Here is a 288,358-nt window from a genome sequence, read left to right on the forward strand (position 1 = left end):
CAATAAAAAAAAAAACTAATTGCTATTTTTATGTACTAGCAATAAGCAATTGGAAACTGAAATTTAAAATACAATTTACAAAAGTGTCCAAAAATGAAATTGATATTTCTGACAAAAAATGTGCAAACTAGAAAACTTTTACTAAGAGAAATTAAAGACCTACATGATCTAAATAAATGGATACACTGTGTTTGTGGATTAAATGATTTGATATCATCAGTTCTTTCCAAATTTACCTATAGATTCAAAATTCCAATGAGTTCTTTATTGTAGAAATTTTAAATTGTTTTTAAAATTTATATGGAAATGCAAAGGACTTAGAATAGTCAACAACTGTGAAAAAGAACAATTTGGGGGGACTTTTACCTGAGTTCAAGTCCTATTATAAAGCTATAGTAATCAATACAGTGTGGCATTGGCATCAAGACAAAGAGGGTAATAAAATAGAGAAATCAGAAACAGATACATACAGAGTGAGAGCCTTTCTACATAGAGCCAGCCACAAGTCCTGGAGCCAGTGGAGAGCTCCGACCCGCAGACAGCCTCCGGAACCAGGGCAAGGCAGCAGGAAAACTTCTCCAGGCGGCCCTGCCTACTCCGGCCGCAGGCTCTTTCCATGGGGCGATCCAAGATGGCGGACTAGAGGGTGACTGCATCTCCTGTTGCTCCAGATCCCAGGATTCAAGAAGGGGAGGCATTGAGAGACTTGGACTAAAATAGAACCACAGGGTGAGTCTCCCCCACCAGGTGAAGCTCAGCCTGGGCAGCAGGCCCAGATAGGGGCAGCTTCTCAGAGCAGGGCAGGGCAGCTAGAGTCTTCCCCAGGTAGCCCTGCTCCCTCCGGCAGTGGGCTCCTCCTACACGGCCAGCTTCTTGGAGCAGGCCCCCCAGTGAGAGCCTCTCTGCACAGAACCAGCTTCATGTCCCGGAGCCAGCGGCTAGCTCTGGCCCACAGGCAGCTTCAGGGACCAGGACAGGGCAGCCAGGGACTTCCCCAAGCAGCCCTGCTCCCTCCGGCAGCAGGCTACTTTCATGGCCAGCTTCTTGGAGCAGACCACCCAGCGAGAGCCTTTCCACACAGAGGCAGCTCCAAGCCCTGGAACCAGTAGCGGGCTACGGGCAGCTTTCTTCGGAAGCACTGCATTATCAAGTTCCTCCGAGACTTCAGGCTACTGAAGGCTGGGAGGTGATACACTGGAAATCTACAGGGACACTATAAGCCAATAGAGGAAATCTGTAATATCTCAGAGTCCCACTGACATCTGACCAATATGAGAAAACAAGGGAAGAAAATGTCCCAAACAAACCCAGATACTATATCAATAAAACCCAAAGACAGCACAGCAGAAGAAATGTCAGAAAGGGAGTTCAGAATGTATATAATTAAAAGAATCAGGGAAGCAAACAAGGAGATGAAAGAGCAAATACAGGCATTGAAGGAGGAGATGAAAGAGCAAATGCAGGCATTAAATGATCGAACCAATCAACAGTTAAAAGAGCAAATACGGGAAGCAAGAGATCATTTCAATAAAGAGTTAGAGATACTGAAAAAAACAAACAGAAATCCTTGAAATGAAGGAAACAATAAACCAAGTTAAAAACTCCATAGAAAGCATAACCAATAGGATAGAACACCTGGAAGACAGAACCTCAGATATTGAAGAAAAAATATTTAATCTTGAAAACAAAGTTGACCAAACAGAGAAGATGGTAAGAAATCATGAAGATCTACAAGAATTATGGGATATCATGAAAAGGCCAAACTTAAGAATTATTGGGATTAAGGAAGGCTTAGACAAACAAACCAAAGGAATGAACAATGAAATAATTCATGAATATTCAATGAATATTCAATGAAATAATATCAGAAAATTTCCCAAATCTGAAGAATGAAATGGAAAACCAAGTACAAGAGATTTATAGGACTCCAAATATACAAAATTACAACAGACCCACACCAAGGCACATTATTATAAAAATACCTAACTTACAAAATAAAGACAGAATTTTGAAGGCCGCGAGAGAAAAGAATCAAATTACATTCAGGGGGAAACCAATAAGAATATCAGCAGATTTTTCAATCCAGACCCTAAAAGCTAGAAGGGCCTGGAACAACATTTACCAAGCCCTGAAAGAAAACGGTGCCAACCAACAACCTTATACCCAGCAAAACTTACTGTCAGATTTGACGACGAAATAAGATCCTTCCATGATAAACAAAAGCTAAAGGAATTTACAAAAAGAAAGCCAGCATTACAGAACATTCTCAGCAAAATATTCCATGAGGAAGAGATGAAAAACAATGATGCAAATCAACAACGGGAGGAACTAGCCTAAAGGAATAGCCAAATAAAGGAGAAACCAAATCATGTCAAAAAACAAAAATGAGTCAAATGACTGGGAACACAAATCATATCACAATAATAACCCTGAATGTTAATGGCCTGAGCTCATCAATCGAAAGACATAGACTGGTAGGTTGGATTAAAAAGAAAAATCCAACAATATGCTACCTGCAAGAGACTCATCTCATAGAAAGAGATACCCATAGACTAAAGGTGAAAGGATGGGAAAAAACATACCATGCACATGGACACAGCAAAAAAGCTGGAGTATCCATCCTCATTTCAGATAATGTGGACTTCAAGCCAAAACTAGTCAGAAGAAATAAAGAAGGACATTACATACTGCTTAAGGGAAGCATAAATCAGCAAGACATAACAATCATAAATATCTATCCCCCGAACATTGACTCATCCATGTACGTCAAACAAATCCTCCTCAATTCCAGAAATCAAATAGAACACAACACAATAATACTAGGAGATTTTAACACACCTCTCTCACCACTGGATAGATCATCCAAACAAAAATTGAATAAAGAAACCATAGATCTCAATAACACAATCAACAATTTAGACTTCACCGACTTATATAGAATATACCATCCAACAAAGAACAAATACACTTTCTTCTCAGCAGCACATGGATCCTTCTCTAAAATAGACCATATTTTATGCCACAAAGCTACTGTTAGCAAATACAAGAAGATAGAGACACTACCTTGTACTTTATCAGATCATAATGGATTGAAATTAGAAATAAATGACAGAATAAAAAACAGAAACTTCTCCAATACCTAGAGATTAAATAATACACTATTATATGATGAACGGATAACAGAAGACATCAGGAGGGAAATTTAAAAATTCTTAGAAGTAAACGAGAACAAAGACACATCATATCAAAATCTCTGAGACACTATGAAAGCAGTACTTAGAGGAAGATTTATTTCATGGGGCGCATTCAACAAAAGAAGTAGAAATCAACAAATAAACGACTTAATACTACAGCTCAAAGCCCTAGAAAAAGAAAAGCAGACCAACACCAAAAGTAGTAGAAGACAGGAAATAGTTAAAATCAGAGCTGAAATCAACGAAATTGAAACAAAAGAAACAATCGGAAAAATTAACAAAATAGTTAGTTCTTTGAAAAAATAAACAAAATTCATAAACCCTTAGCCACACTAACAAAGAGAAAGAGGGAGAAAACTCAAATTACTAAAATTCGGAATGAACAAGGAAATATCACAACAGACACGAGTGAAATACAAAACATAATTAGAAGCTATTTTGAAAATCTATACTCCAACAAAACAGAAAACCTCGAAGACATCAACAAGTTTCTAGAGACATATGAATTACCTAAACTGAACAAGGAGGATATACACAACTTAAATAAATCAATTTCAAGCAATGAAATAGAAGAGGTCATCAAAAGCCTACCAACAAAGAAAAGTCCTGGACCAGATGGGTTCTCAGCTGAGTTCTACAAAACCTTTAAAGAAGAGCTCATTCCAATACTTCTCAAAGTATTCCATAAAATAGAAGAGGAGGGAACCCTCCCAAACTCATTCTATGAAGCCAATATCACCCTGATACCTAAACCACTCAGAGACACATTGAGGAAAGAAAATTTCAGACCAATATCCTTAATGAACATCTATGCAAAAATTCTCAACAAAATTTTAGCAAATCGCATACGAAAATATATTAAAAAGATAGTGCACCACGATCAAGTGGGTTTCATCCCAGGGATGCAAGGTTGGTTCAACATCCGGAAATCAATAAATGTCATTCACCATATTAACATACTTAAAGTCAAGAATCACATGATTATTTCAATAGATGCAGAAAAAGCATTTGATAAAATACAGCATCCCTTCATGCTCAAAACACTAGAGAAAATTGGGGTAGTGGGAACATTCCCTAACATTGTAAAGGCCATCTATGCTAAGCCCATTGCCAATATCATTCTAAATGGTGGAAAACTGAAAGCATTCCCCCTAAAAACTGGAACAAGGCAGGGATGCCCTCTTTCACCACTTCTATTCAATATCGTCCTTGAGACTCTAGCCAGAACAATTAGACAGACCAAAGAAATTAAAGGGATACGAATTGGAAAAGAGGAACTCAAACTATCCCTGTTCACTGATGACATGATTATATATTTAGAGGAACCTGGAAATTCCACCAGGAAACTCTTAGAACTCATAAGTGAATTCAGTAAAGTAGCAGGTTACAAGATCAATGCTCATAAATCCAATGCATTTTTATACATAAGTGATGAATCTTCAGAAAGAGAAATTAGGAAAACTACCCCATTCACAATAGCATCAAAAAAAATAAAATACTTGGGAATCAATCTCACAAAAGAGGTGAAAGACCTCTACAATGAGAACTACAGCACACTAAAGAAAGAAATTAAAGAAAACCTTAGAAGATGGAAAGATCTCCCATGTTCTTGGATATGCAGAATTAATATTGTCAAAATGGCTATACTACCTAAAGTGCTATACAGATTCAATGCAATTCCAATTAAAATCCCAATGATGTACCTTACAGAAATAGAGCAAGCAATTATGAAATTCATCTGGAAGAATAAAAAACCCAGAATAGCTAAAGCAATCCTCAGTAGAAAGAGCGAAGCAGGGGGCATCGCAATACCAGATCTTCAACTCTATTACAAAGCAATAGTAACAAAAACAGCATGGTATTGGTACCAAAATAGACAGGTAGATCAATGGTACAGAATAGAGGACATGGACACAAACCCAAATAAATACAATTTTCTCATACTAGACAAAGGTGCCAAAAATATGCAATGGAGAAAAGATAGCCTCTTCAACAAATGGTGCTGGGAAAACTGGAAATCCATATGCAATAGAATGAAATTAAACCCCTATCTCTCACCCTGCAAAACACTCAACTCACAATGGATCAAGGACCTCCGAATCAGATCAGAGACCCTTCATCTTATAGAAGAAAAAGTAGGTCCAAATCTTCAACATGTCAGCTTAGGATCAGACTTCCTTAACAGGACTCCCATAGCATAAGAAATAAAAGCAAGAATCAACAACTGGGATAGATTCAAACTAAAAAGATTTCTCTCTGCAAAGGAAACTATCAGCAATGCGAAGAAAGAGCCTACAGAGTGGGAGAAAATCTTTGCCACTCATACTTCAGATAGAGCACTAATTTCCAGAATATATAAAGAACTCAAAAAGCACTACACCAAGAATACAAATAATCCAATCAACAAAAGGGCTAAGGAAATGAATAGATACTTCACAGAAGATGATGGATAAGCAATCAACAGATATATGAAAAAATGTTCAACATCTCCAGTAATAAGAGAAATGCAAATCAAAACTACCCTAAGATTCCATCTCACCCCAATTAGAATGGCGATTATCAAGAACACAAGCAACAATAGGTGTTGGCGAGGATGTGGGGAAAAAGGTACACATACATTGCTGGTGGGGTTGCAAATTAGTGCAGCCACTCTGGAAAGCAGTGTGGAGATTCCTTAGAAAGCTTGGAATGGAACCACCATTTGACCCAGCTATCCCACTCCTTGGCCTACACCCAAAGGACTTAAAATCAGCATACTATAGAGATACAGCCACATCAATGTTCATAGTCGCTCAATTCACCATAGCCAGATTGTGGAACCAACCTAGATGTCCTTCAATTGATGGATGGATAAAGAAACTGTGGCATATATATACAATGGAATATTACTCAGCTATAAAGAATGATAAAATTATGGCATTTGCAGGCAAATGGATGAAATTGGAGAATATCATGCTAAGTGAGATAAGCCAATCTCAGAAAACTGAAGGACGAATGATCTCGCTGATAAGCGGATGAGGACATATAATGGGGGGTGGAGGGGTTAGCGTTAGGGTTAGGGTTAGGTTTAGGGTTAGGGTTAAGGAGGGTGGTAAGAATGGAGGAAGGAAGGACTGTATAGAGGGAAAAGAGAGGTGGGAAGGGTGGGGGGAAGGGAAAAAATAACAGAATGAATCGAACAACATTACCCTGTGTAAATTTATGATTACACAAATGGTATGCCTTGACTCCATGTACAAATAGAGAAACAACACGTATCCAATTTGTTTACAATAAAAAAAAAGCATGAAGAAAGAATTAAAAAATAAAGAAATAGACACATACATAGAAAACTAATTTTTTACAAAGGTACAAAGACAATTTTGTGGAGAAAGGGTAGTCTTTTGAACAGAGGTGCTGGAATAACATATTAATATTTTAAAAGGAACTTTGATACATGCCTTGCACTATGTAAAAAGAATAACTCAAAATATACCAGAGACTTCAATGTAAAATCTAAGACTAAACCCTAAAAGAGAATATATGAGAAAATCTTTGTAACCCTAGGTTAAGAAAAGATGACTCATGGAATACCAAAATACAATCTAAAAAAAATGAATAAACAAACAAAACTCAGGTCATTTGGGTGGGAGGGTGCCAGGGATTGAACTCAGGGGCACTCACCCACTGAGTCACATCCCCAGCCCTATTTTGTATTTTCTTTTGAGACAGGGTCTCACTGAGTTGCTACTTTTTCATATGCACTTCTTCCTCCAATTTGTCTTTATATGTTGATTTGGTTAAAATACATGAATAAAAAACAGCCTTACACAGATATGTTTTTGGAAAAGAGAAATACTAGCCTTTTCTGATAACTGTGAATATTCTTTGATACCACACCAAAACTTGACGTGTGGTTGTTTCTTTAAGGTTAAGGCACAGGGTGGAATCTGAAACCATATGCATTTTATCCTACTGCATTAAAATCCATTGTTTCATACGACACTTTGATGGATCTTTTACCCATATGTGATTTTAGCCTTGTTGACCTCCAAAAGAGTCTCTGGAAACCCTGGAGGCACCTGAAACACACTGACATGACTAATTATTCAAATTTTTAAAGTTCTTTCTTTTAAGGCTTAAGTTATCAAATGAGATGTCAGCAACTCTTGTGACTGACTGAGCTCAGATCATAAAGACACTGACAAATGAAATGAGGAAGGCAAGTTTCCTGCTGATTACATGCAGTGGATACATGTGGTAGATGGCTTGGATCAGTTTCATTTCTGCATCAAATGCAACTCTTTCCTCTTTAAACATACTTTTGAAACAAAGTTCCTCAAAAATGAGTACTACTGAGGAACATTAAGGGAAACAGGGAGGGTTTAAACCACCAACAGCACTCAGAGGATGGTCCGTATGAACATATCTAAGTCCCAGAGACAGAAATGGTGTGACTTAACATCAGCATGTAATAAGAATCAACAAGTCTAAGAAGTGCCAAAATAAATAGAAAATACTGTTACATCATTTAGGACACAAAACTTCAAGTCATTAACATAGCAAACGTAGCAGATACATTTGTTCCAGCCTCCTTGCTCTTGATCATTGTACCCACTGAAAGTTAACTTCATTGCATGTCTAAAAAAACATTTTTGTAACATAAACCAACATTTCAATGATGACAATCCTGACTCACCAAGAACAGCTTGAGGGCTTTTTTTTTTTTTTTTTTTTTTTTTGGACTGGGGATTGAACTCAGGGGCACTCAACTCCTGAGCCACATCCCCAGTCCTATTTTGTATTTTCTTTTGAGACAGGGTCTCACTGAGTTGCTTAGGGTCTCGCCATTGCTGAGGCTGGCTTTGAACTCTCGATCCTCCTGCCTCAGCCTCCTGAGCCATGGGAATTAATTACAACAAAGCTTCTTCTCAAATTGAATCAGATGGGGCAAAGGTTCATTATGTTTTTAAAGGTGTCCAGATCATTCTTACAGGCAGACAGGGTTAGAGACCATCATAAAAACATTATGTTCTAAGTAAACATTTGGTTTCCCTCTGTTGCTCTCCCTTAATGAATACCTATGTTCAAAGATATACACTACACATTTTGGGACAAAAATGGTAAGAGAGAGACTTGGATTGAAGAGTATCTTATAACAAACCTAACTCCATTTTATGTATGAATAGAAGATGAATGGGAGAAGAAATTTCTGGTCTCAAAGTTTTAAAATAAAGACCTACTAATGAGATGCAATCTGATTAACTCCATGGTCATTAGATAAAATGCTGAATGCAGACTGACTTCAAAGAATTAGGAAAAAACTGAAACTTAAGAGCTTTGTGCCTTAACACCAAGGTTTTGTTCTGAAGTTTAAACAAATGAAAGTTCACTTGGGAACAGTGATAGGAGGGGTCTAATTTGCTAAAGTGATGGGCCATAGTAAGGAACAAAAGTGTCTGTTTTAAATTACCTGTTTTAAATTACCACAAAAAAGTTTCCCTCAAATTAGGACAATTGAGTAAAGCAGAGATCCATTAGAATAACAGAGCAGTTGCATCCCTCCACAAGAAAGCCTCTTAATTTCCTCTTAGAAATGAGATGCTTTAATTGTTACATTAGAAAATTACAACCATAATCTATTTTCTGAGGATAAAACAATTCTTCATTCTACTGCTCATTAAAATAGAGAAAAAGATGAAGATTAAAAGTCTTACAATACTGAAGCTGAATGAGAATAGATCAAATAATTTTAATTGTTCCACCTTTATTTGAATAGTGACTAAACAGCTCTCCTGGTTACCCAGGAAATCTGTCTGAAAGCAAAAATACCAAACTAGTTTCCTGATATTTAGAGCAGGATCTTTCTTCTATGTACCTCACAACATGTGCAAGTGAGATAAAAAAAAAATTGCCATTGTAGAAAATACAATTTTAAGCATTACTAAGCAACAAAAACATATATAGAATTATAATGTTGAGTAGTAGCCCAAGGCACCAACTAAGCAGTCCTTCCTCCCAAGCAGGTGAACTCCAAAACTGCCTACAGTATTCCTAGGGTTAAAGCATTCACAACCTCTGTTAACTCGATATTGTACTTTTTCAGAGTGTGTGTGTGTGTGTGTGTTTCTAGCCAAAACCTCACAATATAAGTCAAATTACTGTTGCTTTAAATCCTGGGGTTAATGAGACTTTTGCTGTAAGCTGCCACAGGCTTAAAGATAAATGTAGGTCTTCCATTTTTAAATATTTCTATACTAATTCAAGTGCTTTCTCTCAAAGCCTAATTTTCATCCCTTGAACAATTTAATTTCTTTCTTTAGGCAGCATTAGTTTCTCCTGTTCATTTTGTAACTGGATAATTTCTTTAATTTACTTAGATCACTTTGAAATCTTGCCTGATGTACAAAAAGGATGCTAATAAAAATACTTATAACTGATAAATTATTGTGGGATTACCATATATCAGACACTGAATTGAGTACATTGTTTAAGTGATAGGGATAATTTGGAATATTTGCCATTGGGAAACTCAAAAGAATGAATGATTTCTTTCTTTCCATGATTCCAAGAATCACATAATCCTATGTTGTTGAGCCCAATTTTCTCTCCTCCAAGGGTGGTACAGCTTTTGGAGTTTTCAATGAAAGCAGACGTTATCAAGTCCCAGAAGACAATGCTGCTATCGGGTTTTGGTTTGGGAGTTTGGTGAATAGAAAACAGCTGGTGGAGACTGAGGAGGTGGGAGTTGCTGGTCAAGGGGCTTGTCCCAAAGATGGGTTGCAGTTGTGCACAAAGGAACATGATTGTGAGGTTTGTGTGGGAAAAGATGGGCACCGAGATCACAGGCCTTTTGAAGCAGAGGTGAGGAGACAGAAGCCAAACCTCCGGTCAGCAGGGAGAACTCTGTAGGGAATGTTCCCTGAGCTAGTGGAGCATCCAGATGGCACAGGCACAGAAGAGTTGGCCAGGCAGAAGGGACTTGGGCAGGAGGACAGGTCCCACCAGACAACAAGGATGAGGCTACTTCCATATTTTCCAGGCAATGGCTGAATCCCCTGGATTTTTGTATCCACCTAGGGAGGAGGGGTAATGGATTGAATTCTTGGTGTTCTTTTGAGTAGGGTCTCAAAACCAGATTGAGTTTGATTTAGGACATATAGACTAAGGTTCTGTTTCCCAGGAGTGCTGTGGATCAAGACCATGCACATTACACAGACACTACCTAATTTCATACTCACAAGCTCTGCATGAGGTGCCAACATTAGCTGCTGTCAATCTCATTTTACAGATCAGGATTGGGGAAGTTAAGCAATGTACCTGAGGTCATATGCATGCTACAAAATAATCCCATCTCTGCCTGATTCCAGGGCTCACCTGTGATCTTTAACATTGTGTAGAATGACTTCAGTTATTCTGTAAAGTTTTTTTTTTAAATGATGTGACTTTGCAAATAATTATAAATTACCTCCATCATCCAAATGTGATCAAAGTTAACAGAGATCAATTTAATTATATTTACCAAACTTGTGGATACAAATTTATACTGTTTGGTTTTTTTAAAATTGCATAAAACTTCCAACATAATGAATAGAACTCTTAACATATTGTTAGCCTTCCATTACTTTAACAAAATACCAGAGATAAACTTCTAAGGAGGAAAAAAATCTTTTGCTCACAGTTTCAGAGGTCTCAGTCAAGTGCTGGATGGCTCTGTTGCCTGTAACCAAACAGTACCTGATGGTGAGAGTGTGTGATGGAGAAACTGCTCACCTCACATCAGTCAGGAGGTAGAGAAAGACAGGAAGGGGTAGGGTACCAACATCCCTTCAAGGACACGCCCTTGTTGACTTAATTTTCTTTCACTATATCCTCTTACTAAAGGTTCCACCATCTTCCAATAGCACCACAGGATGAAAACAAAGGTTTAACAAAAGGGCCTTTGGGAGGCTCTTATCCAAGTCATAACACATGTGCTAAATTTTGAGTTAATATTCTCAGTATGGAGCTGTTACTAAGTATCCTAGTGAAGGATGTGACACCTCAGTGTTGTACTTACCAAACAACTAGGAAGTTCTAGGTCCCTGTGCTAGACAGCCCTTATCTTAAGGATAAAACTCAAATTCTTTGACTCCACAAAGTTATTTCCAGCCTTATCTTCTATCCCTTGCCTATATATGTCATTTCCTCCAGCTATACTAAATTGTTTGCATATGATACTTATACTGGCAACTCCTTTACAGCATTTACCCTCTACAGGTAGCATTTGGTTTTTAAGACTGTGTAGCAACTTTTAGCCTCTGAATTAAATGAAGAGGGACTAGCCAATCATGCTGGCACATATCTGTAATCTCAGCAACTCAGGAGGCTGAGCCAGTAGGATCAAAAGTTTGAGGCTAGCCCGGGCAATGAAATGCAGATCATCTCAAAATAAAAAGGGCCAAGAATGTATTGTAGCTCAGAGTACCCCCGGGTTTAATCCCTACTAAAGGGGGAGGTGTGTTTTAATTTCTGTGTCCCTATATAGCTCAGTGCCTAGCACATATTGAAAAACCATCCATGGAATGGATAAAAACTATAAAATTGGAATTTTAAAATTGCTTGATCTGTTTCCATTCCCCAGGCTGACTGACCTCTTACCCTACCATCTTTCTCCAAACAGCAGAATTCGTGTTATGAGAATTTTTCAGCTCCACTAAACTAACCCAGTAATTCTGGCTGATTGCAAGAGGCAGAAAATAGCTGTCAGCTCAAAGTCTACACTTCCACACAAAACCAAGTAAATGCATTTGCAAACACTGAGTATATATCTCAAGGGATAAAAACTGGTTGTAGCCTTTGGCAATATGTCTGTTTTGCCTCAAAGCACACCTCTTTGTACAAAGGTTGGGGAAACCACAAATTCTCATGTATAAATAATTTATCAAAACCTACAGGAAAAATTGACCAAGATAAAAATACAACTACAGAACTCCTAAAACCCTGTTAAAGAGATTAATAAACAATTACAGAAAGTCAATTATTGTTAGCAGTACGGGTTAGATTTAGCTCTAAAGACAAAAAGAAAACAAGCCACTAAGTTACATTCCAGATCATTTGTTGAATATACAGAATTGAACAACATTATAAAAAAAGGAATAAGGAAAACACTTAGCATGACATTGGTAACTATTTTGTAGACAGGAGGCCTAAATATGTTGAAAGTGTAGATAGTATTGAGAGCCAAGTACTACATTTAAACCGGATGAAAAAGACAGAGGGTGACAGAGAAGAAAAATGGTGCAAGATTGAACAGCCATGTGTGTGAGGCTTTTTCAGGTTGAGTTCATGTTTGATTACTTCAGGTACTAAACGTTTATTGTAAGGATAAATGGAGACATCTGGCAGCACAGTTCAGAGCACAAGTTGAAGTTTCAACATTCTCAGACCAGCTCTAATACTCTAAAATCACAGTCTATCAAGTACTCAGTTTCTCTGCCTCTGCTCTTCTTGGGCAGTTTGTTAATTTCTTCTTTCCTCAACTATTACTACCTCCTCTCTACCTTATCATTTTGCTGAGTTCACAGCTTCTTCTGGGTCTCTTGTTTTTCTAGCATCTCTGCTTTCTAACACTGTGTCCTAAACTCAAATTTGCAATCAAAGAGAATCTGACTAGTCCACAAGTCCCCATCAAAGAGTGCTTCTACTGAGTAAAGCTTTCATGCTAAATGGTCACATAGGCTCCCCGGAGGCCTACTGAATGGTTGGCTGCTGTAGGGTCAGGCACCAATCATTGACCCATTCAGCAATGGCTGAGAGAAAAAAGTAACAGTTCAGCAAAGCTTGACAAACATGCAGAAACCATTTTTTTGCTCTTTTCAGATAAGAGATGAGAGGATGCAAATTCTCCATATCATCTAGTATACAATGGTTACATCCAATATATAAACCTTAAGTAGTTCTCTTGTACTGTGGTCTCAAGTTTATCTTATTGACCCTAAATGATTTGCAATAAGAAGTCAGAAAGGAAAAGATTAAAGATGATGGCAAGGGGAAGAATGAGGTGGAGTTGTATAGGTTGGGCAGGGAGAAAATGCTAAGGTTGGCCTCAAGAAGCAATATCTCCTCCATACAGCTAAGATATGGAGAAAACAGCAGAATTAGTAAAGATTGATTTCCATTCTTCTAATAAACTAAGAGAAAACATGTCAATAATTTCAGGATGAGAAAGATTAGGAGGTTAAAGATAACAGTTTTGGAAGAGCCACTGTAGAGAATATATAAATGGATGAGTCTGATTAAAAAAAAAAAAAAAACAAAACTGTCAAACATGGGACTTAGAGGTTCCATAACATCCTTGTAAGCATGATTGTAGAGTCAAGTTGGGTGTTCTCCACCAACTCAGAGTAAGCAGACAACGTGAGGTTGAGGGTTGAGAGCAGGGAGGAGGTAAAGACTCTAGGGTGTTGTTAAGAGTATCCACAACTGAGACAGAGATCCAAGAAGAGCTGTGAATGGAATATGCATATGAAAATTTGGCAAAAGTGTTCATAATTTGATATAATATTTATGCTTACAAAAAAATGAGAAAACTTCCCTCACATTTTAGTCTACCTCCTTGGAAAGAAAAGGAATTAAATGTTGGCTTCTTATAAAATAATTATTCATGTAAGATAATTTATATGAAACAAAACTTTTAGTTGGCAGAGAGGCATTTGCTCTTATGTAACATCAATGTTTAGCTTAAGATTTTCTTGTTAATTATCCTAAGCCCCTGTTTTTCTTCTTGGGAAAGGGGAAGAGAAATAATCTTTTTGCACAACCAGCACTTAGTTCCTGTGCTAGGTGCTTTACATATATTCTCATTAATTCTCCTAATAGCCCTATCAGACAGGTATTACTGTCAGCAAGCCATAGCTGAGAAAACCAAAGCTCACACAGGTTAATTAATTTGCTCAAGATAGCAATACAAGTCTGAAGCCACATTTTTTTTTCAACAGGTCATACTGCAGAAGGTTGAATAGGGAGATGTCAAGATGAATTCTTTTTCCTATGGCCAAATGTTGGTAGTTTACATATGACCTCTCAACAACAAATATGGACACATAATTTATCAGTAACACATGATGAAGTATTTTGATTAATCAAGAGGTGCCAAATGTTTATATAAAGATACTATTACAAAATATACCTACAAGGGTTTATAAGGGGAGTATGTATGGGTTCTATCATTGACTAGTTGTACAATATTGGGCAAGCTTCTTAACCTCTTTTGTTGCCTGTTTTTTTTAAACGAGGGATTTGGATTAGGTAGTGTCTAATGTCCTATTAAACTCAAGTCATTCATCCATCCAGTCAATATACTGAAATTCTTCTCTGCATCAGGCACTGTTTTAGATAGCAGTAAATACAATTAGGAAATTATGTAACTTACATTCTATAAAATTCCTGATCTTAAGACAATAATTCACAAAAAAAATAGAAAAGAAAAAAAGATGGTAATTCTCAAAGTGGTGAAGGGTCGTAGGTGAGACAAATTTTCCAAATCACTTGGGAAATACTTTTTGAAAGTAAATCTGTACCAACTCTGAAATAATAAGAAATACATACATATTGGTGGTTAGTCATCAAAAAGAATAAGTCATGATTACACACATGGAATTTTTCAGTCCCACCTCCCATTCTCTAGAGAGGAATGAGGGGCTAAAACAGGAGTTAATAACCGACAATAACCACATGATGAAGTCCCTATAAAAATTCCTGAACTATAGAGTACAGGGTATTTCCAGATTGCCAAACAGGTAGAGGTACCTGGAGGGTGGGTGAACCCCAGAAAAGGGATGGAAGCTCAGTGTCCCTTCCCCCATACCTTGCCTGAGGCATCTCCTCTATCAATTGTATCCTCATAATATCCTTTTAATAAATTGGTAAACAAAGTATTTCCCTGAATTCTAGGAACTGCTCTAGCAAATTAAATTAACTCAGGCAAGGAGATATTGGAATCCCAATTTATGGCTGGTCATTCAGAAACACACATCACAACCTGGAGCTTGCAACTGACATCTGAAGTTGAGGGCTATCTTGTAGGACTGGGCCCTCACCTGTGGAATCTGATGTTATTTCCAAGTAGATAGTGTCAGAACTGAGTTCTAAACACACCTATTGGTGTCTGCTGGAAAATTTGGTGTCAGAAATGTTATGCTGACTTGTATGTGAAAGTAAGATAAACATTCTGGTTTTTCTATCCCTAACAGTCTCCTAGACTCCCCAGGAAGGAAGTGCTGTGGAGAGCCAGTGCCATTAAACATTTGCATTTGTGGTATCCTTTATGCAGGATGGCAGAAAAAAGGTTGAGAATTAGTGTTTTAAGTAATACAGTGAATGAAAGGAGTAGTCATATTGCTCTCTTTTTGAAGTCTGAAGGGAGATTCATTAAAAGAGTAGATTCTAGTCAGGTACAGTGGCACATGCATGTAATCCCAGCAGCCAGGGAGGCTCAGGTGGGAGGATGGAAAGTTCAAAGCCAGCTTCAGCAACTCAGTGAGGCCCTAAGCAACTTAGCAAGATCCTCTCTCAAAATAAAAACATAAAAAGAGCTGGGGATGTGACTCAGTGGTTAAGTGCTCCTGGGTTCAATCCCTGGCACAAAAAAAGGAGCCAATTCTAAGCTTAAAGCAAGTTTGAAAGTGCACTTCAGTAACCCCTGATTAATTTTAATCCCATGAATACTCATACCAATCAGATAATAGAAATATTAGAATGCATAACCATATTACTGTGATCTTTCACTCTAAATTCATGGCAAAATCATTTGTTAAAAAAAAAAAAAACACCACTTTTCTTCTATGAATTTTAATATTCTAGGCCACAGCCAGTTTCTATATTCAAATACAAACAAATAAGCAAACATTCATAATATAAAAGCATTTTGGTAATGAAAAGTCTGTGTATGTATTATTACTCTTTCATGTTCTGAAATCATCAAAAAAATCCAAAGTGTTGGGAAGTTTTAAAAAAATATTTTTATCTCCCCAGATCTAAAGGTTGTAACTAAAGCTTATGCTACAGTAAATACAAAATTTAACACAGAAATGTATATGACTTTTAAATAAAGTCAGTTCATAGAATGTTTTATTTTAAACTTGCTGTTCAAACTTTCAAATACAACACATGTGGCAAAGAAACAACAGTTAACACACAACATCTGCCACGATTCTATCTTCAAACTGCCTTTTCTATAGTATATGATATGTTACAATTTCTTTCAATTTTTTACATTCATAGTATTCTTAAAGGCAGCAATGCCAATTTTCTACTTTGAAAGAGTTCTATTAACGTTCTAAAATTGCTTTAAAACGACAACTTTTTCCTTTAGTATTCTATAGTTGCCACATTAGTGACATAATTCAGCATATTTTAATAAGTTGTTGAGAGGTATGCTGTACTTAATAAATCAACTCCCAACTCTACATTAAGTTGAACTTCACCCTAAAAGAAGCATTTTCCTAAATCAGTATACTCGGCTATTTTCTCAAAAATATTTCCATTCTGAAATAAGGTTTTATTTTTTTCTGAGATACAAGTTTCATCTTTTACTCCTAACAGAACTCATGCCGTACTTTTTTTTTTTCCTCAAAATATATTTGATATATTCTGTGCAAAATGTTAAGTTCTGTATAGGTATGTACCTTATTTTGAAAAAGTTTATAAAATATATTTCCTAAAAACAACCTCAACATTAGACAATAGAGGAAGAAACATATCAGACAAAGCCTAATTTTTCACATGAGAAACTAAGTATGTTCTTAAAGCTCCAGTAATACATTCCTTGAAAAAACTCAGAATGCACTTTGGTCATTATTAAACATATTAAAACATAGGCAAATAAAACAAAATGGATTCTGTTGTTTTCTATAGAAAGAAAACAATACACAATGAGGCTGAATTGAGGCTGGTTAAAAGGAATGGTAAGAGCAAAGTGATATGACATGGCTCTGTTCTCCACACATTCCTGATTTTAAGATTATAATTTGGGAATTAGAACTGCACCAATCAAATAAATTATTTACAATGAATTATTTCAAATTCCTTAAAACATGGTAAAAACATGAAGATATTCAATATAATACACTTTGCACCAAGAAAATTCTAGATTGTTTCAAATAAATTCTTTGTTTTAGAAACCAGATGATCAGTTAAAAAAAAAAATCACAAAACATTTTAAGTTTCATGTAATTCCTAAAACACACTTGATTGTACAAATACAGCAACTTAAAATCAAGGCCCAATGTAAGATACTATCATATTTGCCCTATTTACTTAACATGCCAACATGATAAGTTCTCATTGGACACTTGGCAAATTATTTAAGGGGGTAGCAGTTAATTTTCCGGGTTAAAAGCATCTAAAATAGCCCTTATATAATGGAGGGAGTGTGCATGGCTGTGGGTGGGTGAGGGGATGCACCGGACTAAGTTTAGAGAATAGAATTTGCAAGCTGAAGCTGTCTTTTCTGAAAATTTGGATATAATTTTATAATTAGCACTCAAAGAAATATTTCATTGGTTCTTAACCTTACTCTTTAAGTTATTCATTTAAGTGTGGTATGAATAGCATACACTATAGTGTACCATGGGAGAAAATTATTTCACTTGAGTAAACATAATGTACTTCTGTAATATCAAGAGGCACTTCACTTGTGAGATGAGTATATACCTCACTCAAAAGGATACCACATCATGCCCTAGTACACTATAACATATCCCATATAAAGATACACATTAAAAGTAACAATTTTAAAAAGTGCACATTTTGAGCATGCACAGTTGGAGCTGTGCAAACAGCCCAGTGTTTCAAATAAATACAATTATTACTAATTAATTTTATCAAAATATCTTACAGTATGGTAACCATTTACAATTATTGCTCCATTAAGAGTTTTATCATCAAAGAGCACTTGTTGACCTGTTATATAATACCGTATATATTAATACTGAAGGGTGTTTAAACTGCAGCTTAATCAGTTTAGATCCTGGCATTGTTCCTAAATATATCAAGAGAAAACCTGACTGGATCTTGATTTGCCCAATAAAATGCTGTATGTGTTTAGCTGAGTTCAATACAATATTCCAAAGTTAAAGGATTTTTCCTTAAGTAAGGCAATTTCATGGCATTGATGGAGAAACAGTGCTTAGCAATGGCTTCTATTTTCATAACATCTTATTTTGTCAATTATTTATGAGCAATTACCAGGATCTCAAGTATCTGGATATCAGTTTTATCACCCTTTCAATAACTAAGAACATAAATGCTTAACAATAAAATATAAAGATTAAAATAAATGTAAAAAAAAAAAAAACAGTGAACAAGTAAAATAAATATAAGAATTGCACAAGACAGTCTGATGTAAACACTTCAATTTCCCAGCGGAGACTCCTGAAGTAGAGTCAGTGACTGCTTTCATGCAGCTTAGTCAGTACTTGTATTCTGGAAAAGAGGCTACATCTTCTTTTCTCTGAATTGTCATGACTTAATCTTCCACAACTAGAGAAAAAAGTAATAGAATTAATGATATTAGAGTCAGTTTTAGTATGAAAACTTAAATTACACCATATACTATTTTTTTATCTAAATTTTATTCACAAACAAGTGCAGGTTCTAATATTTTAACTCAATTCTTTTCTTTTCAAGAAAAGCTCACCTTAAATATAAACAAAAGGGTGAAAAACACATTTCTCATTTTCTTTTATAGGGAAGTAACCAATATACATATACTACTTATGTATGACCATTCTGCACCTTAACAGTTGTGCATATATTGGCAGACACATGCATTGCTATATAGATAAGTAATACATGTTTTGGACAACAATAAAAATAGGATTCTTCTTTCTCTTTATCAGCAAAATTAGATTCAAACTGTAGGAGGGAAAACAAAACCAAAAACAAAAACACTTCCACTTATACTACACAACAGTCCAATATATAATGAATTGTTTTAAAATAAAAGTTCTATGAATATTAGAAGCCATGAATATGTATCTTTCTTCCAAGTTAAATGTGAAACTATTTTGCTAATTGCATACAATCTTATCAAAATTATTCCATTGCTGTGCATATAAGATTTCAAAAGAATGACAGGGTAAAATAAGACCACAAAAGTGCAAGAGTACTAAGAGATTGAAAACATACACACACACACACACACACACACACACACACACACACACACACTAACTTGTAAGCTCTTACCTTTAAATTAAATCCAAGCAAGTCACTGATAACACCAGAAACAGCTGACAGGATGACAACCTGGGTGATGTTATAAAGCAGCGGATTCATTGTTAGCCCATATAATCTAAAGGGACTGTCCAATTCCTAGGGGAAGAAAAAAAAAACCATTAGCCTCAAATTCAGTAAGAACTATCAGTTAAACTAATTCAGGACAATATACAGTGAGGATTTTAAAAGACACTTCCCAAAAAGTTACAAATTATGGATGCTTTTTCAAAGTATAACCTTAAAATTGATATAAGTAAATTTTAATAATAGTTTTAAATTTCTTTTAAGAAAAAGTGACTTCCTTTAAAATAACTTGATAACTAAATTTGTTACCCCAATTGGTTACTATATTGATCTAGTAGCTATAAGGAGGGAAGGGAAATTTTTTGGTATAAGAGCTGGAATAGAAACTGAAAGAGAACAATATCTTTTTGCAGAATTAGAAATGTAATTAGACAAACTTTCAGACGGTGTTAACACATTTGTCAAAATGTCTCTTTTAATCAATTTATTTTCAAACACACTGATTAATTGATTGACTCAAAATTGAAAGTTCTATTTATGCCAGATCCTGTGTTGGGTTCTGGGAAGTTAAAATTCAGTCCCTAAAGGAACTTACAGTTTAGTAAGCATGGAAATAATCTGAATGACAGTCCTACAATAAAGAAAGGCATAAAAAGCAGGAGCCAGGGGAAGGTGCCTCTAAAACTTAACAGGGTGAAAGAAATTAGATATTCCAGAACACACACACCAACATGGTACATCTGAATTGCTACAGGTTGCTCAGTATTGTTGGAGCCTGAATACAGGGCAGTACTTAAAACTTGTAACACTGGCTATTTAAGGGTCCTTCCTTTATAAAAATTGTATAGATAGGCTGACACTAAGGAACTTAGGCATGTTAGAAAGATCACTGTGTCAGCTATGAGAAAGATCAATTAAAGAGTACTAAAACCAGGGGCAGGAATACCTTTAAGGAGCTCTATGTATCAAAAACTCAAGTGAGAGACAAGAATCTTACACAGGGGAGCACTGACAGGGAAGAAGGAATGAGTAAGACTATTTGAAAGGTTGAATTTCTTGGTTGTGAAACATGAGACAGCAGGTCTAATCCACATTAGGGTCCAAGTTTTAGACTAGGAGACTATGTATAATCAAAAAGGATCAGGAGAGTCAGGCCCAGTGGTGTACACCTATAATCCCAGAGGCTTGGGAGGCTGAGGCAGGAGAATCGTGAAATTCAACGGTGCCAACAACGGTGAGGCACTAAGCAACTCAGTGAGACCCTGTCTCTAAATAAAATACAAAATAGGGCTGGGATGTGGCTCAGTGGTTGAGTGCCCCTGAGTTCATCCCAGTACCCCACCTCAAAAACAAATCAGGAGTTGTGCTTTGTATGTTAGGTATTTTAAAACTTCTCTGCTCTGAAATTGTAGCTGCTCATCAATTCTCACCTTTGTAGCTTCCTATGGTCCAGCATAGGTCCTACATTCTGAAGATACCCAATATGCATATATCAGGCAAACACAAAACCATCAATTCTACTTAGGGTGCTTTTCCCATAGAGCATTTTACAAAAAAACAGAATTTGCCTATATTATCTAGCTTATTATTTAAATGTCAACATCTTCTTCAGGATACTTACAGGAATTTGAAAAAGAAAGCAATTTGCAATTTGTAATCATTTATTCTATTATCCCCTCATCCATCTCTTCTGAACTCTTTTAATGATGAATATATGGTGAGGTGCATATTCTAGACCCAACTGTTTTTAGTTGACAGAATTAACCATACCATCAATACACAATTAATTTCAAACCATTCTTTGAAAACTTACAAGTAATTCTAATGTATACTCATTATAGTGACTACTATTACTTTTTAACTCAAACCAAGCAAAGACTGTTCTGAGAAATATAAAGTGAAAAACTTCTCAAGTTAATATCAAATCTTCTTTGTTGAAATCCATTTTCTAGTGATGTAGGAGGCATAAATTTCCAAAGATGCCACCTATACAATACTCTAAACATTGGTAAGTCTTAATATATAATTTCTAGAGAAATTATTTTATTTATTTGAGTAATGAGAAGTAAAATGAAAATTGCATGCCTGTGCTCAAATATAATTTGGAAACAGTTTGGATAATCATGAAAACCAAATACAAGTTAAGATCCACAGAGACCAAGATAAAATGTCTGAACAGTATATTCTATATTACATCCATTTGAAATTCTGTTCTTACCTTTAGTAGTTTAGTAGCCAGTTTTAAAACATTATTCACTAGTGTCAGTTCCTCCTTTTTGTTAGGTTTTTTCTCCATTTTCAAGTAGAGGTTTATCTTTTATAAAAAAGAATAAACAAAAGTATTTAAAATTATAACCAATACACTCTCTTTTTCTTTCTTTGCCAGGAACGGAACCTAGGACCTCATGCATACCAGGCAAGTGCTCTGACACTGAGCTATATCCCTGGCACCCAAGCATACATTTTTAAAAGGACTTAAAAGATATTCTCCAAAATATTAATAGTGGTTCTTTGAATATTGAGATTATATCTGATTTCAATATTTTTCTTTAGGCTTCAGTGCACATTCAGTCTCCTATAATAAACATTTTAGAATACAGAAAAAATAACATTTAATATGTTTCTAATGTGATTAAAAGTTAAAAATGAAGAAAATTAGATGGCAGATAGCATTTTTTAATTAGTTCTAATTAGTTATACATGACAACTCATTGTACATGAATGCATTTCAACTCATTGTACACGAATGGAGCACAACTTTTCATTTCTCTGGTTATACATGATACAGAGTTACATACCATTTGTGTAAGCCTACATGTATATAGGGTAATAATGTCTGTCTCATTCCACCATCTTTCTCGTCCCCATTCCCCCTCCCCTCCCTCACTCCCTTCTGTCCAATCTAAAGTTCCTCCATTCTTCCTTTGCTCCCTGCTTGCCCCACCACCCCATTATGAATCAACAGTCACAGATCAGAGAAAACATTTGGCCTTTAGTTCTTCAGGATTGGTTTATTTCGCTTAGCATTATAGTCTCCAACTCCATCCATTTACCTGCAAATGCTGGCAGACAGTATTATTAAAAAGGTAAGATACTTTATTCCCTGGGTCAAATCAACTTAAAGAATAAATAATAATGAGGGCTGAGATTGTAGCTCAGTGGTAGAGTACCTGCCTAGCATGTGTGTGGCACTGGATTCAATCCTCAGCACCACATAAAAATAAAAAATAAAGGTATTGTGTCTACCTATAACTAAAAAAAAAATTAAATTAAATTTAAAAAAGAATAATAACTGGGCTGGGGATATAACTCAGTTGTTAGAGTGCTTGCCTAGCATGCACAAGGCCCTGGGTTCAATCCCTAGTACCACCAAAAAAAAAAAAAAAAAAAAAAAAAAAAAAAGTAATAATGAACTAAGAAATTATATTTATCTAATGAATCAATAAAAAAGAATAACTAGATCAATAAACTAAATCAATTGGTTTGTGATTTCTTAATTTGAAAGTAATTTAAAAGTATTTGTGTATTTTTATTATCTACTTTATAATAAGCAATTTTAAGGATATCTGCCCTGTCCAGTTTCTTTCTTTGAAAACAATAACTCCAAGCCTATGAAAGAAACATCCTATGGCAGCTGTACTTATCCACTTGATTCCACCTTTCCATCCCCAATATAGCAACCACAACCCCAGTCAAAGTTAGTCAATGCACTGCACTAGTGGAACTAATACAGTATCTGCCATGTACTGTAGGTTATTAAAAAGTTAGTAAACCAAAACCACAAGTAAGCCAAATTTATAGGGTAGCAAGTCTATAGAGAGGTCATGGGTCAGAAGGTACAAAGAGCAGAAATGAGAAACCATTCACCTCAAAGTTAAGTTGGAAGAGATGGCTATGTCCAATTCTATGAGACCCAAGTATATGTTCTTAGAGATCTTTGTTGGCTACTCTCCCTGCTCCCTTTAATTGAGCTCATTTGAGGGAGTTACTGAGTCTTTAAAATCAAACTACTCCTAAGGAAAATATTGAAACAAGCTCATTGGTAATACGTTTTTTATATAATTCTTATCAAATGGTGAAAGAAAAAATATTCAACAAAATCATACAAAATAAAATTAATCAACAAAATTATGCTTTAATCTTCCTATTGGATCAAAAAAATGCATACTTATTGCAGTGTGGCCCTGCAAAGCAAATATATCCCACTAATGGTTTAAAATCCATCACTTTCATAAAAATTCCTTCTTGACAAGTGAAAATGGGACATAAGATTAGATTTGAATCTGAATCAAGGCAGAAACATTAAAGAAAGGTTTTGCCCTTATCAAATTTTAAGTTTTGCTTTATAATACAAAAGACCTTTAACAAATATATTCCTAGAAAACATGAAATGAATGAAAATATTTTAACATATTATGTAGATTATAGAGATTAATTTGTAATGTAAAAAACTCACCTGTTCAGTAAGTAATATTGAGGTATTGCTATATTTTTTACTTGTTTCTGATCCAAGGGTAACAAATCTTAAGAGAAAAAGTGTTAATGAGATGCACCAGATTACCAGTTCCCAATTGTAGTGACAATCAAGGAAGATCTCATGCACATGAAGCAGCTAAAAGTGTATGGAAAAAGGCAATATGAAGCAGCAGTACTATTCAAATCATTTCATTTTAAAAGAAAAATTAAACTTTATACAGTTTATTCATAAGTGCAGTATTACATTTTCAAAATATTTATACTTATTATGAAATTCCTACTTATGAGATATTTTAAGTACCTCAAAAGTATAAAGAATAAAGTAATTTATAGACCAAGTTTTGTCAAATCTTAATATTTTGTAATATTTCATATTTTTTTAAAGTAAAATATTACAGATTCAACTGAAACCCCTTTAAACTTTTGCTTGACATTGATTTCTAACTGCCCCATGAGGTAATACATTTTGTATTTTATCTTTTCCATTTTTTATTCTACTGAAACTTTTTTTCAAGACTTACCCATGCTGATACATTAGCTGTAAATTTGTTTACTCTAACTCATATAAAACATTGCAGCAAGAGAATCAACTGCAATTTCTTGGCCTACTTTTTATCATTTAACAATTACAGTTTTCCTTATTATAATCAATGAGTAATAAACATTCTTGTATTCCCCTTTGCACATATGCAAGGCTTCTTCTAGGAATTAATATCTATTCATTGGATAGTAACATCTTCAACTTTATCAGATACTGCAACTAGTCTCTAAAACAGTTGTACCAATTTATATTAGCCATGTTTCAAATTTCCTTCACTCTCCTTTTTGTCTACACTTTCATAACTTTTAATAAAGTTTTTATCATATTTCTCCATAGGGTCTTACTTGTGTTAGATTTGTTCTTGGGAACCTACTATTTTTTCTATTGCTATTGAAAATGACATATTCAGTTTTTGTACGTGGCAGGGTCCAACAAATGATGGTTCATCGGCAAAATCTAGCTTAAAGTCTTTTTCTGTTTGTCTTTGAGCTATGAATACTTTTAATTTTTTTCCCCTTAAGAATGAAGAAGAGGAATAAGAAGAGGAAACAAGAATATTTCAGGGACTCTGTGTGTCAGACAAAAGTCTAAAATATTTACTATATGGCCCATTAAAGTTTATGGATATTGGGAAACTAATTAATTTCATTTATTAAGACACAGAATTCTTTAACTAATGGTACAAGATAAAACCAGAAATTGTATAACAATATGCCATGACCAAGATAATTTATCCCTGGAATATTCTAAACCATGCATCAAATTCCATTTGTCCTCATTTTTGTCTACACTTGTTATCATCCAACTTCTTAACATCAGTTAATTCTTAGGAAGGATGAATATGTTTCACATGTTTATTGGTTATTGGTCAATTTTGTTTCCACAAACAAAATTGACTTCTTATGTTGATGTTATATATCTGTTGATCTTGATCTTCTAAAATATATACCATGTTTTTAATCCATATCCATAAAGCCACCTGGATAGCCTTCAGAATTTCATAACATCTATGATTTTGTTTCTTCCAAAGTTCGTATCATTTATCCCTATCCTTTGTTAGTTAGCATCCTCCATCAAAATGTTGACTAGAGAGGGTAACTTTGTCTTGATTTAAAGTAAATAACCCTAAGATAATATCATTATATACAATGGTTAATCCAAATTTTTAAACATATACTTTATCAGATTAAGGACAGTACTTCCTAACCCTTGTATTATAAATCTTTATTGAAAATTTACAAATTGTTTTCTTCATCTATTGAGATCGCTCCATGTTTTTGGCTCCTTTAATCAACTAAAGGAATTAAATTAACGAATTTTCTGAAGTTGAAGATCTCTACATTCCAGGGATAAATTGGGATAAATTATCTTGGTCATGTCATATTGTTTTCAATTTCTAATTTTATCTCTGTGGTACTGTTAAAGAATTTTATGTCTAAGTCAATAAGTAAAATTAATAAAAGTTTTCCATTTTTATACTGCTCTTCTGGTATTGGTATCAAGGTTATATTAGCCTCAAAAATGAACTAAGGAATAAGTCCCTTTTTCTATTCTCCAGATCTTTTGTGTAAAATTAGGATCATCTGTTTGAATATATGATAAAAATTACTTGTAAAATCACATGGGTCAGGGCTGGGGCTGTAGCTCAGTGGTAGAGTACTTGCCTAGCTCTTGTGAGGCACTGGGTTTGATCCTTAGCACTGCATAAAAATAAATAAAATAAAGGCAGATTTTCCATCTACAACTACAAAAAAAAAAAAAAAAATTTAAATCGCATGAGTCAGAAGTAGTTTTGTTACTGGCTTTTTTTTTTGGTGGAACTGAGTATTTAACCCAGTGACACACTATCACTGAGCTACACCCCCAGCTCTTTTTATTTTAAAACAGAGTCTTGCTCAATTGTCTAAGCTGGCCTCAAACTTGTGATCTTCCTGCCTTAGCCTCCCAAGTTTGTTGGGATTTCTGTGGTATACTACTGATCCCAGCTTCTTTTTAAACTACTAAATTAATACTGCCTATAATTTTAGATATCCTCAGCTTTCCAACTACTTGTTGAGTCAGTTTTAATAAATTATACATTTCTATAAAATTCTTCACTTATACTTTCAATTTTAATGGCATAAGACAATTCATATTACTTGAAATTTTCAATTGTGCAAGGAGATTACAGTTTAATATTATGTTATTTTCCTTTGGAAAATTTATAAGTTTGTTTTAAACTACCTAAATGAGTATGGTGGTGCATACCTGTAATCCCAGTGACTTAGCAGGTTGAAGCAGGAGGATCGCAAGTTGGAGGCCAGCCTCAGCAACTGAGCAAGAGTCTCAGCAACTGAGCAAGATACTATCTCAAAATGAAAAATAAAGGCTGGGGTTATAGCTCAGTGGGAAAGCACTGCTGGGTTCAATCCCCAGTACCATAAAAATAAAATAAAATGCCTAAGAATACAAGTTTCTCTGTTGCTATCATTGTTTTCTTATCTGAGTGTATTATAGCTAGATCACATGGTCTGTATTAGTTGAGAATTATTTTGGTATTAGTTGAGAATTATTTTGTGGCCTAGTACATAAGAAAGTTTTTAAAAACCTGAAAAAAATCTCATTAATTCAGAAAAATTCATAATCTCCAGGTACAATGGTACATGTCCATAATCCCAATGACTCAGAGGCTTAGGCAGGAGAATCACAAGTGTAAGGGTAACCTCAGAACTTAGATCCTGTCACAAAATAAGAAATTAACAAAGGGCTGGGGATGTAGCTCAAGTGTTAAGGCACCCTTGGGTTTGATCCCTAGTAACACACACACACACAAAAAAAAACTCATAATCATTATCTCTAAGTGTTCTACTTTTTGCTCTTCTTTCCTCCTAGAATTCCTATTAGACATATGTTGGATTTCCCATCTATGTCTCAATATTGTTTTCACATTTTTCATCTCTTTGTCTTTGTCCTAGATTTTAGATCATTTCTTTTTCTCCCCGTTGTCTAAATATATCTTTCACTCTCTTTAATATATTATTGTTTATTGTGTTTCTAACATCAATGACTATAGTTTTCATTTTTCTTAAATATTATTTAGTTCTTTTTCAAATCTATCTCAATTCTTTTCTCACAGTGTTATCAATTTCTTTAATCATTTTTTAACAAAATTAGTTTCTGATCAGTCTATTAACTGAAACAGTTGGATATCTACTACTGCTATTTATTGATATGCTGGATTTTTTCCTTCATGTGTTTTTAAACCTCAGGGGGCTTTATCTGTGGAAATCCTGCCATGTCTAGGCTAAAGTCATATCCCCCAGAACTGACTGTGTTTTGCTTCTGCTAGATATCCAGGGGCCTAGGGTCACTTTTTATATTAACTTCTTAAAATAGGAATTACAAGATAAGACATATAATGCTAACTTGAATTCTAAATTTGTAATAAAGGCAGACCTACAATTATATATTTTTAAGAGAGACATTTTCCCCCTTTTTGTCATCCAGAGTCATATAGTTTCCTTGTCTTCCTGTGTGGTGGGTAAGTAAATATTTTTCTTATTTACTTTTTCACTGAAGCTGTAGGTCTTTGAAGGTTCTGACTTCAAAGATATTCATACCAAACATATTCTGGACAAGGTCTCATTGCTATCCTCATGTGAAAAATTTAGAGTCCATAGCACACTAAGATTGACAATGCACCTCACTCTCTTATCTTGCCATAGGATTAATGCATATGATAACTGCTCTGGTTTTCAGTTTTATCTTCATTTTTGATCTTTAACTGTTTTATGTGTTCAGATATGTATATTAAAAAACTCAAATATGGGGCTGGGGTTGTAGCTCAGTGGTAGAGTGCCTGCCTAGCACTTGTGAGGCAGTGGGTTCAATCCTCAGCACCACATAAAAATAAATAAAATAAAGGTATTGTGTCCTTAAAAACATTTTTTTAAATAAAAAAGCTCAAATATAAAAACCATGTGTGTGTGTGTGTGTGTGTGTGTGTGTGTGTTTATCTGCCTACTGTTCAAGATACAGAGATATATAAAATACATTTACTCATTCTACTGAAATAAATTGCCAAAAGTCAATTTCAAAACTTACCTGTCTAGGCTTATTCATATTATTACTTTATTTATTATTAGAAAGAAATATTATTATTCTGAAATAATATTTAGTATCTGATGGTTTAATCTCCACCTAGAACAAGTTAACTCACCTGAGCGCAACAGATAAACACAACTGAGATAGTCAATAAGAAAGCAGATGAAACTATTACATCAACTGATCTCTGAGGACCTCGACGCTAGGGGAGAGAAAAAGGAAAACACTTTTAAATATATTTACTAATTAGCAGCTAAATTCCATTCTTTCAATAAATGTGTTGATCCATTACTGCAGGTTGGCCATAGTTTATAATGCTAAAAACATACCTAACTAGTCAGATGAATTTTAATTACAAAGTGTTACTATTTCCTGCCAATTTGCAATATACTAAAAATAATGCTCATATAGCATAGAATTGTTAGCATACCTTTCAAATATTTTTGTCAAACACTACCATCATTTATTCAACAATTGTTTCTTGAGCATCCGTTCAAAGTGAGGCACTGTAATGGGCACCAGAAATAAAGCCAAAAACAAAACAGGCATCATCTCTATTTTCACAGGAACTAGTAGGGGAGTGTGATATCAAACTTGTGGTTACAAATGTATAAGTAAGCTGTGATAAAGCGCTATGAAGGAAAAGAATGGTTGCTTTGAGATAACTCTCAGGGAGACAATTTAGATTTAGGGGCTATGAGTGTGGGCCTGGGTCGATCTCTCTGAGGAGGTGATATTTATGCCAAACTAAAGTGCTGAGGCAGGATGGCAGAGCTCTAGGAAAGAAAGAAGCGCATGTGAAAGTGCATAAAGGAGGAATATTCATAGTGTATTTAAAGAACTGAAGCAGTTTAGGTTAGAGAAGTTGTTTCAAAGTGAGACAAAAAAGGTGACAAACTAGGGTCTATGTCATGAATAGCACTCTAAACCATATTAATATTTTGTTTTTTATCCTAAAATCAATGGAGAGCTTCCAAAAAGTTTTAAGAATTCTATGATTATATGAAAAGATTGCTTATGAAGGCTGAAGAAAGCACTGGAGAGAGGAAATATGAAGCCTTGGAGGCCAGCTAAGAGAAAAATGCAGTAGCAAAAGATGAATGATGATTTCAATTAGGGTGGTAGAAATAGAAACAAAGAGAAAAAATATATTTAAGATATATGCTGGAAGCAAAAAGGATAGGAATCGGTAATAACTTTGATACTGGATATCAAGAGAGGAAAGCTAGTATCAAGGATAATTTCTAAGTCTGGGCTTATATATTTTCCTTACAGAAACGTAAGCTCCTAAGGGTAAGGACTTTGATTTAATCGATAGTGAAGAGCACATGATTAACATTTAAATAAGTGTTACTGCACAAAATCATTCAAGTACTGAAAACAATGCAATACCTACTTAGGGGTGCTAATGATGGGAAATTTTGAAAAAATTCTTTCTAAGTTAAGCATCAGAGATCATATCTATCCTCTCCATAGATTCCTCACAGTGAGGAAAAAAAAAGTCTATTCCAATTTTTAGCATTTACCAATGAAGACTAACAGACTAAATAGAACAATGAATTATTTAAAATAAAAGAGCAAGTAGTGCAAACTTTTTCTTCTTCTTTTTTTTTTTTAACTTCTTTCATTGATACTTCAACATAAAAAGCACTAAAGATCTAGGTATGTCAGTTTACTCATCTTTGGGTCAATTTTAATAACAGTGTTTTGAATAAACATCCTTGAACTTGCCTGATTACTCCATATATAATAAGATCCATTGCTATTTAATACAACAACCAAAAAGATCCCCAGGCACAGGGAAAATTGTTTCTAAAACTAATTCAGATGTGTTCTTTTCCCTCTAGAATTTTCGTATTTTAATTCCACACACAGGAAAATTACTTAAAAGATTAAAGAAGTCAACAGGATAAAAAGAATGACTTAGAATTACAAGTTAATATTTTAAAATAGTAATAGGTCACAGTAAGGAGACTCAATGGTTAGATTTTTTTCAAGATTCTTTTTTAAGCAGTGAGCTCCCTCTGCTGGTTGTGATTATCATTCTAGGTGGAAACAAAATCCCTAATTCAGCACTTGAATGAGAAATTGGTAACTATACATCTTAAGACACATGCATACTGACAAAGAAATCTGAATTATTAGAGGAAGTCAGAATGTTAAGAGTAATTTTATCACTATTATTTACTTCTACCTTAAGATAGGAACGGAGAGATAACCACATTTTTATATTCTGTACTTTCTTCAGCCGGAAATGAGGAACCTCAGATTTTCGTGCCCTCCTTGCAGATGTTAAATGTCCAAAGAGTTTTGCAAAAAGCAGTCGCTAAGAAAAAAATAATTAAGATAAGGATTAATTTTCAAGTAGGTTATCACAGAAAATAAAAATATTGATCATTATGATTTTTTGCTTAAGTTCTATAAAAGCAGAACAAAAATAGGTCAAAATGACTTAGTGAAGTACTGAAATACTTCAGGAATACTGGAAATTATGAAAAGGATATTATATTATCTACTCAGAAGTCTATTTTATACCCACCTGTTATAAGTTCTTTCTGCTACACAGAGCAAGAAAAAGAAAATCCATATCAAGAGACACACGAACCACAAAACTTATTATAACCATAGAAAGAACCATGACATCTTCATTAGAACCAAATGCAATCACATAAAGTTCTGAAGCAGAATGTGCTTGTGAGTTGTTCCAAGTCTGTAGCTTGAGAGAGTCGGAAAACAAATGGGGTTAAACCCAGGATTAGAGAGATTACATTTCCAAAAATCTGGTATCCTATTCCTGGTATATGGCTGTTCACCTTGGGAGAGCCAGGGGGAGAGAGGAAAAAAGAAAAAAACATACATATATAAATAAATTTTGCCCTAAAGTAAAGTGAACTCTTATTGAGCCTTTATATATAACAACAGAGAATCATTTTGTTAAATTTTTAGTTTTAATACATGAAAAATGAAACTGAGAGCTTACTAAACATAAACTATAAGTCATTTATTTCTTCAGTTTTTAAATGATCAGATCTATAATTCTTTAAGTAGATTGCAAAAAGACCAACTATCTCATATGCAGATGGTTAGAAATCCTACACATCTCATTATTTTAAAAGCTAGAAATATTCAAATATTGCAATATTAGAAAATGAGATCTCATACACACTTAAATTAGATTCTTTAAGAAAAAACCCTAAAACTATACCTATCTGATAAATTTCTACCCTGTTTTTTCATTAGAGTTCATATACAAATATATACTTCCTTAAAAACCAGTTTAGAAAAAAAGGAGTGTGACAGGAAAGAATTAAATAGAGAGGGGAAGAAAATGTAAGATTATTTAAAAAGAGAAAAAATTAAATAATGGGAAAATATAAGAGTTTCAATATGCTAGGCTGGGATCTTAAATACCACGTTGCTAACTTTTCTCATATACTTTAGGTAATGAGATTATTTTAAGGTTATGCACCAGTTCACATATAGTTACGCTACAGAAGCACTAGAAGCAAGTCTCTAGAACCTCCCTAGCTGATTGGTTTCAATTGTTCACATGCGATATGAAATAGGGAGCATATTAATTTCTAGAACCAGTTATTTTAATTTTTTAAAAAATGTTTTAGTTGTTTTTAGCTGTAGATGGACACAATCCCTTTATTTTATTATTTTTATGTGGTGCTGAGGATCCAATTCCTCACACATGCTAGGGCAAGTGCTCTAATCACTGAGCCACAAACCCCAGCCCTGGTTATTTTAATTCTTGTTCTGCAAAAACAAAGACAAGACTTCTAGCATTAAAATGTACCAAAAAAATTCAAAACTGCAAGTTAAATTATACCTACTTGTCCAGAGAAATTAGGAAAAATTTTAAAATAATTATCTTATAAATAATTTAAAAGAAACTAAAATTAACATGTGTAGTATTTGTACTACTTCTTCAAACTTCTCAATATTTTGACCAATGTCTGCATTACTTCTATATATTTAAGAATGCAAACAAGAACAAATTTAAATTTCAAGTTTTTAAATATTAGGTTCTACTACATACATGAACCAGGAAGGACAAAACAAAAATTTTATCCACTGAAAGCAAAAGAGACAATAACATAAAACAGGAAAATTTTACATTGTATTATCTATTCTTGGTCAAGAGAAATGAAAACCCTAAAAGAGTAGAACGATTTTATACCAAATCATTGTTGAAATCACAGATGGAGCCAAAAACACACAAATAACTATTTTTTAGGGTGAAGGCAGGGTAGCGAGCAGGTTATTAATGTAATATTCCAGTAATTATTTTATATATTGACAGTCACTAATCTTACCCTTGAATGAAAAGAATAAAAATTTAAAACTCACTCTGTTCATTATCATTCCACTGATTTCAAGTACAGACATGTCTGCTTTCTTACAATCATTGCCTTCCCATACTATAGCACTTATTTTTTCTAATCCTGGGTGGGAGCTATGAAGCCAGGGCAAATGACTCTACAAAAAATAAAACAGAAATTGGTGGATCTATATATCACACTTCATAAATTAAAAGTATGCATATAAAGTTATATACAGCTATATACACAATTTAACTATGTTCAAAATAAAATTGACAAATACATTATCATTGTATAAATGGAACATATATATGTGTATTTGCTCTAACTACACATACCATTTTAGCTACAATAAATTCTAACTTAAATTTATTTTATATACTGAACAAATGGCATAAGAAATTATGTGGTTATAAAGATTGTAGAACTTTTCTATAACTGTATTAGGCAAATTATGATTCAAAAATATATTAAAAGGTGTCAGCAAAAGTACTTGCCAATCAGTCTATATAGCTTCTAGTATACTAATATTAAAAGGACAAATGGATGTCAAATTGCCCCATAATGATCAGTATCTAATTTACAGTGAAGACAAAAGAATATGACAGTTGAGATTTGAATCTCTGAAGACTAAACAGTAATACAATCTCTCCTGAAAGAGATTCTTCCTTGTACTTACCTTTAATATCTGAGTTTAGTAATTTTCTGATATTTTAATCTAGAATTTCTCCAAAGGATCAACTTAGGGTTTTTTGTTGTTTTGTTTTTGTTTTGTTTTGGTCCAGGTTAGAGAAAACATTGTAAGATGAAGCACAGAGAACTAGAAGTATTATCTGAAGTAGGATAAAGTACCTCTTAATGTTTTCAAATAATAATAAAAAAAAAATGAAAGAAAATTGAAAACTTTACTATGAAGAAGAACAGATGCTTAAGTTGTGTTTAGATTTATAATTAAAAAAAAAACTTCAAAATAGAAGAGCTGGATTAAAGGCAGAAATATAATTAAAAACACTAATCTCAACATAATTAGATCTTGAGAAGAAAAGTAACAATAAAAGATATTAGACCCCAAATAGGATGCATTTATTTGTAAATATCACAGTATTTATATGACTTGTAATTTTTTTTTTTACAGATTGATACACTTCCCACATTTTATAGAAAGAGTCGGTTTGCCACTCATAGCAAACCTCAGATCTCTGACATTCTAATAAATTTTATAATGTATCTCATTAAAATAACTTCTAATAATGTACAGAAGACTATTCTAGTTATATTATTCTTTAGAGGGCAAAAATATAATTAAAATCTGATACAGAAATGTTTCTGTAAATTTAAGAAATATAGTCCTCTAGTGGGAGTAAAATTGCACTGATTCATTTCAATTGAAGTTGACAATTAGTAATTTAATAATACATAAGAAAAACAGAGGTAGGAAAATTGTATCTCCTCCAAAAATAGATTTAATATACATTCGCTTTTATGCTATCTATTTCACTATTGAGAACTTTAAGAGCTGGGAGGTACTAGTCATTAACTACCACTTAATTCTGTCAAATGATGCTTCATAATATATTCCTAAAATATTCTAATTTGGGATAGAAAATAATTTGCACCAAAACATGTTATCAACTTTCTCTGAAAACTGAATAACAGGAAACATAATGGAAACAAAAAACTAGAAACAAGAAGCTGAATGGAAAGAGAGTTAAGCCTGGGAGGCAACAGATTCTAACCATAGTATTACAGATTTTATTTTTTAACTCAGTCTAACAGGAGTTAAAGGTCTTCCCGATTACCTTAAAGAAAGGTATATCAATAAGATTGATCAATCTGGAGAGAGAAATAGGATATCAAGAAGTTCTTTACTGTCCTTCCAAAAGTACTTATTTTGTACCCAATTACCTCACCAGTTACTCTAACCAGTCTTTTCTGTCATTTTCTTAGTCCAAAAAATCAAAATGTAAAGAAACAGCAATTAGAATTTTAAAAGTTAATTAAAAGAATTCTCCTTTCCCTCCCTCCCCTTCCCCTCTCTCTATGAAATATATACTGAAAAACAGTCTTACTGAAACATGGAATGGAGAAGAGATGAAACAGCCCCCTTTTAAAAGGCTCTGGGGAAACACAGCAAACAATTTCATTTTACGATTTGTTCACATAGGGTCTTCTTAAGTTTTTTCAAACTCAAATTGAACTCCTTTCAGGATTTGTTCTTCCCCACCTTCAAGCAAATCTAAACTGTTTTACTCTCTTATTCATTCAAAACTGCCTGAAAACCTTAACCCTTAAAAGATGGCATGTTTTATTTCAAATAAATTCACCCTGACAACTGCTTCACTGATGTTTACAACTGGGGGAGTATAGCCATTAAAATGTAGCTTCACCTACTAAAAAGTCACTTGATCATGGCTTTATGTTTTATTATGTATCAGTAATGATGAGAGAAGAAAAACCTCCTATGGAATAGCTTGTTACTATTTACAAAGAAAATAAACAATAAAACAAAACTATACATTTGGGACTAACCTGAATAGAACAAGTTTTTTCATAAGGAGGGATTTTACTTCTTTATGGTGGGCAGAAAAGAGTCCTGCAAACTTAACATAAACCTTGATCAAACAAGAAAAAATATCTGCTAACTTTTCATTAAAAAGAACTAATTTCTATTACCTGATTACTAGTAAAACTGAAAACATGATGCTATCGGGGGCAGGGGGGGGGGGCACTGAGAATGTGTGCGTAAAAATTGAGTCTTTAATCCAAAAGCAAAACCAATAATGTGCCTAGGGTACCATAATGTGGCAGAATGGAATATTAAAATTTTAATTTTACAAAAAAAGAAGAATAGTGTGGGCCCCATTTATTCTGATAACCATCACGAAACACTTTTTTAACCATTTAAGGAAAATCTAATTGGCATGCTTTGAAAGAAAAGTTAATTTTTTCATGTATTCAGTCAGCTAGTACTTATTAAACACAAACTACATACCAAGTAATGTGTGATACAATAAGGCAAAATACACATGATACCCACCTTCAACTGTCCTATGGTATCTCTGGGAAAACACTCCCTCCAATCTTAATTCCAGTTATTAATCTCAGAGATTTAGGTGAGTATTCACAGGACTGCATCCAAAGACCCAATATTTTCATGAATTGTTATTATTTTCCCATTTTTTTTTTCAAATCCAGAAGACCCTTCAGGTATTCCCTATGGCCAGGCACCACACAGAATTGCTGTACTTTGAAATGAGTCATTGACCACAACCTCCCATCCTTCCAGGTCTCTCAAACCTTCAATTCTAAAACATTTGTTCCTTGAACACACTTGCCTTTGGACTTGTAAGTTCCTTCCTGGTTTCATTTGGCTTCTCAATCTGACTTATCCAGGCTCCCACCAAACCTATTATTTTAATCTTCAATCTCTCCTGTCTTTTGAATAGTAATTATTTATTGAGCACCTAATCTGTTTGAGACTTTAGGCACAGCTTACAATTTAGGGCCTTAATTTTCTCATTTATAAGATGAAAAATAAACTGCAACTGCCACAGACTGTGAGAACTACATGAAATAATGCATCTAGATTATTTTGCAAAGGGTCTGGCATATAGTAAATGCTTATTAAATGTTGGTTGTTACTATGATTTTTAAGGATATCCTAGACAATATTATATAACTGTGCTGAATAGGCAACTGCAAATTCATGGTTTTCAGATTCCAGCTAGACCCTCAAAAATATGGCTGTATGATTCTTTAATGTGTTCATTGCCTTGAATACATAATACACATATCTCATTCTTGTGTCTCCACTTCGCAACAAATAACTTCAAGCCATAGATCCTTATGTCAGTTTCCGTCTTGTCATAGGCCTCTTGGTCTTTGTAGCCTAACAAAACAGATATCGTCAGACAATAACTCTCTCATGCTCTTGCCTGCCTCATGTACTATCTCTTATCCCAGCAGAGCTGTATTCCTCTCTGTCAAACACTAAGCTTTCTGACTCTCCTCCAGAATCCTAAGAAACCCTCATTCCACCAATCAAGTTTTTCTTCTGTACCTCTTTCAATTCTTCCCTAGTGGTCTTCTTATATGTACATAATTATGCTCAATATCTTGCATCTTAGGGGATAAAGACCAAAACACTCATTCCATCTAACACTGCCTCATTTTCTCCAAACTTTCATGGCCACATTTCATAAAACCTATTTATTCACACTTTTCAACTCCTGCAGTGAAGCTTTCTTTCCCTATCACTTTTCCTACATCCAAAGCCAAAACCAGTATTTGTTAACTGAAATGTTCAATTAGATGAAGAATAAGTTAACTTTATCATATTTTACCTTTCCTAACCTCCATCTGCTCCAGATATTTCAACAAATAAAATATTACCAGGTAAAACTGAAAAACTATTTTGTATCCCTCTCTTGCTAGATTCTCTTTCCTTTATTCCCTAGATCCATTAACCATAATTGGTTTTTTATTATTTCCTTGCATGTTTTTATATTCCTACTGCTTTTTATTCATCTATGACATATAATAAAATGGCATTGTTTTAAAACTTTATGTAAATGGTACACTCTATATACTGCAAATTGATTCTTTTCATTCAAAAAACCGAATTTATAGTTAAAAAATTATATTCACAGAATTATTTTTGGTTGATATATATAGAGCTAAGTACAATTATATTATATGCAGTGAGTTTATTAATTTTCCTATGATTGGATCTTGTTACACTGTTTTTACTATCATACACAAAGAATTTTTTGTCTCCCCTGTGAATATCTTCTAAAGTTTCACTGAAGTGGATGAAAGGATCCTAGAGTATTCAGACCTCTGATTTTACTATGTAATGACAAACTGTTTCAAAGCAATTGAACAAATTTATACTAACATCACCATTCAATAAGAGTTCTTTCTTCACATTTCTTGCCAATACTGGAAATTTATCAGACTTCTCAAATTTTGACAATCTAGTCAATATGAAATGGTATCTCACTGTAATTTACATTTGACTGACTACTAGCAAACTAACCATTTTTACTTATAAATTTCTTACTCATCCAGGTGAGCTGCCTGTTTCATTTTTCTATGATTCATTTGTCTTTTACTTACTTCTTCTATAGGAGTTCTTGATGTGTTCTGTACAGTAACACTTTAATAGTTATTGTGTTAGAAAATATCTTCTACCAGTCTGTGACTTGTTTAATAATCTTTATGCTTTACAGCCTATATTTTAAATTTTAAGTATTAGATTTATCATTTCCCCATTTTTTGTATGTACTTATATTTTATTTTTATATTTTAAACTGAGACAAACAAACTTTTAGCCTACATTTTCTTTTCAAATGTTCTAAATTTTTTGTTTCTTCACATTCAGGGACAATGTTAAATAAATTTTTATGTATGGATAATCACCTGACCTACCCTCATATAGTCCATCGTTTCCCCACTGAGTTGTAATATCATTTATGTCATATATTAGGGGATTCATATAAGCTTGTGTCTATTCTAGATTTTCTATTCTGTTGCACTAGTCTATTTATATATCCACATCAAACTTTTTTTTTTTTTGGTACTAGAGATTGTACCCAAGAGCACTTTACCAGTGCTACATCATCAGTCATTTTAATTTTTTAAAATTTTGAGACAGGGTCTTGCTAGGTTGCTGAGAGCCCAGCTAAATTGCTGAGGTTGGATAGAACTTTCAATCCTCCTGCTTAAGCCTCTTCAAGTCACAGATTATAGGAGTGGGCTACCACACCCCACCCATATCATCATACTATCTTGAAGTTTTAAATGTAAAGTAAAACTAGCAGGAAAATTCTCCTGTTGTACTTCAAAACAGTTTTTGCTCTTCTTGACTTTAAATCAGAATATAAGTCTGACCAAAAACAGTCAGTCAGAAAAAATGAAGAAACAAGCTGTTTGAATTGTGACAGAAAAAGCAGTTACAATGGGCATCTCTGCCTGGTACCTGCCTTCAATAAAAATGATAAAAATTTTATCATCGAGTATGACAGATTTTAAGAAGGGCTATAAACTGAATGTTTGTGTCCTCACCTGCCCACCCACCTCCATCCAGGCCAAATTCATACAGTGAAGCCTGATATCCACAAAGTAAAGGTATTTGGAGGTGGAAACAATTAGGTAAATGGATAGAACCCTTATGAGAGAGATTAATGCCAGAGCTAGCTCACTGTTTTAGGGGAAGATACATTTTAACACACAATGATCTATATAAACCACAATGATCTATATAAATGATCTATATTTAACCACAATGATCTATATATAAAGGAACTTTACCCAGACTCGGACAATGTTAGCACCCTTATCTGGCGTTCCAGCTACCAGAATTGTGAGAAACAAATGTTGTTTGTTTCACAGTCTACACAGTCTGTGGTATCCTGTGATAGCAGAAGGTTCTTTAATAATTAACTTTCATCAGATTAAGATTATCTTCTATCTCTAGTTTTCTAAACTAAACTGGTTTCGTTGATAGAATCTGATGAATAAGATAAGAGAAAGAAGGTGAGAAAGATGGAGAATTTTTAATAACCATCACGTGTCTATACTGGTGAGTGGACAGAGATGACACTCAAAATTCTGAGCACAATTAAAGAAAAAAAGATTTTCACGGGAAATTTGGTTAAATTTAAGATACTGATGAAACATTTAAATGAAGGTACCCTATAGAACTATACACTGTTCAATAGAGTACTTATTCACGTAACTATTCAGCACTTGAAATATGGCTAATCCAAAATGAAATGTGCTTTAAGGGTTCATTTTGTATTTTGTAGATTTAGTATAAAAAATGTAAAATCTTCATTATTTTTCATACTAATTATATGTTAAAGGGATAATACTCTGAATATATCCAGATATACAAAACATTAGAATTAATTTCACCTTTTTAAATATTTTTAATGAGACTAATGGAAAATTTTTAAATTATACATGTGATTCTTATATTTCTACTGGGCAGCAAGACTACAGATGCTTGATAATACAAATGTCATATTTGTGAAATGAAGATCTGTGAATCATAATCTTATAGGTAGAGTTCAGGCCCAAGTATACATGAAAGTGACCATGAAATGTGTTGAATGAGAAAAGGTCTCATGTATTTAAAACACAATTTGACTTACAAAACTCCATTTACCAATAACTTCTCAGGAATATAAATGTGTGCAAGGTAAGACACACAACCAACCATAACTACTGAGATTCTATACGCTAATGAAGCCAAACCAAAGCTCACACACAAAAAAAAGAACATTATTTTAATTGAATGTTTTTTCTTTATCCCTGTAAAAACTGTACATGCATTCAAAGGAGCTCAACTGAGAGCCCCACATAATTCAACACTATAAACTAACCTGATGAAAAGGGTCGTCTCTATATTCTTTTTTCACACATGGATTAATTTGAGGATTTTCCACATCTGTCTCACTGGTACAAGAATGAACGGCATTCTGCACAATGTAACAAGTCTTCCCATAATACATCTTGCTGTCTCAGATTCTGGCCTTGTGCTCTCAGATCCTGTCTGGAACTTGAAACAGCGAGAGCTGCAACTAGTACCCCGATTTAGGGGCATCCTGAAATCAAGATATCTTTGACATTAATACAATTTATGTACCCTTTCCACTCAAAGGATTCTGTCAGAACCATATATTGTTACTTTTTCTAAAACAACGAACACACTGTCAAAGGACAGTGAGCAAGAGAAAAAACCTTAAAAATACATATTAATCTTTAAGGAGTAACAAAGTGTCTCACATCAAAATGTATTTCATTTCATATTCAGCTCAGGTATTAAGTACTTCACATGCAAAATTTGTGCCCATTCCTCTAAACTTTATTTTTTAATTTTTTAAAAAGTCTTAAATGAAGTTCAAAATTCAGGTAGATAGAGACTAGTCCAAGATTATACAGTCTGCATATGAATATAACATACTTCATTTTTTTTAACTGAGCTATTGCTTACTCGTCTCTTTAGAACTGTAGATTTCATTTGTACTACTTTGTTTCTTAAACAGAAGTTTAAAATGGGACAGGTAATCTAAACCAAGAGGATAACTGCCAATTTGTGTTCTTGAGATAATATATGGTATAAAAGTAAAAAACCTAAAAAACACAAGTAATTTTTAATAAATTTATTTGATCCAAGTTTTTTAATATACAAGATAAAGATGATGAAAATTTGATTTAAATCTTAAAAAGTTTAGTTAAGAATGGTATAAAGCCATCCTTATAACTATGCTCTGTTTTATATTTATGCCTTTCTCTTACCATGCTATCATTAGAGTTCAGACTATCATTCACACCTTAACTATTACAAGCTCTTCCTAACTGGAGACCTCCGACACATATGCACCCTTCTTTTCAGATCACGTTTCCTAAGGTATAGCTCTTTGACTTCTCTAACTGTCTTTCAGTGCTACTTCTGACCACAGCCTTATCCTCCAATGTATCTGAGCTACTCTTCTAACTCTAAACAAGGCGTCTTTGCCACTTTAGCCCTCTGGTTATGTCCCCAAACACTTATCATTAACCCTGCCTTCCTTTAAAGATATGCTGAAAATTAAATGAGGCACTGTAGCTTTAAATCAAAGTTGGCACAAAGCACGGAGTTCAACAGTGTTAGTTTAAAGACAGCCTACCTAGATACTACCTTGTCTCCAGAGTGAGTAATATTTATATTAATTTGACAGAAGACTTTTGCATTGCTTTCTAGAAGCTGTAATACCATCTTAATTAAATGTATTTAATATTCTCCAATAGATCATAACTCTCAAATACTCCATCCTGGGAATAAACCAACACCTTTTTCTTTGGCTAGTCTCACCACAGGTAACAAAATACCTTGAATGATTAGAATGGGACACCATGAATCTATTATATTTAATATATTGACAGATGTTTATATGTTTATGGAAGGAGAGCTATTTGGGGAAAAGAAAAAGTTTTATGAAGAGATAACCAGGAAAATGAATTTAAAAAAAATAAAAATAAGAAAAATAGAAGAGCAAAAATTGATCTGATTTGTGTTACAAAAAACACTCCAAAAATATTTCAGACTCACTAATGTCAGTTAAAATACTTGAAATCTAAGAAGTTCATTAACAGAATAGCAAGGCACAGGAAGTACTGAGTTTCCAGTGAGTGATAATTTAAATTTTTAAATACAGCTAATTTATTATCTATCATTAACTTCTGATACAGACTTACTAATCAGATATAGAAATTGGTAGAATTAAATAGAAGTTGATTTTTAATTTATTTTTTTAAATCTGTCAATTTTGGGTGTTTTAATGATTGATTTCAGGGATAAGGACATGTTTGTAATTCTTTAGTAAGTGATATTTTGCTGAAAACTAATAAGTGTGTGATTTTACAAATATAAAGTCTAAGAATTATTTTCTATAATTGCTTACATTTCAAACAGAATTTTACCTCCTGTATTTAGGTAATTAAAAGCCATTTTAAATTTCACTACAAACTGATGATAAAGCCTAAAAATAAGACATTTTAGAATTGAAAAAAATAGTTCAAGTCAGCCACATATAATCTGATTTGTTCTTCTCATCTCAAATCTTCAGACAGATGGCTAAAACTAAACATATAACCAAATTTAGAAGAGGCAGATTATTTACTTGAAGGCAATAATCACTTATAACAGAAATGCCTTGTGTCAGACAATTTATGCATAATTTTACTGAACTCTAACAATGTGTTGAGGTCACTCTTTCCCCACTGTAAGAATGCAGAAACTGAGACTTATAGAAGTTAAAATATTTTCCCAAAGCCACTTAAATGATCTGACTCCAAGCCCATGGTTTTTTCATCATGCTTCCCATCAAATGCTACCTCATTAGTTGAACAGCTAATCTATAATAGGGAGCAAAATTTAAAAAATACTAGTAGAGTTAAAGCAGGGTAAAGCAGCAAAAAGAACACATGCATAAAAGAAGCTGTCCATTTCACAGGACATTCCCTGCATTCCGGATAACCAGGAAATTCCATCATCATCTTCCCAATAGGAAAACTAGAAGAAGCCAACCAGATATAATATAGAAAAGCAAAAACGGAAATAAGTGAAAGTAAGTCTACACATAGAATCACAAGAGCCCCACCTCAGATCTAACATTCTTGGTGCCAAACACTATGGCAGGCATGTATATTTTCTATTACTCCCATCCTACCAGAAGATTGAGTGATTCTTCCTGAAAAACAAGATGCCCTTAAAACTGTATCTATATAAATATCACCATTTGAGAAGCTTATAACACATTGCTAGGTTCCTGACACATAATCTTAACAGTAAAGTCCAAGAGTCACATCCATGTACAAGAGCTTCCCCAGATGTGTTTTAAATTTATTCTTTACTGACTAATTGGAATACTTTTATAAAGAGAAACTGAATTCAATTGTTCTATCTTTGGCTCCCAAGTTCATCTGAAAAGAACCTAATTAATAGTTTTGATAATTTCTATCTATCATACAAAGAGTTTCCAAGTTCATTTTTTATATTTCCTACAACATACAGGAATAAGGAATTGATCAGTTCTTCAGGGAGGCCTGACTTTTTTGTCTTTCCGGGTGACTGAATTTATGTGTGTGTGTGTGTGTGTGTGTGTGTGTGTGTGTGTGTGTTTAAAATGAAAAGTGACCATGGGCTCAAGCTTAGTACTAGAGATGTTAGTGTTTTGGGCTTGCCCAAAGGAATTTTTGTACCTCACACTTAAAGAAAAATACCACCAATAATTTTAAGAGATAGATTTATACTATGAATAAAAATGCAAAACAACACTACAAATCTTTTGTCTATACTTTACTTTTTCAAGAGATTTTATTTTTCTTTTGATAAAAAATTAGTTTCACTTAAGAACCCAAGATTTTTAGAACTGTACACAACCAGTATCTTCTAGTCTAAATTCTTCACTTTAAAAGGGAACGATCTGAAGACCAGACTTTATTTTTATGTCATCGTTTATAACATTTGAAAGACTTAAAACAACCAATGCCTATTAACCTAGACTTAATACTTAGACTAAAATCTAAAAGGTTTTAAGAAACTTATTTAAAAATCGAAATTAGTAGAATACCAGAACTGTGACAGTATACCCTCGCGGATTTTTTAAAAAACTTCAAACTTCAAAAAAAAAAATTTTGTAGAATAAGGTTCTGCTCTTCAAGAATCTCATAGTTCAAAATACAGCTGCAAACTAAGAATAACAAAAAACATGGGATGAAAAAACTAACTTCAAACCCAAATAATTTCTTCTGTAGGAAAGGGATCAAGTAGACTTCCAGCTTCCTTCCAGCAACAATGAACATATGTGTAAAGTAAGATTAAATTTTACAAGTCTGATTAACTGGGTTAGGAAAAGGAGACAGTTCATCAGATGATGTGTGTGTCTATATTACTGTCTGTCTAATGGCAGCCACAGAAAAAACACAACCAGTCATCAGAAAGATTAACCAAAGATATGAACACAGAGCACTGTGCAAAGAAGTAACTCTTTTAATCTTAACACCTTGAAAGTATTCATATTCCAGTCGAGCATAATTGATTTTTTAATGTTTAAAACAAAATCCTCAAGAAAAAGAAATACTAATATACTTCAATAAAAGTAGAAGATAATATTGACCAAAAAAGTAACATAAGGAGTAATTGGCTTTAAAGGCAGATAACAAATTTTTCTGTCCTTAGAACAGAAACTTAAAATAAAATGGAATGAAATTCTTTTTCTATATATGTACTTAAGCTCAAGAGATTCAGTAAAGTTGGAAAAGGGTTTTAGAGAAAAAACAAAAATCAGTATGGAAAAATAGAATCAAAGAAGAAAAAAACTGCTACAGTATGGGGAACTACCAGTTAAAAACTAGTGGCAATAACATGAAAGAGATCAGAAAAATAATTGTACTATAATAGAGAACATATAAAGCCTTTTAAATTGTGGAAAAGACTGACATAGGAGTTCACAGATTGTCTCCATAGGATGGTCTTCTTTAAAAATAAATAACAACCTGAATACATGAGTCTTCAGAGATACTGACAAAACGATTACAAAGGTGTGGTTGTTTATCAATGTGTGTAATATATAAATCTAAACTGACTATATATCAAGACTGTATAAAAATAATGTTTTATTATTATAATGATAATATGGGTAATACTTATTTCAACAATAATTATCAATCATAGAAAGAAGGTATAAGTTAGCAACATATAAATTTGGTAAGACCAAATTTTATACCTCATTAGGATAATGCTTCTTATAATGATGTGACTTTCTATTCCGAAGAATGTTTTCAGAAGTCCTGTCCACATGACGGCGTAATGAATATCCTGTTTCAGGACCTTCCTCACTGGACACTTCATCAGAGACATTTGTTATTGTCCTTTGAGGTTCCTAAGTTGGGAGTACACAAAGATGATTATAAGTATTTTTTGACTAACCTTTTAGCTTAAAATGGCAATACTTCAAAAGATACACACACACACACACACATACACACATACACAGAGACCTTCAAAATAGCTTCAGCTATGTCAAAGTGAATAGTACTACTTTACTTAATGCAAAAGTTTTTTTTAATTTTCTTCTTTTGTTTTTCTTTTTTCTTTTAATTTTTTGCAAAAGTGTCTTAAATCAGTAACTATACTCATACTTTACTTGGACTGGGAATGTAGTTCACTTGCCTTACCATGTGTAAGACTGGTTTTGACCCCTAGCACCACAGGGAAAAATAAAATAAAATGGACATTTCACTTTTAAAAGTAATTCAACAGTCGTTTGTCAAATATTGTTCCACAAAATTTTAGTTCACAGAATGATCTGAAACAGTCTACAGAATTAAGAAATGTAAAATAAGACAGAAGAACAGGATAGAAGAAATTGAGAGACCTGAGAGTTTATACTATTTTTTTTTTCAAACCAAAAAAAGTCATCAATTTTAAGATATGCTATTGACTTAATGATGGTTTATACTACAGCAAGAGGTGAATGGTGGTATACATATCAGATAGACATTACGTATACATCAATTTTTAAGACACATTCAGATTTTAGAAATTCTGAAATTGAAAAACCAGACCTGAGATGTAGCTCAGTGGTAGGTGCTTGCAAGAAGGCACAAGACCCTGGATTAAATACTCAGCAAAAGAAAGTAAGGAGGAAGGATGAAAGGATGGAAGGGTAGAAGGACAGAAGGAAGGAAGGCTGATTTCAGAGGTTTAAGTTCTATTGATATCTTCATACTCCTCTCAATGTTAGTAGGTAACAAACACATGAATACGTGTTTGAAAACTGTGAGTGAAAATGTATTGATTGAGTGATGACAGTGATATGAAGCATACATTATCAGACAGCTAAATGCTTGAAAAATATCTAAAATCATAGTAAGTAACTATATTAAATTATAGGCCCATGCTGTTTCATAGCTACTAATACTGGAAAATAAATGTACAAACAGTAACACATATTTCACCCAAAATTAGAGAATCCTTTTATCTACTTCACCAGAAAACGCTAATAGTCACATTCCTAAATGTAACAGAGGTAACTTTTAATTTGACTATGCTTTTTTTTTTTTTACTCTAAGAACTTTTAAAGTATAAATTTAATCAGAAAACTTAAGCAAAACAAAGAATCAGAAGTCAGTTACATTAGACTCTGTAACAATAAACCCAGAGTCCCTTTAAGTATTATTTTGGAAAAGTAAACTAATTATTTTCTTTAACTCATAAATGTCATCAAAGAGATTTAATTTTCAGAGCATTATTACTAATGGAGTCCCCTGGGCAAGATGGCTGACTAGAGGGGCCTGGCAAGTTTCCCTCCAAAACAAAGATAAAAACAACAGCTATTTCACTGGAGTATTTGAGGCAGAATGCAGAGGAATGTGGCAGAGAAACCAAGAGCACAGATCCAAACTATGGCCTTATAAAAAAGGGAACTAAGCACAGGGTAACCAACCCTCCTATCTCTCAAGATCAACCCTTAACCAAGAGGGACTTTATCTGACAAAGAAAGAACAAGGACCCCAGCAGTCCCCATGCACCTCACAGACACCTGAAGCATTTGCTGCTGGCGAGGTCTGCAGTCCCCAGGCTTTGAGCCCATTTTAGGGATTACCACACTACTGCATTGCTCCAGAGAAGGACAGAGCCTAGTCCATGTTGTGTCCTCTCACACCCAGGTTCTTGCTGAACAGTTCCATCTTGAGACCTTTCTCACCTTCCCACATCTGCAGAAAGCATCTGGGCAGCCCTACCTACATTCCTGCTACCCTAGCAAGCAGCTGGGTGATCCTGCTAACCTATCTTCAGCACCCTGGGAAGCAGACAGGCAGCCCTACTTGCACACCAAGCCAACACCAAAAGGAGTCAGGCAGTCTACTATAAACAGGTTGGCTCCCACAGGTCCTGCAAAGTCATGTGCACAGCCCTCAAACACTGATAGGCACTGTGGCCACTCAGAGGTACTCTACCCAGGCACCTACAGACACTACTGATGTTCATTATAGCTGAAGAAGCTATATGGAAACTACACTAAAGTGTGCACCTGGATACAAACACAGTGTACTCAACTGACACTCTAGGACATATCACCAGAAGAAATCTTTTATTATGAAAGCTGTCCTATAAAAGTAGTACAGGCAACTTCATCAGATGAATGAAGATCCATATAGAGACACAAAAGTAATAAGGGAGCATGATACCTCCAAAGAAACACAATAACTGTAGCAACACACCTGAGACCAGAAAAGGAAATCGATAAAATGTAAAAGAATTAAAATAATTTTAAGGAAACAATGTGATACAAGAGAACACAGTCAATTTGATGAAATCAGGAAGATAATTCATGATAAGAAAAAAATTCATCAGAGATAAAAATCACAAAAACAAATTTTGGGGCTAAATAACTCAATAAATGAAATAAAAAATTCAGTTGATAACTTCAAAGCAGAAAGAGCAAGCCAAAGGAAGAATTTCTGAGCTTGAAGATGAGTCTTTTAAAATGAGAGCGAGAAGTGAAAATAAAAATAAAAAAGAATTAAGAAAGCCTACAAGACTTATGGGGAATACCCCAACTTTCATATAGAGTTCTACTTCAAAGCATACTTTAGTTAAGCTATTAAAAGCATAAGAGAATTTTTAAAAATCAGAGGCTCAAGTCCTGTAATGGAATCTCCATTAGCCTAACATCAGACTTCTCAAAATAAGCTTTAAAGGCCAGAAGAGAATAGGATGACATATTTCAAGTTCTGAAAGGAAAAAACTGCAAACCAAGGAAACTATATCTAAAAAAAATATCCTTCAGAAATGAATGAGAAAAGAAAATCTTTCCAATACAAGTGAAAACTAAGGAAATGTTTAAGGGAGTTCTACACTAGAAGTAAAAGGATGGTAACTATCATCATGAAAGCACATGAAAGTACAAAATTCACAAGAATAGATACACAAAGAGAAAGAAAATCAAACCTAATCAACACACAAAAAAACTACTAAACCATAAAGAATGAATAGAAGAAAGGAACAAAGGATGTACAAAACAACTAGAAAAAAATTAATAAAATTACAGTATGTCTTTACTTTCTAATATTAACTGTGAATGTAAGTGGATTAAATTTCTTGATTAAAAAAAATACAGGCTGGCTGAATGAATTTTTTAAAATGACCAAAAGATATAAAGAGATGGAAGCTCACTTCACCATTACCAGTGAAGTCACAATGATGGAAAGAGAAAGAACAGAAAGACATACCACATGAATGAACACCAAAAGTGATCAGGAATAACTATACTTTTATCAGACAAAATAGACCATGTCAAAAAATATAAAAAGAAAAATAAAGCCACCATATAATGATAAAGGGATCAATTAAACAAGAGGAAAATAACAATTATAAATACAAATGTACCCAATACTCGAGTACCTAATCATATAAAGCAAATATTAGATCTAAAAGGAAAGATTGATTCTATTACCATAATAGTTGGGGTAAGCACTTGTTAGTGTCTAGGAAAGCTTGCTGTTCTGGGCACTGAGATAAGAAAGATTCTATAGAACTGTATTTCATCACAAAATTATAGCCACCACATAATCACTGCATCCTGTTTCTTCAATCCAAAAATTTGTTTATAACCTTTTGTTACATAATTATTGTATGGTCTAATTCTGTTCATCATGCTCCTTCAAAAGTAAAAACAACAGTAATATATTTGCCAGTGGTATAGGAATGCACATTTGTCTTCTCATGCACTGACACCAAAACCAGACAAGGACACAATAAGAAAACAATAGATTAATATCCTTAATGACCACAAATATAAAAATTCTCAATAAAATATTAACAAATCAAATCCTACAGTGCTTCCAAAAGGTTACACAATATGATCAAATGGGTCTTCTCTTAGGGATGTGAGAACCAATTAACTTATACAAATCAATAAATGTAATACAGCATATCAACAATGAACAACAACAAAAAAATAGATGATCAGTTCAATAATGAAGAACAAGCATTTGCCAGAATTCCATATAACTTCATGATAAAAACCCTCAAAATATTAGGCATAGAAGGACAGGGTGTGTGTGTGTGCGTGTGTGTATGTACACACTCATAGCCAACATCATAGTAGGAAAAAGTAAAGTAAGAATGGAGGAACACTGGATTGTGTAGAGGGAAATGAGAGGAGGGGAGGAGATGGGGGGAAGTAAAGATGGTGGAATGAGAGAAACATCACTACCATTATGTGCATATATGATTACACAAGTGGTGTGACTCTACATCATGTACAACCAGAGAAATGAAAAGTTGTACTACATTAGTGAAGAATGAATCAAAATGCATTGTACTGTCATGTATAATTAAACAGAACAAACAATAAAAAAAAAGAAATTAAATGCATCCATATAGGAAAGGAGGAAGTCAAGTTAATGATATCTAACTGAAAATTACAAATCAATGATAAAAGAAACTGTAGAAATTAAGAACGGAAGCCAAACCACATTTATCACCAAAGTGATCTACAGATTCAAGGCACTCTCTATAAAAATACCAATAACACTCTGCACAAAACTAGAAAAAAACAATACTAAAATCTGTATGGAATCACAAAAGACCCTGAAGACCCAAAGCAATCCCAAGCAAAAAGAACAAAGCTAGAGATATAATCATTCCTGACTTCAAAATATGCTATAAAGCTGTAGTAACCAAAACCATTTGATTAACAGACCAATGAAACAGAATAAAGAACATAGAAATAAATCCAAATATTTATAGATTACTGATTTTTTTTTTTTTTTTTTGCGGTGCTGGGGATTGAACCCAGGGCCTTGTGCTTGCAAGGTAAGCACTCTACCAACTGAGCTATATCTCCAGGCATAGACTACTGATATTTGATAGACACCAAGAACATATTGAAGAAAGCAAAGTTTCTTCAATAAATGATGATGAGAAAACTGGATATCCATATGCAGAAGAATTAAACTAGACCCCTGTCTCTTATCATAAACAAAAATAAACTCAAAATGGAAGACTTAAATGTTAGACCCTAAACCATGAAATTATTATTTAGAAAATCCTGGAAAACTAGGGACAATATTTCAAGATATTTGCCTGGAAAGAGTTTTTGGATATAACCCCAAAAGCAAAGGCAACGAAAACAAAAGTTGACAAAGATTACATCAAACTAAAATATTTCTGCACAGCAAAGGAAAAAATTAACAGAGTTTAAGAAAAAACTTACAGAATGCGAGAAAATATTTGCAAACTATTCATCCAACAAAGGGTCTAATAAACAAATTATATAACGAACTAAAAAAAAAAAACAAATAATACAATTGAGAAGTAGGCAAATGATTCATGATCTTTAAAAAGAAGATATACAAATGGCCAATAAATATATGAAAAAATGTTCAACATCACTAACCGTCAGAGAAATACAAATCAAAACCACAATGAGATACTATCACACCCCACTTAAAATGACTATTTTCAAAAATAAAATAAAAGGTTACAAATTCTCATGTAGATATGGAAAAAGGAGAAGTCTCACACTGTTGGTGGGAATATAATTGAGAGAGCCGTTAAGGAAAACAGTATGGAAGTTTCTTAAAAAAAACAAAACTGCCTTATGATAGAGCAATCATACTACTGGGTGTATATACAGAGGAAATGCAGTGAGTACGTTAAGGAAACAACTGCATTCTCATATTCGCTGCAACACTATTCAGAAGAGCCAAGACATGAAATCAACTGAGTATTAACAGATGAAAGAAAATATATACACAATAAAATACTATTCTGCCTTAAGAAAAATTCTGTCATTTGCAGCAACATGAAAAGAACTGGAGGACATTATGTTAAATAAAGTAAGTCAAGCACAGAAAAGATAAATATTGTACATTCTTAATTATAGGTAGAAACTAAAAAGTTTATTTTGTAAAAGTAGAGAATGGAATAATCATTACCAGAGCCTGGTAACAGAAGAGAGAAAAGTGGGGATGGAGAGAGGACAGTTGCAGGACACAGGGGTACAGTTGGATAAGAGGAATAACTTCTAATTTTCTACAGCACAGTAGAATAATTACAGTTGACAAAAGTTAATTGACTATTTCAAAATAGAGAATAGAAAGTACTTTCAATAGTCCTAACAAAAAGAAATGGTAAGTGATCCAAGATAGCGAAACAGAGGAAGGCCGCGTTACTTGTCGCTCTGTAATTCAGGATTCAAGAAGAGGAAATACTGTGTCTCTGTGAGGCAGTTCTCGCTGCCCACTGATCCTCTGCTGTTTACCCCATTGCCCAGAATGATCCACCCACTGTCTGCCAGCACACTGCCTGCCTTTTATGTGCAAACTGCTCACTGACTGCTGTCTATCATCTGCTATTTGCTCATTTTCCCGCCTCTTACCTGGCCACTGCCCACCTTTCACCTACCCATTGCTTACTGCCTGATGTCTACCAGCCTATGGCCTTACCTGCAGACCACATGCAGACTGCCCATCTGCAAATTGCCGACATGCTGCCTGCTGTTACCTTAACTCCAATGTCACAGTACCTGCAGGTTTGCTTACACAAGGCTGCCGCCATCTTGGGACACCAGCCAGGGCCTGCAAGTTATATCGCAGTGGTCACTGCCAGGTTGGAGCATGGCCACCTTGGTCTGGGGACTCAGACCAGGGCCTAGAGATATACTGGAATACGTGCAGGTCTGACTGCACCTGAGGTCTTTCTGCTGGGTGTGCTAGTGGCCAGCATCCAGCTGGCTCTTAGCAGGATTCTTCCTTTCCGTGAGTGCAACCCTGGGGGTCTCCATGCAACCTGAAAGGGCATTGAGGTCCTGGGACTGCAGCAAGGCAGGGTCTGGGGAAGCTGAAGCCAAGGTCCATCAGATTGCCGATGAGTTTCCATGGCCCAGTCTGGATCTGGCAAGCCTGTGGAAAGCCTGAGACTAGGCACAGGTCCCTCGGGGGAGAACAGGTTGAAGAAACTGGAGAAAACTGGGATCTCTCCAGCTCAGTGAGTCCTGAAATGTGCAGGGACAGAAGGGGTCACCTACATGGGTGGAAAGACTGTAAGAGGGTGTGAGGGCATCTTGCTATAGGCTCACCCACCCAAATGGTACAGTGCCCACCAGACTGGAGCTAACATCAAACTTCAGACAAACCCGGATATGGGCAGCAAAGGCAAGTTGAGAAAATGTTTGAAAGTCTACAAAAGCAATCATTCAATTTTCCACTGAAACTTCCCTTTTTTTTCTTTAAATTTTTTCACCCTCTCTATCACACCTCTACCATCTTTGAATCCAAATATTTTTCATGCATCAATTTATTGAGGAATGAGATGTCTGAGTAGTATATTATAGTTTTGTTGTGCATTCTTATATTTTTACATTTTTAAAAATAAATATCTCTCCCTGGATTTTCTCTCACTTCTCTCGTACTAACAGCCAACCTCTATTAATTCCTCCCTCACTCTTAACCAAAAGTTTTTACCTCTATCTTCTCTCTCTCTCTCCCTCATAAACATCACATCTTATACACTACTTCTGTTCCCTCACTGTCCATCATTTGAAATGGTAGAACCTTTTAGCAAATTTACCGTTTATATTGTAGACAATAATTGAACACTTCATTTCTGACTATTGTGACAAAACTGTAAACGCCTTAATAGGAGCCATTTGGTTTAAGGTGGAATATCATTTGCTTTGGGTACTGTTAATATTGGTTCCCCCTTAAAGGTGAGGTACTGGAAGCCTTCAGGGACACTATAAGACCACAGGGTAGACTCTGTACTGCCTCAGCTCCACACCACTAGGTGAGAAGACACACAAGCAACATGAAAAAACAAGGGAACAAAGTGCCTCAAACAAACCAAGATGCTCCAACAACAGAATACATAGACAAGACGGTAGAAGAAATGTCAGAAGAGTTTAGAAGATACAGAGATAGACTGATCTTTGAAATAAAGGATGGTATTGGAGAGAAAATACAGGATGTAAAATACAGAATGTAAAGATCACTTCAATAAAGAGGCAGAGATTATAAAAAGGAATCAAGCAGAAATCCTCAAAATGAGGGAATAAATAAAACATAATAAAAATTTAACTGAAAGTATCACCAAGACTGGACAACTTAGAAGACAGAAGTTCAGACAATGAAGACAAACTATATAGTCTTGAAAAAAGTCGACCATACAGAGATGATGGTAAGAAACCATGAACAGAACTTCCAAGAAATATGGAATTACATGAAAAGGCCAAATTTAAGATTTATTGAAATAGGCCAAGGCATAGAATACACAATCTTTTCAATGATATAATATCAGAAAACTTCCCAAATCTAAACAATGAAATGGAAAATCAACTACAAGAGGCTTACAGGACCATAATGTACAAAATTACATTAGATCCTCCCACACCGGGGCATATTATAATGAGAATGACTAAAATACACAATAAGGATAGAATTTTAAAGGCAGTGAGAGAAAAATATCAAATTACGTATAGGGGGAAACCATTTGGATCTCAGTTGATTTCTCAACCCAGACCTCAGCACCAGGAAGCACTGGAATATCATATATCAAAATCTGATAGAAAATGGATGCCAGTGGAGAATTTTATATCCAGCAAAACTAACCTTCAGATTTTTTTTTATTAAAAATCATAAATTTACATAGGGCAATGTTGTTTGATTAATTCTGTTATTATTTTCCTTCCACCAACACCCCTCTCGCCCCTCTTTTCCCTCTATACAGTCCTTCCTTCCTCCATTCTTACCACCCTCCTTAACCCTAACCCTAAACCTAACCCTAACCCGAACGCTAACCCCTCCTACCCCCCATTATATGTCATCATCCGCTTATCAGCGAGATCATTCGTCCTTTAGTTTTTTGAGACTGGCCTAACTCACTTAGCATGATATTCTCCAATTTCATCCATTTGCCTGCAAATGCCATAATTTTAACATTCTTCATGGTGGAGTAATATTCCATTGTATATATATGCCACAGTTTCTTTATCCATTCATCAACTGAAGGGCATCTAGGTTGGTTCCACAATCTGGCTATGGTAAATTGAGCAGCTATGAACATTGATGTGGCTGTATCTCTGTAGTATGCTGATTTTAAGTCCTTTGGGTATAGGCCGAGGAGTGGGATAGCTGGGTCAAACGGTGGTTCCATTCCAAGCTTTCTAAAAAATCTCTATACTGCTTTCCAGAGTGGCTGCACTAATTTGCAACCCCACCAGCAATGTATGAGTGTACCTTTTTCCCCACATTCTCGCCAACACCTATTGTTGCTTCTGTTCTTGATAAACGCCATTCTAATCGGGGTGAGATGGAACCTTAGGGTAGTTTTGATCTGCATTTCTCTTATTACTAAAGATGTTGAACATTTTTTCATATATCTGTTGATTGCTTGTAGATCTCCTTCTGTGAAGTGTCTGTTCATTTCCTTAGCCCATTTGTTGATTGGATTATTTGTATTCTTGGTGTAGAGTTTTTTGAGTTCTTTATAGATTCTGGAAATTAGCACTCTATCTGAAGTATGAGTGGCAAAAACATTCTCCCACTCTGTAGGCTCTCTCTTCACATTACTGATAGTTTCCTTTGCTCACAGAAAGCTTTTTAGTTCGAATCTATTGCAGTTGTTGATTCTTGCTTTTATTTCTTGTGCTATGGGAGTCCTGTTAAGGAAGTCTGCTCCTAAGCCAACAAGTTGAAGGTTTGGGCCTACTTTTTCTTCTATAATCTGCAGGGTCTCTGGTCTGATTCCGAGGTCTTTGATCCATTTTGAGTTGAGTTTTGTGCAGGGTGAGAGATAGGGGTTTAATTTCATTCTGTTGCATATGGTTTTCCAAGCACCATTTGTTAAAGAGGCTATCTTTTCTCCATTGCATATTTTTGGCCCCGTTGTCTAGTATGAGAAAATTGTATTTATTTGGGTTTGTGTCCATGTTCTCTATTCTGTACCATTGATCTACCTGTCTATTTTGGTACCAATACCATGCCGTTTTTGTTACTATTGCTTTGTAATAGAGTTGAAGATCTGGTATTGCGATACCCCCTGCTTCGCTCTTTCTAGTGAGGATTGCTTTAGCTATTCTGGGTTTCTTATTCTTCCAGATGAATTTCATAATTGCTTGCTCTATTTCTGTAAGGTACATCATTGGGATTTTAATTGGAATTGCATTGAATCTGTATAGCATGTTTGGTAGTATGGCCATTTTGACAGTATTAATTCTGCCTATCCAAGAACATGGGAGATCTTTCCATCTTCTAAGGTTTTCTTTAATTTCTTTCTTTAGTGTTCTGTAGTTCTCATTGTAGAGGTCTTTCACCTCTTTTGTGAGATTGATTCCCAAGTATTTTATTTTTATCGAAGCTATTGTGAATTGGGTAGTTTTCCTAATTTCTCTTTCTGAAGATTCATCACTTATGTATAAGATAGTATCAAGATAGTATGTATAAGATAGTACAAGATAGTATCTCTATCTTCTTGTATTTGCTAACAGTAGCTTTGCATAAAACATGGTCTATTTTAGAGAAGGATCCATGTGCTGCTGAGAAGAAAGTGTATTCATTCTTTGTTGGATGGTATATTCTGTATAAGTTGGTGAAGTCTAAGTTGTTGATTGTGTTATTGAGATCTATGATTTCTTTATTCAATTTTTGTTTGGACGATCTATCCAGCGGTGAGAGAGGTGTGTTAAAATCACCTAGTATTATTGTGTTGTGGTCTATTTGATTTCTGGAATTGAGAAGGAATTGTTTGACGTACATGGATGAGCCAATATTCGGGGCATAGATATTTATGATTTTTATGTCTTGCTGATTGATGCTACCCTTAAGCAGTATATAATGTCCTTCTTTATCCCTTCTGACTAGTTTTGGCTTGAAGTCCACATTATCTGAAATGAGGATGGATACTCCAGCTTTTTTGCTCTGTCGGTGTGCATGGTATGTTTTTTCCAATCCTTTCACCTTTAATGTATGGGTGTCTCTTTCTATGAGATGAGTCTCTTGCAGGCAGCATATTGTTGGATTTTTCTTTTTAATCCAATCTGCCAGTCTTTGTCTTTTGATTGATGAGTTCAGGCCATTAACATTCAGGGTTATTATTGTGATATGATTTGTATTCCCAGTCATTTGACTCATTTTTGTTTTTTGACATGATTTGGTTTCTCCTTTATTTGGCTATTCCTTTAGGCTAGTTCCTCCCGTTGCTGATTTGCATCGTTGTTTTTCATCTCTTCCTCATGGAATATTTTGCTGAGAATGTTCTGTAATGCTGGCTTTCTTTTTGTAAATTCCTTTAGCTTTTGTTTATCATGGAAGGATCTTATTTCGTCGTCAAATCTGACAGTAAGTTATGCTGGGTATAAGATTCTTGGTTGGCACCGTTTTCTTTCAGGGCTTGGTAAATGTTGTTCCAGGCCCTTCTAGCTTTTAGGGTCTGGATTGAAAAATCTGCTGATATTCTTATTGGTTTCCCCCTGAATGTAATTTGATTCTTTTCTCTTGGGGCCTTTAAAATTCTGTCTTTATTTTGTATGTTAGTTATTTTCATACTAATATGCCTTGGTGTGGGTCTGTTGTAATTTTGTATATTTGGAGTCCTATAAATCTCTTGTACTTGGTTTTCCATTTCATTCTTCAGATTTGGGAAATTTTCTGATATTATTTCATTGAATAGATTGTTCATTCCTTTGGTTTGTTTCTCTAAGCCTTCCTCAATCCCAATAATTCTTAAATTTGGCCTTTTCATGATATCCCATAATTCTTGTAGATTCTGTTCATGATTTCTTATCATTTTTTCTGTTTGTTCAACTTTGTTTTCAAGATTAAATATTTTGTCTTCAATATCTGTGGGCGGGCCAGAGCTACCGCTGGCTCAGGGCCTTGGAGCTGGTTCCGTGCAGAAATGCTCTCACTGGGGCCTGCTCCAGGAAGCTGGAGAATCTGACTCTGTGGGAGGAGCCCACTGCCGGAGTGCTCAGGGCTGCTTGGGGGAGACTCTAGCTGCCCTGCCCTACTCTAATAAGCCGCCCAAATCCGGGCCTGCCACCTGAGCTGAGCTTCACCGGGTGGGGGAGACTCACCCTGTGGTTCTATTTTAGTCCGAGTCTCTCAATGCCTCCCCTTCTTGAATCCTGGGTTCTGGAGCAACTGGAGATGTAGTCACCCTCTAGTCCGCCATCTTGGATCGCCCCGTGGAAGAAGCCTGAGGCCGGAGGGGGGCAGGGCCAACTGGAGAGGTCTCTGGCTGCCCTGCCCTCTGTTCTTTTTAATCTTGTGTTTTTTTTTCTCTCTTCTGCTTATATGGTTCTAATCACTAAGATCAGATAGCTGTACTTTTATTTTTTAACAACTGGCCAGGTTTCTTGAGCCTTGGGAGACCAGATCACAATGAATCCTAGGCTTCTGTTGTCTCTTGCTGCCAATCTCTCTTGCTAATAATGCCTTAGCCTGAGTTAACTGGCCTATTCCAGAATCCATCGCTGGCGGGGTATTAATTAAACCCCACCCACGCGACTGCTCACAGGTACCAGCTGTTCAAGTCCCACCCCTGCAAGCTAACCTTCAGATTTAATGAGCAAATTAAAACCTTCCATGATAAACAAAAATTAAAGAATTCACAAGTAGACAGCCTGCACTACAGAACATTATCAGCAAAATTTTCCATGAGGAGGAAATGGAAAAAAAAAAAAAAATGAAAACCAGCAAAGGCAGGAAGTACACTAAAGGAAAGTTCAATCAAAGGAGATACTAAGTTAAAAACTGAAAATAAACCAAAATGATCAGGAGTACAAATCATATCTCAGTAATAACCCTGAATATTAATGGCCTAAACTCATGAAACAAAAGACATAGACCAGTAGACTGGATTAAATTAAAAAAAAGAAAAAAGACAAAAAAAAGAAAAAAAAAAAGACCCAACAATATGCTGTCTTCAAGAGACTCACCTCCTAGGAAAAGATATCCACAGACTGAAGGTGAAAGTTTGGGAAAAAACATATCACTCACATGGACTGTGTAAACAAGCAGGGATTTCCAACCTCATATTAGAGAAAGTAAATTCATACAAAAGATAGTCGGAAGGGATAAAGAAGGACATTTCATACCGCTTAAGGGAATCATATACCAACAAGACATAACAATCGTAAATATGTATGTCCCAAACAATGGAGCATCTACGTACATCAAACAAACCCTTCTCAATTTCAAGAATAAAACAGACCACAACATAATAATACTGGGTAACTTTAACATACCTCTCTCACCACTGGATCTTCCAAACAAAAACTAAACAAGGAAGCTATAGAATTAAATAATATAATCAATGATTCAGACATAATGGACACATAGAGTATTTCATCCATCACTGAGTGAATATATTTTTTTTCCATTATTTTTTTCCTTCCCCCCCACCCCTCACACCTCTCTTTTCCCTCTATACAGCCCCTCCTTCCTCCATTCTTGTCCCACTCCCACCCCCCATTAAGTGTCATCATCCGCTTATCAGTGAGATCATTCCTCTTTTGGATTTTTGAGATTGGCTTTTCTCACTTAACATGATATTCTCCAATTTCATCCATTTGCCTGCAAGTGCCATAATTTTATTATTCTTTATAGCTGAGTAATATTCCATTGTATATATATACCACAGTTTCTTTATCCATTCATCAACTGAAGGGCATCTAGGTTGGTTCCATAGTCTGGCTATTGTGAATTGAGCCGCTATGAACATTGATGTGGCTGTATCTCTGTAGTATGCTGATTTTAAGTCCTTTGGGTATAGGCCAAGGAGTGGGATAGCTGGGTCAAATGGTGGTTCCATTCCAAGGTTTCTAAGGAATCTCCACACTGCTTTCCAGAGTGGCTGCACTAATTTGCAACCCCACCAGCAATGTATGAGTGTACCTTTTTCCCCACATCCTCTCCAACACCTATTGTTGCTTGTATTCTTGATAATCGCCATTCTAATTGGGGTGAGATGGAATCTTACTGTAGTTTTGATCTGCATTTCTCTTATTACTAAAGATGTTGAACATTTTTTCATATATCTGTTGATTGCTTGTAGATCTTCTTCTGTGAAGCGTCTGTTCATATCTTTAGCCCATTTGTTGATTGGGTATTTGTATTCTTAGTGTAGAGTTTTTTGAGTTCTTTATATATTCTGGAAATTAGTACTGTATCTGAAGTAGGAGAGGCAAAGATATTCTCCCATTCTGTAGGCTCTCTCTTTGCATTGCTGATAGTTTCCTTTGCTGAGAGAAAGCTATTTAGTTTGAATCTATTCCAGTTGTTGAGTGAATACACTTTCTTCTTGGCAGTGCATGGGTCCTTCTCTAAAAAGGACCACATCCTATGCCACAAAGCAACTCTCTGCAAATACAAAAAAATAAAAATACTACCCTGCATTCAATCAGATCATAATGGAATGAAACTAGAAATCAATGATAAAATAAAAAATAGAAGCTACTCCAACACCTGGAGACTAAATAGCATGCTACTGAATGATGAATGGATAAAAGAAGAAAACAAGGAGGAAATTAAAAAATACATAGAGGTAAACGAGAACACCAATACAACATATCAAAATCTCTGGCTCACTATGAGGGCAGTGCTAAGAGGAAAGTTCACTGCGTTGAGTTCATACATTAAAAGAATAAAAAGTCAACATATGAATGACCTAATATTACATCTCAAAGACCTAGAAGAAAAAGAACAAATTAACACCCACAGCAGCAGAAGATAGGAAATAATTAAAATCGGAGCTGAAATCAATGAAATTGAAACAATAACAAAAAAAAAAACTGAAAAAAATCGACAAAAGTTGGTTCTTTGAAAAAAAAATAAATAAAACTGATAAACTCTTAGCCATACTAACAAAGAGAAAAGGGAGAAAATTCAAATTACTAAAATTCATGATGAAAAAGGAAATATCACAATGCATACTACTAAAATACAGAAAATAATTAGAAACTACTTTGAAAATTAATACTCAAATAAAATAGAAAAACTTGACATTGACAAACTTCTAGAGACACATGATTTACCCAAACTGATACAGGACATACACAATTTAAACAGATCAATATTAAGCAATAAAACACAAGAGGCCATCAAAAGCCTATCAACCAAGAAAAGACCTGGACCAGATGGATTCTCAACCAAGACCTACAATGATCTTCAAAGAAGAATTAACACCAATATTCCTCAAATTACTCCATGAAACAGAAAAGGAGGGAACCCTTCCAAACTCATTCTATAAGACTAGTATCATCCTGACAGTAAAACCAGACAAAGACACATCAAGGAAAGAAAATTTCAACCGATATCCCTTATGAACACAGATGCAGAAATTCTCAATAAAATTGTTTTGCATACAAAAAACATATTAAAAAGATAGTGCACCACGATCAAGTGCACTTGATCCCTGGGGTTCATCCCAGGGATGCAAGATTGGTTCAATATATGGAAATCAAAAAACATAATTCATCACATCAACAGACTTAAAGACAAGAATTATGTGATTATCCCAATAGACAAAGAAAAAGCATTTGACAAAATTCAGCACTTCTTTATGTTCAAAACACTAGAAAAACCAGGGATAGTAGGAAATATGTCAACATTGTAAAAGCTATCTATGCTAACCCCAAGGACAACGTCATTCTAAATGGAGAAAAACTGAAAGCATTCCCTCTAAAACTGGAACAAGACAGGGATGCCCTCTTTCACCACTTCTATTTAACATCATCCTTGAAACTCTAGTCAGAACAATCAGAACACAAAAGAAATTTAAGGAATACGACTAGGAAAAGAAAAACTCAAACTATCACTGTTTGCTACAACATGATTCTATATTTACAGGATCCAAAAAATTCCACCAGAAAAGTTATAGCACTCATGACTGAATTCAGCAAATTAGATGGATAGAAAATCAATACCCATAAATCAAATGCATTCCTATACATCAGTGACGAATCCCACTGCAAGAGATATTAGGAAAATGACCCCAATTCACAATAGCCTCAAAAAAAAAAAAAAAAAGTAAAATACTTGGTAATCAATCTAACAAAAGAGATGAAAGACCTCTACAATGAAAACTACAGAACACTAAAAGAAGAAATTGAAGAAGACCTTAGAACATGGGAAGATCTTCTATGCTCTTGGATCGGTAGAATTAATACTGTCAAAATGGTCATACTACCAAAAGTGTTATACAGATTTAATGCAATTCCTATTAATATCTAATGACATTCTCCATAGAAATAGAAATAGCAATCATGAAATTCATTTGGAAAAATAAGAGACCCAGAAACACCAAGGAAATCCTCAGCAAGAAGAGTGGAACAGGAGGCATCATACTACCAGACCTTAAACTACACTACAGAGCAATAGTAACAAAAACAGCATGATATTGGCACCAAAATAGACATGAGGACCAATGGTACTCAGAGACAAACCCACATAAATATGGTTATCTCATACTAGACAAAGGTGCCCGAATTATACATTGGAAAAAAGATAGCCTATTCAACAAATGGTGCTGAGAAAACTGGAAATCCATATATAACAAAATAAAATTAAACCCCTATCTCTCACCCTGCACAAAAATCAACTCAAAGTGGATCAAAGACTTAGGCACCAGAACAGAGACCCTGCATCTAACAGAAGAAAAAGCAGGCCCAAATCTTCATCATGTCAGCTTAGGAAATGATTTCCTTAACAAGACTTCTAAACCACAAGAAGTAAAAGTAAGAATCAATAAATTGGATGAATTCAAACTAAAAAGTTTCTTCTCAACAAAGGAAACAATCAATAAAGCGAAGAGAGAGGCTACAGAATAGGAGAAAATCTTTACCACATGCACCTCAGATACAGCACTCATCTCCAGGATATACAAAGAGCTCAAAAAACTTAACACTAAAAAAAACTAAAAAAAAACCAAATAACCCAATCAATAAATGGTCTAAGGAACTGAACAGATACTTCACAAAAGAAGAAATACAATCAATCAACAAACATATGAAAATATGTTCATCTCTAGTAATTAGAAAAATGCAAATCAAAACTCAGATTCCATCTTGCTCCAGTCAGAACAGCAATTATCAAGAATACAAGCAACTATAAATGTTGGCAAGGATATGGGGAAAAAGGTACATTCATACATTGTTGGTGGGACTGCAGATTGATGCAACCACTTTGGAAAGCAGTATGAAGATTCCTCAGAAAACCTGAAATGGAACCACCATTTGACCCAGCAATCCCACTCCTTGGTTTATACCCAAAGGACTTAAAATCAGCATAGTACAGTGATGTAGTCACATCAGTATTTATAGCAGTTCAATTCACAATAGCTAATCTATGAGAACCAACCTAGATGCCCTTCAACAGATGAATGGATAAAGAAAATGTGGTACATATACATAATGGAATATTACTCAGTCTTTATGAAGAATGAAATTATGGCACTTGCAGGTAAACTGATAGGACTAGAGAATATCATGCTAAGTGATAAGCCAAGCCCAAAAAACCAAAGGTCAAATGTTTTCTCTGATAAGCAGATGCTGATCCATAGTGGAGTGTGAGTAGGGAAGAACAAAGGAACCTTGGATTATGCAGAGGGGAATAAGGCAAAGGGTGGGGCAGTGAGGATGGGAAGGATGGTAGAATGAGACAGACATTATTACCCTACATACATGTATGGAAAAAAAATTTTTTTAAATATTTATCACTGTCAAAAAAATAATAAAAAAAATTGTAAAAAGAAATGGTAAATGATCAATGTGATAGATATGCCAATGACCCTGATGTGATCATTATAAATTGCATACTTGTATTGAAAATCACCTGTACCCTATAAATATGTATAATCACTATGTGTCAATTAAAAATGAAAAGGTATTTTGAAAACTAAAAGGTTTTTCAGATTAAATACAAAACAGATATGGCACCAAAAGTAATAATGTAGGATAAACAAGATATTTTTTATAGATAATGTGAAGGAAAGTTGGTGTTGTATTTCATCTTAGAATAATTTAGATATTCAGCTTAATGCAAATTCTTATACATACATGGAAACAGAGAAAGAAAAAGTAAGGTTTAAGAGACACCAATTATACAGCACTTTAACATTTTGAAAAAATTCAAGCCATCAATCAATTCAGAAGGTATAAGTTATATTGACAATTAAGTTTAATCATAGTACTTACCTGATTTTAGTTTCATCTGTACTATTTATACAGCCTCATAGAAGAAATTCTGGAGAAAACATTTGGCTCAAGGACAACTACCATATCTAAATCATTTCATTTTGGTTAATATAAAATCACAGAAGGGTATTTAAAAAATTACACTTACTTTGTTGGGAACATTCCTTAATGTTCCTATGACCCAGGCTGTCTCTTCTGGTTTAACAGTTTCACACTGAGGTTCATGGTTTTGCATCCCGTCTTCACTGCTTTTAACAGTCTTTTTTCCATCAAGAGATACATAGCCATTGTCAGTCTCAGTTGACTTATCAATTGAATTCTTTGCTTTCTTTGATCTAAAAAGAAAAATATGTAGAAGCATGTTATATGAACTTAGCTTATTTTAAGTAAGCTGAGAGAGTAACCTATCATAGAAATGGATGTTGATAACACTGATAAAGTTAATGGATAACTTTATTTTTATAAGAAATAATTTAGAGACATAATGTCAGATAAAATCAACAAGTATATTAGAATCTTAGTTCAACTTATTATTGATGTTGAGGTCTTACAAAGAGCAATTCTAAGAAACATGGCCAAATTTATCAAACAATTTAACAAAAATCACCTGTTTTTTGAAAAAGGTATAAGAACAAAATTTTGCCCATTTTATTATGGTTAATAATATTTTTGACACTTTTTATTTCAAAAGCTGAGTAATTATCATGTCAAATTGCAATTAGTGGTTTAACTTGGTTTTTTCCTTTTTTACTTCTGGGAATTAAACTCAGGGGTCCTTTACCATTGAGTTCCATTCCCATTCCTTTTTATTTTTTGTTTTGAGACACATTGTTGCTAAGTTTCTGAAGGTCTCGCTAAGTTGATTAGGCTAGCCTGAAACTTGCTATCTTCCTGCCTTACACTTGGCTTAATTTAGTTTTAATATTTTAGGTTAGCCAAACTTGCTTTAGCATACAAACATGAATATCTCTAATAAACTAATTTTAATATACACTGGAAATGCAAAACTTTTTGTAACATAAAAACATATGAAAAAGAAGAAAATTTTCAATAAGGTTCTAAATAATGGAAGAAGTAAAAATGAGAACATACAGAAAATGAGTAACTAACCCTCTTTCACTCACTGAAAAACTCTCTGGAAAAAAGATCAGTACCCATGCAACTAGTAAATACCTAAAAGGCTAGAATGGAGGATATTAATTTATAAATTTTTTCTCTATATAAAATATAACATGGGAAGTAATAAACTTGCCATTATTTATAAATAGGCAAATGCATGAGAAGTTCTCTTCAGAGATTACAGTGGGTGAAAGAATGGCTATTGAAAAGTTAGTAAATGGTCAGTAGAAATATGTGAGTCTCACACAAAATCAAAATGTGCTCAATGCAAATTAAGTCTATCATAAAACATTATTTAAAAGCAATTATATTTAAATAAACCACCTTCAATTTTCCAAAGGATATTGGTTTTTCAAGAAAGGAAAAATACAACTGGTAGATTGCCTTCATATAGATTTAAAAAATTAGGCTTTAAAAAAAAATGCATACTAATTAGCTATATTGGAATCCATATTTTAGAATGGAGGACCTTATAACTCACCTATTCGAAATGCTCTTTTTGGAAATAAGCAATCAGTAGAACAAAGAAGCCTAAGTGACTTATTTAAGGTCAGACAGTCAGAGGTGAAGCTAGCATTAAAATATGCACCTTCTGACCATGAGGTTATTTACATTCTCCATACTACCTCCAACTGTTCACTCTTTGAGAAACTGCCTATTAAGATTATTCTTAATGCATTTATCAAAACACAGTTTGTGTCTTATGCAAACAGGCCCCTCTCCTTCTGCCCTTCTCCTGCAGGACTCCTAAAGGAGACAGATGTAGGTTCTCTACAGAGCTCGACGCTTTTTAGTCATTCAGAACACATCTCCAGTTACAATACTCAGTAGATCCATCTTCTTATCCTTTCCTTTCTATATGATCCTTAGAGGAATAGAGAAACTAAGGGATCAATGAGTCATAGAAGAAAGATCATATACAAGTGGCAGAAAAATGGAAGAAAATGGATGATGGTAGAGAAAAAATGAGTAAAAACAGAGAATAAAAGGCACAGAAGAAATTTCTGACTGTCTCTTTTGGGAAGAAAGTGATAAAAATACCACTAATTAATTGTTCACCTCTCCCTCAAATAATACATAACATGCAAATGTGGAATGAAAGAAACAAGTTACTTGTCAGAAACTTAAAGAAGTGTGCCAAAAGGTGTTTATGAAAGTTCATGGAAATGAGACTGAGCTAGGAAGGGAGGGAGGAAGGAGAATAAATGAGGTTAAAAGAATGAGTGAAAATGTTGCTAAAACTATTAATCATATAGAATGTGTAAAAAGAGAAATTTATTTGAGAAGAAAGATGGTACATCCTGAAAAAGGTCAGTAGGCAGTTGGAAACATGGGCCTGGAAGCCAGTAGTCAGAAGTAGAAATAGTTACTGAAAACTTGGGAAAACCTATAGAGTGAAATATATAGGGCAAAGAGAAAAAAGCTTGGTGGAAAAACCTTTGAATCAAAGTGTTTTTTTCTAGAGAGAATAAATTCTTTCTTTATCAGGACAGGTTAAGTATCATCAAAGCAGAGGGGACATAACAGCAACACTCATTCTGTACGATACCTTTCAGCTTTCTTACTACCTCCCTTCCTTACTTCTGCTTCCTTCTAATCTTCTGAGTTGTTTCTCCTCACAATACACGTAATACTCTCAGAAGACATGAACAGTACGTTTCAAAGCTATAGAAGCTATTTGATACTTCTTATGAAGCAAGTGCAGATAAATTACAAAATAAGCTGCAATAGCAATAGAAAATACTAAATGTTGGGCTAGGATCATGGCTCAGTGGTAGAGTGCTTGCCTAGCACACGTGAGGCCCTGGGTTTGATCCTCAGCACCACATAAATAAAATGAAATAAAGGTATCGTGTCTACCTACAACTAAAACACACACACACACACACACACACACACACTTAAAAAAAAATGCTAAATGTAAATACAACGCTTAGTTTACCAAGCACCTCAAAACACAAAGACAATCTGGCACTTGAAAGTATTAACAGAATGGAACAGCAAAGGCAGCCCAGTGACAGTAAATGACAGCCATTATGAGAACATTGTGAATGTTGGGTGCAAGATGCAGCCTGGCAAGGTCAGGAGACAGGCTACATATGAAAGATTCACTGAATAAGTAACCATACTAAGAATGATGGGAATCAGGTTTTCACTGAGAGAAAATAAATATAGAAAAAAGAATAAACCCAGTGACAATGTAATGAAATTGAAAGCTACATTGTGTAGGTAAACTGAAGCTATCATTGCAAATGCATGGCTGATAGACAGATAGAAAGAGAGATAGAGGTGTTTAGAACTTTATCTACTTTACATTTTATATTATGGTATATATACTACCATATATTCACATATGCATAGAATAAAAATGTAAAGGAATACACACACACACACACACACACACACACACACACACTTTTAGCTCTGCTCACTGAAAAGGCCTGGGGATAGCAACATCCCAATAGCAGTTAGCACATTTTGCACTCAGATTTTGGTTTCTATACACAGTTCTTTTGAAGAAATAGCTGAATCCAGGGCTGGAACAGAGAAGTACAAATTGAACCTGAAATGATTTGTTGTGCTAGAGAGGAACATGCCAAAAAAACAAAGAGCCTGCTCAAGGGGGTTCTACCAAAAAAATTTAGGTCAATTGAATCTAATTTAATCTAGTGGGTTATTTTCATAGCCTTAAGGCATCACAGGATATTTACTGCTTATAAAAGGAAAAATAAAATAAATTTATATTTGGAGAAATCTGGTGAACATCTTAAGTGATTAATGTAAATATTACTAGTAATGGAACAAATCCACATTGTTTCCTATCTGATAGGATGCAATGAGTCAAACCAGAATCATTTGTGTGATATTCTTGTCAAAAAAGCATAACTTGAGCATAATGATAAAGACTGTGTTTTTAAATGTTTAAATCCTGCTCTTTAGGGGCAAAAAAGCCCATGTTTGTGTATTTCCTTATTTCTATGGTATAAATATTTCACCATGGCCAATTTCAGGTACCAACTGATATTGCTGATCAAAGAATTGGGAAAAAATATGTCCATTCAGCTCTCAAAAGTCACTTGGAGCCAGAACCAGCATACTATTGGCACAAACACAAACTGAGAGACATTTTACAAAGTAGCTGCCCTAAGTCCTCAAAAAATATAGAGCATGAAACTCAAGGAAAGGCTGAGGATCTGTTTCAAACTGAAGGAGAGAAAAGGGACATGACCACTGAGTATGGTATATGATTCCAGATTACAGCCTTTTGTTAATGATGGATTAATAAGGAAAATTAGCAGAATTTTAACCAGCTATTTGGATGAAAGGTACAAAGGATTTCTTTGTGTTGTTCTTAAAACTTTTCTATAAGTTTGAACCTCTTCAAAATAAAACTATATACTGAAAAAAGTAGAAAATAATTTGTCACCTGATCAGAGCATTCTTTGGATGTGAGCACAAAGGAAATGCTAAAAGGAGAAATGGTAGAAGAGGTAAACTCCAATTATTGCAGGTAAAGAGTTAAAAGCTGTAGCTGCTCCAAGCCAGGTTTAATTTTACCACTGCTTGCTATATGACTTATATTTCCAATAATAAATGAAAGTTAAAAAGTATCAAAGAATAATACTAATATCTCAAAAGGAACACAGGTTACCAAGGCTCAGATGTTAAATAATTCTTCTATTCTTTTGTATGAAGAAGTAAAAAGACTAGGGAAAGGCAGTAGGGGAAAGAAAACAAAAATTTTAAATTCTACTTACAGCATATTTTTAAAGGGAATCTACTTCTATTTAAGTCAACTTTAAAACATACAAAAATAAACCAAAGCAAGACAGTCTTTTGATTTTAAAATAAACATATATCTAAATTATCATTCCTCACCAAAAACTGAGAGCAAAGTAGGAAGAAACTGGTATTGATTAAAGTATTGCAGTATAGAAAGAAATGGTACTTTTTAGTATTACTTACACATACACACACAAATGTAACCTGATATTTACATTTAATGCATATAATACAGTCATTTAATAAAACCAGAGTTAACAGCATTTTCTTAGATCAACAACCCAAACATTATGAGTCACAGGAATCTGGGAAGTGACACTAGTATCTTGAGAACAAGAGATATATCTCTATACTTGTTCCACTTATTCCATGATAAATGCATTATTTTCTAGATGCAGTACATCTCTGGCAACTGCAGTGGCCTGGCAAAGAAATAATCCCTTGTCAAAAGCTGATTTTGTTAGTTATGTTCTGGAAGGCAAGGTGTGAAAGAGAGGAGAGTACAATAAATGGTAGCAGAGGTGCTGGGGAGTGAAGAAGGGGGCACCACAGAGCTCAAAAGGTGATGGCTCACCTTGCCCTGAGGGCAAACTTTCAGGAGTTATCCAAGTACCCACTCCAGGTAAAAAAGCAGTGTGGACTTAGGGTGTCATGCACATGTGCTAGAAAGCTTTTCCTGAATGGAAAAAGGAAGCCAACACTGTCACCTGAAAGGTGACAACATATCTTGGTTCTGTATTTTAAGTGTCTCTACATTGTATGCAGATCAAATTATGAAGTGAAAAGTGTTTTAGAAATTGCAAATGTGGCAGCAAATTTTACTAATTTCTATTGTTTAACCCATGACCTCACTCCTGAATTTTGAAAAAATGCTTAGTATACCAATAATGAGAAAATAGGTTGTACTTAATCAAAGGACAGCTCAGTCTTCATGTGGACCTCATATAATTCTAGCAAAAATCAAGGAAACGGTATTTAATATGACTAGAAAATTTGCAATTTCTAGTAGGCTTTTTAGAATATTGAAAATTATTGCAGATTACATTTTAAAAATTGATTACATTTGCCATTTTATGAATACCTAAAATTCTGGAGGTGTAAAGAAACAACTGAACTTTTGTCATTTTCTGTATTCTTTTCAACTCTTATGATTTTTTTTTATTCTATGATTCTTAAAGGAAATGATCTCAGATTTAATTCTGTCCCAAATGTTAAAGAAGTTCATGGGGGAAACTAGGTGCTTGTCTTAGGAACATCTATCCATCCTGAGGGAGAAGGGCTTAGATAAAGGCTCAGTCACCCAAACCCAGTCATTCACCAGGATAGTCAACCATCACAATGTTGCCACTGTCCTTCACCTTTGCTGCTTACCTTCTTGGCCTCCTGAGTTCAGCATACATTTCTATTCAGAATGAATGAACGAATGAGTGATTGATCTTACCAGATTTCTAAGAACCACTGTTCTTGTAAAAACATTACAATATCCAACTCCTTGTTTAAATTTCACTCTCCAGACCCATCTAAAATATGAAGGCTTCCTTATTTTCCTTGGCAGAGATAATTTTACCTTTTTGCTCCTAGAATGCTCTATTTACATTTACAATACTGTATTTTAGTCCATCAGCTTTAGTTTTGTATTCCCAGCATGTAACATAATGCCTGGCTCATGAAAGATGATTAATTTTTTTTTTTATCAGTAAGAAAATAAAAAGCCAGCAATAATCTGTGAATCAGGTTTTGAATAGAAAACATTTGCTGAGAAACAATGTGCAATTTCATTGTCACTGTCAAGACTTGTTTTGTTTGTGGGGCTGGGGATTGAACCCAGGGCCTTGTGCATGCGAGGCAAGCACTCTACCTACTGAACTATATCCCCAGTCCAAGACTTACAGTTTTATAATTAGCCTACCACTTTAATGACTGGATGACAGAACCTTCGTAAAAATTTCCTTAGAGTATTACGATTGACATTCAAGGAAGAGTAGCTCTGTCAAAAAAGGCAATGGGAAAAAAAATGACATTTTGAAATACATGTGGTATAATCACTTTAACTCATTTGTGGGGAAAAAAATGATGTTAGTCTTTTCTGAAAAAAAAGTAAATAAATATATAATCTACATCATAAATAAACATAAAACTGGATGTTTTCACATTAAAAACTCAAAAAGCTGACACAATTCTTAAAGGACTTACTAGTTTACAAATCTCAAATTTACTGTATCAAATATGAAAACTAGTGTGTTTCCACATTAAAATACTAATCATGTAATCAAACACACATAGTGTTCTATTCTGCCATGAAAAAATAAATGCTAGAAATATTTTCTGGTATCCTGAAAAATACTCTGAAGTATATAGATACAAAACTGAAGATCATCCTTTCAGTATTAAAAGGCATTAGGGAGTTGTGTGGGAAAGGTTAACTAACAGTAAAAGGTAACTCTTGTCCTAGAACATGAAATTTCTAGTCCCACTCTCACTTCCACAAGGTTAGGAAATAGGGGGGGAAAGGGGACAGTAGAGAGGCATAATACATAAAACCTCAAATACCAGAAAACATAAGAGCCAACATATAACCATCACTGTTATCTGGAACTGTGCTTACACCTTGATTACAAGAATTCAGCTTAGGACTTCAAAAAATAATATTTCTATTAAGATATTTTTGTACCTAACATTGAAAATAGCCTCGTTCATATGCCAGCAAACCAGCCCCCAATGAGATAGGTGAAAGCAGTTCACTTGTTTAAAATATTTAGATATACAGTTGTCATGATAAAAGGGAATAAACTCATTGGTAACTGGTAGTCATGATCATGGTCAGGGTATAGCCCAACAACAGAAAAACTGAAGTCTGGATCTCATTTGAGTAAAGAAACATGGTAAACTTTAAAAGGCACCAACCATTAGTTTTAGAGGATTCTAAATAACCATATACTATATTATCCATTGTAGAAACAAAAAAAACTAAATGACTCCCCGAAAGCAAAATACATCCACTATGCTATTTAAAACTGCTTATCTTGAAGATCTTGAGAAAAGTTTAAAAAGCTGACTTTGCAATGACTAAACTATTTCATCCTAATGTTAGAAAGGAGATTAAAAAAAAAAAAAAAAGACTGAAGAAGAGAGAGATATAGACAGAGTCAAAGCCAAGTTAAAAAACTAAAACATATCACCACTGGAGAAAGGAAAGGTAATTGTAATATAGGGTTTCAACTTAAATCAATACCATGTTACTATACATTATTAAATTTTGGAAAACTTTCCAAAAACTACAAACAGTAAAAACTTACCCAGGATATAATTGCTTAGCTTTATAATGCATGATAAACCTTATCATAAGAACACAATCACAAATTGATGAAACAAGATTATTAGTGAAGTAGTTAATAAAATGACAGAAAATAGTTATTTGCATTATCCCTTTTCTTATTAAATTAGCACCTTTCATCAGTCACATTCATTATTTTAATAATAGCTTTCTAACTTTTTTATATCATAAACTAGTAACATAACCCTTAAATATTATTCAAAATAATAATATAATTATATAATGTTATATTATATAATGATATATAAGATTAAGTTAGGTTTCATTTGGTTTTGAAGTTTGATGTAATTTATTTTCCTATTAGGTAAATCTTCACTGATGGTACAAACTATACAAAAAGCCCAGTGTACAAAAGTAGAATTTTATACTACAGTACACATTTTATTTGACACAACTCTTATAACTTACTAAATTCACTTTAATGCTGTTAAAAACAAATTAGTTAACAGAAGTAAAATAGCACTTAAGAAATATGAAAGAAGTCAGAATTTTAAAATCCTAAATAAATATACTTTGCTAGTATATATTCATTCTTACATAGATGTATTTATACAAACCTAAAGTAAACTTTATGGTCTTCATTTTTCCATTACTATAGTATTGTAGTTTATCGAAACAAAATCCATTATGAAACTGTCATATTTACTGTCATATTTAAAGTCATTAATATTCATTATCCGAGACTGAAGTGCAAGAAAAGGGATAGTGCAGCTCTATGCCATAGAAAGCCTTGAATAAATACAAACCCTGATAAAAAGAAAGCAGCATGCCAGAGATCTCTGAAGACAGCGCCAACACTGTAAGTGGTGCTTGTACCGTGGCTCTGAACTGCTCCTTCCTGTGTGTTATCTGTGGTACTAGAACCATCTCCTTCCCTATGTACTTCCAAATGGGCTGCTTTTCTTAATTTCCTTCATCAGAAGAAATTAAAGCAGAAGGTATCTTTAAAATTTTAACAACCACTTTCTTGGTAATACATTCAAAATTTCAGAAAACATAAACACAGGAAATTTGATAAATAATAAAATTCAAATTTACTAGATAAAATGTAATCCAAATATAGTGCATATTCAAGACCAATTTCTATAAATATTAAGGTATTGTTCCTTGCTCATTCTGACAGGTGGCAGAAGGTTGTAAGGATCACATTGGGTAGATATTTATAAAAATTATTTCTTCCTTATTTGAATGTCACTTACCTACAGGTAAAGAAAGAAGAAAATTTAGATTTGAGAGAATTATATTCTAACTAATTAACAAAGCTATTTATCTATTATAGGTATTATCTTTAAAAAAATGAGATGGACTTAAATCTCAACACCCAAAACTGCATGTCACAATCTCCTATCAATTAATATTCAAAAGATTCAAAAATACCAAAACAAAAGACCATTAAAACAGAATTCCATTGTGCTTTGTAAGACTTGTTATGTTTAAAATTTTTTTCCCCCAGCACTTGGTATTGAACCCAGGGGTACTTTACCAGTGAGCTACATCCCTGACCCTTTTATATTTCTTATTTTGAGACACAGTTTCACTAAGTTGCTAAGTTTGGCCTTGAACTTGTGACTCTCTAGTCTCAGATTCTGGAATTGCTGGGATTATGGGAATGTGCCACCCCACTGGGCTTCTATATTTATTTAATTAAGGGCAATATTAAACATCACTTAAAAAATAGAGCTTAGCTGAATTTTTTCTTGGCTGTTATTTTTGCCAAACTACCTTAGAAACACAAAATTGTCTAATTAGTAGGAATTCTTTTTAAGCAAGGAAACATTTTTTAAAAAAATTTTTTTAGATGTAGACAGAACTTTATTTTACTCATTTATTTATATGTGGTGCTAAGACTTAAACCCAGCGTCTCACACATGCTATGCATGTGCTCTACCACTGAGCTACAACCCCAGCCCAGTTAATTAGTAGGATTTTTCAGCAACACACACTCCCAATATTGTTCTTTAGGTGACAAGAAAAGAATTTTAAGAAAACAACAACTAAGAAAAACACAGACATGTGATTTCAAAATGACCTTGAAGCAAATAAAGAAAATAAATTACTTGTTAAATGATCCCATCTCATGGGCTGGGGAAATAGCTCTGTTGGTGGAGTGCTTGTCTTGCAAGTGCAAGGCCCTGGGTTTAATCCCCAGCACCGCCAAAAAAAAAAAAAAAAAAAAAAAAAGATCCCAGAACTTAGTACTTTATTTGAAAGAGCAATTTTATAAGACAACATTTTACTCTATGAAGGTAATGAAAGTAGTCAAGAATAATCCTAGACTCAAATCACAGAATTTAAAAAACAAAAAAAGATCACTTTTTCAATAGACAGTTACCTTCTTCTTTTACCACCTGTACTTATAGGTTTGGGTGTTCTTGTTGAAACAATCTGACAATGCACAGTTCCCAAGAGCAGCATCAGCCATATGGGCCCGATTACTTCTGTCAGAGGTATACTATGTGGGCTAGAAGCCGAGCAGAATAATACTATTGCAGCAACTACAAAAAGGGAAAGAAAATACATTTAATTATAGATCTGACTGATAGTCATTTCTTCAAAAATTTTAAAATTGTTCTTACATTACTTCTTGCCAGATTTTTTCTACATTTAAATAAATTTAAAATGTTACTCTACACAACTCTTTAGACTATTTTATTGTTTGCCATAACCTAATCATGGTATTTAGTAATACATTCTTGGAATAAGATAACACTCAATATCGTCTCTAACATACACACCTCAACCACTACAAAGAAAATTAGATGCACACAAATTTATGGGCATTCCAGGTTAGGTAACTCACAGACAACAAAAAGAATCATACTAATCTTTAGTACATTTATTTTTTATTTTACAAATAAGGAAGTCTAATGATAATAAGTGTGTAATAAGGCTATAAAAAGCCTGTAAGTAAAGGTCCATGTATACAAAATTAGTAGCATAAATTTACTTGGGCATATTTTCCAGGGCAAACAATTAACATAAATTCAACCATTACCACATGAAGGAGAAATCTTGTCTTTGCCTGCCCTGCATTCCTTAGACTTTCTGAAAGTAAACTCTACCTTTTGGGGATCTTCCTCCTTTATCTATCACTGAAACAGTCTTATTTCTCCTACCTCAGGCATGGGAATAAAACCTAGGCTCGCCACAACATTAATAATCTGGGCATAGGAGTAATAAAAAAACAAACAAACAAACAAACAAAAAAAGGTCTAAGCAGGGGTAATCAGAATCTTCTTCAGGGATTAATACAGGTGCTCAACGAAGGCCATTCTGCTAGCTCACAAATACTAAGGATTATGGAGATGTGAAATTGCCAGTGCCCACTTCAGCTATTACCCAGAAAAGGCTAACCTAAAAGTATAACCAGCAGGGAAAGCAGAGTCAACAGAAAAAAAATGAAGACATCATCTGAGCCTCCAAATCCAGTCATGCCTGAATCCAGTGTCTACGTGTATCTATTTTGGAACAAGTGGAAAATCTGAATATTAGGACATTTTTGTTCATTTTGTTAAGCATGATCAACGTAATGTACATATTTTAAAGAAATACCTACCACGGTATTCATGGGTAAAATGTCATGATGTATGTAAGTCAACATTTACTTTAATAAAATATCTGGTAATAGCATCCAGAAAAATGTTTAATAAGAAAAATTTAAAAGAATTGCCATGGAATGCATTAACAGAAAAATCAACATTTTAAAAACAATTAGAAGTTTTTAATATACATAACTTCATATATTCTAAGAGTCTACAATAAGAAAACAGTTTAAAATAAGAAAAGCTTCATAAATATGTTCACCTCAGCATTAATTAGTAGGTCCATTCCCCAGCAATGCAAAACAAAACAAAAATTCTAGTAACAATCACAAAATTCTCAGTCTACTCATATATACATACACACACACACACACACACACACATACACACACCCCTTGAGCTAAAAGAAACAACTTTCAGTCTAATTTTTATTTCATTTTCATTTACTTAAAATATACCTTTTATATAGAGCCTACTGATAAATATATAAAAATAATCATTCAGGACTGAAAGAATTTTTTTTTTTAAAGTAACATTAAAAAGACAGAAAGGGCATCAACAAAATTAAAATAATTGCTTTGTTAATGGGATGGAACGTGAGTTATTTATTCATTAGTCTCCAAATAATCTATAATGTTATATATGTCATGTTATACGTTGCTGCTGGGACTGTGCATTAGAATACTGTTGTGTTGGGAGGCAGTGTAACTGAATGGATAGTGTCTGGCTCTGAGTCAGAAGGCTTAGAGTTGTACCTATGCACCATCAAACCTGGTGATTGTGTGGCTTTGCATTCGCAGATCTTTCAGGTCCCATGTCTATAAGCTAGGAATATATTTCATTGGGCTGTTGTGAGAATTAAACAAAAATCTGAGAAAGTACTTAGTGCATGGTATATAAAATTTTAATACAGAATGAGACTAGCTCAGATCACAGTAGTAAAAGGTATAGAAAAATAAACCATGCTTTCAGTAGGAAAAATGAACTTGCATAATTGTATTAAATTTAAAAAAAAATTTTTAAAAACACTGGTGTGTACATATGGTAGCTTGAATTTTGAAAAATTTTTTTTTCTTATCTTTAGAAAATCCCCTTTGAGCTAGATGCAGTGGTGCATCTCTATAATCACAGCAACTCCAGAGGCTGAGGCAGGAGGACTGCAAGGTCAGCTTGGATGACTTAGCAAGAACCTGCCTCAAAATAAAAAATAAAAAGAACTGGCAGCTCAGTTGTAAAGTGTTCCTGGGTTCAATCCCCAGTATGAAAGAAAAGAAAGAAAATTCTTTAGCCACACACAGATTTAAATTTTTGTATACTCATGTTGGAAAATAAGTGCCTTGTTTTCTCAAAAATTTTTGATACCAAACTAGTTTTTTCTTATTTACATATTCATATTCACTTCATTCTAGGTAGTAGTTAGTATATGTTTAGAACAAAGCTTTAGTAATCCTAAAAATACAACATCCCTGAAAGTTAAAAGCAAATCGCATATTCATTACTTAATTATACCTTGAAGAAGATAAAGGACAAGAAGCCAGAAAAAGATGACCTTTGATGTTACTTGTAACCACCAGCGGAAGAAAAAGGGGAAAAATACAACTCGAACAATTCCTTTTCTGGTCAGAGAAGTCCAAGGGCTTTCTGGCTTTGCCTTAGCAAATGCAGACCCTGAAAAAAAGATAAAATACGATGACAGACTATATTTATTTCCCTACAGAAAAAAAGTCAGTGTTTGAAAAACAACACATATATAATTTATTCTGTGCTACAAATGAGAAACATCTACTTTAGGGTAGTAGTCACTTTAAAAAATATTCATCATGCTATCATATTAACTCAGATACTTTGAAAAAGATTATTAGTTGAAATAAAATTTCTTCCACATAGTTTATAAATATAGGACAGTATTCAAATGTCAATTTCAGTTAGGAATTATAAATTGCCACTTTAATTTTTATAATAAAGTCCTACGCTTTGCTAAACAAACATGAACTGCTATCTTTTATACTTATTTAAGTGATATTTAGTAGGAGGAAAAGCTAGTCAATAGTATCTATCTTCCATTCTCTATTTTTTATGTTATTCCTGTTCTCATGTCAGTTCAAATTGCATTTTCTACAAGTGCTCATATCTAACTTTAAATTGCTTCTTCAAAGTTAATGTCTCCTTAGAGTAAGCATTTATTTATTGAAGACTCACCTCTTACAAGATCAACATCTATGAGGTCTGGTTTTACGTGTGCTGTTTTCTTTGGTTTATTCCTTAATCCCTACAATATATTAAAAGTAGTATTGAAATTTGTACATACCCTTAGTGCAGGACAACATAAAAGAATTACCTTCTAAAGATTTCAGTTTAAAATAAAATCTTTAAGTAATACACCAAACAAAAAGATACATTATACATTTGTTACAAGTGGAACATAATTATAGTATTGTAATAAATTTGTTTTTCTAAAAGGAAATATTTAGGGATATGTGTACATGCAAAGACAGTTCATTATTAATAGTAAAATTTTCATACAAAGACTACATCAAGCAAATTTGTGTGTACAGCCTAGATGGTCCAAGATACTGCACTGGCCCCAGACTGTCATCAGAATAGTGTTCAGGATGTGGTGGGCAGTGGCCCTGAAGGCCCTCAAGAAGGGATGTTCAGGTGTTGTTGCAGAAGCAGAAATCATACAGTTGAGAACCAGAGATGTAAACTTTTCAGTGGATGCTAGCATGTAATAGGAGTATCAGCTGAGCCCCAGAGAGGATTATGTACATCTCAGGATTGCCACTATGTTTACAGGCTAACAGATGAAGAAGCAGTTTTTGTGAATTGAATTGATTTAAACTCAAAATTACTGAACACTAGTTAAAATTAAATTTCTTCTATCAGTGTAGAGAGTGGGTGGGGGTAGAGGTAAAAATTAGTGGAGAAAAATAAATTATGCTATTACTTAAGACCTAATATGTTAAGAATTGGAAGCTTAGGTTAAATTCCTTAGAAGATATTCAATTAAACAATCAACTGTACAGTAAATATTTTCTTTGGTCCTAATCCAAGTAATGACTGATAAAATCAGATTTAAGAACTGTTTATATTTAAAACCAGAGGGCAGCATTTAAGGTCAAATTTGAAATGTCTAAACCAATAATGTACCCTGACTTCAAGATACAATTAACCTTTTTCATATATGCTCTGTTCAGCTGAAGTTGCAAACTACCCAAAAATATAAAACAAAAATGGGAAAAAAGCAGGGGCAGGGGCAGGTTGGAAGATAAAGCAATATATAAATAGCTGATTCTTACATTCTCAGATTCTGTATTTGCAAATACTTATTATTACTTGTATCCCTAAATCCATATACTTAGTGCATTTGCCCTCATTTGCTGAGTGCAAAAAATTTTTGAGACTCCCAACATGCACACTATCAGCTGAGGTCATACAAGTCGACACTCTGCCTTTTTGTTTCAGCTCTCATTATTATAAACAAGTTTTCTTTTCATGGTCTTTAGTTTTTTGTTCCTCACATTTTTATGCTTTTTATTCATTTATCTATTTGTTTTTGTGGAGCTGGGGATTGAACCCAGGGTCTTGCACATGCAAGGCAACCACTCTACCAACGGAGCTATATTCCCAGTCCCATGTTTGTATTTTTTATTGGCAGAATTTTTTTTAAATGACCTCCACACACAGTGCAGTGCTGTCTAGTGTTCCTAAGTGCAACAGAGCTGTGATGTGCCTGTCGAGAAAATGTGTGTTAACCTCCTTTATTTATTTGTTTGTTTATGGTACCAGGGATTGAATCAGGGGTGCTTAATCACTGAGCCACATTCCCAACCCTTTTTATATTTTATTTTGAGACAATTCTTGATAGGTTGCTTAGAGCTTCACTAAGTTGCTGAGGCTGGCTTTGGTTCAGCCTCCTAAATTGCTGGGATTAGAGGTGTGCACATTTTAGATATGAGCTCCAGCATTACTAGTCATGAGTTTATTGTTAATGAAAATCAACAATGTATATTAAATAAGGAATCTTAAAACAAACATACATAAAATAAAGTTATACACTGATCAGGTGACAAAAGTGTTGTGACCAAAGAAAGGCTTACAGGAACCCATTTCCCCTAGGAGCAATAGTTCAATATTTACTGCCAATTCAGTGTCTGCAGTGACTTTAAGAATATAACTACCATGAATAATGAGAATCAATTGCATCTGCACTTCCACTTTAATGTAACTATACAGTGGCTGAGGATTATAAATCATTCCCAAGATTTTGCAAACTAGAAAGGCAATTCTAATAACAAAGAAAATTTCATAATAAAGTACTGCTTTGATTTGGTATGAAGTTTATTATAATGGGATTTTACCTTTATTCATGCCAAAAATTAAAAAAACAACATGGTTTCATTTATTTCTATTATAAATCTTTCTCTAACTTCAAAATAACCATTATTGTCAATGTTTTCTGCCATAATTTTATCATTCTTCATGGTGACTAATATTCCATTGTATATATACATGCCACAGTTTCTTTATCCATTCATCAACTGAAGGGCATCTAGGTTGGTTCCACAATCTGGCTATGGTGAATTGAGCAGCTATGAATATTGATGTGGCTGTATCTCTGTAGTATGCTGATTTTAAGTCCTTTGGGTATAGGCTGAGGAGTGGGATAGCTGGGTCAAATGGTGGTTCCATTCCAAGCTTTCTAAGGAATCTCTATACTGCTTTCCAGAGTGGCTGCACTAATTTGCAACCCAACCAGCAATGTATGACTGTACCTTTTTCCCCACATCCTCGCCAACACCTATTGTTGCTTGTGTTCTTGATAATCGCCATTCTAAGTGGGGTGAGATGGATCTTAGGGTAGTTTTGATTTGCATTTCTCTTATTACTAGAGATGTTTAACATTTTTTCATATATCTGTTGATTGCTTGTAGATCTTCTTCTGTGAAGTGTCTGTTCATTTCCTTAGCCCATTTGTTGACTGGATTATTTGTATTTTGGTGTAGTTTTTTGAGTTCTTTATAGATTCTGGAAATTAGCGCTCTATCTGAAGTATAAGTGGCAAAGATATTCTCCCACTCTGTAGGCTCTCTCTTCACATTGCTGATAGTTTCCTTTGCTGAGAGAAATCTTTTTAGTTTGAATCTATCCCAGTTGTTGATTCTTGCTTTTATTTCTTATGCTATGGGAGTCCTGTTGAGGAAGTCTGATCCTAGGCCAACATGTTGAAAATTTGGACCTACTTTTACTTTTGTAAGATGAAGGGTCTCTGGTCTGATTCCGAGGTCCTTGATCCATTTTGAGTTGCGTTTTGTTCAGGGTGAGAGACAGGGGTTTAATTTCATTCTGTTGCATATGGATTTCCAGTTTTCTCAGCACCATTTGTTGAAGAGGCTATCTTTTCTCCATTGCATATTTTTGGCCCCGTTGTCTAGTATGAGAAAATTGTATTTATTTGGGTTTGTGTCCATGTTCTCTATTCTGTACCATTGATCTACCTGTCTATTTTGGTACCAATACCATGCCATTTTTGTTACTATTGCTTTGTAATAGAGCTGAAGATCTGGTATTGCGATACCCCCTGCTTCGCTCTTCCTGCTAAGGATTGCTTTAGTTCTTCTGGTTTCTTATTCTTCCAGATGAATTTCATAATTGCTTGCTCTATTTCTGTAAGGTACGCATCACTGGGATTTTAATTGGAATTGCAGTGAATCTGTATAGCACTTTAGGTAGTATAGCCATTTTGACAATATTAATTCTGCCTATCCAAGAACATGGGAGATCTTTCCATCTTCTAAGGTTTTCTTTAATTTCTTTCTTTAGTGTTCTGTAGTTCTCATTGTAGAGGTCTTTCACCTCTTTTGTGAGATTGATTCCCAAGTATTTTATTTTTTTCGAGGCTATTGTGAATGGGGTAGTTTTCCTAACCTCTCTTTCTGAAGATTCATCACTTATGTATAAAAATGCATTGGATTTATGAGCATTGATCTTGTAACCTGCTACTTTACTAAATTCACTTATGAGTTCTAAAAGTTTTCTGGTAGAATTTCCAGGTTCCTCTAAATATATAATCATGTCATCAGCGAACAAGGATGATTTGAGTTCTTCTTTTCCAATTCGTATCCCTTTAATTTCTTTGGTTTGTCTAATTGCTCTGGCTAGAGTTTCAAGGACGATGTTGAATAGAAGTGGTGAAAGAGGGCATCTCTGCCTTGTTCCAGTTTTTAGGGGGAATGCTTTCAGTTTTTCACCATTTAGAATGATATTGGCCATGGGCTTAGCGAAGATGGCCTTTACAATGTTAAGGAATGTTCCCACTATCCCTATTTTTTCTAGTGTTTTGAGCATGAAGGGGTGCTGTATTTTATCAAATTTTTTTCTGCATCTATTGAAATAATCATGTGATTCTTAACTCATACAAAGTATTTCTAACTATAATTGCAGACCTTCACAAAGCTTAAGCAAACAAAACAATGAAAGTTTTTTAAAAATGAAATTTTTGAAACTAATATAAACACAAACTAGAATATAGAAACAAATAGTACAAACGTAATTAACATGCTAGAGTCAAAATGAAGTATTCTTTTTTGAATGCACCTTTAAACTCATAGTATATTTCCATAGTGCAATGACTCAAATAGTATGCAGTTTTGTATTTTTTTAAAAATCTCCAAGTACACAATGTTGACCCAAAAAATAAACAGGGCTGTTTAAGTTTACAAAGTACTTTTATTCAGTAATCAAGACTTCCAATGCATGGAACCACTGTAATACTTAGATTCCATCAAGGAAAAAAATATCAGTTTCATTTTCTAGAAATTGTTTCCCACCCTGCTCCATCTCCTTCTTCTTCTTCTTCTATAGGTTTCATAAGCTTTTTGTTGAAGTTTTAAAAATCTAGTAGGTATGGGAGAAATCCTGCATTTAAGCTTTTGTTGTGTTTTTTTTTTCAATAAACACATAAAATTTGCACAGATTTATGGGTGCCATGTGATGTTCCAATGTATGCACAGATTGCATAATGTTTAAATCAGGGTAAACATATCTACTTCCCCAAACATATATGGGAAAACATTTATGATGAAAACATTTAAAATTCTTTCATCTAGCTTTTTCAAATATGTAGTACATTATTGTTATCTATAATCACCCAACTGTGAAATAGCACACCAGAATTTCTTACACTTATCTAATTGTAACTTAGTATTCATTAATGAGGCTTTACACCTTTCTCTTGCTACTACTCTCTAGCCTCCAGTAATCACCATTCCATTCTCAACTTCTATTAGATCTACTTTTTTAGATTCCACATGAGAAAGATCATGTGGTTCTTATCTTTCTATGCCTGACTTATTTCCTTTATCAAAATGATCTCTAGTTCCACCCATGTTGTCACAAATGACAGGATTTCATCCTTTTTATGGCTGAACAGTAATCCATTGGATAGATGTACTATATTTTCTTTACCCATTCATCAACTGATACATACTTGGGCTCTTTTGATTTTTTTGGCTACTATGAATAATGCTGTAATGAACATGGGAGTACAGATCTTTAGATATGGTTTCATTTCCTTTGGATACATGCCCAGAGTGGGGACTGCTGAATCATATGGTAATTGTTTTTAATTTTTTGAAGAATCACCATACTGTTTTCCATAATGGCTGTACTAATTCACATCCTCACAACCATATGTAGAGATTCCCTTTCCTCCACACACTCCATAATACTTTGGTCTTTTTGATAACAGCCATTCTCACTGGAGTAGTGATATCTCACTATGGTTTTGATTTGCATTCCCCTGATCATTTGTGAGGCTGAACATCATTTCACATACCTACTGACCATATGTAGTCTTTTTTTGAGAAAAAGTCTGTTTAGGTCAACAGCCCATTTTTTAACTGAACTCTTTGGCTTTTTGGGCTGTGTTGTTTTGTTCTGCTATTGAGTTTATTTTAGTTTCTTATGTATTCTGGACATTAATCCCTTGTCAGATTATAGTTCGCAAATTTTCTCCCATTCTGTAGGCTCTTAACTCTGCTGCCGTGCTTTTCTGTGTGTGTGTGGGTTTTTTTGTTTTGTTTTTTGGTTTTGGTTTTTGTATTTACCTTTAAATTTGGGCCAAAGTGATCAGAGAATTAAAAAAAAATTTTAGTTATCATTTCTAAAATGCTTACGAAAAGTAGTTTGTACCTTTATAAAGGATTTTACACTTTAGAAAATTCAACTATAGAATTTTAACTGAAAAGATAACATTTCCAAGAAATATATTTTCAAGGTTTTCTTTGATCTCTTTAGTGATCAATCACTACTTTGGCAAATAATGAGATACTTACACAAGACAGATTTAATATTTTTGGGACACAGTTCTCTAAACAGAGTACTTTGCATTTTACCAAATAACATTAATGTACTAGAATTATGTGCCTATCTTCGGTATAATAAATACAAAATTGTTTTACACTATAAATAATTTGCCTCCACCAGAATGTTTAAGAAGAACAGAATGTTCTATTTAAGGCTTTGTCAACAAATTGACTCTACTTTTCTAAAACAGGGTCTTGTTATAATACCAAGACTGGCCCTAGAACCCAACACTTCCTTCCTTAGCCTCACAAGCAGCTGGGCTTATGGGGTACATGCTACCACACCAGGTCAAACTCTTTTAATTCAAAATAATAAAAGTAAATTTTAATATTGTTTTTAATCTTCAATTACTATTACAAAGTACAATCTTTAAAGGGAGACATATTTCACAAAGAAATTAAAGGTTCTAGTCTTTCCTAAGGTCATCCTGTCAATGGCACCAAGTAGCAACTAATATAATGCCTCCTTACCCTAATCTCTTTTTGGGCTATAAAACAGTTCTTTTAAAAAGTAGGAAATTAGCTGGGTGTGGTGGCACATGCCTGTAATCCCAGCTACTTTGGAGGCTGAGGCAGGAGAATTGCAAGTTGAAGGCTAGCCTCTGCAACTTAGCCAGACCCCATCTCAAAATAAAAAATAAAAAGGGCTGGCAATATCATTCAGTGGTAGAAGCACCCCTGGGTTCAATCCCCAGTACCATCAAAAAAAAAATTATATGACTAATGTTATAATTTGTGATGAATGGACTCCAAAAACTAAAAAATTACATACACATGTTTCTTGAAGTTTTAAAATTTCAGAAAACATTCAAATGTGCCAATTAGTAACATGACCTCTCAGGGCATTTAGTGTCCCATTTTTCAATAAGTTGAAGGTTTTCTAGTCATCAAAGAGAATAAAAGGCATTAAGGAATCTAACTAGACTTTGTTACTCTTTATTTGCTTGACCACTCAGCAATTCTTACTGAAGATACTCTCTCCAGACTATTTGCTCACGGAACTCTAGTTCTTTTTCCTTCTTTTCTTGAATCTCTCTCTCTCTCTCTCTCTTTTTTTCTTGCCTACTCATTAAATGTTGGTGCTTCTCAATGTTCTGTTCTCATTCCTTTTCTTTCATCATTCATTGAAAATCTACTCAGTCCTATGACTATATCAACACAATGTATACCACGTTACTAATATATACACACACATACCTGTACATATACACATAATGAGTACTCCCAAATCTCTTCCCCATGTACTACACTATCCGGATATATTTCTAGAACAGAATTCTAAATTTGCTCCTCTTCTAGAATTTCCTCATATTTAGCACTGCTTGAATGAACTTGTAAAACTATAAAAAATTTCCACTTAAAATCTTTCCATGTCTCCCACACTTTTTTCCAGATTATGTCTAAATGCCTGGGTTAGGCATTCAAGGCCCTTCATAATTTGACTTCCATTTTCCTTTCTAGTTTATGTATAATCATCCTAAAATCCTTCCTCAATCCAATCTATTACCAAGTCAAACTCTTTGAGTGTTCCTGACTCAGTCTTGTTTCTTCTTTTCTTTATATTTCATATGTTCTTCATCATGTCTTCCCCCAATTGCCTCACCAAAGCCTGTCAAACTGTGTTCAAGAACCACTTCCTCTGTTAAATTTTTCCTAACCTCCGAGGGCTGTCTCTCTCTGCATTTCCTATAGAGACTCACACACGTATTTTGAATTTATCTCATTTTTAATTACATATCTCACCTATAAAACTGTAACCTACCTTGTCTTTCTATCCTTATGACTTAAATCCTATAGTTAACATATTACAACTTTATTAAATGTATTCATTCTTTTTATTTTTGCAGTGCTAGGAATAGAACCTAGGGCTCTTCATGTGCTAGACAAGTGCTCTTCCACTGAACTACATGCCCCACCCCTAAATGTATCAATTCATAAAAAAAAAAAATAGTGTAAAGGTTAAAATTAACAAATGTCAAAGAATCTTGTTCTTTATTATAAATAACTAAGTTGTTTAAATATTGGCAGATTTTTAAACAGACTGTGAAGTAACTGTAGACTTGGTTTTCAATGACCTTTCTGTAAAATAGAATATGTCAAGTAAACTAAACAGTCTCTGGTAGGGCCCAAATTAAATTCAGCTCGTGCAGGAACACACTGATTAGTATCTTTGCAAATGAAAAAAATATATAAATCTTATTATTGAAAAAAATGCTGAGAAACAACAAATTTAGTTTAAAAATAGTTTTCATGCCAGCAAGGTAGCCTATGAGAATATCTTATCAACACATGAGGTAGTTGCATGTTCAGGAAGAAAATGCCTACTATAAAGACATTTAATTAATGTTTTATATTTTTTCTTGATTCTTTTCAAAATGACCAACTTTTCAGCAATTCCTTTTGCGTCCAAGTCATTCTGTTAGTAGCACCAAAAGCGGATCTCAAGCAGAGCAGCATTTGCACAGGATCATTCAGGTGGGAAAAATCCTGAAACACTTACCAGTTTAATAAACTGTACAGAGCAATGACAGCATCATAAGGGAGGAAAAGTAAACTAGAAGTATAAGGTGAAAAGTGAAGGGGAAAAAAAGCTAACAAAAAATAACCATTAGAAATTAAATTTTAAAAGAATGGAAAGATGCTAAAAAGCTCAAAAAATAATCAGTAGTAAAGACACATGATTACTCTGTTTCAAAAGAGTTTACACCTTTTAAAGAATAAATAATAATGTTAATCCATACCTTAAAAGTATATGGAAAGATATTAAATGTGACTCATAATCAATTCAAGAATAATATTTCAAGATAAACAAAATGAAATGAACTTGTTACCTTGATTTCTCTTTGTTCAACAGATTTTTCCCATATTTGTTGATCATATGCTCCAATCTATGAAGAAACGAAGACATTGAACGATCATTGCTCATACCCAATTTTGAACTACAAGCTACTCAGCATTCATTCAGCACAAATTAAATCTAGTTCTGTCTCAAGCTTCTGGAATAAATACTGTATTACAGTGGTTCTTACAGTATCATTTAAGGGTTAACATTATTACCATCACCTTGGAACTTATTAAAAGTGCAAATTCTTAGACCTCACCCCAGAGTTACTAAGTCAGAAACATAGAAGTGAATGGAGCTCAAAAATCTGTTTTTAAAAATACCTCTGGATTTTCTGATATTTGAAAACCCCTGCCCTAGGGAATCCTTTATTTTATTTATTTACTTATCTATCTATCAATCTATTCATCCCTTGTTTTATTTTATTACTTACTTACTTTAGTACTGGGAATTTAATCCAAAAGTGATTTACCACTGAGCTGCCTAACCAGCTCTTTTTTTTTTTTGACATGGGGTTTCACTAAGTTGCTTAGGCTCTAAATTGCTGAGGCTGGCCTTGAACTTGGGATTCTTCTGTCTCAGCCTTGCCAATTACTAGGATTATGGATGCGCTCTGTGGGAATCCTTTATTTTAAATAAACACAACTGCTAAGGTACTAGCACATTTGAGAAAAAAAATCTTCCAAGTGGTAAGTCCTTTATGGAATTATTTTATAAAAAAAGAATAATACAATTGCAAATTCATAAATGCGCAGACCACAATTATCACTTAAAGTTTAAATTGGAGCCAGGAACAGTGGCACAAGTCTATAATACCAGCAACCTAGGAGGCCGAGGAGGGAGAATCACAAATTTGAGGACAGTCTCAGCAACTTAGCAAGGCCCTAAGCAACTTAGACCCTGTCTCAAAATACAGAAAAGAATTGAGGATGTAGCTCAATATAGTGCCCCTCAGTTCCATATCCAGTACGTACACACAAAAATCTTAAATTAGAACATGAAGTTGTGAAATAAATGAAGATACAGGGAAAGAATCAAGAAGTAAAATTTTAAAAACCGAAGTAAACTTCTGTATAGCTTCTACGTCTATTACTCTTAGATGCAGCAAATTTCTCCGAACTACAGGATGAACAAGCCATTTTTACTGTTCCTACCCAAGTTCTTTGCTTGGATCCTATAGTATCCAGGTTCTACTAATTATATAACCCAATAAGACATGGGTCAATACCTCTAATTATGATGGGATTTTCATTATTTGTGTTAATTGAAAATTAGAATTCTAAGAAATTAAAAATATTTAAGATAATTACACTTATAGGACTCAACACAAAGATAGGCAAAGCTGTGGTAAGGAAATTCAGGAGAGGATATTTTCTGACTTAAATCGTTTTACCCCAAATTCTTTTTATCTACACATTGTCTTTGTAATCTCCTTTTAGGAAATGAGAACATGAGAATACCAACATAGACATAAAGGAGGTCAAATAATTTACTAATAACTCCAAAAGAGCCCTTTGTCTCTATTATTTTCTTTTGTACATAATCTTCATACTAATCATTCTAGTCCTCTTTTCTATGACTCCTTTATTTTTAAAAATCTTATTATGATACAATATATCATGAAAATAAAAATTTTATAACACCTAGACCAAGCTGTCTAGACTGAACAACTCACCTTTATGTAACTAAAACTTCTGTTCATCTCTATAAACAGGGAAAAGCAGCTCTAAGAAAGTATCAAGCAACTAGTTAGGTCTAATGATAGAGCTGACCTGAAATAACCAATCCTAAGTCTTTTAAACTTGGAATTTAATCAAATAACTATGCTGGTTAAAACCAGAAAAGGTCAGGGAATATAGATTCCATATGAATATTTCTGCTCTAAGTTGGTAATTCAGAATGACTAGGTTTAATGCAATCATTAATTTTAAAAATATGTAACCATTTCAACACCTTGCATACTGTTTGGTGAAACCATAACCAAAACTAATAAAGAATAGATACTGATATGTTTTAATGGTTATTTGGCAGCAGTTTATTTTCCTACACAAAAGAATGCTTAAATTTTCTTTTAAAAGAACATTGGTTTTATTTCAAGGTGGCCCAAAAAGATGGATATGAAGATACATGTTCCATAATGGTAAAACAGGAAAAATAAAATAATACATATGCAATAGACTGAATAAAAAATGCATGTTAGCTAGGCACGGTGGCACATACCTGTAATCCCAGTTACTTTGGAGGCTAAGCAGGAGGATCACAAGTTCAAAGACACCCTCAGCAACTTAGCAAGGCCCTACACAACTTAGGAAGTCCCTGTGTTATAGTTCAGATAAGAGGTTTCCCCTCAAAAGCTTGTGTGTAAGCCAATGCAAAAAAGTTTAGAGGTGAAATGATTAGGTTATGAAAGCCTTAACCCAATCAGTGAATTAATCCTCTGATAGTTATTAAATTAGTGGAAACTGTAGGTAGGTATGGTGTGGTTGGAAGAGGTGGGTCATTGGGGTAGGTGTCTTTGGTGTTTATATTTTGTCCTTTTTCAAAACAGCTCTCTCTGCTTCCTGGTGTGATGTCTTCAGTCACTTCCCTTCATCAAACTCTTCTGCCATGATGTACTGCTACACCTCGAGCCCCGAGAAATGGAACTGGCTATCTATGGGCTGAGACCTCTGAATTCAAATAAACTTCTGCTCCTCTACAAGTTCTTGTTAGGTCTTTTGGCCATAACAGTGAAAAGGCTGACTAAAACATACTATCTCAAAGTAAAACATTTTAGAAGGGGAAGGGGGCTGGGAATGTGGCTCAGAGGTACAGCACTCTGGGGTTCCAATCCTGATAGCAAAAAAAAAAAAAAAAAAAAAAAAAAAAAAAAAAGCCAGTACAACTATCATAATACTGAAAGTACCAAGTTTAAAAAAGTACAGAAAGGAGGTTTCAAGATGGCGGCCTAGAGGGTGGCTGCATTTCATGTTGCTCCAGGACTCAGGATTCAAAAGAGGAGATATTGAGAGACTTGGGACCAACTCAAAGCAGCCGGGTGACTCTCACCCGTTGGGAAGGCGTCCTGGATGGGACGGTGGTCCCGGAACGCAGGAAACTTTGTGAAGTAGAGCTGCCGGCGAGACACCCCTCCCCCCGCTGGAGCAGTGAACTCGGACAACTGGGAGCGCTGTAAAAGAGGCCGCTCGGCACAGCGCTGGGACTCGGAGCAACCACTGGGGCTCTGGCGGCTGCCCAGGGGAGGAGTGGCGAGGAGAGCTTTGTGGACTCAGAACACTGGGGCCTGCCCTGAGGAGGAGGAGGAGGAGCGTGGCCGCTTGGATTCGGAGTGACTGCACCAGAGCTACAGGCGGTTGCCAGAGGAGAAGCTGTGCAGCGAGCTGTTTGGACTCTAAGCGACCGCTTCTGAACACCGGGGCCTGCCCTGAGGACGAGGAGGAGGAAGAGGAGAGCGGCCGCTTGGATTCAGAGTGACTACACCAGAGCTACAGGTGGTTGCCAGAGGAGGGGCTGCGTGGCGAGCTGTTTGGACTCAGACCACTTCTGAACACCGGGGCCTGCCTGGAGGACTAGGAGGAGGAGGAGGAGGAGCGCGGCGGGTCGTTTGGACTCGCAGTGACTGCATTAGCGCTCCAGGCGGCTGCTCAGAGGAGAAGGTGAGTGGTGAGTTGTTTGGACTTAAAGTGACAGCTCCTGAACACAGGGGGGCTGCCTGGAGGAGAAGCGCGGTGGGTCGCTTGGTCTTGAGTGGCCGACCAGAGCTCCGGGCGGTTGCCCAGAGGACCCGTGCAGCGAGTCACGTGGATTCAGAGCCACTCAGAGCGACCGCTCCTGAACACCCAGGGGGTTATCTGGAGAAGGAGGAGGAACGGGGAGGGTCACTTCGACTCGGAGTGCTTGATTGCCCAGGGCTACGGGTGGTTGGTGGGAGGAGGAGGCACACAGTGAGTTTCTTGGACTCCTAGTGACCGCACCAGAATACTGGGTGGCTGTCTGGAGGAAAACGCGTGTGGCGGGTCTCTGGGACTCAGAGCGATTGTACGGGGCCCCAGGTGGCTGCTCAGAGGAGAGACCGCATAGCCAGGCGATTAGGTGAAGAGCAGGGTCCCAGGATCTAGGAGGGTGAGGGTTCTTGGTGGAAAAGCCGCACAGAGACAGGCTTAGGGCGGAGCGAAGGTTCCAGGCCTGCGGGCAGATTCTCTGAGGAGGGGCAGCCTAAGGAGATTCATCTGCGAAGGGTGAGGCTCCCAGGCCAAGGAGGTAGGGCCGGGCCACTGGGAACGTTGCAGAGGAAGGCAGCCCAGCCCAGGCGGTAGCTGTAATTGAGGGGAACCTCTAGGAGGGTACTGACCAGCGAGACCTCCCCACCGGGTGAGTCTTCCCTGCTGGGTGAGGTTTCCCCACAAGGACGGTAAAACTACAGACTCAGGCCCAAACAGGCCTTGCCTCAGCCCGCAGCCTAGGTCCCCTTTGGATGACCATTGGTCAACAAGTGTAGGCACCTCTGCCCACTAGCAGGGATTATACCCCACCTGAAGGCCACCACTCCTAGAGAGGCAGCTTCCTTGTGGAGCACCGCATTATCAACTTCCTCCAAGACTTCAGCCTACTGAAGGCTAAGGGGGGATATATATAGAAATCTTCAGGGACATTGTAAGTCAATAGAGGAAATCTGCAATATCTCAGCGGTCCACTGATACCTGAACAATATGAGAAAACAAGGAAAGAAAATGCTGCAAACAAATCTAGATGTTACATCAACAAAACTCAATGACAGCATGGCAGAATATATGACAGAAAAGGAGTTCAGAATGTACATAATTAAAATGATCAGAGAAGCAAACAATGAGATGAAAGAGCAAATGAACGCACTGAATGATGAGATGAAAGAGCAAATGCAAGCATTGAATGATCGCACCAATCGACAATTAAAAGAGCAAATACAGGAAGCAAAAGATCATTTCAATAAAGAGTTAGAGATATTGAAAAAAAAACCAAACAGAGGATTCAAGATGGCGGACTAGAGGGTGGCTGCGTTTCATGTTGCTCCAGGACTCAGGACTCAAGAAGAGGAGATATAGAGAGCCTTGGGACCAACTCAAAGCAGCCGGGTGAGAGTCTTCCACTGGGCAGGCGTTCCGGAAGGGGCAGGAGTCCTGGACGGGGCGGTAGCCCCAAAAACAGGGATCTTTGCAAAGTAGAACGGCCGGCGAGGCGCCCCTCCCCCCGCCGGAGCAGTGATCGCAGACACCTGGGAGCATTGAAGAGGGGGCTGCCCAGAGGAGAAGGAGAAATACGGGCTCGGCACGTCGCTTGGAATTGGATCAGCTGCGCCAGGGCTCCGGGCGGCTATCCGGAGGAGCAGCGTGGACTCAGGACTTAAGAAAAGGAGATATTGAGAGACTTGGGACCAACTCAAAGCAGCCGGGTGAGTGTTTCCCACTGGGCGGGCATCCCAGACGGGGCAGTAGTCCCCGGACAGGGCGGTAGCCCCGAAAGCAGGGATCTTTGCAAAGTAGAACTGCCGGCGAGGCGCCCCTCCCCCCGCCGGAGCAGTGATCGCAGACAGCTGGGAGCATTGGAGAGGTGGCTGTTCACCACAGCGCTTGGACTCGGCGCAACCCACCCGCGCTCTGGGAGGCTGCCCAAAGGAGAAGGTGCTTGGTGAGCTGTTTGGACTGAACGTGACCACCCCTGAACACAGGGGGCTGCCCAGAGGAGAAGGAGAAATACGGGCTCGGCACGTCGCTTGGAATTGGAGCAGTTTGCGCCAGGGCTCTGGGCGGCTATCCGGTGGAACAGCGTGGTGAGTGGTTTGGTCCCAGAGCATCCGCTCCTGAACATAGGGGGGTTGTCTGGAGAAGGAGGAGGAGCGCGGCGGGGTGCTTGGGCTCGAAGTGACTGCACCAGGGCTACGGGAGGCAGTCGGGACAAGAAGGTGCACAGTGAGTTCTTGGGACTCGTGACGCACCAGATCTCTGGGTGACTGCCTGGTGGAGAAAGTGGTGCATGGTGGGTCACTTGGTCTTAGAGCGACCGTACGGAACAACAGGTGGCTGCCGGAGGAAAAGGCGTGTGGCGGGTCACTGGGACTCGGAGCGATTGTAAGGGGCTCCAGGTGCCTACTCAGAGGAGGGGCCGCATAGCCAGGCGAAAAGTGCAGAGCAGGGTCCTAGACGGCCTCTTGGTGGAAGGGCCCCACAGACAAACTGAGGGGCGGAGCGAAGGCTCCAGGACTGCAGGCAGCTTCTCTGAGGAGAGGCAGCCGAAGGAGAGTCGTTTGCGAAGGGTGAGGCTTCCAGGCCCAGGAGGTAGGTCCGGGTCCCTGGGAACATTGCAGAAGAAGGCTGCCCAGCCCAGGCGGTAGTTGTGAATTGAACGGAACCTCTGGGAGGAAAACCGACCAGCGAGACCTCCCCACCGGGTGACTCCTCCCTGTTGGGTGAGGTTCTCCCAAAAGGACCGTAAAATCAGAGACACAGGCCCAAACTGGTCTTCCATCAGCCCACAACCTACTTCCCTTCTGGATGACCATTCATCAGCAAGTGAAGGTACCTCTGCCCACTAGCAGGGAATATACCCCACCAGAAGGCCACCACCCCTAGGGAGTCAGCTCCCTTGTGGAGCACTGCATTATCAACTTCCTCCAAGATTTCAGGCTACTGAAGACTAAGAGGGGATATAATAGAAATCTTCAGGGATATTATAAGACAATAGAGGAAATCTGCAATATCACAGCGGTCAACTGATACCTGAACAATATGAGAAAACAAGGAAAGAAAATGCTGCAAACAAATCTAGATGTTACATCAATGAAACCCAACGACAGCATGGCAGAAGAAATGACAGAAAGGGAGTTCAGAATGTACATAATTAAAATGCTCAGGGAAGCAAATGACGAGATGCAAGAGCAAATGCAGGCACTGAATGATCGCACCAATCGACAGTTAAAAGAGCAAATACAGGAAGCAAAAGATCACTTCAATAAAGAGTTAGAGATATTGAAAAAAACCCAAACAGAAATCCTTGAAATGAAGGAAACAATAAACCAAATTAAGAACTCCATAGAAAGCATAACCAATAGAATACAACACCTGGAAGACAGAACATCAGACATTGAAGATAAAATATTTAACCTTGAAAACAAAGTTGAACAAACAGAGAAGATGGTAAGAAATCATGAACAGAATCTCCAAGAACTATGGGATATCATGAAGAGGCCAAATTTGAGAATTATTGGAATTGAGGAAGGCTTAGAGAAACAGACCAAAGGAATGAACAATCTATTCAATGAAATACTATCAGAAAATTTCCCAAATCTGAAGAATGAAATGGAAGATCAAGTACAAGAGGCTTATAGGACTCCAAATAAACAAAATTACAACAGACCCACACCAAGGCACATTATAATGAAAATGCCCAACATACAAAATAAAGACAGAATTTTAAAGGCCGCAAGAGAGAGGAATCAAATTACATTCAGGGGGAAACCAATACGGATATCAGCAGATTTTTCAATCCAGACCCTAAAAGCTAGAAGGGCCTGGAACAACATTTTTCAAGCCCTGAAAGAAAATGGATGCCAACCAAGAATCTTATACCCAGCAAAACTTACCTTCAAATTTGATGATGAAATAAAATCCTTCCATGAAAAACAAAAGCTAAAAGAATTTACAAAAAGAAAACCAGCATTACAGAACATTCTCAGCAAAATATTCCATGAGGAAGAGATGAAAAACAAAGAAACAAATCAGCAATGGGAGGAACCATCCTAAAGGAATTGTCAAATAAAGGAAGAACCAAGTCGTCTCAAAATAAATAAATAAATAAATAAATAAATAAATAAATAAATAAATAAATAAAATGAACCAAATGACCGGGAATACTAATCATATCTCAATAATAACCCTGAATATTAATGGCCTGAACTCATCAATCAAAAGACATAGACTGGCAGATTGGATCAAAAAGAAAGATCCAACAATATGTTGCCTGCAAGAGACTCACCTCGTAGAAAGAGATACACATAGACTAAAGGTGAAAGGATGGGGGAAAACATATCATGCACATGGACTCAGCAAAAAAGCTGGGGTATCCATCCTCATTTCAGATAAGGTGGACTTCAAGTCAAAACTAGTCAAAAGGGATAAAGAAGGACATTACATACTGCTTAAGGGAACCATAAATCAGCAAGACATAACAATCATAAACATCTATGCCCCAAACAGTGGCTCATCCATGTATGTCAAACAAATCCTTCTCAATTTCAGAAACCAAATAGACCATAACACAATAATACTAGGTGATTTTAACACGCCTCTCGCACCACTGGACAGATCTTCCAAACAAAAATTGAACAAAGAAACCATAGATCTCAATAACACAATCAATAATTTAGACTTAACGGACATTTATAGAATATACCATCCAACCAAGAGCGAATACACTTTCTTCTCAGCAGCACATGGATCCTTCTCTAAAATAGACCATATATTATGCCACAAAGCTAATGTAAGCAAATACAAGAAGATAGAGACACTACCTTGTATTCTATCAGATCATAATGGTTTGAAGTTAGAAATAAATGAAAGAGTAAAAAACAGAAGCTACTCCAACACCTGGAGATTAAACAATATGCTACTACATGATGAATGGATAACAGAAGATATTAGGAAGGAAATTAAAAAATTCCTAGAGGTAAATGAGAACAAAGAAACATCATATCAAAATCTTTGGGACACTATGAAAGCAGTACTTAGAGGAAAATTTACTTCATGGAGCGCATTCAAAAAAAGAAGTAAAAATCAACAAATAAACAACCTAACACTTCAGCTCAAAGCCCTAGAAAAAGAAGAACAGACCAACACCAAAAGTAGTAGAAGACAGGAAATAGTTAAACTCAGAGCTGAAATCAACGAAATTGAAACAAAAGAAACTATACAAAAAATTGACAAAATAAATAGTTGGTTCTTTGAAAAAATAAACAAAATTGATAAACCCTTAGCCACTCTAACAAAGAGAAGACGAGAGAAAACCCAAATCACCAAAATTCGGAATGAACAAGGAAATATCACAACAGACACGATTGAAATACAAAACATAATTAGAAGCTATTTTGAAAATCTATATTCTAACCAAATACAAAATTTCGAAGACATCAACAGGTTTCTAGAGACATATGAATTGCCTAAATTGAGCGAGGAGGACATACAAAATTTAAATAGATCAATTTCAAGTAATGAAGTAGAAGAGGTCATCAAAAGCCTACCAACAAAGAAAAGTCCAGGACCAGACGGGTTCTCAGCTGAGTTCTACAAAATCTTTAAAGAAGAGCTCATTCCAATACTTCTCAAAGTATTCCATGAAATAGAAGAGGAGGGTACCCTCCCAAACTCATTCTATGAAACCAATATTACCTTGATACCCAAGCCAGACAGAGATAAATCGAGGAAAGAAAATTTCAGACCAATATCATTAATGAACATTGACGCAAAAATTCTCAATAAAATTTTAGCAAATCGCATACAAAAATATATTAAAAAGATAGTGCACCACGATCAAGTGGGTTTTATCCCAGGGATGCAAAGTTGGTTCAACATCCGGAAATCAATAAATGTAATTCACCATATCAATAGACTTAAAGTCAAGAACCACATGATTATTTCAATAGATGCAGAAAAAGCATTTGATAAAATACAACACCCCTTCATGCTCAAAACACTAGAAAAAATAGGGATAGTGGGAACATTCCTTAACATTGTAAAGGCCATCTATGCTAAGCCCATGGTTAATATCATTCTAAATGGTGAATAACTGAAAGCATTCCCCCTAAAAACTGGAACAAGACAGAGATGCCCTCTTTCACCACTCCTATTCAATATCGTTCTTGAGACTCTAGCCAGAGCAATTAGACAGACCAAGGAAATTAAAGGAATACGAATAGGAAAAGAAGAACTCAAACTATCCCTATTTGCGGATGATATGATTATATACTTAGAGGAACCAGGAAATTCCACCAGAAAACTGTTAGAACTCATAAGTGAATTCAGTAAAGTGGCAGGTTACAAGATCAATGCTCATAAATCCAATGCATTTTTATACATAAGTGAGGAATCCTCAGAAAGAGAAATTATGAAAACCACCCCATTCACCATAGCATCGAAAAAAATAAAATACTTGGGAATCAATCTCACAAAAGAGGTAAAAGACCTCTACAATGAGAACTACAGAACACTAAAGAAAGAAATCGAAGAAAACCTTAGAAGATGGAAAGATCTCCCACGTTCTTGGATAGGCCGAATTAATATTGTCAAAATGGCCATACTTCAAAAAGTGCTATACAGATTCAATGCAATCCCAATTAAAATCCCAATGACGTACCTTACAGAAATAGAGCAAGCAATCATGAAATTCATCTGGAAGAATAAGAAACCCAGAATAGCTAAAGCAATCCTTCGCAGGAAAAATGAAGCAGGGGGTATCGCAATACCCGAACTTCAACTTTATTACAAAGCAATAGTAACAAAGACGGCATGGTACTGGTACCAAAATAGACAGGTAGATCAATGGTACAGAATAGAGGACACGGACACAAACCCAAATAAATACAACTTTCTAATACTAGACAAAGGTGCCAAAAATATGCAATGGAGAAAAGATAGCCTCTTCAACAAATGGTGCTGGGAGAATTGGAAATCCATATGCAACAGAATGAAACTAAACCCATATATCTCACCCTGCACAAAACTCAACTCAAAATGGATTAAGGACCTTGGAATCAGACCAGAGACTCTGCAGATTATAGAAGAAAAAGTAGGTCCCGATCTTCAACATGTCGGCCTAGGACCAGACTTCCTCAACAGGACTCCCATAGCACAAGAAATAAAAGCTAGAATCAATAACTGGGATAGATTCAAACTAAAAAGCTTTCTCTCAGCAAAGGAAACTATCAGTAATGTGAAGAAAGAGCCTACAGAGTGGGAGAATATCTTTGCCAATCATACTTCAGATAGAGCACTAATCTCCAGAATCTATAAAGAACTCAAAAAACTCTACACCAACAATACAAATAATCCAATTGACAAATGGGCTAAGGAAATGAACAGACACTTCACAGAAGAAGATGTACAAGCAATCAATAAACATATGAAAAAATGTTCAACATCTCTAGTAATAAGAGAAATGCAAATCAAAACCACCCTAAGATTCCATCTCACCCCAATTAGAATGGCGATTATCAAAAATACAAGCAACAGGTGTTGGCGAGGATGTGGGGAGAAAGGTACACTCATACATTGCTGGTGGGGCTGCAAATTAGTGCAGCCACTCTGGAAAGCAGTGTGGAGATTCCTTAGAAAACTTGGAATGGACCCTCCATTTGACCCAGCTATCCCACTCCTTGGCCTATACCCAAAGGATCTAAAATCAGCATACTACAGAGATACAGCCACATCAATGTTCATAGCTGCTCAATTCACAATAGCTAGACTGTGGAACCAACCTAGATGCCCTTCAATTGACGAGTGGATAAAGAAACTGTGGTATATATACACAATGGAATATTACTCAGCCATAAAGAATGACAAAATTATGGCATTTGCAGGCAAATGGATGAAATTGGAGAATATCATGCTAAGTGAGATAAGCCAATCTCAAAAAGACAAGGGACGAATGATATCGCTAATAAGTGGAGGATGACACATAATGGGGGGGAGGGAAGGGTTAGTATTAGGGTTAGAGTTAGGGTTAGGGAGGGGGGCAAGTATGGAGGAAGAAAGTACTGTATAGAGGGTAAAGAGGGATGGGAGGGGTGGGGGGAAGGGGAAAAAATAACAGAATGAATCAAACAACATTATTGTATGTGGATTTATGATTACACAAATGGTATGCCTTTGCGCCATGTACAAAGAGAGAGGCAACATGTATCCCATTTGTTTACAATAAAATAAAATAAAAAAAAAAAAAGAATCATAAAAAAAAAAAAATCTTTGGGATACTATGAAAGCAGTACTTAGAGGAAAATTTATTTCATGGAGCGCATTCAATAAAAGAAGTAAAAATCAACAAATAAACAACCTAACACTTCAGCTCAAAGCCCTAGAAAAAGAAGAACAGACCAACACCAAAAGTAGTAGAAGACAGGAAATAGTTAAACTCAGAGCTGAAATCAACGAAATTGAAACAAAAGAAACTATACAAAAAATTGACAAAATAAATAGTTGGTTCTTTGAAAAAATAAACAAAATTGATAAACCCTTAGCCACTCTAACAAAGAGAAGACGAGAGAAAACCCAAATCACCAAAATTCGGAATGAACAGGAAATATCACAACAGACACAATTGAAATACAAAACATAATTAGAAGCTATTTTGAAAATCTATATTCTAACCAAATAGAAAATTTCGAAGACATCAACAGGTTTCTAGAGACAGATGAATTGCCTAAATTGAACGAGGAGGACATACAAAATTTAAATAGATCAATTTCAAGTAATGAAGTAGAAGAGGTCATCAAAAGCCTACCAACAAAGAAAAGTCCAGGACCAGATGGGTTCTCAGCCGAGTTCTACAAAATCTTTAAAGAAGAGCTCATTCCAATACTTCTCAAAGTATTCCATGAAATAGAAGAGGAGGGAACCCTCCCAAACTCATTCTATGAAGCCAATATCACACTGATACCTAAACCAGACAGAGACTCATCAAGGAAAGAAAATTTCAGACCAATATCCTTAATGAAAATCAACGCAAAAATTCTCAACAAAATTTTAGCAAATCGTATACAAAAACATATTAAAAAGATAGTGCACCATGATCAAGTGCGTTTCATCCCAGGGATGCAAGGTTGGTTCAACATCAGGAAATCAATAAACGTAATTCACCATATTAATAGACTTAAAGTCAAGAATCACATGATTATTACAATAGATGCAGAAAAAGCATTTGATAAAATACAGCACCCCTTCATGCTCAAAACACTAGAAAAAATAGGGATAGTGGGAACATTCCTTAACATTGTAAAGGCCATTTATGCTAAGCCCATGGCTAATATCATTCTAAATGGTGAAAAACTGAAAGCATTCCCCCTAAAAACTGGAACAAGGCAGGGATGCCCTCTTTCACCACTTCTATTCAACATCGTTCTTGAGACTCTGGCCAGAGCAATTAGACAAACCAAAGAAATTAAAGGGATACGAATTGGAAAAGAAGAAGTCAAACTATCCCTGTTCGCAGATGACATGATTATATATTTAGAGGAACCTGGAAATTCCACCAGAAAACTCTTAGAACTCATAAGTGAATTCAGTAAAGTAGCAGGTTACAAGATCAATGCCCATAAATCCAACGCATTTTTATACATAAGTGATGAATCTTCAGAAAGAGAAATTAGGAAAACTACCCCATTCACAATAGCCTCGAAAAAAATAAAATACTTGGGAATCAATCTCACAAAAGAGGTGAAAGACCTCTACAATGAGAACTATACAACACTAAAGAAAGAAATTAAAGAACACCTTAGAAGATGGAAAGATCTTCCATGTTCTTGGATAGGAAGAATTAATATTGTCAAAATGGCCATACTACCAAAAGTGCTATACAGATTCAATGCAATTCCAATTAAAATCCCAATGACATACCTTACAGAAATAGAGCAAGCAATTATGAAATTCATCTGGAAGAATAAGAAACGCAGAATAGCTAAAGCAATCCTTAGCAGGAAGAGTGAAACGGGGTATTGCAATACCAGATCTTCAACTCTACTACAAAGCAATAGTAACAAAAACGGCATGGTATTGGTACCAAAATAGAAAGGTAGATCAATGATACAGAATAGAGGACACGGACACAAACCCAAATAAATAAAATTTTCTCATACTAGACAAAGGTGCCAAAAATATGCAATGGAGAAAAGATAGCCTCTTCAACAAATGGTGCTGGGAGAATTGGAAATCCATATGCAACAGAATGAAACTAAACCCATACCTCTCACCATGCATGAAACTAAACTCAAAATGGATTAAGGACCTCGGAATCAGACCAGAGACCCTGCAGATTATAGAAGAAAAAGTAGGTCCAAATCTTCACCTTGTTGGTCTAGGATCAGACTTCCTTAACAGGACTCCCATAGCACAAGAAATAAAAGCTAGAATCAACCACTGGGATAGATTCAAACTAAAAAGCTTTCTCTCAGCAAAGGAAACTATCAGCAATGCGAAGAAAGAGCCTACAGAGTGGGAGAATATCTTTGCCAATCATACTTCAGATAGAGCACTAATCTCCAGAATCTATAAAGAACTCAAAAAACTCTACTCCAAGAATTCAAATACTCCAGTCGACAAATGGGCTAAGGAAATGAATAGACACTTCACAGAAGAAGATCTACAAGCAATCAACAAACATATGGAAAAATGTTCAACATCTCTAGTAATAAGAGAAATGCAAATCAAAACCACCCTAAGATTCCATCTCACCCCAATTAGAATGGCGATTATCAAGAAAATGAGCAACAACAGGTGTTGGCGAGGATGTGGGGAGAAAGGTACACTCATACATTGCTGGTGGGGCTGCAAATTAGTGCAGCCACTCTGGAAAGCAGTGTGGAGATTCCTTAGAAAACTTGGAATGGACCCTCCATTTGACCCAGCTATCCCACTCCTCGGCCTATACCCAAAGGACTTAAAATCAGCATACTACAGAGATACAGCCACATCAATGTTCATAGCTGCTCAATTCACAATAGTCAGACTGTGGAACCAACCTAGATGCCCTCCAATTGATGAGTGGATAAAGAAACTGTGGTATATATATACAATGGAATATTACTCAGCCATAAAGAATGATAAAATTATGGCATTTGCAGGCAAATGGATGAATTTGGAGAATATCATGCTAAGTGAGATAAGCCAATCTCAAAAAGTCAAAGGACGAATGATATCACTAATAAGTGGAGTATGACACATAATGGGGGGGAGGGAAGGGTTAGTGTTAGGGTTAGAGTTAGGGTTAGGGAGGGGGGCAAGTATGGAGGAAGGAAGTACTGTATAGAGGGTAAAGAGGGGTGGGAGGGGTGGGGGGAAGGGAAAAAATAACAGAATGAATCAAACAACATTACTCTATGTAAATTTATGATTACACAAATGGTATGCCTTTACGACATGTACAAACAGAGAAACAACATGTATCCCATTTGTTTACAATTAAAAAAAAAAAGTACAGAAAGTCTAAGAAATCTTGTAATGAAGCAGTGGGTATAAACTTTTGGAAGGCTGAGATACTTTATTTATAAATAGCAGAATACAACCCTAAAAAAAAAAAAAAAGAAAAAGAAAAAAGGTGGGTGGGTAGATATTCCCGTAAAAATTCGTAAGTTAAAATGGGTTGTTTTACTGGAGAAACACTTTTTTTCAAAGATTTAATGGGTGAGAGTAAGGACAATTTACACTAGAATAGAATGCCCCATGGGGTCTTAATTTTTTTAACTAATTGTGAATGACAATTAATTAAATTGTGTCATTTTCTCTTTTTTTCTATATATATATATATATGTATATTTTTTTTTAGTTGTAGAGGGACACAATGCCTTTATTTTATTTATTTATTTTTATGTGGTGGTGAGGATCGAATCCAGTGCCTTACCTATGCTAAGCAAGTGCTCTACCACTGAGCCACAACCCCAGCCCCACTTTTTTGTTTATTTTAACTGGGGACCGAACCCAGGGGAGCTTTACCACTGAGTTACGTTCCCAGTTTTATTATCTGTGTGTTTGTTTTAGTTTTTTACCTTTTGATGCAGAGTTCTGCTATGCTGCTGAGGCTCAAACTTTAATCCTCAAACTTCTAGCCTCAAACTTTGATCCTCTTGCCTCGGTTCCTTAGTCACTGGGTTTCCTGGCAGACGCCATCACACCTGACTATGAGTGTCATTTTCAATTACAAGTGAAAGTATCTTCTAATGGAGGCATCAATTCCCTTTTGTAGAACACTTCTTTTGTTTTAAACATACCACCAAAATGGACCTTTTGGTTACAGAAGCAAACAGACTGCTTTCTTGAGAAAACTGAGGGTGCTATTAACCTAAATGCATGGAATTCAGAAGGAGATTGTCCAGGGCTCAGCTTAGTGATATAAATGCCTTAACAAATCGCATGTATGAATCCAGACTGAACTATCTGAAATTGTTTGTTTCTTCAGAAATGTGTGTATGTAGTAGATCAGAGGCATCATAAAGTCAGGGTGATGGAAGAATTCTAGAAAGGAAGCTAAAGAATTCTAAAGACCCCTTCTAGCCTAAAGCCTCACTTTATTTCAGGCTGAAATCTGGCAGGACAGATGACCACAGCACCTATGGCATAGGTTCAGTTTATTTTTTTCTCTTTATCAGACGGGATCCTATTATCAACAAAGTAAGAAAAGAAGATATGCTTAGACTGGGGAAGAGAAGAACCATCTTTTCAAGTCAGGTCATAGATCAGAACAACTTGCAGAGCCAAAGTCAAAAACAAACAACAGGGTTTTCAGTTTTTATTCTACCTTTGGCACACAAACACTCATCAGACTTGACTAAGTCAAAATAGATAGCTATTTCTTTTTTGTAGTTCTGCTAACTAGAATTAAATCTCAAGACCACGTTCAATTACAATTCTTTGTGAAAGAAAGAAAATAACTATACAACTACATCAGTTTCTGAATGAAATATAAAACACTAAAAAAAGCTCAGTAGTAACATTTACCTAACAAAATTTAATTAGATAATGTTATCAAATTGAGAAAAAATACAACATAATATTTTGATAATTTCTGAATTTCACCTAATGCCCAACTGTTCTACTTTGCCCTACTCTTCATGCCTTCAGTGTTTGGAAGTTTAGTAAAGTGTCTATATTTTGTGGAAACAAAAGGGTATACTCTCAAATAATGCTTTGTTAGTAGCTACTTCAAAAACCAGAGTAATTCATGAATGAGTAGCTCAACAGATGTTCAACCATATCTTTCATAAGTGACCATCTGTTTAAAGGAGGAAAAACATTGTTTCCATATTGTAAAAGGAGATTCTGAAATCCTAATTCACATTTTGTAGCTAATAGTTTTGTACATGTGTAAGAATGTGAAGTTCATTCTCTGGTACCTAGCTATAGTAAAGAATTTTATCAGTGCTCTTGCTATTAGTCTGAGATGTATGAATATAGCAAAGCTGACCTATAGTTGGCTTTTTTTATTCCAGGTCCCAGATGAATAAGTACTTTGCCCTTTACAAATTCATCTTGTATCTTTGATAAAAGATCTGGCAATCCTATACTGATTTCTTACAATGCTCCTTATAATGAAAGCAAGGATAATTCTAAATTTTCTTCCTACAAGTTGTAGTTCCTAATAACTATGAACATTACCACTGTAGCAGAACATGTAGCCAACTACTTTCCCAAGAAGACTGAATCCATTAAACACAAATATCATTTTTTGTCTTCTCTATTTCTTTTATTTTTTTTTCTCAGCTAACTTATTTTCCCTTTCCTCTTACTTGTATAAGTAAACTTTGAGCCAATGCAGAGGTCAAGATTGACAAAACAAACCAAAAAACAAGGGAGCAACATTCTGAAAGCAGTAAGAATAACATTACAAAAAGAAACAAGAAACTGAGATACTAGAATTTATTAATATCGAGCAGAGTAATATTGAAATTACTAATCTTTAGATGCTTCTTGACAAACTGAAGAGTGTTATAAAAGGAAAATGAACAAGTTATAAACATAAACTAATGTAGCTAATATGCTACATATATTGTATATGTAAATATATGTAGAAGATATTTAGAAGGATACATGAAAACCACTAGTCGTAATTCTCACAGATAAATATGGAAGAAACTAGCACTCACTGATATTCTTTTTTTTTTTTTTTTTTTTCAGAATCTATACATGCTGTTTTTATATACTAGGATTCTAAACCAGGGCTGCTGGACTCCAAAGTAATTTGAATTATTTGTCTAAGAAATGCAATGTTTCTTAATCCTATCACTGAATAGTAACTTTATAAGGAATTATTTACCTCCTCCTACGATCATCCTTATTTTTTTTATCTTCCTATACTGAGATGAAATTTGGAAAGGGAAGGAGAGAGGAAGACAGCAGGGAGGAAGACTGGGAAGGAAAGGGACAAGAAAAGGAGAGGACTGGTAGGTAGAAAAAAAGGATTGCTTTTGTCTAAGTATTGGCCAAGGGTAGCTCTGGCTTATAAGAAAATAATTTTGTAATGAATATGATGGTATCAGAAGTACAAATATTAAGACCTAATTAGATTATGAAATGGGAACCAGTACCACTTAGGAATTTAGAGAAGTCTACCTTTGAAAAGCAGTTTGAAAGTTACTGTTAGGTGATTGGATTACCCTTAGGTCATCACATTCAGAAGAGCAGTAGCTCAGGTATCAAGAGGCTAAAGAGAAGGTGTCTTGCTTCAAATGGCAGTTATCAATAGTTTAATTAGATTAAGTGCTTAGATATAAGATTAAGAATTCACAAATAAACATAGCATGGTGAAGAGGGGCCAAGATTTGCCCATTTTAAAGCACCTACTTTCCTCAGCTAATGAACATACATATATAATATTATATGTCCAAGACCTCAATTTTCTTACTACTCTATCATGTTGAGTGTTAGTTTACTGAATCTCATGTAAGAAATTCTGAAAAGCAAACTTTTAATTCTCATAAACATCAAATGTTATTCAAAATGTAGTACACCTTTGCAAGAGTGTATTTTTAAAAGTATGACAAGAAAATCTCCAAGGCAAGAGGTTAAAGAACCTCTTCAGATATTTCTCTCTAAATCTCTCTAGATATATATTTGGCACTGGGGATTGAACCCAGGGGCATTTAACCACTGAGCTACATCCCCAGCCCTTCTTATTTTTTATTTTGTGACACAGTCTTTTTAAGTTGCCAAAGGCCTTCCAAATCGTTGGAATTACAGGCATTTATTAAAAAGAATAACATAGAGCTGGAGTTGTAGCTCAGTGGTAGAGCACTTGCCTAGCATGTGTGAGGTACTGGGTTTGATTCTCAGCACCACATATAAATAAATGAGTAAAATAAAGGTCCATCAACATCTAAAAAAATATTTTTAAAAGAATAAAACAGTAAGAAGAGCAAGGAGATCCACCTATTCTTGGTAGCAATTTACATCTCTGAACTGATATTAACATTATTTTTTCTGTGACATTTTTTGTATAATGTATCATAAAATCCTAATAAGCAAAGGCTATGCTGTTATTATATCTGATATGAACATTTCATATTGTAATAAATTTAAAAGCTGTAAAAACCAAAGGTATTTAACTTTTATTTTGAGCATTTTTATTAATATAAAAGTTTCTGATCAGAAAATACCTTTTGTCATATTCAGAGTGTTATTTTTTTAACCCTTTGTTATTCCCACTACCTTGGTCAATTAACCTTTAATGTTTGCTAACACTGGAAAAAGTCCTGGACTATGCAAAAAACCTAGATTATGTCCCATCCCCTCCACTACTAGCCTTCCAGATTTGGGCCTTACTTATCTCTGAGCCTCTATAAAATGGGGACAACAAAACATATCTCACAGAAATGTTAAGAGTCTCTGTGTACCATGAAAATATTAGTTCTTTCCATGCTTGGTAGATCTTAATCTCTTTAGGCCTCAGTTACCTCATTTTCAAACTGACAAAGCTGAACTATATTTAAATATTAATCATGATTTGGACAGTCACAGAGTTTTCTTGGGACATGAGAATGGAAAAACAAAAGATTCAATGCTAGGTAAGAGCAAGTAGAGGCAACAAAATAACAGGGCAAAAGGTACAAAGAAGAAAGCAAAATAGGTTTGTAGATAAATGTCCTTTTCCTAATTAATAACCAACATAATATTTTGAGTAATTGCTATAGTTTGTGAACAGTATAGTTTGTGCTGTTGACATCCAAACTCTCATTTGCCCAAATAACTAAAATATGTGGCTTGCACTGCCATAATCATCTACCTATAAGTTTAACAAAAAAGAGAAAACAGGGTAATACAATAAAATTAAAGTCACAAAACAAAGTAGCAGATATGAGACTACTAATCATCAATGAATGGAAACTTATACCTATAATTCTCAAAACTGTGATATACTGGTGAACATTCCAAAGTTATTCCTAGCACTTCTGCTCATAACGCTAAAACATACAGAAGAAACATTTAGAGGCCACTTCAAATCACTAGAATTAATAACCTTCAGATCAATCTCTACCCAGAATTAGTAGAAAATAATTATTTTGACTTTTAAAAAACACTGTTAATACCAAAAGTAAAAGTATCAGTACTTTGAATATCAAATAGGTTTTCATTGTTTCTTGATCTTAACTATTACCTCTCAAACAAATTTTTCTATTAAACATTTAGAAGTGTCTGAGTACTACAAAGGCTTATTTTTATCTACTACATGGGACAGCAATTCCCATTACTACTCCATTTATATGCTACCCTAATTCCACTCTTCTGTTTCTTACAAATATTTTATTGTGATTAACATATTGTTCAATGTTCCTGAATACCCATTACATATATACATACACAGCTCTGCTGAAGAAGTCAAGTCTGTAGAATTCAGATACTCAAGTGACTTTAATGATGAGGCTCAAATGAGGAAACAGACCCATGTAATTACACGATATAAACTAAGAATGATGATGATGCCAGATAAAAAGTTATGGTCTGAGAAAATATCACAAGCTGGTAACTCTTTCAAATGCATAACTACCAAAGTATTTTATCAAATCTCCAACTCTTCTGTGTCAATCTTCTCTTAAAAATTAAGAAATATATATGAGGCAAAACACAAAACCCCATCATTAAAAACATGACCCTATATTTCTAGTGTTATTTTGAAGGTACCTTAAACTTATAATAATCAAATATAAGATATTCTTCATTAGGGAAAGAAATCTAAATCAAGTATTATTTTTTGTATTGGTAATTGAATCCATGCATGTTTTACCACTGAGTTGCATCCCCAGTTCTTTTTAAAGACAGAGTTTCACTAGAATTGCTGAGGGTCTCACTAAACTACTGAGGATGGTGTCAACCTTGCAATCCTCCTTTCCTAGCCTCCTGAATAGCTGGGATTACAGGCATGTGCCACCACTCCTGGAAGTATTATTAATTATAAGCTAAGAGTTTTCTTTGAAACCTCTTGTAAACCTCTTTGCTTTAACTATCATTTCTTTTGTTATGTGTTATTTTCACAAAGTGTTACTGCAGAAAAGTAAAGTTGCTTGAGTAGAATTTTTAAAATACACTTTTAAAAGTCTTTTTGGGGGAGAATATGACTTTGGAAGAAGAAAACATTTCTAGAATGCAATGAATTTTAAAATATGTATCAAGATAGCCTTTGACATTTGGATGAAAACATCAAAGTTTGAAAACAAATTCTCATCTATGTATTAAAATCTAGGTGTCAAATATTCCATTAATTAATTCAGTAATTAATGGTTAAACCACTTAAAATCTTGCCATTGTCATCTAAAACCAATCCTTCCCTGCATTAACCCTAAAAATTATAGGCCACTTGCATAAAGTCAAATCCTGATTAAGTTTCTATTGCCTATGGAAAGCCAGTTACTATATCACAAAATACTGACTCAAATTTAGGAAAAAAAGAGTATTCTATAATTCAATGAAAAGAAATGATTACTACAGAACCTGTCTCTAAGGAGTTACAAATTTCAAGAAAAAAATGTTAGAATAAATTAGAGGCTTAGTAATAATTCAAATCAGAATCAAGTAAGAACTACTGTGTATCAATAAGAGATGGTCTGAAAGAAGCAGTTTGTGAGGTAAAATGTGCAAGAAAAGGAAATTTACCTGATATGGGAAAGAAATGAAGATGACAATTTCAGGCTTAGGTACCTGAGACTCCCCTATACATTAACCATGACATGGAACAAAAGCAGGTTTGAAAAAGACACCCAGAAATTAGAGCTAGAAATCAAGATAGTTGACAAGGCACAAAACCTGGAACCTGGCCACAGAAACTAGGTGATGGCATGTTCCATGGTCAATTTGATCATCTAGGGAAAAAGCAGCTTAAGGGAAACCAAGAACAAAATACTTAAGTCACATAAGGAGACTTAGAAACATTAATCAGGTACAATATACTACAATAAAAGCCAAACAAGAGAAAGAGTTTTAAGAAGAAAGTAAAGTAATAAAAGCTAAAAAATACTGAAATGGTTTAAACGGTTAAAGCTGTTAAAGGCATTAAACTCAAATAGTCTTGATCCCATTTAAATAGTAGGCAGGTAAAATTTGGAAGTCTGATAATTTGGGAAATGAGTCATAAGATTTGGAAGCCTGGTAATTTGGGTAACAGGGAAACAATAAAGAGGTGCGGAAACAACCATCTGGGGAGACAATATATTCTCAACTAGAGTGAGTGATTAGGAATACCACCAGGAAGAGCAGATGCAGCCGAGCTGGTATTAAAAGTCATCTGAGTTGTTTATAGTCTTCCTTTTTCTATCAAGTTTCAATAGTCCAGGATCAGGAGTGAAAGTTAAATATTCCCACAAACACTGCCATCAAATATCCACAATATGCCAGGCGTAATGATACTTGACAACCTCCTCATTTATTCTTCTTGGCTTCCTTTCCCTCCTTCCTCCCTTGCTTCTCTGGCTAAAGTCATTAAATGTGGCAGAGGCATGAAGGCCCAAAGTAGGGTGCCATAGCCACAGTAGAGAGAGCTAGACACACAGGGGTGGCCAGGAATGGGGTATCAATCTAAGTGGGATGTGAAGGAGAACCATCTAGAGTGAGGGAAGTCAGTGCCTACACAGGAAGAGGAGGAAAACAACATTGTGAGTGTGACCCAGCACAGGGTATCAAAGTTTAAGCAGAGCAAAGAGGATATCTTTATACTAGGATATCCTGGTATGGGATACTGGAGCACAAGAAGAGGGTCTAGAATAAAGAACTTGAATGAGATGGGTGATCACAACTGAGATGAGAGACTGGTTAAATACATGGAGACTGGTGTCTTAAAATCCTGAAAATGTTCCTTTTTTCACTGAAATTTCTATACTGAAAGCTATTAAAGGAATAAAGAGATTAGTTGAACAACTATTAATGCTAGTGAGGAATCAATTAATAAATACAGCATATACAGATAATAGAATAACAGACATTAAAATTATGTTTTAAAAGATGTTTAGTGATGTGACAAAATTCTCTGCTATATTAAAACAGGAGTTTAAAAATATGATCCTAATTTTCTTGGGGGAAAGTCATACTGTTAATGGGGCAACTATATAATTTTAATTTTTATTCTACTTATCTACATTTTCCACTTTTAGATATGTACTACTTTTACAATCATGATAAAAACAACATTAAAAAAAGAGAAAATGAAAGTTAATAACTTCAAGAACCAATCAAGTGTTGGACACTAAGTTAAGCAGTTTTGAATATATTTTCTCATGAAAAAGTATTGTTGAGTGGAGAGAAGGAAGGCTTGAAGAAAGCCACTATAACTGCTCTTAAATCAATTTAATGAAGTCTCATTATGAAAATAAATTATTCTTTTCCTATAAGATTTAAGACAGAAATTTTCAGCTAAGAAGTTGGATTTTAATAACAAAACGTTTGCAAATTTGAATAGCACATAGATACACAGAGAAATACACACACCATAGGATATCTGGGGGGGGGGGAGGTAATGAGTTAAAAAGTCTAAGTACAAAGCTGGAGACATATTTAACTGATAAAGCATTTGTATAACATGCATAAGGTCCTAGGTTGGATCCCCAGCACTGCAAAAAAGAAAAAGATTTCCACCTTTTACAAAATACTAAAATATCAATTGCCCAAGAAAACAACATTCCAAACAGTATTCTTGTAGCAGAAGTATAACTTAAATTGCGTTAGGTGATGATGGAAAAAATTAAACTGGTTCACATAAGAAAGTATGGGAATGAAAGCAAGGGAACCTGGGGGAAAGCTTCACGAAGGAATTGGGAGAACTCCCTAAGTTTCAGAAGAAGTGAAAGAAAACTCTTGGCCTCTGTAGAAACAAGTAAGGGTTGACCATATAAAAGGGAGAAGCAGCAAAGGACTGGCTCATCTGACTCCTTTCTGCTATTCCCCTTCAGTTCTCAAGAGACTGAAAAGATTACTTTTTTTTTTTTTTTTTTTTAGGTCAACAAATCGACTTTTATTACTGTTTGAGGCCAGTTGTTTGGAGAATGCATTTTAGTATGACCAGTTCCCCAGAATAAGGCAGCATGGATAGGGTCAGACCTCAGTGTGAAGGCACAAAGCAGACAGAATTCTGGTGGGCAGGTTTCCACTTTAGAGTAGATGAACAAAGCACTGAGAGAGGCCCTGTTACACTATTTGAGCTGTCTCTTCACAAAAAGGAAGTCATCAGAATTAAAGAAAAAACATTTCCGAACTACATTGTTTACCAGTGTTACAGATTCCAAATTTTGTTGAGTTCTCTTATTAGTTATCTTCTCTTCCCCCCCCCCCATATTTTTATTGGTGCATTATAATTATACATAATGGTTGGATTAATTGTTACATATTTGTATATCCATACAATATAACAATATAATTTGGTTAATATCATTCCTTTTTCCCTCTCCTTCTTCCTCCCCCTGGTCCATTCCTCTACTACTGTTCCTTTGATTTTCTTTTTTTTTTTTAATTTATTTTTATTGTAAACAAATGGGATACATGTTGTCTGAAACGATTACTCTTAAGAGATAGTGATACTGGGGCTGGGAGTTGTGGCTCAGTGGTAGAGCACCTGCCTAGCACATGTGAGGCACTGGGTTCAATCCCCAGGACCACATTAAAAAAAAAAAAAAAAGTAAATAAACAAAACAAAGGTATTGTGTCCATCTACAACTAAAAATATTTTAAAACAAGAGAGAGAGAGAGAGGGACACTAACACTTACCTAAGAGACAGTTAATTTCAGGAGTCCCTAAATAACCCTCAAACATCAAGCTACCATTTTTAACATTTAAAGATTAAGAAATTTAAATCTTAAATTGAAAGATTAAAAGCATGCATCAAGTTGATTCATTATTTGTCTTTGCTTTACACTTAAGTACAATCAATAACCTGGCCACTAAGCATAAAGGACTGAAGTCCTGGATTCCCACCACAATATCTGACTTATTTAATACTTCATGCTCCCTCCCCCACAATGATCCAAAACCAGACATCTGACTCAAGCCGAGTCAATCAGATTCCCTGTCCATTCCAAATGTTAGAAAAACAGAAGAAACGCACAGACAGATGGCTAATAGAAAAAAAATTTAACACTAAAAACAGAGCTCAAAAGAAATGTTTCTAGATATTCTGCCACTAAGGAACCCATCATAGCCTTGGTTTGCCTTTCCTTATCAAGGCTTGGCTGTTTGCTCTTGGCACAGTTTACAAGCGTAGTGAAAAGTAGAAGCAGAATACACTGGTGTTTCTTCCTGGCCCATCTTTAATGAGAATATTGCTGTCAATGTAAACCAACACCATTCTGCATAATTTACCAAGACTGTTTGTTTTCCAACTTGCTGAATGTAACAGCATGTTTTCAGTGGATTTACTAATCAAAATACTGCCAAATTAATATCCTTTCTCAAGAAGTCATCTGAGCAAAGTTAATTTAACATCTAACTTTCTACTTAACCTAACCTATGAAGACCCTACTAGTGAGGAAAGAAAAGTTCATTAGTTATTTCCATTAATCACAGGAAAATAATTCAAAAGCCTTACTTTATCAATCAAAAAAGATGATCAAAATGGTTCATCCAAGGTAAATATTAGCATTCTATCAAACTATCACACTGAATCCCAAATGATAAAGCTTTCAGAACCAAAACCTTTAAATTTAACATTACTCAATTAATAATTATTTGGTTATATTTATAAATTTTATTTCAATTATTATAGAGTAAAAATTATGGAAAACTATTTCAAGTAGCTTTGAAAAGCTATTTATTAATTAAAAAATAAACTTTAGTTTAAAAAATTAAGGGGGAAACTAGAAATCCAAGATGGCAAATTAAAGGGAGGCTGCATTCCTTGTCTCTGTAACTCCAGATTCAAAGAGAGGACATACTGTTCTCTGTGAACCAGCAATTGCTACTCATTGATCCCATGATATTTACCCCCATTCATCTGCCTTCCTCACCCACCATCTGCCAGCATACCACCTTGTGAGCACAGATAGATCACTGACCTCTCCCTATCATCTGCCATTTGCCTGACTGCCCACCTCCTGCCTGCCTGTTGCCTGCCTTTCACATACCCTTCACCCTGCTCAAAGTCCACCTGCCACTCACATGACTTAGCCTTCAGACCACCTGCAGACTGCCTGCTGCTGCTTGGAAGTCCACTGCCATAGTACCCACAGGTCTGGTTACACACATAGGCCTCCATCTTGGGACACAGGACAGGGCCTGCAGGGTTATCACTGCCACCATCTCAGGATCTGGCTACCTCATTTCTAGAGATACCGACCAGGGTGTGGAGATATGCTTTCGAGGTATCTGCAGGTCTGATTGCACCTGAGGTCTTTCTGCTGGGTGTGCTAGTGGCCAGCATCCAGCTGGCTCTTAGCAGGATTCTTCCTTTCCGTGAGTGCAACCCTGGGGGTCTCTATGTAAGCTGAAAGGGCACTGAGGTCCTGGGACTGCAGCAAGGCAGGGTCTGGGAAAGCTGAAGCCAAGGTCCATCAGATTGCCGATGAGTTTCCATGGCCCAGTCTGAATCTGGCAAGCCTGTGGAAAGCCTGAGACTAGGCACAGGTCCCTCGGGGGAGAACAGGTTGAAGAAACTGTAGAAAACCCGGATCTCTCCAGCTCAGTGAGTCCTGAAATGTGCAGGGACAGAAGGGGCCACCTACGTGGGTGGGAAGACTGTAAGAGGGTGTGAGGGCATCTTGCTATAGGCTCACCCACCCAAATGGTACAGTGCCCACCAGACTGGAGCTAACATCAAACTTCAGACAAACCCGGATATGGGCAGCAAAGGCAAGTTGAGAAAATGTTTGAAAGTCTACAAAAGCAATCATTCAATTTTCCACTGAAACTTCCCTTTTTTTTCTTTAAATTTTTTCACCCTCTCTATCACACCTCTACCATCTTTGAATCCAAATATTTTTCATGCATCAATTTATTGAGGAATGAGATGTCTGAGTAGTATATTATAGTTTTGTTGTGCATTCTTATATTTTTACATTTTTAAAAATAAATATTTCTCCCTGGATTTTCTCTCACTTCTCTCGTACTAACAGCCAACCTCTATTAATTCCTCCCTCACTCTTAACCAAAAGTTTTTGCCTTATCTTCTCTCTCTCTCTCCCTCATAAACATCACATCTTATATACTACTTCTGTTCCCTCATTGTCCATCATTTGAAATGGTAGACCTTTTTAGCAAATTTACTGTTTATATTGTAGACAATAATTGAACACTTCATTTCTGACTATTGTGACAAAACTGTAAACGCCTTAATAGGAGCCATTTGGTTTAAGGTGGAATATCATTTGCTTTGGGTACTGTTAATATTGGTTCCCCCTTAAAGGTGAGGTACTGGAAGCCTTCAGGGACACTATAAGACCACAGGGTAGACTCTGTACTGCCTCAGCTCCACACCACTAGGTGAGAAGACACACAAGCAACATGAAAAAACAAGGGAACAAAGTGCCTCAAACAAACCAAGATGCTCCAACAATAGAATCCACAGACAACACGGTAGAAGAAATGTCAGAGGAGTTTAGAAGATACAGAGATAGACTGATCTTTGAAATAAAGGATGGTATTGGAGAGAAAATACAGGATGTAAAATACAGAATGTAAAGATCACTTCAATAAAGAGGCAGAGATTATAAAAAGGAATCAAGCAGAAATCCTCAAAACGAAGGAAAAAATAAACCATAATAAAAATTCAATGGAAAGTATCACCAAGACTGGACCACTTAGAATACAGAAGTTCAGACAATGAAGACAAACTATATAGTCTTGAAAATAAAGTCGACCACACAGAGACGATGGTAAGAAACCATGAACAGAACTTCCAAGAAATATGGAATTACATGAAAAGACCAAATTTAAGATTTATCGAAATAGGCTAAGGCATAGAATGCACAATCTTTTCAATGATATAATATCAGAAAACTTCCCAAATCTAAACAATGAAATGGAAAATCATCTACAAGAGGCTTACAGGACCCCAAATGTACAAAATTACATCAGACCCCCCACACACACCAAGCACGTTATAATAAGAATGACTAAAATACACAATAAGGATAGAATTTTAAAGGCAGTGAGAGAAAAATATCAAATTACATATAGGGCAAAAACAATTTGGATCTCAGTTGAGTTCTCATCCCAGACTCAACACCAGAATGTCCAGGAATAACATATATCAAGCTCTGAAAGAAAATGGATGCCAATCGAGAATTTTATATTCAGCAAAAAGTTAAGCTTCAAGACTGGGGAAATAGCTCATTTGGTATAGTCCTTGACTAGCATGCACCAGGCCCAGGACTCAAGTCCTAGCACTACCACCAGAAAAAAAAAAAAAGAAAAAAAAGAAAAGAAAGAAAGAGAGAGAGAGAAAAAAATTAAGATTCTGATTTGAGGATGAAATAAAAACGTTCCATGATAAACAAAAGTTAAAAGAATTCACAATTAGAAAGCCTGCACTATAGAACATTCTCAGCAAAATATTTCATGAGGAGGAAATGAAAAAAAATGAAAACCAGCAAAGGCAGGAACTACACTAAAGGAAAGCTCAAAGGAGAAACTAAGTTAAAAACCAGAAATAAATCAAAATTACCAGGTATACAAATCATAGTTCAATAATAACCCTGAATATTAATGGCCTAAACTCATCAATCGAAAGACAGACTGGCAGATTGGATTCAAAAAACAGACCCAACAATATACTGTCTTTAAAGACACTCACTTCCCAGGAAAAGAAATCCAGACTGAAGGTGAAAGGTTGGGAAAAACACATCACCCTTACGGACTGTGTAAACAAGCAGGAATATCCATCCTCACAGCAGACAAAGTGGACTTCAAACCTGTTAGTCAGAAGGGATAAAAAAAGGGCATTTCATACTACTTAAGGGAATCATACATTAACAACACATGACCATATGCCCCAAGCAATGGAGCATCTATGTACATCAAACAAACCCTTCTGACCTAGATGTCCTTCAACTGATAAATGGATAACGAAACTGTGGTATATATATACAATGGAATATTACTCAGCTATAAAGAATAATAAAATCATGGCATTTGCAGGCAAAAGGATGAAATGGGAGAACATCATGCTAAGTGAGATAAGCCAATCTCAGAAAACTAAAGGACGAATGATCTCGCTGATAAGCAGATGAGGTCATATAATGGGGCATAGGAGGGGTTAGCGTTAGGGTTAGGGTTAGGTTTAGGGTTAGGGATAAGGAGGGTGGTTAAGAATGGAGGAAGGAAGGACTGTATAGAGGGAAAAGAGGGGTGGGAGGGGTGGGGGGGAAGGGAAAAAAATAACAATGAATCAAACAACATTGCCCTATGTAAATTTATGATTACACAAATGGTATGCCTTGACTTCATGTACAAATAGAGAAACAACATGTATCCCATTTGTTTAAATAATAAAAAAAAATGTTTCCTTTTTAAAAAAAATTTCTTTTTTGTTCTTGCTGTGCTGGTTGGTTCATGAATATACATATATACATACTTTTCTTTTTCTCATTTTCTTCTTGTTATTTATCTTTTAAGGGTTAGCAATTGTTTATTTAGGGTGTTTTATTGCTGTTTGTCTCTTATCTTTCTCACTTCTCCCTCCGATAGCCAAATTTTCTTGTTCTTTCTAACCTCTTTGGTTTTTAGTTTTTTCTCCACCTTTATAGGTACCACTTGCTTTATCTCCTCTGCTTTCCCTCTAGTCCTATTTTAAACTCTAAAATTTTAAAACATCTTCCTACCAGATTTTATTTTCTTTAAATGAACTGTATTATTGCCATCTGTTTTGGTCAACTTTGTATCACCATGACCAAAATACCTGACCAGAACAACTTAGAGGAGGAAAAGTTTATTTGGGGCTTATGTTTTCAAAGGTTCAAGTCTATGGAAGGCAAAGTCCATTGTTCTGGGGCCAAGATGAGGCAGAGCTTTAGGGCTGAAGGGTTGACTGGTCAGCTCATCATGGGGTCAGGAAGCAGAACACAGGACAAAACAGCCCTCCCAGTGCATACCCCCAGTAACACACCTGCCGGAGCCATGAACTACTTGCCTTAACATCCAGTCTGTCCATTCAAAGCAGGACACTTGATTATGTTACAGGTCTCTCATAATCCAATCATTTTACCTCTGAATATTCTTGCATTAACAAAGAAGCTTCTGGGGAGGTGGTCACCTTATGTCCAGACAATAAATTCTGCCCCTAGTCTCCAAAATCTCATGTTCATCTCAGTGCAAAATGCATTTAGTTTATCTCCAAGAGTCCCATATCTTAACAGTTCTAGCATCACCCAAAAGTCCAAGTCCAAACTCTTTATCTGAGACTCTAGGCAAACTCCTGGCTGAGTTTCTGTAAAAATCAAAAGCAAGTCATATATATATCTCAATACATGGTGGTCTACAATAAATATTCCCACTGCAAAAAGGAGGAACAGGGGACTAGAAAGAAAGGTTGAGGCCAAAGCAAGACCAAAACTCAGCAGGGCAAACAGGTCCCATAATTCCACATACAGCATATATGACACATGGCTGTGAAACGTTATTTCCAAAGGACTTATGCAGTCCCACACCTTTAGCCTTGCCTGATACAGTGCACATGGGCACTCTTAGCTTGGTTCTCTGCAGAGTAAGCAGCTTTTCTTGGCACACAGTTCACATTACTGGCATCTCTTAAAATGGCACCCATTTTAGCTTGGGTTTCACCTTCACAACTTAAGCATTACCCTCTGAGAGATAGCCTGCAGGACCCTAACACTGCTACACTTTGCCTGGCCTCCAAAGACTTCTTTTGAAATCTTGGTAGAAGCCTCCATGATCACAAACTCATAAAGGTATATACAAGAGACCCAAAATCAACATCATAGTGAATGTGTTAAAACTGAAAGTACTTCCTCTAAAACCTGGTAGAAAACAAGATATCTACTCTCAACATCCTATTCAAAAACAGTAGTAGAAATTCCAGCCAGAACAATTAGGCAAGATACAAATCAAAAAGGAAGAAGTCAAATTATCACTGATGGTGATGACATGATCCTATACTTAGAAGATGGAAGACATTTCACCAGAAGACTTCTGGAGCTAATAAACAAAAGTCAGCAAAATTAGCAGCACACAAAATCAACATACAAATACCAATAGCTTTCTTATACACCAATAATAAAAACACTGAAATGAGAACAATCCCACTCACAAAAGCCTCAACAAAAATTTAAATCCCTAGGAATAAATCAAATCAATGAGGTGAAAGACCACTACAAGGAAAACTACAGAACATTAAAAAAGAAATTCGTGGAAAATCTTCCATATTCATGGATAGGCAAAATGAATATTGTTAAAATAGCTCTACTACCAAAAGCAACATACAATTTTGATGCAATCCCCATCAAAATATCAGTGATATTCTTCACAGAATTAGCAAAAAGAAAATCATTTGAAAGAATGAAAGACCCAGATAATCCAAGCAATTCTAAAAAAAAAAAAAACAAAAAAGCAATGATAAGAGGACATTACAATACTTGACTTCAAAGTGTACAACAGAGATGAGGTAACAAAAACTGCATGGTACTGACACAAAAGCAGAGACAGAGAGCAAAGGAATGGAACAGAAGACAAACCAATACAGATACAGTCAAAGGTGCCAAAAACATATGTTGGAGAAAAGAAGATAGCCTTTTTTAACAAACGGTGTGGGAAAACATATGTAGAAAAAAATGAGACTAGTTCCTTTTAACCTGCACAAAAAAGTCAATTCAAAATGGATCAAAGACCTAGGAATAAGATCAGACACTTTGCAAATACTAGAAGAAAACATTCCAGCATACAGGTGCAGGTAAAAGCTCCTCAACAGAACTACTATTATTCAGGATATAATACCAGGAATTAAGAAGTGCAATGGCATCAAATTAAAAAACCTCTGAAAGCAAAAGAAACAAGATTGTGAAGACAGAACCTATGGAATGGGAGATCTTTTGACAACTTCTCTTCTGACATGGGATTAGTATCCAGAATATAAAAGAACTCAAACTTACCACCAATAAACCAAATAACCTAATTAATAAATGGGCAAATGAATTAAAGACACTTCTCAAAGGAAGAAAATCAAATGGCTAACAAATATACAAAAAAATGTTCAATATCTTTACCAAAAGGAAAATGCAAATCAACACTACAATGAGATTTACATAACTCCAGTTAGAATGTCAATCCTTAAGAATACAAGTACCAATAAATGCTGGTGAGGATATGGGAGAAAAAAGAAACACTTTTATACAGTGGGAATGTACAACCACTATGGAAAACAGTATGGAAGTTCCTCGAAAGACTAATAATGGAACCACAATATCACCCAGCTATATCATGTCTTGGTATTTAGGAAGAATTAAAGTCAGCATACTATAGAGATACACACATATCTGTGTTTCAAGTAGCACAATCCACAATAGCCAAATTATGAAACCAGCCTAGGTGTATCAACGGATGAATGGATTTTTAAAATGGGGTACATTTACACAATGGGGTTTTACTCAGTCATAAAGAAGAATGAAATTATGTCATCTACAGGAAAACAGAACTTTAAAGCATTATGTTAAGCAAAATAAGTGCAACTCAGAAAGTCAAGGGTCATTAAGTTTTCCTTTCATTTGTGGAAGCTAGAGAAGAAAATGGAAAAGGTATGAGGGAGAATCTCATAAAAATCAAAGGGAGACCAATTAATGTAAGTAAAGGAATCAGGGGAAAGGAGGAGAGGAATGAAAAGGGAAATACTGGGCAATGACATAGACCAAAATATACTGTTCTATCATGTGTATTTATGAATATGTAACAATAAATCCCACAATTATGTATAATTATAATATGGAAAAAATTAAACAAAATGAAAACTTTAAAAAAGGATTTTATTAATAAACAATAACTGTTGCTACTATTTATGGAATATTTGCTACTCTTTTGATAGCAGTCCAGTCAGGGTAGCCACTGAACACAAGTATAATGCCACTTGTTATGAGAACTCACAGCCAGGTGAGGAAAATATTAAAGAAATATACTACATTTGGTTGTAAAATGGGGAATGAAGTCACTATGAATAAGGAGTGTAGATGCTGTATCCCAACAGTAACTGGATTTTGAATTCTGGCTCAACCATGCATTCACTTAAGAAACTACTAGACCTCTCTGAACCTTAGTTTCCTTAATTATAAAATAAGCATAATGGTAGTAATCCCTTTTAATACAGTTCTTGTGATGATTAAATGCATGTAAAGTACTTAAGACAGTGCAAAGCATATTATAAGTGCTCAAAAAATGTTATAGGCTCTTAATAGTCAACAAGTTACAACTTTGACAGGAAGTGTTAGGCTATTTTACTTATAAAGTATCATTTGATCCTTGGCACCCCCCCAGTGACCAACTTCCTCCAGCCACATCCCACCTGCCTATCGTTACCACCCAGTCAATCCATCTGAACTAGGATGGACTGATTAGATTATAGCTCTTATAATCCAATCATCTTACCTGACTATTACTACATTACTTCATACTCAAACCATAACAGACTCCAAAGACCTTTTCATTTTTGGTTTGATTTTTAAGTTATTAGGACTCATACAGCATAAACAGGATCTGTATCTGTGTATGGTACAAATTCAAATTTTCAACACAAAATGAAAGGGAATATTCTCCTAATAGCTCTCAGATACTATGCTAGAAATTTTTTTTCTTTTCTTAAAAAATTACTTTTTATTATAGAAAATTTCAAACATACAAAGATGGGGAAACATTTTTTTTTTTTTTTAGATTTTTTTTTTCTTGTAAACAAATGGGATACATGTTGTTTCTCTGTTTGTACATGGTGCAAAGGCATACCATTTGTGTAATCATAAATTTACATAGAGTAATGTTGTTTGATTCATTCTGATATTTTTTCCCTTCCCCCCACCCCTCCCACCCCTCTTTACCCCTCTATACAGTACTTTCTTCCTCCATACTTGCCCCCCTCCCTAACCCTAACTCTAACCCTAACACTAACCCTTCCCTCCCCCCCCATTATGTGTCATCCTCCACTTATTAGCGATATCATTCGTCCTTTGGCTTTTTGAGATTGGCTTATCTCACTTAGCATGATATTCTCCAATTTCATCCATTTGCCTGCAAATGCCATAATTTTATCATTCTTTATGGCTGAGTAATATTCCATTGTATATATATACCACAGTTTCTTTATCCACTCATCAATTGAAGGGCATCTCAGTTGGTTCCACAATCTAGCTATTGTGAATTGAGTAGCGATGAATGCTCATGTGGCTACATCACTGTAGTATGCTGATTTTAAGTCCTTTAGGTATAAACCGAGGAGTGGGATAGTTGGATCAAAAGGTGGGTCCATTCCAAGTTTTCTGAGGAATCTCCATACTGCTTTCCAGAATGGTTGCACTAATTTCATCCCCAACAGCAATGTTTGAGAGTACCTTTTTCTCCACATCCATGCCAACATTTAATATTGTTTGTGTTCTTGATAATACTCATTCTAAATGGAGTTAGATGAAATCTTAGGGTGGTTTTAATTTGCATTTCTCTAATTACTAGAGATGATAAGCACTTTTTCATATATTTGTTGTTCACCTGTATATCTTCTGTGAAGTATCTGCCCAGTTCCTTAGCCCATTTATTGACTGGGTTCTTTGTATTTTGGGTGTAAAGGTTTTTAAGTTCTTTATAAATTTTGGAGATTAGTGCTCTGTCTGAAGTATGTGTGGGATAGATTTTCTCCCACTCTGTAGGCTCTCTTTTCACATTATTGATTGTTTCCTGTGCTGAGAAAAAGCTTTTTAGTTTAGATGTATCCCATTTATTGATTCTTGTTTTTATTTCTTGCCACATGGGGGTCTTGTTAAGGTGGTCTGGTCCTACGCCAACATGGTGGAGATTCGGGCCTACTTTTTTTCTATTTGGTGAAGGGACGCAGGTCTAATTCCTAATTGACCCATTTTGAGTTGAGTTTTGTACAGGGTGAGAGGAGTTTAATTTCATTTTACTGCACATGGATTTCAGTTTTGCCAGCACCATTTGTTGAAGAGGCTATCTTTTCTCCATTGTAAGTTTTTGGCACCTTTGTCTAGTATGAGATAACTGTACTTATGTGGGTTTGTCTGTATCTTCTATCCTGTACCATTGGTCTACCTGTCTATTTTGGTGCCAATATCATGCTGTTTTTGTTACTATTGTTCAGAATTTGAGGTCTGATATTGTAATACCTCCTACATCACTCTTCCTGTCCAGGGTTGCTTTTGCTATTCTGGGTCTTTTGTTCTTCCAGATGAACTTCATGATTGCTTTCTCTATTTCTATGAGAAATGTCATTGGAATTTTAATTGGAATTGCATTAAATCTGTATAGTACCTTTGGAAGTATGGCCATTTTGAAAATATTAATTCTGCCTATTCAAGAACACAGGAGATCTTTCGTCTTCTAAGGTATTCTTCAATTTCTTTCTTTTATGTTTTGTAGTTTTCATTGTAGAGATCCTTCACCTCTTTGGTTAGATTGACTCCCAAGTTTTGTTTTTTGTTTTTTTTTTTTTTTGAGGCTATTGTGATTGTTTTGCTCATTTCACTTTCAGATGTCTTATCGCTTATGAATATAAATGCTTTAGATTTATGCATGTTGATTTTATAACCTATTTTGCTGAATTCATTTATTAGGTCTAGAAGTTTTCTGGTGGAGTTTTTTTTGGATTCTCTAAATATAGAATCATGTCATTGGCAAACAGTGACAGCTTGAGTTCTTCTTTTCCTGTTCATACCCCTTTAATTTCTTTGGTCTGTCTAATTGCTCTGGCTGGTATTTCAAGGATGATGTTGAATAGAAGTGGTGAAAGAGGGCATCCTGTCTTGATCCAGTTTTTAAAGTGTGTGTAGTAGGGTATTTGGCATTATTAGTTGTTTTAATTCTGGTCTGATATTAATTTGGATATGAACAGGATATAGTTCCCAAATGACTGGAGATGTTCAGATATAACAATTTAAACTAGAGTCTGCTCTATGTAAATAAATGTAACATAAAGAAATAGTCTATGCTATATAAATAGTTGTTATATTTGCATTACTTGAAAGATTATGATTTACTAAAAATATGTATATGAAACTTTGAAAGACAAAAGACCTTGACAGGCCAAGCTGACAATTTATTCAGTGACCAGAAGCACTTTAAACAAAGTAAGTGAAAAAAAACTTCAGAGCCAGTTTTCTCAGGGATATTTTAAAACTGGATAGTGATTATAAATAAGTTATCATAACACTTAAGATATAGTATGCACTTCAGTTTTGTTTTTAACCTCAGCTGTGTCTAGCATTACATAAAATGTCATCATATACAAATGCAGAAAATCTGTGTAACTAGATTTCATTAAATGACATCACTGCTTTTTTTGGATCTACACTAAAATAAAACTATGTATTCTTGATTACCTTACATAATATTTCAAATACAATGGAAAGGTAAGCCTATTTCTGATTTTTAGATAAACTGAAGTTTGATATTAGTTTGTACAATCATATATTAAGCTATACAGGAATTTAATGTGATATTAAATTATGTGGAAAAAACTCATTCTTATGTTGAAGTATTTATTATATTCCATACTACCACTTAAGAACTGATTTCAGTTCATTTATTTTGACCTCTCTGAGTTTTTCTCATTTACTGTAGTATAGTTTCTGAACAAATTTCTGATATGTTAGAGGTCTTTCCTTTAATTTTACCTCTCAGGCAATCATGTAATAACAATGTCTATATCTTAAGTTCTTTTTGAGAAATAATATGTATAAAATTTTAAGGAACTTGAGGGGCTGGGGTTCTGGGTCAGTGGTGGAGCACTTGCCTAGCATGTGTGAGGCACTAGGTTAGATTCTCAGCACCACATATAAGTGAATAAAATATAGGTCTATCAACATCTAAAAAAAAAAATTAGAAGGAACTCAAGTAAATGTAAAAAGTGTATTGGTATTGGCGAACACTCATTTAAATGAAACAAAATTTCTAAGCCACAAAATAAGAACAGGAAAGGATATCTATCTCTAAAATAATTACTTGATACTGCAGTATAAAATCACAGGGTCCCCACCTTGAATGAAAGACCTAATCCTAGTTATTAAAGAATACTAGGGTTTTTGGTTTCTACTCCTTTGCCAACTAAGGCAGTTAATAAGAATAATAACAGCAACAATAATGATGAATAGTAAGCATTTATGGGGTTGGGGAGATAGCTCAGCTAGTAGAGTGCTTGCCTCACAAGCACAAGGCCCTGAGTTCGATCCCCAGCACCGCAAAAAAAAAAAAAAAAAAAAAAAAAAAAGCATTTATTATTTATGAAATGCAAGACACGTTCAACATATTAACTCATTTAATCCTCTATGAAGTAGATATTACTGCTGTCTCTATTGCATAGTAACAAAAACTTAAGGTTGTCCACAGTTAAAAAGTAAGTGCCAAAACACAGGACTTCAAATTTAGACTGATTGGCTCTACAGAAGAACAGTAGCACTAATTTAATTTACATTCTTACATAAAAATGATTCTTATTTTCTTGTCTTAGCTATAATCATCAATAGGTGCATGAAAGGGTGGCATTCAATACCTAATCATTGTCAGGACTTCACTGACCCTCTATTTGTTTTCTTACCAGCAGGGAAGCAATCAGAACTTAAGAAAGTAAGTAAAAGAATATACAAGACCTTCATAAAGTTCAACTTACTTAGTTCTGAAAGTATGTAAAGTAGTTATTATTATTATATTTAGAAGGCAATTATAAGGATTAAATGTGCTAATACACATGGAACTAACAATAGTAAACAAAGAGCTCTATAAATGTTAGCTATTTTGTCATCTCAATTAATTACTAATGCTTCCTTTTCCTTCATATTATAGCATAAGGAAAGAATGTATCTTCCTATTTTCATTCTTTTAATATTCATCATAGGATATATTCTGGTTTATATTCTAAAACAACCTTGACTAAATCATGTGTACATAATATGAATCAAGACTATAGTACCTTGTTTACATATTTCAAACTTTACTGTAAATAGCAGGAATATTTTTAAAGCAACTTAAATGCCAAAAATATCAACCTATCTTAGTTATTTAAACATCTTTGTATTTTTTCAAAAAAAACTCATAAACATATTACTACATATACTCATAAACATATTACTACTCATTCACTGGAAATAAAAAAAAAAATTAAGACTATGAAACAGGTCTGACTTGTCCAAAACTTGTTTGGCTTCCTTCCAATTACTTACAGAGGATAAAATTAAATACTGGAAAGTTAAGATAAACTGTGCTGGGTGTTTAGTTTAAGGAACCTCAACTACTGTCATCATTGGTCAAGAAATACTTTGCTTAAAATTTCTCAAACTAAATATTTTGAATAGATGCAGTTTCTTATACACCAAATATGTTGCCATAAAGCTAGTTTAAAAAAAAAAAAGAGAGAGAAAGAGAAGGAGGAGAAGGAGGGGGAAAAGGAAAATGAGAAAGAGAGGAAGAGGAAGGAGGAGGAGGAGGAGAAATGGGTTTCTGTAACTGCAAGAGTCCAGGTAGTTCCAGAATTTCTACTAAGGGCGACTTTAGGTAGGCCTACAGAAGTTAGACCTTTTATCTTCACTAAGTAGAATTAGAGAAAATTGAGCAGAGGAAGAAATCAAATATTCACTTACAGTATTTATTAAATTAAGAATGAACTATTTGTTTACATAAAACTGTGTCAACATACTAATCTCTGTCAAACACACAATAAAGAATTGGGTGGGAGGGGTGGGGGGAAGGGAAAAAATAACAGAATGAATCAAACAACATTACTCTATGTAAATTTATGATTACACAAATGGTATGCCTTTACGCCATGTACAAACAGAGAAACAACATGTATCCCATTTGTTACAATAAAAAAAAAAAAAAAAGAATTGGTACTCTTACACCATATAGATCAGTACTTCTTTTACTACCGAGACAACTGAGGTTTGAAGCAGCAACTGTAAGTTTTAAACCGAATATTTGGGGGTAGAAATCCAAGTTCTTTTCATTACATGTCCTTCCACTGTACCACACTCTATGCAACATGTTATCCACAGATCAGCATTTTCCTAAGTATGTCCACATAGATACTCAGAAAAAATTTAAGTTAAAAAAAATGAGAAATGATAGTTTTCTCTATTTGTCTCTTAGACTGTCACACTGCACATTACTTGCATTGTGAAATCCTATAATCATAAAAGTTTTTTACTTTTGCCTCACTCATTATTTCCCAAACTGATTTGACCACAAAATTCCTTTATTCTACTAATGCTTATTAACACTATGCAGAATACATTTTGAGAAATGTTATATAGGGTAAAGTTTTATGTTTAATACTTAATGTAATCATGGTACTCAATTTAAGAATGAAGAACCATACAAACTAAAATTTCAATATGAATACTGTCTTCTGTTAGCATGATTATCAAAGCAGCAAACATTTATCAAGAACCAATTATGAGGTAAGACCCTGAAATAATGGAGATAATGATTCTTACCCTCATTGTATTAGCAAAGAAGATCAATTATATTTCAAGACAGGCTGTAATAAGTAACAGAATAAACCAATATCATTATAACACGGAGGTAGAAGACTGATATTGTAAGAGATTCTCATGAAACTGTTGTTCGATGAAGTAGAATGCATTTAGTTTAGCATGAACATATCATGCACATCTCAGGATATTTATATCTAGGATGGCAGAAAAGAATTTATATCTCTCTGTAGTCTTTCCTGTCTCTGTCCCTATGCAGACAAGATCATTTCCATTTAAATTTGTTTCAAGGAAATACAGTCAAACATTACTAGAGCCACATCAAAGAGACTCAGAAGCAAAGATGTAACAATCATTAAGGACAATAACTCCAACAGGATGAAACACATCAAGTACCTTTAAAGCCAAGAGTTCATAATAATAATTACAAACAAACAAAAATATAGTATTGTCCTTTGTAGGATGCTAGGCAATTACTGCATTACTTTGTAAACACTTTTTTAAAAAGAACTCTAGGTCACACAACTGTAATTCTAGCAACTCTGGAGGCTGAGGCAGGATCAAGTTCAAGGTCAGCCTGTAATTTAGATGGTTCAGTTTCCCAAATTGCTGGGATTACAAGGGTGCGTCACAACACCAGGCCCATTTTTTAGGTTTTTGTTGTTGTTGTTGTTGTTGTTGTAGATGGATACAATAACTGTATAATATTTATTTTATGTGGTGCTGAGGGTTGAACTCAGGATCTCACACGTGCTGGGCAAATGCTCTACCACTGCCACAATCCCAGCCCCTCCTTTTCAGTTTTAAAGACAAATTTGAGTTAGTTTAAATTTTATTTTAAAAAGCAGAGAGACATAGTAGGAAAGATAAAAATAAAAAGTATTAGTGGGCAATCCAAACACCAAGGTAAAAAACAGCATGGGGAGACTTCAAATAATTATATTTATTAGAGAGATGGCATTAGAAGATAAGAAAAATTATCCCCAGCATAGTGGTACATATCTGTAATACTAGAGATTCCAGAAGCTGAGGGAGGGGGATCATAAATTCTAGGTCGCCTTCAGCAACTTAGTGAGACCCTATCTCAAATTTTAAGCAGGGCTGGAGATGTGGGTGGGTCAGTGGTAAAGAGCCCTTGGGTTTGATTCCCCAATACCACCAAAAACCAAACAAAAAAAAAAAAAAAAACGGTAAGGAAAGTTAAAGGCTGAAAGGGGTAAGCAATGAGACTATAAAGTAATTGAATCTAGGTTAGAAAGATCCTTAAAGGCTTTGTGAAGAAGCTTGAAATTTATATCACACGTAAGAGGAAGTTGGAGTGTTAAATGGTAAAAGGGACAAGGTCAAATTTTTGTTTAAGATAAATCACTCATGTGGGTATGAGGAGAAAATAACTGGAATAAGAATGAAGGGAGATCATGGAAAATCTGAGAAATATGTAGAAAATAAAAACAGTAATACAATGGTGATTTCAGGACCAAATTTAGAGGGAAACTTTATGAGTTCCAACAGCACTTAAAGTTAATTCTGTGTAACACTTAACCATAAAGTACAATATTTACTTACATTAGTTCTTCTACGAATCAGAGTTTCTTATATATTTAGACCCATCATAAGAACTCAGTGCCTAAAAGCTGGGTGTATAGCTCAGTTGGTAGAGTGCTTGTCTAGCATGTACAAGGTCTTGGGTTCAATCCCCAGCACCACCATCATAAAAAGAACTCAGTGCCTGGATATATAGGCCCATCACAAATTATTCAAATGAACATGGGTACAAATACCACCAGGACATTAGTTTGGGAGGAGCGAAGAGAAGAGGGAGAGAAAGAGTGTGTGTCTTGAGAATAAAAGTCTTTTATCCTAAAAATAAACTTTTGGTAAAATTAACTGTATTGAATTTTTCCTATATTTGGTCAATACACTTAGTGATTCCCACCCCCCACGCCCCAGTTTTTCTACTAGTAAATAAAAAGAAACAATAAAACAGAATGTCAGTATACACCTTAAAAAAAAAAAAAAGGCAATAATTAAAAATATATCCTACTGCCTAACGTTTGGAATGTTGGAAAAATAAGACCTCATCTGTATTCTTTGGAAGTCTAAAAATAATAAATTTTAATGAGACCATCTTACTAATTTCCTGTTTATATACTTTCACCTGTCTATAGACATTGCAATAATCTCCTCCACAAACCAGGCAAACTTGTTCTCTTTATCTATCATTCTAATGCCATCACAGGGAGGGAAGAAAGAAAGGGGAGTAAAGACATCCAAAAACAGAAAGCAAATTGAAGCAATATTTTACTTAAAATGGCCAGGTAAAATATATCCTAATAAGGATTTTAATCTGTATAAAAGTTCAAATGGGAATCTTTTAAGTTATATATTTCCCAGCATTTCAGGGTACTGAAGCAAACAGATTTATTTTAATAAACTCCAAGGGGTATTTGGGAGAGAACAATTTAGTTCTAAGTTACCCTGTTAAACACCATTTGTAAATGTCATTCTTTGTAGAACTATAAATACATGGCAGGCTAACAACAGTTTTTAGTCTCTTTCAAGCCTTTCAAAGCTGGAAATTTTGCCTAATTGGTAATGTACCAACTTATTTTACCACTATGTCTGTTCCATGGTTAAAGATAAACTGATGCAAGATATTTGGAATTTAATTGGCAAATATATCCTTAACTAATACCTCTATTTTAAATTTACTCAGCAGAGTATATAAAAGGTTAGAAACTAGTTTTCCAGTATGTCATAATTTTTCTTCTGTTACCCAAAAGGTTCAAGAATTTATTCATTAAATAACTTTATTCTAATATGGTTTCTTGGATCTCCTTATACATATGTAAAAATGACTAATATTTAGGCACTGTTTCTGACAACTGTTGTAGGCAAAGATTGCTTCCATTTAATGGAATAATTAATTTATTAAAAAAATCAAAAGCAAATGACTGCAGCATTTCCAAAGTTATGTACCATGTAGAAATTCCCATTTCTGACATTCTAAGAGACTTGAAAAACAAAAATCTTGTATTACCAAATATTCAACTAGTAAGAGATTAAGTACTTGGACATTCATGCATTCATAGTGCCTGAAATGATGAAAAGCTATATCAAAAAAACTTAAATATAAAGAATTTTCTACTAATATTATTTTAGTGAACCCAGTACCTTTATACTCAGAAGTAAAGCATATGACCCTTCAAATCTGTAAACATTACCTTGTAATAGTTCAGAAGTTCACAAGGATATCACTAGAGAACAGTGTAAAGGCTTTTATCTATTTTTCCATTTTCTTTACTCATGGGAATTAATTCAGTACCTATATTGTGTAGGTACTGCAAGCTCAAACAGAGAAATTCTCTAACTCATGGTACAGTTGACAAAAACTCTAGATCAGGTTAAAAAGGGGAGGGGGGGTTGGGGCAAGACAACACCTTGAGCGCCCTTCTCTCTCGGTATCTGTTTCTCATCTGTAAAATGAAGACACTAGAAAGGTTACTGTCTAAGTTACCTTTAAAGCATCTCTATATTTCTGATTCCTTAGTTTAAAAAAAGTTAAATTCTAGCACAAGGTAAACTCCATGATCACTTCAGGAGGGAAAAAAAGGAAATGATATTTGCCAAAGAGAAGCTTTTTCTCAGGTTTTGCATTAGAGAAATGTAATTCTTTTACCAACAATTCTACTAATCAATTAAACAACAAAATCAAGATAAGGTTATACAAGTGAAAATTCACAACAAAGGAGGACAGACAGACCAAAGCCATAAATAATAGACAATGGTAATCACAAATAGGGATAATATTAAAAAATGATCATTTCTGTTCCATTTTCAGTGTTAAAGAGCTTTCGGAATCAGTCAAACTTACAAGAAAGTTTGGTCATTTAAAGAAAGATACCCAGTAAATTCACCAAACAGTATAGTGCATTCCTTAAAATTACCACGTAAAATAAGACGGAGGTAAACTTAAACTATATCTGCACTTCTATGTATCTATTCTATTCACTTTCTAATGAATTATTTGTTTTGTTCCTTCACAAAATACTGCTCTTTACCATGAAAACATGGTATATGATTCCAGATAAAGAATGAAACATAGTAAGGAAACCTATTTGTGCTGAAAATTGAAGCAAAGAGAGAGAGCAATAAGATACAAGTGTAGGATTCTCAAAAAATACAAAAGAAACTTGACCACCTTCTCTAATCCTGTTTTTTTTTTTTTTTCCTTTTTTAGCAGATACAGAAATGTTCAATTTAAAAAAATTAACCATGACCTTTAAGGAACTAAATATATGATCAAGAATAGTTCATATTCAGCAAAAGTGAAGAGAAAGGAAGAGAACTGCTACAGTAATATTGACTGAATACCTACTATACACCAAGCACTATGCTTAATGTTTATAAGTCTAATTTCATCATCACAGCAATCTTAGATTCTTTAACTGATAACACAAAAACATAAAAGTTGCACATATTAATGAGGCAGCATGTAATGTTCAACATATATATACGCTACATAATATTTAAATCAGGTTATACAAATTTATCTCCCCAAACATTTATCTTTATTTTTTTATGGTGAGAACTTTCAAAATTCTTTCTTCTAGTTTTTTTAAAATATACAGTACATAACCGTTATCTATATTATGCAATATAGTCACCATATTGTGCAATAAAACCCCAGAGATTCTTGATCTAAAAGGATTTTTTTCTCAGAATTTCTCTATTTGAACTAGCAGTACCTGTATACAGTGTACTAATAAGGAAAATAAGCTTAAGTAAATTAAGAAATTCACCTAAATAAATAAAGTCAACTAACCTAAGATTATTCAGAAAAGTCATGTTTTCCAACACATAATCAATCTATACTGTTGTTTTCAATGAATTTTAATTTTTAAAACTTCACACTTGAACTTAGCTGCTACAAACTTTATGAATGAAACAATGGATTAATATTTTATACACACTTAAATGCATACTTTTATATTCAATATTTTTGGACCTCACAGAAATTATCAATCAGCATTAAGAGTAAGCCAATAATTTATCACAAAGTAGATCTGATGACCCTCCAAGAATAGAACACTGAGAAAAGTAAACTCTGGTTTAACTTACATGTATGTATGTACTTTTTTAAAAAGTGAAATTTTATTTTTATTTATAAGTAAAACAGCAAATGTCATAATAGATTTTAGATAATGATTCCAAATATTTATGTACTTAATAATAACTGGAAACACAAAACTTAATTCAGCACAAACATCCCTTAACACTTTATATATAAGGGGCCAAATGATTGACAATCTTAACTTCTAAGAAAATGAAGAAAATATTTAGTATCCTCATCTTTTCTTGCTCAATTCTATGCTGGTTGTATGGGACAGAACTATACAGAAGAAATAAAGCTAAACAATTCCACAAGGAATTCACTGATGACAATGTATGGCTTTAGCTATATCCTTCAGAAGCATATTGAAGAGGGACTGCTACAATCTCAGAACATTATCTTATTTGGAAATAGGCTCTTTGCAGATGTAATTAAGGATTTCAAAAGAGATCTTATCTTGGACGAACCCTAAATCCAATGAGTGCTGTCATTATAAGAAGAGGAAAGGCCATAGAAACAGAGTGAAGAAGATAATGTGAAGATGGAGGCAGAGATTGGAAGAATGCACCTACAATGATGACAAACCAAGGATTGCTCACCAGAAACCAGGAGAAGATATGAGACAGTTTTTCCCTCAGATTATCTCGACTGTAATCCCAGTGGCTAGGGAAGTTGAGAGAGGAGGATAACGAATTCAAAGCCAGCCTCAGAAACTTAGCAAGGCCCTAAACAACTTAGCAAGACCCTGTCTCAAAATAAAAACAAAAGTAGGAATGTAGCTCACAGCTGAAGCACCCCTGGAATTCATTCCCAGAACCCACTCCCCAAAAAAGAAAAGAAAGAAATGATAAACAAGAAATATAAAAACAGAGTATTTTGATATAAAAAACACTCAACAGCCCATTAACCAAAAACAATCTAATTTCTCCTGTTACCATCCTTGTCACATGAATATTCCTCCAATAACTGAAAATTACTTTGTAACAATAGGAACCTCCAAATTATTCATGATTATGATGACTTATAATAGTACAACATTAAGTTTAAATTAGTTAAGAGCCTTCAGAAATCTCAAACCACGCACAAAGCAATTTATTAAAAATACCTGATACTTAAATTGAATTTCTATATACTATATATATTTTATTTTTTATATTGATTATTTTACTTTATACACACACACATAATTTGAGACAGGCTCTTGCTAAGTTGCTTAGGGCCTTGCTAAGTTGCTCAGGCTGGCCTCAAACTTGTGATTCTCCTGACTCAGCCTCCTGAGTCACTGGGATTAGCAGGTATGTGCCACCATGCCTGGCTAACATATATTTATAAATTAAAATAATTTGTTTTTATTTTATTCTGGAAATTTCACATCTGTTATCAGAGTTCTTTGTTCAAAACAGTCTGTAAATAATGGCTTTTGGGACTAACTAGTAATCAGTACTCAAAAGAAAAATATGAAAATGTCAACATTTTCCAGTAGAGAAAGGCAACTCTAGAGTCAAACAAAAGTTCAAGGAAATGAAGATGACTATTTTTTCAGTTTTATTTATAGTGATACTACCCAATATAGGATCGGTACTACTGAATGGTGATGGTCACAAAAGTAAAGAACATTAAACTTTTTAAATATTCTAATCCAGGACATCTTAACCTAGATTCCAAGTCAGAGGTGACAATTTGTGTGTGTGAACATCATATATATTTTGCTAAAAATGAGGTCCTCAGCTTTCATCACAATTTCAAAAGGATCCATGATTGAAAAGAGGTTAAGGCCATTATCTAGTCAATGTACGCAAGTGGAAAATGAAGTTCAAAGAAATAGAGTTATTTGTCTAAGGTTAAAAAGTCAGTTCCAGGTTTAAGCTTTCTTTTCACTGAAGCATAAATATGGTTAAAAGAATTTTTAATAAGCTTGAGAGAAAAATAATCTATATAACCTAAGAGCAATAAGGGGACTTCTCAGGCTAATGACAAAAGAAAACACCAAGACAGAAAACATTAAGCAAGATGTGAGAACAATTCATCCAGTAGAACACAGGAGGAAAGACAATTCTAGGAGGATTGTTCCCAAGAAAGGAGAAAAAGAACTGAAAAAATACCTGAATGTGAGAATTCAAAACAATCAAGCCAAAAAAAGGTAGCAGACTGAATATATTATCACAATAATTACAGAATACAGTTATAAATGATACACACACAAACATAATAATGTAAGCAGTGAACACTGATTTAACCAAACTTTTTAGTCACTGAGAGGATAGGAGGAGGAGGTAGCTTTTGAGGCAGTTTATTTTAAAAAGCTAAATCCTTATCAAAAGATCAGAAAGAAATCAACAAGTAAAATCTACAATGAAATAACCAATAAAAAACAAGGTAGGCATGTTTAAAAATATAAATGCAATAAAAACCATCAATGTTATTCGATAGGACACTATTGCATTTTGCACAATTCTTTGTTACAAGGGACTGTCAGAGCAGAAGTCAGCAACTAAGGAAATCTAGCTCTTTTGTCTGTTTCTGTAAGTTAAGTTTTATGAGAAGACAGCCATGTGATTCATTTTACATATGTCTGTGGCAGATTTTGTGCTAAAATGGTAGAGTTGACTATTTGTAACAAAGTGTTTACAGACTTAAAAACCTAAAATAGTTACTAGCTAGGCCCAATTTGGTTACAGACCCTAATTTGGGAAACTGCATGACTTTTATTTAGCATCTGAACACTAGCCACAAATGCCAATATTTCCCCACCAAAAGTAATTATGAAAACCAAAATATTATGCCCCATATATTCCCCCACTCCCTCTCCTCAATCCCCTACTAAGAATGAGGAGTGAAAGGATTTTGGTTTGAGAAACACTGAGCTATAAGGAACTTAAAACGATAGCTCCTGGGGAACAGAAATCAGAGGCTGGCAAGCACAGGGAAAGGTACTATAGTACTGGGGCCTGTTATTTCTCTCTCTCTCTCTCTCTCTCTCTCTCTCTCTCTCTCTCTCTCTCTCTCTCTCTCTCTCTCTCTCTCTTTGTTGTTCTTGTTCAATAAGCCTTGAAATAATAATCTTTCAAAGCATTCATGTGTATTTCTTCAAGAAAAACAAATCTAAAAGCAAAAGAAAAAAACAGATCAGATGAAGTCTAGTTAATGATTCTGGTAATTACCTAAACATGTGAGCATATTTGCTGGTTTATTTTGTAACATTTGTTATGATTGCTCTGGAAAAGTTTTTGGATGCATGTATCCAAAGCTGCTAGATAAATGACTCTCGAATAAGAGAGGCTTTACTGTGCTAACTATATGTGAGTATAATATTTCAAACCCTCCAAACCCAAGAAATGTCAGCTAGACAAGTATGTTCTATAAATGATCTTCAATAAAGTTTTAAATGTTTAACATAAAAAGCAGATAGAGAAAATGTTTTTAAAAACATTACTTCCACAAGTAGAAATTAAGAAAGAGAAAAACTCAAAGATATATATGAAAATTTTAATACTTATTTCTCTTATTTACCTCTTTAGCTAGCTAAGCAAACTGACTGGAAATTTAAAAGTAGACATGACATCAATACAGAACCACAAAAGACTAAATTAATTATATGTCAGAAATAATACTTTCAATTTAGTACTTACATGAACTTACTTAATTGAAAGTATTGATAACATATCCAAAGATAGACTGTATTCTTAGGTTTGTCTAATCTTTAAAATGTTTTCATTACCACTTACTTTCAATTCACCTAAATTTAAAAATTGTCTGATTTTCCCTCAGGGAAAAAGATTTAAATGTAAAATTATATTTTGCTAACAGGAATCTGGAATAACCCATCAAAAGGTTTTAAGATATGGAAACAAATATAATTCACTACACTATTAAAAATCTTAAGATATAACGGAAAACAGCATACATTTTAAGGAAAGTAAAGAGTCTACTTTTCAACTACTGTATTTTCAAAAGAGGTCCATTTTTCTTTTGGACTTTATAAATAAAACATTACATTGATAAACTTATTTTGAATGACACAGTTCATTAAGTAATTACAGCAACTAATTCTGAAGCATTAAAATAAACACTTTAAAACTTCAGTTTAGAAAATACAAACCTCAAATAGCTTATTTTACTGAAAAAATTCAGCTGCTGACTATAATTTACAGTGAACACATACTGAAAACTAAAATCTCTCTTGACATAAAATAATACTAAAATTGTAATAGTTCTATCCTAGCTTTCTCCTGAAAATATTAAAACAAGAGATATTTTAATGCTTTTATATAATTCTAATTATATGCATAATCCTGGAGATTTGGGTTATATTGAACTGATAGTAATTAGTCAAGCTACTTTGATAATGTGGAGTAAAATATGGAGAAAAATATTTTTAGGCATCATCTTTCTAATTTATTTAGAAGTAAAATAAGTACAAGGAAAACCAAAACAATCTACCCCTTCCATTCAAAATCCTAAAATCTATTTGGTCATTATTTTAGGTAATATTTGATATAAAATCTATAGCATAAAATAAACGTGAATTTTTTTAATAAAAGCAATTAAAAGGTTAAAAGATTTAACTATCAACTTACCTTCTTTTGATACCAGACTATAGCATCTGTGACTTTGGACGCCATTTATTCCACTGAAATTACACATTCGTCATTTTAAGCTGTACAAGAGAGAAGAACATGCAAATGACTTTACTTCCACATTCCAAAAGAAGTCTGAACAACTTGCATACATAGCACTCTGATTACTTGCAGAGCAAGGGGTGTATGACTATACTTATATTACACCCTTCCTCATTACTATTTTAGCAACAGCTTCTCCTAAGTAAACAAAAATCAGTTGTCATAATAAAAGGTTCTTGCACATGAATATAGTACATCACTGTTCTTTAAAAATAGGTTCAATTGGTTTTTAAGAAAAACAAACCTTTGAAGTAAGTTTCAGAATTTCCCAGGATTAATTGGAAATTCTTCATTCACAAATTCACCTATAATAGAAATCAGTTCATACACTCAGTAACAGGTAAGTTTTACTATAGTTTCTGTCAAGGGACTAGCAATTACTGTTATTTTTAAAGCATGGTTTTATAAAGATGCCAATATTTATAATCATATTTAATTTTCCTTGATAGTCATCAAAAAATTGAACTAAAATGAAAATTTAAACCAAATAAGTTTAAAATCTATGTTAAATACTATGCCAATATAGAGTTATTTACAAAGGAATAATTAACATTAAAGACTTCCCAGATAACAAGATTTGCTAATATTTAGAAATTTACCACAGACCATCTCAAAAGTATCTTTCTTGTATTTTTCTAAAACAGTACTGGGTACTAAATGCAATAGTTCCTTAGCTCTAGAGAGAATTTCAAACTGATTCCAGTTAACTCCAGAATACTATTCTAGTCATAAGATGACACTGGCATGTACGGCACCTCTTGTATGATGTTAAGGGCAAGCTAAAAACAGGTTCAAAAGCAGATATTGGCCCTACCACTTATTGCAAAAGCTGGATCATCCAAAGCCACACAAGGTCTCAGGCAAATCATGGGAACGAGGGACCTGCTGAGCCTACTCAGATCCGCAACTGTAGAAATGCTACTATATAGTGTGCCACAGTAAACCATAATATCACAGGTTTTATATACCATTCTTGGGACCACGTATGCTTCCTTAACATACTAGGATTCAAGCATAATGAAAAGTATACTATCAAATTCAAATGTCAGGCCAGGCTCCGTGCTATATGCCAATAATCCCAGATATTCCAGAGGCTGAAGTAGGAGGATCACAAATTCAAGGCTAACCTCAACAACTTTGGCAAGATCCTATCTCAAAATAAAAAGGGCTGGGGTCTAGCTCAGTGGGTAGAACACCCTCAATCCCCGGTGCTACTTACATACAGAAAAAAGTTCAAATGTCAGATGATCAACACCTAAAATTTAAAGCAGAATTTACTTCTTATATTTTTTCTTATATTTTTGACAGTATTATAGACCAAATAATTGTATTACCTTTCCTAAAATATTGATTCCATCTTTAACAGATCAAATCCTGGCAAACTCAAACAAACAAACAAAACAAAACAAAAACAAAAAACAAATCCAAGCTAAGCAAACTGTTTTGAAATTCCTGCCAAATACCCTGATATAATGGAAAGAAGAGGGTCACAGAACCAAAAGATTACGATTCAAATATCAGGTCTATCAGGTCCATTATTCATTATGTAATATTGAAGAAGTCACTGAATCTCTCTGAACCTCAGTTTCTTTCACTTTCAAAATAGAAATAAACATTCTTTATCTCTTATATAGTTCTGTGACCAATAAGTAAGATAATATACATACAATGCCTACCACAATCCAGAACATAAAATTCCCCAATTATCAGTATTTTAATGATTGGTTTTTATATTTAAAAAATCCCCCAATCCAGATAAACATAGGAATTATTTATATTTCTTTTTTAAAACATGGAAAATAAGTGAGAGTGGAAATACATGGAATTATGTTTTTGTTGACACTGAAAATAAAAATAGCTTCTTCATTATCATAAGATCACAATGTTAATTCTCAACTACACACACGTGAATTATTTAGAGATTTCAAAGTTCACCTCGTCTGAAGTTTCTTGGTTAGGTGTAGCTATCTTCATTTCTCTCACCAGTGTTTTACAGGGAAGCTTTCCTTTACCAACTTAAAATCTCCCATTTTTGTTTTTCTGTGCTGGAAGTCTTTGGGAAAATACACTCATTTTAACCACATTCTGTTCTATAGACTTGCCCTACTGGTTCTGTTAGATGGTTCATTACAATATAATACCCTCAGTATATTTGTCAAGACAACTGGGTACACTTTCCAAACTGATAAACTCCTCCCCCGCCATACAAACTACAATAAATGTACAAAAATATGAGAATATTTACTTCCTTTCACTTTAGCTGATCTTTATTGAAAACAAATTTACAGATTATCTACCCAGATATGAATCTGCTCTCCTAATTCCCCAAGAATATAGATCTACGTTTCATATAAAAAATGTAAAAGGGGTTTTTATCACCCAATCTACTAAATTTATGAAATATTTAATATGTTTGGGGCATATTTAAAAGATCATCTATAAACAATAGTATTAAAACAAAAAAAAAAGAAAAATCTTCAATAAAAATGAAAAAAAATATTGCCTGCCTCAAAATAAAACAATTTGAAAAAAAGCCAATTTTTAAAATACATTTTAGTTTACACCAACTTGCATTCAAAAATAAGTTTCAAAGATCTAACAATATCTAGGTATAAAAAGTGTCCTGTGTTTTTTTAATTATGGGTCTACATTAACAAAAATTCAATTTTCTGATTTAAAAACCCCTTTCCTCAGTAATGATATGCTCTGCAAACTTATTTAATAGTTTTTCCATTGTGTCAACAACTTTTTAGTGACAGTGAGTGGCTCATACCTATTTTTAAAACAGGTTTTACAGCATGCTAAGATAGGTTTCTGAATCAGACATCTGACAAAGCACATGCAGTCACCCAAATATCATAAGTAAACATTAAATAAAAATAATTTTACATGAGTATAAATAAAAATTGATATACAAACGATTCTGTGGATATGAAGATTACTTCTAAAGCCTTTCCAATTTCTTTGATTCAATGACAGTACAGGAATATATAGCTTTATAGTCTCTATTGTCAAATCTGTCAGGATACTTCATGTTATACAATTGTTTTAACATTAAATTACGACATTAAAGTGAATATACTGAGGGAAATGCATCATAAAAAAAGTTTTATTGAGTAACTTGAGTCAGAATCCAAGTCTTTATGAACTGATCTGATATAAAGATGTATGTTACAATATGGTAATGATCCAACTCTAAAACCATAAGGCTAACTGTAGGCATAATATTTAAATCTTGCTGTGGACAGTTATTCGAGCTAATTCTCTCCCTTATACTAATTTAATCATCATACCTATCAAAATATCTGAATTTACTCCTTACTATGTAAATTTCCACACATAATGAATTTACGATGCCAAAGACCAGACTGGAGGGAAAAGATGACTATAGAAAAAAATAATATATGAAGTCTGCCTTTCTAGACTTTATCGAATATAATAATGCCCAAGAGTATTCTTTGTGCAGATCTAGTAAAAAAAAAAATTGTCAGGTTTTTAACTATGCCTGATGTTACCAAAACTTACTCTACCATATACTATATAATCCTACAATGTACTCCCCTCATTCTGAAAAAAATTTATTTGTTCCACCATGACTATCACTAACCTCAGAAAACAATTTATTCCCACCCACTCCCATTATTCTTTTCTCCACTCATCCTTACTTCCTCCAAGATGAAGCTTCCTTTACAAGTACACATTTGGAATAAAAACTGCTGCAGCCTGATGTCTTTCAGTACTTAACTAAACTAGTAAATCTTTCATTTAACTAAAAATGCAAAAACACATAGCCAAAGAGGTCACTTGATCATATGTAAACACTTTTTTTCTCCCCACGCAGTATTGGGGCTCAAACCCAGAGTCCTTGCACATGCTAAGTAATATGTAAACACCCTTGAAGAAAATAGGGGGCATCACTCTTCCTCTGTAGTACTCTATAATATGCAATAGAGAGAGCGGAGGAGAGAAAAAGCAATGACAAAATATAGAATGGTATCTTTAGTAAATAGTGATATTTACTAAATATCACTTAGTTATATCAATATCAGTTATTCTTTTCTTGTTCCTATCCCTTTAATTTCTTTCATCTGTTGGACTGATAGAGCTTGAAGGACTATGTTGAATAGAAGTGATGAAAGAGGGCATCCCTGTCTCCAGTTTTGAGGGGCACTGCTTTCAATTTTTCTCCATTTAGAATGATGCTGGCCTTGGGCTTAGCATAGATAGCTTTTAGATGTTAACGTATGTTCCTACTAGCCCTAGTTCTCTAGTGTTTGAACATGAAGAGGTGCTATATTTTGTCAAATACTTTTTCTGCATCTATTGAGATGATATGATTCTTGTCTTTAAGTCTATTAATGTGGTGAATTATGTTTATTGATTTCTGTATGTCAAACCAACCTTGCATCCCTGGGATGAACCCCAATGGACTGTGGTGCACTATCTTTTTAATATGTTTTTGTATACAATTTGCCAGAATTTTATTGAGAATTTTTGTGTCTATGCTCATCAGGGATATTGGTCTGAAGTTTTCTTTCCTTGATGTGTCTGGTTTTAGTATCAGGGTGGTACTAGCTTCATAGAATGAGTTTGGAAGGGTTCCCTCCTTTTCTATTCTACATTTAGAAGATCCAAAAAATTCCACCAGAAAACTTCTAGAACTAATAAATGAATTCACCAAAGCAGAAGGATATAAAATCAATATCCATAAATCAAATGCATTTCTATACACCACTGCAAAAGAAATTAGAAAAATTGCCCCATTCAAAATAGCCTCAAAAAAAAAAAAAAAAAAAAAAAAAACTTGGGAATCAACATTACAAAAGAGGTGAAACACCTCTACAATGAAAACTACAGAACACTAAAGAAAGAAATTGAAGAAGACCTTAGAACATGGGAAGAACTCCCAAACTCTTGGATAGGCAAAATTAATGTCAGAATGTCCATACTACCAAAAGTGTTATACAGATTTAATGCAATTCCTATTAAAATCCCAATGACATTCTTTATAGAAATAGAAAAAGCAATCATGAAATTCATTTGGAAAAATAAGAGCACCCAGAATCGCCAAAGAAATCCTTAGCAAGAAGAGTGAAACAGGAGGCATTACACTACCAGACCTTAAACTACACTATAGAGCAACAGCAACAAAAACAGCATGGTATTGGCACCAAAATAGACATGAGGACCAATGATACAAAATAGTAGACACAGAGACAAACCCACATAGATACGATTGTCTCATGCTAGAGAAAGTTGCCAAAAACATACATTGGAGAAAAGATAGCCTGTTCAACAAATGGTGCTGGGAAAACTGGAAATCCATATGTAACAAAATGAAATTAAACCTCTGTCTCTCACTTTGCATGAAAATCAACTCAAAGTGGATCATGGACTCAGGCACCAGAACAGAGACCCTGCACCTAATAGAAGAAAAAGTAGGCCCAAATCTCCACATGTCAGCTTAGGAACTGACTTCCTTAAGAAGACTCCTAAAGCGCAAGGAGAAAAAATAAGAATAAATAAATGGAATGGAATCAAACTAAAACACTTTTTCTCTGCAAAGGAAACAATCAATAATGCAAAGAGAGAGCCTACAGAATGGAAGAAAATCTTTGCCAAATGCAAGTCAGATAGAGCATTAATCTTGAAGATATACAAAGAGTTCAAAAAACCTAACACCAAAAAAACAAATAAACCAGTCAATAAATGGGTTAAGGAACTGAACAGACATCTGGCAGAAGAAGAAATACAATCAATCAACAAACATGAAAAAAATGTTCATCATCTCTAGCAATAGAGAAATGCAAATCTAAACTACTCTGAGATTTCATCTCACTCCAGTTAGAATGGTACTTATCAAGAATATAAGCAATAGTAAGTGTTGCTGAAGATGTGAGGGAAAAGATACACTCATACACTTCTAGTGGGACTGCAAATTGGTGCAACCACTATGGAAAGCAGCATGGAGATTCCTCAGAAAACTTGCAATGGAACCACCATTTGACCCAGTTACCCCACTCCTCAGTTTATACCCAAAGGCCTAATATCAGCATACTACAGTGATACAGTCACATCAATGTTTATAGCAGTTCAACAGACAAATAGCTAAACTATGGAATCAACCTAGATGCCCTTCAACAGATTAATGGATAAGGAAAATGTGATACATATACACAATGGAATATTACTCAGTCTTACAGAAGAATGAAATTATGGCATTTGCAGGTAAATGGATGGAGCTGGAGAATATCATGCTAAGTGAAATAACCCAATACCAAAAAACCAAAGGCCAAATGTTTTCTCTTGATAAGCAGATGCTAATCCATAATGGAGGGGGGCAGAGAATGAAAGAACTTTGGATTATGCAGAGGGGAGTGAGGGAAGAGGCGGCATGGGAATGGGAAAGATGGTGGAATGAGATGGACATTATTATGCTATATACGTGTATGATTATACTACCAGTGCGACTCTGCACCATGTTCAGAGGAGAGAGGAGTTGTGCTCTATTTGTGCACAATGCATCAAAATGCATTTTACTGTCACGTATAACTAACTAGAACAAGTTTTTTAAAAAGGAAAGAAAAAGAAGAAGCAATGACTAAACAGCAAAAGGGTTGAGTCCTAGATCCAAATTCTGATACTAAGAGCTGTATACTATTGAATAAGTTATTGAGTTCTCTGGGTCTCAGCTTCTCACCAGTACCGTCTAGCCAAATATTCCACAACTCAATTGAGATTAAACAAGCAACAATCCCCATAATGTACAAATGTTCCTCTGTATTTTTACTGACACAAGGATATTAGTATTAGATAAGTCCATGTTACATTCAAGGAATTTAACATAGAACTTAGACAAAATGCAACAAATTTAATTTTTTAAAGGTAATTTGAGTAAATCTCCTCAGGCCCTGGGATCTCATTATTATTCTTTTCTAACAACTGTTTATCACTCCCTACTGTTTACAAAATAAAATCCATAACCCCCTTAGAATTATTTCAATCTTCTACAATCTGACCCTAACCTACAACCCAACATTGTTGCACACCATCTTCTCATTTAGTTTCAATCATACCATACTTTATACATTTTCTTACCTCTGTGCCAAAATTATTATTTCCTCTTAGAAAAACAAGGTAGTTTTTGATAAGGCTTCATAAATTCCACTTTCTCCACAAGTTCCTCCCAAACTTTTCCAATCAAGATTTTTTCAATCTTACTTTGTGTTCCGATTACACTTAAAATATTCTGGTTTGTATAGACTTTGTTGTACTTACCTATATGTGCCCCCATTTCCATTTATAAGTTAACAGAATTCCAATGTTTTTATATCCAAATTATCCTATAGGGTTTTTTGTCTATATTAAACACAAATATTTATAAACCAAATAAAAAGTTACTGATCAAAGCACTATCACAGATGAATAAGTTTAAGGACTCAAACTGAAAACTCTACTTGCTCAACTCCTGTACTACCCCAAACATGCACATAAACACACAAACATACTCTTTCTTAACATTAAAAGGTGTAAAGATACTGTGAAAAACAGTAAATATGTTTGGTTTATTTACTGACATATCAATCAATATATAACAATTATAGGTCTAAAAAGTTCAATGAAAATGACTTGGAGTCAAACCTGCCAAGTCTAGTCTAACTCCATTCCCAAATGCTAAAGTTAAATATAACTCAGTTGCCTCCCCCACAGCTAAAACAAGCAATTTTTAGACTTTGGAAACTGGGAATGAAACTGCTCTGCCCTTAAAAGGATAGTAAATGCTAAGGTTCAAGTCAAATTTTTCATTCTGAGATTGAAGCTTGGGAAAAAGGTGAAACTTATCCTGATAGAGGAATATGGTAATGGGCAGAATGAAATCTACCAGTTCCTCCCCCCCCACACCCACACCCCAAGAGGGATATAGAGGATTTTTCGTTGTATTTTTAGATATACATGGCAGTAAGGTATATAAATCTTAATAGTTTCTAAACTACTACATTGTAATCACATGACCCATAAATTACCACAATTTTCTAGAAAGTTGTTAATTCTTCATCTGGAATGAAGATAATATTTCACGGAAATATGGTGAAGAACAAACATTACATCATATGTTAAAAGTTGTTTCAATCTTGGAATAGAAATATTAAATGCAAAATATAATCTAATAAACAAAACTATCCATTTTCCATTATACCAGTTCATAAAAAGAATATTTTTTTAATTTTTGTATTCCTTAGTGGAACCATTACAATGTCTGTGTATTTCAAATATATACATAACCTAGGAAGAAAAATCATAGGCAAGTAACATTATATTACTGTGAAATCTAAGAGAACACCTAGTTTAGTTTATACCTCATCATGAAGACTACTACTGAATAAAATCTGAACATTAAGGATGTTTCAGTCAATATCTGATCATTTAATATAAATTTTAGTTACTGAACATTTACTAGTATCATACAGTAATAGAAACAATAAAACAATAAGCAAGAAACAAGGTCCCTGCCTTGATGAAACCTATACTTCATAAAGAAGAAACAAACAATTAAAAAGATAATTTTGTGTTGAGGAGGAACCATAAAGGAAATAAATATGGTGATATGATTAGTATAGTGGGATACTTTAGGAAAGGATAACTGTTATGGTTTAAATACTAGGTATCCCCCAAAAGCTCATGTGAGACAATACAAGAAGGTTTAAAGGTAAAATGATTGACTTATGAGTTATGGTCAGTAAATTAATCCCCTGACAGGGATTAACTTGGTATTAGCAGTAGGCAGGAAGAGTGTGGCTGGAGGAGTTAGGTCACTGGAAGCCTGCCTTTGGTGTGTATATTTTGTCCCTGGCAAGTAGAGTGTCTCTGCCTCCCAATGCCATGTCATGAGCCACATTCCTCTGCCACACTCTTCCACCATGATCTCGTGTCTCACTTTGAGCCCAGAGCAATGGAGCCAGCTGTGCATGGACCTCTAAAACCCTGAGTACCCAAGTAAACTTTTCCTACTTTAAAATTTTTCTACTCAGGAGTTTTGATCACAGTAGCAAAAAAGCCAACTAAAACAATGACCAAAGACTCTCCTCTGGGATGATATATTAATTGAGAGCTGAAGGATGAGGACAGTCAGCTACATTAAGAATTAAAGGTAGGACTTACAAGTGAGAAAGATCAAAAAGAAGTGTGAAGAATGAGAGGGATCAGCAAAGACAAAGACCCTAGAATACAGGGGATAGTGGTACAAGATAAAGTCTGAGAGGGAAGCCAGGGTCATAGATACCATAGCAAGTAATTAAAAACAAAACTATAAGTAATTAAAGTGATCCAAATAGAGCAGTGATGATCTAACTTCCAAAAGATTACTGATTGCTATGTAGAACAGATTAGACTAACATAACTCCATGCAGAAGGTGATTATATGTTGGTTTCAGCACAAGCAAAAGAGATGGAAATAAGTGGGTATTTGTCAAGAAAGGCTCAGGAGTGCTACATTCCATGAGATCTTACATGTTACAGAACATGAGTTTGCTGTGTGGATTTTTTTTTTCCTTTTTTTCTGCCTTTCTCTTCTTTCTTTGGGTGTGTGTCTGTTATACTGGGAATCAAACTCAGGGCCTCATACATGTGAGGCAAGCTTTCTACCACTGAGCCATACCCCAGCCCTCAGCTTTCTTCCTGTGTATATTATTAGCAACTTGGTTGGCATGGCAGACTATTAATTAACTCTCCCTATTCCACATTATTCGTCTTTAGTCAAAAATATTGGTATATCAGCTATCTGAAAGGCTGAGGCAAAAGGATTTCAAGTTCAAGGTCAGTCTGAGTAATCTGGAGATATCCTGTCTCAAAATTAAAAAGGGTCAGGGATGTAACTCAGTGGTGGAGTGTTCCTGGGTTTAATAACCAGTACCCACACACACACACACATACACACAACACATTATTGCCCAAAATAAAGATCTTTTCTAAGCTTTCTTACAGCTAGGTCTGGCCACAACTTTGTTCCGGTTCCAAAACAAGGAAAAGTGTTGAGTAGAGCTTTCAGATGGGGAAAGCTTTTTTGTTCTCCTGTTTCCTACTTTCAGTTACAACTGATAAACCAATTCAGTGAAGATGTAGGATACAAGAATGATATTCAAAAATGAGTAATTCTGATACACCAAATGAACTAGCTGAAAAAGAAATCAAGAAAGCAGTCCCACACTCCCTCCTTGCTTTCATGCTCTCTCCTCCTTGCTTTCATTCTCTCTCTTGCATGCACCCTCTCTCCCTCATTTTTTCTCTCTCACCCTGCAGGGAGACACTCTGCCTCTCTGCTTAATAAAAATCTCTTGTGTAAATTCCTGTGTCTGGAGTGGTTTCTGGGTGCTTTCATTGGTGCCATGACTCAGATGGGTTCTTCTACCGCCGCTTAGGTGGGTGGAATCCCATCTGTCACCCCAGACCCCCTGACCCTGGTCTCACCTTCCATTTGCCTGGACACTCTCCTCTACAACCACCACCGGCCTTCAGATTGGTGAGTTTTCCCTTGGGTCAATTTAAGCACTCCTCTGATGACCTGAGTCGTGACGGCTGATCATCCAGCACCCTTGAGGCGGCTGAGGAGTCGGGGTTCCCCCAGTCACGACTTTTGCAGTTACAGATGGTCCCCTTAGTTGACCTTATCTGAGGGATGGGTCCCTGATCTATATGGTGGAGATTCTCTCTCAGGGTTGAGGGTCCTCTTCACGCTCACTCTCGAAAATCTTGACGTCAGGTTCCTCAACTCTCTCAGCTTTTGCCCAGCACACACCGACGGTCGGGTGATGAACCCATCACTGTGCTGCCTTCTCGTCTCCATCCAATTAGTCTGTGACCTCGGGACACCCTGGACACTGACTCGGCTGTATCAGTCTCCACCATGGGATCTGGGTCCTCCATTTCAGCAGATTCACCCCTGGGGTGTCTACTAGACAATCTTAAACTCCTTTACCTGACCCCCAGCCTAAAACCACCAAAACTTATCCCTTAGATAATCAATCCAAAATGGTCACGTAATGGCACACAGCTTCTGTGAGCGAGCGGGCAGATGGAAGGAATTCCTTATCTTCAAGACTTTTCTTTCTTGCACTTCTTTGCTCTTCCTGCAAACCTGAACACCTCCTTTTGGCTTCTTCTCCCCCACTTAATCCCCCCTCCCCCTCCAACCTGGACTTAGCTAACAAACCACCCCCATACTGGTCTGCTGTGGCAGAGACCCCTCCAGCCCCTGCTCCTCCATCTCCTTTGCCCCGTTCTGTTCCTGCTTCTGTTCCCCTTCCCAGCCCACCCAGTCCTCCTACCACGAGGTCCCACGCACATATTCTAGCCCCCCATTGAGAGGTGCCTCATATGGAGGGAGTAACCCTAACCAGCTCAACAGCCAGTGGCATGTGGCAGTAAGGAGTATGATATAGTAGCCCCATTCCTCAAAAGTAGTGAGAGATAATTTTTCATAATTTTCTGCATCCAAACCTGACCTGATTACCAATCAGGAAAAAGGGTGAAAAAACCCTAAGCAATTCCCCCTGCCTAGCCTTGCTGAAGCCTACACTGGAATGTGGACTGCAGCAGGTTCAGCGGGGGACCAACCTGAGACTGAAGAAAAAAGTGTCCATTTTAAACTTCTCCCCTAGGCTGCAACACAGAACTAACTCACTCATTCTCTCTCTCTCCCTCTCACCCCTTCACTCTGCCTTTCTCTTTCTCACTCTCACATGCTACAATTAATGGCCATTATCATTTTTTCTTCTAGGACTCTTGTTTTGTTTTTCTAAAAGGCTACATTTTTTGAGCTCACAATTTTGATTCTACATACCTACATTAATGATTTTTGATCAATTCTATTTTTATTCAACTCGAGTTATTTTTGAACATCAGTTACATTGCAATGGCGATAAAAGCTACAAGGCCTTTGCTTTTATGTTATGTGTATATCTTGTTGTCTGATATCGTGTTGTCTGTTTATATATGTACATCCAAATACAACACTCATAAAATTAAAATTTAAAAAATGGATCCAGATACCTTTAATTCACATGATTTAAAAGGTCCAATTCAAATTGGGTAAACAGATGAAAGTAAAATGTCTTTGAAATTACTTCGAATTACAAGTCTCTAGGTGGTCAAATTAATATCTATAAAATGTCTAATATCAATTGTTTTTAGGACTTTTCTTCCACAGGAAAAGGACAACAGATACTATTCAATACACTTGTCTGATATCTTGGTTTTTACAGTAAAATCAGTAATTTGACATGTATGGGATTATTCAAATGTGTGTGTTAGAGACATCTGATTAATTTACAAAGTTAAAATGCTAACTCCTTAAATTCCATGGGGTAACACACTTAAACATTATTGGTCTTTTCATAGATTGGTAAAATGCTTTGTGTCACCACTAAAAATAAGGTTACTAAGACTTACATTCTAACAGGTATAATTCTATACACAAAGGGATCCAAAAATTTCAACTGTTTCAATTAGCGTACTGTACATAACAAAATATTTCATTTTATTAAAATGGAATAATTTATCTAAATTCAGAAATTTCATAAGAGTTGTTTCAGAAAGTGAACAAAAAGGGGTCAACATATAGGAAAGAAAAATAAAAGGTTCTAGGTACAAAAATATATTTAGTAGAAGGGAGAAGAAAATGTTTCTGGGTAGGAAAGTCTTTCTGTGATGAAACCTGGGATGGGATCCATGGTCACTGCCTGCTGGCTCTCCCCCCATGGGGATCTGAGCCACCTTGACCATGCCCCCTCCTCCCTGATCCACCATGGTATGTTTCTGCCTCTTGTCATTCCAACCTCCGCGCCCACCACAGAATTAGATTCTGAACAGTCCTCCCTCTACTGGCAGTGGGTCCTCAGAGCTCTTCTACAGTGGCCCTGATCTATCTATCTATCTATCTCTCACTCTCTCAGAAAACCCCAGCGCTGAGTCAGGGTCTCCCTTGACTTCGGCCACAGACCTGGCAGGGACAGTGACAACCCTCACTGATGGTCTGCTCCTGTGTGGGAAATCAGAGAGGTTGTGGGAATGTCCCTTCCTCTCCTGTTTCCCTTCTCTGCGCTCCTGAGAACTCTAAGCCAGGGGCTCTGCCCAATCTAAAATTCTCTGCAACCCCCATCCCCTTGGCTGTCTCCTCACAAACATTTGGCCTCTCCATTTGACTCTAGATCTTAACTCTCACAGGCTCATTTTCTACTGCAACACAGTCTGACCCCAATATAAGTTAGATAATGACTCCTCTTGGCCAGAGAATGGAACTTATACAACTTCTGTCACACAGAAAGTTCTCCAGCCTTTCTTTGATTCATGTTTTGGATATAATGCTACACTGTGTTAACTAATGTTCATATAGACTCAGGAAACAATATATGTAAAATTCTTAAAATGACATTTAAGAAACAGGCAAAGATCAACTTCAGAACTAGAACACATTATATAAGATTTGTAAAGAGCCCCACCTTACCTGAGATAAGGCTCTGCCTCCCACCCTGCTGTATGTCAGAATGGCTCCAAAATAAGCCACACTTCAGCTTAAAGTTATATTCAAAAGATTGTTTTTGTTGTAAAATTACTATGCTCTCAAACAGGGGATATAATGTATAGCTCGGTCAAAATTCAAGATAGCTATTATTAATGTTTTGCAGAGGTACTACTTCAAAAAACAAACAATCTATAATAAGCCATCACCTATAGGACAGGTTAGATAATATAGACCCCAATTAAATAAAAGGGGATAAATGACTGTAAAGTCATAAACATTAGAGTTAAAACCCAGTACTCTTACTTTATGACTGGTGACACTGGCTTGCTGGATGTTTAAGATTAAACTTAAGATTAAAATACAGGGGCCCAGAAAACCATTATTTGGCTCTTGCCCTCTATGTCAGCCGGAACCCAGGGAATGGGAAAGCTTCTCTAAGGAGCTCTACAACTCTGGGCCACATGACCTCCCAATCAGGGAGATTAATGAGATCTCTAGAGGATAAAAAGCCAATCAGTGCACCTGCTGCAATGAGGTGGGTCACTGAAAAAGGGAGACATCCCTGATGCTTCCAAAGGAAGCCACATCATCAAGGAGACCCTACCTAGCAAATGGCACTTAAGGAGCTAAGAAGCTGCTCTCAAGTTCTCCACGAGTAACCCCTGTGGGAACCCAGTAGACCCTTAACAACAGATAAGAACAAGGTCAATTTGACCAGCTTGATCTTGAACACCTAGCAAAACAGTTAAAACCAAACCATAGCCATTCCTGGGCATTTAAAAGAAGAAACAATAATTAAATGTAACTTAAGATGTACACTTATGTTAGCTCCAAGAATAAATAAGACTGGAGGCTACTAAAGAGATTCTTAGGTAGGAGTGCCTGATAAACATCAAGAGAAAGTACCAGAGTCAGAAATTTTTGGTCATTTTAACGTCTACAGATCTTCCTAAACAGGACCATGCCTGCTAAATTGCCCTTAGAAGTTCCTGCAAGATCAGATACACAAGTTCTGGAGCTGACAGACACACAAAAGTTCACCAAACAATAGGCCAATCAACTGCTTCTCCTTCAAGACACCCAGAGCCAAGACCTGTGATTCACTATTGACATCGCCGGCTCCAAAAACTCTGCTCCTACCTAAAGCCCTCCCTAATCCTCTTTTTTTGCAGGAATGAGACGCTTCGCCCCTAACCAGCAGAAAGAAGCTACAGAAGAAAGACCATTGTCCCACCTCCCCTGCCGGTATCTATAAAAACAAAAAGGGAGGAATGTTGGCATCAGATCTGCTATTTTGCTGCTACCATTATTCCCCCTTCCCCATACCACTTTAAAATCCAGATTGTTAGCCTGCAAACTTCCTCACCAGCCATTGGTCCATAGTTATTAGCCCGCCAAATTCCACTACTTAAGAATAGCTCCCCCGCCATTTTCTCTCTCCTTGCTTTCATGCTCTCTCCTCCTGGCTTTCATTCTCTCTCTTGCACGCACACACTCTCTGTCTCTCATTTTCTCTCACCCTGCAGGGAGACACTCTGCCTGTCTGCTTAATAAAATCTCTTGTGTGGAAAAAAATAAAACAGTCCCATTTACAACAGCTAAAAAAAAAAAAAAAAAAATACCTAGGAATAAATTTAACTGAAGAAGCAAAAGAACACTACAATTAAAACTATAAAACACTGATGAAAGAAATTGAAGAAGGAGGGTGAGAGGGAGGGAGGAAGGAAGAAAGAAAGAAAACCCATGTTCATGGACCAGTAGAATTAATACTGTTAAAATGTCCACACTGCTCAACATGATCTCTAGATTCAATGCAACCCCTATCAAAACAGTAATGACATAACCCAGAATACAAAAAAAAAAACTCCTAAGATTTGTTTGGAACTACAAAAGAACCCAAAGCAATACTGACCACCTCAAAAAATAAATAAATAAAACTACAGGCAACATAATACTTGATTGCCAAACTTCCTACAAAGCTACAGTAATCAAAACAGCATGGTACTAACATAAAAATGAACACATAGACCAATGAAACAGAAGAGAATCCAGAATAAATCCAAGGTCAACTTATTTTTGACAAAGGCATGAAGAACATATACTGGAGAAAGAAAGCCTCTTCAATAATGGTCTGGGGAAACTGTATATCTATATACAGAAAAATGAAACTAGACCCCTACTTTCCACTTTGTACAAAATTCAATTCACAATGAATCAAAGACTTAACGGTGAAAATATAATTGTGAAACCACTGGAAGAAAATATAGGGGAAACACTTCAGACGTTGGTCATGATAAAGATATTTTTGGATATGACCTCAGAAGAAAAGGCAACAAAATCAAAAATCAGTAAATGGGACTCCAACAAACAAAAAAAGCCTCTTTACTGTAAACAGTAAAATAGAGAAGACACAACCTACAGCATGGGAGAAAACATTTATTGAACTATACATCTAACAAGGAATATCCAGAATATATAGGGAATTCAAATAACAATTTAAAAAAGAAATTTTAAATGGACAAATGATCTGAACAGATATTGCTCAAAAGATAACACAAATGACCAACTAGTTATGTGAAAAGAATGTTCAACATCACTATCAGAGAAAAGCAAATCAAAGTGACAATGAGCTATCATCTCACCCTAGTTAAAATGGCTGTTTCTAAAAAGAAATACACACACACACACACACACACACACACACACAAATGTTGGTAAGGACATGGAAAAAAGAGAACTCATGCAGGTTGCTCAAAAACCTAGAACTAGAAGTGCCATATGATCCAGCAATTCAATACAAAGTATAAATTCAAAGGAAAGGAAATCGGTATGCTGAAAAGTTATCTATATCCTCATTTACTGCAGCTCTCTTCACAAGTCAGATTCAACCCAGGTGTCCATGAATGGATAAATGGATAAAGAAAATGTGGTACACATACACAATGGGATATTATTCAGCTGCAAATAAGAATGAACTGGAGATCAATATGTTAAGTGAAATAAGGCCAGCACAGAAAGAAATTACTGCATGTTCTCACATTTGTAGAAACTAGAAAGTTGTTCTCAAAGAAAAGTAAAAAATAGAACAGTGTTTAGCAGAGGGTGGGAAGGCTGGAAGAAATAGGGATGTAGAGAGGACAGTTAACAGGCACAAGAGTGTAGTAGGATACCAGAAAAAATTTGTAGTGTTCTATAGCCCAGTAGGATAACTATGCTTGAAAATGATTAAACGTATATTTCAAAATAGCTAGGAGAGATCATGATTTTGATGCATCCAACACAAAGATTTAAGAAATGTGTAAGGTAGTGCATCACCTGCACCCACATGGATCTCCAGTCTCACAATGCCCAGGCCCACCCCACAGACCTCTAGCAGCGGGTCCCACACGGTCTCAGCGCCATACTGTGGCACCCCCATCTACCAACCTGGGGGTACACCTCTGCCCACCATCATGGATTATTCCCAACTTGGATGCACCCATCTTTAGTTGGGGAAGCTCCCATCCTGGGACACCACATTATCAAGTTCCTCTCATGCATCAGGCCACTGAAAACTGGGAGGTTTTTGTAGTATATATAGTTCTGTTGTAGAATTTTTTTTCATTAGTAGTATTACCACTATTATTCCTATTTTTCTTTTTTTTATTATTTTTCTCACTTTATTTTCCTCTTACCTGTTTCCTTGGAGTCTCTTTCTCCCTTTTCTCACGCTAACAACCAATTTCTTTTGATTCTACTTTCACTATTCCTACGACCTAGTACCTCTATAGACTCACTTCTTATCTAATTAACATTACATCCTCCACCCCTCCCCATCCTCTGTCTACCAGTAGAAACTGTGGACCTTATTACAAACCTATTATTGATGCTATAGATAATAATCAATCTCATCATCTCTGTTTATTAAGACAATACTGTTAATATCTTAATAGGGACTATTTGGGTTAAGGTTGCATATTGTTTGTATTGTGTGCTGCTAATATTGATCCCCCCCTTTAAGGTGGATATTGGAAACCTGCAGGGTCACTATAAGCCTTTAGGGGGAAATTGTAATACCTCAGATCTGCACTGCTATAGGGGAATATAACAAAAACAACATGAAAAAACAAGGGACAAAAGTGATCCAAATAAACTAAGATGCCATATTAATAGAATCCAATGACAGCATGGTAGAAGAAATGTCAGAAAAGGAGTTTAGAATGTACATAATTAAAATAATCCAAGAAGCAAAGGATGAGATAAGACAGCAAATGCAGGCAATGAATGATCACTTCAATAAACAGTTAAAATAGCAAATGCAGGAAGCAGAAGATGATTCCAATAAAGACAGAGATTCTGAAAAAAAAATAAAATAAAATCCTTGAAATGAAGGAAACAATGAACCAAATTAAAAACTACATAGAAAGCATCACCAACAGACTAGATCACTTGGAAGACAAAACCTTGGACAATGAAGACAAATTATTTACTCTTGAAAACAAATTTGACTATAGAATATGGTAAGAAATCATGAACAGAAATTCCAAGAATTATGGTATATCATAAAAAGACCAAAATTAAGAATTACTGGAATTGAAGAAGGCACAGAGATACAAACCAAAGGAATGAACAACCTATTCAATGAAATAATATCAGAAAATTTCCCAAACCTGAAGAATGAAATGGAAAATCAAACACAAGAGGCCTAAAGAACACCAAAAGTACAAAATTACAACAGATCCATACCAAGGCACCTTAAAATGAAAATGCCTAACATACAAAAAAAAGACAGAATTTTGAAGGCTGTGAGAGAAAAGCATCAGATAACATATAGGGGGAAACCAATACAGATATCAGCAGATGTTTTCAGCCCAGACACTAAATGCTAGAAGGACCTGGAACAACATATTTCAAGCTCTGAAAGAAAATGGATGCCAACCAAGAATCTTATACCCAGCAAAACTTACCTTCAAATTTGAACAAAATAAAATCCTTCCATGATAAACAAAAGTTAAAGAATTCACAAATAGAAAGCCTGCACCACAGAACATTCTCAGGAAAATATCCCATGAGGAAGAAAAGAAAAACAACAATGTAAGTCGGCAAAGGGAGGAACTACCCTAAAGGAAAAGTCAATCAAAGGAGAAACCAAGTCAAGTTAAAACCAAAAATAAGCCAAAATGACCAGGAATACAAATCATATCTCAATACTAACTCTGAATGTTAACAGCCTAAACTCATCAATCAAAAGATATAGACTGGAAGACTGGATTTTTTAAAAAGGCCCAACAATATGCTGCCTTCAAGAGACTCACTTCACAGAAAAAGACACCCACAGCCTAAAAGTGAAGGGATGGGAAAAAACATACCACACACATGAACTCTGTTAAAAAAGTAAGGGTTTCCATCCTCATATCAAATAAAGCAGACTTAAAGCCAAACTTAGAAGGAATAAAGAAGGACATTTCATACTGATTAAGGGAACCATCAATCAGCAATACATAACGATCGTTAAGTATTTATGCCCCAAACAATGGCACATCCATGTAGGTCAAACAAATCCTTCTAAATTCCGGACACCAAATAGACCACAAGACAATAATACTAGGTGACTTTACTACACCTCTCTTACCACTGGATAGACCTTCCAACAATAATTGAACAAAGAAACCACAGATTTCAATAACACAATAATTTAGACTCAACAGACATATATAGAATATTCCATCCATTAATGAGGGAATACACTTTCTTCTCAGCAGCACATGGATCCTTCTCTAAAACAGACCATACGTTATGCCACAAAACTACTCTTAGCAAATAAAATAGAAATACTACCTTGTATTCTATCAGATCATAATGGAATGAAATTAGAAATCAATGATAAAATAAAAAATAGAAACTACTCCAACACATGGAGACTAAATAATATGCTACTAAATGGTGCATGGATAGCAGAAGACATCAGGAGGAGATAAAAAAAATTCTTAGCGGTAAACAAGAACAACACAACATATCAAAATCTCTGTGATGCTATGAAAGTAGTACTAAGAGGAAAATTCATTGCATGGAGCATATTCAAGAAAAGAAGAAAAATTCAACAAAAAAATGACCTAATATTATAGCTCAAAGTCCTAGAAAAGAACAGCTCAATACCAAAAGTAGAAGATAGGAGATAATTAAAACCAGGGCTGAAATCAATGAACTTGAAGCGAAAGAAATAATTCAAAAATTGACAAAAAGTTGGTTCTTTTTTTTTTTTTTTTTTTTGTGGTGCTGGGGATCGAACCCAGGGCCTTGTGCTTGCAAGGCAAGCACTCTACTGACTGAGCTATCTCCCCAGTCCAAAAAGTTGGTTCTTTAATAAACAAAATTGATAAACCCTTAGCCACACTAATGAAGAGAAGGAAAGAGAAAACTCAAATTACTAAAATTCGTGATGAAAAAGGAAATATCACAACAGACACTACTGAAATACAAAACGTAATTATAAGCTACTTGGAAAATCTACACTCCAACAAAATAGATGTCGAAGACATCAACAGACTTCTAAAGACATATGATCCACCCAAACTGAATCAGGAGGACATACAAAATTTAAATACATCAACTTCAAGCAATAAAATAGAAGTAGTCATCAAAAGCCTACCAACCAAGAAAAGCCCAAACCAGATGGATTCTCAGCCAAGTTCTACAAGACCTTCAAAGAAGAACTAATTCCAATACTCATCAAAGCATTCCATGAAAAAGAAAAGGAGGGAACCCTTCCAAATTCATCCTATGAAGCTGATATCACCCTGATACCAAAACCAGACAAAGACACATCAAGGAAAGAAAACTTCAGACCAATATCCCTGATTTTGAACATATATCCCTGAACATAGATACAAAAATTCTTAACAAATTTCTGACAAATTGCATACAAAAACATATTAAAAAGATAGTGCACCACAATCAAGTGGGGTTTATCCCAGGGATGCAAGGTTGTTTCAACATCTGGAGACAATAAATGTAAGTCACCACATCAACAGACTTAAAGTGAAGAATCATATGATTATTTCAACAGATGCAGAAAAAGTGTTTGATAAAAACAGCACCCCTACAAGCCCAATACACTAGAAAAAATAGGGATAGTAGGAACATACTTAACATTGTAAAGAATGCCTATGTTAAGCCCACAGCCAACATCATTCTAAATAGAGAATAACTGAAAGTATTCCCTCTAAAAACTGGAACCATTCCTTCTAAAAAATGGAACAAGACAAGGATGCCCTCTTTCACCACTTCTATTCAACATCGTCCTTGAAACTCTATCCAGAGCAATTAGACAGACCAAAGAAAATAAAGGGATACAAACAGGAAAAGAAGAACTCAAACTATCACTATTTGTCTACAACATGATTCTATATTTAGAGGATCCAAAAAATTCCACCAGAAATCTTCTAGAACTCAAATGAATTCAGCAAAATAGCAGTATATAAAAATTAACACTCAAATCTAATGTGTTTCTATTCATAAGTGATGAATCCTCTGAAAAAGAAATTAGGAAAACTACCCATTCACAATAGTCTCAAAAAATAAAATACTTGGGAATCAATCTAACAAAAGAGGTAAAATGAAAACTACAGAACACTAAAGAAACAAATTAAAGAAAACCTTAGAAGATGGGAAGATCTCCCATGTTCTTGAATAGGCAGAATTAATATTGTCAAAATGGCCATACTTCCACAAGCACTATACAAATTCAATGCAATTCCAATTAAAATCCCAATGACATACCTCATAGAAACATAAAAAGCAATCATGATATTCATTTGGAAAAATAAAAGACCCAGAACAGCCAAAGCAATCCTGAGCAGGAAGAGTGATGCAGGAAGTATCACAATACCAGACCTTCAACTATACTACAGAGCAACAGTAATAAAAATGGCATGGTATTGGCACCAAAATAGACAGGTAGACCAATGGTACAGAACAGAGGACACAGAGATAAATCCACATAAATACAGTTATCTCATACTAGACAAAGGTGCCAAAAACATACAATGGAGAAAAAATAGCATCTTTAACAAATGGTGCTGGCAAAACTGGAAATCCATATGCAGCAAATGAAATTAAACCCCTATCTCTCACCCTGCACAAAACTCAATTCAAAATGGATCAAGGACCTAAGGAATTAGACCAGAGACCCTGTACCAAATAGAAGAAAAACTAGGTCCAAATCTTCTTCATGTTGGCTTAGGACAAGACTTCCTTAACAAGAATCTCAAAGTATAAGAAATAAATGTAGAAATCAATAAATGGGATAGATTCAAACTAAAAAGCTGCAAAGGAAACAATCAACAATGAATGGAGGACCTACAGAGTGAGAAAATCTTTGCCACATGCACCTCAGATAGAGCACTAATCTCCAGAATCTATAAAGAACTAAAAATAACTTTACACCAAGAATAAAAATAACCCAATCAATAAATGGGCTAAGGAAATGAGCAGACACTTCATAGAAGATGATCTATAAGCAATCAACAGATATATGAAAAAAATGTTCAACATCTCTAGTAATAAGAGAAATGCAAATCAAAACTACCCCAAGATTTCATCTCACCCCAATTAGAATGGCTGTAATCAAGAATATAAGCAACAACAGGTGTTGGCGAGGATGTGGGGAAAAGGTACACTCATACACTGCTGGTGGGATTGCAAATTTGTGCAGCCACTCTGGAAAGCAGTATGGAGATTCCTTAGAAAACTTGGAATGGAACCACTATTTGACCCAGTTATCCTACTTCTTAGCCTATACCCAAAGGACTTTAAATCAGCATACTACAGTGATGCAGCCACATCAATGTTTACAGCAGCTCAATTCAAAATAGGCAGATTGTGGAAACAACCTAGATGGCCTTCAATAGATAATGAATAAAGAATGGATAAAGAAACTGTGGTCTATATTCACAATGGAATAAAATTATGGAGTAAAATTTTGGCATTTGTAGGTAAATGGATGGAGCTGGAGACCATATCATGCAAAGTGAGATAAGGCAATCCCAAAAACCAAAGGCTGAATGTTTTCTCTGATAACTGGATGATGATAGATAACGGGGGAAGGGAAGGGAGAAGGGGTAAGGGAAGAATGGAGAAAAGATGGATTGGGTAGAGAGAAATGAGGGGTGGGGAGGGAGTGGGAGGGGAAGGAAAGATAATGGAATGAGATAAACATATTTACCCTATGTACATGTACGATTACACAAAAGGTGTGACTCTATTTTGTGTACAACCAGAGAAATGAAAGTTGTACCCCATTTGTGTACAATGAATCAAAAAATAATTAAAAAATAAAATAAAAATATGTAGATGAAAAGGTAAAAATCAAAAAAAAGAAATATGTAAGCTAATGCGTGTGTATGTATCAATTACCCTGCTCTAATTATGACACATTGTAAACATATACTGAAATATCACAGGATGCCCCATAAATATGTACAATTATTGTGTCAATTAAAAATTAAGTAATAAAAACGATCCAATTTTTTAAAATTGCTGTTTTAATAGCTATAAATTCAGCAGCCACCATGGACAAGAGATCTTGGTGTAGAAGTCAAATGTATTCATAGAGAGGGAAGACCTGAGTTGCCTTTGCTAAACTCATACCACTCCCGGACTATTTTCATACATTTTATACCCACAAATCATAAATCCTTTTAGTTTTAGCCACTGTTAGTAGCAGACCAACCAAATCTAACTAACTCTGTTGTGTATGATATTTTTAGTCCATACAGTCTTTACACCAAAACTTTGAAAACAATTGCTACATTGACTTCTATAATTGCCCATAATTGAGAAGTTTGTAGCACCTCAAATTTTTTTCCATCTTTTTTTTTTTTTTTTTTTTTTGGCCAAGACAACAAGTTAATTCTCCTTATTTCTGAAGTTATCAATCATTAGGGTATGCCAATTTTAATCATTCATTTAATCATTAAATCATTTCATACATTTTTTTTCCTAGAATTTGGTATGTCTTTCTTTTTTTTTCCTTTTTTTTTTTTTTTTTTTTTAATGGTGCTGGGAATCGAACCCATGGCCTTTTGCTTGCAAGGCAAGCACTTTACTGACTGAGCTATCTCCCCAGCCCTTGGTATGTCTTTCAATCTGCAAGTGCATATTTCATTTCAAAAATTCTTTTATATTTCTGAATACTTTCTCTATATCATTTGCTGGAGTATTTATTTCAGATATAGCAGTTATTCTGCATGTGATAATCTTTTCATGGTTACTTCTTTCATTTATTTTTTTCCTTGTAGTATATCTATGAAAGTTGATGTGCCATTTTTTTTTTTAATCATGTGTAATGTGGGCAGGGCTATCCTGAGATCCTATTTACTTTGATATCCAATAGATTCTCCTGAACAACCCTTGACATCTTTCTCACCTTAACTGAGACAATTTTTATTTTTGTGCATATGTATACACACACACACACACTTCATTTTGAGAGTAGATGCATAAAGTTACCTAATATTTATCTAAGTGTAGCCACTGCTAATTAAATGGTCTATAACAGGATCTATCCCCCCAGTCAGGGGCCTAGCCTACCATCATGAGCTTGGGGCTCTTAACCCTAACTAAGAATACCATTCAAAATGGCAAGGCTCCCTTCATCTACTGAAGTTCAGTAGGGTTTTCTTAAGGACCTTTCCTTAACAGTTTTGCTCCGACCTCCCTAAAGAGTATCAGTAAGAATTCTTAATGTTTTGTAGGCCTCTTCTTAGTATTGCTTCTGGGATATGAGGCTAGAATTAGAAGTCTTGCCATATACAACCAGTATGTTTTCACTTTTCTTGCCCATCATTTTTTGAAATATTTAGCGTAAGATTTTAGATTATTATTATTTATTATCTACTTCTTTCATATTTTTGCTCCCCCCATTCATTTTTTTTCCTCCTTTCATTTGGTTTTATTGAAGGAAAATTCTGTAATTAAATTTATTTTTACTCAGAGATCTGTACATTTGTCTAACATCCATTTTTTAAGTAATAAACTCAATCTTTTACATTACTGACTCATTAAAAAGTAAAATTGAAATATTCTAAGATAATATTTCAAACTAACAACAGCTGAACTTTCACTTCTTCTATTTCTAACAGAAGGAAGTAAAGGGAAGATACCCAGTTTCACTTCTTTGTATAAATACAAGATACTAAACAAATTACAGGGTCATAAATTAAGCTCTTTTGTGAAACTAATTATTACAAGAATCTCAAAGAAAACAAAAACTAGGATGCATTTCCCTCTGAAATCTACTCTTCTTTTACTACATGCTCAATTTTTGAAGCAAGAAATCCTGGAATGTTTCTTTCCTTTCTTTCATTTTTTTTCAAAGGCACACATTTGTTTGGGAAAACAGAAACACATTTAAGGAAGAATGCAGGCCATCTCAAGAGAGAGACATTTGGGGGATAAAGAAATATGCATTCAAAGGAGGATGTGGCCATCTTCAGAGTGATAAGCTTTGCAGGTAAAAAGGAGTACACATTCAAAGGGAAATGTGGGCCATCTCCAGAGAGATGCAGCTTAGAATCTTTCTTATATCCTCTCCTTTCCCATCTTCCACACCACGAATTCTGTACCCAATACATAGGAACTACTTAATATATGAAGGAATGAATTAGTGCAGACTATTCATCACAACTTAATATAGCTCTCATCTGATTCCTTCTAGGTCCTCCACCAAAGACTTGGTACAGGTCTCTATCATTTAATGCCAGGGCTACTCTAATACTTAGTCTCTAATTATTTCTTCAATTTTAACATTGCTTTTAAAAGTACTGACTTCATCACTTAAAAACTTTCTCGTGATTTCCCACTGCCTAAGAAAAGAGTTAAACTGGCACCTTATACAAGACTCTTTTGCCAGGCACAGTGGTACACACCTGTAATCTTAGTGGCTCTGGATGCTGAAGCAGGAAAATTTAGAGTTCAAAGCCAACCTCAGCAAAAGTGAGGCACTAAGCAACTCAGTGAGACCCTGTCTCTAAATAAAATACAAAACAGGGCTGGGGATGTGGCTCAGGGGTCGAATACCCCTGAGTTCAATCCTCAGCACCCCCCCACCAAAAAAATTCTTCTTTTACAACGTAATTTTAGGTTTATTGTCAATGTAGTCACCAGCACCCATCATCTCCACCTTCTTCTAGGGCTTCCTACCTACCCACCCCTACCTCCCATCCATATACATATTCTACATACTAGCTACATGTATTCTCGAATACACCATGCATTTTCACACTTACCTTCTTTCTAATCCTGGGAATATTTCCTTTTCCTAGAATAACTGTTTCCTTGTTCTGATTTGTCAAGTTACTTCAGATTCATCTAGGCCCAAATCATCATAGGAAATTAAATTGTGAAAACATATCAATAATGGTGCTCAAATAAGTTTATTATTAAAAGAATAATTCTGAGATTTCAATATGTCAAACTTTCAGGGAAAAAAATGGCAGACTAAACACAGGCATCTAACTTTACTCCCTTACAATACCTACCTAAAATGACAGCAAATCCATAAACACACAAGGATACAGAATAGAAAAAAACCACTAAAATGAAGCTCGAAAGAAGATATCATCTACTTCTTTCATCTTTTTGATCCCATTCATTTTTTCCTCTTTCATTTGGTTTTACTGAAGGAAAATTCTGTACTTCTTCTGAAGGCAACAGTGGAGAAAGTAAAATATCAACCCTATTAATAGCATTAAATCAACAAAAGTTTTATGTACCATTTACTAAAAGTGGGAGGAAAAGCATTGAGTCCCATCTCAAGGAGGACTAGTTGAAATCTGTTAAAGTTATGGGGTTGGTTGGTTGGTTTGTTTGGCACTAGGAATTCAACCCAGGGGTGCTTAACCACTGAGCCACATCCCCAGCCTTTTTTATTTTGAGACAGAGTCTTGCTAAGTTGCTAGGGCCTTGCTAAAATGCTGAAGCTGGCTTTGATCTTGCAATCCTCCTGCCTCGGTCTCCCAAACTGGTGAGACTACAGGCACACACCACCACACTCAGCCAGTGACTCTATGACACTGCAGATTGACTAAAAGTCACACACACATCTCTACGAATGGAGATAAATAAAATATTAATTAAAAGAGTTGAAAGTAACTGACCCTGGGAAAGGGTTCTAAGAACCCAGAGTCCTTACCATCTAAATTACCTTCCTCACCAGATAAGATCTGAGTAATTCCTAGAACCTAGTTAGTCATCAAAATAATCTTTGTCTAACGAATGTAAAACAGAAATGTAACTTTTTTTTTTTTTTTGGTGGTATTGGGGGTTAAACCCAAGGGCACTCTACCACTGAGTTACCTAGCCCCCCAACCTTGCCTTTTTTGAAACAGGGCTCACTAAACTACAGATACTGGCCTCAAGATTGCAATCCTTCTGCCTCAGTTTCCTGAGTTGCTAGGATTCCAGGCGTGTACCACTGAACATGACCAAAGCTATAACTTCTTTAATAAGGACATGACTAGTTGGTCATGTAGCCAAAGACTATATTCACTTTATTTTTGGCAGTCATGACACCACTTAAATAAATATCCCTTTCTGAAAATTAACGTATGTTACATATATCCCCATATATAAGAGCTAAAGAAATAGCTCCTTTTGGAGAGCGCTCGCCTAGCATGCGCAAGGACCACGGTTCAAAATTCAACAATATACATATAGCTGGGCATGGTGGCACACACCTGTAATCCCAGGAGTAAGGCCCTAAGCAACTTAGTGAGACCCTATCTCTAAATAAAATATAAAAAGGGTTGGGGAATGTGGCTCAATGGTTGAGTGCCCCTGGGTTCACTCCCCAGTACCAAACAAGAAAAAATACATTCATACACACACACACACACACACACACACATATACATAAAGCTATGTCCACTGAGAGGGTCTAGAAGCAATGACTCCTCATCACTAATAAGCACACCTAACAACCAGATCTCTAAAACTATTCCAAAGTAAAAGGAATCAACACTTCTTAAAGAAATGTCTGATTACAGGGCTTGAGCAGAGACAGTACAGGTGTTAGGTCAGAAAGTAAGAAAATGCTCAAAGAATTGTAGGAACATTGGCAAAAGTTTAAAATAATAATCTATCACTGCATGCTGATATGTATGAATGAATAAATGAATATATAAATATATGCATACTTACATACTAAAGGGAAGGTTTTCTTTACTACAAGAAGTCATCTAATAAACAGAAAAAAATTAGAAAATTGAAAAGAAAATAATTTAGCAACCAAAGAGATAACAGATTCACACAATACTCATCAATGGATGTTAACATAATCTCAAAGTATCTCTCCACTAAGTACTTAGTAATTACAAAGAGTAAAATAATGAAGTTATCTTGCAGATATCTGGCAGATTATCTCCTTATCACTACCAGTAATAGGAGAAATTACAGCATTTGCTTCCTGATCTAATACAGTAGAAAGTATCTGAGGTATTTCTGCCAAAAGTACATAACCTGAATCTAATCATGGGTAGGGGGGAGATCAAGCTTATATTTTAGAATATTATGCAAATCAAGCCCATTATTTAGAATATTATGGCCTCAATGCTTAAAAAAATCAATATCATGAAATATAAATATAGACTCAAGAACTGTCACAATTTAAAGGAAAACAGAGAGATAACTAAATGTAGTACATGATCCTGGCTTTTCTTTTGCTATAAAGGATGGTAGTATGATAACTGGTGAAATTTGACTATCTATAGATAAGAAATAGTATTATATGAGTATTAATTTTCTGATTTTGATCTTTCTACTGCATTTATGTAGGAGAATGATCTTAGGTATAAAACTCACTGTTAAGAATAATTATATGGGGCTGGGGATATAGCTCAGTTGGTAGAGTGCTTGCCTTTTAAGCACAAGGCCCTGGGTTCAATCCCCAGCATGGCAAAAAAAAAAAAAAAAAAAAAAGAATAATTATATGAACAAATTCAGAATGCTCAATAAGCATGGTACCTGAAACATTCTTGCTTTGGCATGTAGACTAAATACAAAACAATTAACAATAATTATATTAATATGCTAAAAATGGACAACATAGAAAAATACAAAATGGGATCTATGAAATTCAAATGTGCATACATAAACATATTAACAGGAAGGTTTTATTACAAGAAGCCATCTAATAAACAAAAAAGTTAGAGTACAAGTGTAGAATTCTCTTATAGTATGTTTTTTCTTGTTTTTCTATTTCTGTTCTTAACTTTATGATCATATTAACTTGTTATCATTTCAAAATAGCTTGTTACAATCAAAAATGTTTTTGTAAGTGTGATGGTAACCACAAACAATAATCTATAATAGACAAGCCAAAAATACTAAGGAATCAATATATACTACTAGAGCAAATCATAGAAGTACAGAGGAGATTGCAAAAGAAGAGAAAGGAAGGCACTATAACAAAACTAGAAAACAAGTTACATAATGGCTGCAGTAAGACCTGACCTATCAATAACCACCTTGAATTAAATTCTCCAATTAAAAGACATGAGAGTGTGGAGCTAGAGTTATAGTTTAGTGGTAAAGCACTTGCCTAGTATGTTCCATGTCCTGAGTTTAATCCACAGCATCACAAAATAAAGAAAGAAATGATACAGAATGACTGAATGGATTAAAAAATAAGACCCAAATAAATGTTACTTGCAAAAAATTCACTTCACCTCTAAAGACTCACATAGACTGAAAGTGAAGGAATAGATTAGGATATTTCATGCAAATGGAATTCAAATGAAAACAGGAGTAGCCATACTTTCATCAAATCAAATAACTTTAAATCAAAGCAATAAAGATAGACAAGAAAAGTCATTATATAATGATAAAGGGGTCAATTCAGCAAGAAATAATTCTAAATATATATGTACCAAATATATGAGCACCCAAATAAATAAATATTAAAAGAACGAAAGAGAGAAACTCCAATACAATAACAGTTGGGTACCTCAACACCACCCTTCAAGCAATGTACAGATCATCCAGGCAGAAAATCAACAAAGAAACAGCTGAATTAAACTGTACCCTAATCAAACTAAACTAACAAATATCTATAGAACATTCTACCCAACAGTTGCCAAATACAGATTTTTCTCATCAGCACAAGGAATAGACCAAATGACAGATCACAAGTCTCAAAAGATCTTTAAAAACTGAAATCATATCAATTATCTTTTTTGGGGGGGCGAGGTACCAGGGATTGAACTCAGGGGCACTCACCACTGAGCCACATCCCAAGTCCTATTTCATATTTTATTTAGAGACAGGATCTCACTGAGTTGCTTAGCGCCTTGCCATTGCTGAGGCTGGCTTTGAAGTCACAATCCTCCTGTATCTGGAACTGCTGGGATTACAGGTGGGCGCCACCGTGCCAGCTCCATCAGTTATCTCTTATAATCCCAATGTGATAAAACTAGAAATTAGTAACAACAATGATCCTGTTTTATGCAAATAAAAACTCAAGAAATCTAAGGGTAAGGGAGTATTATGACTCAAACGAGTGAGAATGTGTGTGTTGTGTATATAGAAAGACACAGACACAGAAGGATAAAATATGGTTAAATGTTAATATTTGAGTTTTCTGAGCAAAGGGTTTACAGAAATTCTTTGTATTATTCTTGCAACTTTGAAATCACATACAAACAAAAAAGCAAATAACTATGATAAACTTTCATTCAGTTTTAAAACACCTCCTTTCTCATGTTAACTGTCTAAATGCAAACTGCAAAAATAATATACATAAAGTCTTCCTCTTATGATTAATTTTCTCACTTAGTGTGGTTGCAGAAGTATATGACTGGCACAAGAAAATTAGCCTTGGGCTTTGATTTTACAATTTCACATAATCCATACACCTCCATCTTCTGATGGAACTAACAGTCATTTCAGTTGCCTACAATGAGAACATAAATCAAGACCATTTCACTCACAAAGACTTTTAATAGTCCTTAATATCTATTATTTCCAATGTTAAGTTAAAACATGAAAGATCATTTTCAAATCAAGTAGTATTTTCAGGCAGTGTTGCAAATATTTTCTAATGACAATAAATGAATTATTATACCCTTAGGGAAATAAACATTTTTCATCAGCCTTCCTTGGAAATTATCAAGACATATTTTACATACTCATACTGTCAGTACGTACTGGCTTTGTAAAACAAGAAAAAGGAATTAGCTGCTTACCTTTTAACTCATCACATATGCCTACATTTGTTTCAAGTGAAACAGGAATAGTGAAGATAAACAAAAACATATTCAATCAAACCTTCGGCATACTCTGGTTTCAGGCATGTCATGCAGGGTATAGTGACGCATGCCAGCAATTCCAGCAACATGGGAGACTAAGGCAGGAGAATCACAAGTTTGAGGCCAGCCTCAACAACTTAGCGAGACTCTGAGCAACCTGGTGAGACTCTGTCTCAAAATAAAAAATAAAAAGGGCTGGAGACTTAATTCAATGGCAAAGCACCCTGGGTTCAACCCCAGTACCAAAGGAAAAAAATAATTTAATTGCAATTATGGTAAAAATTATGTTTTTAATAGTTTTAATTTAGATTATTGCTTTACAATTCAATATAAAAGAATTCTACTTTAAGGCATGACAGAAAAACTAAAACCAAATTAATATTCCTACCTTAAAAAACTAAAAAATAGTGGACAAAATACGTGAAACATTTTCCAGCAGTGGACAACAGGCAGAACCAGTGATCCCCAAAAGAGTGGAAACAAAAAAGTCAGCCCTATGATTGTCCAAGAGTGCTGCCTATACAGTTTCTAGAATCAGTGCTAGGAGGAAGAAGGGTGGAAGTCTCCCCAAACTGAGAACACAGATTTGAGGATTCAAGGGCACTAAGGTAGCTGAAGTTCCCAGGGCAAAGTACCAGAAAGAGAGATGCAAAGAAAAATATGAAGCCAGACATAGTGGCAGCACACCTGTAATTCCAGCAACTCAGGAAGCTGAAGCTGGAGGATCTCAAGTTCAAAAGCCAGCATTAGCACCAGCAAGACACTAAGCAACTCAGTGAGACCTATCTCTAGGTTTAAAAAATACAAAATAGGCTGGGGATGTAGATCTGTGGTCGAGTGACCCTGAGTTCAATTCCAGATACCTGCCCCCCACCAGAAAAAAAGAAAAGTCTAGAAACCTGCAGAGGAATCCCCTTTCTTCAGTTGAGTACTGACCAGCAAGTATGAGTAGGAAAACTACCATGAAGTTAGGGATGAAAAATCACCAGGAAGAAGTAGGCAGAACAAAAATTACAAAAGCTCACACGGGGGTGGTAGGAATTCACAGCTAAAGCACAAAAACTGTATAATGCATAACAGCTAGATATTCAGAAGGGTAATGCTCAGAAGTAGGGTCAAATTAGCCTTATACGAAAGGATGCTCAGATCTCACCTAACAAAGTTTAACAAGCAAACCTTGAAAATTAAACTGTTCCAAATTAGGTAACTGTATACCTGAACAAAGCTCAAAAAATTTTAAAAGAAAGCCAGCTCAAATTTAAAATATACAATGTCTGGCATCTAAATAAAAATTATCCGGGCATGTAAAGAAACAAGAAAACACAACCCACAAGGAGAAGAAAACAAGAATGACCAAAAATAACAATGATAAAATTTGTAAATAAAGACATCAAAACACCTTTTATAGACAAAACATTGCTATAAGAAACCAAAGACTCAAATAAATGGCAAGAAATCCCATCTTTGTAAATTAGAAGACTTAACTATTGTTAAGATATCCATGCTGTTCCCAAAGTAATCTACAGATTCAATGTAATGTCTACCAAAATCTCACTGGCATTTTTTGAAGAAAAAGAAAAAGTCATATTAAAATGCATATGAACTCTGAAGAGGCCCCAAAATAAAACCAAAATGATTCTGAAAAGGAATAAATTCAGAGGACTCAAACTTCCTGATTTCAAAACATATTTACAAAGCTACAGCAATCAAAACAGTGTGGTACTGACATAAAAGCAAATAGACAAGTGAAATACAATATAGATCCTGGAAATAAACCCTTGTGTATATGTCAAATGATCCTCAACAAGGGTATGAAGACTAATGGAGAAAGAACAGTCTCTTGCACAAATGGCTGGATATTCACATGCAAAAGAATGAAGGAGGACTTTATCTTCCACCACACACAAAAATTAACTCAAAATAGATTAAAGACCTAAACGTAAGACCTCATATTACAAAACTCCTAGAAGAAAACACAGAGGAAACTATTTATTACAATGAACTTGGCAATGATTTATTTATTTTTGTACAGGGCAACAAAAATACAAACTGACAAACAGACTACATCAAATTTAGAAATTGTTGTGCCTCAAAGGACCCAAGAGAATAAAAAGGACCTATAGAACTGGAGAAAATACTTGCCAATCACATATTTGGTAAAGGATTAATAACCAAAATATATAATAGACTCATATAATTCAACAAGAAAAAAAAATCAAATAACCTTATTTTTAAAGGGGCAAAGGATTTGAACAGACTATTCTCCAAAAATCATACAAATGGCTAACAAGCACATGAAAAGATGTTCAACATCACTAATTACCAAGAATAAAAATGAAAATCACAATGAACTATCACTATAAAAACAAAAACAATAAAAACAGAAAATAAGGAATATTGGTGAGATAATTGGAACCCTTATGCTCTATTGCTAGAACTGTAAAATAGAATAACCAGTATGGAAAACAGTATGGAGGTTTCTCAAAAAAAAAAAACTAAAATTGGAACTACCATATGATCTAGTGATTACATTTCTAGAAGTATATCCAATAGAATTAAAAGCAAGGTCTCAAAGAGATATTTTCACATCCAGGTTCACAAGAGCACTATTTCAAGTAACATGTAATATGAACATATAACAGAATACTATTAAGCCTTTATAAAAAAAGAGAAATATTGTCACATAGTACGACATGGATGAATCTTGAGAACAAGATGCCAAATGAAATAAGCCAGTCATAAAAAGACAAATACCATATGATTCCCACATGATGTGCGTAGAACAATGTCAGAGAGACAGAAAAGTTGAAAGGTGGTTGCCTGGAAAGGAGTTATTGTTTAATTGGTATAGAATTCCATATTTGCAAGATGAAAAAGCTCTGGAGAGCTGTTTGATAACAATTTGAACATCTTCACCACCACTGAACTATACACTTAAAATAGTAAATTCCAGGTTATATGTTTTTACCAAAATTTTTAAAATTATTATAAGTTCTAGAAAGTACAAAAAAATAGGAAATAGTTGAGAAAGTACAGAAAAGCATGAGCATGTTAGAGCATGTTAAAGAGAGGCATGGAAGATGTAAAGAGCCAAACTGCACTTGGACAGATGAAAAATTCAATGTCTAATATAAATATACTGGATGAGATTAACAGCAGATTAAGAAACTGGCAAAAGAAAAGGTTAGGCAACTTGAAGAGAGCAATAAATATTATCCAAAATGAGAAAAAGGGAAAAGAAAAAAAGGACAGAAAAAAGAGCAGCAACAACAGAGCATTGGTTAACTGTGGGCTGTGGGACAATATCATGTGGCCTAATGTAAGTAAAACTGGAATACCAGAGTAAGAGAAGAAACAATGGTCCCAATTTTCCTAGAATTGATAAAAATGTAAATCTAGAGACCTAAGATACTTAATATACCTCAGGCATAATAAATCCCTCCAAAGCACATAATACAAGTGCATAAGATCAGTAGTAAGAAGATAATATTAAAACCTGCTAGAGAAAAAAACCTTTATATATAGAGAGAAAAGACAGGAGAACGATATCTTTAAAGTCCTGAAAGAAAAAAATAATTGTTGTCCTAGGATTCTATCCCAGAAAAAATATATTTCAAAAATAAAATTTTTTAAAAAGTTTTTCAGATATATGAAAAGCTGACGAAATTCAGCAGCAGCAGAGAAGCACCACAATACATGTTAAAATGTTTCCTTCACACAGAGAGAAAATGATGTGAGAAGGAAATCTATATTTACACCTATACTCAAAGGAATGAAGAACTTTAAAAATGGTAAACAGCTTTTAAATCCCTTCAAAAGTGAAATATTTAAAGCTTAAAGAATTAACACTATACTGTGAGGTTTACAACATGTATAGAACTAAAATATATGACCATAGTACAAAGATTGGGAGAGAAGAAACAAAGTATAGTGTTATAGGTTCTTATATAAAGTCTTTTTAATACAAAAAAAGACTGTGTAAGTTAAAAATGTATACTATCCATCACAAACAAAAACAAAAAAGTCTAAGATAATAAGCCAAAAAAAAAAAAAAAAAAAAAACATAGAAAGGAGTGATAAAAAAATAATCCAAAAGAAGGCAAAAATGTACAGATGGGACAAACAGTAAGATGATAGTTTTAAACCCAACAACATGAATAATCATATTAAATGTAAATGGCCTAATTTAAAAGGCAGAGATTAGGAAACAGGATTATAAAAAAGCAAGATCCAGGGACTGGGGATATAGCTCAGTTGGTTGAGTACTTGCCTAGTATGTACAAGGTCCTGGGTTCAATCCCCACTACCACCAGAAAAATAAATAAATAAAAGCAAGATCCAAGGATACATTGTCCTTAAACATAAACAGAAAAACAGATAAAAAGTAATATACCATGCTGATACTAATTATTTTTTTAAAAAGGTGAATGGCCATAACAAGCAGATCACAAAGCAAATTCTATAATGATAAAGAAATCTAACTGGTTAAGAGATCATAAAATCCTAAATATACATACATCTAGTAGAAGAATTTCAAAATATATAAAGTAAAAAATGGTAAAACTTCAAGGAGAAATCAGCAAGTCCACAATTAAAGAGATTTCAACACCCTTCTCTAAAAAATTGACAGAACAGGTAAACAGAAAATCAGCAAAAGACTTGCAAAATGTTATTAATCAACTTGACTTCACAGATATCTAGAGAACACTCCACCAAACATTCTTTTCAAGTGCACATGAAACATTTAAAAGAACAGATCATATTCTGGGCAATAAAATAAGTCTCAATAAATTAAAAAGATTTCAAATCATACAATGTATATTATTTGGCTCTAATGAAGTCCACTGGAAATTGATAACTAAAAATATATTTAAAATACCCCAATATTTGAAAACTTATATACATAATTATAAATAACTGAAGGGGTCAAGGAAATCAGCAAAAATTTAGAACTTCAATGAGAATAAATATATAGCATATCAAAATTTGTGGGATGCAGTGAAAACACTATTTAGAGGGAATTTTATAGCACTGAATACCTATTTTAGAGGATAATAAAGGTTCCAAACAAATGAGTTAAGTTTCCACTTTAAGATATTAGTAAATCAAGGGCAAATAAAATGTAAACAGCAGAAAGGGAAATAAGAAATCAGTGAAATTAAGAACTGAAAAATCAACAGAGAAGACTAAAATCTGGTTCTTTAAGACAAAATCTGGTTCTTTAGGAAGACCATAAAACTGATAAACCTTCAGCCAGACTGAACAGGAAAAAAAAAGAAAAGACACAAAGTAGAGTCACACATGAGAGCAGAGTCATTACTACAGATTTTAGATGCTAAAAAGATAATAAGACTATATTATAAAGTTTTATGCCAATTAACAATTTACACTAAATGAACAAATGCCTTCAAAAACACAAACTATCAATACTCAAGAATAAATAAACTGAATAGTGCTTTGTCTAGTTAAAAAAATGAATTTGTATTTAAAATCCTTCCTACAACAGAAAACTCCAGGCCTACATATACAAATCACTTAGCATTGTTCGAAGTCTAAGATACATGAAGAGAATACTTACCTGTCATGTGCAAGCACTAAGGACATAATTTTTATATGATTATGTTAGTATTTCAGCAACATCATTCTGAAAAGAAACTATGGGAAGGATTAATTAGTATGAGGCAAAATTAAAAGGAAATTAAGGATAATTTGGGGAAAATGATGAGGACCTTAACTAAATAAAGGGGTTTTGCTTTTGTTTATTTAATTGTGGGTGTTGGGACAGGGCATCGCTGAAAGATAATTAACAGAATGATTAAATGCAGTGATTATTAGACATGAAGGATATGGGGAGGAAAACATGACACTCCATGATTCTTTGTTTGGACACTGTAAGAATCACTCAGTAGGACAGAGAACAGAAAAAGGAAAACAGAATTGTGAAACAAGGGCCTGGGGATACAGCTCAGTCGGTAGAGTGCTTGCCTTGTAAGCACAAGGCCCTGCGTTTGATTCCCAGCACCACAAAAAAAAAAAAAAAAAAAAAAAAAAAAAGACAGAATTGTGAAACAAGATGTTTATTTTTCAACAAATGATACATTCATTAAATTCAGCACTCAAAAAATACAAAGAAGGCAACAGGATATGAAGAATGAACACTTAGAAATTGTCTGCATATTAGCCTGCTCTATCTTTTAAGGATTACTTTCAAGTCTTATACAATTATTAATGTCTTGCCTCTTTTTAAAGAATTTTAGGACTAAATAAGAAATTGGTTAAGAGATTTGAGGAAACAAGTTCCTTTCCCTTATACCCTTAATTCATAGCACTGAGACCCAATTTTAATGTTTTTTAATTGTCATTTAGAATAACGAATTTTATTTATTGATTCTATCAGTTTGATAAGTTTCACCTACTTCCTTCAGGGAAAAAAAAAAAAAAACTTGAGGTGAAGTTCTCTGGCTCTCCCTTTATTTTCCCTTCTTTTATATGTAGTTGCAATGATTCTTTTTTTAAAATATTTTTCTTATTTATTTAATTATATATATATTTTGTGGTGCTGGGGATTGAACCCAGGGCTTGTGTTTGCAACTGAGCTATATCACCAGCCCTGCAATGATTCTTTATTCAACTCTACCTGTTAACTATTTAACATCTTATTGCTTCAAGATTCAGTTTGACTGTTTGCCATTTTCTGATTTTACTTACCTCTATTTGGAAATTGTATTAAAAAAAAAAAAAAACTGTTTGACATCACCATATAATTATAAGGACTTTTTTTTTTTTTTTAAGCAAGTCTTATAAACCAGGTACTGTTTCAAGGGCTTTAAATACATAATCTCATTTAATTCTTAAAATCTGGCAAAGTGGGCTCTATTTTATGAATAAATAAAACCGAACTTCGGGGCTGGGGCTGTAGATCACTGGCAAAGTGGTTGCCTAGCACATGTGAGGCACTGGGTTTGATCCTCAGAACCACATAAAAATAAATAAAGTAAAAGGCACTGTGTCTATATACAACTAAAAAAAAATTTTAAAAAAATTAAAAATCTGAACCTCAAAAAGATTATATAATGAGCCCAATGTCACAGAACTGGTAGATGGTAAAATTGAGACTTGAACCCTGGACTATAAAGCACTAAAACTTGTGCCACATACTTTTCATATATTTTTTGCTACCTATAACTTCTCATACTAAATGTATTACTTAAATAATGTCATTCACACAACAAACATGAGTGCCTCCCATATGTCTTTGACATAATTGTTTGTTTTGGGGTTGGTTGGTTTATTTTTTCTTTTCTTTGGTACCAGGGATTGAAACTAGGGGTGCTTAACCACTGAGCCACATCCCCAGCCTTCTATATTTTTTATTTTGAGATAGGGTCTTACTAAGTTTCCTAGGGCCTTGATAAGTTGCTGAGACTGACTTTGAACTTGCAATCAATCCTCCTGCCTCAGCCTCCCAAGCCATGGAATTACAGGGGTGTTTCACCATACTGGCTAGATAACAGCCCTTTCCTTTATCATTTCTACAACTGGAAAGGTGCATATTATGCATTTTTTTTTCTTTACTTCCTCTCATTAAATGTCAAATTTAATCACATTATGATTATTATCAGGTAGTTCTTCAGCCACAGCCATTTCCTGACCCAGTTCCTGTTCATTACTCAGAATGAAGTACAGCAAATTTTTTCTTTCTTACTGCTTTAAAACTAACTACCTGTTCTAGGATATAGTGAATTATTCTCAACTGAAAACACTTCTATATTGTGTCATTATCACAATTTATATAAGATCAACAAGTGGGACAAAAAATGCAGCTGGCTAAACGTCATTTAATAGTCTCAACTTAGCCATGTGATTCCAGTCATCAAGTGATATTCTACATTTAAAAATTGAATGCAAATATGTATGGTTTTGTGCTAACCTAAGAAGACAATATAAGCAGGGGATTTTTTTTTCTCAAATTTTCTTCTTTTTTCTTTTTCTTTCTGGTACTGGGGATGGAATCCAGGGGCACCATACCACTAAGCTACATCTCCAGACCTTTTTTATTTTGAGACAGGGTCTTACTAAGTTGCTTAGGGCCTCGCTAAATTGCTGAGGCTAGCCTCAAACTTGTGATCCTCTGTCTTAACCTCCTGCATTGCTGGAACTACAGGAGTGTGCCACAGTGCCCAGCTTTTCTCAAATTTTCAAGGGCAATATTCTGCCCCACCAGCAAGTCACAAGCTAGGCTTAAGAAGATAGTCAACATATATGCAAAAGAATGTTTGCAATATTGACTCTATGTGGCTACAAACTAGGTAAAGAGGCGAAGGGGTGACAGCAGTCACTTGGAGATTTTCTTATATCAACAATCCCAAAATATATTCCACAAGATAAGTGCAAATGCCTCTATCAGTCAAGCACTGTGGTATCCTAGCTACTCAGAAGGAAGAGGATTGCAAATCTGAGGCCAGCCTGGGTAACTTAATGAGACCCTTTTTCAAAATAAAGAAAATAAATAAAAAGGGCTGAGGATGTAGCTCAGAGAAGGTTCTTGGGTTCATTTTCCAGTACTAGGAGGGTGGGGAGCTGAAGGTAGTGTTTTGTTTTGTTAATCTTCTTTCACAGATTAGAATGGAATATCTCAATGAAATAATAAAACAGCTGCTCTGCTGGACATGTTTGAAAATAAGAGATTTAATTGGCACTTGGAAAATAAGCATTGAAAGGCAGATATTAAATAAAAATGTGCAAAAGGTTTCTATAGTTTTAGTAGTTAAGTATGCAATTTCCAACCACCAAATTTGGGTAGTATTCACTTTGCCCAGTCACATTTATATATAATTATTATTTAAAGTTGCTCTTCTCAACTATTTTTTATATGAAGCCACAATTATTTACCATTCCTTTAACAATCTATATCCCTATTCTGAGACTGTCCCTCCTCCTGTTCTATATGTATTGTCTCCATTTATGAAAACAACTTTTAAGCCAAGTTCCAGTGGTAGCTCCTCCCTGAACCTCCCAACCCAATCTTTCTTAAAATTATATTTTTTATTCAGTGTTTATGATGTGCCAGTACTTTAATTTTATTTAATGCTTAATATCCCTTTTGAAGTATTAGCCTCTCCATTAAACTCCAGATAAGGAGAATGATACTAAAAGAGACTTGGTATCATGTTTGAAACCACAAAGTCCAATAGGTATTCAAATTCTAGTGTGTTTATACTTTAAGTATATTCTCTTTCCATAAAACCACCAATTCTACATTACTCTCTTACATATTATATTGTATGATGATCATGTGTTCAAATATCAATCTCACCACTAAATGATGCTCCTCAAAGACAGGGAAGATGACTAGATCCTGTTATCTTGATCAATACTCATACAGTGCCTATTATAAAATGATTGCAAAGTGTTACTAAATTGGTCCAATACTGGGTTCAGTTCATGGTTTTGCAGCATTGTTTTCCACTGATTAGTTTTCTTCTACCAGGTCTCTTAAGAAACCAGTTGTACTGTGTTAGTAAAGCATAACTGCCTGGAATCAGGTTGGTTAGATGTGATTCCACTGAAGAATTAGCACCGAAATCTTGAACAAATGAATTAACCTAAATCTTGGTTGACTCATCTACAAAACAGAAAGGTCAGTAATCATAGTACCTACCTCATAGGATAAGGATTAAATAAGATATTTAAGTAGTCCCAACTATTTTCTGATCCTCATTTTTTCAACATGCCACCATAAATTCTCTTCGGCTCGATTTAATAAAAACTTTTCATTACAAATTCCTTACTTTTTTTTTTTTGGGGGGGGGGGGCGGTTGTTGATTGGGATCAAACCAAGGCCTCCGGCACAATCACATCCCCAGTCCAAGTTCCTTGCAATTATGTATTAAATGGAGTAGCCAAAAAGGTTTGTGGTTTAAAAATTACTCAGGCCACCTTCTTTATTTTTAGGGCCAACCATCCAGTGCCAATTTGTGCTCAAAAAAGATTTACTCTTGGAGGCCTAACTATTCAAGAGTGTCCTCATGATACACTATATTTGATTTGCTTACACATTACTCATGCTTTACCAGAAAGCTGTAAAAATTAGAAGAAAAAACACTCCCCACCTCACCAACACCTAAATTAATACTATCTGAAGCAAGCAAACAACTTCCCTTCGTAGGAGGTAGCCTTTTCCAGAGCAAAACATTTTCCAGGAACCACCTTTTTTCTAGTCCCAGGCATGGCTCACTCTCCTCAGACCTCTAGCTTCCTTTCCTCTGGAATCTGTAGGCTGAGCCACTACTGACAAATCATACTAATCTTCTCTTAAAATTAGCAGCCTGTACTCCAATCCAAGTCAGGATTTCAAATTGTTGTTTTATGGCTCTTCAGACTAAAGTGCATAGTCTACAAATTCTCAGAATTTCCCTTCCAATATTAAAAATGTGTGGAAAAAGTCTGGTTTTGGAAAAAAACTAATTTACAAAAATGTAACAGATCAAGACTAAGTCTACTAACAAAGTGGGGGGGGCATTTAAAAATGTTTAATGAAAGTTAACCAAAAAAACGATAAAATCAAAGTATCACACTCAATCTCAAGGTAAGCAGGATATACCATTAACAAGGAAAGCAAACGTAATATCTCTAATATATTTACCATGAATTACAAGATTGAGATCTTGTAATGAATTGCCATATTGAGATTAATAAATTGTTCCACATTCTACTTCCCGGGCTAGTGTATGTTAATATAAAGCAGCTCCTTGGTTTTGCCAAGCTAAAAATAAAACGCATAACAGAATGATCCCTGAAGTTCTACAAGATGTGCTGAGTTAGAAAGCCATGACTCTAGGAACAATACTAGAACTCCAGCTGTCAACATTAGTCCAATAAAAACAATAAAAGGTGAAGCATGCTGATGGACCACGGTATTGTTTCCAGAAGGGAAATATCCCTCAAGGCCTCTGCATAGGATTTCAGTACCCGCTCCAGAGTCAATGTTGGGATCGGAAAACTTAACTGTCGCCTGCTCAGCCGGGGTTGTGCAGCAACCCTCCTTCCCAGTCAGCTATCAACGCGCTGACCGCCCCCTCCCAAGAGCCCGCCCCGCAATCCCGGCCGCTAACTGACCTATCCCTCCCGCTCAGTCTTGGCGGCCCGAAGCCCCTGCACACCCTCCCAGGACACGACGACACCCCCCCACACCCCACCCCCTGCACAGCGCCAAAGGAAGGAAGTGAAGGAGGGGATCCTGGGGAGGGAGCCTAGGGGCGGGAGGCGGCGCTGAGCTTCGGCCCGACACCATCAAGCCTTGAGGACCGCACGGGCTCGGGAGGAGGAAAGCTGAGCCTCTGCCACACGCCAAATGATGCGAGGGGGCCACGGCTGATCCGAGCCCGCAGGTGCAGAAGACTGCCGAGGAAGTCACCGGCGGTGAAAGTCGACGCGTTGATCCCGGAGCCCCCACCTCCATCCCGCGGGCCGCTCTCCTCCCTCGTCCAGATCCATCCTCAGGATTCTGTCAGAAGCCGACTACCTCTACACCGCCCGCCCAAGCGTGGAGTTAGTGCGGCTCTTACCGTAGGAGCGGGCGTCGCGCCGCTAGGAGGCGGCTGGAGTGCGCTAGGGAGACACCGAGACGAGCGCTGCCGCTGCTGCCGCCGTCGCCGCCGCCGGAGCCGGAGGAGCCACAGTGAGGCTGCCGGCGGGCGCGCTGCCTCCAGAGCGTCGCCCCACCCCCTCTCCCGCAGGATTTTGCGCCGGAGCCTGCAGTCTCCCAGCGCCGACTGGGAGGGCCCGTGGAGGGGCGGAGCCCCGGAGGGGCGGAGCCGAGTGCTGGCTGGTTTGATTGGCATGTGTGCGCCCAATGAGACCACGAAAACTCCAGGCTGAGCTAAGACTGATTTTCTTCCTAACCCGTACCAGTAAGAGGCGGGCTCAGTGGGTTCTCTCATTGCCGCCTCTTTGTCGAACTCCTAAGTAAGAAAATGTCGGTTGGTCTGCACTGACAGCCAAATAACCCAATTACCGAAGGGAAACGGGCCTCCGCACTCAGATTGGCGTCCCCTCTACCTATAGGGTAGGACCAGGGGCGGTGAGGACCAGCCCCGGATGTGGGCGCGGCCTGTGGTAGAACCGAGAAAACCTCTACCGCGGCGGTTTAGAGAGGCGGAACTGAACCTTTTTCTTAATTATCATGTGATGGGTTCTGAGTTTAATGGGGGGAAAAGTGTGGAAAAGGACAAGAATCCAAAGTGGCGAATTTCCTGATCTTCGCGGCCATCCCCGCTCTCCGGCCAGCGGCGCTGCCAGGTGAGTCGGGAGCATGGTCCCCGCCCCCACCGTGCTGCGGTCCTGGTCCTGGTCGCCGGATGCTCTGGGCTAAGCGGCCCACCTCCACCCCATCATCACATTCCCGGACCCAAATGCGCACACACCTGCTTGGCACCAGGGCTTTGTAGTGCATTGTTAAATTTCAAGATGTGCTGGGCCCGAAGCCTAGAATAGGAAGTTCGGATACGGTCGCATAAGCCTATTGTTGGCGTCTGCAGACGAAGGATCAGGAGCGTCCTGAAGTTCTACGGCCAAGTGGGCCTGAAAATCAGCTAAGTTGTAAGCAGAACGCGTTCCTTTGAAGGATGGCTAGGTTGGCCAAGAATGTTGCAACACGGGCCTTTCGAAAGCAACTTATGATAGGAATTTGTGTGCTCGTTAAGCAAAACTATGGGAGGAGACAAACTCATTTGGAAGAGGATTAGGAGTAGCAAGAGAAGGGAAATGAGCGTGGTGTGGAAAGCACCGTAGAAGATTGCCCATACATGTCATAGAAACGCAGGTAATGTAGTGGCCCTTTAGATTTTCCACATGGGGTCTAGTCTGAAGGTTCCAATGATGGATTATGAGAAATATTTATCTTCCAGCTACTAGAAATAACCACCTTAAGTGGGAACTATTTGTTGAGCAAATTTTATTTTGTAGTGCACAGTTGTCCATTGAGAAGGAAGGAAAATTGGAAGCAGATAATAGCTGATTAAATTAATGAAGATGTAAATGTCAAGCTGAGGTCCTGCGTTACTAGTGTAGGTCAGCATACACAACCTTTTATTTTTTATTTTAGTTGTACATGGACACAGTACCCTTATTTATTTTTTATGTGGTGCTGAGGATCAAACCCAGTGCCTCACACATGCTAGACTAGCGCTCTACCACTGAGCCACAACTCCAGCCCCAGCATACACAATCTTTCAAGCATCATTTATCAGTAGGGTGCTTCCTCCATTAAGAATATTTCCCTGCAAGTGCATATGAACTTTGTTGAATTCCATATTATAAAGCTTTACAGCCACAGAAGGTTTTGCCCTTGATATTCTTTCACTTCCAGTTCTTAAGTTCTTTGGGTGAGTGCAGCCCCTTCCAGTGACTAGTTGCTACTCAGTCCTCTACAGGAGGAGGCGGGAAATCATGGCAAATGGGAAAATTATATTTAATATTTAAATAAGTATTATCATAAACCTATTCTCAGGTTCAAAAAAAATGGCTACATTGGAGATCAAAACTAACCAGTTTAGAGAATGAGATCTGTCTATCCATAGTTATTAATCAGTCCACAAATTTCCATCTTTACTTCCAAATTCAGTCTCACTTCCCACTATATGGCAGCCTCTGGCAAGGAAAGAAACCAGCATAGAAAATGTCTTCTGGAAACAAGCACACTGCAGTAGGAAGCATTTGCCAGCTAAATAAACAAGTGCAAGTAGATGAGCATAAGGGGGAAAAGGTGAGTTAGGACACTCCTACCTGTTGAAGTAAAAGAATGTGTACTCTCTTGCTCCATGATTGCCACCCTATTCAAAGTTGAATTTAGAGATGTTGTGGGGTACTTCAAAGTTCATTCTAAAATATAATTAATTGAGCACACTTACCTAGGGTATTTGGTCCATCTAGCCAATTTCTTTACCTCTTCCTGAATCTTTATTCCTACTCCCATAACTCATGCTTTTGTTCTATTCCCTACTATCTTCTGATGTTTCTCTTTCCATTAGGTCTCCCCATATTTAAACTATCATCTCCCAGTGGCTTATTCCCCTGTTTAGTCATACTTAGAATCCTCCTTTCTTAAAACTTTCTTCTTGTCCCTTTCTCAGTCTCATGTCTTATTTTTCATTTTCTCTTTCCCAAATGGCTCAAGGGAATAAAATGTTCTCAGCTGTTGCCATTTCCTTTTCTTCTGTTAATTCCTCACCCAGTTGCATGCAGTCTGGCTTCTAATTTCTCATTCATTAATTATCCTTATTCCAAATATTTACAGGGTTGTTATATAAAAAACTTAAGTACATAGAGATTCACACTTTAAGCCTATATGTGAAGATGAAATATAATGTTTATACCTAGGGTATTGGTTAATGAATTCCCAATCACAATTCCAGGTTTTTAAGAATTAATGATTTTAGCATTGAAAAAAATGAAAGGGAAATAGAACATATTCTGGAAGCTGGACATGGTGGTGACACACACCTGTAGTCCCAGCTACTTGGGAATATGAGCCAGTAGTATTGCATGAGCCCAAGAGTTTAAGACCAACCTTGGCAACATAACAAGACTATCTCAAAAAAAAAAAGCGGGGGGAGGGGGGCAAAAGAAAACAGGTACTTGGTCTTCCACATACTAGAATACATCCCAGAGCAATAGTAGTAAGTCACATAGTTTTAATGTAAAATAAAAACAGATCAGATATAAGAAGCAGTCCTAATTATAGAATAATTCCACATCAAGTAATTACAAAATATCTGACGTTTTTAAGAGGTCTCTTTTAATAAGAAACTACCTAAGAATTTAAAAATATAAAAATCATACATTAAACTGCATAAAATCCAATGTTATCACTACCTTTCATATTGTTTAATCCAGTGACCTCTTTACAATCTTAATTCTACTTGATGTTCTTATAATATTTATTAACCATTTCTCTTTATAAAACTCTTAGCTTACCAACTCCTCCTTTTTCACCACTTTGGTTTTAAATGCTTTATCTTAGTACCCCTTGAAATTGAAAAACTGTAGGTTTGCAAATGTATAGAGAAGTGAAGAACATCCCTGAGATAAAGGATGAGTGCCTGGGCTTGAGTGATAACACTGAAAAGGAAATGTGTGGAATGGAGCTCATACGCAGGGGATATACTAAAAATCTTATTGTATTTTAGTAAGGATGTGTAAGAAATGATGGATGTGTTGTCAATGATTGCTCCAAGAAGTTTTGAAATGAAAAATAGAACATTTTCAAAATTAGGAAGTCTTTGAGTAGCAAAGAGTCACCTTTGTTACTAAGAATGAAAGTAATTTTTTTCTGGCATCAAAACCTTGACATTTTTTTTCTTCTTCTCGTAGGGCATATTTTTCTTTTTTCAGCCCTGCAACAGCCTCTTTAAACTGTTTAAATGAGAATGTCCTTGGCTCAGAGAGTACTACTCACCTGGCTTTTCACATTACTCTTCTTGATCATGTTGGTGTTGAAACTGGATGAGAAGGCACCTTGGAACTGGTTCCTCATATTTATTCCTATCTGGATATTTGACACTATCCTCCTTGTCATGTTGATTGTGAAAATGGCTGGGCGGTGTAAATCTGGCTTTGACCCTCGACATGGATCACACAATATTAAAAAAAAAGCCTGGTACCTCATTGCAATGTTACTTAAATTAGCCTTCTGCCTGGCACTCTGCGCTAAACTGGAACAGTTTACAACTATGAATCTGTCTTATGTCTTTATTCCCTTATGGGCATTACTGGCTGGGGCTTTAACAGAACTTGGATATAATGTCTTTTTTGTGAGAGACTGACTTCTAAGTACATCATCTCATTTCTATTGCTGTTCAACAACCTATAAAGTGTTCTGAATCTTTGCAAGCTTCAGGAGTACCAGAGAACTGAGGGAAAATACCAAATGTAATTTTGTACTACTTCCATAAAACAGGATTGATGAATCATGGACTTCTAGTTAACCCAAAGCTGAATTATTCAGTATTTGAGTTGATATCCTTATTATCTCTATGTAAATAAAGATTGTTTTTGACCTCATTTTTCCATATGACTCGAATAAACTGTTATATGGGTTCATTAAATAAATACAGACCCTTTAATCTACATATTTGGACAGAAATTTGTCATGGCTCTGTTATGACCAAAGTAAATTTATCCTTCTAAATTATGGAAGGAAAAAAGTTACCAAAGTAATTAGGGGTGCCATTTCATGTTTACATTCAGAAAGAATCTTGAGTCTGATGGATTTTTGTCTAAGCTAAGTTCACTGTTACTCTACCTTCTCTTTGGAACAAATGAATTAGAGATGGCATGTTAGAGCAAAAGCTTGCATATTCCTAAAGTTAGGGAGATCTCACATCCTGGTTCTCTCAGGACAGACCCAGTTTATGCCTGTTGTCTTGGGGTCCCAGAGAGAGAGTGCCCTGTTCACTCCTAGAAGTGTCCTTTTTTGAGAAATTATATGGCCACTCTGTGTTCTAACTAATTCCAATGAACCAGATGGCAGTGTTTTAAAAAATTCCAAAGACACTGAAGCATCTCATAACCCTAAAGCAGGATTTCTGTTTCAGTTGAGAGATCCAAATTATTAAGTAAATTCAAAATAAAGCTTTCACTGTTATAAGAAACCAGCAAAGGAAACTTTAGAGTTCGGGTAAAACTATATGCAAGTATTATCTAATTATAAGCTCTGACAGGTAAAAGAAGAGGCAGCACCCCTTAGAATCAGGACAGGAGTCAGCATAATTTTTCTGTCAAGGGCCATATGATTTGTTAGTAACCCAACTCGGCTCTTGTGGCAGAGAAAGCAGCCATAGACTGTGGCTATGTTCTAATAGAACTTAATGGACATGAAATTTATATTTCTTCTAATTTTCATATATCACCAATACTATTCTTTTGATTTTTGTCTCAATCACTTAAAATTATAAGAACTATTCCTGGCTTACAAGCCATACAAAAACATACCAGGCCCATAGATTGTATTTTGCTGACCCCAAGCTAGGATAGAAAAGCAAAATTTGTGTATGAAATTGCTAAGAAAGGTAGAAAAGTCTTTTCCTCTCCCACACAGTTCTAAAAGGAAGAAATTAGTAAAGATTATATGTAAAAGGCAACACAATAACCAATCTTTGTACACATGAGGATCAATTTTAATGGCATCTGAAGGGTTCCCAGAAAGTAGAACCCTTCTCTTACTCAATTTGGTATACTGCCACACTAAATATCATTCGTGTGTGCCTCAATAAGAATACATTTAAACATTAATGAAAGACACTATAGAAATTATGCGTACAGGTGACAAGACAAATGAAATTATATAAACAGTACTACAGATAAAAATGCTTTTTAGGTTTGTTCCATAGGAAACTTCCTTTGATACAAAGATATTTGCTAATGGCATCTCAAAGATAAATACATTCTGAAGGAACCTTAAAGGCTTTTACTGAGGCCATTATTTTCCAGGTTAGCAAGGAGATGTAACTTATGGACAAAACTTCTCTGGTTTGGGCAAAAGATTTGTTATAATTTCTGAGTAAAAGTAACTTGTGAACAAAATAACTTTTTATAAGACTTGAAAGTAGGAAAAAAGAGATGTTCAAAGGATCCACAACTTATTCAGTAACATTTCATGAACAAAAAGGCCCAATAGGGCAGGCTAGGCCAGCTGTATGAACTCAAATCTATCAGTGGAGAATTTTCAGGCATCAAGAAAAACACTTGTACAAAGCTTTAAGAAGTAGAGATCTATCCTTGGGTTACAGCAAAAGTTATTAAGCTTACAAATTTGGTCTGTTTTCCACTTTGCTTTTTCACAGTGCAGCAAATACAAGGAACTGATTGATATTGACTAATGAACATAAGTGATAGCCAAAGTAGAGGAAACTACATTTTCACACTGGGGCAGGCAGGCATATCACTAAGCACCTGAGTCATCAAGAAACGCAACTGTTTCTCTTTATTGAAAGGAAAATTACCAGAGTCCTTTCAGCAACCTATTAAGCAAGCCAAAAATACAAGTTTCTTTTAATGTTGATTGGTCATGTTTGCAGAGTAGATATCACTCACATGAAATATTATTGGTGTCCTTATACTTCATGACATAAATATTTAAGATACTCAGGAGGTACAGTATGTTAGAACTAGAGGGTTCGTTGGGAAATACCTGCTCATTACAATGTAGAAACTATAGCCCAAGAAAATGAAATTAGCCCATGGTCTTAATAAATGGAAAGTTTAACTTAAAGTTTATTTCTACAAATAGGTCTTTTATTAAAGGAAGAAAAAAAATATCAGTGGAAGACGTTTATTATCAAACACTAGTTAAAAAGATAATACTGGGTTAAAGTTTTTATGAGGGATCTTCCTTACATTTTAATGTTTTACTCATTTCACTTAGCCTGTGTTCAAGTCAGCCAATCATACTATATTACACCATAAGGCAGTTTACTACCACTATTTTCTGTATACTACAATCACAAACTTGTGTTTCACATACATCAGGATACGTGGTGTGACATGATTTTGAATTGCCAATGCTGAGCAAAATAGTGACCAGTAATTACTGTTATTTTTAATATCCACCTGCTTCCACCATACCTTGTTTTGACCCCCTCATGTAATTTTTTCTTCCCATATACCTATCCTCTGCTCAAAATTATAGGAAGACATAAAGAAGATAATTTGGAAAGTGTGAAAGGATTAGGGTGACCCTGCACATAGCTCTTCTATTATTTTGGCTATTTTAATTCAGGAAGTTAACATTTATAGTGTCTATAATTGGTCACACAGTATGCTGAGTGAGCATTTGGCATGTTTTTGTCATTTGATTTTCATCACTACTAGCCAAATTATACTCCCACTTAGAGATGAGGAATACAGACTAAGCAAAGTAGTTTTCTCAAAGTTATAGAAGTGTGGTATTCCTTTTTGATAAACATATTGAACCAACCTATAGTGCTACAAATGAGTTCAGCCTAGAAACCCAATGAAATGACTTTATGGGATTGTCTATGAAAATGTGCCACCTGTATGTCCTTGCCCATTCCTACAACACAATGGATATAGGCTGAAAAAGGTAGTGCGGGTTACCTTCATGCTTAAAAATATCCAATTTCTTAATATTTGTTTATACCCGCAAAGGAGAACCACACAAGCTTAAATAGAATGCCTCTGATAATGAGATTTTATCTTACCAATTAAGACTCAGAATCTGCCTCAGGCTATGAGATAACTAAAGTACTACTTACATGACATTTTAATCATTTCAGGCATTGTTAAAATTTGTCTTTAATGTGTAATAACTTTCAACAGCTCTCCAGAAAAGCTAGTTGAAGGGAAAATTTTGGGGTTTCATAGGTTTAATTCTCCTATACAGTATCTCCTCTCTTCAAACTGCCTTTTGATCTTGAACATATAAATATCTACCTTCTCAAACTTTCTCTGAGGTACAAAGTAGACATTTGGTTTCTTTCTAGAGCCTACTTATTTAATTTTTGCTTTCCTTTGAAATCCTAGAATTACATTATAGAGACTGACTTGAAATTCTAGAAACCTACATAATTTGTTTTCCCATCTCTAAGGTGTTTTTGTTCCTTCAAATATTTATTGAATATCAAGTATAATATACATTAGATATTAGAAATGAAAATAAATTCCTGACATCTAGCTCATGGTTTAGCCAAACTCCAACTTGTACCTAATATGCATGTTAAACGGTGTGTGCAGAGGGGAACAAAAAGATAAGAGAGGGGCTGGGGATATAGCTCTGTTGGTAGAGTGCTTGCCTCACAAGCACAAGGCCCTGGGTTCTAATCCCCAGCAATCCCCCCTAGAAAAGCTAAGAGAAATGGTTCTATACCAGCTACTGGGAGGTAAAAGTTGGGATGAAATCTAAAAAGCAATATACAGATGATGTTTAAGAGGAGTTTTTAAAGAAACATATTTCACTATGTTTTCCTGATATTTCCCTAGCAAAGGCAAAGAATTTTTAAAGTACATGGAGGAAATGGCAAGTACAGTTGGCCCTCCATATCCACAGGCTGCTCATCCACAGACTGAACCAACTGCAGATTGAAAATACTTGAAAACTACTTAAGATATACATACATTTTATTATCATTATTCCCTAAATAACACAGTATAACGACTATTTACATAGCGCTTACTGTATCAGGTATTATGAGATTATTTAAGGTATACACAGGAGGATGTGCATACATTATATACAAATAACATGACCTTTATAGAAAAAAACAAGCATCTAGAAGTTTTAGTATCCAAAGGTAGTCCCAAAACCATCCCTCATAGATACTGTGGGATGACTGTCAATCTGGTAAAGCTGAAAACAGGGCACATCAAATTTAAGAGATTGTGGTACATGAGATTGGAAAGGAAGGATTATATCATAACAGTACTATACTAAGCATTTGTCCTTTATAAGAAAGGAACCATCATGGAATACTTGTAAACAGAAAAGTAATATATTAGAAAGATTTATGAAGGGAAGAGCAGAGGATTGCAGGTAGCCTAGAACATTTTAGGTTATTATAGTAGTCCAAGTGAAATGAGCATCCATTATGACTGTTATGTAACAATAGGAGATGAATTTAAAATATTTCTAGGGTAAAACTCAAAATCTCATGATAAACTGGATACAAGGGAAAAAGAAAAACCAGATTACTATGAAATGACTTACTTATGTAGAGAGAGTGATGCCAACAACCAAATTAGAAAAGCAATAGCTAATACTTGGCAAGGTAGAAGAGAATTTAGATTTGACCATGGATCATTTAAAACTTAAATGACAAACCAAACTAACTGAAAGTCTTGGGCATCATCAAACCTTGAAAAAGAAAAAAAAAAAAAAAGGAAAGAAAGAAATGTACCATAAAGAGTTTTAAGGAATAAATGACTGATGACAAGTTCTACAGGAGTTAAACAAGTGCTAAGGAGTGCTGCCAGTGAATTTGGCAGTCTTAAGTCACCTTTGAAAAAACCATTTCAGCTGAGTGATTAAATGTGGAGATTAAAATGAAATTGGAGATGAGAAAATGGGAATATGGGACATGAAAGCATAGATTTCAAAGAACTTAAGGAAATGAGCATATTAAGAAAGCCAGACTCAAGCAAAAGTTGTTTTACCATGAGAGACTTGAGATGTTTCATGTAAAAATCTGGGTTAAATAAAATTTCAAGAGAAAAGAACTTTATGAGGGGTGGAGATAAAACTGTTGGTCCAAGTAAATTTTCAATACTATAATACACAAAATATTTGTGATTTGCTTCTGAGTCTGCACACTTAATAGTCTAAAGTAGTACAACAGTAGTGAACTATAGTGTCGATTTAACAATTGAAAAGCATAGATGCATAAATTGTTTCAAAATGAATAGAGAGATTCCGAGTTTTAATATTTTAACAGTGCAGTTCTTGGTAGGCAGATTACAGTACTGAAATATTAGTAGTACGTTTTACTTTTAATTTTTAATTAATATAAATTCTATTTGCCCATATTATATTCTTAGTTCATTCACATTCCTTGATTGGATCTGAAGTCCAGGAAGAGCTGGAAGGGAACACAACCTGATAAGCATGATGCTTTTCCCTACTTAGTAAAGATAGTACATTAAGTCTTTTAACTTACATGACTCCATGAAATAAGGAATGCATTCTAAAACCAGTAAAATTCTGTTTACATATCAAAGCAGTTATAATTCAGGTGGAGAAAGACTACAAGCTATGTTACTATTCTAAAGAGCTAAAACTGATCATGTCATTTTTCAGCAACCTAAATGTATTTTAAAAAGAATGGCACTTGTGTCCTCCCTTCCTGAGACAAAAATAGCCCTGTGTAGGGGTAACAGCAAGGGTATTTACTATGACATTCCCACCACTTATACTTAACTAAAGACCTTAAATTAATCTTCAATATTCTTTTCTCCTATTGGCGTAAGTCAATTTTTCACTATTGGTTTTTTAAGGGGAAAAGAGGTTTTTCAGATTGAAATCATTTTCAGGATTTTATGGTCTGTTGAAGACAGAAAAATGAGAACTTCTTAAGATGTTAAGATTACATAAAATGTAAAATATAATAATTACAAAACAAAGGTAAAAAGATGATGGTTATCAATCGGTATTTATTTAAAGGTGGAAGACAAGAAAAATTCATCTCAACCTCCAAAAACAAATTTTGCACCTTTGTTAAATGTAAAATGAATTTTGAGATATGACTGAAGGCAGATTTACCAAAACAGTGCTCATTTATTTTTTACAAAATCTTATCTGCCATGAGTATTTGGGGGGAAAAAAAAAACTATTTTACACTCAGGAACATTAATGAAATACCTTAAGACTTAACCTAAGGAACAAATCCTTCCTTACCTCAATGACAACCCCTCTTCATGGAAACAAACATTTCCAACAAACAGAAACACACTCATGCACGCGCAGACACACACAAGTGTTGAGCTAAATCAACCTAATCTTTATTTAAGAACAACAGTCTTGGTGACAAGGAAGGTAATGAATATATGGCTTTAGTAAAGTTTGCAACAAAATATCACAAATGTTTAATTCTTCTGCTAACCAACCAGCTAACCCGAGTGTGGAATATGTATTACTTAGATAGCTAAAATGTTATAAACAAAAAAGGGGGGGCCACTGTAGCAAACACCACTGAGGTACATAAGTTTTTATGTAAAGGTCTGTGTATCCATTCACTTAATAATTTACACAATTATGAATTCTATATAGCACATGACCATATAGAAACTACATCTTAAAAGCTTTATTGTTCTAGTCCAAGATATAGGAAAAGCAAAAATCTTGTATTTAGCTAAAGACCTGGAATGTACTAACTAGGAAGCCATTAATATAATGCAATGGTAAAATAGAAATTTGTATGGAACAAAGGTGATCAACAAGTTCCTAGATTGCATCTGAAGAGTATATTAAAATTATAATCCATAGTACATTATTCAAGCATTATTCAAGGTGTTGACAAGGTTGTAACACTTGATATCTTGAACCCACTGATTTACATATACTTCACTTCCACAAAGATAAAAGCATTTTACAAAACAACTCAATTTTCAAATTATGGATGAGTATGTTGGTTACATTAAGAAACTATATATAAAGCAATAACTAGAGTTATTGGATATGCCTTCCTTTAAAAGTTTAAGACTCGTTTATTTTGGGAGGATACCCTAATGACATTTTCTTACAGTATGACCTCAGTACATCTAGGTTTATGCTACTAGAAAACTGTAAATAAAACGTACATTGTTAAATAAATCAAATTAAAAAACAAATTAAAACAATTAAAAAACAAAGTTTAACCATATCCCTTCTTATTTCTCAATAGTGGTTTGTTAAGAACTTTGTCTCCCAAAAAGGTAGGTGCAAATTCCTAAAACTAGCTTAAAATAGAAAATTAAATAGGTAGAGAGGATAAGACAGTGACATATAAAACAAAAACCTCTATTTACATTATCATGATTTATACCACCCCTATCCCATGAAACTTCCCATGTTGCCAACACTGATTTCCTATAAGCCATCAAGATTGCCTGTAATATTGCCCACCTTTTTTATTAAATTGGAGTCAGAGCTAATATTGTTGCAGTTAATCTTTATTTGTTCTAGTGAAACACCTCTTTCTATATGGCTTCTCCCTAACTAGAAATATGAGAAGTTTTGATGGGTACCACAAAAGAGGCCAGAACAAAAACCACTGAAGTGAAAACAGCAACATCTCCCAAAAGGCAGCACAAAAAACCCCAACTGAAAGTCATCAGTAAAGTATGGGCCCAGAACAACATAATAGACAAGCAATGAGCAGAGTTCCTTACACAATGCACACATAAAAGACTTCTGTTTGACTTTTAATTACAAAAGTGGAAGCAGTCTGAAATAGTGCTGAAGTCCATCTTGAAAGATACTTGTCTTACTCATCTTTAGTTAGGCACTGGCAATCCTGTTTCCTACCACAATTTACTTTCTAAAGCTTTTTTAGAAAAGGAAGTATAACAAGTTGTTTGCCTTGCTAGGGTAGGGAGGGGATCCTGAGAAAGATGAGGTAACATAGTATTTTGTTATTGGATCTGTTTATGGCAGTTGAGTCATTGTCATTGCCCTTATTTTACAATTTTGTTTTTGCCATATTTTTCTCCCATTCTGCAAGAAAAAATGCAAAAAAGGATTTTTAATTATTCACAACTAAATTTTCTTAAATTTTTTGTTACTCAGTTACCACTAAGTATTATAGTACAAGTGCTTACTAGTAAGAAAAATTTCTAAACTTCTTATTCTGTACACAAAGAAAATTTATGTTAGAGCTAAATAATCTGGCCACATAATTCATTAGTTAGAAGGATTAGACATCATTAACATATTGTTTCTCCTAACTTTCTAAAACTGTTTCTATAACTTAAACTGCTTTCTTAAAGTTGAATATAAATATTTTAAAATGTATTCCAGGAAACAGGGGTAGAAGTTTCACATATTCATCTTATTCAGCAACTTAAGAAATTGTGCAAAATATGATATACATATATACATTCCCATACATACACATATATATAGGCTTTCATAACTGAATCTTCGTTTTCTGAAATGTTTGCACAGTGTGGGGAGTTTAAATATTTACTAGATTTGAATACATATATTTGAACTTCTTTACCACTCTAAATAGATATATCAGCAGAGAGAAACATAATATATAAACAAATGACTTAATTGAATTGTCAGTTTGTCTTTGCAGACCCAACAGAAAACACATTTATTATTATGAACCTTTAAGTGGCTCACATTTCAGTATAAATCACACTAAAAAGATTTTTTTTTTTTAAGTTATTTACACTACAGTGCTGACACATCCAAAATGAAAAAAAAAAAAAAAAAATGTTGGTATAAATAAGCTGTATGGAAAAGCCTTAAATTGTCAAAAAAGAATTCTGGCTCATATTACTAAATAAATAAATATATATGTATCATACATATATATTTATTTATTTTAATGTCAGCCCCATTCTAAAATCTACAACTTCAACTCAAATGAATTTTTTTACAGACTCCTTTATGTTTAAACCTGCAATGTTTACAGTGCATCTGGCCCTAAGTGCTTTGTACTTCACAGTTATGGACAGGCACTGAGGAATGTTACAAAGCTACATAAACTATATTTTGTAACAGACTTGAGAGCAAGATCTTGGCTTGCTTTCAGAATTCATGAATCTTTATTAATTTTTTTAAAAAATTTTAAATGCTATGTACAAATTTAGCACAAAATGTCATCATCTTTTCTATCTTGATTTGAGTGTGCAGAACTAAGTTGTCTTGTATCAACTAGACTTATGAGACTTCCAGGACACAGTTCTTCCTTTAAATCTTTGTTGCTATTTTCAAATTTAGATTCTATGTCAATCTTAAATTCTGTAAACCGGACATGATCCAATTTTGCTTTAACATTCTTGCCATCCATATTATTTGATGCTCTAGTCTTTTCAGGAATATTAACATTCACAGGTTCTTCTTTCATTCTTACAGATGAAACAGGTTCATGTTTGATCTGTGACAATTCATATTTAGAATGAAGTTTTTCTGAAAAAACTGAGTCCAAGGAGGTTTTGCTTACAGCACAAATCATGTTGTCCGCGTGAGGTCCAAGAACTGAAGATATGGTATCTGGTGATGTAGCTGTTTCATGAGTAGCTGTATTCTGAGACACATCCTCCTCTGAGTGATATAACTTGAGTCGAACATGCCATGCTAAACTGCATACTGCTGAAACTGTCTTGAACTGATGAACAACATTCCTTGGAATAAAATAAATGTCATTATCATAGAGCTGAATCCTGGCATAGCGAATGCCTTCTCTCCTCAGTTGATTAAGTTTTGCATCATCAACCCATTGGACACACTAAAAAAGAAAAAAGGAAACAAGGAATGCAAGTAAGTATTTTCCACAATAAAACCTAAACTAAAGATAATAATTATTTAAATTATACCTGGGACAGTGGAGGTTCATGTAAATCTAACTGCATTCGTTGAACTACTTCTAAGAAATCTTCAGCGTGAAAACAAATTACATCTTTGGTTATTCGAGGTTGATCAGGCCTAAAAAAAAATAAAATAACAATAGTGTTTAAGGTCTTAATAAATTCAAAGCAAAAGTAACTAAGGTCAATATCAAAGTCTTCCCTTAGATTTCTCTTTTCAATTGAAATTGAAAAAGCAACTCAATTCATTTTATTATAGCTATTTGCCACAAAATTTTTAAAAATTAAAATGACTTGCATTGGTAAATTAGGCAAAACAACTCTTTAAAGTTATGATCAATACTCCCTAAAAGTATGTGCTAAATTTGCTAATGATAAAAACTAGATGTTGAGGACATTATGTTAAGTGAAATAAGGCATGCACAGAAAGACATATACCGTATGTTCCACTTTTATGGAGAAACTAAAAAAGTTCAACCTATATGATAAAAGCAGAGTATAGGACAGTGGTTATCAAGTTGGGAAGTGCGAGGATAGGAAATGGTGAGAAGATTGTTAATGGGTACAAGGATGCAGGGGGACAGAAGAAATAATGTCTGATGTTCTAGAGCACAGCAGGAACTATGGTTGACTTTAATTGTATATCACAAAACATCTTTTAGAAAGAAACTGAATTTTCCCAGCACAGAGAAATGATAAATGTTTGAGGTGATAGATACAATTAGCACATTCTGATCATTACACATTATATACATGTACTGAAATAACACATTGTACCCCATAAATATATACTTTTATTAAAGGTCACTAAATTTTTTTAAAAATTAGAAGTATGCGGGAAAAAGAGAATACTTTCTTTCCACAGAAGATAGATACAAACTGCATTAATGCATAAAAACCTTAAATAATTCTTAATAAATTAAGAGACTCATTAGAAAAATACTCATCGTTCACTAGGATGATCAGTGTTTTTAAAAATAATTCTAAAAAATTTCCACATTCTTCATTTATCTAGGAATATACAAATATAGTTTCACATAAGGTGCTTAAAAATAGATTTTGAAATTAAACTCCAAGCAACATAAATACAAAGAAAGTTATACCAACGCAAATCATAAACAAATTTCTAAAGACCTGTGGTACAGAATATCTAGAAGACATGCATTAGATTACATACAGGGAAGAAGGATAATCTGCACTGGGTTATAGACTTCCCATCATTGATAATACAAGTCAGAAGAGTGAATTATTAAAGTATTGGGAGGGAAAAGTCCATCTAGAATTCTATACCCACCAAAATTATTGTTCATAAATGAACATTTTCAAATAGACAAAACATGAGAAAAATCTGTCACCAGAAGACCAGCATAACAAATAATATTAAAGGAACTTCTTCAGGCTAAAGAAAATGATACTTAGATGAAAATGCAGATCTATGGAAAGGAATGTCAAGCACACATATAGTAAATATGAAAAGATATTTTATTCTCATTTTTTAAACTATAGAAAATAATTCCTTAAAGCAAAAGCAATAACATACTGTGGGGTTTACAGCATATGGAAAGTAAAATATGTGATAACAATTAGTATACCAGAAATGGGGGAAAAGGGAAATAAATGGGAATATACTGTTGAAAACCTCTTACACATTACATAAAGAGATATAACATCATCTGACAGTAGACTGTGATAAGTTTAGAGTAATTAAATAAACAAAACACAGGTATAGCTAGTAAGGAAACAACAGAAGTAAAATAGAATGCTAAAAAAGACAAGAGGAGCCCTGAGCCATGGAACATGCCCATAATCCCAGCAGCTGAGGCAGGAGGTTGCGAGTTCAAAGCCAGCTTCAGCATCTCAGAGAGGCCCTAAGCAATTCAGCATGGCTCTAAGAAACTCAGTGAGACCCTCTCTAAATAAGATACAAAAAAAGGGCTGGGGATATGGCTCAGTTGTTAAGTGTCCCTTGGTTCAATCCCCAGTACCAAAAAAAAAGAAAAAAAGTCAAGAGAAAAAAGGAACAAAGAAGAAAAGCCATAAATGGGAAAACCAAGATGATAAATTTAAATCCAAATTTCAATATTAAATATAAATGTTCTAAATACATTAAAAGACAGACTGCCACTGGATTTGGAAGGGGAAAAAATACCCAACTTTATGATATTTACATGAAACAAAAATATAGACTCACCAACTTTTTAAAGAAAAAAATACAGGAAAAGATATGCTAATACAAATCATAGGAAAGCTGGAGTAGTACATTAACATCAGACAAAAACGACTTAGGACAAGAAGGATTACCAAGGATCAAAAGGGCACCTTATAATGATAAAATGGTCAATTCATCAGGAAGTAACTCTAAATGTACAATCACCTAATAATAAAGTTTCAAAATACATGGAACAACCTTCAAAACATGATGCTAAGTGAAAAGCTAATCATAAAAAGACCATGTTACATATAATTTCATTTATATGAAGCACTCAGAATACACACATACAGACTAAAAGCAGACTAGTGATTACCTAGGCTACAGAAGACAAAACTGGATGGGTATGGTATTAAAGGGTACAGAGCATCTTTCTGTGCCCTTTAATGTTCTACAATTAATCATTACTAATTATAACTGATGTTCTATAATTGTGATAGTTGCAAAATTTTTTGAATACACTAATAACCATTGCCTTGCACACTTATGTAAATTGTGTCTCAATAAAGCTGTTATAAAAGAAAAATATCTGGAGCAAAAACAAGAAAAACTAGAAGGAGGAATAGACAAATCCAACGTTAGAGCTAGAGATTAACAAGATGATAAAAATCAGTAAAGATACAGAAGGCTCGAACCGTACTATCAAAAAAGCTAACTTCAGGGTTGGGGAGATAACTCGGTAGAGTGCTTGCCTCGCAAGCACAAGGCTCTAGGTTCAATCCCCAGCACCGCAAAAAAAAAAAAAAAAAAAAAAAAAAAAAAAAAAAAAAAGCTAACTTCACATTTCTAAGACATTACACCTTAAAAATCAGCTAAATATATATTCTTTTAAGTGGACACTAAATATTAAGAGAGTTCATAAAACAAGCTGTAAGACATTTCCAGGAAGGACTAAAATCATATGCAGTATTTTTATGACCACAGGAGAATTAAATTAGAAATGTCACACGCATATGCAGCTATACTTTAGTGACAGAATGTTGCCTAGCATACTGATTCCCTGGGTTCCAACACCTATGTTGAACACACACACACACAAAGCACCACACAACTATGGGGAAAAATATCATCAGATATTAGAAATTAAATAACACTCTTCTCAACAACCCATGAGTTAAAAAAAAGACATCAAATAAAAAGTCGGAAATATGAACTGAACAATAATGAAAATATCAAAATGTGTGAAATGTAGCTAAAGCAGTAAATTTCTAAATACTAATGTTAAAGAAAGGTTGCAAATTAGTCGTCTAAGTTTCCAACATAAGCTACAAAAACAAATTCTTTAAAGAAAAAATAAAGAATAGAAACAATGAAATGGAAAACAAAAATGTGAAATAAACCACTATGTGAAAAGAACAATAAAATGAATATATTCTAGCATGACTTATTAGTATAAACACAAATCATTAATATTAGCAAACTGAATCCAGCACTAAGAATTATTTTATATATATTAATGTACCACAAATAACATGTATATCTCAATATAGGTATATGAATATATGTATGTATGGTTACTGTATATATGTATTGGTTACTCTGTATTTTATTCTTTTTAATTATATGTGAATATTAATTTTTACATTGTAAAACTGTCACCAATTCCCCCCTACACCCACCCAGCTCCAGAACTGGGGACTGAATCCAAAGGCACTTTTCTACTGACCTACATCTTGGGTCCTTTTTATTTTTTTAGTTTGAGACAGAGACTCCCTAAATTGCTAAGACTGGTCTTGAACTTGCAGTTCTCCTATCTCAGTCTTACAAACTGCTGGTACTAAAGGCAAGCACCACCACACCTGGTGGTTACTCTGTATTTTGTATGCATATAATCATATACACATGTGTAGTACAGAATAACCAAGAAGAGTATATACACATGGTGTGTGTGGTATACACAGACACACATGCTCTGTGTGGTATATATGACATATACAATATTTTAATTCCTCTATATATACACATATATCAGATATTTTATCTAATATATAACAATATAAATGATATTAAAATAATGCAAAATAAGAAAGAGGTTTAAAGTCTAGGAAAAGTGACAGAATTATAGAATTACAAGGTCTTAGGATAAATTTATATTTACTACCCGCCCCCAGGCTGAACCCAGGGGCATTTAACCACTGAGCCATATCCCCAGCCCTTTTTATTTTTTCTTACTAAGTTACTTAGGACCTCACTAAAATTGTTGAGGCTAGCTGTGAACTCACCATTCTCCTGCTCAGCCTCCCAAGTCACTGGGATTACAGGCATGCACCACAGTGCCCAGCTACTTTTATAAAAAAAACCACCGAACTTTCCTACAGTTTCCACAGCAAAATAATGGTTAATCTACATCCTTGTTAGTTTTGGCTACTGTTAGTTTTTTCCCCCTAAGCTATTTTAATGGATGTACTGTGTTATCTCATTGTAGTTTTAATTTGCATTGAACATTTTAAAAATATGTTTACTAGCCTTTTGTATATCATCTTTTATAAAGTATTAAAATCTTTTGTCCAGTTTTAACTGTTTACTATTTATTTTTAAATTTTTAGCGTTTTCATATATATGGATATGAATCATATGGATAAATGACTTGCCTGTAACTTGCTTTTTCATTATCTCAACAGTATCATTTTAAGGGCACTTTTAATTTTGATAAAATCCACATTTATCATTGCTCTTCTATGGTTCATGAAATCTTTGCCTATTGCAAAATTTTACATGTTCTCCCCCTAGAAGTTTTATAATTTTAATGAATATATTTATTTCCAGAGTCCTTTTTTTGTAGTATGTGAGATACATCAAGGTTAACTCTTATTTTTCATTTTTGTATGATCTCTGTTGTTGCAGTTCCATTTCTTTAAAAAAAAAAAAAAACTCTCTTCCCACCCTCCTTCCATTTACTTTGGCACCTTTATCAAAAATCAATGGATGGGGGCTGGGAGATAGCTCAGTCAGTAGAGTGCTTGCTTGCAAGCACAAGGCCCTGGGTTCGATCCCCAGCACCGCAAAAAAAAAAAAAAAAAAAAAAAAAATCAATGGATGTATTTCTGGTGCTATTTTGTTCCATTGATCTGTAAGTATATCTTCATATCAAATACCACCCTCTTAAATACTACACTAATAACCTTTAAAATGACAGTGTAAATGCTCTAAAATTGTTCTCTTTTTATGTAAGATTGTTTCATCTACCCTAGGCTCTTTGGACATCTACTAGAATATCTAGAGTGGGATTTGAGTGTTGAGTTAATTCACCAATCACTTGGGAAAAAACTATTAATAATACTGAGTGTTCCAATTCATAAAGCATAAGTGTGCATTTATGTTAGTTTTCCTTAACTTTCCTCAGAAGTTTTGTCATTTTCAGTATATACATCTTATATATTTTTTAATCTCTTAGCATTTCATGATTTCTTTGATGATATTGTAAGTGGCTGTTTGCTTTTTTTAAGTACAGGATGTTCTGCCACCAAGCTACATCTTTGGTTCTATTTAAGTTTTATTTTATTTATTTGTTTTGAGATAGCATCTCACTAAGTTGCCCAAGCTGGCCTCAAACTTCCAATCTTCCTCCTTCAGCCTCTCAAGCAGCTGGGATTACAGATATGTGCCACTGCACTCAGCTGTGGCACTGTTTTCTTAATTTTATTTTTCCAGATGTTTGCTGCTGTATATTGACCTGTGACTGTGATAAATTTGATCATTAATTCTAGTGCTTATTTTTTTAAACTTACAATTTTCTCTGTAAACAATTATTTTGCCTGTGCTAACACTCTGTAATTCCATTAATATGTATTTACTGAAAAGATATGAATGCATATTTCCACATAAAGACTTGTAAGTGAATGTTCAAACAAGCTTTATTCATAAAACTAAAAACTGAGAACAACTCAAATCATCATTATCAGGTAAATGATATATCACAATTAAAACTGGATTAACTGTGATATATCCACACTGATATACTACGTAGCAATAAAAAGGAAAACTCTACTCATAAATGTAATTAACATAGATATACCAAAATGTTATGGTGAGTAAAAAAAAAAAAAAAATCAGGCATATTTATAGTTCTGTTTACATAAAATCTTAAACTAGGCAAAACTAACCTATAATAACAAAAAGTAGACTAACAGATGTTTGGATGTCTAGAGCTGGGAAAGGATTGAGGTGATTAACTGGCAAAAAGATAAAAGCCAAAGGTTCTATACCTTAGATGTGGTAATGATAACATGAGCATACACATTCATCAAAACACATCAAAATGTATACTTAAAATTGGTATGTTTTTTTCTGAATGTAAACTATACTTTGATGATGATTTTCTAAAAATTTCAAAGAAGCAACCTCAAATATATAGATCTATGAAGTTATATCTTAATAAGGCCTAATCAGTTATATAATTTGAATAATAATTCACAAGGCCTGTCCCTATCTAGTTGGAGATTTCTTTGTAGTCTTTATCAATCCCAATCTTTTACTTCAAGTTCATCTTAAGCCTAGCTCTAAGATAAAGACAAGAATTTAACATCCTAAACCAGGCACAGTGACACATGCCTATAATCCCAGCAATTTAGGCAGCTGAGGCAGAAAGATCACAAGTTCAAGGTTAACCACAGGGATTTAGTGAGACCCTGTCTCAAAATAAAAATAAATAAAAAGGGGTAGTGATGTAGCTCAGTAGTAGAGTGCCCCTGGGTTGAATCCCCAGTACTGAAAGGAAAAAAAAATTAATACCCTAATGCTTGAGATCTTTTCAAGAAATGCAAAAATTTCCCTTAACTTATTTTAACAGCAAAGAACAACAATAAAAAGAATACAGACCCATCTACATCATAGCCACTGCTATAGTTTGGACTATAAGAAGGGGTAGAAGCTTTGGTAGGTGGGGCCTAGTGAAAGGTACCTAGGTTATTGTAGGCATACCTTATAAGGGGATTGTGGAAACCCAGTCTCTTCCTCTCTATTCCCTGGTTCATGGGGTGAGCAATTTTGTTCTGCCACAGGCTTGTACCATCATGTGCTACTCTGCTACACTACTAAAGCAATGGACTGGGTACTAAGTCTATAAGCCAAAATACACTTTTTCTCCTTGTTTATTAATTATTCCAGATATTTACAGTGATGGAAAGCTGATTTAACACAGTTATAAAGCCCTCAATATCATTAACAATATTAGTTTCTGAACATCTTTAGTATTAAGAGATTAAAAAGCACTATTAATATAGGAAGCAAATTATATTTTGCAGAAGTGAGAAAATTCATAGCGAGCAGTATCTCACTCATTCCAAATCTGTCTCAAGAATATTCTTACATCTGGTCATGTGATGTTTCTAGACTGACAACAGTCCTTTTCACTATGAAATCTGTAACCACAATATAGGTTTTTTTTTAATTTGATAAATGTTTATTGGGATCTGTGGTAGGCCTTTGAAACATAGGATTTAATCTGTAACCTCAAATCTCACATAAAGGGAAAGAAAGAGCACATACCAACAATAATTTAAAGCAGCTTTGAAAGATTTAAAAAAAGCGCTGAGGCCTTTAGAAGCTAGAATATTTTTCTCCAAAAGGATATATATAAGTATGTGGCTGATTTTACCCTAAGAAAATATTAATGCCACTGTTAAATTCTTTAAACCAAACATTTGAGGAAGAATTTATTAATTTGAAACAGAAGGAATTTGTAAGGATTTCCACAGAGATAAATCTGTACTCTTTGATAAAATTAACATTTTAAACTAGATTATAGAAAAAGCATAGAAACTATGAGAACCACAGTTATTTGAAAATTACCATTTAAACATAACTCAATGAGAAATTACTGAATTATGAATACTTAATATTGTTTTCCTAAGGATCTCTTAGAATCAGTTCTAGATTCTAGTACAATTCAATACTGGATACTTTGTACACCTGACATTGATAAACCTTCATTCCTTTTAAGATCAGTTTACACTGGGCTAGCTTCTCTACTTAGTACTAATTTATATTGCCAAGCATGGTGGCGCACGCTGTAATCCCAGCATCTCAGGAGGCCGAGGCAGGAGGATCATGAATTCAAAGCCAGACTCAGCAAAAAGTGGGGCACGAAGCAACTCAGTGAGATCCTATTTGTAATAAAATACAAAAAAGGGCTGAGGGTATGGCTCAGTGGTTGAGTGCCCCCGAGTCCAATCCCTAGTACCCAAAATAAAATAAAATATTACTACAAATTTTCTTTTTAATTAAGGGTCAATCTGTTATTAGTAGTCCTTGAAAATAATATTGTGCTATGTAGAAAAATACAGGTTATAATTTTAATAAAACCTTAGAAAACTTATACAACTAATATTTTATATTTTCAGAATTAAAAATGGTTTCTTTACTTAGAAAAGTCTCCTGTTTATTTGCTATCTAATTCCACTGCTTTACTAAGCAAGAAAACATATTCTAATTCATGTTTCATATCCATTCCCAAACAATACTCAACTTGACAAACAAATATCTAGGACTGGGGGCATAACTCAGTGGTAGAGCATGTGCCTAGCATATGTGAGGCACTGGGCTCAATTCTTAGTACCACATAAAAATAAATAAATAAAGATATTGTGTCCATCTACAACTAAAAACAAAAAAAAATTAAAAAACCCAAAAATATGTAACTAAGTAAACTTATAGTATAAATATAGTTTTACTACATGTATTTTTTTACTTACTATGTGAAAAGTTGTGTAACACATGCATAGGCAGCTTCGTCATATTAAAGAGAATAATCTAAAAAATTTTTTTAAAAAAGAGAATAAACTACTTTTAATCTATCCAAATAGTTCTTTTTTTTTTTTTTTTTTTTTTTTTAATTCACCAGAGGCTGGGAAGAGCAGGAGGGAAGAAGGAAGTGGAGAGGTCTATTATGATCAAGTACAATGTTATAATGATATAGGAAGAATAAGTTCTGGTGTTCTGTTGCACAGGAGAGTGACTATAATTAACAATAATATATTGTATATCTTAAAATAGCTAGCAGAAAGGATTTTTTCAAAGTACTCACCATAAATGATAAACTTAAGGTGATAAATAGACTAATCATCCTCATTTGATCATTAAACAATGTATACATGAAACCAAATATCACATTTATACCCCATAAATATGTACAATTATTATGTATCAAAAATAATAAAAATACTAAAGAGCAAATGAAATTTAAATGAAAAAAAATTCAAAGTGAAATCTGTAAGCAAAGCTAAAAAACAAAAATTAAAGACAAATAATAAACAGACATTAACCTCATAAAGGAAGCAGTAAAGCAGAACAGTAGAAAGAAAAAATCCATCTCAGTTCTATTACTTACTAACTAGAAGACTATAAAGAAATTATTTAATAGCCCTGAGCTGCAGTATCCTTTTAATAAAAATGGACCAAAAATAATTGAGAAAATTAAATAAGACTACATTTGTAAATGGTCATATAGTAAGTACCAAGTAAACCTAATTTTCCTTTTATCCTAGTGTTTTTACCTTCTACTCATGTAGAAAATGAAATTATTTAGTTCAGCCCAAAGGATTAAAACTAGAATCTAACAATTTAAAATCTTTACAGCAATTGTGCAGTTAGGATACCCAAACACAGGGAGGGTAACTAAAACTTTTCTCTTCCACAGTAAGGCAAAATCATTAAGAAAGTTTCCAAGGAAATTTTTAGAAGCCATGAAAGTCTTTCATTAGAATAGCAGTAGTTATATATACCACTCTCCACAGTGCACAGCCTTCAGTACTCCAACAGCAGCTGTTGTCTGTCGTTCAAAACCTTGTCCTATATGATCTGCATGGGCCCTTGTCCTGTCTTCAAAGAGCATCTCACGAGGCTCACTGGTTCGAGGTAGGTACTGAAGGTTTTTTATTTCATTGGTAGTTCTGTTTTTAAAAAAAATTTATATTTATATACTGAGGCTTACTTGCCATTAAACATTCAATAATCACATAACTCAGACAAAAGGAACTTTAAATCACCTGTTCCCAAATTAAGTTCTATTTTTTAAAATGGATGAAAACATACATATAATACAATCCCCTTCTTGTAATACACCTTCACAAAAGTCACAGGAAAAAAAAAGTTACTTGGATAAGAAACTAAATTACAGATAGTATACTTTACTGAGGTTTCCCTATATATTATCCCCTCTTGACAGTGGTTTCACACTGTCTCAGTTACCTGCAGTCAACTGTGATTTAAAATATTGTGGAAATTTTCAGAAATAAACATTTTCTTCCACAGGCAATGAGAAAGGAGCAAAGATACAGGGTAAGGGCAATGATAACTATTCAATGAAATAACAGCAGATATTTTTTCAAATATTGGGAACAAGATAGATACTAAGACACTAGAAGTATTTAGAACCCCAAATAGGATCAAAAAACGAACCCTCCACAACACAATGGAATTAAAATACAAAAAACACAAATCAAGTGGGCCCCAGCCCCCTTGTGGCTCAATGATAGAGCACTCGCCTAGCACATGTGAGGCCCTGGGTTCAATTCTCAGCATAAGATAAAAATTAAAAAATAAAGGTATTGTGTCCATCTAATATAAATATATAAATAAACAAATCAAAGAAAATTTTTAAAGCTACAAGAATGAGATGCCAGGTCACTTTTAGAGGAAAACCAACCCAAATAATATCAGATTTCTCAATACAAACCCTAAAGTTCAGGAAGGTTTGAAAACATGTACTACAAACCCTGAAAGAAAATAACTGCCAACCAAGATGGCTATATCCAGAAAAGCTATCAAGGAAGGAAGAAAATAATAAACATAAACTAAAGGAATTTATGACTACTAGGCAAGTACTGCAAAACATCCTTAAGAGAATCCTATACATGGGGGTGGGGGGGAGAATAACCAAGAGAGCTCAAGAAAGAATAAATAAATCTCATTAGAAATAGATATGCAAATGAGAATTGGGACCAAAGAAAACATTAGAAATAAATCAAAATGACAGGAAGACATACCTCAATCTTCCAATTAAAAGACAAAGGCTGGCAGAATGGATTAAAATACAAGATCCACAAGAAACAAACCTCATAGGCAAAGACACCCACAGGCTGAAAGTGAAAAATGGAAAATTATATCCCATACAAATGGAATCCAAGCTGCTAGGTGTGGTGGCATATGCTTATAATCCCAGCAACTCAGGAGGCTGAGACAGGAGGATCACAAGTTCAAGTTCAGCCTCAGTAACTTATCAAAGCCCTCAGCAACTTAACAAGACCCTGTATCAAAATTTAAAAAAATAAAAAGGGTTGGGATGTAGCTCTACCACCAAAAAAAAAAAAAAAAAAAGGAACCAAAAGCAAGTAGGAAAAGCTATTCTCATATCAGACAAAGCATACTTCAAGACAAAATCAGATAGAAGATACAAAAGTGACTACATATTGGTAAAGGAAACAATTCAACAAGATAATCATGGTAAATATATATGCCCCAAACATCACTGTACCTAACTACAGAAAACAAACAATATTTGATATAAAGGCTCTGATAGGTCCCAATACAATAATAGTGGGTGATTGCAATATACCTGTCTCATTACTAGATAAGTCATCCAAACATAAAATGAAGACACTACAGAGTCAAATCACTATATAGCAAATGGATTTAACAGATATGTACATAATATTTCATCTAATAATCACTGAGTATGCTTTCTTCTCAGATGCTCATGGAATTTTTAAAAAATAAATATTTTAGACCTCAAAGTCAAGTATTAGCAAATACAAAAAGTTCAAATAATTCCTTGCATCTTATCATATCATAATGAAATGAAATTAGAAATCAACAGCCAAGAAAACTATACAAACTATATAACACATGGAGATTGAACCAATACATTTTTGAATGATGAATAGAACACTGAAGAAATTACAGTAAAAGTTTAAAAATTTTTAGAATCAAATGAGAATATAAATACAATATACCAAAATCTCTGGGACATGGCAAAGGCAGTTTAAGAGGAAAGCTTATAGTTATGAGTGCCTGCATAAAAAAATCAGCCAACAATCCCAAAAACCTAGTGATGCATCTCAAAGTCTTGGAAAAAAACCATTCCTAAAACTAGGATAAGGAAAGAAATAATAAAGATCAAAGCTGAAATTAATGAAATAGAGAAAAACAAAATTTCAAAGGATTAATGAAACAGTTGATTGATAAACAAGATTGATAAACAATTTACCAAAATAACTGAAAGAGAAAGAAGACCCAAATTAATAAAATTAGAAGCAAAAAAAAAAGAGCTATTATAATAGATGCCACTGAAATTCAGAGAATCATTAGGGACTATTTTGAAACTTGCATTTCAATAAATTGGAAAGTCTATAAGAAATAAATTATTCTAGATACATGTGACCTACCAAAATTGAACAAAGAGGACACAGGGAACCTAAATAGGCTAATAACAAGCAGTGATCAAGCAGTAATAAAGAAAAGCCAGGACCAGATGGATTCACAACCTAATTCTACCAGACCTTGGAAAAAAGACCTAATATCAATGCTCCTCATACTATTCTAGGAAACAGAAAGGAAGGGAACACTTCCAAATCTACTCTTCAAAGCCAGCATTACCCTGACACTAAAACCAGATAAGGACCCTCAAGGAAAAAGAACTACATACCAAAATCCTTGATACAGATACAAAAATCCTTAACAAACTGTATTCAACATCACATTAAAAAGACTGTCATGACAATCAAGTTGGTTTTATTACAGTAATGCTATGACGACTCAACATATGCAAATCAATAAATATACCACTTGAATAGAACCAAGGACAAAAATCACATAATCATCTCAACAGACACAGAAAAAGTCAAAATTCAGCACCCATTCATGACAAAAAACTCTGAAGAAACTAGGAATAGAAGGAAATCACCTTGATGTAAAGACAATATATAACTGAAAGCCAGTATCATACTGAATTGGGAAAAACTGAAAGCATTTCCTCTAAAAATATGAAACAAGACTATGATGCCCCATTCTTGACTTCTATTCAATACAGTACTAGAAATTCTAACCAGAGAAATTAAGCAAGAGAAGTGGTATGGTTTAGATATAAGGTGTTCCCCAAAAGCTCATGTGGGAGATAATGCAATAATGTTCAGAGGTAAAAGGATTAAATTATGAGAGCTGTAACAGAATCAGTACATTGATTCATTGGTATGGATTAAGTGGGTGGTAGCTATAGGCAGGTAGGATGTGGCTGGAGGAAAAAGGTTACTAGGGGCCTACCTTTGGGGTTTATATTTTGTCCCTGATAAGCAGATCTCTCTCTTTTGCTGCCTTCTGGCTGCCATGTCCTGACCTGCTTTCCTCTGTCACACTGTTCTGCCTCATCTCAGTCCCAGAGTTTTGGAGCAAGCCAACTATAGCCTGAACCTTTGAAACTGACAGTCAAAAAACGTTTCCTCCTCTAAGTTGTTCTTGTCAGGTCTTTTGGTCACTGTGGAGCAAAGTTGACTAATACAAGGAAATTAAAGGAATACAAATAAAAAAGAAAAAGTAAAATGTCCCTCTTTACAGATGACCTGATCCTATACTTAGAAGAAAATAAATCCTCCACCAGAAGACTTCTAAACCTTATAAGCAATTCAGCAAAGTAGCAGGACACAAAATCAACATATGAAAATCCATAGTTTTCCCATACACCAGTAATGAATATACTAAGTAAAAAAATCAGGGAAAAAAATTAAAACAGCTTAAAAAAAATACTTAGGAATGGAGATCCAAGATGGCGGTCTAGAGGGAGGCTGCGTTCCTTGTCGCTCCGCGACGCCGGATTCAAGCAGAGGATATCTGTTTCTCGATTGCTCACTGTCAGGCGTTTGTCATCCGCCATTTGCCAGCCTCTCGCCTATCCATCACCTGCCTTGCCCCTATCCATCACCCAACGCTCGAGGTTCACCTACCGATTGTCGGGCAGCTGCCAGCAGATTGACCGCAGACCGCCAGTGGAGAACCAGCTGCCTGCTGCTACCTGGAAGTTCACTGTTACAGTACCTCCAGGTTTGATTACACGTGGCTGACGCCATTTTGAGACAACAGCCAGGCCTTGTAGGACCCCTGGCCGGACTGACTGAGTCCCGTCTCCAGGATCCCTCAGCCCTACCGATCACTCCCTGCCTCTGGGGCCCTCACATAAACTGACTGCTCCCTGCCGCCAGGACCCCCAGACCAACTGACTGTGCCCTATCACCGGGAACCCAGACCAACTGATTGCACACAGCCTCCTGGATCCCACAACCACACCAAACACACCCGAACTCCAGGACCACTGCCAGACCAACTGCATCCTGTCTCCAGGACCTCCAGCTGACCACGTCCACCCCTGAGCTGCAGCTCCCCATTTGCCAACACATTTGGAAGCCAGAGCAGCCATCTTGGATAATCCTGGAAGCCGTAGCTCCGATCTTCGGGTGGGGCAAATCCCATCTTGCGACGCCTGCTGGAGGCTTGAAGCCCATTGTCAGGTACCTCTCATACATCAGGTTTCTTTAGTATATGACTGTTATACAGTAGATTTTCTTTTTTCTCCTTTTTAAAAAAAAATTTAAGTTTTTATTTCTTTACGTTTCTTGCTTTCCTTTCCTTCTGTTTACCTGTTCCCTCAGAGTCACTTTCTCCCTTATTTACATGACGTTATTGTCCCCATAGGGGCTATTTGGTCTAGGATTGCATAGTGTCTGATTTGGGTACTGCTAATATTGATCTCCCCTTAAAGAAAGGGTTTTGGACACCTATAGGGCCACTAAAAGCCTATAGGGGGAAACCTGCAATACACCAGATCGGCAGCGCTAGAGGGGAAGATACATGAACAACATGTAAAAACACGGGAAGAAAACGATCCAAACAAATCTAGATTCTATATTAATAGAATCCAATGACAGTATGTTAGAAGAAATGTCAGAAAAGGACTTCAGATTATACATGATTAAGATGATTTGCGAAGCAAAGGATGAGATAAGAGAGCAAATGCAGGCAATGAATGATAATACCAATAAGCTGAAAGAGCACCTGCAGGAAGCAAAAGATCATTTCAAAAAAGAGATAGAGATTCTCAAAAAAGACCAAACGGAAATCCTTGAAATGAAGGAGACAAAAAACCAAATAAAGTACTCAATGGAAAGCATCACCAACAGACTAGACCACTTGGAAGACAGAACCTCAGACAATGAAGACAAAATATTTAATCTTCAAAAAATAAAGTTGCCCAAACAGAGAAGATGGTAAGAAGTCATGAACAGAATCTCCAAGAACTATGGGACATCATGAAAAGACCAAATTTAAGAATTATTGGGATTGAGGAAGGCACAGAGATACAAACCAAAGGAATGAACAACCTATTCAATGAAATAATATCAGAAAACTTCCCAAACCTGAAGAATGAAATGGAAAATCAAATACAAGCAGCTTACAGAACACCAAATACACAGAATCACAACAGATCCACACCAAGGCACATTATAATGAAAATACCTAACATTCAAAATAAAGATAGGATTTTGAAGGCCGCGAGAGAAAAGCATCAGATTACATATAGGGGGAGACCAATACGGATAGCAGCAGACTTCTCAACCCAGACTCTAAAAGCTAGAAGGGCCTGGACCAACATATTTCAAGCTCTGAAAGAACATGGTTGCCAACCAAGATCCTATACCCAGCAAAACTAACTTTCAGATTTGAAGAGGAAATAAAATCCTTCCATGATAAACAAAAGTTAAAAGAATTTACAAATAGAAAGCCTGCACTACAGAATGTTCTCAACAAAATATTCCATGAGGAGGAAATGAAAAACAACAATGGAGGTCAGCAAAGGGAGGAACTACCTTAGAGAAAAACCACTCGAAGGAGAAACCAAGCCAACTTAAAAACCAAAAATAAGCCAAATGACTGGGAATACAAATCATGTCTCAATAATAACCCTGAACGTTAATGGCCTAAACTCATCAATCAAAAGACATAGACTGGAGAATGGATTAAAAAGAAAGACCCAACAATATGCTGCCTGCAAGAGACTCATCTCATAGAAAAAGACATCCACAGACTAAAGGTGAAAGGATGGGAAAAAACCTACCACGCACGTGGACCCAGTAAAAAAGCGGTGGTTTCCATCCTTATATCAGATAAAGTGGACTTCAAGTCAAAGTTAGTCAGAAGGGATAAAGAAGGACATTTCATACTGCTTAAGGGAACCATAAATCAGGAAGACATAACGATACTAAATATTTATGCCCCAAACAATGGTGCATCCCTGTACATCAAATAAATCCTTCTCAATTTCAAGAATCACAAAGACCACAACACAATAATTCTGGGCGACTTTAACACACCGCTGTCACCTCTAGATAGATCTTCCAAACAAAATCTAACCAAAGAAACCATAGAACTCAATAACACAATCAATAACCTAGACTTAATAGACATATATAGAATATTCCATCCATCAAAGAGCAGATACACTTTCTTCTCAGCAGCACATGGAACCTTCTCGAAAATAGACCATATGTTATGCCACAAAGCAGCCCTTAGGAAATGCAAAAAAAAAATAGAGATACTGCCTTGTGTTCTATCAGATCATAATGGACTGAGAGTAGAAATCAATGACATAGTAAAAAAGGAAATTACTCCAACACTTGGAGACTAAATAATATGCTATTGAACGAAACATGGATAACAAAAAACATCAGGGAGGAGATTAAAAAATTCTTAGAGGTCAATGAGAATGATGATACAACATATCAAAATCTCTGGGACACTATGAAAGCGGTACTAAGAGGAAAACTCATTGCATGGAGCGCATTCCAGAAAAGAATGAAAAGTCAACAATTAAATGACCTAACATTACAGCTCAAAGCCCTAGAAAAAGAAGAAGAGAATAACAGCAAAAGTAGTAGAAGACAGGAAATAATTAAAATCAGAGCTGAAATCAATGAAACTGAAACAAAAGAAACTATTCAAAAAATTGACATAACAAAAAGTTGGTTCTTTGAGAAAGTAAACAAAATAGATAAACCCTTAGCCACACTAACAAAGAGAAGGAGAGAGAAGACTCAAATTACTAAAATACATGATGCAGAAGGAAATATCACAACAGACACCACTGAGATACAGAACATAATGAGAAGCTACTTTGAAAATCTGTATTCCAACAAAATAGAAACTACCAAAGACATTGACAAATTTCTAGAGACATATGCTCCTCCCAAACTGAACCAAGAGGACATACACGATTTAAACAGATCAATATCAAGCAATGAAATAGAAGAAGCCATTAAAAATCTACCATCCAAGAAAAGCCCAGGACCAGACAGATTCTCAGCCGAGTTCTACAAGACCTTCAAAGAAGAACTCATTCCAATACTTCTCAAAGTATTCCAGGAAATAGAAAAGGAGGGTACCCGACCGAACTCATTCTATGAAGCTAATATCACCCTCATACCCAAACCAGGAAAAGACACATCAAGGAAAGAAAATTTTAGACCAATATCCTTGATGAATATAGATGCTAAGATCCTTAACAAAATATTGGCAAACCGTATCCAAAAACATATTAAGAAAATTGTGCACCACGATCAAGTGGGGTTCATTCCTGGAATGCAAGGATGGTTTAACATCCGTAAATCAATAAACGTAATCCATCATGTCAATAGACTTAAGGATAAGAATCATATGATTATTTCAATTGACACAGAAAAAGCATTTGACAATATACAACACCCCTTCATGCTGAAAACACTAGAAAAAATAGGGATAGTAGGAACATACCTGAACATTGTAAAGGCTATTTATGCTAAGCCCATGGCCAACATCATTCTTAATGGAGAAAAACTGAAACCATTCCCTTTAAAAACGGGAACAAGACAGGGATGTCCTCTTTCACCACTTCTATTCAACATTGTCCTCAAAACTCTAGCCAGAGCAATTAGGCAGACTAAGGAAATCAAAGGGATATGAATAGGAAAAGAGGAACTTAAGCTGTCACTATTTGCGGATGACATGATTCTATATTTAGAGGATCCAAAAACCTCCTCCAGAAAACTTCTACACCTCATCAATGAATTCAGCAAAATAGCAGACTATAAAATCAACACATAAATCTACAGCATTTTTATATGCAAGCGATGAAACAGCTGAAAGGGAAATGAGGAAAACAACTCTATTTGCAATAGCCTCAAAAAAAATAAAATACTTGGGTATCAATGTAACCAAAGAGGTAAAAGATCTCTACAATGAAAACTACAAAACACTGAAGAAAGAAATTAAGGAAGACCTTAGAAGATGGAAAGATCTCCCATGTTCTTGGATAGGCAGAATTAATATTGTCAAAATGGCCATACTACCAAAAGTGCTATGCAGATTCAATGCAATTCCAATTAAAATCCCAATGACGTACCTCACAGAAATAGAGCAAGCAATCATGAAATTCATCTGGAAGAATAAGAAACCCAGAATAGCTAAAGCAATCCTTAGCAGGAAGAATGAAACAGGGGGTATCGCAATACCAGAACTTCAACTATACTACAAAGCAATAGTAACAAAAACAGCATGGTATTGGCACCAAAATAGACAGGTAGATCAATGGTACAGAATACAGGACACGGACACAAACCCAAATAAATACAATTTTCTCATACTAGACAAAGGTGCCAAAAATATGCAATGGAGAAAAGATAGCCTCTTCAACAAATGGTGCTGGGAAAACTGGAAATCCATATGCAAGAGAATGAAACTAAACCCCTATCTCTCACCCTGCACAAAAGTCAACTCACAATGGATCAACGACCTTGAAGTCAGACCAGAGACCCTGCATCTTATAGAAGAAAAAGTAGGTCCAAATCTTCACCTTGCTGGCTTAGGAGCAGACTTCCTTAACAGGACTCCCATAGCCCAAGAAATAAAAGCAAGAATCAATAACTGGGATAGATTCAAACTAAATAGCTTTCTCTCAGCAAAGGAAACTATCAGCACTGCGAAGAGAGAGCCTACAGAGTGGGAGAATATCTTTGCCTCTCATACTTCAGATAGAGCACTAATTTCCAGAATATATAAAGAACTCAAAAAACTCTACACTAAGAATACAAATAACTCAATCAACAAATGGGCTAAGGAAATGAACAGACACTTCACAGAAGAAGATGTACAAGCAATCAACAGATATATGAAAAAATGTTCCCCATCTTTAGTAATAAGAGAAATGCAAATCAACACTACCCTAAGATTCCATCTCACCCCAATTAGAATGGCGATTATCAAGAACACAAGCAACAATAGGTGTTGGAGAGGATGTGGGGAAAAAGGTACACTCATACATTGCTGGTGGGGCTGCAAATTAGTGCAGTCACTCTGGAAAGCAGTGTGGAGATTCCTTAGAAAACTTGGAATGGACCTACCATTTGACCCAGCTATCCCACTCCTCGGCCTATACCCAAAGGACTTAAAATCAGCACACTACAGAGACACAGCCACATCAATGTTCACAGCGGCTCAATTCACAATAGGCAGACTATGGAACCTACCTAGATGCCCTTCAGTTGATGAATGGATAAAGAAACTGTGGTATATATATACAATGGAATATTACTCAGCTATAAAGAATAATAAAATTATGGCATTTGCAGGCAAATGGATGAAATTGGAGAATATCATGTTAAGTGAGATAAGCCAATCTCAAAAATCCAAAAGAGGAATGATCTCACTGATAAGCAGATGATGACACTTAATGGGGGGTGGGAGTGGGACAAGAATGGAGGAAGAAGGGACTATATAGAGGGAAAACAGAGGTGGGAGGGGTGGGGAGGAGGAAAAAAATAATGGAATGAATCAAACATCATTACTCTATGTAAATTTATGAATATGCAAATGGTATGCTGTTACTCCATGTACAAACAGAAACAATATGTATCCCATTTGTTTACAATAAAAATAAAATAAAAAAAAAGAAACAAAAAAAAATACTTAGGAATAAATCTAAATAAGGAGGTGAAAGATCTCTATAAGGAAAATTGCAGAACATGAAAAAGAAATAGAAGATGACACCTGAGGATAAAAGGCCCAACCATGTTCATAGAGAGAATTAATATTGTTAAAATGGCTATATTGCCAAAAGCAATCTACAGATTCAATACAACTCAAAATAGATCAAAGATCTAGGAATTTAGAGCAGAAACTTTACAACTGCTGTAAGAAAACAGAGGAACAACATTCCAACGTACAGGCACAGGCAATGATTTCCTCCATAGGACTCCTAAAGCTCTAGAAAAACAACAAGAATTAATAAATGGGATGCTGCCATCAAACTAAAAAGCTTCCGTAAAACAAAGGAAACAGTGTGAAGAAATAGCTGACAGAATGGGAGAAAATCTTTGACAACTTTTCTGATAGAAGATTAATATCTAGAATTTATTGACTCAAAAAACTACACACCAAAAAAAACCCATTCAATAAATGAACAAATGAACTAAACAGACACTTCTCATAAGATGCTTTTTATATATGAAAAAGTGTTTCATCTTTAGTCATCAGGAAAACGCAATCAAAACTACACTGAGATTTCATCTTGCTCTAGTTAGAATGTCAATCATCAAGAATACAAATAACAATGCTGGCAAGGATATGGGGAAAACGAACATTTTTACACAGTTGGTGTGAATATGTACTAGTATAATCACTACAGAAATCAATGTGGAGATTCTTTAAAAGACTAGGAGTGAACCACAATATGATCTAGCTACACCACTCCTCACTATTTACCCAAAAGAACTAAAGTCAGCATACTACAGAGAAACACGCATACCTATGTTTGTAGCAGCACAATTCACAACAGCCAAATGATGGAACCAGCCTCACTGTCCGTCAATGGATGAATGGATAAAGAAAATGTGGTATATAAATACAATGCAGTTTTACTCAGCCATAAAAACTAAGTTATGTCATTTGTAAGAAAATGGATGAAACTGGAGAGGATCATGTTAAACAAAACAAGTCACTCAGAAAGGTAAGGGCCATGTATACATTTTCTCTTAAACATGTATACATGTTTAAGGGATCTTATGAAAACAGAAGGGACAGTAAGGGAGAGGAAAGGGGTAGGGCAAGGGAGATAGTGAAGAATGAAATTCAAAGTATTTTATGTGCATGTAAGAATATACCACAATGAAACCCACTATTCTATATAATTATTATACAACAGCAAAAAATAAAGTTATAAACAAAATAATTACGAAGTTTTAAATTGCTCACTATTCAGAAAAGTATTATGAAATCTCCTGCCATGCCACTCTGTCCTGCCTAGGATACAAATCATCTCTTTGTTCAGGGCACTCACCTTTTAGTCATTCAGTAGCTATCTCCACTACCAAACTGACTATCTCAATACTCTAGTAGTTCTGTTTATTATCTCTTATTTTACTTAACAATGACCCTAAAGGTCAAGAGTAGTGATGCTGAGCCATGCACATCTGTAATCCTAGCAACTCAGGAGGCTGAGGCAGGAGGACTGCAAGTTTGAGGTTAGCTTCAGTAATTTCACAAGACTGTCTAAAAATAATAAAAAAATAAAATTTAAAATATTCCCAGAAGACTGGGAATTGTAGCACACTAGGTTCAATCCCCCACTCCCCAAAAAAGAGTAGTGATACTGGCAATTCAGGTATGCCAAGGAGAAGCCATAAAGTGCTTCCTCTAGTGACAGGTGAAATTATAATAAGATATTCTGAGAGAAAGACAGCATACTGTTTATTAGTTTACTGTTATTGCTGTGTTATCTTATTAGTTGTTGCTACTAATTTCTTACTATGCTTAATTTATAAATTAAAGTTTAATAAGTATAAATGTATGGTGGAAACATAGCATATATAACACTCAGTACTATCTGTGGTTTCACACATCCTCTGGGAATTTTAGAATGTATCCTCCAAGGAAGGGAGGGCTCCTGTACCTAGAATCTTTACCTGAGATTTGGGGCTAATCTGTATAGGACTGTGTACCCATGTGTACAGGACTGAACCTCTACTCAGATCACTTGGCTAACACAAGATATACTTCTAGAACAAACAGGTAACTTTTAAAATTACATTAATTCAGTATTTATAGGACCCATGCTACATGACAGGAATTATCTAGGCACTGAGGCTAGTAAATAAGACATTAATGACAGATGAGGTCCCTACTGTCATGGAACTTAATGTCCTAGGGAGAAGAGGACAAAAAATAAGCAGATTAGCAAGGGAAAAAAAGTGTCAGCAAGTACTTCCATAAAACATGCATGGTTTATTGGAAGCAGAAAGGAAACCTCAGCTCTGTCTTGGAAGACAGTCACCTCCCACTGTCCCTCTCCTCCACTTTCACCTTCTAGAATCCATATGCACACAAAATTCACTACCTACTTAACCTCACTCATTGCAGAAACCTCTTCAATTCTACTGTAGAACAGAGAAAAGTGTGAGAACAACTCTGGCCAGAAGTAATCATTTATCTTCCTCGGGTTTTTAAGTTGCTTCCAGAGACAACTTCAGATTGTCCCCATACTTTTCTCCTCTTATCCTAGTTTATCCTACAAGAGGTTACTTATTAGTTCTCTAAATTCTTATTAGTTCTCTAAGTGCATAAACACACTCATATACTTTTTTGTTCTTTGTGACTGATGTCTTACATGTACCAAAAGTTAGCCTGTAATCAAAGCAACTGGGGAGACTGAAGCAGGAGGATCCCAAGTTTGAGGCCAGCCTCAGTGATTTAAGCCAGGCACTAAGTAACTTAGCAAGAGCCTGTCTCAAAACTAAAAAAGGGCTGAGGAGCTGGGTATGGTGGTACACGCCTGTCATACCAGCAACTTGGGAATTTGAGGCAGAAGGACTGCAAATTCAAAGCCAGCCTCAGCAACTTAGTGAGGCCCTAAGTAACTTAGTGAAATCCTGTCTCAAAATGAAAAATAAAAAGGGTTTGGGATGTGGCTCAGTGGTAAAGTATCCCTGGAATTCAATTCCCAATACCAAAAAAAAAAAAAAAAAATAGGTAACATTGCTGCTCCCTTTGGAAAGCAAACAGGCTTTCAATCCCGCAAGCTTGGTCCCATTAATGAATTAAGACACATATAACACTTGGCACAATACTGTTATTAGTCACCACACATACCATGAGCTGTAAACCCTTAAGTGAATGGAAATTCCACAGGGAGCTGGTGAACCCCCTTAAGTTATATCTAAAGTTTGTATATATCTGCATTGTTCTGGGAAGAGACTTCAATTATACTGATTTGATAAATTCTAAAACAAAATTAAGAACTTCTGAGAAGCCCATCAATTTTACCACTTGCTATCAAATTAGAAATTAACTTGTAAAACTTAATTCAATCCATAGTTATTATTAAGCACACTGTGTCTAAACACATATGCTAGAGACACATTAGTAATAAATCCAACACAGTCCTTGCCATCAAGCAACCTAGTACTACTGACTTTGCTCCTATCAGTTTTTTGTTTAAATTAATAATCACTGTAACCAGTAGAACTATTTTAGATCTCTAAATAAAAAGTAATTATCTCCTCTAAGATGACCATTTCTAATGCCAAAATGTTAACTTAATGTACACTACTCTGAACCTTTTCCTGTGCTCATATAAGTGTATTTATTCATGGGGTTTTATTTCATATTTATTTTTGTTTTTCAAAAAATCATAAGAATCATACAAGATACATTATCCTACATTCTGCTCTTTTCAAGTATCATGAATACCCTTCAAGAAAAAACATAAAAATCCTATTTTTACTGCTTCACCTTATTCTTTAATTAAGTACGTAGAAATGTATTCAACCATTCCCCTGGTTGGCGGACATTGAGGCATTAAATGTTGTTCTTATTACAGACAATGTTACTAGTAGCATTCTTACATATTAACATTTAATGCTTTTATTTTGGGGAGTAGATGCCCAAAAGTAAGGGAGTAGATCATGGTTAGATATAAAGTGTATGAGCTACTTCCAGGCTGCTTTCACAGCAGCTCACCCTTCTGTCAACAATATATAAAAAAGACTTTCTTCACATGCTTTCCAGACTGTATTATTATTGCTATGCTAATAAATATACCAATCCAATGGGTAGAAATACCTTATAGCTTTTTAAAACTAAACTCATGAGCCTGAAGTAAAGTTTATATTTCTACTAGGTGGTTTTATCTTTTTGTTGTTGATTTGGGAACTTTATTTTTCTTTCTCAAGATAAGAGTCACTATGCGCTAGACTGATCTCAAACTCAAGATCCTCCAGCCTCAGTCTCCTAACTAACTGGGATTATGTGCATGCCCTACCACATCAGGCATGTGTTACCACTGTTTTAGTTTTGAACTGGGTTGTTGTCTTTTCTCTCTCAAACAGTATTGCCACTACTTTTCATCTTGCTTAGGAAGATCACTTCCCAGCTTAACATTTTTTATGATCATATTTTTATTGTTTTACCTGGGATGCTTAAAATCTTTTTGTATGAGGTAGAGGTTCTGTCTTTGTTTTCTTTCAGAATGCCAAATATGTCAGCATTATTAAATAAGTATTTCCTCACCTGTCTCATTCTATGTACTCAAATCTATTTCTGGACTCTATCCTATACAATGATCTATTTGAGTTACATAGAAATTTTCAGTATCTAGTAATAAGCTCCCCCTCACTTATCTCTTCTTTCACAGTTTTCGTCCTTATGAACTTTAAAGGCATTTTATCCAGTTATAGGGAATGTGAGTACAAATGAAATGCAGACATATTTAAACAAATATCACTCTTAATCCAGAACACAGTAGGGCTTTCCATTTGTCTGAATATAATTTTATATCTTCCATGTTTCCATTTTAATACAGTCTCTGAATATTTGTTAAATTTATTCCAAAATAGTTTTACAATGTCTCACTATGACATCTTTTTCCATTCCTAATTACAATTTATTGTCATTTGCCTATATTTCTCTTCTTATTTATAACAGATGTAGTACCACAAACCCTACCAGTTATGTATTGGTATTTTTTAATTTACATTCCAATTATGCTCTAAACTTTCCTTCTTCCAATTTTCTACTAATATTCATACATATCAACGTATGGAAACATATTTTCAGAAATAAAAATTTTTATCCAACATACCTTTTCCTTTTGAAAGGTGACTTTGGCATATCAGCCACAGGGATCATTTGTTCTCCTGGACGTACCCACATGATGGGACCATCATCACTATCTTTTCGACTCTCTAATTTTAGACTAGATAGTGTCCCCCATGGCAGTGTACACTAAAAACAATTATACAGAAATTATTTTTAAAATGTATCTTCAAATATGCATTAAAATAGTTCTCCCTTCACAAATACACATTCATATATAATTTAAACATCTGAAATACATATTATATTGAATATGTCCCTATATATTCATACATTTAATTTTAAAAGTTTAATTTTAAACATGCCAAGAGAATAATTATGCTTGGATGGCTCCTTCCCCCTATCCTGCCAGAGATATGATTCACTATATTCATAATTTGTTGTTATTCTTTCTATAAACATATTGGTCATACGATTTTAATAAGTTGGCAAAATAAGCAAGAGCTCACCAAAACAATCTATAAAAACAGAGCAAGCCTGGCACAGTGGTGCATACTTGTAGACCCAGCTATTTGGGAGGCTGAGGCAGAGGGATCACATGAGTCCAGAAGTTTAAGACCAGCCTGAGGAATATAACAAGACTCCATCTCAAAACAACAAAAAACCAAGGTGGGGGAGGGAACCATCCAAGCATAATTGTTCTGTTTGTATGTTCTTTTTTGGTTTGTTTGTTGTTGTTTTGGTACTGAGGACTGAACACAGTCCTTTTTGTTTTTTACTTTGAGACAAGATCTCCCTAAGTTGCTGAGACTGACCTCAGACTTGCAATCCTCCTGCCTCAGCCTCCTGAGTCCCTAGATTACAGGCATGCATCACCATGCCCAGCTCTTGGTATGTCCTTAATTGATTTCTAGGTATATCAAAAAATGTCAGAGATAAACTGATCTTACACTCTTATAGGTTCATACTGACCTTTCATACTGATTAAATAATCTAACAGAGCAGCTCAGAGATTTCTCTCTCAGTGAGACAGACCAGCAACTCACAGTAAGAAACTTTTTCTAGGACTACAGAGCTTGTTTTAAAAAGAAAAGGAATCTGGCAAGAAATTATTTTAGTAATTTAATGAGGCATTTTACATAGCCCAAATATCTGCTTTTATAAGAGACTACAGTCCTGAATGTTTATGTTGTTTGCCCATCCCAGCTAGGCCTAGCCAAGGCTAAAATACAGATGTACAATTTCCCTGGTCAATTTTCCACAATGCCAAACTGCCTGTTATGGTTTAGATGTAACGTGTCCCCCAGAAGCTTATGTGTGAGACAATAAGCTTAGAAAATTTAGAGGTGAAATGACTGGGTTCTGAAAGTTTTAACTAAATCAGTGCATTTATCCTCTGATAGGGATAAACAGGATGGTAACTATAGGCAGGTAGGGTATGGCTATGTTATGGGGTGCAACTTAAGAACGGACCGATCACCACTGAGAAGTCCAAATTTGAGAGTCTTTATTAAGCTGGCCAGCTGACTGTCTCACACAATCCCTAAAAAATGGCTATTGGGAGAACAGCCCCGACCACAGGGTTGTAGGGGTTCTTATACCAAAAATCACATTAATCATAACTGTTTGTTGCTATGATTTGAAATTACACATTAACATCATGAGATCATTGACAGAGGGGGAAGTAGGTCAAAATGACCCTTACCTAGGTACAAACTAAGGAATGGTTGCTAACACCCACACAATTACTGTTTACATGGTACATTGTTTAGAAGCAATAGGAATCAAAAGAGAGCAATTCTTTACTACATAGGAGTTGCCATTGTACATTATTAAACATGTCACACCAAGTAACTGATGATGGGCACAGAGGCGGGGTGCTCCCATGGGAGAAGCTTATTTCCTACATAACATGGAGTCTCAGAGCAAAGTGGAGTCTGTTTAGTCATTTCCCTTAGAGTCTGGCCTAGAACATTCTCATGGAGTCAGATCTGTCAGCCCATCACAGCTGAAGAAGGTAGGTCACTGGGGGCATGCCCTTGAGGTCTGTATTCTGTCCGAGATGAGAGGAGCTCTCTCTCTACTTCACGGTGGCCATGTCCTGAACCTCTTTCTTCCACCACTCTTTTGCTATGATGTTCTGCCTCACCTTGAGGCCCAAGGAATGGAGTCAGCAGTCTGTGGACTGAGACCTCTGAAACCATGAGCCCCAAAATTAACTTTCCTCCTCTCAAATTGTTCTTTTCAGGTCCCGACAGTAAAAAAGCTGACTAAAACACTGCCATTCCTTTATCCTAAACATTTTAATTTAGTAATCATTCTTCCTGTATGTTTTAGTAAGCTTTTTCACTGCTGTGATCAAAAGACCTGACAATAACAATTAGAGGAGGTAAAGTTAATTTAGGGGGCTCATTTTCAGCAGTCTCAGTCCATAGAAGGCCAACTCCATTCTATGGGGCCAGAGCTAAGGCAGCACATGATGAAGGAAGAATGTGATAGAGAATATCAGCTGGAACACAGCCACCTCGCTCAACAAAGACAAAATATATACCCCAAAAGCGTGCTCTCAGGGACCTACCTCTTCCAGCCACAACCCACCTGCCTACAGTTACCACCAAGTTAATCCCTATCAGGGGATTAATGCACTAATTAAACTAAAACTCTCATAACCCAATCATTTCACCTCTAAACTTTCTTGTATTGTTTCACACATGAGCTTTTGGGGGACACCTAATATCTAAACCATAACTGTATTTCTTAAATCCTTTGGTACTTTTTCTATAAAAAGAGGTGATATTAGGGAGGGGGGCAAGTATGGAGGAAGGAAGTACTGTATAGAGGGTAAAGAGGGGTGGGAGGGGTGGGGGGAAGGGAAAAAATAACAGAATGAATCAAACAACATTACTCTATGTAAATTTATGATTACACAAATGGTATGCCTTTACGCCATGTACAAACAGAGAAACAACATGTATCCCATTTGTTTACAATAAAAAATAAAAAATAAAAAATAAATAAATAAATAAAAAGAGGTGATAAACAGATGGAACCTAATTTCCTAAAGCAATAGTTATTTTCTGGTTCACCACTCAGCTTTGCCATTACAATTAGGACCTGAGAAGTTACATGTACACACTACACAGGATCACTATTTTTCATTTCTTCCTTTCCTTCCCTCCAATTTAAACAAAACCAAAATTTTTTAACTCTGAAATAGTCATTCATTTGTATCACCTATAGCATGAAATTAACAAACACAATTTAAATTGCTTAGAGAGTTTTCTCTTACTTTTAAAAATGGTGAATCTTCCAACATGTCAAGAAATTCAGGAAAGTAATCTCCCACTTCTTCATCGACTGCTCCCACCAAGCTTATTTGTCGCATTGGGCCAGCTCTGTAAGTACCATGAGAATATGTTCTTTTTACCTGAAGAATATGAATGTAATAAAAAATTACACATAAGATAATTCTTGCTATCAATGTGTAATAATAAGCTATACTGCCTCAATGTTAAGAATATATGAGGGCTAGGGATATAGCTTAGTTGGTAGTGTGTTTGCCTCGCGAGCAGAAGGCCCTGGGTTCAAACCCCAATACAGCAAAAAAAAAAAAAAAAAAAAAAAATATATATATATATATATATATATATATGGCAGGAAAAGCAAAACAAAAAGAAAACAAAAAGTATTTATTAACTAAAACAAATAGCTTGATTTAATATAAACCCTGCTATTTCCTTCTCTAACTATTCCTATAAACTGCTTATGAAAATACAGTTCAGAAAAACAAAATAATTCTAGAGGACCAAAACCTCCTCAGGACACCAGAGTTCATTATTCAAACTACAAAAGCACTGAAATTATATTCAACAGTTGATACACCTACATTTTTCTAAAGTGTTGGCTGACATCTTATTATTAGATCTTTAAGTTACCAGGTGAAAAAGTTACAATAACCTTTACCAGTGGTTTCTGTGTCTAATGATGATCTTCTTGTCTAGATCACAACATACTACTTTGTAACGTTTGCATATTGTTAACCTGATGAAAAACTGCTAGAAACTGAAAATCAAGAATCTCAAGCCCCAAACCTGTCTTTGCCACCTACCAGCTATGTTACCTTCAGACATTATTTAAGTTCCCTAAGCTTTAGTTTACTTAACTGGAATGTTTTACCTCAGATTGCTGAAGAAAATGTAATAATTATATAAAGCCACTTGTACTGTGCTAGCAAAGTCGTGGCATTGAAACAGGCAAAATAAAGCAACCTAAACCTCCAGATTCACTGATATCTGAATTTTCACAAGAATACTTGAATCCTGACAAACCCATGTGTTTTCATATAATAACACTAGTAAATAAGAATACGATAATTAAAAAACCAAAACTTCTTAACAAGTTTGACATTTCAACCCTTTGCAGCCCTTCTAAGGGTAAAAATTCTGTTTTAAATTTTTTAAAAATATTTTTAGTTGTAGATGGACACAATACCTTTTTTTTTTTTTTTTTAATGGTGCTGAGGATTGAACCCAATGTCTCATACATGCAAGGCAAGCGCTCTATTAGTGAAATTTTTTTTCAAAAAACAAACTTTTGATGGAAATACTAGGGATTAAACCCAGTGATTCTTAACGAGAGCCACATTCTGCCCTTTTATTTATTTTGAACTCCCTAAGTTGGTTAGGCCCTTGATAAGTTGCTGAGGCTGCCCTCAAACTTGTGATCCTTGTCTCAGCCTCTTGAGTAACCTGGTCCACAGGCATGCACCACTGCGCCCAATTCAAAAACAAACTTGAAGTGAAACTCAAATTATTCTTTTCCAAATTAATCTTTGTGGCCACTAAATTTAAGAGATTGACATGTCCCAGTTTGCAGAGAACTAAGCTAATTTTAAAAGTGAAAGTCTTGTATTCAGGGCAAACCTAGATGGTGAATTGTCGTCACATTATGGACACACTGAAAAATCCTCACAATCACAGCTATTATAGTAACAATGCCCCAACATACATATTTCCAGAAACATGACAATAAAAAATTATATTTTAACAGAAAATTTTGACAACATTAGAGAATTTTATTACAACTGACAAAGCAGAATAATAACAGCATTAATTTCTTAATAAATCTACTTATAAGGAGGGAGAGGTGAGGAGGTAAGGGAAAAGAAAAGGAAAGAAAGTGAAATCAAACAACTTATAAAACACAAAAGCTCCAACTGTTTTGAAATATAACACTTGACCTAAAAGGCAATTTAGGAAGGTAACATTTCCATTTCACACAAACAGTTTATCAACTTCCTTATCTTCTTCTTTAAATCAAATATCTCATCTAAATCACTAGTTCAAACAAAGCCAGAATCAAATAAACCCTTGCCACTTAAGTAGTTCTTAGTACTACATCACAGTGTCAACAATGATCAATTAAATTATGTGAGCATTTTCCATGGGCGGGAAAGGGTAGCCTTGAGAATTTTCTGTGAGTGAATTCTTCTAAAAGGCTAAACACAACTCAATTTAAGAGCTCTCCAAAAAAACAGGTACTTTAAACACATTTTAAAGCAAAACCAAATGAACTGTTGTCTAATGGCCCTTTCTTCCAAGGAAGTACGTACGGTAATTCAATACATGCAAAGGATATGTATTGAATAACAAAGAAAGAATGTGCTCTGATGTGAAAGTTAGGAGAAATTTAGGGGTCAGAGATAATCCACTGAGGAAAACAGACGTCTGAAATATCTAACATGTAAAATGAGGTCATACATGAAATAATTCATTTCTCAAATAAATTGACACACTTACATTCTACCCTAGTTATTGTCATGTAATTCAGATAACTACTACTACTACTCTACAAAAAAATGCCATTACTAAACCATAGAAAAATAGGGGAGAAGCACAATTAATAATCACAAAACCAAAACTACTTATCCAAAAAATTTAAGAGTCAGTCCTTATAAGAGTAAAATTTCTGTGTTTTAAATACAAGAACACATATCATTGAGTAACAGAAAAAAAATCAGAAAAACATCTTGGGTGGTATCAGTATAAATGATATGTTCTGTCATAACTCAAGTGCTTTTACTAACTTTGATTTGACCAGACGTTCGTATTTGAGGTTAGAAGAGTTGTTTCATTACTCAAGAAACTGAGGCAGAAGAATCCCGAGGCCAGCCTTATCATTTGTCAAGACCCTGTCTCAAAATAAAAAATTTAAAAAAGGAGCTGAGAATGTGGCTCAGCAGTACAGCACCCCTGGGTTCAATCCCTAGTACCACAAAAAATAAAAAGAATGACGGTTTCATTGACTGAAGGTGTATTATTGACATAGCCATCATTTCCTTCAAATTATGCATTTCCACTAATTTCCTCTCAAATTTACAAATGTTCTTTTTAAAAAATACAATGAAACATGTATAAATTAGTACAGACCTAAACATTAAAAACTTTTACAGAATGAATTAATTAGAACTTGCTTTCCCCCCCTATCCTATGTCCAGTTTGGGATCACTTAAAAAGAAACTATCTTTTGAGGCCTTTTTAAAAGATGTTTCTCTTAAAATTCATAAATATTTCAAAGGATTTGGGGAAAAGCCTGAATTTTAAAAGGTAATACAGATTTTATGAGAATTATATTCAGAAATATCCTAATTGAATTTTTATGGTTAATTCTTCCTAACTCATGGCAAACATATATTTATATACAGAATTCACATGCACACATATAGGTTAGGTCTCGCTCCATCTTAACCAAATGTGCTAAAACTGTAAAGTAGATCATGTTTACCCACTATTAAAACCCATGGTAAATCTTCTTAGGAAATTCCAAGGAAAAATTCTGCATTCTTAGCTACCATGTTTAAAACAAACACATTATCTTTTAAGACATTTATTCTCCAAGTATTATACTCTAATAAACAAATTAAGTAAATACAGATATACTTAAATTTAAAACCGAAATTATAAACCAAGCATGGTGGCATATACTTATAATCCCAGCAACAAGAAGGCTGAGGTAGAGGTTCATAGTTCAAGGATAACCTGAGCAAGCAAGACCATGTCTCAAACATTTTTCGAAGGGCTGGAAGTATAGCTCAGAGGTAGAACACTCCTGGGTTCAATAACTAGTACCAAAAAAAAAAAAAAAAAAAAGACCACACCTAAATTTTACAAATTAAATTTAAAAAGAAACACAACAGATTATAAAAACTACACATATGGTTCTTTGTAATTTAGGTACACATCTCTCAAAAAAAAAAAAAAAAAAAAAAACAGAAGACAGGCATGATACACTTTAAATATTTTTGCAAAAGCTTATATTTAAACAGTGCCTTTTAGAAAAAATATAACTTTGAAGTGGGAGGCAGTCCACCAGCCACATCCCTAGTTCTTGTTTTATGTTTTATTTTGAGACAGAGTCTCACTAAATTGCTGAAGCTGGCCTTGAACTTGAAATCCTCCAGCCTAAACCTCCTGAGGTGCTGGGATTACCAAGGAAAGCACCACCACACCCAGAAAGATGAAACATTTTTAATCTAAATCTCTTCCTGTAGTCTCTCCCACACCATCCAAAAATAAAAACTGCTACCATCACAGCTGCATTTTCACTTTTCTATATTCTCTACAAATGTTGCAAAGGAAAAGAAAAACCAAGTATGAGGTTGCTTGTATCCATTGCCAATTAGTGTCAATAACAAAATCTTATTATCTCTGGTTAAAAGAAAATAAATTATATTTAAACTAAAATTCTATTCATTATTCCTCATATAATCTTTAAATCAAAAAGCAATCTTTAAGCCAGGCCTGGTGGCACATACCTATAATCCCAGAGGCTTGGAAGGCTGAGGCAGGAGGATTCCAAGTTCAAAATCAGCATCAGCAACTAAGTGAGGCACTAAGCAACTCAGTGAGACCCTGTCTCTAAATAAAAATACAAAATAGGGCTGGGGATGTGGCTCAGTGGTCGAGTGCCCCTGAGTTCAATCCCCAGTACCCAAAAAAGAAAAAAAAGGGCAATCTTTAACTGAGCATGATGGCACATGCCTGCAATCTTAGCTACTCAGGAGGTTGAGGCAGGATTGCAAGCTCACAGCCAGCCTAGGAAACTTAGAAAGACCCTGTCTCAAAATAAATTTTTAAAAGAACTAGAGCTATAGCTGGAAAAAGAAATGTGTGTGTGTGTGTGTGTGTGTGTGTGTGTGTGTGTGTATTATATGTCTATGTGTGTGTATATAGATATATAGATATATATGATATGCTGAGATCTGCTTGCTACAAAAAGAACAAAACAGTCTTTCTGCCAGGAAACACAACACCAAAAATAAATCTATGAGACTTAATACTATTTTATTATACCTATAAAGATTGCCGCAATAAAGGAAAGAGTAAATACAATTAATAAGAAGAATTTTTTTTAAAATGTGAAGAATGAATTTTGTGAAATAATTTGATATTTCTCAAAATGTGTTCCCTGAAAAGAGGATTCTATAATAGAGTAAGCTTGGAAAATCCTTCTCACTCTAGAGGTTCGCCACAATAGGTTCACCATACATACTGACTATTAAAATTTCTGATAAGTCTCATAGCAAATAAATATAACTTAATTGGTCTAGTATTATACAAACTGTTTTGACTTCAAAACCTGTGTCTTGTAGGTGTTTTAGGGTACCTATCAATAACCCAAGATAAAAAATAGGATAGTGACCCATAAAAAATACACGAGATAGACATATTTTTAGTTTTTATCAGCATCAACTTGAAGAAAACTTAAAAACTGGATAATTATTCTATTCAAAAATCAAGAGGGTGAGGTAGAAGATGGTTCAACTCTGCTGTGTTTGATTGGTTGGTTTTTAAGGGGGTAGGGGAGTAGGAAGAGTCCCTTATTATGAAACAATCTAAACACAGGACATAAAAGGAGTGTGCCAGAAGAGGGAGCCATTTCTTCACCACATCCGGTATATATTTTCAAATTAAACTACAAATAAGTGATGAAATTTAATCAATCTAATTTCAAAAATCTCCAAAAACATCAACTGAAATAAGAATTAAATTATTAGTGGAAATACTGGGGAATGATAGTGACCAAATTTGGTTGTTACATCATACATATAATTATAATTTACCAATAAAATATGGAAAAAATAAAAATATTAAATTGTTATCTATCTTTTTAAATTAATACAATAATGGAAGAAAAAAAACTATATCAGTTTTATCATCTGGTGCATGCCACGATAATATTCTATAGATCAATTCCTAAGTATTTGAGGAGGATGTTGCAGACACAATTGGTTGAAATGAAAATTTTGTAAGGAAGGCAATGTTTCAAAGATGGCACATCAAACTGTTTTACTGACCTAACACTGTGAATGACCCCAGTGTAAATTCAATAAATGTTATTTGCTCCTAGCAGTTCTGCACAGAAACAGGTCTAACCAATCAGATCAGATTTAGTAATAACCATTATTAAAATAGTAATCCATTAACATTCTTGACATTAGTTACTTAAGAACCTGGATAAAATAAAAATAAGATTTAGGGTATGGAATTGGGGGAAAGATGGAAGAAACTAGCTCCAGTTTTCATATTTTCTCAGTTCTTACAGAGTAAGTATTAATTTAGGATAGAGTGAAAGGACAGAAATCTCATTTATTTCTTGACAGAAAGAAAAAACTCCTTGTTTTAATGGACTTTCCAAGCCTGAATGCTTACACCTGTGCAATGTAACTATGTCACTCCTATCATTAAGAAGCAAAATATAGTTGAGCTAGTGGCACATGCCTATGATCCCAGCAACTTAGGAAGCTGAGGCAGGAAGTTAAGTCCAAAGCCAGCCTGGACAATTCAGCAAAATCCTATCTCAAAATAAAAAAAAAAAATAAAATAAAATAAAAAATCAAAGGGTTAAGGACATATGGTAGAACACTTGCCTAGCATGTGCAAGGCTCTCAGTTCAATCCTTAGTATAAACGAAGAAAAGGAAAGGAAGAAAGAAAAGAAGGAAGGAAGGAACAGAGAGGAGAGGAAGGGGAAGAAAAAGGAAAAATTCAAAAAAGAAAAGAAAGAAAGAAAAAGAAAAGAAATGGAGTATATTTCCCTAGTAATTTCAACGAATCTGGCTGTCATGTGACTTCCTTTGGCCAATACCACATCAGCAAGCAAAACACAAGAAAAGTACTGTACACTGGAAATTGCCCTCTTTCTGTCTGATACCCAACAACTATCACCATGTGAATGAGCCCAGAAGAATCTCATTTAACCTGGATAATGAGACAAAAATTTCCATACTTTTAGGCAACCTTAAAGAATACAGATTATAATGTAAAAGAGGATTATACATATAAAAAGAATCCCAAAACCAAGGATTAAAAAACAGGAATATCTCGATTCTTTTATAGGGTTGTGTGTATGTGTACACGTTTATATTTTATATAAATATCTCACATTAACATGTATTCAAGGAAAGCTGGGTACAATGGTACACATCTATCATCCCAGCAACTTGGGTGGTTGAATTCTAAGGACAATTCTAAGTTAGAGGCCAGCCCCAGCAACTTAGTGAAATTCTGTCTCAAAATTAAAAAAAAAAAAAAAAATTTAAAATTAAAACAAAGGTCTAGGAAGAGAATCCTGAGTTCAAAGCCAGCCTCAGCAGCTTAGCAAGGCCCTAATTAGAAACTCAGAGAGACCATGTCTCAAAATAAAATATAAAAAAGAGCTGGGGATATGGTTCAATGGTGAAACACTACTTTAATCCCTCATACCAAAAAAAACAAAAGAAAAACATGCATTTAAGGACAAAACCAAACAAATGCAAAAGTGAGTATTTGTGAAAACAACTAAAGTAATATAGAGATAAATATTATTGCTATAAAGATCATAGAAATGGATAATTTATCAGCTTTTTGTTGCCAATGAATTTAGGGCAAACCATTTTGGTTGCCCTTTTTTAATTTAAAAATAAAAACCTATGGGGCTGGGGAGATAGCTCAGTTAGTAGAGCACAAGGCCCTGGGTTCGATCCCCAGCACCCCACAAAAAAAAAAAAAAAAAAAAAAAAAGTAAAAATAAAAACCAAAGAAAACAGAAAGTAGACAATACACACTTAGCATGAACTTGGTTTTGACTGCACAATCTAGGAGATGTCATTCACATCATTATGAATGGTTGCAGTGCACAACTTCTAACAGCAGCCTTGTTGGTGGCAGTGATTCTCTGTGGGTCTGATCCAAACTTGAACATATGAAAAACTGTCTTGAAAATTCAAACTAATAAGTTATTATAACATTCCAAGTTTTGCTACTTATACAAATTAAAATATTAAAATGAAAAAATACAAAATATATATTATAACATTATTATATGTATTTTATTCATTCTTTAAAGTAGTAATTAATTACACGTAACCTTATTACCATAATCATGAATTTCTCTAGAGCTACTAAATGAATTTTTCAGACTAACATTAAATAAAAATAAAGATCAGATTCACAACCTTCTTAACTCCATTCATACATTCTCTAAGAAGAAACAACTGTCTCAAAGTCACTCAATGCAAGATTATCTGTCATTTATTTTATCTGTTTCTTCATTGCTAAAACTACATTGCAATAAACAGTAAATTAGTTATTACACATAGAATGTGTAGAACAGTCATTGGCACAGTCAGTATTCAATAAAGGGCAGAAACTATTATTATAAGCCAGTCCTGATTCTGCCACCCAACTCAGATGAAATTTCATACAAGCTACTAAACATTCTGGAATTCTACAAAATGACCTGGCTAATAATGGATTTCTATAGTTCCTTGTCTACTTTTAAAAATACTTAAATTCCAGTTATGTAATATGTTACACTAGCAAATAATCCCTCATACATGCATTAAAACTTTAAATACTGCTATATTTTCCAGGCTATAGTATACTACAGAATACACACCAAGCATACGATTAGGAGTAGGGATCTTAATATGTGTGGATGTGAGTGAACATCCAAATTATCATTTAAAGGGCAGACTCGATTATCTTGAACATCAATCAACAAAAGGAATATACTGAAAATAAGAAAAAGAGCCATGAGTGAGGTTTAAGGAGATTTTTTTCTACTGCTGGCACTATTGATAAATGGAAGAGTGAAGTTATTCCTCTCTATGTCTGTTAGCTTATCTGTGAGTACAGAAAGACAGGAATAAATATTGAGTAAGACCCCTGAGATTTTCTTTACCTTTTCCCTTCTTCTAAACTAGAATGCTATTAACAATTACTGTTTCTAGAATACCATGAACTACAGTACCAATAAATGTAAGAATTGAACCATCTCCTAGCATAAATAATCTCTAATCTGGGGATGGGTGACAATGGCAATGGCTAAAGATGGGCCCACATTCACTTTCAAAACCCAGTAAACTTGTCTCTGCTTTCTAGAATGATGTATGTTCTACACTGTGGAGAAGGGTAGGAAATGGAAATTACTCCAAAACATGCTCAATTTTCTCACAATTACAATAAGTAGTGATTCCTTTGTACACAATATAATCAATAGCCAACATTTATTTAGCACCCACTACGTGACAGACCCAATGCTAAGCAGTTGGAAAACATTATAAAGAAAAGGACAATTTTAGGTGATTTTCATGTAAGAAAACTATTTTAAGGACTAGAAAACACATCATTAAATTCATTTCACTGAGTCCAAAATAAATTCCTGCAAGGAAAAAAAAAAGAGAGAGAGAATAGAATCTTAATTATTTCAACAATTACCTTCAAGAAAAAACACGTAAATAGACCTGAAATTTAAACTCTGAATTTCATATCAGGAAAATACTCTTGGAGTTGGGGGTTGTAACTCAGTAGTAGAGCACTTGGCTAGCATGTGTGAGGCACTGGGTTCAATTCTCAGCACCACATATAAATTAATAAAATAAAGGCCCATTGACAACTAAAACAAATTTTTTTTAAATATTCTTAATACTCTCAAGTGGTTTTCATTGTATTTTTACCTTTTTATTTCAAACCTATGCCAAAATTGGAAACAAAGAACAGAAGCTTACTCAAAACATAAAATTAAAAATTATTAAAAAGAAATAAAACCAAAAAACCTCTTACCTGAGCATGAAAATTGGACATAGTTGTCGTCTCTATATCTTTCTTTCCCAATATCTCCATTTTCACTGGTGAATTGGGAAAATTAAATGAAAAGTAGTCTAAAAAGTCAGGTAAGTAAGTAGCTGCCCCATGAACAATACCCATTACATAGAAAGCTGCAGAGTTTTCATTTTCACTGAACACTAGACCCACAAACTCTTCTGCAAACCTTTCCATCTCCATAGGAGACAGGTGGGAGAGTTCATTGCTGTAAGCATGGATAACAGATGCACCTCCATTAGGCTGGTGCTCAATATGAATGAGCTGTTTGAACTCCAAAGTGTCCAATCTTTTGAGGATATTCTGAACTCGTGGCTCCTTTAATGAGACAAATGGAAACTCATTGTTCTCGGGAATTTTGGAATCATAATTCTTGGTATCCAAATTCTTTCCAATGTAATCCTTTATGTTATCATTTAGGATGCCTTTGGCTTCTTGATCTTCAACATCAGATAGCAATCCTGAGCAGATAGTCTGAATAGATTTGCTATACATTTTTGGACGCTTCCGTTTTTCATTTTCTTTGTGTTTCTTTTTCTTTTTCTTCTTTACCTTTTTAATTTGTAAGTCTTCTACATTTGTTTTTTGTTTCTCCTTCCCACCTGTGGGGAAAAAATATTTTTGAAACTCCATATTTTACTTACTTAAAAAAACATGCTTTTAGGAACTGTTCTGTAATAAATAAGAAGTTTACTTCTGAAAATTTACTCAGAATTAGTTTTCTATTGGAGACTTATTTTAAATAGTATTGACAATCAAAATTTAGCTGGTTTCTCTCATTCTCTCTCTCTTTCTCTACATACACACACGCCCACACATACAACTATACAGAGGAAGGCGTAGGACCAAATTACACCTAGTGATGTGGGCCATCATTTTGAGAAACAGGAGATGCTCAATCAGTGTTCACTGCAATAATTAAATGAATAAATGTTTCAGAAAGCATAGTCTTCAAATTTTGAGGACAAAATTCAGAAATGAAAAGATGAATAATGGTAAAACTGAATAACACCATCCAGATATTTCCTGTTATATACATTATCAGTTTTACTATATCTCCACTCTTAAAAACTGTATCCAGATACCAAGGAGATTTATAAATCACAAAGGGGAAAATAACTGCATAACTGTAACAGTGACAAATAGCAATTCCTTAACTTTTTATTTACTCTTTAGTAAACCACTCTTTGTCTAAAATGGGTTATTTTAAGTCTAACAAATTTTACAAAGTTCCAAGTGAAGATCCAACAAAGTGCCATAAAGGAGATGACAAAATGATCTCTCATATCCTAAGCTCAAGAGACATTCACATGCTGGTAAAAAGATTTAAAAAAAAAGGTAAATGAGAAAGACTGGTACCTTACAAGCTGCATAGAAAGCAGTTTCTATAAATAAAAGCAAGTAGACTCTGGGCTCAGAAATTCAATTCAGTTACAGAATCTATAAATAAAAGCACTTAACATTATCACAGTATATTCATTTCTATATAATAAGAAAAACAGAAAAAAAATAAAAGTCTCAGAAGAAAATACTGTTTCCTAACTTTAAAAAAACCATTAACCTAACAGTTGAGAAATGACATTATTTCCATCTATTAACCTTGTTTTTACAGATAACTTGCCATGCATAAAATTCTCCCAACCTTCCTCTTCACATAAATTTCTCCACCATCACATTTCTTTTTCTGCCTGTTTTCAGGGAGTGAAATGTTCTATCTTCAACAGTATCTCTCTCCTACCAACTCCAAAACACCTTGTTTAATAGATTTCCCTCTTCTTTTGATCACTAAACTTCTCATAAACAACCATCTAGGTCCGGGGTCTTTCCTTTATTACCTTAGCATTCTTACTGCTTAACTTCTGCTTATTTCTGGTTCTATTTTAGTCCACCCAAATTTGCTATTCCCATATGTTGAAATAGCAAATCCAATCTTTTTTTAAACTGTCTTCCTGATCTTTGTGTGATTGGACAGAATCATCCAGTTTGTCCTTGATTACTGTGGGCTTTCTTGATACTACTGTCTTAATTTAGGGTCTAACAGTCATCTGACTGTCTCTCATCCTGAATGCCAGTGCCACATTAATCTTTCTATATTTTCCATATATTGCTTTGATCATATTCATCCCTTGGCTCAAATGCTTTCAGGGGATTCTCAATGACAAACTATGAAGTAGTTTGCTTTTCAGTCTGGAATTCAAAGATGATGCCCTCAAGTACTTCATGCTCATGTCAAATTGCAATACTTACAATTTCTTATAAAACATACCTAGTCATAGGTTTTCTTTCTAATCCTGACAAAAGCAGTTCCTCTCCTTAAAATACCCTTGCCTTGCTCAGTACATACACTGAACTCTTATCCATTCTTTAAAGAAAACTTACATCATTTCCTTCGTGTTGATTTCCCTTATTTCTTTAGTTAGAACTGAAATGACTCCTAATTCATATATGAAGTTATTTGTTTCACTCACAGGATACGTGTACATCACATATCAAGACATAATCCTCAGAACACTGCATAAGTAAAACAAGTAGTTTTTCTGTGAATTCAGAGTGCTATTCTAAAAGGTATTGATATTTCTTTTCCATCATCATATCCCACAAATCATCTAATATATTGCTACACATGAATATTGGATGAATCTATGAATTAAAAGACCTATCTTAGGTTGGGGTTGTGGCTCAGTGGGAGAGTACTCGCTGAGTACATGTGAGGCACTGGGTTTGATCCTTAGCACCACGTAAAAATAAATAAATAAAACAAAGGTACTGTGTCCTCCTGCAACAACAAAAATAAATAAATAAGTAAATAAATAACCTATCTCACCAAAGACTATTTGAGGTTCCCAGTTTTTTCCATGGCTCCCTTTCAATCAAATTCTTCCACATATAAATTCCACTAAACCTTAAGCCTGGAAACAAGAAAAATCATCTCAAGTTGACAGCAAGTCCATAAAAGGGAAGTTTAATGTTAATTTAAAAAACTTATGGCATTTGCAGGCAAATGGATGAAATTGGAGAATATCATGCTAAGTGAGATAAGCCAATCTCAAAAAACCAAAGGATGAATGATCTCCCTGATAAGCGGATGAGGACATATAATGGGGGGTAAGAGGGGTTAGCGTTAGGGTTAGGGTTAGGTTTAGGGTTAAGGGATAAGGAGGGTGGTAAGAATGGAGGAAGGAAGGACTGTAGAGAGGGAAAAGAGGGACAGGAGGGGTGGGGGAAAGGGAAAAAATAACAGAATGAATCAAAAAACATTGCCCTATGTAAATTTATGATTTTAATTAAAAAATGGAAAAAAAACTGTCACTTTTAAAAATTCAGAGATGCTTCATAAGTTTGCAATGAAGAACAAAATGATTATCTTCGTGAAAAGCAAAAATGGAAATCTATCATTCATTATTCATTGCATAGATTTGTGAAATCATAAAAAGCAAAGTTAATTCTCCAAAGTCTATAAGTAGTTAAGAAATATATTTGAATAATGTTAACAAATTTATCCTTGCTAATAAGTACGAACTATTAAAACATCAGCTTCAGGTTAATATCTTAAGAACAAAATTAATAACAAAAAAATCAAATCATAATAATCCTAATGAAAGACAAAAGAGGTTTAGATATGTAAGCAAAATAGAAATAAATCAAGGAAAATAGCAGTAAAACAAAAAGTAGAATTTAAAAACATTTAAAGGAGACAGACATAATTAACAGCATTCCTAAACCCCACAACTAAAAATACATGTAAAATTGCACAAATTAAATAAACAAGCTTACCGAATTAAAACCTCATTGGAATGAAAACGCTTAACAGTCAACTAAATTCACACCTACAAATTAAAAAAAAACAAAAATAGAAAATACCTGATGACTAGTACACATTATTCTGAAATAAAATAGGCAAAAAAGAAAGAGAAAATAGGCACAACATTTGTTCTGTTTCTTATTTCTGAGGATGAACCAAAAAAAGAAATACTATAATAGAAACTGAAAAATGCAAACTAATAAGAAATGAAGTGAAAGATTCTTATATTGAGCACAAAGGAGTTAAATTTCCATGGCAAATTACTTTGCAATTAAATATTACAGTGAGGAGACCACAGAAGAGATAATATACCTGAGACTGCATGTTTGTAAGGTTGGTCCTTGGCTGGTATTTAGAAACTTGTATTTTTGAAGGGTTCCCATCATTCCTGGTAACAGCAGTTTACTATCCCTAAAGTATTTGTACAAACAATATGGTGTATATTGAACACCTGTTTTCCTTTTGGGAGTCTAGAATTTTGTCTATGCTAGGCAGACAGTGCCTCTATGACTAATTCCCAATAAAACCCTGGGCAATGAATCTCTAATGATGTTCCTGGGAGACAACATTTCACATGTGTTGTTTTAATTCACTGCTGAAAGAATTAAGTACATCCTGTGTGACTGCTCTGAGTGTACTCTTGGAAACTTGCATAAGTTTCCAAAAAACTCAAATTATTGATTTGATTTAGCAAATCAAATAGTATTGTCCCATATACTATTTCTCTTTACTGATTTTACTTTGAATCCTTCACTATAATAAGACATGAGAATAGCTATATGCTTTCTGTGAGTCCTCCTAGCAAATCATAGAACCTACAGGTAGTATGGGGAACCCCCAATGGACACAGGTATTCCTTGCACTAAACAAAAATGAGGCACTAGCATTTACTATTACATAATCTCTTACTCTTTTTCTGTCTCTACATAAGAAAGGCATTAGATACAAATGTAGAAAATTCTACAATACTTTGAGAAAATAGGATCACTTTGAAGGACACATTATAAATCTATAATTCTCCAAGCAAAACCAACAAATCAGACCCAATAAAGGACCCTAGTAAGTACTTATAGCAGAAAGAATGGAACTGTTATCTAAGTAAACTGAACTCTAAAAAAAAATATGAGATTAAAAGTATAAGGTTCATGGGAAGACACATATGCAACAGAGCCACAAGTATACGCATACTGTAGACCACAAATATACACACATACACAAAGAACCACAGACACACATTCATAATGTACCATAAACAAACATGCACATAGAGAAAATCACAGGCACACACACACAAAGCCAGAAAAGAAAGAGCCAGACAAAACAAAATAATCAGAAACAGAGAGAAATGCAGACACATAGCCAGTGAAAAAGGGATACTCATACAAAGACAGAACCACACACAAACAGTACATGTATTTTCAATGACCAGTTATGAGAAAAATTAAAGATCAAAATCACTTTTAAAATAAAAAATTAACTAAGGGCTGGGGAGATAGCTCAGTCGGTAGAGTGCTTGCCTTGCAAGCACAAGGCCTTGGGTTCGATCCTCAGCACCGCAAAAAAAAAAAAAAAAATCAAAATAAAAAATTAACTAATATTAATTTCTACTACCAACTTTAGCATACTTTTTGCATTAAAAAACTGAAAAATAAACATTACCCAGAAAACTAGATCTTATTTCAAATGTAACGTAAGAAAGAACATACACAACTCCATTATACATAGAAAACAAAGTATTAACTAGTTTAGCAATTTTCAACCTTTGGTCTTTGGGAAATAACTTGGATTTTTCACACTACAACGCTGTCACTCTTTCTGCCATACATGTGATCTTTAATATACTACCATTCAACTTGGACACTGGCTTCTTTTAACCCCCATTCTACCTTCTCATGAAACTCATCAAGCTTCTCTGATAACCTACAATGATAAAATTTACTCTCGAAAATACTATAATCATAATATGTATGTTCTTAAAATTCAGCCTTAAGAAACCAGATAAAAATGACTGGAACACATATATATGTTAAACAATAATAGTTGGTGAACTTCAGTATAAAAGGATGAGACCCACTAAATAAGCTTCCTTTTTGATTTGTTCTTTTTAAATATACATGACAGTAGAGTGTATTTTGACATATTATACATACATGGAGAATAACTTATTCTAACTAGGATCCCATTCTTGTGGTTGTACATGATGTGGACCCACTAAATAAGCTTCTATTTCAAACTTATTTGTTCCTGTAAGCTATTTCTGAAAGAGTGAATAATCACATTTATCAATTAAAAAAAGTATAAGATCTTTGCACTGAAAACATTTTAGCATGTATGTAATTATATATTTTATATATGTATTTATTTATTTTCATACAAAACACAATTTTTAACAAAAACCTCAAGGAAATGAGATTAATGTGTAACAGTTATCCTTTATTTTATATTTTCAATCACTATCATTGAACAACACCTGTGTGTGTTACAGCTTGCAACATTAATGTTATCAGAAGAAGAACATTTTAAGAAAAAAATAAAAGCTGGAGACCAAAAAGGAAATAGGACACAGGGTATGAAATGACGGTACACTGTCCCATAAAACTGACTCTGTTGTTATTCCAGAATAACAAAGACAGAAAATGTCCTTTCCAGACCACAGGCTTACTTGGGAAATGGCCACACATGCAGAGCAAATTGCTTTTGCTGAATAATAACAATAGCTAACACTTACTCAGTACTTATAATGGGACAGTCACTGTTTTCCAAATGAATCATGTTTTTATTCATTTAATTATCTATGTACTTCACGTTGAGAAGAGGAGATAGTTTAGTTTTGTTGCTTCTTACTCACAAAAGTCAATCTTTCAAATATAATTCATAAAGATTCATATTCACTTACTGAATATCTGGGGGACAGATGTTATACTCAGCCTTCATCCCATATAAATCATCACAACCCTGGAAAGCAGTAACTAAATCATTACTTACCTCCATCATACAGTAAATACATTTCTCTAAATTTTTCCAAGGTCAACCTAGAAGTCAGAATTTATTTCCAAATCTTTCTCATTCTTTTTTAACATCACTAGTTTCACTTTAATTCAGTTCAAAATACTTCCTAAATTTATTATCCACTTTAAAGTTAAGATTAATATTGCATATTCCTAGAAAAATCTCTTTTAGGCTGCTTTTAATTTTATTTGCACATATAAATTGTAGAGTCACATAATTCACATTAATGGTGTATTTGAAAACTTTATTATTCAACTGAGAACATACGACCTTTTTTTTTCCCCCCCTGCGGTGCTGGGGATCGAACCCAGGGCCTTGTGCTTGCATGGCAAGCACTCTACTTACTGAGCTATCTCCCCAGCCCCATATGACCATTTATAAATTATTTCTAAAACACAGATTCTTTCAAGTGAAAGTCACATCCATGTATATTCAAATAGGTACGAAAATGAATATCTGACTAAATCTATAAAAAATGACTAACAAAGTTATGAAAACATTTCAACATTAATTATTAGGTGCTGTACAGTACTAGTTTGGTTAGAATTAATTCCTGCTTTAAAGGCATACAGTCTAATGAGATAACATAAAACACAATGGCAAAAGAAACAGAACAAAAGGATCAAGAGATTAATTAAGCAGCCATCAATTTAAAGACTGACATGTTCCTTCAAGAGTGAAAGAATATTATAGAAAATAAAATTCTGACATGTAGAAACAGACCTTACATAAAGTAATATCAAACAACATCTGGAAACATGACAAAGGCGGAAATGAAAATAGAGTCTAACACTCTGTTTATCTTAAATATTATAAATTAGTTATTTGGTGCAGATGCAGTACAGTAGGTTTTTTTGCCTTATGTAGATATAAAGGCTTACCAACACATAAATTCAATATGAAATTATCAAGGTCAACATATTCTGATCAGCCACGGTCAACTTGATAAGAGGCCAATGACTTTCCTGTCTAGCAACTAAATGCCACTGATTCTTCATACTTTGCTATCTGTATGAACTGAAGACTCTCCTTACATGTATTCCAGCATAAATTCTCTATGAAAAAAGTTCAGATTCAGAAGACTTTTATTACTCAACCATCTATCCCCAAAATTATTCTTCCCACCCTGCCTCACATAAAACCAGTACCTGAATACAACTGTACCAATAAAGAAAAACAGGAAACAAAAAAGATACTCTAAAGTATGTAAGAAACACAGGCTTTCCACAGGGCGATCCAAGATGGCGGACTAAAGGGTGACTGCATCTCCAGTCCCTCCAGAACCCAGGATTCAAGAAGGGGAGGCATTGAGAGACTCAGACTAAAATAGAGCCATAGGGTGAGTCTCCCCCACCGGGTGAAGCTCGGCCTGGGCAGCAGGCCCGCTTAGGGGCGGCTTATCAGAGTAGGGCAGGGCAGCTAGAGTCTTCCCCAGGTAGCCCTGCTCACTCCTGCGGTGGGCTCCTCCCACACGACCAGCTTCTCGGAGCAGGCCACCCAGTGAGAACCTTTCCACACAGAGCCAACTCCAAGTCCTGGAACCAGTAGCGGGCTAGGGGCAGCTTTCTTCGGAAGCACTGCATTATCAAGTTCCTCCAAGACTTCAGCCTACTGAAGGCTGGGAGGTGATACACTGGAAATCTACAGGGACACTATAAGCCAATAGAGGAAATCTGTAATATCTCAGAATCCCACTGACATCTGACCCATATTAGAAAACAAGGGAAGAAAATGTTCCAAACAAACCTAGATACTATATCAATAAAACCCAATTACAGCACAGCAGAAGAAATGTCAGAAAGGGAGTTCAGAAAGTACATAATTAAAACAATCAGGGAAGCAAACGAGGAGACAAAAGAGCAAATGCAAGCATTGAAGGAGGAGATGAAAGAGCAAATGCAGGCATTAAATGATCGCACCAATCAACAGTTAAAAGACCAAATACGGGAAGCAAGGCATCATTTCAATAAAGAGAGATACTGAAAAAAAAAAAAAAAAAAAAAAAAAAAAAACAGAAATCCTTGAAACGAAGGAAACAATAAACCAAGTAAAAACTCCATAGAAAGCATAACCAATAGGATAGAACACCTGGAAGACAGAACCTCAGACATTGAAGACAAAATATTTAATCTTGAAAACAAAGTTCACCAAATAGAGAAGATGGTAAGAAATCATGAACAGAATCTACAAGAATTATGGGATATCATGAAAAGGCCAAATTTAAGAATTATTGGGATTGAGGAAGGCTTAGACAAACAAACCAAAGAAATAAACAATCTATTCAATGAAATAATGTCAGAAAATTTTCCAAATCTGAAGAATGAAATGGAAAACCAAGTACAAGAGGCTTATAGGACTCCAAATATACAAAATTACAACAGACCCACACCCAGGCACATTATTATGAAAATACCTAACATACAAAATAAAGACAGAATTTTAAAGGCCGCAAGAAAAAAGAATCAAATTACATTCAGGGGGAAACCAATAAGAATATTGGCAGATTTTTCAATCCAGACTCTAAAAGCTAGAAGGGCCTGGAACAACATTTACCAAGCCCTAAAAGAAAACGGATGCCAACCAAGAATCTTATACCCAGCAAAACTTACTTTCAGATTTGACAACGAAATAAGATCCTTCCATGATAAACAAAAAGCTAAAGGAATTTACAAAAAGAAAGCCGGCATTACAGAACATTCTCAGCAAAATATTCCATGAGGAAGAGATGAAAAACGATGCAAATCAACAACGGGAGGAACTAGCCTAAAGGAATAGCCAAATAAAGGAGAAACCAAATCATGACAAAAAACAAAAATGAGTCAAATGACTGGGAATACAAATCATATCACAATAATAACTCTGAATGTTAATGGCCTGAACTCATCAATCAAAAGACATAGACTGGCAGAATGGATTAAAAAGAAAAATCCAACAATATGCTGCCTGCAAGAGACTCATCTCATAGAAAGAGATACCCATAGACTAAAGGTGAAAGGATGGGAAAAAAACATGCCATACACACAGACACAGCAAAAAAGCTGGAGTATCCATCCTCATTTCAGATAATGTGGACTTCAAGCCAAAACTAGTCAGAAGGGATAAAGAAAGACATTACATACTGCTGAAGGGAAGCATAAATCAGCAAGACATAACAATCATAAATATCTATGCCCCGAACATTGGCTCATCCATGTATGTCAAACAAATCCTTCTCAATTCCAGAAATCAAATAGACCACAACACAATAATACTAGGCGATTTTAACACACCTCTCTCACCGCTAGATAGATCGTCCAAACAAAAATTGAATAAAGAAACCATAGATCTCAATAACACAATCAACAATTTAGACTTCACCGACTTATATAGAATATACCATCCAACAAAGAACAAATACACTTTCTTCTCAGCAGCACATGGATCCTTCTCTAAAATAGACCATGTTTTATGCCACAAAGCTACTGTTAGCAAATACAAGAAGATAAAGATACTACCTTGTACTCTATCACATAATGAATTGAAATTAGAAATAAATGATAGAATAAAAAACAGAAACTTCTACAATACTTGGAGATTAAATAATATACTTTTTTTTTTTTTTTTTTTTTTTTTTTTTTGCGGTACTGGGGATCGAACTCAGGGCCTTGTGCTTGCAAGGCAAGCACTCTACCAGCTGAGCTATATCCCCAGCCCTAAATAATACACTATTATATGATGAATGGATAACAAAAGACATCAGGAGGGAAATAAAAAAATTCTTAGAATTAAATGAGAACAAAGACACATCATATCAAAATCCAAAAGTAGGTCCAAATCTTCAACTTGTTGGCTTAGGATCAGACTTCCTTAACAGGACTCCCATAGCACAAGAAATGAAAGCAAGAATCAACAACTGCGATAGATTCAAACTAAAAGGACATGGACACAAACCCAAATAAATACAATTTTCTCATACTAGACAAAGGGGCCAAAAATATGCAATGGAGAAAAGATAGCCTCTTCAACAAATGGTGCTGGGAAAACTGGAAATCCATATGCAACAGAATGAAATTAAACCCCTATCTCTCACCCTCCACAAAACTCAACTCAAAATAGATCAAGGACCTCGGAATCAGACCAGAGACCCTGCATCTTATAGAAGAAAAAGTAGGTCCAAACCTTCAACTTGTTGGCTTAGGAGCAGACTTCCTTAACAGGACTCCGATAGCACAAGAAATAAAAGCTAGAATCAACAACTGGGATAGATTCAAACTAAAAAGCTTTCTCTCAGCAAAGGAAACTATCAGCAATGTGAAGAGAGAGCCTACAGAGTGGGAGAATGTTTTTGCCACTCATACTTCAGATAGAGTGCTAATTTCCAGAATCTATAAAGAACTCAAAAAACTCTACACCAAGAATACAAATAATCCAATCAACAAATGGGCTAAGGAAATGAACAGACACTTCACAGAAGAAGATCTACAAGCAATTAACAGATATATGAAAAAATGTTCAACATCTTTAGTAATAAGAGAAATGCAGATCAAAACTACCCTAAGATTCCATCTCACCCCTATTAGAATGGCGATTATCAAGAACACAAGCAACAATAGGTGTTGGAGAGGATGTGGGGAAAAAGGTACACTCATACATTGCTGGTGGGGTTGCAAATTAGTGCAGCCACTCTGGAAAGCATATGGAGATTCCTCAGAAAGCTTGGAATGGAACCACCATTTGACCCAGCTATCCCACTCCTCGGCCTATACCCAAAGGATTAAAATCAGCATACTACAGAGATACAGCCACATCAATGTTCATTGCTGCTCAATTCACAACAGCCAGATTGTGGAACCAACCTAGATGCCCTTCAGTTGATGAATGGATAAAGAAACTGTGGCATATATATATACAATGGAATATTAGTCCGCCATGAAGAATGATAAAATTATGGCATTTGCAGGCAAATGGATGAAATTGGAGAATATCATGCTAAGTGAGATAAGCCAATCTCAAAAAACTAAAGGATGAATGATCTCGCTGATAAGCAGATGAGTACATATAATGGGGGGTGGGAGGGGTTAGAGTTAGGGTTAGGGTTAGGTTTAGGGATAAGGAGGGTGGTAAGAATGAAGGAAGGAAGGACTATATAGAGGGAAAAGAGGGGTGGGAGCGGTGGGGGGGAAGGGAAAAAAATAACAATGAATCAAACAACATTACCCTATGTAAATTTATGATTACACAAATGGTATGCCTTTATTCCATGTACAGAGAAACAACATGTATCCCATTTGTTTACAATAAAAAAAAGAAACACAGTATTTCTTCTGATTTAGCTCAGTGAAACATCTTCCCTCTATGATATGGTGATTACAGTCAAATATTTGTAAGATCATTTCTTTTACCATCCTTATTATACTAAAATTCGCTTTAGCCTTTTATTTTAGATTATCTAAATATGGATAAACACTAATAATACTTTTCAAAAATTTTTTTTTTTTTCTTTTTTTGGTGCTGGGGATTGAACCCAGGGCCTTGTGCCTGCAAGGCAGGCACTCTACCAACTGAGCTATACCCCCAGGCCTCAACATTAATAATACTAATACTGATCAGATAACTTACTTTAAAATAAATTTAAGGAATCAACAGTTTAGTGAAGTTTAACCTTGAAAACTTGATGACTCACTAAATAAATACCTAACACGTTACATGCAGTTCAGAACTCCTGATAATACATTTGTTTTTATTTCCTATTAATGTTTATTCTTATCAACTATCAATACCACATAGCATTTCCTTATTCTAATCACAATACGTATACTGAACAATATAATACAGTGAAACTAAATTCAGTGAATATAAACTTACTTTTCAGTAAAATCTTTACTTCTCCATTCTCTTTCTTGATCTCACTCATTACTTTATGCTTCTTTTTTTCTCTCTCTTTAATTTTGTCTTTAATTTTATCTGAAAGACAAAATTAAAAAAAATAGTTAAACTATTAAAATCTTAATTTCTTCTCCATGAAATATGGTTCAATTTCTGGAATTGCAATACACTATAAAAATCAGACTAAGAAGAAATGTCTTTTTCTTTCCATTAGGTTTTGGGAACTATTTCTCAATTTACTTTCTTATTGAATATGTATATAATATGTAATGTCAAATTTTATCATCATACATTTCATTTTAATGATTTCCATTAATTTCATGTCAGCCAAAATGCATGTATTTCAAATCACTTTATATAACTGGCTATATTTAACTGAACAGAAAGCTACAGTACAGAAGTGCTAGCTATGAAATTGGGCATATCTGCATTGACAACATAACATTGTAAAAATTACTCAACATCAGTTTCTTAACCTGATGGTGGTAGATTCTTTCCTCATAGGGTTACAATAAGGATTAAATGAAAAAAGATATAAAATGACTACACAGAATTTGGCATTTATATGATAGAGGTTGGTTTGTTTATTCTTTTACCTTTTAAGAATACAACTGAAATAGCTCACTAATGAAATTGTGATATTGAAAGATAGGACATACGAACTCTAGGAATCCCTGATCTATATTTTAAAACTTGAGCTTATAAAATATGATATCCTAATAATTTTTGCTTGTTCAAATCAATTTTCTATAAACCTAGCAGAGAAGAATGTAAAAACAGTGACAGTTCTTCAAAGTTTTTTATTGATTACAGAGCCATAATAGTAACACACAATAAATTATAAAATGTTCCATATTATAAGAGATTACATAAGGTATATGCATGATTCATAATCTCTTGAAAACTACACCTTACTTTCCTTTCCAGAAATATTACCCTAAGCCAGGTCCCTTATCACATGATTAGATTACTGTCTTGATCAGTACTGTCCAATAGAAAAGTAACGTCATACGTAAAGTTACAGTTTCTAGTAGCCACATTAAAAATGTAAAAAGAAACAGGTAAAAATAATGTTAATATCTTATTTAACCCAATATACCAAATATACCATCATTTCAAATGGAACTGACATTTAAAAATCAGAGGTATTTTACATTCTTTTTTCATAAATCTCAAAATTCAATGTGATACATCTCAACTTGAACTCTCTCCACTTGAAATGTTCAATATCTACAAAAGACTAATGCCTACCACACTGAACAACCCACACCTAAAGTAAATAAATAGCTAAATTCTCAAAAAACTAAATCCATGTGACTTAATAAAAAATATTTTAAGCTTCACTTATCAATAACTAAAATAAAAATTAAAAGACAAAAATATTTTTACCTATTGCACTGACAAAAGACCTTTTTTTAAAATGGTAATACTCCAAGCATATGAGAAGACAGTTTTGAACCAACCAACACAGGGGTGTTGACTCAACCAAATAGGCAATGATGAGTGTAAAGAAAAGGGTTACATATATAAAGTAAAAAAGAGAGATAGATAGGGTCCTTGTCAGTTCACTTATAACTTAAATTCTAAACAGATTAGGCTATTCTTGTATTTTCCCCCTAGAGATATTGGTATTTTTTAATTGACACATAAGAATTGTACGTATTTATTGGTATATTACATGATGTTTCAATACATATACAGTATAAAATGTTCAAATCAAGGTAAGTATATCTACCTCCTCAAACATAATTTCTTCGTGATGAAAACATTCAAAATCCTTTCTTCTTGATTTTTCTGAAATATACAGTACACTGTCATTATCTGTAGTCATCCTCTGTGCTTTAATAGAACATTAGAATTTATTTCTCCTACTATAACTTAATCTCCACTGACCAACTTTTCCCCATCTCTCCCCTCTACTCTCTCCAGTCTCTGATTACCACCGTTCTGCTCTCAACTTGAATGAAATTAGCTTTTTTTAGATTCTACAAGACCATGAAATATTTGTCTTTCTTCACCCAACTTATTTCAGTTAACATACTATCTTTCATTTCCACCCATGTTGTTATAAATAACAGGATTTAATCCTTTTTTTTTTACAACTGACTAGCATTCTAGTGCATATGCATCGCATTTTCTTTATCCATTCATCAACTGATAGACACTAAGCTTATTTCCATTTCTTGGCTATTATGAATAGTGCTTCATGAACATAGGAATGCAGACATCTCTTCAACATACTGATTTCATTTCCTTTTGGACATATACCCACAAATGGGATTCCTAGATCATATGGTAGTTCTAGTTTGAAATTTTTAAAGAAACTTCCATACTGTTTTCCATAATGGCTATCCTGATTTACATTCCTACTAACAGGGTACAAGTTCCCTTTTCTCTAAATCCTCACTAGAACTTGTTACCTTTGTCTTTTTGATAATATCCATTCTAACTGTAGTGAGGTGATATCTAACTATGGTTATGCTGTACATTTCCCTGGTGATTGGTGATGCTGAGCATTTTTTCCATCTATATTAGCATATCTTCTTAGTCATCACTGTATCTTTTTTGGAGAAATGTCTATGTAGGTCTACTGCCCTTTTTTTTGGAAGATGAATGAAATTTAATGTTGATTTTTAACAAAATGTGTTGGGGGGGCATTGATTTTTGTGTGTGTGATTTTATTTATTCATTTTTTATTTAGCTTCTAATTTTTTACAGACTGCATTTTGATTCATTGCACACAAATGGGGTACATCATTTTGTTTCTATGGTTGTACACAATGTAGATTCACACTGCCTGTTTTAATTATTGTATTACTTGGTTTTAGAGAGTTTTTTTCTGCTAGAGTTGTTTGAGTTCCTTATATATACTGGATATTTACCTCTTTCCTTATGTATAGTTTACAAATACTTTCTCCCATTCCGTAAGTTGTTCCTTTACTTGACTGGCTACTTCCTTTGTTCTTATATTTTGATTAGTTTGCTACTTTTACTTTCAGAAATTTAAAGTCCGTGGATTCTGTCACTGGTTGCCATCAAAGAATAAAGTATTAGGCCAAATAGCTAAAGGTCAGACACAGATGTAAGTTAATATTTCTCAAGTAAAGAAACATTTTTAGAATCAGCTACTTACCTATCACTTAGAAGAACTGAAGAAAACAGTTCTCTAAAATGCCTACACATTTTTCTGTCCAAGCATCCCTATTAATCTTATTAATCTGTTATTTTAATAACTATTAAACATTTTAAAATTTATTTGAGCATAATACACAAATATAAAAATGTATGTATGTTACAGCTCAATTTTCACAAAAATAAACACACTTGTAAAACAGCACCCAAGAATCCCTTTGTTTCCTTCTAAACTTCATGAGGCACCCCAAAAAATAACCAAGAAAATGACATCTAACCACATACATTAAAATATCTAGACTTTTAATGTCATATTCAGGACATATTCATATTCATATGTCATTAATGTCATATATTCATATTCATATAATCTTATCACAATCACTAAATATACATATTTTTCAGAAAAAAACTAACTTCTTGGGAAATAAAATTGCAATGCTGTAGGACTCCATTATTTTTTAAATTTACAAATAATATACATATACTCAAAAAACAGAATGAAAGATAACATCCCAAATTATTCAAAGTCGTCATCTTCCACTGGTAGACAATTTGTTTCTGCATTGAGCACAGCAGTTTTATAACACAAGAAGGAGTCTTAGAATATGTATTCAAGTATGACATTAAATAGTTCAAATAAAGATAAGTTGAAGATATGATATGAAAAATTTGTACAGAAACAAAAACAACGGCACAGCCAAGACAGGGAGTTACCCATGACATAAGTGCAGTTAGTGACTCCCCACACCCCAAACCTTCTCATCAAATATATATTATCCTACATATACATAACAGAAAAGCATTTTAGTAGTTTGCTACCGAAACTACATAATTTATTGTGTTCCCACCTCTCAAGCCTTTCAACCTATTTCTCACTCTGGAATTTTTTGCTCTTGTCAGACCATATCCTTTTTGAAAACCCAACCTTAAATGCTTTTATTAAATTTCCTGTAATTATGTTACATGGCACAACTATGATAAAATGTGAAGCCTACATGCTCAAAGGCAGAAGTCAAGTTTAAGGTCTGCAACCTTGATAACTGACACACTTTCAGATCTCCAGTTTGTCTTTATGTAGATTAAGGAGAACATCTCAAGTCTGCTGCTACCACACTATAATGAAATCATATTTATGAAAGCCACTTCTAGATCTTTTCAGAGGAAGGGATTATCATAGAAAACACCATCCTGGCAGCACTGTTGACTTCAAGACACTATTCCTAAAAATATGATTCTTCATCAGTTTTTATTCATTTCTCTTCAAGACCAAGAATTTGTATAGTTTTATCCTTCATGGTCTAATCCAAGGCTTAGAAAAAAATTATCTAACTCACCTCCTTATCATAATTCTTAGAATAAAAGAATTATTCTACTTGAAGAACTATTTGAAATGTTTAACTTAAAGACTGAGTTTTATTTAGAAATACAAAATGGAACCAAGTCAGTGTGGTACAGGCAAAAGAGAATATGAATAGATCAGTGGTACAAAACAAAGCTCAGAATAAAGCCACTGAACAATCAATTTCTTTTTTTTTTTTTTTTTTTTTTGATACCGGGTATTGGAGCCAGGGCCCCTCAGTCCCTGAACCACATCCCCAGTACTTTTTATTTCAGACAGGGTCTCCTTAAATTGCATAGGGACTCACTGAGATTGCAGGAATGTGCCACCATGCCCAGCTCAGTCAACTAATCTTTGACAAAGCAGTAAAGTAATACAATGGAGAAAAACGTCTTTTACAACAAATAGTGTTGGAACAACAGGACATCTACATTTAAAAAAACACAGACCTAGACACAGACCTCACACACTTCACAAAAATTAAACCAAATAAATCAGATACACAAACATAAAACACGAAGCTATGAAAAATCCTAGACAATAACACAGAAAATAATCTAGATGAGGTTGAGTTTGATGATGAATAACTTGTTACATCCAGCACCAAAAGCATAATCCATTGAAGAATGAATAAACTGGACTTCACTAAAATTCTGCAAAACACTGTCAAGAGAATAATGAGAAGTCACAAAAGTGATAAAATATTTGCAAAAGGAATATCTGATAAAGGATGATTATCCAAAATAGACTACTCTTAAAAATCAACAAGGGAAAAAAAAAATGGGCCAGGCTGAAAGTGGTGCTGCATACCTGTAAAATCAGCTATCAGGGAGGTTGAGAAAGGAGGATTGCAAATTCAAGGCCAGACTGGGCAACTTAGCAAGACCCTGTCTCAAATTTGTAGAACCTGGCCCTGTTAATTCATCTCAAATTTTCCCTAAACACTGTGCAAAGCTTCCGTGAACTTTTCTTAATCAATAAGAAAAACATATTGACAAATTTTAAAAATACATAAAAATATGTATATAGATATACATATAGATATACAGATATAAAGGGCTGGGAATGTGTAACTCAGCAGAACAGTAACCTAGTATGTGCAAGTTCCTGGGTTCAACCCCAGGAAAAAGGTGGGTGGGGGGACAAAGACCTCACCACAAAAGATACACAGATGGCAAAAAAGCACATGAAATAGGGCTGGGGAGATAGCTCAGTTGGTAGAATGCTTGCCTTGCAAGTACAAGGTCCTGAGTTCAATCCCCAGCCCCACCAAAAAAAAAAAATGTCATCAGAGTTGCCACTATACACCTACTAAAATGCCCCAAATCCAGAACACTGACAATATCAAATGCTGGTGAGTAGCCAGGTGCATTGGCACACGCTGTGATTCCAGTGACTCGAGAGACTGAGGCAGGAGAATCAATAAGTCAGAGGCCAGCTTTGGCAACTTAGTAAGACCCTATCTCAAAATTTAAAAATAGCTAAAAGCAGGGTGAGGCTGGGGATAAAACCCTGGAGTAGAATACCCAGTTCAATCCCACTATTGCCAAAAATAAATAAATAAATAAAGCTAGATTTGCCATTGGCAGTATATAAATCATTGTTTTGAACTATGCAAACCCTGGAAGTAAGGCACTGTTTCTGGGAAGTGCCAGGGAGAATAACCATTTGCAACTTGGCTCCGGTTGACAGGGGAGATTCCGTGCTTCAAAAAGCCTTGTTTTCAAATCCCAGCTACTGGGAGGTAGAAAAGATGGGCATACCTGCAAAGCCCCAACCATGTTGTTTTTCCCCAAACTTCATCCTGCTTACCTTAAGAAGTTTTTCACACTGAAACCCTCTGGTGTTCCTAACTACAAAATAAAACACAGGCTATGGTTCTTTGTTAGATCCAGTCTCTAACAGAGCTGTATTATCCCACCATGCCCTGGCTTTTCACTTATGTCCATGTCTTTGTCTTTATTCTTTAGACTTATTTTCTCAGCTCACAGCCTGCGTTCCATGAGTTGTTCATTCACTGCAGGACATAGCCAGATGGGATCACGTGGAACAACAGGAATTCACATTCATTGCTAGTGGTAATACAAAACACTACTCTGAAAGACAACTGGTTGGTTTGCTTTCTTACAATCTTAAATATACTCTGATATGATCCAATATTCACACTGCTTGGTATACTCATCCAAAGGAGCTGAAAAACTTATGTCTACAAAGAAAGTACGCACAAAGATGTTTATAAAGCGTTTTCATATTACCAAAACTTGGAAGCAACTAAGATGTCCTTCAGTAAATGAATGGATCAACTGTACTACATCCAAAAAATGGAATGTTCTTCAACATTAAAAAGACATATCAAGCCATGTCAAAACATGAAGGAAATTTAAATGCACTTTACTGTATGAAAGAAGCCAGTCTAAGAAGACTACATACCATAGGATTTCAGATACATGACATTCTGGAAAAGGCAAAACAATGGAGACAGTGAAAAGATCAGTGGTTGCCAGAGCCTAGGGAAAGGAAAGGATGAAGAAGTAGAGCATGGAGGATTTTCAGGTCAGTAAAACTACTCTGTATAATACTATAAAGGCAGATTCATAACATTATACATTTATTCAAACCCTTAAAATGTACGACATCAACAGTGAAACCTATGTTAATTATGGACTTTGGAAGATAATGATGTGTCCATCATTTATAGTAAATGTACCATTCTGGTAGAAGATGCTGATAATGAGAAAGGCTATAATGCATGTATGGGGGCAAAGAGTATATGGATATTCTACTCTATTATGCTATGAACCTAAAACTGCTCATAAAAATAGTATTTTTTAATTAATCTAAATAAAGAGGGGCTAAATATGTAGCTCAGTGGTACAGTATCTGCCTAGCATGAACAAGGCTCCCAGAGCTGCAAAAAAAATAAAATAAAACATAAATAAATAAATAGGGAGATAGGGAACCAGGGCAGTGGGAGGAAAAAATACAGATGGATCCATGATATATACAGTTTGAACCTAAACAGGCAAAAGTAATGTAACAATCAGCAAAAAAAGAACAAATGATTATCATTATAAACCCAGAATAAAAAATATTTGTGGGAAAAAAGGAAACCATAGACAAAACAAATATTTTCATAAGAAAAAGTTAAAATACAAAGAAAAGTGATTAAAATAATTTTAAACAAAATATAAATGGCCTTTTCAAACAAATGGTCAACTTACAATTTAGTAGTATATGTCATATGCCTCTATATAATTTTTATTTCAGTCAACAAACATATTTCTAAGCAACAATAGGTGTTGGAGAGGATGTGTGGAAAAAGGTACACTTATACATTGCTGGTGGGACTACAAATTAGTGCAGCCACTCTGGAAAGCAGTGTGGAAATTCCTTAGAAAACTTAGAATGGACCCACCACTTGACCCAGCTATCCCACTCCTCATCCTATACCCAAAGGACTTAAAATCAGCATACTACAGAGATACAGCCACATCAGTGTTCATAGCTGCTCAATTCACAAAAGCCAGACTGTGGAACCAACCTAGATGTCCTTCAATTGGTGAATGGATAAAGAAACTGTGGTATATATATACAATGGAATATTACTCAGCTATAAAGAATAATAAAATTATGGCATTTGCAGGCAAATGGATGAAATTGGAGAACACCATGCTAAGTGAGATAAGCCAATCTCAAAAATCCAAAGGACGAATGATCTCACTGATAAGCGGATGATGACACATAATGGGGGGTTGGAGGGGGGCAAGAATGGAGGAAGGAGGGACTGTATAGTGGAAAAAGAGGGGTGGGAGGGGTGGGAGGGAAGAAAAAAAACAGAATGATTTCAAATATCATTACCCTATGTAAATGTATCATTACGCAAATGGTATGCTGTTACTCCATGTACAAACAGAAACAACATGTATCCCATTTGTTTACAATAAAAATAAATTTAAAAAAAAACATTTCTACTGAGCATTATGCGTAAGAGATAAAGATGAAAATAATAATACTACACTAAGGAATCCTACAATCAAGAAGGCAGCAACTGATTCTTACTCTAAGTACCATTTTTGGAAAACCAGTTCATAGTAACAAAATCATGTTTCATCTGGTTATAAGAAGATTCACTAGTCAGTATTAAAGTCGTGATAATGTTAGAAATGAAAATAGATGTATGTATGAGATGAAGTACTCCAATAGTAAAAAAATAAAAATTTGCCAGGCATGAACACACACTGACTTCACAAGCATCTGCCTCAAACTGTCATGGGTTGGGTAATTTGCTTACTTATAGCAATTAATTTTGCAATATTAAAGATTTAACCTAAACTTGGGCCCCACTGGTGGAAATGTAAAACGGCAGCCACCATGGAAAAACAGCTATGAGAAACAGTGTGACAGTTTCCCAAAATAATAAAAATAGAATTACCATATGATCCAACAATTCCACTTCTGATTATACACCAAAAAGAATAAAGACAAGTATTCAAACAGATTATTTGTACACCCATGTTCATAGGAACACTATTCACAATAGCCAAAAGATAGAAGCACTCCAATAATCCACCAAAGAAGCCAGGTACGGTGACACATACCTGTAATCCCAGCAACTTGAAAGCCTGAGGCAAAAGGATCATAGGTTTGAGACCTGCCTGTGCAACTTAGCAAGGCCCTGTCTCAAAATAAAACTAAAAAGAGCTGAGGATGCAGCTCAGTGGTAGAGCACTTCTGGATTCAATACCCAGTACTGAAGGAAAGAAAAAACTTTAGGGGCTGGGGATATGGCTCAGTAATAGAGCACTTGCCTAGTATGCATTAAGCCCTGGGTTTGACACTCAGTATCCACAATGAGAAAAGGAAACACTCTAAAAAAAGAAAAAGAAAAATGGATAGTTAGAAAATCCCTTAAGAGAGTTACTAAATAACAGATGTTTAAATAACCCATTTATCTGGAATCTTTAGAATTATTTCAGATATTGAAAAAATTGCCACTTTATTTTTTACCCATTCTAGTGAATTTTTAAAAGTATTTCATACTTTCTTATTTTCTAAAATATAAGAAATATAGTCTTTTGTTGTCACAAAAATATTAACTCATTATCATTGTTATTGATACAATTACCTCCATATCTATCATTTTTTGTGGTGAAAATAAAGTATACTCAACACTTTTCAAATATGCATTTTTCTTAACTGAGTCACCACCATGCACAACAGATCTCTTGAAATTATTTCTCCTAAATGAAATTGTGTATCCTTTGACCAATATCTCCCAAATTCTCCCGATCTCCAAATTTCTGTTCCTATAAGTTCAACTTCTACACTTTACATGTAAATGAGATTATGTGGCATTTGAGTTTTTGTGCCTGGTTTATTTCATCTAATATAATACCCTCCAGGAAATTCTTGGAAATTATATAATTTCCTTTTCTTTGATGTTAAATGGTATTCCTTTGTGTATATGTACTATATTTTCTTTACTTAGTCATCCATTGATGAACACTTGGTTGTTTTCCATATCTTGGTTATTGTGAACAGCACTGCAATATGGATTGCTGGATCATATGGCATATGGTAATTCTTTTTTTTTTTTTTTTTTTAAAGGGAGACAGAGTCTTGCTATGTTAACCAGGCTGGCCTCAAACTCCTGAGCTTAAGGTCTGCCTCGACCTCCCAAGTAGCAGGGTCTACAGGCAAATACCTCTGTGCGGAACTGGTAGTTCTAGTTCTAATTCTAATTTTTTAAGTAAACTCCATACTATTTTCCCTAACAGTTGAACTAATTTACATTCCCATAAATAGTGCACAAGAGTTCCCTTTTCTCTATATCCACACCATATATAGAGCTCTTCTCACATAAAGAAAAGGTACAAAGGACCTAAAACAACAAATAACATGGAATGTAAATATCAAACAAACATGGAAAAAAGTTCAACCCTATCAATATTCAAAGAAGTACAAATTAAAACAGGAAGAAACCACTTTCCCCCTGTCAAATGGGCATTTTTTAAAGAAATACAAATTAGTACTGGCAGAGATGAAGTAAAACAGACATTTCTACACAATAATGAGTAAAAAACAATAGTCTTACTGGACAACTGGACAACTTAACAATATGTAGAAAAATGCAATAAAAGTGATATTCCTTTGATCCCATAATTCCATTCCTAGGATTTAATAAAACCTGCACAAATACACATATACAAGGGTCCTCATCTCATTTATGAGTGTAAATAACTTAAACTTTAATAATGGAGGACAACTTAAACAAATTTGGTGACATTCACACAATGAAAAATTATGCAGACACTAAAAATCAGCTTAAACCAGGCCCTGTGGCACAGGCCTATAATCCCAGTGACTCAGGAGGCTGAGGTAGGATTATGAGTTCAAAGCCAGTCTCAGCAAAAAGGCAAAGCACTAATCAACTCAGAGAGACCTTGTCTCTAAATAAAATACAAAGTAGAGCTGGGGGTGTGGCTCAGTGGTGACCCTGAGTTCAATTCCTAGTACCAAAAAAAAAAAAAAAAAATCAGTTTAAACCCTGATGAACAGAGATGACAAATCCTCAATAAAATATTAGCAAACCATATTCACAACACATTAAGAAGCATTAAGAAGATTGTACACATTATCAAGCTGGATTCATTCCAGATTCCAGAGATGCGAGGATGATTTAACCTATGCAAATCAATAAATGTAGCCCAATACATAAACAGAAGGATAAAAACACAGTCATTTCAATAAATTCAGAGACAGCCTTTGACAAAATTCATGATTAAAAACACTGAAGAAACTAGGGATAGAAGGAACTCACCTCAACCTCATGTAGTCTATATAAAACAGACCCAAAGCCAACATCACAGTAAACTGGAAAAAATTGAAAGCATTTTCTCTAAAGTCAGGAACAGAACAAGGTTGTCCATTCTCACCTTTCCTATTCAATATAGTACCTGAAACTCTAGCCAGAATAGGCAAGAGAAGGAAATAAAATGGATACAAATAAAAAGAGAAGTTAAATTATCACTGTTTGAAAATAACAATCCTATACTTAAAAGATTTTAAAAAAGATCACCAGAAGACTTCTACAGCTAATAAACAAATTAAGCAAAGTTGCAGGATACAACATCAACTTACAAAAATCAACAACTTTTCTATATACCAATAATAAATTCACTGAAAAAGAATTCAGGAAAATAATTTCATTCACAGTAGCTTCAAATAAAGTAAAATACCCAGAATAAATCTAACTAAAGTGGTTAAAGATCTCTACAACAAACATTACAGAACACTGAGGAAAGAAATGGAAGAAGAAAAAAAAACAAAACAAAAACAAGAAATAGAAGATGACACCAGAAGGAGGAAAGACCCCCCATGTCCACAAATGGGCAAAATTAATATTGTTAAAAATGGTCATATTCAGGCTGTGGTTGTAGCTCAGTGGTAAAGTGCTTGCCTAGCATGTGTGAGGCACTGGGTTCAATCCTCAGCACCACATATAAAAATAAATAAAAAAAAGGTATTCCATCCACAATTAAGCATATTTTTTTTTAAATGATCATATTATCAAAAGCAATCTACAGATTCAATGCAATCTCCATCAAAATACCAATGATATTCTTCAGAGAACTAGAAAAAAGTCCTTAAATTAATTTGTCAGAATGAAAGACCCAGAATAGCCACAGTAATTCTAAGCCAGAAGAAGCAATGCTGAAAGTGTCATAATACCCAACTTCAAATTATATTACAAGTCAGGTGAGATGGTGCATACCTGTAATCCCAGCAAGTTCTGGAAGCTGAGGCAGTATTGCGAGTTCAAAGCCAATCTCAGCAACTTTAGCGAGGTGCTAAACAACTGAGTGAGACCCTCTCTCTAAATAAAATACAAATAGGGCTGGGGGTGTGGCTCAGTGGTCAAGCACCCCTGAGTTCAATTCCTAGTATAAAAAATAAAAAATAAAAAACATGTATGGAGGGCTGGGGTTGTGGCTCAGTGGTAGAGCACTTGCCTAGCATGTGTGAGGCACTGGGTTTAATGCTCAGCAACAAATATAAATAAATATAAATAAAGTTCCATTGACAACAATAAAATATTTTTTAAAAAGAATGTATGGAGATAGAAGCTGTACAACTAGTTCAGGATAACCAGCTCAGGTTTAAGTACAAAAACAGAGATGATAAAACAAGACCTCCAAGAAAAGGGAGAAGTAGTAAATTATCTCTTATCACAGAATACTCCAAATAGAGTAGAAAATGGAAGAGGTACATATGTTTAGAAAAGAGAGAGAGAGAGAGAGAGAGAAGCAATTTTTAAGTACACAAAAACCTAGAAAGTCCTACAAAAAAGGATTAAATGGCATATGCAAAGTCATTGAGCATTCATAATTGCTTTAACTAAGGTTTGTGAAATAATTATAAGAACAGAAAAGAAGCTGAGTTATAAAAGGGGTAATTCTTATCTCTCTTCAGAATGAAATGTGTCTAAAACTGATTAATCAAAAACAGTTTGAACATTTTATTAAAAAATTTGGAATTAAAAGCAGATGAGATTACAAGAGTTACAAATGGTTGGGTATGATGGCACATGCCTGCAATCCCATGACTTAAGGAGGCTGAGGCAGAAGGATCACAAGTTAATGCTAGCTTCAGCAACTTTGAGAGGCCCTAAGCAACTTAGCAAGCAGAAGAAACAAGAATACATAAGTGGAATGGAATCAAACTAAAAAGCTTCTTCACAGCAAAAGAAACAATAACGTGAAGAGAGAGCCTACAGAAAGGGAGAAAATCTTTACTACATGCACTTCAGATATAGTAATAACCTCCAGGATATATAAAGAACTGAAAAAATTTAACACCAAAAAAACAAATAACCCAGTCAATAAATGGGCAAAGGAACTGAACAGACACTTCACAGAAGAAATACATTCGATCGACAAAAAAATGTTCAACATCTCTAGCGATTACAGAAATGCAAATCAAAACTACACTGAGATTACACCTCACTCCAGTCAGAATGGCAATCACCAAGAATACAAGCAACAATAGGTGTTGGCAAGGATGTGGGGAAAAAGGTACACTCATACATTGTTGGTGGGACTACAAATTGATGCAGCCACTCTGAAGCAGTATGGAGATTCCTCAGAAAACCTGCAAAAGAATCACCATTTGACCCAGTCATTCCACTCCTTGGTTTATACCCAAAGGACTTAAATTCAGCATACTACAGTGACACACTCACATCAATGTTATAAACAATGGTTAAATTATGGAACCAACCTAGGTATCCTTCAACAGATGAATGGATAAAGAAACTATGGTATATATACAATGGAATATTACTCAGACTTAAAGAAGAATGGAATTATGGCATTTGCTGGTAAATGGATAGAACTGGAGAATATTATGCTAAGTGAAATAAGCCAATTCCAAAGAACCAAAAGCCTAATGTTTTCTCTGATAAGCGGATGCTAATTCACAATAGGGCAGGAACAGAGGTATTTTGTACCAGACAGAGGAGAGTGAAAGGAGGGGAGGGCATGGGGGTGGGAATGATAGCAGAATGAATTAGACATTATTACCCTATGTGCATATATGATTATATGACCTGTGTAACTCTATGTCATATACCAGACAAATGAGAAGTTATACTCCATTTATGTATGATGTGTCAAAATGCATTCCATTGTCATGTATAACTAATTAGAACAAATTTTTTTAAAAAAAGGACTGGGGATGTATCTCAGTGGTAAAGCAACTCTATGTTCAATCCTCAGCACTGCCTACCCCTCTCAAAAAAAAGGAGTTATAGCTGAATGGAGACAGGATAAGACAGGGCCATTCCATATTACAAACCTTTGAACATTGTTTGACTTTTATACTGTTTCATTTTTAAAATGTATAGTTATATCTTCCTCCCCAAAACCCATAACCCCAGTCTAATCATGAGAAAAATGTCAGACAAATACCAATTGAGGAAAATTCCACAAAATACCTACCTAATAATCTTGCCAAGGTCATTAAAAGTGAAGGAAGTCTGAGGTTCTGTAGTAACCAGGAAAAGGGCAAGGAAACATGATGATTTTTTAAATATTCTTACTGGTATATTATAATTGTACATAATAATGGGATTTGTTGGAACATATTCAGACATGCACACAATATAACAATATAATTTGGCCAATATCATTCCTCACTACTTCCCCCCCCCCCTCTCCCCATCTTCTACCCCCTGGTCCCTTTCCTCTATTGATCTCCCTTTCATTTTCATGAGATCCCTGTGCTCCCACCCCCACCTTTCTTTACTTTTTTCTCCTCTAGCTTCCACATATGAGAGAAAACATACAACCCTGACCCTCTGAGTTGACTTATTTCACTTAACATAATGGTCTCAAGGTCCATCCATTTTCCTGCAAGTGACATAATTTCATTTCTCTTTATTGCTGAATAAAATTCCTTTGTGTTTAAACCACATTTTCTTTACCACTCATCCACTAATGGACACCTAGGCTGTTTCCATAGTTTGGCTACTGTGATTTGTGCTGCTATACACATGGGTATACATGGTTCACTATGGTTTGATGACTTTCAATTTTTTTGGATAAATACTGAAAGTGACATAGCTGAGTCATGCGGTGGTTCCATGCCTAGTCTTTTAAGGAACTTCCATACTTATTTTCATAGTGGTTGCACTAATGTAAATCCCAAAAACAGTGTAAAAATGTTCCTTTCTCTTCACATCCTTTCCAGCATTTATTATTATTTGTATTCTTGATGACTACCATTCTGAACTGGTACAAGATGAAATCTCAGTATAGTTTTGATTTGCATTTCCCTAACTGCTAAAAATGTTGAGCATTTCTTTTATATTTGTTGGCCATTTGTATTTCTTCTGTTGAGAAGTATAGTTTTAATTCACTTTCCTATTTATTGTTTTTAGAAGTTAACCTTTTGTAATAGAATTTTATATCTATAAGGCTAGGGTTGTGGCTCAGAGGTAGAGTGCTTGCCTAGTACATGTGAGGCACTGGGTTTGATCCTCAGCACCACATAAATAAATAAATTAATTAAATAAAATAAAGGTACTGTGTCCTACAATTAAAAACAATATTTTTTTTAAAAATAAATTTACAGGGCTGGGGATTTATATTTATATTTAATTTATAGCTCAGCTGGTACAGTGCTTGCCTTGCAAGCACAAGGTCCTGAGTTTGATCCCCAGTACCACAAAAAAAAAAAAAAGAAAGAAAGAAAGAAAGAAATTTACATCTGTAAATGAAATCTCATTGGGGTTTTTTTTTTGGGGGGGGGTGGAGAGAACAACAGGTCCTTTTTTTTTTTTTTTTCTTTTTAGTTTGTTCTTTTTAGATATACATGACAGAGAGTATATCTTGACATACATACATAGAGTATAATTTTCCTAATTAGGATCCCATTCTTGTGGTTGTTCTTAATGTGGAAGTTTCACTGGTCATGTAGTCATATATGAGCATAGAAAACTTATATCCAATTCATTCTACTGTCTTTCCAAATCCCATCCCCCCTTCATTCCCTATGGTCTAATCCAATAAACTTCTATTCTTCTCTCCCCCACCCCTTATTGTGTGTTAGCTTTCCACATATCAGAGAGAACATTCTGCCTTTGATTTTTTGGAACTGGCATACTTCACTCAGCATGATAGTCTCCAGTTTCATCCATTTACAGGCAAACACCATAATTTCATTCTTCTTTATGGCTGAGTAATATTCCATTGTGTACATATACCACATTTTATTTATCCATCCATTGAAGGGCATCTAGATTGGTTCCACAGCTTTGCTATTGTGAACCAAGCTGCTGTAAACATTGATGTGGTCGCATCACTGTAATATGCTGATTTTAAATCCTTTGGGTATACGCCAAGGAATGGGATGACTGGGTCAAATGGTGGTTACATTCCAAGACAATATATGAAAATATGTTCAACACCTCTAGCAATTACTGAAATGCAAATTAAAAGTACACCAAGATTCCATCTCACTCCAGTCAGAATGGCAATTGTCAAGAATACAAATAACAACAAATGTTGGTGAGCATGTGGGGGAAAAGGTATACTCACACATTGCTGGTGGGACCAAAATAGGTATAAGCATACTGAAAAGCAATTTGCCTATTTATTAATTGGGTTATTTTGGTGTTAGGTTTTTTGAGTTCTTTATTTCTTCTAGATATGAATCCTATATCAGAAAAGTAGCTAGCCAAGATTTTCTCCCATTCTATAGGGAGAAAATTCCCTTCACATACATAATTGTTTCCTTTGCTGTGTAGAAGCTTTTGAATTTGATGTCATCCCATTTATTAATTCTTGGCATTACTTCCTGAGCTTAGGGGTCCTACTGAGAAAGTTGTTGCCTTTGCCTACATGCTGCAGTGTGGACCCTACATTTTCTTCTTGTAGTTGCATAGTTTCTGGTCTAATTCCTAGGTTTTTGACATTCTGATTTGATTTTTGTGCAGGGTGAGAAATAAGGATTCAAAGCCAGAATCAGCAATTTAGAGAGGCCCTAAGCAACTTAGTGAGACCCTGTCTCAAAATAAAAAGGACTGGGAATGTGGCTTATTGGTTAAGTGCCCATAGTTTCAACCTCTGATACTGATAAATTAACTAATTAAAATAAAAAGGGCTGAGGATGATGTGCCTCAGTAGGTAAGCACCCCTGGATTCAATCCCAGGTACCAAAACAAGGAGAAAAAAAAAAATTTATTACTATGATTTTCAATGCACACTATATTCATATGTTGAAATACCACAGTGAATCCCACTAAAATGTACAATTAATACATGTTAATTGAAAATAAAATGTGGGGCCAGGGTGTTGGGAGTAGTTCAGTGATAGAACCTGTAAGTAGCCTGTGCAAGGCCCAACATACAAAAGGCCAGGGGTTCAATGCCCAATCCTATCCAAACATTATACACTTTACACACACACACACACACACACACACACACACACACACACACACAAAACACAACTTACTTTCTTTTATATATTTTATATATCTAAATAACATCTAAAAAATGTACACCCTTTTTATAAAAAAAGAATATGGCTACTCAAGTTTGCAATGTCTGGAGAGTAAATTAATTTCATAATGAAAAATTACTGTATAATTTTTCTTCAAATCAATCATTGAGTGTAAGGTAAAGGTCATAAAATGAATCGTAAATACCCACTCTGATATATAGTTTAATGGAAACCCATATGGGTATAGAGTTAATTTACAGTAGCCAACAGAAGACATTATGGAATAGAGATTATAATTTTGAATTACATGTAATATAAAATACACTATTTGAAATATAAAAACTGATAGGGTGGCTAGGCATGGTGGCACACACCTATAATTCCTGTTCCTCAGGAAGCTGAGGTGGAGGCAGGAGGATTTCAAGTTCAAGGCCAGCCTAGGTAATTTAGTCAGAGTCTGTCTCAAAATAAAAATTTTACTGAATGTAGCTCAGTGGCAGAGCACTTGCAAATCATGTGGAAGGCCCTGGTTCAATACCTAGTACCAAAAAGAGAAAAAGAAAACTGGTAGGGGCTTCTTATTTTAGGCCCATATTACTAATATTGTAGTAGACTACTAATTATAACTAGGTTACTACAACCAATCCTACAAGTACCCTGAAAGTAGCTTTCCAAACTCAACTATGGGAAATTAAAAATTCAAGAATATTTCTTGCATCTGGGCAAACCCATTTAATACCAATGGTTAGGTAGAGGTTACTGGGTATAATTTAAGTTCTTATGAAAAACAGTAGTATTATTTAACCAGCACAGACATTTTTACTCTAGGAGCAAATGAAAATTTTTGTTTTGGCTTTCTCCCTTTGAGTGTTCAAGGAAATCTTATAAATGCTTAAAAGCTGTGATTTAGGCCTATAAGGTCTAGAAGCAGTGGACTGAAGTAATCTGCACTATGTAAATATATTTAGCACAATAACGTTCATCACAAAGATGTATGGGGGCGTGAAAAATGCACTTCCTGGAGAGCTGAAGAATAGAATGCATTAAAATACCATGATTTCTCAATACACACACACACACACAAAGAAAGAAAAGTCTTTCCTGGAAGATTGTTGTCACTCCCATAAACTCACAGTATTTACTTTGGTACCTAAACCAAAGCAGAATGCCAAATATTAATCTAGATACAGGAGTAGTAATTTATTCTAAATTTTCCACCCCTCAAAACTAATTATTTATATTTAGAAATAATTTGAAATCATTCTTAACTCCTGATGAAATGGGTAACTCAAGCTGGTATCTTTGATAATAAAGCCAATAAGTATTAGACAGTTGGGAAACTAGATTTCACAAAGTATCACTCCACACATTACTAGCCAAACGCAAAAAGAAATATGAGCCATTACAATGGAGAGTCACCTAGTAATCACCTCAACCAAGTAATCACTAACAGTGGGACAACCTGAATACTATAACATCGTCATCAATAATAAAACAATCTGATGAGACACAATATAAAGTATACTTATGAACTATGCTCACCAAACTGCTTAATCTGAATTTACTCATGTCTTTAATCCTAACTTCCAGTTTACAAAAAAAAAAGGATAAATATCACAATGAAACAATTATTTTAAAATTATGAATATAAGAACATCTATAAGATAAACAGGTATGTTGGACTGTTATCTTCAAAAACCCAATGTCAAGACTGACTGGGGTTGTGGATCAGTGGCAGCATGTATGAAGCACTGGGTTCAATTCTCAGCACCACATATAAATAAATAAAATAAAGGTACATCGACAACTTAAAAAATATTTTTTAAAAAAAGTCAACTTCATATAAAAAAAAGTAACTGGGATAGTTCCAGATTAAAATACAATGTAACTGGGATACAAACAGGGAATTAGGGAGAACTGAAAGAATCTGAATATGGCCTGGCTACATGATTAATTTCTGAAGTGCTTCAATGTCATTTCTGGTTATGTCAGAAGATGCTCTTCCTTTTGGGAAAAGGCAGCTGAAATGTTAAAGAATGAGGTGTCATGAAGCCTAAAATTCAAATCATTCAGATGAAATCACTGCATAAATACAATATTAACAGTCATTGAATCGAGGAAGGGATTCTACACATGATCACTGTATTATTCTTTCAACTTTTCTATATGCTTAAAATTTTTATAATAAAAAATTTTATGAAAAATAAAGAAGTAACCTGAAATCTTTTTAAAACTTTGTCTTTCCTTTCATCCTCCTATTTATTACAGTCTAAACGGAAAAAATTAACTTTAGCATTGTGTAGTTAGGCTTGGACAACCATGAGGTTGATTCAAATTCTTTATACATTAGCTATGCAACTCTGAGGGAGCTAGGAAAAACTTAGCATTTCAATCTGAAAACACTGAGGCAATAGCATAGCACATGGTAAGCATTTAATAAATACTTTTTATTATTCTACCAAACCCAGTATTTTATTTCCTATGCTGATATGGTTGAACACACACTGACCTCACAAGCATCTGCCTCAAACTGTCATGGGTTGGGTAATTTGCTTACTTACAGTAATTAATTTTGCAATATTAAAGATTTAACCTAAACTTGGGCCCCACTGGTGGAAATGTAAAACGGCAGCCACCATGGAAAAACAGCTATGAGAAATAGTGTGGCAGTTTCCCAAAATAATAAAAATAGAATTACCATATGATCCAACAATTCCACTTCTGATTATACACCAAAAAGAATAAAGACAAGTATTCAAACAGATTATTTGTACACCCATGTTCATAGGAACACTATTTACAATAGCCGAAAGATAGAAGCACTCCAATAATCCACAAAGAAGTCAGGTACAGTGACACATACCTGTAATCCCAGCAACTGGGAGGGCTGAGGCAGAAGGATCACAAATTTGAGGTCAGCCTCAGCAATTTAGATTCTGTCTCAAAATAAAAATTTTTAAAAAGGGCTAGGGGAGTAGTTCAGTGGTAGAGTACCCCTGGGTTAAATCCCCAGTACCACACACGCACCAAAAAAGTACACCAAAGAATGAATGAATAAACAAAATGTAGTATATACATTAAATAAACAGAACATTATTCACTCTTAAAAAGGCAATCCTGGCCTGGTGCAGTGATGCAAGCCTGTAATCCCAGCTACCCAGAGGGCTAAGGAAGGAGGATGGCAAGTTCAAGGGCAGCCTCTGCAACTTATTAAGACCCTGTCTCAAAGTGAAAAAATAAAAAGGGCTGGAGTATAGCTCAACGATAGAGTACCCCTAGGTTCAATTCCCAGAACAGGGAAAGAATTCAAAGGAGTAGGGGTGGTAACTCAGTGGAAGAGCATGTGCTTGCTATAATGAGGCTCTGGGTTCAATCCCCAGTACCATCCCCGCAAAAAAGAAAATTCTGATACATGATACAACACAGATAAATCTTTTTTTTTTTTTTTTTGGAGGGGGGCAGGTGGGGGCATGGGGGACTGGAGATGAAACCAGGGACACTTAACCACTGAGTTACATCCCCCGCCATTTTTATTTTTTATTTTGAAACTGTCTTTCTACTGCTAAATTGCAGAAGTTGGTCTTCCTGCTTCATCCTCCTGAGTTGCTGACATGACAGGAAGGTGCCATGACATGGCCTTAAAACTTATATTACACTAAAGAAAATATGCCAGTCACAAAAGGACAAATACTTCATGATTCCACTCCTATAAGACACTAGAATAGGGCTAGGGTTGTGGCTCACTGGTAAAGTGCTTGCCTAGCATATTTGAGACACTGGGTTCAATTCTCAGCACCGCATATAAATAAATAAATTAAATAAAGGCCCATCAACAACAAGAAGTGTGTGTATATATATATATATGTATATATATATTTTTTTTTTTTTTAAGATAAGACAAAATAAGTAGAATGGAGATTGCCTTGGAGAGTTACACTTATTAATGAGTATGGAACTTCTGAGTTGCTGAGATTACATGCATGCACTACCATACCATACCCAGCTTGTATGTATGTGACCAGGTCTCATTGTGTTGCCCAGGCTGGTCTCAAACGTGGATTCAAGTGATGCTCCTAGCTCAGCCTCCCAAGTAGCTGGGACTACAGAAACACACCATCACACCTGGCTCTCACTCATTAATAGATATAAATATATGCTGTTGAAATTTTTTAAGCATTAGTTATGTGAGAGAAAAAAAATCAGTTCTGATTATTTTTAAGTGAAATGATGGTTCTAGAATATGCCTTAAAATGTCATAGCAAAAAAATGAAAATAAATAGAGGAAGGGAGATGAAATATGAATAGTAGACTGCTGATTAATTGATGAAACAGTGTGATGAATATGCCCAGAATTCATTATACTGTTCTGACTTCTGCAGTAAAATTTTTCATGATAAAATAAATATTTTTTCATTCTATAATTCAAGGAAAAAAAAAAACAGAAAGCTTAAAATACCTTAAGTATTAACATACTTTCTACTTTAAGCTTAATATACTTAATATACTTGAACTGAAAATGTTTTTAACTTATAAAATATTTAGTTAATAAAAATGTACTTTTTTATCCTCTAGTCACACATACAAGATTCTATATAATTATTTTATGAGAAAAATTAAGTTCACTATTTTTCAAAATTCTATTTTAAATAAACTATCCATAATTTGAAAGGTTTATTTCACGGAGAATTATGAAAAAATTAATGAGCCTTAATACAATCAACTTAAAATCTCTGAAATAAAAACCTCTTTCAAAAAGTTGTATGGTTAGAGAAAAAAGAGAGATTACGCTTTACATATGATCTATCAAAATGTATAAATGCATTCTACTGTCATGTACAACTAATTAGAACAAATTAAAGTAAAACAATTTTTTAAAAAGTTGTATGGTTAATATTAATATATACCAGATACTTCCAGAAAACAGGACACTGTAGGAATGGGCTATACCTGTCTGTGAATTCAGTGAAACTAAATGCCTTCACAGTTTGTTTGGTTTTTTTTTTTTTTTTTTTTTTTTTTTGCGGTGCTGGGGATCAAACCCAGGGCCTTGTGCTTGCAAGACAAGCACTCTACCAACTGAGCTATATCCCCAGCCCGCCTTCACAGTTTTAAGTAGAAAGACAGGTTGGGAACCAACATCCCTTATGAATGCCTACAACATGCCAGGTTCACAAAATTCTAGCAACCACCCTGAAAAAAGGCATCATTCCATATAACAAGAATGTATAGGCTCAAAAACAGTTAAGTGATGCTGGGAATGGTGTGCATGCCTGCAATTCCAGCTACTTGGGAGGCTAAGCCAGGAGGGTCACAAGTTCAAGACCAGCATGAGCAATTTAGTGAGACACTGTAACAAAATCTTAAAAAGAAAAAAAAAAATTAAATAAAAAAAAAAAACAAGGGCTGCAGATATAGCTCAGTGGTAGAGCATTTGTCTAGCTTTCACGAGGTTCTGAGTTCTATCCTCAATACCATAACTTTTTTTTTTTTTTTTAAAGTTAAATGACTTGACCATGTAACACAAATGGGAGCAAGCCAAAATAAGGCTTAAATTCAAGATCTCCTCTCAGAAAACATACCCAAACAACTCCGGAGGGGAAAAAAAAAAAAACAAATAGAAACAAATTCAGTCTTTGATGTAACTAGGAGATAAAGCAACTATAACCTGAAATACAATGTGTAAGATAGAAAGTTGGTGATGAAATGGTGAATGCCTTGGCATAACGGAAGAGAGAGAAAGAATCCTATTTACCCTGCCACAACCCAGAAAAGTCCAGTAGAAGCACTGGGAAAATAAAGGACAAGCAAACACTATTCCTAAGGAAACAAAAGAGGTATAATCTCCTGCAAAACTGAATCAGAGGTGCTCCAGGCTCCTAGGCATCGCATGTTAGGATAATAACAGGGAGACTGAGTGAAAATTTATGAACTGAACACAGAGACCTATAGCTTTCTTTACCCACCAAGTACTAGAACCCTGCCATTGAAACTCATTACCTCAGCCAACCCCCTTACTATGGACAAAAGTGTATCTTCCCAAAATTTGTAAGTTGAACCTTAATGCCAGATATGACTATATCTAAAGACAGTGCATTTAGGAAGTAAGATTAAGTGAGGTAATAAGGATGAGGTTCTAATCCAATAGAACTGGCAACCTTCTAAGAGGAAGAGAAAGCAATCTGTCTCCAGGAACAAGAAACAAGCAAAGGCCATGTGAGTACAAAGGCAAGAAGGCAGACATCTACAGGCCAGGAAAACAGCCCTTTCCAGAACCCAACCACAGGAGCATGGTGATATCAGACTTCTGGGCTTCAGAAATGTGAGGAAAATATTTCTGTTGTTCAAGCTACGCAGTCTATGGTATTTTGTTATGGTAGCCTTAGTGAATGAAACACTCCTCTCCCCATGATTCCACCCACACAGAGCAGAAAAAGGGAAGGACCTTTATCTGAAGAAACTGAAAGTTTTCCTACCCACCACCCAAAGAATAAACATAAAAACATGGGGACCATTTGTCACTAAGCCCAGCTCATGCATGCCTGTGAGCTTTCAATCAATTTTGATAATTTTCTCTTAAATATGAAAAAAATGTTATGGATAAAATAGATCTGAAGAAAGTCTCTGAAAGAAGCCAAAACAAATAGGAAAAAAGAAAAAGTTAAAAGAACCAAAAACTATGCAGGAAACAGAACATTTCAAAGAAACTATAATTAACATCACTGAAGAGATAAAAGATTCTGAACCCATGAAAAAGGAACGAATTGTTATAGTACTGAAACAAAACACAAGAGCTCATAAAATATTTTTTTGTTAAGCTAAATCTTAAAAGTTCAGTGAAAGGACTGGAATCTCCCAGATAGAATAGACAACCTCTTAAAGATCTGACTTCTCAACATCAACACTGGAAGCCAGGCAATAATGAAACACCATCTTCAAACTTCAAAGGGAAAATGATTTCCAATACAGAACTCTCTCAACAACCAAACCGTCAAGTGTGAGGGTAAAAATAAAATTCCCAAAAGGGTACTTCCTACATACCCTTTCACATTATTCCTAGTAGAAAAATACAAAATTAGGGTATAAACCAAAAGGCAGGCAAGGGATTCAGAAAGAGGGCATTTAATAGAATGCAAAGAAATTCCCAGAATGCCACTCAGCTAAGGAAAGTCCCAAGGTGATAATTATGCAGCAGGCCTTAAGAGTAAACAATCCAGACAGAAGCAGGAAAGACATCTACAGAAGGGATGTCTACAGTAACAAATGGAACTGATAAGTTTATCTGACAGCTTTGCCCATGTGGAAAATTGTACTGAGAAGCAGTTTATGGAGCTGTTGGAAGGTATAGAAAGAATTTGTCAAAGAAACTAAAGAGGTAAAAAAAAAAAAATCAGAAATGAGGTACAAAAGATAATACTCACACACACACATAAATATAACCAACAATTCTCTCAACAGTGACAAATATTTGATTATATGATGAATGCTTTAAATATGAATTTAACCCAAAATTGTGAAACAATACTAGAAAGATGGAGAATATGGCTGAAAATCTTCAAATATTCATTCTTTGAAAATCACTGACATTCATCTACCCCAAATTACTACAAAAAGCCTGTTTTCACTATAACTAACTTCTGTAACTACATTTTTAAGGAAAAAACAGTGAAAAGGTATAATTTTTGTCTTAGAATACTTCACAGGTCATTCTAAGGGAAAAAATGCAAAGCAAAAGCTATAAAAATCACAAGACCTATACAAAGTCACATAATATCTAATGATATGTTGTTTTTCATAATATAATTCTTTTTTTTTTTTTGGGGGCGGGGGTAACCAGGAATTGAACTCAGGGGCACTTGACCACTCAGCTACATTCCCAGCCCTATTTTGTATTTTATTTAGAGACAGGGTCTCAATGAGTTGCTTAAAACCTCACTTTTGCTGAGGCTAGCTTTGAATTTACAATCCTCCTGCCTCAGCCTCCCAAGCTGCTGGGATTATAGGTATGTGCCACTCCGTCTGGCTACCATAATGTAATTCTAAATGTTGTATACCTCAATATATGTTCATTTTTATTTTCCAAGTGTTTCAACAATTAAGTCTTAGAGAAAAATAGGCTAACTCCAGTAGCTTACCTCTATAAGCACCAAACCTAGTTATTTTCTAGGTTTATTTTGTTTTTGGTTTTATTTGCCATAGTGGGGACTGAACCCAGGGGCAGTTTACCACTAAACTACATCCCCAGTCCTTTTTCATTATTATTATTACTTATTTTGAAACAGAATTTAAGTTGCCAAGGTGGCCTTGAACGTGCCATCCTCCTGCATCAGCTCCCAAATCACTGGGATTACAAGTGTGTACCACTGCACCCAGCTATTTCTAGTTTTAAGAATCTAAACTAAGGCTAGGGTTGTGGCTCAGTGGTACAGCGCTTGCCTGGAATGTATGAGGCACTGGGTTCGTTTCTCAGCACCACATATAAATAAATAAATAAAATAAAGTTACATCAACAACTAAAAAATAATTTAAAATATTTTTAAAAAGAATCTAAACTATTTTGCACTTTTTATAAGAAACAAATTTAACCTTTATTTGATGACTCAGATTATCATGCAAATCAGCTACAGCACTATTACCAGATGGCCTTAAGAGATTTTATGTGCATAAGGTATTGGTCCTTGACACTAGTTAAGGGACTACACTAGTCAGATTTTATAATTCTCTTGTTCATTTGTCCTAGCTTTCAAATTTACTGTTAATGATCCTTTACTCTGTCAGAACTGACCCATCTTTTAATTTGCTTCCAGATTAAAAAAATTAAAAACCAGGCTTCAGACTCAACATTTACTAAATGCCTTCACAGGTCCATTCATATATGCACTTTGATTCAATCTGAATACTCTGTTAGAATGATAACCAATATAAAAACAAAGCTGTTCTAAGGACTTTAAAAAACTCTAAATAAATACAGGAGCTTAATAGTCTAGTAAAGTTGGGAGTGGCTAGTTCTTCAGGGAACTACATAGATCAGTTTTGTTTTGTTGAGGGAGAATCTATTTTCCTTCTTTAAATGTCTTTAGAGTTTACTTCAGTTCTGACTCAAGATTATTCAATGAATGAACTACAGATACTTGAGGGTTTACTGAAATAAGCAAACTTAGGGCAACATCAAAAAGAGATACATGCCTAAAAGAACAGATACTTGGTCATCCATTCACTAAGATGTTTACAGAGAGCATGGAGAAATGAGGACTTGTATATTTGCAATTTTATCTATAATAAAGGCACATATGTAATCTTAATATTTTAAAACCACTAAGTCTTAGGTACATTAGTTGAAACAGAAACTCAATTCAGTGAAATCCATATTTCAAAAGGATATTATCCAAACTTAGAGGGAAAGTTTTCCACCATTCAATTTATCATCAAGATACTAAAAACTCAAGCGGGGCATGGTGGCACTCCCCTGTAATCCCAGCAGCTCAGGAAGCTGAGACAGGAGGATTCTGAGTTCAAAGTCAGCCTCAGTAATTCAGCAAGGCCCTAAGCAACTCAGAAAGACCCTGTCTCTACATAAAATATTTTAAAAGGCTGGGGATGTGGCTTGATGGTTAAGTGCCCTTGGGTTCTATCCCGGGTACCAAAAATAAGAAAAAAGCAATTTTTTTCTTTTTTTAGTTTTTTCTAAACAAAATAGCATTTTTGCACAAAAAAAAAAAAGAAATAAAGATTACAAAAGTCAATATCTAATCACTCCTAAAAAAACAATTCATGTAGGTCATGGGAAAATCTTATATAAAAGGTATCACTGTTTACATTTAGGCTGAAAAATGTAAGCAGTAGCACTCAAGAGAATTCTGAGTCTGGCATGGTAGCTCAGGTTTGTAATCCTAGGGATCTGGGAGACTGAGGCAGAATGAGCTCAAATTTAAAGTCAGGCTGGGCAATTTAGTGAGTCGCTGTCTCAAAAAACAGAAAGGACTGGGGAATGTAGCTCAATGGTAGTGCACCCCTGAGTTCAATCCCAAAAACCCAACACCCCCCCCCAGCAAAAAAAGAATCTAAATGTAATTTAAAAGATTATAAAATTTTCTCTTTCATAGCTATTTCACTTTTTTCCTTGGTAGATTGAACCAAGGACCTGGCACGTGCCAAGCAAGCACTATACCCTTGAACTACATCCTCAGTCCTTTCATTTTTGACACAGGGTCTCACTAAATTGCCCAGGCTGGCCTCAAATTTGCAATCTTCCTGCTTCAGCCTCCAAGTAGCTCGGATTATGATCATGTACCACAGAACCTGGTCATTTCACTGGGGGTGTGTGTGTGTGTGTGAATAAAGCTTTATTTTATTTCTACGCAGTGCTGAGAATCAAAATAGTGCCTCACACGTGCTAGGCAAGGGCTCCATCACTGAGCCACAACCCCAGCCCAGTCCATTTCACTTTAAAGGAATTTATATACACCACATTTTAAGTCAGAATTGTGTTTTAAAAATGCATACTTTTATTTTCAGTCATTCCAATACTCATATTCACTTCCTCAGAGAACTTATAAAGCAAATGCAGTTTACACATCACAAACAAGACTGATACCAAGCCACATATGGATAGACTTCCAGGCACTTATATATTTAGCCATTAAAACACATAGCTTTAACATACGAACCACCTAAAATACCTAAGTAAAAGGGGTGTAAACTCTACCTTCAAAACAGCTTTTGTAGAAGCAACAATCTCCAGAAGTGAGAGATCTTTACCCTGCACCAGGGTACCTGATGGCTGGTTTGACTTAGATGTCAAAGCTTTGCTATAAACAAAAAACAAAAAACAAAAAACAACAACAACAAAAAAAAAAAAAAAAAAAAAAACTGGAAAGTAACACTGCTACTACATACTCATGTGTAGCTTTTTTTTTATTGTGAAAAATAAGGCATTCTACTTCAAACAGCATTTTTCATGATCTAAGCTACATCAGATCAGCTATACCAAAACTGCCTGCATTTCATTTTTTGCTAAAAAAACAAAAAGATTTTATTTCACGACACTGTAGCAATGTATATTTATAATAAGTAGCATTGCAAGCTTTATGCTTTAAAGTTGTAGTCACAGATTTACTTCCCAACCAGTCTACATGTTGTACTACTGTCAAATCATTATGTATCTACCGCTAAACAGGACCACTCTATGTTAAAGAAATACTATCTTGAAAAATATGACTAGTCCACATTTAAAAGCAAAAGTGTGCCTGAAAAGGACACCTAAGAATTTGGGTTTTTCTTATGCTAAAACATTTTGCAACCACTTGATGTGCCCAAAACACGTCAAAGCTCCTGATTTTTATTATTTGCTGCAGAAAAAAAGAATATGGCTGAAAATTCTTCTGAAGGGTGATATTTCAAATAGGACCACTCAAAACACTTAAGAATATGGAGCGGAGAGGAGGGTGGAGGCTGGGTACCTTATGAAACAGCACACTTGGGGCCCTGCACACTACCTCATTTCCCTAATAGGGATGAAATGCTCAGGCCTCTGGTAGCTTCCAGCTGACGCCAATGCTCTCCACACCCCTTTTTTTGACAGGATTTTCTGGTGTTGGAGGTTGGGTCACAAATACGAATCCCTGTGATCACATCTAAACAGTTTATTTACTTATCAAGCATCTTGGAAAGACCAAACCCTTTCTCTCATCTTGTTTCCTCCTATCTCCCTCCCTAACCAAATACACATAGAAAGGTCCTCTAGACCGATTTCTACAAATGCTGCAGCTCGTTAACTGGGAGGAAAAAACGATACAGAGTTCAGGCCATTCCACTCTCTGCCACCAAAATTACAGGCTCCATTTCCTGTCCCCTTGGGGACTGCAAAATCGCCCGAGAACTGGACGCCTCCCGCCCGTCCAGACTGGCGCACGCCGCGGCCGCGCTCCCCCTCCCGGGCCCCCAGCGCGTGAGGGTGGCGGGGACCTGGGCGTCCCTTCCCCTCCCCCGCGCCAGCTAGCACCCACCTCGCGGCAGCGGCTTCACCTCCCCGTTCTCCTCCCGGGCGGCCCCGCCAAGGCCGTGCCTCCTCTTCTCCTTCTCCCGCTTTTCCTTCGGTCTGCGAGGCTTGGCGTTAGCCGAGGAAGCGGCGGCCGGCAGCAGGAGATGGTGAGGCTGGGCGTGCAGCAGCGTAGGAGGGACCAGCAGTTTGCGCGGCACCGGCTGAGACAAGGAAGCGGAGGCTGAAGAGGGGACCGCTGTGCCGGCGGAGAAGGAGAAACAGCTCCGAGAAGAGGACGGAGAAGGGGTAGCAGAAAGAGCAGAGAAGCTCCAAGACGCGGCGCTGCCATAGCTCTGAGGCGAAGGTGCCACGGGCGTCTGCAGCTGCTTGGTGTTCCCGCCGCTGCCCCCTTCTCCGTTCACTCTCCGCGGCGCTTTCTTCTCCTCAGTCCGGACTTTCTTTGCGGACAGAGAACCCGGTAGATCCCGGGAGGAAGATTGAAGCTTGCCAAATGGTTCTTTCTCGGAAACGACGGAGGCGGCGGCGGCGCCATGCACTGGGCTCGGCGGTTCCGCCATCTTGCGCTCCTGTTGTATTTACTCTCCTCCGCTCCCCGGCGCGAGGCACGGGGCGGGTCCTCCGCCAGGGGCGGGGAGGGGGCGGGGCTGCCGGGCCACCGGCCGGGCCCTCCATTGGGCGAGACATGCTGAGGGATTCATCTAGAAACCAATGAAAGTTGCGGACATAAACCGAAGGGTTTGCCAAGCGGACTTGCTTTGGAGGTCAGAGCTCGGCCGGGTGCGGCTAAGAAGCTGGGGGAACCGCGAGGGGAGGGTCTTCAAGTGTCGCCAGCGTGAACTCGGGTGCCCTGTGAGAGTGTGTGGAAAGAACCCCAACTCTGGACCCCCAAATCTGCCCCGACCGAGGGAGCGTTGGTTCCCGCTTCGAAGACTGTCGCAGTTGTGCCACTTTCTCTTCCTTTTTCCCCGGCGTGCCTTTCCCCTCCTGCCTCTGCGCGTTCGGAAAGCTGCATTTCGGGGATGCTCAGCTCAGAGAAGTGTTGCGGAGAAATAAATCCTTTCTTTTGTTAGTCGGTAGTCAGTTGATGGGAGGGGCTAAAAAAAATCACTTGATGTGGTGACAAGATATATTACTATCGCTAAGATCGAGAACGCTCGTTTTAAGGGAAGATAATGTCCTGCGAATAGGATACATCCTTTCGGATAACTTCCCAGCTTGAAGGTAAGATAACCCCTGGATTGGGAGACTTCTAAAATTGTGAGCAGACCTTTAAAGGTTTTAAATTTTTTTGTAATTATACCTTAAACTCACCAAGAAAAATCAGTGATAGTAATAAGTGAAAACAAACAAACAAAAAAAAAAAAGTTTCACTATATTATTGTGTAGTAGCGCCCTGAGTGTTCAAGCGGGTGTTTTGATTTTAGATTAAAAAGTAAGAAATTTGGGAAGACGGGTTACAATACAGTTTTAACTATAGCAAAGAGCATGATTTTAACCCTCAGATGTCATATAAGATCAGAAAGTCAAAAGGAATGAATGTAAAAATAAAAGTAGTCAACTCGGTAGACCAGTGAGAGGAAATTTTGTGATTCTAAGAGGAGCCCTAAATTGCATAGACTTTCTGGAAACCGTTAAAAGTAACTTCTCAGGAATAGCCATTCTTGCAACCGCAGAAAGTTGGAATTCTTTGCTTCTGCTTTCTTTTCCCCCTTTTTAGATTTGGGGAGAAGTGATCAAAATTTAACATTAATTTATAGGTATATTTAATTTTAAGTACCAAAACTTTTTACAGTAATGAAATACTTAATTCCTTTAATACAAAACAGTAAAAACTTTGTAATTGGGATTGACAAACACCAGATGTCTTCATCAGTAGTAGCATTGGTGGGAGAGTGAACAGAGAGGATAGGTAGGACTGGAAATCATCTGCCAATCAATGGAGTTGTGACCTTAGGTTGGCTTCACCTGTCAAGACCTGTTTTCTTATCTGTTAAATGAGTAAATTCGACTCCATGATCACTAAGCTCCCTTCCACACTCTAAACTTATGCAGTTTTAAAGAGGATTTTCAAAATCATACTGAAATCATTATAATTAAAATAATTTCTCAGCCAGGTGCAGTGGTGCATACCTGTAATCCCAACTCAGGAGGCTGAGGCAGAAGGATCCCAAAATCAAGACAGGCTTAGGCAATTTAGTGAGACCCTGTCTCAAAATACAAAATAAAATGTGGCTGGGGTAAGGCTCAGTAGTGCACACCTGTAATCACAGCAGCTCAAGAGGCTAGGGCAAGAGGATCACAAGTTCAAAACCAGCCTCAGCAATTTAGCAAGGCCCTAAGCATCTTACAAGAGCCTGTCTCAAAATAGAATATAAAATGGGCTGGGGATGTACTCAGTGGTTAAGTGCCCCTGGGTTCAATCCCTGGTACCAAAAAAATTTTAAAAAAATTGGGGGATGTTGCTGGATGGTAAAGCATCCCATGAGTTCAGTCCCCAGTACTGCAAATAATAATAATAGTAATTTCCTAGTTGTTGACCCTCCTTATCTAGAGAAGTATCTCATATACATTAATGTTCTCCCTCAAATCTTGTACACTCATTTATCTCCCACTCTGAAGCCGGAAAAATCTGACTTCTTAAAGACCCAACTAAATGATACTCTTATCTGTGTGAATTTGTTACTCCTTGCACAATAATACACTATACTCTCCTGTTATTGGGCCTGGCCCTAAATTGGTAGAGAGCCTGGACAAGACCCATGTACCACCTGTCTAAATATTTGAAGTTATGGATCAAGATAACAAACTATTACATAAAATATATTCTATTAAACCTTGACAAATCTACTTTCATAATAATCTGGAAGGCTTAGTTTAAATTTAGAATTCTCAAGAGTCCTCAGACTGATTCTGTCCTCTTCCCTCCCCCAACTTCTTCACCTACCACACTAAATGAGGCCATTTATGTACCTGACATGTTGTAGCATGTGTCCACATCCCATATTCTCTAAAATTAAGTATAATCAGCAGCTCAGTCTCCCCCCAGATCTAGGCAGTCTGAAAGAGATATGGAGGCTCCTGGCAGGAATGACCCCTTGACCTCAGGGACTCCTTGCCCTTTGCAGCAAAAAGAGGACAGATTAGATAGGGACCCCTTACCTTGGCCTAAGGGTAGTACTGTTATAAAACATGCTTGATTATAATTAACAAAGGAAGTGACCAGTAAGGAAATTTTTTTCTCTCCTATATAATCAGTCATTCCCTTTCCATTTTCTTTCCTAACAATGTTTAACTAGGAGAGAATTTCTACCACTTTCACCAGTTCCTTTTGTTATCATCTCACTAGCCCTAAAATCATCCACTTATATCCAGGTCCACTGTTGGCACCCTGTACCAAGCACCCCCACTCCTCAACTGTATGACTACATTAGCTTTTTTTCTAATTGCCTTGTATTTTAGCTTTCTCACATCTGTTCTCTATTCTACCAACAGAATGCTCTTTTCAAAACCCAAATCTGATCACATCTCTTCCCTTGCTTCAGACTTGTCAATGGCTCTCATTGCTGTTAGGATAAAGAACAAAATCCCTAGTATGGCCTATAAGACCTTCAGGATCTAGCCCTTTCTTTGGTGTAAAGGTAATAGGTCTATAATTTCAGGATACACCATGTTTTTCAACATAGGAACGTTGCATATGTTGTTCCCTCTGCTTGGAATGCCTCTTCCTTTACTTGATGCTTGTGTAATGGTTTAGATAATGAACATAAGGGAGGCAGATATCATGAATGTCTCATTTCTTTTTTTTTAAATATATATATATATATATTTAAGTTGTGGATGGATATTATACCTATATTTTTATTTATTTTTACGTGGTGCTGAGGATCCAACCTAGTGCCTCACATGTGCTAGGCAAGTACTTTACCACTGAGTCACAACCCAGCTCAATTGTCTCTTATATTTCTAACCTGCATAACTTAATGAAGAGTAGGACCATTCACTAAGCTAGGAGTCACTGGAAGAGTGACAAGTGTCAGGTATACTTTGATGTTGGGCCAGTTGAATATGAGGTACCTATAATGTCATATTCTTCAGATCTCAACTCAAACCTCACTTTCTTAGTCTTCCCGTCTCTTTCCGGTGAAGATTAAGTTCTTTTTGGTGTGTCTTTTTTTTGCTTTTTTTTAATTGTTGGTATTCAGTGTTGGTTCATTGATAATCTCTCCCACCCCTTTTTATTACATCCTCTATAACAGCTCTACTGAAAACACTACCCTATGTACTACTTCTCCATCTTGTCTGGAACCTGACTGCTCTAAGAACAGACTACATTTTTAAAAATATTTTCTTAGTGGTCAATGGACCTTTATTTTTTATTTATTTATATGTGATACTGAGAATTGAACCCAGTGCCTCACACATGGCAGGCAGGTGCTCTACCATTGAGCTACAACCCCAGCCCACAGACTACATTTTTAAAACTTGCTTATTCTCTTGCATCTCTCTGATCATCTCCCCAGTCTACATTACAGAATTTCAGGTTGTTATTATTATCCTTTTAATATATGCAAAAAAAGTCCTTCCTCTTACAAGACCTTTATGGTATCGTGATACCTTTCTTCACTGACTTCCTTTTACCACACTTTTTGAATATTTTGATACTTGGCTTATTATACTCCTCCCCTCTGCCCTCCAACCATCATTTTAGCTGAATTCAGTGTTCATGCTAATGACCCATGTAATTGCTCTAGGCTCGGGGTTTCTTCTCAGTCCTACATTTCCACTTTGTTTCAACCACAAACTCCAGTGGGCCCCCCCTGGTTCTTTTCATTACCCTCAACTCTTCCATGTCTGAAATTCTAAACTATAGTATTTAATATTCAACTTGCAAGGGCTGAGGGTGTAGCTCAGTGGTAGAACATTTGCCTGGCATGGACTAGTTCCTGGGTTCCATCCCCAGCACCAAAAAAGAAAGGAAAAAAATCAGCTTTCTTACCCTTTTACACTATTCTCTGGCCCTTTGACCTCAGGACTCTTTTTTTCACCTGCAATAATTGTCAAATAAAATGCAGGTCACCCAATTAAATCTGAATTTCAGATAAACAATAAATTTTTAGTACAAGTATGCCCTACACAATTTTGGAGCTTTTTTTTTTTTTTTTTTTTTGTGGTGCTGGGGACTGAACCCAGGGCCTTGTGCTTGCAAGGCAAGCACCCTACCAACTGAGCCCTGGAGCATATTCTTAAAAAATATTCTGTTTATCTGAAATTCAGATTTTTCTGGGCATTTTTCTCCCAACAAATCTCACAATCCTACATTGACTCATCCTATCTATATTTTCTTCCCTATCTAGCTAGAAGCTGTATTATTTGTTTTGGTTTTTGGTTGTCTTTTTGTTTTTGTTTTTGTTGCAGTATTGAGGATCGAACCCAAGTGTGCTCTACTATTGAACTACACCTCTCACTCTTTTTTCATTTTTTTTATTTTGAAACATTGCTAAATTGCCTAGGCTGGACTTAAACTTGTGATCCTTCTGCCTCAGCCTCCCGAGTAACTAGAATTACAGGCATGCAGCACCACACCCAGCTGTGTTATGATATTTGTACTAAACATTTTCTAGCATCTCAATTCCTTGCTTTCTAATTCTCTTCATCTCTGTGCTAACCCCAGCCTCGCATCATTACATCTACCTGCTTTTCTGCATGCCGGCTGCCAAACTTTGCCCCTTCTCTTCTATTTGACAGTGTTGAATTTTTTTTTTTTTTTTTTTTTTTTTGCGGTGCTGGGGATCGAACCCAGGGCCTTGTGCTTGCTTGAGCTATCTCCCCAGCCCCCTCCTGATTCTTGACTCATATCATAGCTAGGTGCTCAGTGGGCATCATCATCTATGTATCTAGAGACACCTCCAGCTTTATACCACCCATTCTCATCCTCCCAAGTATCATTCTCTTGCATTCCTTATCCACCTTGTCTTTCAGGCTACAAAACTGGGGATCTCCTTGACACCTTTTATTCTCTCACCCTCCACATTCAGTCACCATCCCTAGTCAATTTGTCTTCTCCATTCTCACTATTGCTTCATACCTTCCAGCCAGCCTCAAATCAACTTGTATTTTTGTCAACAATTTCCTTCTTAACAGTTCTTTCTGTCTCCATCTTATAAACTGTCCTCTGTGCTAGTACCAATAATATATAAATCTGGTTATGCCTCACACCCTTTAGTAATGCCCTATTACACATAGAATAAAAGTCACACTTTTTAAATTTTTTTGTAGTTGTAGATGGACAGCATGCCTTTATTTTATTTTTAGGTGGTGCTGAGGATCGAACCCAGTGCTTCACATGTGCCAGACAAGCACTCTGCCACTGAACTCTAGCCCCAGCCCCAAAGTCACACTTTTTAAAGTAGCTGTAGAAGCAATTCGTGATACAATTCCAGCATTCCTAACTCTCTCTCTCTCTCACCTACAGCTTCCTTCTGTTTCATCTTTTTGAAACTATGCATACATTGTTTCTTCATACCCTAACAAAGTTGTCGGTATCCTTCAAGATTTGGCTGAAGTATCTCCCTAGTAATATGCTCCCTAGCCTTCCAAATCAGAGTTGATCATTCCTTTGTAACATCATTCTGCCTAGGATCAAGGGTAGAAATGTGTTATTTATATTTGCATGCATATTATCTGGGGTGTGGTCAGTGCTCAATAAATGAATGTTGAAAAGAAATTAATAGGGTACAGGTTTGTGATCTTTATGAGAACCACAGGTTACACACAGACTTAAATGCCAACTATCTTGGTAGGTATCTTGGTCCATTTTGTACTACTGTATCAGAACTTCTGGGACTGGGTAATTTTTAGAGACCAGAAATTTATTCTATCATAGTTCTGGAAGCTAGAATAGCCAAGGTTAAGACTCCTGGGGGTTCTGTTGTCTGATGAAAGCTGCAGGACCCTGAGGGGAGAAACTCCATGTCCTCACATGGTGGAAGGTAGAAGGGCAAGCACACCTAATTGCTGTGTGATGCTTCTTTTATAAGGGCCTTAATCCCAATCACTAAGAAGGTCTCCTCATGGCTTAATCACATCTTAAAGGCTCCATCTCCTAATAGCATCACACTGGCCATTAAGTTTCAACACCTGGATTTTGATGGGGACACAATCGAACTGTTGCAGGTTGGGGGGTAGTTCTATTACCTTACATTTAAGGTAACAGAAAGTGGTAAGAACTGTGGCAAACTGGGAATACAGGTAGTTCCTCAGTTTACCATGGGGCAACATCCCAATCAATGTATCTTAAATTGGAAATATCATGTCAGAAATTCATTTAATATAGCTAAACTACCAAACACCATAACTTAGCAACATTATACAATACACTGCAGAGTATTGGTTGTTACCCCTTGTGATCCTGTGGCTGACTGGGAGCTGTGACCCACTGCCACTGCCACTGCCCAGCCTCACCAGAGTATCAAACTGCATATCACTAGCCTCAGAAAAGATCAAATTCAAATTTCAAAGTATGGTTTCTACTGAATGCATATTGCTTTCACACCATCATGAAGTCAAAAAACTGGAAGCTGAACCAGCATTAAGTAAGGGACTATCTTTAATGCCTGCCTTATCTACAAATTTCATTTGCTTCTCAGCTTTAGCTGATTGCTCCCATATGGAAGTAAAATGGTCATGCTTGTAAAATATGTAGCACTTTTTTTTTAGCATGAAGTTTCCTAAGAAACTATGCAAGCCAAACAAAACAACTATGAATCAGATGTAACTCACAGTCTACCAGGCTGACTTCTCATCTAGAAAAGAGTGACTTAATTTTGTTAAGGTAGCTTGTGAAAGCTTTGTTTATATGTTTTAAATAATAGCCCTACCCTTGCTAATTACTGGAGTAGATGCTAAGGAAATATACTCAAACTTACAGTCATAGTAAATGGGTATTAGTGATGCTTAGAGCTGTCCTCTATACCCCCTAAAAGCTGGTTTCTCTGTACCTAGTGTTCGCCTGTGTTCTTGAACTGAACAGCATTTTCACTATGCAGATATACTATTCTCTGCCTTTGGCTAAGTTTCCTGACTCCCTTGGATGAAGAAAGCAATTTTTTTTTAATCTAGGTTCCTTGTACTTTATGCAGCCACATATTGACCTTAGAGACAGTTTTACTTCCCTTATGACATGAACATCTCAAAATTCTACTTTTGCCACATTGATATTCTTATCATTATATGTCTTTCTCATTTGAAACAATTACTCCCCACTTTGTAATTACTAGTTCTATGCTTTAAGAAAGCCTAACTTGTTCAACTCTTGTGCTTTCATTTCTTATTTAGTCCATATTCTAGAATAGGCCAGTGACTTGTTTTGTTGCTGAGGCTGGTCTCAAACTTACAATCCTCCTGCCTCAGTCTTATGAGTTTCTGGGATTACAGGCATGTGCTACTGTACTTGGCAACAACCAGCAACTTGTTTTGTAAACAGCCAAATAGTGAATATTTTCGGTCTTGCAAACCATGTGGTCTCTAGCAATTACTGCTTGTAGCACAAAAGCAATTGTTGATGATATGTAAATGAACTGGCATATCTTTGTTCCAATAAAACTTTATCAAAATAGGAGGCAGGATGGATTTGCCTGACATAGTCTCCTGATTCTTGCTCTAGGATTTTTTTATATTCGTTCTTTTTTAGTTATACATGATAGTAGAATATATTTTAACATAGACATACATGGAGTATAACTTCCCATTCTTTCAGTTGTACTTGATGTGGAGTTAACATTGGTTGTGTATTCATATATAAACATAGGAAAGTAATGTCCAGTTCATTCTATTATCTTTCCTATTCCCATTCCCTCTCCCTTCCCTTCATTTCCTTTTGTGTAATCGAAAGTACTTCTATTCTTCCCTCCCCGTCCAGTTATTGTGTGTTAGCCTCTGCATATAACATTCAGCCTTTGGTTTTTTTGGATTGACTTATTTTAGTTAGCATGATATTCTCCAGTTCCATCCATTTACCAGCAAATGCCATAATTTCATTCTTCTTTATGGCTGAGTAATATTCCATTGTGTATATGCACCACATTTTCTTTATCCACCCATCTGTTGAAGGACACCTAGATTGGTTCCATTTACTCTAGGATTTTGATTTTTACCTTTATGTCATGTGAGAAAATAGTTGAAAATCTCATGTCACACTGCCCATTGTTCACCCTGCTATGATCACACTCGCTTTCTATTTCTTGAACATTCTCTTTCATGCCTCAGAACCTTTGCCCAGACTATTTCTCTTGCCTGGAATAGTCCCTCCCTTGTACCTTTCCTCTTCCAAATGTCATAAAGAGGAACTTCCTTGACAATTTGATTTAAAGTGGTCTCTTTTTTATTATTCTCTACCATAGCATTCTTTTTCTTTCTTTTAGAGTACATATCACAATTTATAATCATTTTACAGTTATTTGATTTTTACTGCCTGTCTCCCTCAGTAAACAGTAAATCTCCATGAGATTAAAGGCCATAGCTTATTCACCCAGATTAACCAATGTATACCTGGAATTTCATACAGTGCCTTGTACACAGCAGACATTTATCAAATGTTTATGGAATGGAGGAATCAGTAACTCCACCTAAAATCTAATTAACCAATTTAGTTTTTCCAGGAACTATGAAGGAATCATAATCATCCAAAGGTACATCTACAGGGAAAAAAGTCAAAATTTTAGCTTTCTGATGAATCAAGTTATACCAATATGTGCATTTCAGTCAATATCACTGTTTCTGAATATATTAGTACACCAATACTTTGGGAATTTTTGGTTTGGTTGGTCGGTTGGTTTTTGGTACCAGGAATTGAACCCAGGGGCTCTTAACCACTGAGCCACATCCCCAGCCCCTTTTTTAAATTTATTTTTTATTTTGAGACAGGGTCTCACTAAGTTGCTTAGGGCCTCACTAAGTTGTTGAGGGTGGCTTTGAATTTTAAATCCTCCTGCCTCAACCTTTCAAGCTGCTGGGATAACAGGCATGTGCCATTGCATCCAGCTGTATACCAGTACTTTGAACACAACTCAGAATGCCTGTTTATCACTGTTTTTCCAAAGGTGCAGAATAGATTTAGGTACAAAAACACCTACAGACCAGTAACAAGAAGTCCAGTGGATAAACATCTTATTACAAGAGTCAAAACTACAATCCAGGCAAAAACAACTTTCTTATCATCATGACTCTACCTGGGGGCTGGGACTATAGCTCAGTGGCAGAGCACTTGCCTAGCATGAGTGACGCACTGGGTTCAGTCCTCAGCAACACCACATAAAATAAATAAAAGTTAAAAAAAAAAAAAGACCCTACCTGATCATCCTGAGATAATGATCGACCAGACAATGAACTGAACAAATTATCTGATTTGCCAGCTGTGCAAACCCCTACCTAGGCAAACCCCAACCATTCCCTTCTTTCCTTTTTCTATAAAACCTCAAAGTCCTTGTCAGTTCCTCAAAAAAAAAAAAAAAAAACCTAAAAACCTGTAGACCAACATTGCAAAACACTCTCTCCATTCACATCTCACCTTTTGAAAAGACTATTGGAATTAACTATGGAAAAAGGAAACTTATACTTTAGGCAATGTAAGATTACATTATAACCCTATACATTGACAAATAAAACTGCTAATAAATTTGATAATCCATGTGTACATATAAGAACATACCATACCATAGATTCATTACTAAATTTTCCAGTATCCACCAAAATTGAGCTCTGATACCAGTTATGTCCTTTCCCTCACAGAAATTATAATCTTATTAGATTTAGGAAGTAAAAAAACAACTTTTTTATTCCAGGCACAAGAGTTGAGGAAAACTACTATATTATAAATTGGGCCATTATTTAAACACATAAAGTAACTCAATTTTTGTTTGTTTAAGTAATTATTACCCAGGCACAGTAGTACATACCTGTAACTCCAGTAATTTGGGAGTCTGAGGCAGGAGGATTGCAAGTTCAAGACCAGTCTGGGGAACTTAGCAAGATCCTGTCTCAAATTTTATTAAAAAAAAAGAACTGGGATAGTTAAGCTGTAGAGCACCCCTGGGTTCAATCTCCAGTACCAGTTGGGGGGAAGTAATTACTACAAGACTGGGCTATAAGGAAAAAGTTGAAATAACCAGTCTTTGTTTAGTCATATTGTATCCAAAAATAATTTTCTTAGATAAGTAAAAGGCAAGTGTGGGGATAATGGGAGAGAATTGCTTATTACATTTGACTGCCACTGTCAGTTTACCTGTAACCTGTGTATCTCTAAAGGAAACCCTGTTCACAATATTTTACAGGCTTCTCCATTTCTCTGACATTATTAAATGGTAGCAGCCTCAAGTATTAACAGTCTTTTTGCCCCTCACATTCTTTTTCCTGGCCAATCTCAAAAAAATGTTCATAACATAAATAAATTTTATTTATTTAGGTTCTAGGGATTGAACCCAGGGCCACTCTACCACTCCCTCTGATCTACATTGCCAACCTTTTTTTTTTTTTTTTTTTTTGAGACAGGACCTTGCTAAGATACTGAGGCTGGCCTTGATCCTTCTGTCAGCCTCCTGAGTTGCTAGACTACAGGCATGAGGTATGCACCACCGCACCTGGCTAAATTATATCAATGACTCCCTAATTTATATCTCTAAACCTGGCTGTCCTGCTTCTGTTTGTGACCTAACTGCTCAGCAGCTTCCACAAATAATGTCAACACTTCAAACTCAACATGTCAGTAGCAGAGACTGCTAGTTTCCTTCTTAGTATCTGTTTTCCTCCTTCTTTTCTACTACCTATATTAGGGGACAGACAGATGAGAATGATGGGAACACAAGGTTAAGAGAATAATTCTATAAAATGGGCCCACTGTGCTGACCCCCACATGCTTTCTTTTCAAAAAAAAAAAAAAAAAAAAAAAAAGTACTGCAGCCCTGCTGGCCTCAGTGGACAAGACATGTCACCTTCCTCAGCAAACTACCTATTCACTGCAGGAGAAATGCAGGCCCAAAATAATGTCGATAAGAAGAACCCAAGTTACCCTGAAGGAGGAGACTTTGTGACCAGATCCTGAAACTCTGGGAGATAAGGATAGTTCCCCCTAACCATAAAATCTATAAGAATGTATTGTTTAAGAATCTAATTAGAGTGCTCGCTTCGGCAGCACATATACTAAAATTGGAACGATACAGAGAAGATTAGCATGGCCCCTGCGCAAGGATGACACGCAAATTCGTGAAGCGTTCCATATTTTTTAGAAGAATATTTAATATATAATGAAGTAATTGTATTAACGTTTTTAAAGGTATTTTAAAAATGTAACTATTTTGATACCAGGGAAAAAAAGGAAGTTTTTTTTTTTTTAAAGTATGAGATCTATGTACAATTTTAATAAAATCGTGTCAGTGAAACATAAAAAAAAAAAAAAAAAAAAAAAAAAAAAAGAATCTAATTAGAACTGGTCAGCAGGGGCCAAGGTGACCTAGAGTTGACATGACAGTCACTTGAAAGTCTGATGTCACTCTGCTGTCAAAAGTCAAGAGGTGGACCTGGGTGGGACCCTCTAGAAACTTCTGTGGGATCACTAATAAAACCAGAGTGCAAGAGAGGCACATGGTCCCTCTCCTCTCTGAGAGGACCCACTCTCTCCCTTGAGAGTGTCCCCTTTCCCTGTTTCTATCCCTTCAATAAACTCATACCTATTACTCTGAGTGACATATCTGAAATCTTTCTGACTTGGTCACAAGAATTGCGCTTTGAAGAGGAGGTCTTCCCAGTGCCTCAGTTTCTCAGAAGGCCCCAGCCTTATTTCATAGAGATTGCAAAGCGCATAGTTAAGCAAGGTGGGGAAGAGGCAGGTTGCCCAATCTGCCTCACTCCTAGGCATGGCAGTGAGATATCAGAAGGTGGGGGTATTAACGTCTTTGCCCTGCTTCCTTCCTTAAACTCCATGAAGTAGGGAAGAGGGCAGTAACTATCAAGATTATAAGATTTCAAGCTGTATTTTTCTTATTCAACATTTCAAGTGGTGCACGCCTGTAATGCCAGCAACTTAGGAAACTGAGGCAGGAGGATCACAAGCTGAGGCCAGCCTCAGCTGCTTAGCAACACACTGTCTCAAAATTTATAAAAGGACTGGGAATGGTAAAGCACCCCTAAGTTCAATCCCCAGTAACACACACACACACAATTTTTTTTTTTCTGGTAATTCAGGTAAATTGAATTCTCACCTCTTAGCCAATAATATCACTTTATAACAACCACAATCTTCTTTCTAGTTTGAATATGTACTTGAGCTCAGGTAAGGAGAATAAATTTAGTTCACAGTTGTAGGTGAGTGATCAGCCAGTGCTTAAAGACTTTACCAGAGAGCCAGTAGCAACCACAAGGTAGGAAGCAGAAAGGAGAAAGAGTAAAAGAAGCCAAATAATAAGTAGAAGCCATCAGTAAATGTTTCTTTGGTTACTTTTGTTTCTAGAATTTTTATATGGAAGGAAATCAGATTATCTCGATACCTATTTTAAGAGATGGGAAGCCTGTTAAAGGGAAGACAGACCAGACGAGGTGGCACACACCTGTAATCCCTACAGCATGTAAGGTGGGGGCAGACATGGTCCTTTTCCTTGTAGAGCTAACTTTAATCACATCATCTGTTTCCAAATAATCTTTTCATTGGTGCTTTTTTGTTCAAGACTATATCCTCATTTCTTATTGGTTTATTCATAACAACAACTGGTATTGAGCATCTGTATTGCACCTAGCACTGTGTGACAACATAGTTGACAATATAATTGTGACATCAATAGATAAATTGTAGCATTCTAGCTTAAAATAAGGCAATAGTGGCATGAGCTATGTTCAGTGAAAATACATAAGGCAGATCAACAACTCTAACTGAAGAAGGTAAGAAAGTTTAAAAAAAAAGATGAGCCAAATTTTTAAAATATTAATAGGCAAAGAAGATTTGAGAGGACTTTCTAGGAAAAAGAAAGAATATTTGGAAAGAAATATGGAATAATGGCATGTTCAATGTGCTAGTTACTATAAGAAGTTCATTATGGTTCTAATATAAAGGTCATAAAGTACCCAAAAAAAGAAGAAGAATCTCTAAAATGGGTGAGAGCCAGTTTGTGAAAGGTATTGCTCTTGGGTGCCTTTCACGCTGAAGAATCAGTAAACACATTTTATTAACATAAGGGCTTTATATAACCATGTTTCACCTCCTGCTAATTGCTTATAGGATTAACCAGGTGAAGCTGAACAGTTGTACATATCACACAGTACCAATTTGGTTTCAAACTATCTACATAATATTTAAACAATATTTCAGTATCAGTGTTTCTTCAAAATAACTAATATAGGGAAAATTTAAAATTCTGAAATTAGACTTTCCTCTACTGTTACTAAATAATTATCAAAGTTTTAAATGTCATATTCACTTTACACAGCTAATCTACTTAGCTCTCCTACTTATATACTTTATAGTTCTTTCTGTCTTTGTATATATGTTATGTTTGTATTTTAGGTACTGGGTATTAAACTCAAGGGTACTCTTCCACTGAGCTACATCTCAAGCCTTTTTTTTTTTTTTTTGCTATATCGTGTTTAAACTCTGGGATGCTTTATCACTAAGCTACATCTTCAACCCTTTTTATTTTTAT

At 35.2% G+C, this 288,358-nt stretch overlaps 3 protein-coding genes and 1 long non-coding RNA gene across 6 annotated transcripts in view; 2 read left to right on the plus strand and 2 right to left on the minus strand.

The window, feature by feature from the left end:
• Positions 1–16,246: 16,246 nt before the first annotated feature.
• PHTF2 (putative homeodomain transcription factor 2) lies at positions 16,247–178,832 on the minus strand. The gene is given in 23 exon segments (XM_079150254.1): positions 16,247–18,695; positions 19,404–19,529; positions 21,676–21,771; positions 23,914–24,069; positions 28,673–28,759; positions 30,752–30,883; positions 31,096–31,149; positions 31,151–31,249; positions 31,251–31,370; positions 32,914–33,042; positions 40,274–40,357; positions 40,359–40,406; positions 40,408–40,479; positions 40,481–40,495; positions 45,161–45,316; positions 63,786–63,972; positions 72,620–72,784; positions 74,206–74,368; positions 76,925–77,083; positions 77,615–77,684; positions 86,613–86,669; positions 136,150–136,229; positions 178,617–178,832. Coding segments are annotated over 22 exon segments (2,241 nt in total). The 5' UTR covers positions 136,195–136,229; positions 178,617–178,832; the 3' UTR covers positions 16,247–18,674.
• A 335-nt stretch (positions 178,833–179,167) lies between these two features.
• On the plus strand, positions 179,168–183,179 carry TMEM60 (transmembrane protein 60). The gene is made up of 2 exons (XM_079150252.1): positions 179,168–179,349; positions 182,422–183,179. Exon 2 carries the CDS (start codon positions 182,472–182,474, stop codon positions 182,871–182,873), a length of 402 nt encoding a protein of 133 aa, XP_079006378.1. The 5' UTR covers positions 179,168–179,349; positions 182,422–182,471; the 3' UTR covers positions 182,874–183,179.
• A 6,357-nt stretch (positions 183,180–189,536) lies between these two features.
• On the minus strand, positions 189,537–274,279 carry RSBN1L (round spermatid basic protein 1 like). Of its 3 annotated transcripts, XM_079150228.1 has the most exons (8): positions 273,682–274,273; positions 244,180–244,278; positions 231,486–232,126; positions 221,673–221,810; positions 218,430–218,572; positions 203,005–203,172; positions 193,084–193,192; positions 189,537–192,995 (listed from the first exon to the last, which is right to left on the minus strand). In XM_079150228.1, exons 1-8 carry the CDS (start codon positions 274,232–274,234, stop codon positions 192,354–192,356), a joined length of 2,493 nt encoding a protein of 830 aa, XP_079006354.1. In that variant the 5' UTR covers positions 274,235–274,273; the 3' UTR covers positions 189,537–192,353. The 3 variants fall into 3 exon arrangements, with proteins under 3 accessions (XP_079006354.1, XP_079006356.1, XP_079006355.1); XM_079150230.1 differs by lacking the exon at positions 203,005–203,172 and having other exon boundaries at positions 273,682–274,279; XM_079150229.1 differs by lacking the exon at positions 244,180–244,278 and having other exon boundaries at positions 273,682–274,274.
• Positions 274,280–274,764: 485 nt separating this feature from the next.
• The window catches only part of LOC306667565, a 54,979-nt gene continuing 41,385 nt past the window's right edge, over positions 274,765–288,358 (plus strand). Inside the window, exons 1-2 of the long non-coding RNA XR_013765603.1 lie at positions 274,765–274,898; positions 285,222–285,294. This is a non-coding gene — a long non-coding RNA (uncharacterized lncRNA). The remainder of the gene's footprint in view (positions 274,899–285,221; positions 285,295–288,358) is intronic.

The sequence above is a fragment of the Sciurus vulgaris genome (genome assembly GCF_902686455.1).
Source record: "Sciurus vulgaris genome assembly, chromosome: 8".
In the NCBI taxonomy this organism is placed as follows: Eukaryota; Metazoa; Chordata; class Mammalia; order Rodentia; family Sciuridae; genus Sciurus; species Sciurus vulgaris.

Bases quoted from the DNA above. Each gene is read 5' to 3' on its own strand.
- TMEM60 (XM_079150252.1), top strand. From the start codon at position 182,472: ATGAGAATGTCCTTGGCTCAGAGAGTACTACTCACCTGGCTTTTCACA.
- RSBN1L (XM_079150228.1), bottom strand. From the start codon at position 274,234: ATGGCGGAACCGCCGAGCCCAGTGCATGGCGCCGCCGCCGCCTCCGTC. The intron at 221,811-231,485 runs GTAAGAGGTTTT...CATATTCTTCAG, and splicing joins TGTCCAATTTTCATGCTCAG to GTAAAAAGAACATATTCTCA. The intron at 203,173-218,429 runs GTATGTTGGATA...TTTTAAAAACAG, and splicing joins TCACCTTTCAAAAGGAAAAG to AACTACCAATGAAATAAAAA.